Source organism: Pogona vitticeps, chromosome 2 (genome assembly GCF_051106095.1).
Source record: "Pogona vitticeps strain Pit_001003342236 chromosome 2, PviZW2.1, whole genome shotgun sequence".
NCBI classification, from domain to species: Eukaryota; Metazoa; Chordata; class Lepidosauria; order Squamata; family Agamidae; genus Pogona; species Pogona vitticeps.
The window spans coordinates 259,300,993-259,589,350 of record NC_135784.1 but is presented as its reverse complement, the minus strand read 5'-3'; the positions used below and the strand labels follow the sequence as shown (position 1 = coordinate 259,589,350).

Sequence of the window (288,358 nt, the reverse complement as noted above, 5' to 3'; positions counted from 1 at the left end):
GGCTGACCCATGAAGGAGAAGGGATGCCTTTGAACTTTCCAAGGTCCTATAGTTCCAACCAGACATTATTTGGCTGATGGATGGGCACCAGTCATGCTTTGTAGTCTCTTGTATGTGGCCAGGATACCATAAATGATAATCCACATCAACTTTTGCAGTCTTACTAGCTGCTGATCAATTCTGCCACACCTGCTCCCAGGCTTCAGTCCCTTCTCTGTCTTTGCTTACTTCCCTTCTTTTTTGAGCTCCTCCCTTTTCTACAGAAACAGCAATCTTCTTTTCTGGGTCAGAATTGCAAGTTATGTTGGAGACTAATTTAAATGTAGATCTAGAGGTCCTGACTCCCATGTGACTGGCTACCCTGTGTTGCACTGTAGAGTCCAAGCTAAATGTGCAAAGCCACTAATCACGCTTGTGTGATTTTGTTGTTACAATGTTAGATTATTGAAATTATTCCTATTCTTCTTTTAGAGCCCAGGGTAATCTTCCAGCCTAAATGGCACACAGCTGTTCTGCCTGCTGTTTCAAGATACCAAACTATACCTACAATAACTGAAGTAGTTCCACCTAATTCTCAGTGAAGTGAGAAGGAATAAAATAGATTATGCGTGATAGCATCTTTACCTAAACATGTTACACTTTTAACATGTCCATGTACAGAAAAATATATATTTACTAATACGGAGAAGTGCAATACTGGTTTTCTTCATATTCTGATACAAGAACAAAAATAGAGAGAGAAAAAAAGAAGTTTTGTGGCACCTTTACTATTTACAAATTATCACAGCAATCATATGATAGATTACAGCCCGTTTCTTCAGACACCTAAGGGAAGAAGTGGGTTGTAATTAGGCAAAGACTTCAGAATTTTGTAGCAGAGCAAATCAATATTATACAAGGCAAGTCTAAATATGGGGGGAGCCCAAACAAAAAAATAATAATATTGAAACTGGACTTTGGATTAAACTTGGGACATATGTAGCAAATAGTCTGCTCTTGTTCTGTGCCAAATTTGGGGGGGGGGGGTTGGGTTGGGCAAAGGGTTTTTGAATTATGATCTTTTAAAAAAAATAAAACTGCTCACCCTGGAAACAAGTGACCTTAATTAACTTGGGAAGGTGATGGAATTGAGAGATGTGTCTCTCCAGAAGTCCTTAAAAGCTGAGAAGGTTCGTATGGGGTGATATGATCCTTCAGATAGCCTGGACCCAAACCGTATATAGGCATTTATAGTTACAGGCATACATGTGGAGGCTTTCGCCTATTCAGGGATCCTGTCCACATCATCTGGCTGAACCAACTGAAACATATCCATTATAACAGGACAAGCAGAGGGCAAAGTTACGTCAACAGGACCTGTGTGAACTACAGCATTTAAGTCAGAGTGGATATGAATGATATTTTCTGCAACGTGCCATGTAAAATCTTCACAACGTGTCCAACACTTCTTTTCTTAGAATAAGATTATTTCTGTTCAAGAAAATTGTTATTATGTAATACATCAACATCATCGTCGTCATCTCAAAAATATAGGTAATGTCAAATTTTTTACATGTTAGACGACCTGTACTCTGATGCTCAAATGATTCCTAATGAGCCACATCCATGTCTGTCTGATCTAGCACATTTCTTCCATATAGTGGCCAATCAAGATGCCAGTACAAAGCCCTCTAACAAGACAGGAGGGCAAGAACCCTTTTCTGTTATTCTTCCTAGTGATTACTTCTCCACAAACACACTGTGTCTGAGCCTGGAGGTAGCATATGGCAATAATGACTAATAGCTGAGCCTCTAATGATATTCAGTTTCTATTTTATCGTTCTGTATATGACTTCCTGTGGCACTAAACTTGTGTCTAACATGGCAGTGTAATTTTTACGCCAATGTAAGGCAAGTATTCAGCTAAGTGAATAATTCAGCATTCTTCCTTTTAATCAATAAAAATGCTACCAATGCTGGTTATCTAATGATGGCGGTGTTAATAACAAATAAATAGCATTCTGAAGATCTTATTACTAACAGTTTCCTGCAACAATTGAGAGATACAGTTCTGTGAACTAACTTTGGAAATTCATGGCTTCCAACTCAATAAATGTTAAATAGCTTTAGTAAAACCTTTAGAGAAACATCTACCCACTCTCCGAACTTGGGCACAACATGTGCACTAAAATTAATACTTTCACATGATAAAGCAACTGGCACAGTGAGAACATTTCAGAACCAGAGATTACAGTGCTAATGCATTGCATCTAAAAAGTTGTCCTCTTAAGACTAGATGCATCTCTCCTATTTAATGGGAAAGTACTGGCTTTAATATTAATGTGTTACATTAACTCCCCACTCTTCTCATTCACAAAGCCTCAGAGATCAAACAGTCTGGCTGACACATAAAAGTTGTTGGTTTTTCATTGCTATCTGAAATCCAGAACTACTTCAGAATTATGTGTCACTCTTCAGTGGATACAGTCCATCTATTAAAGATTGTGTATGCAGATATAGGCCACATGAAAAACAAAGTTCTGTGTTTAAAAAAAAAAAAACCAGCTGATGGTTGGTTGAAAAGTTTTATTACATGCATTATATATATCTATATCTGTATTTATATTAAATGATACAGTGAAGCAAGACACATTAATTAGGAAAAACCTCTAAGGGCCACATCTGCTGTAACATCTATTAAATAATGCCATGTTATTTACAAAGATACCCAGAGAGCTGTATATCGAACAAAAATGCAGGGTTTCATTATTTAAAAAAAAGAGTGATGTTCCTCCCAAGTCATTCCTGTAACCAAAGACTGTTGGCTCAGAACTTAAGAGGCAAAGATGATATGTCAGGAAGTGGAGCCTAGTAAACCAGGACTCAGAGCCTGCCAGGGCAAGAAGATGAACTTCGCGAATGAGGAGGTAGTCCAGAGAAAACATTCTGTTCAGTGAAGATATACAATAACTGCATGTGCTTGCATGCCATGAATTGGAAACTAGAGTATGAACTGGGTTTTTCCCTCTGGTTTGGAAGTAAGCAGTACCCTTCTTGACATACTATATACATTGTATATGTACATTTTCCCTACTAGGGAAATGCCCATAAAGTCTCAGTAGAATAATATTGAAGGGGTCAAATTAATACATATAATATATGTATTAATTTGACCCCTCCAGTACTCTCTGGCTGGTTGATTAATGCAGTAGAGACAGGCAAAAACACAGGAAATGGTCTTGGCACCCTTCAATACAAAAAATTAACCAGAGGTTCTGGTAGGGTTGAAAAGGTGAGATAAAAGAAAAATCATCTGGGTGTCAGGGGACTTTCCATTAAGATTGGTAAGTGAGGAGCTTAAAGGGCACAAATATGCCTTCTGGAAGAGTTCTGACCACACGAAGCAGGTCACTTCTAAAAAGGGAGTTGTGAGGAGTTGTGTTATACATCTGCCCCCTTTTAGGGTATTGGTGCGCTGCTCAAAGATTTCCTCTGGGAAGGATATCCCAGGATCAGACAAGTTCCACCAAAAGCTAGTCCTGCTTGAGGAGGGTTGGAAATGGCAATTTGCACCCCATAATTGCCACTGTATGTTGCTGACTTGGGTAAAGGGCACAAGCTGAGACTTCAAGCTTTGATAATGTAGTGGGACTGAAAAGCAGAACTGCAGCATCAATGAATAATAGCTATAATTTTAAAAAGTTGCTGAAATGAACAGAAAAAAAATCACAGTCTCCACCATTCATTCCTATGGGGAAGATAACATGGAAACCCCTTATCAACCATAATTATACAGTGGCTCAAGCTGCTGTATAACAACGGTTTCTGTGATGAAGAACTAGCAGACAGGAGAAACCTCTAATTCAGCCACTGGGAAAGAAAAAGAGAAAGAAATCATGCTAGGTACATTTCAAACCTTGTATAATATTAATACTAATCAGTGTTTATTAAGATCCAGACATGTTCACAACTGTTCTAACAGCTGAGTGCCTGTAAGCTAAATTGATTTTAGCCCTTAGACACCCATTAACAGCTCTGCTTTCCATTTAGATAATGGAGTACAGTTGTTTAGGATGTTTGTGAAATGACACCCATTTGATATATAACTGACCTTGACTGAATGAGGCTGGGTGCATGCTAGCATTTAAATGAACACAGCATCCCTTGATTGCTAAATGGTGAATGTGACTCCTGAGAATAGCACTAAGATCTACAAACACCTTAAATGTTGCTTTCACACTCAGTCCATCAATAGTGTGGCTGTGAGCCAGTGTGGCATACAGGATGGGAGTATGGGACTAGTGCAAGGAAAACTCAGGTTCAAATCCTTCGTTGATTCTGAAGGTGACTTTTGCTAAGTCATCATCTTTCAGTCCAATCCACTTCAAGAAAGCAGTTTACTACCAGAAGAAGAACAGTTCAGTGAATGTCTCAGCCTTTGACCTCTCCTCTCTCTTCAGCTCTCAGAGGTCCCAGCATGCATAGCTAGTGCTCCGACATTCTGGGAGTTGAAGTCCAAAACATCTGGAAGGCCAAAGAAGGGCCATCATAGCTAAAGCACCAGGCTGGCTCTTGGTGGCTCTATGGGACAAATGGCATGGTCTAAGCCTCAATTTTCTTTTTGTGAGAAACATTGGTTAAAATCCTGTTGCCATGAATTTAACCATATATGGCAATGTTTCAGAAATTATTTTTCCCAATTTCTCGTGCAAAGGTTCCAATGTTCCAGTGTAATCACTATCAGCATCTGGAAGCTGGGGGGGGGGGAGCAATAGCACAGGAAGTTTTTTATTACTGAAAATCACAGATAAGTCACTGTGACTAGTACTCACTGTTATCTTTTTATCTTCTGTGAGCATGCCTTGCCTCTCAAAGCCATTCAGGCTGGCAACCATTGATTCATTTAGTAGCAGCTCATTCTTTGTTTTTAACTGCAGTATGTGCTGTTCTGAACACTAAAGGGAGCAACAGTCAAACCATGCTAAGTTCCTGGAGGTGTCCAAATTATCCAGATTTGGCGTGGTTTGTGTTCCTGCTGGAAATCTATCAGAAGGCCTGTGTAAAAATGCAAAGAAGCATTTGTTTCAAGTGTTAGTTAAAATTTCTAAAAGTTCAGGTGCTCCTGATTGAAAGGGTTGTGTAGAAGATGAATCACTAATTATAATTTAATTATCTGACAATTTTAATTTCAGAGAAATCCCAGCAACATATGTTACACAGAAGGATGTCAGCTTCTTGCAACAATAATGCCTTCCAGTTTAAAATACTGCCTTATTTTAAACAAGCATTGTGTTAATTATTTAGCTTGTGGTTTCATTCATTATTTAAAAACTGTCTCCCAAGATATCTTTGTCACATCACACCATGAGCAGAATTGTCTCGCTTGATGTACATATTGAGGACGTTCTCTGAACACAGACCTTCTGGGGCAAAACAAACAGAGAGGCTTGTGAAGAAATATGTTGGATGCAGGATAAAGAGATATTTGAATTATCCCTAGATATTCATAGATGGTTGTGCAAGGGCTTGGTCTTCAAATGACATGTTCTTAAATATAGAACTATTCAGGCTACTCGGTCTAGCCAACCTTGTTCAAAATAAGTTTGATGTGCTCTCACTCAGTCCTAGCTCTATTGTGTTGCCCAGAAAATATCCCATTATGCCCTTTCACATCCAGTTTGAAAATATCCTAGACCTGACTGCAGAATGCACATACATGGGGGGGGGGGGGTAAAGCACTGAAATAGGTGCGGTCCACTTCCAACCAAGTACTGTGGTCTTAGGGCAGGGATGGACAAGATCTGAGAACCTGGGGACTATATCCAATGCCCCTAGTGCTCCTCAGATCACATGAGGCTGCAAAATGACCCCAAACAGCAATTTTAAAAGAAAAACAAACAAACTGGAAAGTGATGGTTATGGGATAGAGAGTTTTGGGTCCTATGGCTAAGGCTTAATGTTTTCATTTTTGCCAAAACACCATTTTTGGCAAACAAACAAACAAACAATTTTTAAAAAAACCTTTGGGGCTGCATGTGACCCACAGACTAAACTTTCTCCACTCCTGACTTAGGTCTTTTCACCCAAATCACACTGTTAATCACACTCATTCAACAGTACTTGCATAAAGTGTTGACTTAATAAGTCTCATTCTTTTAACTCTAGCTGAGACTAATAGTTGGATGTAGTCCTTTTTCCTTATCTAAAGTATTTGTAGTCTGCATGTGAAAGCCGTGCAAGTGATGAGAGGTCAACATTATCCGCATCCAGGATGTGCTTTGGGGGCATCTTTCAAAATTTTGTCTGTTCACAATCAATACATAAAACTAACAGCTTCCCAGTTAAGTATTATGGTGATGGCTACATCTTTTCAGCAAGCAGTTTTTGCAGCTCTACTAGCACAACAACTAGTTCTCTAGGACATTGACACAAGTGTTCTGACAAACACAAATAGGTGGCAGTGGAAATGAACAATTTACATAAATTTGTTATTTATTTTTGTAGCGAACAGCCCTGCCCTCACCTGTCCATCACAGCTGAGCAGTGGAGAAGGAGCCAATGAGTGGACGGAAGGCGGTGCCAAGGGGGGGTGGATATAAAGGCTGGTGTATGGAATATGGGAGAGATTCTGTGAGGTTCTGTGAGTGAGAGAGATTCTGGTAGTGAGAGACTGTGCGAAACTTAAGAGTGAACTAAGTGTGATTGAGAGATCTGTGAAAACGCTGAATGGTACAAAGAGTGGATAGAGCTTTAAAGTTAAAGTAGTACTGATTCAGTTTCAAGTGATTAGCAACCTGTGATTTACCTACTGTATATTAATCAGATGTTACCCTCCCTGATCAAATAAATAAGTTAAGTTTCAAAAGTACACATGTCTCCTTGAGTGAATGGTATTGAGACAGCAATACTTGGTGGCAGCGAAGAAGGAAGAAGAGTGAAAACCTCGTGAAGGCCTGGGGGAATAGGGGCTTCAGAGGAGACCGCCACAATTTTTACCATATATTTCAGAACAAAGGTGAGCTTCATTTGGAGAGAAAGTGTAATCAAAAACTAGTGTTCTTGTATATGTTGTCCATTTCAATATGATTTCTGTAGGAAACATTGCTTCTCACTCTGCCATTTTTCACAGAATCTAAGCCAAGTTCACCCATTTCCTGTCTCTGCTTTTATTTGTACATTATTTTTTGAGGGTGTAGCCCCAAAAGCAGTTCGAAAAACTTTTGCAAGTGAATAATAAAATCATAAACTCTTGAATCTATAGGTAAGAAAATTAAGGGTATATTTCCCCAGCTATTTTCAATTTAAAAAAAAAGTTTAAGTTGGTTTTCTATGTGTCACATGACATTAGCCCATTGCATTTACAGGCAAAATGTATTTTTAAAAGTGTGTAATAGCAACCAAAACGTATAACAGGCAAAGATAGAGTTTGAAGTTGCTGAAAGAGAATGGAATAGTAGCCACTTCACGTATTCAGTCCAACAGCAGATGGCAGTATCTTGAAACTGGAGTAAACACTGAGCTCATGTCACATTGCATCATTCACTTCAGCAATATCACCTCTGAACTATTTTGTGATGGAAAAGTGACTGACAAATAAGCCACTTCGGAGTCCAGGATGGTTGGATTGTAATTTTGACATCGCTACAGCAGTTGCAAAAAGAACAGTGTAGAACTAAAATGACAAAATTAAGATGGTGGGCTCTCTTTAGTTTCTGATACCACATGTGTATGCTCAGAAGAGTAAGTTTTTCTATCTGTGATAGAAAGACATATAACAGATCACTGTCTGATACCTTCAGGGGCCTTGGCTGCCAGAGTAGTAAATACTGAGCTAAACAGAGAAGTCAGCTGACCCAGAGTAAGTTAGCTTCCTGGGATTTATATAATCAATATCTATTGAAAACCAGAAGACAAGAAAAAAATATATAAGAATGCATTAAAATATTCAGTTTAATCCAAAAATACCCTCTAAAATTGATTTTGTTTGTTTGTTGTTTAGTCGTTAAATCATGTCCAACTCTTCATGACCCCATGGACCAAAGCACGCCAGACCTTCCCGTCTTCCACTGCCTCCCGGAGTTTGGTCAAATTCGTGTTGGTAGCTTTGATGACACTGTTCAACCATCTCATCCTCTGACATCCCCTTCTCTTCTTGCCTTCATACTTTCCCAACATCAGGGGCTTTTCCAGGGAGTCTTCTCTTCTCATAGATGGCCAAAGTATTGGAGCCTCAGCTTCAGGATCTGTCCTTCCAGTGAGCACTCAGGATTGATTTCCTTCAGAATTGATAAGTTTGTTCTCTTTGCAGTCCAGGGGACTCTCAAGAGTCTCCTCCAGCACCACAATTCAAAAGCATCAATTCTTCGGTGGTCAGCCTTTTTTTATGGTCCAGCTCTCACTTCCATACATCGCTACTGGGAAAACCATAGCTTTGACTATGGGGACTTTTGTCGGCAAGGTGATGTCTCTGCTTTTTAGGATGCTGTCTAGGTTTGTCATTGCTTTCCTCCCAATAAGCAGGTATCTTTTAATTTCATGCCAAAAATATGCCGTGCAGGAACACCCAAGACGGACAGGTCATAGTGGAGAGTTCTGACTAAACATGATCCACCTGGAGCAGGAACTGCAGTATCTTTGCCAAGAAAACCAAAATTGATAGTCATATCTAAATTCATGTCTAAATTAATCACCTGGTTCATGTCACCAATCTCTAGAAGATTTCATACATCAGATTCCATTAGTTAATTTTATAATATCAGAAAATGAAAATATTCTTCTTGCGGAGATTTTCTTCCATAACAGTCTGTAGCTGCTTCAGCCAGTTGTAAAATAATAAAGAATGAAGGTACATTTTATGAATTGTCTGTCAAGGGTACATTGCTTGTCAACATCTTGAATGCTTCTAAAAGAAAAATCTCAGCACAGTAAGATTTTATGTCTTCAAGAATGAGTGTGAACTTCACCTATTTAGACTCGTCAAGATGAAAGATAAGACGGATGCTATTTATTTATTTCCTCATATGCATCTGACAGGGTGGCTTTCTCTTTAGTGGGGAAAATGAAAGAAATGTTCTGAAGACAGCCTACTCAGATATTTACAGTGCAAACCTATTACAATATTTGAAATAATACAAACTGGTTTTTGAATAGAATGCAAGAACAGGCAATACCTTTCTTAGACTATTAAAATAATACTAAAAATACTGGAAAATGCTAATAATGGGATCCTTTGCACCATCTACAACATAGTTGTGCCCAGACTGATGGTTGAAAGCGCTCTCTCTCTCTCTCTCTCTCTCTCTCTCTCTCTCTCTCTCTCTCTCTCTCTCTCTCTCTCTCTCTATCTATCTATCTATCTATCTATCTATCTCTCTATCTATCTATCTATCTCACTCTGTACTAATAATGTTTTCACCAACCCTTCCTTTGGAATGTTTAAAGACCACATGGCTCTATCCCCCCCCCCCCCAGTTTTTATTTGGTAGCTTAACATTTTTGTTTGTTTAGTCCTTAAGTTGTGTCTGACTCTTTGTGACCCAATGGACCAGAGCACACCAGGCCCTCCCATCTTCCACTGCCTCACAGAGTTTGGTCAAATTCATGTTGGTAGCTTTGATGACACTGTCCAGCCATCTCATCCTCTGTCGTCCCCTTCTCCTCTTGCCTTCACACTTTTCCAACATCAGGGTCTTTTCCAGGGAGTCTTCTCTTCTCATGAGATGGCCAAAGTATTGGAGCCTCAGCTTCAGGATCTGTCCTTCCAGTGAGCACTCAGGGTTGATTTCCTTCAGAATTGATCGTTGTTGTCCTTTAGTCGTTTAGTCGTGTCCGACTTTTCATGACCCCGTGGACCAGAACAAGCCAGGCCCTCCTGTCTTCCACTGCCTCCCGTAGTTGTGTCAATTTCATGTTGGTTGCTTCGCAGACACTGTCCAGCCATCTCATCCTCTGTCGTCCACTTCTCCTCTTGCTGTCACACTTTCCTAACATCAAGGTCTTTTCCAAGGAGTCTTTTGTCCTTTATCATGTCCATCTTTGCACAAAATGTTCCTCTAATATCTCCAATTTTCCTGAACAGATCTCTGGTTTTTCCTTTTCTGTTATTTTCCTCTATTTCTTTGTATTGTTCATTTAAGAAGGCCCTCTTGTCTCTCCTTGCTATTCTTTGGAAGACTGCATTCAATTTTCTGTAGCTTTCCCTATCTCCCTTGCATTTTGTTTCCCTTCTCCTCTCTGCTATTTCTAAGGCCTCGTTGGACAGCCACTTTGCTTTCTTGCATTTCCTTTTCTTTGGGATGGTTTTTGTTGCTGCCTCCTATACAATGTTATGAGCCTCTATCCAAAGTTCTTTAGGCACTCTATCCACCAAATCTAGTTCTTTAAATCTGTTCTTCACTTCCACTGTGTATTCATAAGGGATTTATGATTATACCTGAGGAGCCCAGTGGTTTTTCCTACTTTCTTCAGTTTAAGCTTGAATTTTGAATGAGAAGCTGATGATCAGAGCCGCAGTCAGCTCCAGGTCTTGTTTTTGCTGATTGTATAGAGCTTCTCCATCTTTGGCTGCAGAGAATATAATCAATCTGATTTCGATATTGCCCATCTGGTGATTTCCATGTATAGAATCGCCTCTTGTGTTGTTGGAAAAGCGTGTTTGTAATGACCAGCTTGTTCTCTTGACAAAACTCTATTAGCCTTTGCCCTCCTTCGTTCTGAACTCCAAGGCCAACCTTCCCTGTTGTTCCTTTTATCTCTTGGCTCCCTACTTTAGCATTCCAGTCCCCTAGAATGAGAAGAACATCTTTCTTTGGTGTCAGTTCTAGAAGGTGTTGTAAATCTTCATAAAATTGTTCAGTTTCAGTCTCCTCAGCAATGGTGGTTGGTGCATAAACTTGGATTATTGTGATGTTGAAACATCTGCCTTGGATTCGTATTGACATCATTGTATCATTTTTGAGATTGTATCTCATTACAGCTTTTCCCACTCTTTTGTTGACTATGAAGGCTACTCCATTCCTTCTACGGGATTCTTGCCTGACCAGATAGGTGGAATATAAATTAAATAAATAATAAAATTAAAAAATGGTAGATATGATAATCATCTGAGCTGAATTTGCCCATTCCTGTCCATTTTAGTTCACTGACGCCCAGGATGTTGATGTTTATTCTTGCCATCTCCTGTTTGACCACCTCCAGCTTCCCAAGGTTCATAGATCTTACATTCCAGGTTCCTATGCAGTATTTTTCTTTGCAGCATTGGACTTTCCTTTCACTTCCAGGCACGTCCACCGCTGAGCATCCTTTCGGCTTTGGCACAACCACTTCATTAGCTCTGGAGCTACTTGTACTTGTCCTCCACTCTTCCCCAGTAGCATGTTGGACGCCTTTCGACCTGAGGGGCCATCTTCCAGTGTCATATCTTTTAGCCTTTTGTTTCTGATCATGGGGCATTCTTGGCAAAGATACTGGAGTGGCATTGCCATTTCCTACTCCAGGTGGATTGCGTTTAGTCAGAACTCTCCACTATGTCCTGTCCATCTTGGGTGTCCCTGCATGGCATAGCCCATAGCTTCTCTGAGTTACTCAAGCCCCTTCACCACGACAAGGCAGCAATCCATGAAGGGGTCAGAACTGATAGGTTTGTTCTCCTTGCAGTCCAGGGGACTCTCAAGAGTCTCCTCCAGCACCACAATTCAAAAGCATAAATTTTTCGTCAGTTTGCTTTCTTTATGGTCCAGCTCTTACTTCCATACATCACGACCGGTAAAACCATAGCTTTGACTATGCGGACCTTTGTCAGCAAAGTGATGTCTCTGCTGTTAAAGATGCTGTCTAGGGTTGTCATCACTTTCCTCCCAAGAAGCAAGCATCTTTTAATTTCATGGCTGCTGTCACCATCTGCAGTGATCATGGAGCAAAAGAAGGTAAAATCTGTCACTGCCTCCATATCTTCCCCTTCTATTTGTCAGGAGGTGATGGGACCAGTGGCCATGATCTTAGGGGTTTGTTTTTTGTTTTTTGTTTTTTTATGTTGACCTTCAGACCATTTTTGGCGGTCTCCTCTTTCACCCTCATTAAAAGGTTCTTTAATTCCTCCTCACTTTCTGCCATCAGAGTGGTATCATCTACATATCTGAGGTTGTCGATATTTCTTCCGGCAATCTTAATTCCAGTATGGGATTCTTCCAGTCCTGCCTTTCGCATGATGTACTCTGCATATAAGTTAAATAAGCCGGGAGACAATATACAGCCTTGTTGTGCTCCTTTCTCAATTTTGATTGTTTTTATTTTAACTTTGTTAATCTTCACATATACTAAAGTTTTTTTTTTACGGTATGTTAAAGATAAGCAACTGATCAACTTTAGACAAAAAGCTATAAATGGTTTTGATGTTCAAAACTGTCTGCTGGCCGAACAGGAGCGGCTCGCGGGCCGGGCGTTATGTGGCCCTCGGGCAGCACTTTGCCCAGGTGTGCTTCATAAGCAATGCACAATCAGCCTGTATTTACCTTCCCATGACCAATGACAAAAGAAGATACACAGCTGATGGAAAACATGTGTTCTGAAAAAGGACTATCTTCCACCACTTGAGGGAGCACCTCATCTAAGAAACATATAGCATGATCTTCAAATATCATCTGTACTGTATCCATCTGCCCCCAACTTTGATTTCACATTCATAGTAAGTAATATATGTAGGGCTGAAATTCCTGAGGTGTATACAATGAGAATTTTTCTAAAAGGTCCAACACTGTGACCATGAGGGTATGTTTGTAATCTCACATCCACTTATATACCTGAGATGCTGCCAATGGCATAGGGTGGGTGGCCAGCAAACATGGCAAGGCAAGTATTTTGGAGTGTGAGTTATATGCCAGCTCTGTGACACAATGTGTGCATGGTGGGGTGGGAGAAGCCCCAGGGTGGTGCCATGAAGCAATCACAGATCCTCTCAAGAGTTGTGCAGGCAATGGGGGGGGGGGTGCCAGACCAGGAGCCCTTGGCAGCTTGGATTCGGACTGCCAGGAGGGAGAAGAGGAGCATGAGGAGCAACTGTGAGAGCACACTGGGTAGAGAAGCCTGCACACACATAAGAATTTTGCGCCCTGGGCAACTGCCCCGTAGCCCTCATGCTATGTCACTGTTTTGTGCCCCTAAAATTTTTGTGCCCAGAGTGGCCACCCCATGCCTCCCCACGCTACATCACTGGATGCTGCAAAGGTATGTTTGATTTTAAATAAAAATAATAAATGGCAGCAACTGTGCTAAATGGTCTTCCATGGCAAATATATTAGAAACCTAGAATACTGCTGTACGAATGACCTGCTGTTATTTATATTTTCCTACTGTAGCTGATCTGATTGATATCCTTGTTCCACTCATTCTCAGCCAGCATATAGTCCCTTGGAGATGGCAGCCAGGCCAGCTGGTGTAAGTTAGACTCCTGACTTGTGCCAATCCTAATGATGTGGCCACGGTCAATAAACGAATCTGGTGTTTATAACTGGCTGCTCGCCCAAGCGCTCATGCACAAGAGAATTTGTTCCCAGGAGCATATAAACGGAACCACTTTGCGACAGAAATACATGATAGCTTAGTACATCCAGACTGGTTCTCAATTTTTCATATTGCTTTCTAGTTTACTAAAGACCTAATGACCAATTGGAAAAGAATTTCCTGGCAGCTAATGCAGCTAACATTGGAAATATCAACATACAAGGCAATAGCAGCGATTTCAAATCGTCAATATCTGCCAGGAAATATCTAACCTTGGGGTCACAGTTGCTGGGAAATGTGTATGGGTTTCACCAGCGCAACTCTCTGCGTGTCTACTCAGAAGGGAGCCTCACAGAGTTTTAGGTATAGGACTTTAGCTTAACATTGCCATCTTCCATCCGGGAGTATCTTATACTTGGAAGTAAACCTCACTGAACTTACTGGGAATTCTGAATATGCATATAAGGTTGCATTGTAAGTTAATTATAAGTGTGCCAAATGCTGCAGCTGAGACAAATTGAGTCAATCAGTCATCTTCTGAAAATTATCATTTGGGGAAGAGCATTTCCTACACTGAGTTGGGGGGAGAGGGACCTATCTTAATATTCCACCACAATATCTATTAATATGAAGCAGATTTCTCCTTAACTAAGCAGTGGGGAAATGTGGCCCTGCAGATATTCACAGCTGCAACTCCCATAATCATTTATCAATGAATTACTAAATCATGATTAATCCCCAGTGGGGGTTATTTACCAGTTACATTTCCTCTGTGTGAATGAGCCAAGAAATAATGAGCTACATAAAAGGCTGCTCATCATAACTTATGCTGGAAAGGAAACTTCTTTTCAATTAAAATTCTTAATTTTAAATATTTTTTACAGCTTATATCTGTAAACGTGTCGCATTTTAAATTATTGTGCAGATTCAAATAGGTTCATGTATTCTTTAAAAATGAAACATAAGGCCAAAAGGAAAAAGTGCCTAACAACAAATTTATGAGTTATGTATCCTCACAAAGCACTAAGGAGATTGAAAGGGCAATGGAAGGCAGAAATCGGATTACATTCAATATTTACAAATCTATTTGAATTACTGACTAAAGAAGAAATTGTGCATGACTGAAGGCAACACAGTTTAACAGTAGCCTTGCAACCCTACCCCTTGCTTGTTCCAAATGTTTCTCATATTGTCTTTGAACTGATTGGCACTTGCTTTTGCACAATGAAATCACAAATGGCTTTCATGTGTTCACTGAATAATGGTCTCAATTTCCATCCATTTTCCTCTGCATTCAGTAAGATATTTTGCTTCACTGAGGCTGGGAGAAAGAGAACACTCAACAAAGTGAGACACAACAAATAACCTGAAGAGTGATACAGCCCTTTAACAGATTAACAGCCTTCCCTCACTTGCAAAGATGGCTACCTATTGCAAGGACTTTTAACATATCTGGCCAACTTGAGCCTTGCTGGGGCATCTGTGATTGGGGTTTCCAGAAGACCTTGACCTAGCCATTTGTGCTTGTGCTGTCCTTTTAAAGTATTCTGTTTTCCCAGGGAAACTCATTTATGACATGTGCATATTTTTCCCCTCAGCTTTTTAAACCTCTGAAGGGTCGAACCAATATTAGGAACTTCACTTTGATTTGAGCAGCACCTCAGGTTTCCTTGACCCACTTTGAAACAATCGAGAAACTGACAAATATCTCCACTCCACTTTGTTTTCCAAATACATTCAGATTTGAAGTGTATCCCTATTAAGCAGAGAAGTCAATATTTGTTAAGCAGTATTTTGCACTCACACACAAGAGAAGTGAGCAAAACTCCTATGCAACATGATATTGCCATGGCTTACTTGCATCTCCAGGTAGGGCTAAGAATGTAAATCTTGTATTGGCAGTCATTGAGCTAGATGGACCAAAGGTCTCATAACATATAAGCAGTGTCCTCTGTTACACCGATACAGTGGTGCCTCGCCTGACTACGTTAATTCGTTCCAGTGAAATTGCTGTAGAGTGAAAATGTCGTAAAGCGAAATGAAAACGCCCATTGAAATGCATTGAAAACTGTTCAGTGCATTCCAATGGGCTGAAAACTCACCGTCCAGCGAAGATCCTCCATAGGGGCAGCCATTTTCCATGCCTGTGTAGCGAGGAATCCATCCCTAAGCACAGCAGGGGGCCATTTTCTTCAGCCGGTGGCCATTTTGAAACCTGATGATCAGCTGTTTTTGATTGTCGTAAAATGAAAATCGGTTCCCGAAGCAGGGAACCGATCATTGCAAAGCGGAAAAACCCCAAAAGTGATTACAAAAACCTCACTGTCAAGTGGATTCGTTGTTAAACGGGGTAATTGTAAAGTGGGGCACGACTGTATTTAGGAGTTTTGACTTTTCTCACCATCTATTTCTACATCAAGAAAATTGTCACTTGTTTAATTCCTATCCCGATAGATTTTGTTTCTGATTAGCATCAGTCCTCTCTTCTTTGTACTGCACACAAACACATGCACTGTGTGCTCGTTTTTCAAATGCCATAGAGTATTATTAATAAAGAACGGTGTGTTTATTCCAGTTAGAGGGCCTTAATCCACTTCAAGTGTAACAATAAGTGGCTGGCTACAAAGATACATCAATAAATCACAGGTGGAGAGTTCTTAACTGGAAATGTTTTGAGTGCCTGTGAACACTAGTATATAACAAACCTCTCTCTTCTGCTGGAATTATTTTATATAGATGCATCTACTCTGCTCCCCTCCTTAGAATCAAAAGTGCAATATAGAAAACAGTTATGGTCACTAGCTCATTCTCCTGGCTCCATGATGAGCAAGGGATTCTAACTGAAACAGAAAAGGTAGTTTAATTTGAAAAGGGGTGGCATCAGACAACCACTGTGGTCCCTTACATACCCACAATTCTATACTTCTATGACCCTGTGCTGGTGCTAATAGGACAGGATACAAGCCTAAGTGTGCATCCATACGTGCAGAATCTTCAGATGTCACTCCAACCCTATATACATAGAAGGCAGGAAGTGTCCTCTGTGGAGCTCCCTCCCATGGAGAACTGGCCTGGCCTCATCTTTGCTGTCCTTCTGCAAGCAGGTGAAGACCTTTTTCTTCGGCAAGCTTTCCCTTAGTGATTGGCTGTCTGAGTACTTTTTAAAAGGATCGTTGTGCTTTGAATGCGTTTTTGGCTTTGATTTGTTTACTGTCTTTTAGCGTAGAATTTGTTTGATTCTTTTTAATATTTATATGCTTACTATTTTTAATTTTAAATATTGTCTTTTAATTAATGTAAAATGCCTTGAGTTCTTTTGAGGCAGGGTAAAAATAATGTGAATGAATGAATGAATGAATGAATGAATGAATGAATGAATGAATGAATGAATGAATGAATGAATGAATGAAGTCAAGCTACTGTGGAGTGTCATTCTGTCAAGCTATTAACCTGGCTTCTGACTCAGAGCAAAAATAACATTTCCTACACACACTCTTCTATGAAGAAACAGAGGGGGCATGTTCCCAATTATCTAATGCTTCACCTGAAGTTCTGTTTTTGCCTTTGAAATCTCCATCAGATCATCTAGAAAACAATGGGCTCACTGTGGGTGAAGATTGTCTTCATGACCCTCTATGGCATTTATTCAAGACTGAGTCCCACTGACCTCAATAGTCATTAATTCTGAGTAGGCCTGTATATTCCTCTTGCTACACTTTTACAAAGGGTTTTAAGTTTTTTGGAGGGCCGAGCATGTGTAGTATCCTTTTCCTCCATAATAATATCTGTAATTATACAGGCATTGTATTCAACATGATTGATTAAGGAGTAGCATTTGATTCTGTAGTAAGCAGATAGAAGGGTTTTTAACACCTTAAAATTTTAGTATTTATAAAACCGTATATTGCATATCTCTCTCTGTGTGTGCTTTTTTAAAGGAGACAGGTAAGTCAGCAAAGACATAAAACCAGCACAATACATATCTCCTGCTGATACAGTGAATGGGTACTTCCTCTTGGCCATTGGCAAAGGAGTTTGAGAATAATCTTCATCAATCAGCATTTATGTTTACTTTGAACAGCTGGAATTGGTAAAACAGAAGAACACAAGTAACTGTTTGCTGTCTGCAAATGCCATGTGAACCATATTTCCAAATTATATTTTTAATGTATTTACCTAATATCTATATCAACATTTAAGATGCCTTGGCCTGATGCTGTAAAGACTAGCAGGCCCTTGAATTATAACAAAGAATCACAGAGATAACCCTACCATCTACAAAAGCAGCAGCCAGTTCTAATGCATGTAATGTGACACACAGATGACTCTCACCAATCCCACCACACTACTAAAATTACTTTTTACACCAAAAGTATCAAATTTAAATTGGGTTTATAAATTCTCCAATAAAATGTTTCCTGACAAAAAGCCATGCAAAAATCCCCTACTCTTATGAAAACAATAATTACTTAGCAATCATACAGCACTTTTCATCTAAAGATTTCCAAAAATGAAGGAGAACATCCAAAAAAAAAACATTTTCCTTGTACTGTTGGTTGGGACAGGTGGACAGGGAGAATAAATGTTCAATTTGAAGTACATAGCAGGATATGAAGTGATGGTGAGACAGTCAGTTTGAAATGAAATCATGTTATACCTCCACACAGCTTCTGTAAAGGCATCTTCACTAGTGATTCTGTTTTACACACACACAGAGAGAGAGAGAGAGAGAGAGAGAGAGAGAGAGAATGATATTTCTAACTGTCTTATATTGAGGCCCAGTCTGGACATCTATGCTCCCTTTAAATGGAGCCTGGAGTCTTCAGCATGCCAACCATGAGCTCCAGTGACTTTGCTTGCTTCTCATATTCAGACTCATAGTCAGATTTAAGTAATCTGTCTTTCATCCATGGTTCCATGATATGTGGCAACAATGTCATCCCCCTTTCCCAACTAGATACATGCAGTTGTAGATTTTTATTTATTTATTTTATTTGTTCGATTTATATCCCGCCCATCTGGTATATTCTACCACTCTGGGCGGCTTACAGAATATCAAAAACAATTGTAAAAAAATCATAAAAACATTAGCATACAACAATAACAAATAGTGCAGGAATAAATAAAGAATAAATAGCAAAGAAAAGAAATCAGTAGTTGACAGGAGGGAAGGCCTGGATGTACATCCGTGTTTTCAGTGGGCACTTGAAAGTACCCAGCGTTGGGGCCTCACGAATTTCCAGAGGAAGGTTGTTCCAAAGGCGAGGAGCCACCGCCGAGAAGGCCCGGCTTCGTGTCTTTTCCCCCTGGGCCTCCCTCGGCATCAGGCTCCTCAGCCTAACCTCCTGACTCATGCGGGTGATCCCAGTAGATCTTGGTGGGAGCAGGCGCTCCGCCAAGTATCGAGGTCCTAAACCGTTTAGGACCTTATAGGTAAGCATTAGAACTTTGAAGTCAATGTGGAAATGGATGGGCAGCCAGTGCAGTTTGGCCAGAACAGGAGAAATATTTTGGTGTTTTCTAACTCCAGTAAGGAGTCTGGCCACTGCATTCTGCACCACCTGAAGTTTCCGCATCAGCCTCAAAGGTAGCCCCACATAGAGCGCGTTACAGATGTTAAATTCCAAAGTCATGTCAGAGAGCATGTGGCCCCCCAGGGATGTTGTTGGACTGTTGGTCCTATAATTTCCCATCACTGGTTATGCAGAGTAGAATAGATCTGGAGAATCACACACATGCCAATCTTGAGGTGTAAGCTGGTTCAAGCACTCAGAAAAGCCCTCTGGGCATCCTGCCTAGCTACAAGAGCATTGAAACATTTATTTGAGGGACTAAAATTCCCCAAATCCTGCAGCAAATGTCATAACTGTCATCAAGGATCCATTCCACCAGTACATTAGCACACTCAAATTTCTCCATAATATACATACACAACAAATACAGTATAGAAAAAGGAAAATGTAATTGTTCAACTGAAGGGTAATGAAGTGGTCCAAGCATTGAACTTTTGGCCGAACTATACAAACCATCGATCTTGTAATCAGAAGCTGAGAGCATGATTGATCTTCATGGAAGATATTTGCTCTGACATCAACTTGGCAGGTAGTGCAGTGGGGTCTTGACTTAAGAACGGCTTGAGTTAAGAACATTTTGACTTAAGAACCGCTCTCATAGGAAAATATTGACTTGACTTAAGTACTTAGATTTGAGTTAAGAACTGAAAAAAACCCACGTGGGAGGCAGGGAAAGTGCAAAATTTGAACTTTCAGTTAACTGTTGGCCCGTGAAAAGGGTGCCTGTCTGCTTCCTCACTCCTCCCAGCGTTTAGAGAGTGGATTGGAAGACAGTCTTCAGACTGCCTGGTACTGTACTGCCTGGACTGTATTTTCCCTGCCTTCCCTTAACCTTTCTTGACCTAAGAAAAAAAGAAACAAAATATCCCCCTCTAGTGGTCGACGGCGGAATAGCAGCTTCCCATTAGTTTCTAATGGGATTAAATGGTTTTCAATGCATTCCTATGGGAAATGCAGATTTGACTTGAGAACTTTTTGACTTGAGAACTGCCTTCCAACACGGATTAAGTTCTCAAGTCGAGACCCCACTGTGTCTATGTTTATCTCCCAATGACCAATTGCAAAAGAAATTAATTTAATTCGCAAGATACAGCATATGAGAAAAGCACGTACTAGGACAAACAGCCATCTCTTAGCACATAAGAAGGCCCCGATTCTAACAATATGGTAACTGTATTATCTAGTTTGAGTAGTAAGTGAGGAAACCTGGGCTCAAATTTTCACCATGAATTTTGCAGGGCAACCCTGGGCCAGTTACCCCACTCTAAGTTTAGCCTACTTCACAGGGTCAATGCAAGGACAAAAGGTGGGCTAAACGATCAAATTACAGTATGCTTCTCTAAGCAACACAGGAGTAACAAAATTCATAAATGTTTCATTAGGAGAAGCAACAAAGAAATAAATGCAGGGAGGCTTGGAACTGCTTGTCTTCTTGGTACGAAGAATGGCAATGCAAAGGAAGAAAAATTAACACTTTAGTAATTTTTAATAACTTATCACATAATTCCAGAGATCTCTGAACATCCACTTTCTGTCATCTTTACACATGGCTTTCTAGTTATAGTGGACTTAACTATGTATAATTGCTTTAGGTGGGAGATGAACCAGTCAAAAATGATCAAGTTACATTGCTTTAGTCTAATAGCTGTTCTCTCCCTCTGAGATTTATGCTTCTTTCCTCACACTGTGTGGGATGATGTAATCGCCCACTTTCCTCCTGTCAAATGCCTGCAACAGTTTATGCCAAAACAAGAGCATGAACAAAGATCAACTCCCAGAAATGTAATGTTGTAATGAGTATCTTTTCCCATTTCTGACATGTATTTCCCCTTTTCAATTGCCTCCCACATTTCAGCAATGGAGTGTTTGCTTGCTTGTTTGTTTTCCTGCTTTAATGGGCAGCTACTCAGCAAGTTATAATTCTTTTTATCCAAATTCAATTCTTTAAAAAACCTCTGGTTTATGGATGGGGATTGTGGTGATCCCCTCTGAAGGCCCTATTTCCTTCACGATGTTCTCGCTCTTCTTCTTTCTTCGCTGCCACCAGGTATTGCTGTCTCAATACCATTCAGTCAAGGAGACATGTGTACTTTTGAAACTTAACTCATTTATTAGATCAGGGAAGTTCATATAGGATTATTACTCAATAGGTAAATCACAGGTTGCTAATCACTTGTATCTAAGTCCATTCTACTTTAACTTTAAACTTCTATTAACACTCTTCTATTAACACTTCTATTAACACTCTGTTCCAGTCAGAGTTCTTACAGATCTCTAACTCACTCTAAGTTCACTTTTAAGTTTCTCACTGTCTCTCACTCACAGAATCTCCCTCAGGCTCCACACACCAGCCTTTATATCCAGCCCCTTCCCCCCCCTTGGCTCCACCTTCTGTCCTCTCATTGGCTCCTACTCCACTGTTCAGCTGGTGACGGACAGGTGAGGGCAGGGCTGTTCGCTACAGGGATATTGTACTTCTGTGTGCACAATTCAAAATGCCAGGATATGCCCCAATAATCCTGCACAATATCATGCCCATGTTGCCAGCAGGAAAAAAGGATCCCAAGTTCACATAGCAAAGGACAGCCTGAACGTTGACAACACCCATGGCAGCAGTCAAGATGGTCTACAGCAGTGGTCCCCAACCTTTTCCCAACCACGGACTGTTTGGGGGGGTGTGGCACTCTTGTGGGGGGGTAGCATACCACAATCACGCATGTGCACATGGCACACTCACAGGGGGCAGAGCACACTGTGCATGTGCGTGTTGTGCTCGTGGGGGCACTTGCGCATGTGTGCACGGTGCACTTGCAGGGTGGAGTGCACTTGTGAGCATGTGTGCTGCACACACATGGGGGGTAGGAGATCTGTGTCTGCAGCCTGGTCCTGCCTAGGCCACAGACCGCTGCCAGATCGCAGACCTGGGGTTTGGGGACCCCTGGTCTACAGCATACTCAGTTCTGCTCACTACCATTCACAAAGTGATATCACACAAAGGAAAATCCCAGAAGCTGATTTCTTTTTTAAATCAGTTAACCACATCTCAGCCAAACACAAAGCCAGTTTCAGGGCTGTTTCTGACAAGTGTGAATGGCAGTGATGGTGATTAATAACAACACGCGCCAATTAAATACAATGTATGCCAATGAAATAAATTTTGTTTAAACAGGCCAATGGAATGAATATATCAATGAAATACATTTTGTATAGTACAGTGGTGCCTCGCATAGCGAGGTTAATCCATTCCGGATTAACCTTCGCTATAGCGAAACATCGCTGAATGGGACAGGGAAAGCCATTGGAACGCATTAAACGTTTAATGTGTTCCAAAAGGCTCCTTTACTCACTGTTCAGCGAAGTTTCCTATGGCCAGCAGCCATTTTCGCGCCCTCGTTAAGTGAGGGGAGGGTGCGAAAACGCTGCGCGCAGCCATTTTGGGGTTTCCGGAGGCCATTTTGTCCGCCGAACACCTGATCGTCGGAGCTTCGTTTTGCGAAGATCGGTAAGCGAAACGCTTACCGATCTTCGCAAAGCGAATTTTGCCCTATCTAAAGCTCGTTGAGCGATCGCATTAGTGATCCCAAAAAAGGGATCGCTATGCGATTTCGTCGTTGTACGGTGCGCTCGTTAAGCAAGGCACCACTGTACTGGCTTTTGTTTGAATGTATACATTACCACACTTTTGTGTGCCATATTGTGTACAAATAAAGTATGCATTCAAGGGGGGAGTGAGAGAGTATGTGTGCATGAAAACAGCTGCAAAAAAACCCTCCCTCCCCTTCTCATTTTTATAGGACTCTTCTGAGGAATTGGTCAGCATTTCTTCACACGTTCCTGAGAAGCTGTGCTTCTCTTTGTTCACCAGATGGGCTTGAGGTCAATAATTCCTGACACTGGCAGAACTTTCCACCAGTGCTGGCAAAAATGCATGGGCAGCTGAAACAGGGTCGAAGACACAAGGCATGATTAGTGAGACTAAATTCAGCTTTGTCAGAATTCATCATTATTACCTATAAGCCAGAAGCAAAGTAGAAGATTTAAATCAAAAGAATGTCTTACATTAATTCCACAAACATAAGAGACAGATTTGGAGTTAAACTTCACCTTCTACCTTTTCCACTCCAATAAAAACCATACAATTCACCTATAAAGAGAAATAAAATAATGATTACCTATTAAATCAGAAGTGGAAGTACCCAGAGGTGAATTTTTCCATTTTAAAGAAATGTGGGCTGCTGACCACTTTAAGCATTTTATAGACCTACTGCCAAAGAAACCGATAGTATTTCTTAGGATGCAGTTAAATAATTCTGTCCTCACTACATTTCATCCACATACAAAATTTCATCGGGTGCATTCCATGGTCACTAGTGTCTTTAAGCGGCTTCAAAGTAATTAGAAATCCTAACCCAAGCAACAAGGTCATAAAATCTAAATTGTCTATGAGGAATTTCAAAGAGTTAGTTTGTAGCCATGAAAGTACTTTGCAATTTGCCCACTGTAAGGCTCAAGACCAATTATCCAAATGAAGGTAATTTGAACCAAGCTGATGGCAAGAGTCAAGAAACCAAGAATTTATTTTCACATTTGATGCCATCTATTTCCCTTATAAGCCATGAAGTGAATTTAGATTTATGGATGAATGTGACTCTGCAGCTTTCACCAAAATTATGTTGGATCCCCTGCAGTGCTATCTTTTCACAGCTGGCCCTATGCAAGTGTAAGATTGGATTATTAACTATATCTATAAGCAATTTGAAGCGAACATAGAGGACAATCTTCAGAAAGTCAACCAGGGAAAAATGGTACAAGTAAGCATCTTAAATTTATGACCCCGTAGAGCCCTGGGTGAAATCTGTACCTTGGTCAGATGACACCTGTTCTGTCCAATTACTAGCAAAAGAGGTGAAAAAGTCAAGAGTGAAAGAAGTTAAACACTTTAAAATAATATCTGATTTTATTAGACTATTAATTTGTGAAGTTATCAAATAGGCACTGAATTCTACTGATGTTTGGGCTAAGTTAGTAAGCTAGAGACGTCTTGGCTATGAGCCAATTGCCCATCTTCTTTTCACTTATCTGATTTTCCGTCCCTACTTTGCCAGAAAGCTTCGATACAACACAGAGAAAGAGGAATACAGGCTGATGATGAAGATATAGGCATCAATGTGAGAAGGAACAAGCCATGACCCTCAGGGAGGCAGATGAGCTGTCCCTTCGACTGTCCGTTATAGAGGGCTATGAGACCATTTACACCCTATTACCAACCATAGGGTTACAGGAACAAAGCAATGGGAAAGAAGGAGAGGAGAAAAATGGGGAAACAATGGCTGAGACAAATCTCCCAATAGCCGAGGGGTACATGGTGACAAAGGTGGAGGAAGGGATAAAAGAGGAGGTTGATTGGGAAAGAGAAATAGAACAGGAGGAGAAAAAAAGGAGAAAGAGATAGAACGAAAGGAGGATATCCTGATAGGATGGGGATGGCTGGAAATGGAAGACCCCTGGACTTGGGAGAGAGTCAAGATGAAGCTTCCTCTTGAGGAGATAGAGTGGAAGCAACAGTATTGCTCAGTTACTAGTTAGAATCCAAAAGGGAAAGGGGAGATTCCCACCAAAGAGAGAAAGAGGATACAGCGGTTCAACTGTAGATGACCTGCTGAGGGAGGCTGACGGGCAAAATGTCTCTGTTGGTCCTTCTTGATATCTCAGCCGCCTTCGATACCGTTGACCACGATATCCTCCTGCGGAGGCTCTCTGAGCTGGGAATCTGTAGTCTGGTGCTAGCCTGGCTCCGATCCTTCTTGAAGGACCGTCCCCAGAGAGTACAGCTTGGGGAGAGTATATCAGCTCCGTGGAATCTTAATTGTGGGGTTCCGCAGGGCTCGATTATCTTCCCAATGCTGTTTAATATCTACATGAGACTGCTAGGTCAGGTCATCAGGGGTTGTGAGGCTTCATGGCATCGGTATGCTGATGACACCCAGCTCTACATCTCCTTTTCTCCAACCACATTGGATGCTGTTCCGTCCCTTCAGTGCTGTGTGGAGGCCATATTGAAATGGATGCAGGTCAGAGGTGGGATTCAGCAGGTTCTCACCTATTCTACAAAACCGCTTCCTAAATGTACTATTGGTTCTTAGAACCGTTTGTTGGCCTGAGATGAATGAAGGAGGAGGGGCCAGGTGACCAAGGATGAGCGAGGGGGAGGGACCACAATTAACTGCCTCCCTTCCCACTCCACACTGAGCTATCTGAGGTGGGATATGGGTGACAGAGATAAAACCCTGGAAAGAGCAGAGGTGTCACTGGGGGAAAAGGGGGGAGGATGAGTCCTTGATGTCACTGGAGGAAAGCCCATGGCCTCGAGGCAGAGGGGTGTATGTGATTGACAAGGCATGAGGGCAGGACACAGAGGGAAAAAGTTTTGGGGTGAGACCGCTTCAATCAAACAAACAACCGTCCTTGTTTTACTATGATTTTTTTCAAGTTAAAGGTACCACATAAGACTGTTGCTCTGCCTAGAAACAGTTTTTTTTAAAATCCCAGAGAATATCCAATGCATGAACCAGTGACAGTCTCACTGATCCACGCAAGCAAGGTATGCCATAGAAAAGTCACTCACACCACAAAGAGATGAAACCTCCAAGCCTCATTTAGAGTAACAAAGAACTCTTCCTCCTGCCCCAAAACTGACAATTTCGGGAGACAAATGGCACACAGAGATGGCCCACTCTGTTAGAAAGAGGAAGACAGCTATCAGTATTTTAACACTAGTAAGACTTACTATTCTTGAAGGCCATATATCCAGGGCCAAGAAAGGAAAACACATAAACATATCAATAGATAAGGGGAATTGAAACTCTTCTCTCCAGACATTCAGACGCATCTTGACCACAGGTCAACATGGGGGGTGGGTGGGGGCCGGAGGGACTCCGAGGGGGAGGGACCATCATGAGAAGGCAGCATTCTCCAGAAAAGACATACATGAGAGTATACTAATCAAGCATTTGTTGATATTGGCTGTTGTGGGTTTTTCGGGCTCTTTGGCAGTGTTCTGGACCGATTGAGGTGGTGGGGTTGAGGTGGAGTGGCGTGTGTGTTTAGTCGTTTAGTCGTGTCCGACTCTTCGTGACCCCATGGACCAGAGCACGCCAGGCCCTTCTGTCTTCTACTGCCTCCCGGAGTTGTGTCAGGTTCATGTTGGTTGCTTCGCAGACACTGTCCAGCCATCTCATCTGGAGTGGCAACAGATTGAAAAGAGACCATACCTTCCAAGCCAGAAGGAAGCGGGGGGGGGGAGAAGAACTCCTCAACAGGTGTGCAAAGGCAGCCTCCAGGTAACAACAAGTAGGGCTATCAGTCATTTCAGGAGCAGGAAAGGGGATGGAAGCAATTTTTACTGGTGAGCTATAGGGTGAAATAGGAGGTAAAGGGAAGGAGAGATGTGTCAGTTCTCTGTCAAACCTGGTCATAAGCACCCACTGTGAGGTGTGCGTTTGTGTGTGTGTGTTTGGCACATGCCCATGGTGAGGTTAACAGCAGCGGTATGCCCAAACAGATACACTTATCCAGATATCTTAATCATGTGAGAAGTAGTTGTGATGATAGGCAGTAGGGAGACCACTGTAGAAGAAACTCTCATCGGATCCCACTGTCCTGGGCATTTATTTATTTATTTATTTATTTATTTATTTATTTATTTATTTATTTATTTATTTATTTATTTATTTATTTATTTATTTATTTATTTATTTATTTATTTATTTATTTGCCATTCGGGCATAGAACCTGTTGTTAATTTATTTGAATCCCACCACTGATGCAGGTGAATGGTCTGAAGCTGAACCTGGAGAAGATGGAGGTCCTGAGGGTGGGTGGTCCCAATATCAGTGGTTTGGGTAAGTCTTTCTCTTTTGGGGGATGACTCTCACCACAAAGAATTTGGTTTGCAGTCTGAGGGTTCATCTTGATCTGGCGCTTACCATGGAGACCCAGTTAGTGTCAGTCATCCATACCGCCTATTTCCATCTTCAGGGGATTGCCCAGCTGCGTTCCTATCTTCATGTGGGGGCCCTCACCACTCTGGTCCATGTGCTTGTAGTCTCAAGATTAGACTGCTGTAATGCGCTCTACGTGGGGCTTCCTTTTGAGATTGATGCAGAAGCTTCAAATGGTGCAGAACGCAGCAGCCAGACTTCTTATTGGGGTAAGAAAACATCAACATATCTCTCCTACTCTGGCTGCCCTGCATTGGCTGTCCGTTCATTTCCACATTGATTTCAAAGTACTAATGATGACATATAAAGCCCTAAGCACTTTAGGACCTCAATATCTGGAGGAACACCTCCTCCCACCTAGATCTACTGCTTTAGTCAAGATGGGCGGCTGAGGGGCCTAACAATGAGGGAGGCCCAAAGAGAAAGAACAAGAAAGTGGGCCTTCTCAGCAGTGTCTCCTCACCTCTGGAACAATCTTCCCCCAGAAATTTGTCTGGTTCCCTCGCTAGGTGTTTTTAAGACCCAGCTCAAGACCTGGCTCTTTAGGCAGGCCTTCCTTCCTGTCAATACCTAATTTACAGCATTCCCTATGGAGAAAGGAAATGCCCCTGTGAGGAAGAAACAGTTGAGTCCTTGGCACACACCATTCTAGAATGCAGTATATATAGGTTCAAACGTATCCGCTATCTCTACTCAATAATGTGGAAATGTACTAATATATCTCCCACAGACTACTGAAGTTTCTGTTGTTGGGACAGAACCAACTAATAACACAGTCGGTGATTAAGTTTTTATTCTCAGTTTTAAGAATTTGTAAAATGTTATATTAAGACAACCACCTGACTCCAAGTTTTTTACTGTCAATATGTTCTAGGATATGATTATTATGGTAATATGCTCTGAATAGAGGACTTGGAACAGCATCTAGTGTGGCTGAGAAGGCCAATTCGAGAGTGACAATCCCCACAGTGAAGACAAATACAATCTGTCCCCTGTCCAGCTCCCTGATTTTGCTAGTTTTGGGACTGCCTCTTTGCCTCGGCCTGCTGGACAAGTGCTTCTTCAAAATGGGAGAGGCCATGATGCACCTCCTGCCTCCAGGCTGAACGCTCAGATTTCAAGGTTTCCCATCTGTTGAGGTCTATTCCTAAGGCCTTCAGATCCCGCTTGCATATATCCTTGCAGATATCCGATATGTTCTAACAACTTACTTATTCTGTATATCTTGTATTATGTTTTTATCTTTGAATTTTCGGGTCTATGACTGTATAATAAAACTTAACTAACTTAGGACTCTATGAAGTTCTGCAACTCCAGGCTGTCTTGCTGGGTCCTCAGGCCATTGTGCCCCAAGACATAAGGAAGCTGAAACCGTATGTTCTATATCTTCCTCAATAGCTCCAGCTGGCACTCAGTTTTAATTCTCCATTTTCCCCTTATCTCAAAGTGACTCTCCAATGACACTAGATGCTGGCTCAGCTGATAAATTTAAACAAGAACAACACTACCTGTTTCAGTTCCTTCCAATTTGTTCTGTTAAATTGTAGACACTGCAAGACTAGCTTGACCCACTGTTAATGCTATTGTCCCTGCATGGTCTGCTCAAAATGGCTTTGCAGATCTTTGTAGCACTTAATAGCACCTGTGAAAATTTGAAACAGCTTTGCAGAAGTGAAGGTATTGCTGCTGCAGTAATATCTGTGCATGGTTTGGGGGATCGAAACCACCTGTTCTGGTGAACTTGTTTGCTCCCCCACCATTCTGTTTCTAAGTTTAGAAAGGAATGTGTTTTACGTAAAGCAAAGATAGCAATGATGCGGCCTTCCAGATGTTGTTTGGCTATAACTCCAATAGCCCCTCACTCTTGGGGATACTGTCTAGGGCTGATGGGAGTTGTAATGCAACAGCAGATCAAGAACCACATTTTCTCCAGAATGGTGTAAAGCATGAATGCTTACCTACATGCTTGCACAGGTACCACTTAAATCAGGAAGAAGAGGATCTCAGAGAAATGCTTCGTTGTTCAGGAACATCACCTCCCCCCCCCCCCGCTCCATTTCTCCTATATGCTGGCAGAAGTACTTGTTTCATGTAGTTCGTTGATTCTTTTTACAATTTTTTTGTCAATGAAGTTGCAGTTTGAAGGGGGAGAGAGCAGGACTTTAGTGATGGTTGACTGCCCTTGGGTTTGATGGGGCAGAAGGCACAGCACCTAATGGTGAATGGAGCCAGGCATGGCCAGCAGAGCCAGAGGGAAAAGTAGGAATTTATTCACAGAATCTCCATCTCTGTAGCACACTCCAGTTTGATCATCAAGACGACGTGTGGAGCCCACGCACATCGAGGGGAGTACATTAGCCCCACCCACTCCATTATCACATTGAACACTGTCTGAAGATAGAAAGAAAGAGAAAGACATCTTTATCCCTTTAACATATGCAAGCAAACCAAATAATAAATCTTTGTTCTCCTATGGGAAAGGTTTCTATACATTCCTCTGCTTGGTTTCAGAGGTGAACCTTTTTTATTTGCTCACATTCATCCACGCTTTCTCTCCACCACCTCCAGCTACACACAATCATTCATACACACAAGTGTGGTGGTGCATGTTTAGCAGGAGAGGAAAGTAGCTGAAACCTTGACCTCAAGCAAAGATGCAGGCAAGAACCGGCTAGCCTGAGGTAGAGCAGTCCAAGGGCAAGTATTAAGAAGACCCTTCTCCCAGAAATCTATTCGTGCATTTCTACCCCAGGGTTCTCTTGGGAGAAAACAAGCATTCCATTTCCATTGACCGGGTGTGTGTGTGTGTGTGTCTCAGGAAAGCAGTTGAGATTTTAGGTTAGGCTTATGGTCATGGTTCACTTCCCAACTGAGGATTATCTCTCACCTTCCATTATAATTACAGTCATATATTACACTACAAGTGTTATATTGAAATACTGCCAATAAATCATGATTCTAAGGGTAAAGCTTTTTTCCCCCAATCCAGGGGCTAATTTCAGTTTTACAGACATTCTCAGAAGATTTGATTGCTGGCTGGTTGTTTATAAACAAAGAGTAAAGCGTCCTCAATGGAACTCTTGGTAGATCTCATGCAGTTATCACTTTTCCTCCTCCTGTTATTCATAATGAAGGTTGTACTGCTACCATTTAATTTAACCCATAAGTACATTCAAAACAGTTTTAATACCAGTACAAATTTGCAATATTTGTTGGCTTTCTTCTGTAGCGATAAATAACATTACAATATAAATTTCCATTCACCTATATGTGTTTGTGTCACAAACGTACAGATAATTTGCTCCCATTGAGATAATTTGTTCCCATTGTGAATCTGTATTAGATTACTGAACAAATTCTCTGATACTCAGATAGATGCTTAAAATGTTATACTTGGAAATTGTTCAGAACAATTTAATGCAAGCTGTACTGTTCATAACTTGTGATGCCAGTTGAACAACTATAGGTGTTACTCTGAGAACAAATGTTTATCAAAAAGAATATGAGGGAAGTTACGTGCATTTCTTTAATAGAATCCTAACAGTGACTGATATTATTTGGGAGAAATTCTAAAATAAGTAAGAAGAGATGAGCACAAAATGAATCACAAACCAAAAAATCTGACAGACTAGGCTGGTTTGTGGTTCATTTCATGACCAAATTTGGGGATCCTGATTTACTGAAGCACTGGTTCCCCCCCCCCAATTTGGCATTTCATTTGCTTCAGCAAACAGGGATGCCCACCTGCCCTTTCACACGACCCCCATAATCTCCGCCTATTTGTTTCTGCTGCTTCCGGTGTCATCCTCAGAGGCACTGGGCCCAGCTTCCCTGCCAGGAGCCAGCCGCTGCCTCTGAGCATGCCCCCCCCATCAGCTGGGTGGTGGGCGCATGCTCAGAGGCAGCACCTGGCTTCTCTGCCAGGGGGGTTGGTGCTGTCTCTGAGAATGCGCCTGTAATAGTGGCAGAGATGACAGAAGTAGGTATCCCCCCTCCCTGGAAGAAACTAGAAAAATGCTGTGGAATGGTTTGTTTCTCCGGGACCTTGTGGTGGTTCGTGGTTAGCCACAAACCACAAACCATCACGAACCACCAGTCTTCCAGTTCATGCCCATCTCAACTTCTAAGCAGTGAATGAAGAATCAAGTAAGATGCAGGCAAGCAACTTCTGTATATCACAGTAACTAACACCATAATGACATAGATCATTCTCCATAAAACTAAGTACGCAGGGTAATGTACAATATTATCTAGCCAAAATGCAGCAACAAAATTCTAAGCAACTATTTGTGTTGCTAAGCCAATTAATCATATCTTCTCTCTAGACAGCTGGCTGAGAATTGTGGCATGGTGTTACAGTTACCACTGTGATAGGATAGATGAACAATGATTTATTCAATGCAGGACATTTGAGATTTGATTCCTGTCATAGTCAGATTATGACGTATCGAAAATTGGTGAGACGCTGGTGCCTCCCTCCTCTGTAGGGAGGCTGGACTTATTAAGATGATCCTCCCTTGTCCAGTGTGCCATCTTGTCCTGTTTTATTGGAGCGGTTTCAGTCAATAACAGCTGAGGAGATTGACAGGGTGGTTGCTTATTGTAGGCTCACCACTCCTCTCTTGATCCTTGGCCATCTTGGCTCTTTAAAGCAGCCAAAGAAATGATTGTGGACCAAGCATCTCATATCATCAATACTTTGTTGCATGAAGGGGTTTTCCCCTTCTCCTTAAAAGACACTATCATTAGACCTATTCTGATTTTAAAAACAACAACTAATCTAGCAACAGGCAACCTGAATAATTCAGGCCTGTTACAAATTTTCCATAAACTGGTAAGTTGATTGAGAAGGTAGTGACAAACCAGCTACAAGCGTTCCTGGAAGAAACCAACTCTTTAGATCCTTCCCAGTCTTGGTTCAGGCCCCAGCATGGCATGGAGATGGCACTGGTTGTGCTGCAAGATGACCTTTTTAGGGAAGCTGATAGAGGTAACGTGACCCGACTGGTCTTCCTTCATTTCTCAGCTGCTTTGAGACTTTTGGGGTTAGAGATTGATGGCTTTGCACTAAGCTGGCTCCGATCCTTCCTTGATGGCCAACTCCAGAGACTGCAGGTAAGGGAGACTGTTTCGGCTCTGTGGGTCCTTAATTGTGAGGTCCCACGGGGTTGATTGTCTCCCCAATGCTGTTTCAGGAGAGGTCATTCGGAGATTTGGAGTTTTGTGCAGGTGACATGCAGCTCTATCTCTCCTTTGAGCCATCTGCAGTGGATGCCATTTAGTGCCCAAAGGGGTGCCTGGCCATAACATGGACTGGACTAGGAGGAACAGGCTGAATCTGGATCCAGACAAGATGGAGATCATTCTGCTGGTGGTGGGGTGCATCTACTTTTCTGGGGGATATTTCCCTCTGACGTGAAGGATTCTGTTCAAGGATCAACAGGGCAGTTTGGGCCTGATTTTAAATCCACTGCTGTCCATGGAGAAACAAGTCTCTGCTGTGAAACACACTGCATTTTTTTTTCAATTTCAGCACATCGCCCAACTGCACCCCTGTCTGGAAATTAGGTCCCTAGCAACACTGACCCCCCACACTGGTAGTCTCAAAAATTGACTAGCGTAATGGACTCTACATTGGGCTTCCTTTCAAGCTGACATGGAAGCTTCCAAAAGTCCAAAATGTAGCAGCCAGTTTGATTACCAGGGTGAAGAAATTTGACCATATCACCCCAATTCTGGCCAGCCTGCATTGGTTACTGGTCTGCTTCCATAGCAGGCTTAAGTTTCTGGTTCTAACATACAAAGCCCTAAACATTTTGGGACCTTGCTATTTGTCTGAATGGCTTCTGCTACATTTGACCAGGTCCTCATAAGCCACGCACCTTTAAATATTAACACGTTGAGCAGTCCAGAAAACAACAACTAGAAGTTGGACCTTCTCTGCTGTGGCACCTTCTTTGTGGAATTCCTGGTCACAGGAACTACATCAGATGTGCTCACTCTGGGTCTTTAAAAAGAACATAAAACTGAGCTTTTTAGGGAAGCCTTTATGGGGGTTCTTCCCAATTGACTGAAATGGAGGAGGAAGGTGGAGGGATATTTTCATACAGCAATCCATAGTTTTTTGCTGTCTGTCTAATTGTTTTCTTGTATAACAGAATTTGTTTTATAATTGTGCTTTTACTTCATCTAGAACTTTCTTCATCTAGAAGTTACTTCATATAGAACGTCATCTAGAACTTGCTTCATCTAAAACTTCATCTAGAAGTTTCTAGAGGAACAGTATAGAAACTGAACAAGCAAGCAATCAATCAAACAAACAAATGGAAAAGTAGCTGTTGTTTATAACCAGTAGTAGTGCAGCAAAACTCAGAACACTGGAATTCAGTGGTCAGTTTCTGGAAGAGTGGTAGCAGCAGTGTAGACATGTCCTCTGTTAAGATAACACAAGGTCCATTGGGCAGACTTACCATCTCCACCATCAGTTGTTCAATCCCTGGTGCAGAGGTACAAAGGAAACTGAACAAGTGCTTTTGTGTGGACTGAAGGAAGAAACCATTCAAGCATGTTTGGCTAGCTAGCTACTGAGGCTGCTTCAGCTGCTTGAGGGCTGAAGTGAGTCTATAGTTCATTTGTAATTTCCATTTACTGTGTTGTAGTGGCAATGTGACTACCCAGTGTGGTGTATCGGATAGAGTGATGGACTAGAAATCTGAAGACCAAGGTATGAATCCCCACTTGGCCATGGAAGCTCATTGAGGGCCCTGGAATTGGTAAAATCACCCTTTAAATATCTCACTTATCTTGAAAACCTTATTAGGTCACTATACGTTTGTTCTTACTTGATGGCACATAATGCCCTAACTAGTGACACTGTACTACCACATTATTTTAATGGTACAATGATGCCAAACTACTGTATATGTTTAGCCCCGCCCTCCACTAAGAATTCCTGCAACATCTTTGGCTTGGTGCGCCTCTTTTATGGTCCATTGTTCACCTTGGCAGGATGCATTTTGAACAGCTTGCTAGTGGGTCTGAATGGGAAGTGCCAAGTACTAACATAGGGCTATATATCATATTAGAAGGGCCTAATTTCATACATGATTTAGCAGAATCCTGAGTTGCAGGGGCTGGGGGAAAGGTGCTATCCCTTGACTGAACACCTCAAGGGTTGCAATTTCAGCTTGAAACTTTTCTTGATCATTTTTTCCCTTGGTATTAATGAGGTTATTATATTTTATTCCTCACAAGAATCCGTGGTTGCTGTCATCTCTCTCTGCAACCTTCCTCTAATAATTTCCCCACATCACTGCCATGTGCATAATAGCATTCATTTTTAGTATATCCAAGAGATTATTTTGGGTTGGAATTTGGAATGACTTAAGATTTGCTTTACTAGCCTGGAGGAGTGATAATGAGATACTCTGCCTTTTACATTTATATTCCCCTCTGAGGCATGCGATTTTCTTCAAAAGTTGATATTGTTTTCATAGCAAGCTGTTCTACCCAGTAATGGAATGCAAAGCAGTGATCTGCCCTCCAACTAGTACTTCTAAGTTTTCTCAGCAAGATAACTCTGCTGCTGCTATGGCAAGTTGAATTTGAGAATTTAAGACAATGAAGTGGAAGAAGAAAGAAAAGTTGAATGGGGAGTGGGTGGGGGGGAGAAGAAGGACTCAAATTAAAGTACAGGTAGGAAACAGTGGCGGTTCAGATGTTACTATCATCATCTCACACCTCATTCTAGGTACAGATGATGGCTTTCCAGCTGAACAATGCCTGGAAGGACACATACACGTACTCCCCACCCATGTAGTAGGAATGTAGGTAGGAAGAAAATTAACTCCAATCTCTTGATCATGCTGAGTAGAATAAGACATCTAGGGCTTGTCCAGATGGGCAGAGGTACCACAGAAAATGAGGATGAGTAGGCACAATTTGTCTCAAAAGGAACAGGGCTTTGTGATATTGGTGTCTAAGCTGTACCATAAAAGTCAAGCTCTTCAAAATAACAACTGGTTACTGGCAAATAGAGCTGACCAGGCCATGCTGCAAGCACTCCAAAAATCAATCTGAAAAACCTTCTGATTTCACTCTGTGTCAGCTATATCGTTCTGAACTAATAGCCTCTGACACAAAAATGAACTCCACACAGAAGGCACTATAGTGCTAAGTTCTTCCCTTCTACAACACAGCTTGCTTTAAAACGAAACAAACCTCTCTGGGATGTAAGAAAAACATAAAAGCTTGAATTCAGCCTTGTATCCTCTCATCAGTGAGAAAAATAACCAGCAGGAATAGCACTGAAGCAGGTACCTTTGCCTCTGTGTTAATACACAAAAAGATATTTGCTGTGCATTATGGGCTTTGGTTGGTCAGAAGGAATTGTTCTCAGAAGGAATTGTTGCTGAGAATTTTCAGCACTCTCATCAAACTCTTAACTCCTAGGATACATCAGATGTTGGTAAATTGAGTACCCACCTCACTGCGTATTTTGTGAAAAATCTATTAGACAAATACTGATAAAGAATATACAGTGGTGCCTCGCATAACGATGTTAATTGGTTCCAGAAAAAAAAAACGTTATGTGAAAACATCATTATGTGAAGCACCATTTCCCATAGGAATGCATTGAAAACCAATTGGAACGGATTATCCGTTTTTTTCCCTTCCCCCCCCCCCCGCGGCTTGGATCTGACCCATGGCGGCTACCTCAGCCATGGCTGGACTCCCTAGAGTCCGGCCATGGCTGGGGTAGCCGCTGCGGCTCGGATCCAAGCTGCGGGGGGAGGGTGGTGGGATTGGATCCCACCAACCGCCAGTTACCCTTTAAGCGGCGGAGACAGGCTGGGGGGTGGATCGGGGAGCTTGAAGCCTCTCCGCGCTGCCTACCCCGGCCGTTCTTGGACTTCCAGAAGTCCGGGAACGGCCTGGGTAAGCAGCGCCGGGAGGCTTCAAGCTTCCCGATTCACCCCCCAGCCTGTCCCCGCCGCTTAAAGCCTCCTTGCGCCGCCTACCCAGCCCGTTCTTGGACACCTAGGTGTCAGAGAACGGGCTGGGTAGGCGGCGCGGGGAGGCTACTGGCATCGGAGACAGGCTGGGGGGGTGGACCGGGGAGCTTGAAGCCTCTCCGCGCCGCCTACCCCGGCCGTTCCCGGACTTCCCGAAGTGTCCGAGAACGGGCTGGGTAGGCGGCGCAAGGAGGCTTTAAGTGGCGGGGACAGGCTGGGGGGTGAATCAGGAAGCTTGAAGCCTCCCCGCGCTGCTTACCCAGGCCATTCCCGGACTTCGGGAAGTCCGGGAACGGCTGGGGTAGGCGGTACGGAGAGGCTTCAAGCTCCCTGGTCCACCCCCCAGCCTGTCTCCGATGCCGGTAGCCTCCCCGCGCCGCCTACCCAGCCCGTTCTCGGACACCTAGGTGTCCGAGAACGGGCTGGGTAGGCGGCGCAAGGAGGCTTTAAGCGGCGGGGACAGGCTGGGGGTGGATCGGGAAGCTTGAAGCCTCCCCGCGCTGCTTACCCAGGCCGTTCCTGGACTTCTGGAAGTCCGGGAACGGCCGGGGTAGGCGGCGCGGAGAGGCTTCAAGCTCCCCGGTCCACCCCCCAGCCTGTCCCCGATGCTTGAAGCCTCCCCACGCCACTTTCCCCAGCCGTTCTCGGACTTCCAGGGGTCCGAGAACGGCCGGGGTAGGAGCGTGGGGAGGCTGCCGGCGGCAGGGACAGGGTGGGGGGGTGTCCGCAAGGCTTCCAGGCAAAGGCCTGGAAGCCTTCGACACCCCGGTACCCTTCCCCCGCCGCCGCTGAGAGCCTTCTGAGCTCTCAAAGGGCTTTCTCCAATATCGGAGGGGGCCCTTTGAGAGCTCGGAAGAGAATTGTCGGCAGGGGACGGTGGCTTCAGGGTCCTTCCGAGGCCGCAGCCCACTGCCGACATTTTCCCCCAGCTGAGCAGCGGGGCTTCAAAGCTCCCGCCGCTCAGCTGGGGGAAAATGGTGCCTATGGGGAAAAATCGCAAAGTGATTTTTCCCCATAGGCAAGATCGTTGTGCAATCGCAAAAGCGATGGCAACAAAGCCATCGCTATGCAATTTTTTCGTTAAACGGGGCACTCGTTAAGCGAGGCACCACTGTATTTGTAAAGATAGCATATAGAATGTATGACTGTAGTGCTAGATAAAAGATCCAATGTTTCCTTCATCTTACAGACCTATAACATTGCAAAATCAAGATCAATTTTTTTTCAACAATATTGGGACAAAATTAAGTAGTTTTGTAACTAAATATGTTCATACAGATCAATATGTGTTTATGCCAGGAAGACAAATGTGTGATGCTATCCAGAGAGTACTGAATATTATATATACAGCCAATAAAGAAAAAAAAGAAGATGGCAATACTCTCACTGGATGCCCTTAAGGCCTTTGATCGGGTGGAATGGAAATTCATGTTTGATCTGTTGGAAAAATGAATATGGGTAAAAATTTTATTAAAGTTTTAAAGGAATTATACACAGGAGCAGGTGCTACAGTACTTATTAATGGATTAGAATCTGAAAAATTTACACTATTTAGGGGAACTAGACAAGGCGATCCCTTGTCTCCAATCCTATTTGCATTAATAATAGAACCCCTTGCGACAAAAATAAGAGAAAGTGAAAACATTAGAGGACTGACCACAAAAAATAGACAACACAAAATAAACTTATATGCAGATGATATGCTCCTTTTTGTGGAGGACCCATTACAAAGAATAGAACATTTAAAAGAAATATTAGAGGAATATAGTCAATATACAGGTTTAAAATTTCCAAAAATCTAAATTATTATGTTTAAATATCCCTACTGGAGAACAAAATGAAATTAGAAAAGCATCTCATTTAGAGTTATGTTATTCAAGTTTTAAATACTTAGGAATATGGGTAACAAAAAACCTTAATCAATTAATCTACAGAAACTATAAAAATCTATTTTGAGGGAGCCCTGATGCCGAGGCCCGATGCGGCTGCCCCGGCAAGCAGCCACCGGAGCCGGTGCCAGAGTGGGAGGCGAAGTTGGGGACCCCGGCGGGTGAGTCACCTGCTGCTCTTTGATGGCCACCCAGGAGCCACCGTCTGGCAGAGAAGGGGAGCCGCCCCCATGGGGCCAAGGACTTTGGCAGCAATGCTCGACTGGCAGCATGTGACTGAGATCCTTCCTTTCAAACCAAGGGGGTAATGTTGGTATATATACATTTTTTAGGGGGTAAAAGGTAAAAATGTTCCCTGACCGCTGATCTAGACAATTAAATGTTGTGGCACACATCTTTCTTTTAGTATGATCGATAGCTTCTCATGCTCCACCCAGCCGCTTTGCTATAATCTGTACGCTGATTTTCTTCTGGTATTTGGTATGCTGCAATAACCAATGTATATGTATAATAAGTTCTCTAATGCTTTTTTATTTCCTGAATACTGTTTGAATATGCTATTCCTTCCTATATACAGTGGTGCCTCGCAAGACGATTGCTTCGCATAACGACGAATTCGCTTTACAATGAGGTTTTCAGAGCGATCTTGCGCTTCGTTTAACGATGTTTCCTATGGGCGTTTTCACTTTACGATATTAGGGACCTTGACTCGCAAGACGGTAAAATTTCAGGTCCCTGTTTTTCACTTTGCGATGTTTTTGACAGCTTGGTCTTGCTTCGCTATACGAGTCTTTTAATGCTCTCTGTTTCGTTGGACTGCTGTCTTCACTTGGGAACCGTGTTTCACTTAACAGTGTTTCCTATGGCATTTTTCACTTTACGATGACAATCCGTTCCCATTGAAACAAATTAACATCGTCTTGTGAGGCACCACTGTATATTAAACTTTTTTTGTTGTATAATCTTGAGCGTTGCTGTGACGTGTGCCATGACGTCACCTGCCTGTCTTGGCTGAGGCTGGAGTTTCCTAGCCTATGGCAGGGCAGGAGGTGGGTCTTAAAGGGGTGGAGTTTTTGTATATAAGGGGGGAGTGCAAAGAGGGGAAAGTTAGTTGGGAGAGTTAGAGGAGAGAGAGAGAGATAGAGGGTTGAGAGAGGGCTTGAAAGAAGATCTGGAGACAGGGTTAGATATAGGCTAGGTAATTGAGTAATTGAGTGTTAAGTAACAAAGAACTGTGCAGGGTTAAGGTCTGAGAAATATAGTGTGACAAGTGATTCTTTTACTCAGTGATTTCCTTTTTATTTTTGTATTCAATAAATCATCATTTTTATTTTGAAATCCATACTAAGTCTGAAGTGTCAGGTTTATGTGTGGTTGGTGGCAGCGAAGTTGTGTGTGTGTGTGTGTGTGTGTGTGTGTGAAGGATCGTGACCTATCTCTTGTGGTGACGTAGAAGGAGGTGGCAGTCGCGACAAAACTGGTGCCAGCGTGTGGGATACGAGTTGTCCAGTAGCCCAGTTGCCCAGAAAAGCCTTGGCTAGTGTGACCAGAGCAAAAGGATTTCAGTTAGGTGCACCTGAAGTGGGGTGTGGGTAACTCTCTAGGATTTGTCTCCAGGGGGGAGCAGATCTAGTAGAGAGGCACCTAAACTTCAGAGTGAGGGAACTGACTTATGAGCTCTAGAAAGTCCATTTTGTGAGGGAGATTGACCCAAAGTAGGAGGCTGTTGTGACTTGGTCTGAGAGTCCAGAGTTGGGAGAACTCGGAAGGGACAGACAGACCAAGGGCAGCGAAGATTTGGGATTTCTCTAGTGAACTACAGAACCTGAGAGAAGGTGAAGCTGTGGTGGATTTGGAAGTAGAGCCAAGGGCAGAAAATTAAAGTAGCTCTAAATCTGGCAAGAGGCCCGGTGAAGGGGCAGAAGCCATTAGAGATTACAGTAACAAGCCTAGCCATATCTGTTGGTATACCCTGTTAAAGAGTGTCAGACCTAAAACACAGCAAGAATAAAAGTATTTTTAAACAGAGGCGTGGAAATTGACAGGAGCTTTTTGAGTTAGTAAAATGCCTCTCACGCGCAGTCAAATGGCAGAAGTGGGTGAACAAAGAGACCAAGCAATGTCAGACTGGTCTGGGGATGAGTCAAATGGTGAGGGAAGAGTTGCCTCTGTGCAGGAAGAAGCTAATGGTGAACAGTTATCAGAACTGAGGAAAATTCAGTTAGCCCAGGCACATGAAGTTCAAATGAGGCAGTTAGAAATAGAAAAGGAAAGGATTGCCCTAGAAAAAGAGAAGATGGAAAGGGAGGCTGAGAGAGAGAGAATTGCCTTAGAGAAAGAGAAAATGGTATTTGAGATAAGAAGAATGGAATTACTGAACCAGAACAATAATAATAATAGGGAAAATGAGGAGAGCCAGTTATCAAAATCAGATTTGAAGAAATTTCCTACATATAAACAGGGGGATTGTCCTGAAAACTTCCTTAAAATCTTTGAACGAAGTTGTGCTGATTTTTCTGTGAGGGAAACAGAGAAAATGATAATTTTGAGGTCTCTCCTGAGTGGAAAAATGGCTGATGTGTATGCTGATATGCCAGTTGAGCTCAGTAAAGATTATTCAGAGTTCAAAAAAATGGTTTTCAATCGATTTGGCATTAATTCAGAACATCTTAGGCAGAAGTTCAGAAAACTTACTAAAAGATCAGATGAATCTTATACCCAACTTGGTTTTAACTTAGAAAAGTGTTTAGATCGGTGGCTTGAACAGGAGAATGTAAAAACTTTTCAGGAATTGAAAAATGTTGTGGGCCTGGAGCAGTTTTATTCCTTACTCCATGGGGAACTTAAATTTTTAGTTCAAGAACGGAAACCAACTGACGTTAGAAACGCTGCTCAAATAGCTGATTTTATTTCTCAAATAAGGGGTCCTAGTTGTTATGAGGGGAGAGGTGTGAGGAAAACATGGGACCCAAAGTTCTCTAAGGAACAAGCACAGAGACAGACTAAAGTAGGCTGCCATTTTAGTGAAAAGCCCTCAGAACAGGGCCAGCACAGTAAACAAGTTTTGGAGGGAAAAGAGAAACTTGAAAGATTTGATGGGAAAAGCTCATGGGGGGAGAGAATCTGCTTCATTTGCAAAAAGAAAGGCCACATTGCTGCACAATGTTTTAATACAAGACAAAATAAAGAAATTCCACCTCAGAAAGTTAATGTAAAAGAAGCAAAGGCTGTATTTTGTGTTCAGAGTAAACCTCAAGCTTCTTCTATTGAAAGTTCTGTTACCATGGAAACCCAGGCAGAGGCAGTTAGGAGCTCTGAATTGGATACATTGAAGGAGCTGCCTCTCGCTGAAGTTGTCCACTGTTATTACATAGAGACTAATTGTGCGTTATTGGAATCTGCTGGGGACAGGATAAAAGTTTTTGAAAATGACTATACTGCTTTGAGAGACACTTGTTCTCAAATTTCTATTTGCCACTCAGACATAGTACCACAAAGTTGTATGATTGCTGACCAGACTCTATCTGTGAAAGGGATTGGGTCAGAACTAGTTTCATTACCTGTAGCTGATTTGAAAATTGAATATCAAGGTTGGAAGGGATTTTGGAGAGTGGGGGTGTCTTCTGAGATTCCTACCCCTTTTCTTATTGGTAATGACTTAACAAAGCATGTCAAGAGTGCCCTGGTGGTAACACGTGCACAATCAGTACAAAGTGAAGCCAGTAATGAGACTGACTCTCAAGAGCCAGAGAAATTTGTACCACAACCTGAGGCATTCTCAGTTGAAATACCTCAGAAAAGCCTCTTTGTCAAGGAACAAACAGCAGACCCCACCTTAAAAGACTGTTTTGGAAAGGTGACTGATAAAGATTTATCACCTGAGTGCCCTGAACGTTTTATTATTAAGGGTGGTTTACTTTATAAGGAAAAACTGAATAATATTTCAAAAGGGGGGCCTGAAGTTAAGAGACAGTTGGTGGTGCCTGAGAAATATCGCCCTATGATTCTGGAAAAGGGACTTGCAGACATTTTCTCAGCTCATATGGGGATAAACAAGACCAAACAAAGAATAGCCCAAAACTTTTACTGGCCTGATAGGGGTAAACATATTAAGAGTTTCTGTCAAAGATGCCGTATTTGTCAGGGACAGGGCTCTAATTGTGATAAGACTAGAGCAAAGCTATGCCCATTACCAGTGATTTCAACTCCTTTTACACGTCTAGGGGTGGATATCATAGGTCCATTGCCCAACGCCACTAAGCGGGGGAACAGATTTATTTTAACTATAGTAGACCATGCAACGAGATATCCGGAAGCGATCCCATTACATAATATAGAGACCCAGACTGTAGCAGAAGCCTTAGTAATTTACATGAGTAGGATGGGTTTTCCTTCTGAGATAATCACAGATTTAGGAACCTCTCATACATCCAAACTTATGAAAAGGTTAGGCAGGGGGGTCGTTCACGTCAATGCCCTGGAGCCTTATTACAGAGAGACCAACCATGTGCAGTTTGCAATAAAAGCGGCTGATAAGGAGGAACATGGGTTGCCCTTCGGGGAAGGGAGGGGCCCACAAAAGTTCAATCCACAAGAAGTGCAGATCAGCCCTGCTCTATCCAGAGAACAGCAGAATAGTTGTAGAACGCTGGTTACAAAACCTCAAGAAGTGTTCTCAAACAAACCTGGTGTTGACAAGAGAGTGCTACCCAGGACTGACACAGGGAATGCTTTCCCTCAATCTGTAACACCATATAGAGTAACAGGTTATTACTTTGACAATATTCGCAAAAAGCTAGACGAAATGCTGAACGATCAAATTATTGTACACTCATCTAGCGCTTGGTTAGCCCCTGTAGTTTTAGTAGACAAGCTGGATGGCAGTGTCAGGTTCTGTGTGTACTACAGCAAGTTATATTCAGTAACTAAACCTGATGCTTATCCTATGCCTAGGCTTGATGACCTAAGTGAGACGATTGGAGGTTGCAGAGTCATATCCTTTTTAGGTCTAACCAAAGAGTGTTGGCAAGGAAGAAGTGATCCTAAGGACCAAGAGAAGACCGCGTTTTGTAGTCCATTTGGCCTGTTTGAATTTCGAGTCCTTAGCTTTGGCTTGCGAAATTCACCAGCAACATTTCAAAGGCTCATGGACCATACTCTGAAAGGGCTCAGTGACTTCACGGTAGCTTATATCGATGACATAGGGGTCTTTAGCAACACCTGGCAAGATCACCTACATCATCTAGAATTAGTGCTACAAAGATTGAAAGATGCTGGCTTAACCGTTAAAGCTAGTTAAGTGTCAGCTAGGTAACTCAGAGATGAAGTACCTAGGTCACATAGTGGGAGGAGGCCTAATCAAACCTTTAGAGGCCAAGGTAGAAGCAATCCTGAATTGGCCCAGACCTACCACTAAAAAGAAAGTGAGATCCTTTTTAGGTCTGGCAGGGTATTACAGAAAGTTTATACCGATTTCAGTGAGATTGCTGCACCTTTATCAGACCTGACAAAGAAGCAGAGCAGCAACAGCGTTTCCTGGTCGGAAAAGTGCGAGATGGCGTTTGGACGGCTGAAAGATGCTCTAACCAACCATCCAGTGCTGCATGCTCCTGACTTCAACAGAGAGTTCATCATCTACACGGATGCGTCTAATGCCGGTGTGGGAGCGGTACTGTGCCAACAGGATGACAGCGGAGACCAACATCCAGTGGCGTACCTGAGCAAGAAGTTGCTTCCCAGGGAGAAGAATCTTTCTACCATCGAGAAAGAATGTTTGGCGATCATCTTCGCGATCCGGAAGTTGAAGGCTTACGTCTGGGGTCGACATTTTACCTTGTGCACTGATCACTCACCTCTGTCGTGGTTGCGGACTATGAAATCACAGAACAGTAAACTGATGAGGTGGGCGCTTCTTTTGCAGGACTATGATTTCGAGGTTAAGGTGGTCAGAGGGACTATAAACTGTGTGGCTGACGCCTTATCCAGAAGACCGGAAGACGACATCTGAAGAACTTATGGACTCTGTACATGGTATATGGCAATGTAAAATGTTTGGACAGTTATGTGTTGTGTTATGATAAATGTTATGCATTGCATGTTTTTATATACCTGTATGGCGGAAGTGTAAGTATATTTGAATACTGTAGTTATATTAAACTGTGTTGATAAATGTAATGCTTGATGTTGGTTGCAGTTGTTTTGAGGAAAAAGCACCTTAGCTTTCCCCCACAAAACAACTTATTAAAGGGGGAAGGTATGTGACGTGTGCCATGACGTCACCTGCCTGTCTTGGCTGAGGCTGGAGTTTCCTAGCCTATGGCAGGGCAGGAGGTGGGTCTTAAAGGGGTGGAGTTTTTGTATATAAGGGGGGAGTGCAAAGAGGGGAAAGTTAGTTGGGAGAGTTAGAGGAGAGAGAGAGAGATAGAGGGTTGAGAGAGGGCTTGAAAGAAGATCTGGAGACAGGGTTAGATATAGGCTAGGTAATTGAGTAATTGAGTGTTAAGTAACAAAGAACTGTGCAGGGTTAAGGTCTGAGAAATATAGTGTGACAAGTGATTCTTTTACTCAGTGATTTCCGTTTTATTTTTGTATTCAATAAATCATCATTTTTATTTTGAAATCCATACTAAGTCTGAAGTGTCAGGTTTATGTGTGGTTGGTGGCAGCGAAGTTGTGTGTGTGTGTGTGTGTGTGAAGGATCGTGACCTGTCATCTCTTGTGGTGACGTAGGAGGAGGTGGCAGTCGCGACAGTTGCTTTTCCTGCATCAATGCAAAGGTTCTTATAGATATTGCACTCTTTGATGTTTATGGGTTATTTGTCATCCTTATTTGTTGACATATTCTTATTTGGCTTTTGATAGATTCATTCTCTGTAAACTGAAATAGTTTTATTGGTATCCCATGTAGTCCTGGTGATTTATTTCTTCCAATTGCTTTCCTTTAACAGAATAGGTCTTAGGAGAACACTGGTCAGTTTTGAGCTCATATGTAGAAGTTCTTTATCAGCTGTTGTAAATCCATAGTCATGGTGCTTAGAAAGAGGCCCCAGAAATACAAGTAAGCCATGGGAGGACATCATTAACAATATGTTGGTGTTAATCAATCATAAATTGTAAGCCGCCCTGAGTAGCCATGGTCTAGAGGGGCGGGGTAAAAATCCAATAAATAAATAAATAAATAAATAAATAAATAAATGGGCTGGGTATAAATAAATAATATGATTGATAATTTACTATGGCAGCAAGAGATACACTGCTCTTTTGTCAAAACAAAATGCCCAGCATAATCTAGGGTTTTGGTTTAAATTTAATCTCTTAATTTTGTTTTTCTTATTTCACCCTCTATTTCTATTCGCTTTTACAAATGCTAATTCAAATAATTTATAGAATTTTGTTTGGATGTTAGTTTCTTAAATTTGTTTTCCCTGTTGTAGTCTGTATTTTTTACTTCTGTTTTATGGCCTATGGCTAAATAGATTTTTTAACATTTGAGTGCTGCACAGATGTTGGTTTTCTTACTACCATGCTCTTAATTTTGTCAGGAAAGGTATTTAGGGTGGGTTTTTTTCAAGTTTCACATCAGTTATTTAAGCATAACAGTTGAGTCAGATGCACATCTGATCAAACAGACATACAATGAAGATTACTTCCAGGTAAGTGTGGCGATGATTAAGCCCTTAATGATATGTGAGGGCTAAGAAGCTTTTAGGGCATTTTCCCAAGGAAATCCAGAAACATTTCCAATACACAGCTCATACGACAACACAATTTATTAAGTATGCATTTTGCTCAGTGTTGTTCAGACAAACAGAATATTTATGCCTGTATTACATCTAACCATGCCCTTTGAACTTTCTCAAAAACAATAATGCACAGCGGCAAACCTATGCACATTAATTGCATTAAGTACACTTTATGTGTTCATAATTTAATGGGAGTGGCATCCCATACTTAGTAGAACTCTTTTTTAAGCAAACCCACATCAGGTCCAGTGACATACTTTCAGCCATACACATAGGACAAGCAATCCACTTCTGCCTGATACACTTTTGTCAGAAAATAGGGCTGAATCCTACACACACTTGTATGATAATGATGATAATAATAATTAATAATTAATAATAATAAAAATAAATAAATAAATAAAAATAATAATAATAGTAAACACAACTGCGTTTTCCAGGGGCAGAAAGGAAAATGAGGGTTAAGTAATAACGTTCTTGATCTATTAAGATACCATTTGAAAAAGGTGAGCTTTAAGTATGCATTTTAATGATATTTTACTGGCCCGATAAAGGGATGACCGAACTCTGATTGTGGATTATTATTTTTTACTTTGGAGTGAATTCCTCTGATTTACTTGCAGAAGGTCCCAAATTCAATCCCTGATTTCGCTCCGCAGGGTAGACTAATATTCCGCATGAAGCCCCAAAACACTGATTTCAACAGGGATTCGTTCCAATGTCTCCACCGAAGACCAAGTCCCGCGAGTGGCTTCACCAGAGCAGATGAAAGAAGGGCGGGATTTCGCCACATCCTCGACCCAACCGAACCAAGCATTAAACGCCCGAGACGCAGGGCGTAGGCGGCTCCTCGCAGCAGGAAGGTACAGGTCCCTCTCCTCCTCCCCCCCCTCCCGCGCTCCGCCTCCGCTTTCCCTTTCCCGGCTGGGATCCTTACGAACACCCCTCCCGCCTGGCTCAATGAAAGGAAACCAACGCCCTCTACTGACCCCGACCCAGCCACGGGATCCGACCAATCGCCGGGGGCCAAAGGGCGGGAGCGACGCCTCGCTCCTCTCCCACCCATTGGTTTCCCGGGCACCAACTTCCTCCTTCCTCCTCGAAGGGAGCCCCACCGCCGCGGCGGGTTGGCTGCCGGTGGCGCGAGGCGAGGGAGCCGATTGGCCGAGGGGGTCCTCACGTGACATAGGCGGGGACCGGGACGGACGTATTGTGGTGGAGGGGCTCAGCTTGTCAGGTAGGTGGATGTCGCGCCCGGGGTTTGTTTTGTTGGTGCCTGTGGGGTTGCCGTCCGTGGCCGAGGCTGGACGGCCGGGCGGGCGGCCGGGCGGCGGAGCCACCTTCGACCCCCTGTTGGAGGGCCTGGGGTCGGAAGGGGCGCGGGCCCCTAGGCCCGAGGGGTGGGCGGTGGCGCCTCTGCTCTTGCCGGCGGCGGCGGCGGCGGGGTGCCTTTTGCAGGGAGAAAAGAAAGGCAGGAGAGCGAGAGGCGGAAGCGAGAGGGGCTCCTGGGTCCTGCTCTCCGGAGATGTCCGTGGTGGAAGGAGGGAGGGACTGCCTGGGCAGGAGCCCGTTGGCCTGGAGGGAGCCTTCCCTGCGCTGTTGGGTGGATGCGGTCCCGGCTCCGCTTCCTCCTCGAGCGAGTTAGTTGTTCTGGGGGCTGACCAGCGTTGTAGGCTGCTCAGGCGCATCCACACCCCTGCCGGAGTTTCTGGGGTCCGATCCCGTGTTTTAGGGGCTCCTCCTTCCCGGGCCTGGTAGCCAAGCATTAGCTAAGGAGCCCCTGGGTTGCAAGTGGTCAGTAGTAGCCTTAAGCACCCCAGGGCGGGCCAACCTAAGGGGATGTCACTTGGGTTGGGTTAAGGAGACAAAGGCGGACCCAGGTGCGACACTCTTAGGACCTCACCTGGGATCTCGCTTCTGGATCGTACAGAGCTGCTTTTCAGGCTTGGAGGACAGTGGGACCAGGTGGTGGTTGCTTGGACGCCCATGAAAGCAGGCATGTGCTCCTCTGCCCCATTGCCACCTTGTTTTGAGGGCTGGGCAGTCTGGAGAAGTAGATGGAGGATGTGCTCTGGAGAAAGCCCATGCTGCTCCTTGCAGTGGCAACCACCCTCTCTGGTCTCTTTATTTTCCTTTGTGTCTCAGAAGGATGAATGGGGATGCATCAGCGGTGTGGTTTAGTGTCAGGCAAGTTGCTATATATTTGGGAAGCCTTGTGGCGGATGTTGGGGCCTTAAGCTTATTTCTGTGCTTTCAGAGATGCTGACAGGGTTTTAGGGATGTGCATTCAGATTTGGAAATGTTTGGAATTCACCAAATAATGCCATATTTGGATAGTTCCAAATGTATATGAATCTGAATTTGTTAGTTGTGAATACCTGTAATAATAATTCCTAATAATCAGGGTCCTGTTTACTTCTATAGGTTAGAAAGCAAAAAGCTACATTTCTGCTTGCTGAAGGAACAACTGTAAGTGAAACCTGTTTCTCAGGCATCCTGCAGTGATTTCTTGAGGACAAAAAACTTAAAAGATACTCTGGCAGGAAGGGTAGTGGGAGCAGAGAACTCAGTGTCTCCTGATTGGAGTTGCCATGGGTTCTCCAAGGGTGAGTGGCTGGAGTGAGAGCAAAACCTGCAAATGATGTCTGACTGCACCAATGACATTTAAAAGTAGGCACAGGCACTCATACTGGTTCTTTCCAGTTGAAACGTGGGCATAGCTGCTTATCAGTCCTATGAGGATATGCTCTGTTGTAAGCCTGCACTGGTGCAGTTTTCTCTGTCTTTTTCTGATCCCTCAAATTACATTTACATTCTCTAAATCTCATTGTATATTGGCTAGTTAACATAAGGTGATCTTTGATCACCTCAAGGATGGTTGTCTCCCCATTAAGGACCTGTATTGCACTCTCAGTGCTTTGGAGGACATAGACCAATCAACCCATAATGTCCCAGTCAGTCTACACCACTCACACCTGGAACCTAGATTAGTAGAAAACAAAATATTTTTCTTAAGATCAACCTACCTTTTCTGGACTTTCCTGAAGTCCCATGTAAGTAAGAGAGAATGGCACACACTGCTCACAGTTTACTATGCTTCTGTCTGCTGACCCCTCGTGCCTCCTTCATTCTTCCAGCTGCTGCTCCAAGATTGTGCTCACTCATTCAACAGTGCTGCACCCCATTCTGTTGACACAGGTCCCATCTTCCTCAGACTTTCTGCTGCTCCAGTCTGCCTGCCAGTGCTGCCCAGGATAGTTGCCGACTCCCCAATACAACCTGTCCTCTGCTTCCCCAATGCTGCTGGCATTTCCTGCTGACATGTTCACTGTTCAGGGTTTAGTCAGTATGCCCTTTGCAACCAGTACCCTAATTGTTAGGGCTGTTGGTGTGCACACCTTTTGCCTGGCACAATCACTGGGAAGGTGTCAGAGGACACAAGGAAGTCCTTTAGAAATATTTTGCCAAATTGTGCTTTTTTAAAGAGGAAAATAATGATTATTTAGTATTCTTTATTATTAAGTGTTTCTTCCTTAAATAAAAAGCGGTCCACTTTCCAGTGGGATTTTTCAAGTAAGTAGAGAAAGTTTCACAGGGTTACTGTAAGCTAGTTTCTTGGAAGTTATATTCCTTATCGTAGAGTCATCATGGAGTCATGGAATCATCGTAGGGTTGGAAGGCACCTTGGTCTTCTATTTCAACCCCGCACCCAAAGCAAGAGACGTCATACAATGCTGGACAGATGGCTGTCCAAACATATCTTGAAAACCTCTTGAAGGGGCACACACAACATCGGGAGGCAAGCTGTTCCACTGCTTAATGGTTCTCGCCATCAGGAAATTCCTCCTTATTTCCAGGTTGGATCTCCCTCTGACGAGTTTCCACCCATTGTTTCCTGTCTTACTCTCAGGTGCAATGGAGAATAAATTGATGCCCTCTTCCCTGTGGCAGCCCTTGAGATATTGGAAGACTTCTATCATGTCTCCTCCCAATCTTCGTTAAGCTAAACATACCTAGTTTTTTTAGTCGTTCTTCATAGGATTTAGCCTCCAGCCCCTTTACCATCTTTGTTGCTCTCCTCTGCACTCCTCCCAACGCCTCAGCGTCTTTTTTGTATTGTGGTGACTGGAACAGGACACAGTCCAAGTGCAGCCTCAGCAGTGTAGTATAGAGTGGTACTATCACTTCCTGTGAACTTGATGCTATCCACCTGTTGATGCAGCTTAGGACTGTCTTGGCTTTCTTGGCAGCTGCAGCACACTGCTGACTCATCCTTAAGTGGTGGTCCACCAGAACACCTAAATCCCTCTCACAGGTACTACTGTCAAGCCATGTACCACCTATCCTGTACCTGTGCATCTGGTTTCTCCTGCCTAAGTGCAGGACCTTACTTTTCCCATCACTGAACTGCATCTTATTGGATAGGGCCCAATGTTCAAGTCTGTCTAGATCCTTCTGAATGTTGAGTCTATTTTCCAAAGTATTAGCAATTCCCCCCAGCTTTGTGTCATCAGCAAATTTAATGAGTGCTCCTTCAATCCCCTCATCCAGGTCATTTACGAAGATATTGAAGAGCACTGGGCCCGAGACAGAACCTTGAGGGACCCCACTGCACACTTCCCTTCATGTAGATGTAGTTCCATTGAGGATCACATGTTAAATGCAGTTGGTTAGCCAGCTGCAAATCCATCTGGTAGTTGCGTTGTCTATCCCACTTTCTTCTATCTTACGCAGAAGTAGGTAACTACCTTATCAAATACCTTACTGAGGTCTAAGTATATGATGTCTCCTGCGTTTCCTTGGTCCACTAATTTTGTGACTTTATCAAAAAAGGCAATAAGATTTGTTTGTCATGACCTGTTCTTAACAAACCCATGCTGGTTTCTAGTAATCACCTTGTTATTTTCTAGGTGCTCACAAATCTACTGCTTGATTATTTTTTCCAGGATTTTCCCAGGTATTGATGTCAAGCTGATTTGTCTGTAGTTTCCTGGAGCCACGTTTTTTCCCTTTTTGAAGACCAGAACCACATCAGCTCTTTTCCAGTCCTCTGGCACTTTGCCCGTGCTCCAGTACCTCTCAGAGATTTCATTCAGTGGTTCCAAGATCACGTCTGGCAGTTCTTTTAGTACCCTGGGATGTAAACCATCTGGTCCAGGAGATTTGAACTCATTCAAAGCAGCTAGCTTTTACCACTTCTTCACCTATTTTGACCTCTTCTGTCTTTCTCCCACAGTGCTGCTTTTGACAGGGTGGACCATTTTTTTCCTTTTGCATAAATACAGATGCAAAAAAAAAAAAAAAAAAAAAAAAGAATTAAGCCGTTCCACTTTCTCCCTGTTGCCTGTCACCTTCTTGTTATCTTCTCCTACTAGTGGACCAACCATTTCCTTGACTTTCATCTTGCTCCTTACGTGTTGAAAGAAACTTTTTTTTGTTATTTTTTGCATTTGTTGCAAGTCTTAGCTCATTCTGAGCCTTAGCCTTCCTGACTCCATCCTTGCAGATTCGAGCCATTTTCTGGTATTCTGTTCTAGTTATGAACCCCTTTTAAAGTTTTTTTATACTTTTTGTCCCTTAGCTTTTCATAGAGCTCTGTGTGCATCCACGCCTGTCTTGTCAAACGTCTCTTGTTTTTCTTTGTGGTATTGTTTTGGCTTGGGCCTTTATTATCTCACCTTTCAAGGTTTCCCAAGCATCCTGAACTGTTTTTCCCTTTAGGATTTCCATCCATGGAATCCTTCCTATTATATCTCTTAGTTTGCTAAAGTCAGCTCTCTTTAAATCTAGAACATTAGTCTGACTTGGTACAGTTACCCTTGCCTGCCATGATGGTGAATTCTAATATGACATGGTCACTTTCTCCTAAAGTTCCTACAATCTCCACTCCCTCAACTATTTCCTCCGTATTAGTAAGCATTAAGTCAAGTATGGCTGACCCTCTAGTTCTTCCTCCACCTTTTGGATGATAAAGGTGTCAGCCAGGCATGTCAGGAATCTGTTGGGTCTCCCACCTGCTGTAGAGTTGGTTCCATGGTTGATATCTGGGTAGTTAAAGTCCCCCATTACTAAGTGGTGTGTTTCCTACACATCTCAGCTAATTGATTTACAAAATGTTCATCTATTTCTTCTGCTTGGTTAGGTGGCCTGTAGTATACACCTACAGCTTATGTCATTTGTTTTTCCCCTAATACTCACCCAAAGAGCTTCTGGAAGGTTTTCATCTTTGGTCTCCTGTATTACAGTACAGGAGTAGTAATTCTTTACATACAGTGCAACTTCTTTTGTTGGGTCTGTTTCTTTTGAACAAATTATATCCTTTTAGCAGCATATTCCAATCATGGGTTTCGTCCCACCAAGTTTTGGTAATGGCAACAGTGTCATATCTGCCTTCACATACAAGGACTTCAAGTTCTCCCTGTTTGTTCCCCATACTTTGAACATTAATGTATATACATCTGAACCCTGTATGGCTGACCTTTTGTTTGCTTCCTATGTCTCATGTTTTATACTTAAGTGTCCCTTCCTTCTCACCACTTCCTTCCTGATTGTCAAGTTCATTGTCTAGGGGTTTGTGCTTTGGGTTTGGTCCTAGAGATTGTCCTCCTTCCCCCTGCAGATTTAGTTTAAAGCCCTTTGGATGAGTTGAGCGAGATGCCTGGCAAACACATTCTTCCCAGTCCTTGTGAGGTGCAGCCCATCTATTACCAGGAGCCCTCCATGCAGTTAGTGCAGCCTGTGTCCAGAAATCCAAAGTTTTCTTGATGGTACCATCCCTTGAGCCAGTGGTTTACCTCTGCAATCCTCCACTGATTCTATTTTTTTTGGATTTTCTTTGTTGTATTGTTGGTCCCTACATGAAAGAGAAGGAGGGGTAATAATCAGGAGGCTTGATAATTTGGGTAAGCCTCTCTGTCACGTCTTTAATCTTTGCTCCTGGGAGACAACATACATCCCTTGAAAGCTTGTCTGGTCTGCAGGTTGCTGATTCTGTTTCTCTAAGAAATGAGTCACCAATTGCCACCACACGTCTTTTCCTCTTTGGGATACCTGCCAGGCACCTCTTCCTTGTAGCAGTCTGAGCTGCCTTTCATCCTGTCACTGGAACACTTGATGAAAATTCATCTTTGGATGTCTACACATCTTCCAGGGGGAGAGCATGAAATCAGTTGTTCAGTTCTAGTGGCAGGGATAGTCTTCTTGTTTTCTTTGTCCTCAGAGTGATATGCTGCCGTTGCTCCTCTTCATGGGCTCCATTTTTTCCTTGTAGTCAAAATAGCAGTTGTTTCTCTCTTGCTATGTTCTGTTTGCAGACATGCTTCTGTCTTTTCTAGGAATTATTCATTTTCCTGGTTGAGAGTCTGAGAGCGGCTAGACTTGCCTCTAGACCCTCCAATTTGTCCTCCAGTAATGTGATGAGTTTGCATTTGTTGCAGGTATAATTGGGGTCTTCCTCAGGCAGGAATACAAACATAGCACATAGCTTGCAGGTTACCACAGTGCTAGCCTCATTCTCCATGGTTTTCAGGGTCGTGCAACTCCAAATAGATATTCTTTTATAATCCAAACAGATTGTTGTTGTTTAGTCATTAAATCGTGTCTGACTCTTTGTGACCCCATGGACCAGAGCACGTCAGGCCTTCCTGTCCTCCACTGCCTCCCGGAGTTGGGTCAAATTCCTGTTGGTAGCTTAAATCAGTGGTTCTTAACCTTTGTTACTCGGATGCTTTTGAACTGCAACTCCCAGAAACCCCAGTCAGGACAGCTGGTGGTGAAGGCTTCTGGGAGTTGCAGTCCAAAACTCCTCAGTAACCCAAGGTTAAGAACCAGTGGCTTAAATGATGCTGTTCAACCATCTCGTTTTCTGTCCACCCCTTCTCCTTTTGCCTTCACACTTTCCCAACAAGTCTTTTCCAAGGAGTCTTCTCACGAGATGGCCAAAGTATTGGATCCTCAGCTTCAGGATCTGTCCTTCCAGTGAGTACTCAGGGTTGATTTCCTTAAGAATGGATAGGTTTGTTCTCCTTGCAGTCCAGGGGACTCTCAAGAGCCTCCTCTAGCACCATAATTCAAAAACATCAATTCTTTGGTGGTCAGCCTTCTTTATGGTCCAGGTCTCACTTCCATACATCGCTACTGGAAAAAACATAGCTTTCACTATGCAGACCTTTGTTGGCAAGGTGATGTCTCTGCTTTTTAAAACGCTGTCAAGGTTTGTCATTGCTTTCCTCCCAAGAAGCAGGCGTCTTTCAATTTCATGGCTGCTGTCACCATCTGCAGTGATCATGGAGCCCAAGAAAGTAAAATCTGTCACTGCCTCCATATCCTCCCCTTCTATTTGCCAGGAGGTGATGGGACCAGTGGCTATGATTTTAGTTTTTTTTTATGTTGAGCTTCAGACCATTTTTTGCACTCTCCTCTTTCACCCTTATTAAGAGGTTCTTTAATTCTTCCTCACTTTCTGCCATCAGAGTGGTATTATCTGCATATCTGAGGTTGCTGATATTTCTTCCAGCAGTCTTAATTCCGCTTTGGGATTCATCCAGTCCTGCCTTTCGCATGATATATTCTGCATGTAAGTTAAATAAGCAGGGAGACAATACACAGGCTTGTCGTACTCCTTTACCAATTTTGAACCAATCGGTTGTCCCATATCCAGTTCTAACTGTTGCTTCCTGTCCCATATATAGATTTCTCAGGAGATAGATAAGGTGGTCAGGCACTCACATATCTTTAAGAACTTGCCATAGTTTGCTGTGGTCCACACAGTCAAAGGCTTTTGCATAATCAATGAAGCAGAAGTAGATGTTTTTCTGGAACTCTGGCTTTCTCCATAATCAGCATATGTTAGCAATTTGGTCTCTAGTTCGTCTGCCCTTCAAAATTCTTCTGGGAGTTCTCGGTCCGCATACTTCTGAGGCCTACCTTGCAGTATTTTGAGCATAACCTTGCTAGCGTGTGAAATGAGTGCAATTGTGCGGTAGTTGGAGTATTCTTTGGCACTGCCCTTCTTTGGGATTGGGATGGAGACTGATCTTTTTCAATCCTCTGGCCACTGCTGAGTTTTCCAAACGTGCTGTCATATTGAGTGTAGCACCTTAACAGCATCATATTTTAAGATTTTAAATAATACAACTGGAATGTCATCACCTCCACTGGCCTTGTTGTTAGCCATGATTTCTAAGGCCCACTTGACTTGACTCTCCAGGATGTCTGGCTCAAGTTCAGCAACCACACTATCTGGGTTGTCCGGGATATTCAAATCTTTCTGATATAATTCCTCTGTGTATTCTTGCCACCTCTTCTTGATATCTTCTGCTTCTGTTAGGTCCCTATCTTTTTTGCATTTCTTTGGGATGGTTTTTGTTGCTGCCTCCTGTACAATGTTACAAGCCTCCATCCATAGTTCTTCGGGCACTCTGTCCACCAAATCTAGTTCCTTAAATCTGTTCTTCACTTCCAGTGTGTATTCATAAGGGATTTGGTTTAGATTACACCTGACTAGCCCAGTGGCTTTTTCTATTTTTTCAGTTTGAGCTTGATAAGAAGCTGCTGATCAGAGCCACAATCAGATCCAGGTCTTGTTTTTGCTGACATTATAGAGCTTCTCTATCTTTGGCTGCAGAGAACTTATTCAGTCTAATTTCGGTATTGCCCATCTGGTGATGTCTATGTGTAGAGTCGCCTCTTGTGTTGTTGGCAAAGAGCATTTGTGATGACCAGCTTGTTCTCTTGACAAAACCCGTATTAGCCTTTGCCTAGCTTCGTTTTGAACTGCAGTCCCAACAGATACTGTAAATAGATATTCTTTTGTAGTGGTTGTTGGTGCGTTTTTTGGGCTCTTTGGCCATGTTTTGAAGGTTGTTATTTGTAACATTTCTGGCCAGCATCTCCTGTCCTCTGAAGATGCCAGTCACAGAGACTGGCAAAATGTTAGGAAAAACAACCTTCAGAGCACAGCCAAAGAGCCCAAAAACCCACAACAACCATTAGATCCCAACCATGTAAGCCTTTGCAAGTACATTCTTTTGTAGCCCCAATTTAGATGTTTGTGGGTAAGATTCACTAGCTTGGTCCAACGAGACCAAGTCCTTCTGCTTTGTTGTTCATGGTGAGCTCTTCCCCATGCTCCCAGAATCCTCTGTGGGTATGCAAATGCTCCCAATGAGGTAGTTCCCAGACTGCTAGCTTGAGCCAATGAGAACAAGTCCCTCTGCTTTGTCGTTCACAGTGAGCTCTTCCCCACTCTCCTAGAGTCCTCTCCTGTTATGAAAATACTCCCAGTAAGGTAGTTCCTAGGTCGCTAGCTTGGTCCGATGAGACCAAGTCCCTTGACTTTGTTGCTTATGGTGAGCTCTTCCCCACTCTTTCAGAATCCTCTGCTGGTATGCAAATACTCCCAATTATGATAACTTTAATTCCCATGGAAATGTCATTGTATCTTGTAGTCACTAGTGCATATGAATTTGGTTAGGAAAATGGGTACACAGCAGGAAGTTGCACATGGATTTTGCATTAAATTATTTTCACTCATATACAGTAATAGCAGGTTGGATCTCGTATCTCACTGCCAGATTTTTCACTATTCCTGAAAAAGATTGTTGAATGTGATCTGCTTTTGCACAAGGAAGTGGTAGGGTCAAATTATGTAATGGTCCTGATAAAAACAAATTGATTTGTAGTAGTAATTTTCTTAAATGAATTTTGGCTCCTGCAGTATTTGTTGTTTGGATGTACTTATTTTTTTTTAGCTAAGCCTAAAGTTTTGGCCCTGTTCTGATATGACTTGTGCTTCAGTAGTTTAGTTTCCTGTTCAGAATAGTGTTCTGAACACCACTCTGTTCAGAATAGTGTATAATTCACAGCTGACCATGTAGTTTTAGTATGTAAACAGATAATAAGATCTAAAGAGCACCTTAATGTTTTTCAGGATGTGTTTGAGGGTTACTGTTAATAACTAATACATATATTAGGAATACCCAGTGTGATGCAGTGGATAGTGTAATAGCCTGGGATTCAGGAGAGCCTAGGTTCAATTTCCTAGCTATCCAGTGGACATTTACTGGGAGGGAAGTGATAAAACCATTCCTTAAGTACTTTACTTACTTGGAAAACCCTATTAGAGTGGCTATGTTAGCTATAACTTGAGGGCACATAGCAAGAGTTAGAAACAGAAGTGTTTAAGCAAAATGTTTCAATTTTCACCTTCTTCCATTACTTTGGTAAAAGTCTAATATAGATTTGGTCAATACAGTATCAAATTCTTAGCTGCCATGAGATTTCAGTGCATTCCAATGGGGAACTAGGTTTTGCAAGATGATGTTTTTGCAAGACAGCGATTTCCATGGAACAAATTAAAATCATCTTGCGAGGCACCACTGTAGAAGGAGGCTAGAGAGCATTTGGAAACAGGATCTGACAGAAGCTAATTTAAAAGCTGCAAAAATCACATCTAATACCTACCTAGCAAAAGTGAAGGCCAGAAGATGCTCTTACTTTGCTTCCCACGTAAGGGAAGCTCATAACCAACAAGTTGGAACGTTTCCATATTGTGTGCAATTTATACGGGACTCGTCACAGGGACAGGCCTCCCAGTATTATCTCTTGTGAGCAGTTTGTGACCTTCTTTAAAAACAAAGTGGAGACTATCCGCCTGGTCCTGGATCCTTCCTCTTTATCAGTAGATTGAGCTGAGACATCCACTGCTCTTCCTTGCCTGGACAACCTGATTCAATTTGATGTCAGCTGAGGTCAACAGGGTGCTTGACCGCTCTAGGGATGCCACCTCTTCACTAGATCCTTGTCTGGCCTGGCTGCTGAAAGTGGTCAGGCCTGTAACAGTAGATTGGGCTACTGCCATTATCAATGGGTCTCTTCTTTGCCCTCAAGGATACACTCATTAGACCAATTTGGAAAAAGCCAACTTGCCAGTGAATGACACAAACAACTTTAGACCCGTTGCTAGCATCCCTTATATAAGCAAGCTGATGGAGAGAGTGGTAGCAGATCAACTTCAGGTGCTTCTGGAGGAGACGAGTGCCCTCGATCCATTGCAGTTGGGGTTTAGGCCACAGCACAGAGAAGGCATTGGTCACTCTGAAAGATGACCTTTTGAGGGAAACCAAAAGGTGCAAAATTTCCTTGTTGGTCCTCCTTGACCTAACAGCGGCCTTTGATACTGTTGACCACAGTATCCTCCTGGGAAGCCTTTCTGGGTTGGGGATTGGAGGTCAGGCCTTGGCCTGGCTCTGGTCCTTCCTGGAGGACCGTCCTCATAGAGTGCAGCTTGGGAAGATATTGTCCACTCCGTGGACTCTCAACTGTGGGGTCCTGCAGGGTTCGATCATCTCCCCAATGCTATTTAATATCTACATGAGGCTGCTGGGGGAGGTCATCAGGGGTTTTGGAGCTTTGTGTTATCAATATGCAGATGATACCTGCTCTATCTCTCCTTCCACGTTTCTGCAGTAGATGCTGTCTCATTCCTTGAGCACAGCCTGGATGCCATGCTGTGATTGATGAAGGCCAATAGACAGAGGCTGAACCCAGACAAGACTGAAATCCTGCGGGTGGGGCCTTCTAGTGTCTGCGGTCTGGATGCCTCCCTTACTTTTTGGGGGGGGGGTTCTCTTGCTGCAAAGTGACAAACCCAGCGCTATCAGTGGAATCTTAGATAGCATCTGTGGTCTGAACCACCCATCTCCATCTAAGGCGGATCTCTCAGCTGCATCCCTACTTTCACACTTGGTCCCTCACTACGCTGGTCCATGCACTGGTATTCTCAAGATTAGACTACTGTAATGCTTTCTGTGTGGGGCTGCCCTTGGTGCTGTCACAGAGACTTCAGCAGGTTCAGAATTCAGCCGCCAGACTACTAAATGGGGTGAGAAGACATCAACATATCTCCCCCACCCTGGCCCCCCTGCACTGGTTACCTGTTTGTTTCTGTGCCAACTTCAAGGTACAAATGTACAAAGCCCTAGGCAGTTTGGGACCTTGTTATCTGGCAGAATGTCTCCTTCCAGCCAGATCTTCCTGTCCTGTAAGATGTTCACAGGCTGGACAGCTGAGAGTTTAGACCCTGAGAGAGGCGCGGAAAAGAGTAACCAGAAACTGGGCCATCTCGGCGGTAGCCCCACAATTATGGAATTCTCTCCTGCCTTATATTCGCCTAGCACCTTCATTGGGAACCTTTAAGCAATTATTAAAAATATTTCTGTTTAGACAGGCCTTTCCTGACTCTATGACATTTAATACAGTAGCACTAAAATAACCAGAATTTGCTAATGTTTGACCCCTGCCGTGCTTTATTTATTTTATTTTAATGTTCTATCAATATTGTTTTCATCTGTTGATATTGTATAAATTATTCTATTTTATTGTCTGCTTTGTATTGTTTGTCTTTATATTTTGTTTTATAGTATGTAAACTGCCCAGAGTGGCCTAGGTTGCCAGATGGGCTGTATAGAAATTAATTAATTATTTAGATAGGTAGATAGATAGATTAAATTAAATTTAATTAATGCAGCCTTATACTTCTAACTGTTGAATCAGTAATCAACTGACAGCATCATAACCTATGGTTGCTGCTTTTTCGTTAATATTTGAGATCTGGAAAATGCAGACTGTGATTCTTTTTATCTATAGCACAGTTAACATAATGATATTTTGTAGTTCAATCAAACTGGGAATTTCATGTCTTATCTCTCCAGTCTTTTCTATTCTATCCCTATTAGAATGCAAACTCTGAAAACTATGCTGAAAAGGAGGGGTTAGGTGCTCCTTCCTACATTGAAGAGCGTGGTTGGGACTTATTCCCTAATCCCGCTCTTGGTGCAATTTAATTGTCCACCACTTATAAGATAATGGGATGCTTCATGTGCTGATGGGAATATAGTTCAATCAAACCCAAACAGGTTTTCAGCACATGCAGCATAATCTGAATTCACTGTATGTACTCAGAGTGTCCTTTGTGTCTGTCTATTCTAGTAATGTACAGAACTAATAGCAACAGCAATAAACAGGAACATAACTATACTATGTAGCTGAAATCTTGTTGCCTTACCGGAAACCCATTGATTCAGTGGCCCTATAGTTGTTGTGACTTACCACACTAAGCATCACGATTTCAGCCAGTGTATGTAATTTCACTGATTCACTTGTGAAAACTTCAGGTATGATAACTTCTGTTTGCTGTCCTCCATCATTAGCTGCATAATCTTACATAGTCTGCAGTATTGACGATGATGAGCATGTTTGGATGATCATATCACACATTAACAAAACATGTTTTGAATAGCTATTTTGTCTTTGCATGTCAATTATTCAGTCTGATCCCCATACTTGGAAACAGTTTTAAGATCTTGGTTTCTTCTGAAGTCAGTGCATCTCATTTCCTGGCTGGGACAAAATTGTCAATGATGATTAATTAGAGTTTTTCTTGTTTAACTACAGTTTGTGTGACAGGAAGCTCTCTGTGTGGGCAAAAAGCTTGCTTCTATTTTGACATGCTGAAATGTGGTCATTCAGCTGAGTTCTGTGTTTTTGTTCTGGAATGGCAAAAGGCACAGTATGAGACTGGATATATGAATCAAATAATTCTGCTGTTCAAGGCTTCAGGCACAGAGTGTAAGTTTCCTAGTGGGATATTGAAACAAACTGACAATAGTAAGACATGTAAAGGGCACAGCTTCCTTCATCCTTAAGCATCTCTTTTGAGGGATGAGTTGCTTCTTATTGACAGGGTTTGAGGCCAATTGGTTCAAGAGAAAATTCGCAGCATGCTAAAAATGTCTTGAAAACCTTTGTATTTCTTTGTATTGCTTCTTGTACTTTTGCAGTGATACTTGAAAAGCCTTACGGAAAGATTCTTTTGGGTGGTTTTAATTACAGAAGTTAGTTTTTCCTTTCTGGTGTTATGCTGTTTGATACAGCAATCAGAGGGAGATTTGCTGTGACACTTTCAAGATACTTTGTTCAGGACACAGGCAGAAGTGGAGGTACAGATTGCAAAGTAAGATTTGTGGTTGGTACATGCTAAGTTGTTATTGTCATTGCTTCTGTTTTTGCTATATGCTGTCTAATCGTCTCCAATTTACGATGACCCTAGGAACAAGTCAACTGCAAAATGTCCTGTCCTCAACAACCCTGCTTATCTCTTATAAACTGATGCCTGTGGTGCCTTTCTTTTTGTGTCAATCCATCTCATTTGGTCTTTTTTTCCTGGTGCCTTCAGCTTTCCCCCCAGCATTATTTTCTTTTCCAGAGAATCTTGCCTTCTCAAGATCTGTCTAAAATACAGCAGCCTCAGATTTGTCATTTTTGCTTCCAGAGGTAATTCTTAATTTGCTCAAGATTGGTTTTTCTTTCAAATGAATCAATTTTTCTTTCTTTCAGCTTTCTTTACACTCCAGCCTTCACACCCACATGCAGTGATCAGGAATACAAGAATGTGGATGATCTTGATCTCCAGTGACACATCTTGACAACTGATCTTTTCTAATTCCTTCACTGAAGCCCTTCTGAGTCTCAGTTTTCTTCTGATTTCTTAGGTGTAATCTCCATTTGGATTGCTGATTGAGCCAGGTTATACAGAATTGTTAATAATTTAAATTTCTTCTCTGTCAGCATTAAAGTTGGGTAGTTCTTATGTAGTCATAATTTTCGTCTTTTTAATAATCAACACAGTCCTGCTTTAGCACTTTTTCTTTCACTTCAATCCAAAGTTGTTTCAACTTGTTGCTGCCTTCTTCCAGAACGATAATGTCACATGCATATCTTGAATTATTGATGTTTCTTCCACTAATTTTTGCTCTTTGTTCATCCGAATCTAATCCAGTTTTCTGCATGATATTTTCTTGTCCACAATAAAGATTGTATATTAGAACAATCAGGTGCTGATGCACACCTATTTCTTTCAGAACAACCCATCACTTCTCATTTTTCACATAGTCAAAGGTTGTGCTATAATCTGTAAAGCATATGTCAGGACCAAATCTCCCTAAAGAGCATGGGTCCTTCGGTCAGGGAGTTCCACAGCCACAAGTTCTCAACCTCCAGCAGTGAGTAGCCTTTGCGCCTAGAACAAGCCTGACCTTACAAGAACACTTTTACTCAGTACTTTGCAAGTACAGACACATGGGCTTTGTGATTCCTAAGAATTCACAACAGCTCAGTTAAGTAGGTCTTCTCTGGTCAATGGCCGTTACCACTCCTCTAGATTTAGCCAAACCATGCTGATCCAAGAGACAATCCATGGTGAAGATTTTAATAATTAATTTTTATTAAGAAAATACTGTTTCATAGAAACAGTTTGTTTTTGCTCAAGCATAGCATAAAGAAAATGTTCAAAAGATTACCATAGTTAAACGCAAAAACTAATTCCCATTAAAAATAAAAAACGCTAAAACTGTGCTAAGGTGGGCTAGCCCCACTTCCTTCTTTTCTTACCTACATTCTGTGTCTTTCAAGCTACATACACAAACCATCAAGTTCTCTTCTATTCCATGATAATGGTGATGAAGAACCTCTCTCACATAACCCATCATTCATTTTTCTACATTCCTCGGACCTCCTTCTTCATGACCATAAACCAGGGGTCAGGGAACATTTTTACCTTTTATCCCCTAAACATTTTATAAACGCAGACATTACCTCCTTGATTTGAAAGGAAGGATCTTGGTCACACACGTCTTGGTCATGCATGGCCAGTTGAGCACCACCACCAAATCCTCGCTGCCTGCGCCTGGGCCGCCTCCCCCTCCATTGCCTGGCGGGGCCGCGCTCAGTCCTTGGCCCCCGCCGGGCCTCTGCCAGCAGGTGGCTCTTGAGCCTCCATCGAAGAGCAGTAGGTGGCTCGCCCTCCCGGGGTGCCCGCCGACGCCTCCAGCTCCAGCACCAGCTCTGGTGGCCGCTCGCCGGGGAGGCTGCGTCGGGCCTTGGAGTCAGGGCTCCTGCAGGCCTCACCATCGAAGGGCTGCGACAGCTGCCGCCCGGAGGGCGAGAGGCTCCGCCAGGCCTGGCCAGCGCAGATGCTCCGCCAAAGGAAGCCTCCTGGTCGGGTGAGCACCGCTACTGCCCAACGGGCCCCTCTGGGGACGGAGTGTGGGGGCATCGTCGTCCTGGTCCCGGGAGGCTGAGCCTGGCCCGGGCTGCCATCATGGCCACACCCGCCCCCCACTGCGATCTACCTCTCCAGGAACAGGAAGGAGAGGCTCCTTCTGGCTTGGGTGCTCCGGCCACTTCTTTGATGCATTTCTGTAGCCAGTGGATATTTTGATATGCTCTTGAGTGCCTTTTCCTTTTCAGAATCATGCTTTTCTCACTCTGTATAAAGTAAAACCTTTGTCACAACACCTTGAGCATCACCTTGCTTCCATGGAAAGTTAGAGCAATGGTCCTATAGTTATTGTACCCCTTGGCATCTCATCCTCTTTCTCAGGGATTGGAATATTGAACATTTCCAGTCTATGGGCATTTGTTTTCCTTTCAATTTTTGTTAGCATGTTCTTGTTAGGATTTGGACAGATTTAATCTCTGTGGCTTAAAAGACTTCTATTGATATCCCATCTGCCAATTTATTTATTTCCAGTTCCTTCAGAGAACTTTTGACTTTCTAGAATTGCAGGTTTTTCATCAGAAGGTGGCTCTTCAAAGGAATCTGTCATCCTTTGATTTCTTTTGTATAAGTCTTCAGTATACTGTTATAACTTTCTCTGTTATCCTTTTCAGATAATATGCTTGTGAGGGTGAGGGTTGAAGTTCTGGCTGTCTCCCCTCCTCCGGGGTTCCCACATCTCCAAACACAGATACAGATCTCAGTTGAAATGTTTCAGCATTTATTTTCGGAATATCAATAAAACTGTTTACATCAGCTTGAACATAGTCTTTTTCCTTTCCTTCCAACTGAGCTGAAAAAGGTTTCCATTCATCTTTTACAAACGGGTTCCGAAAGCTCAGGTTCCAAGGCCATGGTTGTTCAACCAGTTGCCAGTTCTTTACTGTCATCCCCATCGATATTTACAACGGGCACGGATGCATCTCCCAAATATTCTTCCCACTTTCTTATCTCCCCAGGTTCCATGAATTCCCAAGGCCCTTGTCTCCTCCTCATTTCCCATGCTCGCCATTCAGTTCTTTCTTTCCTTTCTTGCTCTACTATATCCTTCTCCTCTCTCAATTTTCATCTCCACTCTCTCACTTCTGCTTCTCCCTAGTACGAGGATTTTTGGGAGAATCACCACTCTCTCTCTGTGATCAGCCTCCTTTCTTGGCACTCTTAATCTCTCCCACTTATGGGTCCAGGGATTTCCTAGCCAAATCCATTCCCGCTCTGGTGGTAGGTTTTCCTCCTTCTTTACCTCCTCGCCTTCCACAACTTCTACCACTGTTGTTTCTATCTCTCCCTTCCCTTCCCCTCTTTTCTATCTCTGATTACTCTCTCTCCTTCCCTTCCCTTCCCCCCTTTTCTGACTGCTTCCTCAGCTCTTCAGGGAACCCGTAGAACAGACCTGGGCAAAGTGCAGCCCGAGAGCCACATATGGCCCATGAGCCACTCCTGTTCGGCCCGCAGACAGTTTTGAACATCAAAACCATTTACAGCTTTTTGTCTAAAATTGATAAGTTGATTATCTTTAACATACCACAAAAAAACTCTTTAGTATTTGTGAAGATTAACATGTTTAAAATAAAAACAATCATAACATCACTGTTTCATTTTATTTTTAAGTAAAGTTGGTTTGGCCCCCGAACACAGTTCAGATTTTTCAGGTGGCCCCCTCATAGAAATTAATTGCCCACCCCTCCCGTAGAAGTAGTTCTGGGAGAGCTGTCGGTCCTGAACTTCCTTCTCTCTTTCCCTCCTCCGTTAAAAAATCCAGTTGTTTAATCAACTGCCAGATGTTGTTTTTATATAATTATCAACAATGTTACTTTATTTGTTGTTTGTTCTTCCCCAGAAGCTGATTGAGTGGCTTTTCAGTCTAGGAGTCTCATCTTCCAGTACCATTACGTTTCATTTTTAATATTTCATTATAGGGTTTCAAGGTAAGAAAAGTTCAGCTGTAGTTTACTATTGCCTCCTGTTTTCAGGGTAAGAACAAACAAACAGTAGTTTACCAATTTGTCCTATGTAATGCTAACAAGTTAGCTTGAGTACCACCGCTGTTGTCTCCACTGCCAGAGTCACCTGCAGCTACTGCTGTGGCCAAGTGGCTGCTGCTCCCATCACCATTGAAACTAACAATTCTCTTTTGCTGATATGGCTTTTACTCCTGAAGAAAGGGGATGTATCTTAGTCTGGTGCCCCAGCTGTGACCCTTCTGCCTTGGGTGACCTTTTTAGGAGCTCACTGACACACTCCACCCTTTCACCATGTTAAGGTGTGCATCCAGGAAGGTGGTATGCTAAACAGTTAGATTTATTTATTCACATTTATATGAATAAATAATTCAGTACTAATTCAGTGTCTTTAATTTGTATTACCTGCTCCTGCCTGCTTGGTATAGTTCAAATTGAGGATGTGAGCATACGGTCCTTGAAGACTGCACTCCAGTATTTGCTGTATTGGGAAAGGACAAACAATTACCCAAGAGCAGCAAATATTTTGAACATGTGTGATAGTTGTATTAGTTAGTAGAAGCATACTATGCAGTTTGTAAGGACAGTCTGTCAGCTTAGTTCAGAAGCTCAGAAGCAGTTACAGTGGTGCCCCGCTTGACGACGTTAATTCATTCCAGCGAAATTGTTGTAGAGCGAAAACGTTGTAAAGCGAAATAAAAAAGCCCATTGAAATGCATTGAAAACCGTTCTAAGCATTCCAATGGGCTGAAAACTCACAGTCCAGCGAAGATCATCCATAGGGGAGGCCATTTTCCATGCCTGTGCAGCGAGGAATCTGTCCCTAAGCACAGCGGGGGGCAATTTTCTTCAGCCAGCAGCCATTTTGAAACCCAACGATCAGCTGTTTTTGATCGTCGTAAAGCGAAAATCGGTTCCCGAAGCAGGAAACCGATCATCGCAAACTAGAAAAACCTGATTCAAATCATCGCTTTGCGATTGCAAAAACATTGTCATAAAGAGGATTCGTTGTTAATCCGGGGTAATCGTAAAGTGAGGCACGACTGTATTGAGTATGTAATCACAGTATTCTAGGATATACGTATCAGGAGGTGCTTATGTTGACTATCTAGTCCTCTCAAATTGTGAACAAGACAAATATATCTGTATGTCCCCTTTTAAAAATAAACAGGGCAATAATTTATTAATTTGTCCTCAGTTTATTCCTACAATGCCCTTAGAAAAGCTACAGTGAGAGGAGGCAATGGGCATGCCTAAGCTTGGTCCTTATATTTTTGGGTAGACAATGAATATTTAGATCTAAGGTGCCGGAAACAAATTAGGGAATAAGATATTGTGTTCTTATGTACTGGCAAAAATGTGTTGTTTTCTTTACCCATTGCCATCACTGTAGTAATGCTTTATGGAATCATAACTTGACAGTTACATTTTCACTGAAGCAAATCTTCATGTGTTGCTTCCATTTTTTTTTCCTTTTTACTAGATTGCAAGTGACATGAAAATGGTTGTCAGAATAAATAAAACATCATTGCTGTCGGAAAAAGTGAAAGATTGTTTTTATTACAATCCTAATATGAAACTAGGCAAACAGAATAAGAACCGTATAGAGCGTCACCCAAAGCATTCAAATCATACAAGAAAGAGTTGAAAGTTGGAAAATCTTGTAATCACAAAGTTCAGTTTTTATTTAAAACATTAATAACTGTCGTTGTTTAGTCGTGTCTGACTCTTCATGACCCCATGGACCAGAGCACTCCAGGCCCTCCTGTCTTCCACTGCATCCCGGAGTTGTGTCAAATTCATGATGGTTGCTTCAATGACACTATCCAACCATCTTATCCTCTGTTCTCCCCTTGTCCTGTTGCCTTCACACTTTCCCAACATCAAGGTCTTTTCCAAGGAGTCTTCTCTTCTCATGTGATGGCTAAAGTACTGGAGCCTCAGCTTCAGGATCTGTCTTTGCAGTGAGCACTCAGGGTTGATTTCCTTTAGGTATCTTGCCATAGAGCCAGAGGATGGAAGTTAAGATTCCTCACTGAATTCCAGTGGAAGAGGCAGCCTGTTTAGCCATAGTCAAGAAGAAGGGAATGATAAAACATTTCTTAGTACATATTCTCTACCGAGAAAACTCTGAAAAAGGTTGCTGTAATTTGGAATTGATGGCATGTAATGATTATTGTGCAGGCAATGATCTTGTGCTGGCAGACCAAATCAACATTTTACAAATCAGCATTTTACAATTCTAAAAATGGGGCAGCCCAGACAAAAATTATAACTTTGACAATGCAATTCAGATCAACACCAAATGTGATACAGATGTAGTAGACGGTCTGCTGTTGCTCTGTACTAAATTTGGGGAAGTTTCAAGAACAGGGTTTTGGAGTATGGTTTTTAAAAGTAAAGCATCCCCAGATGTAAGAGAGCTCGTATAAACTGAAAAGATCAATCTTGCTTACCTTGAAAAATTGTTTATCCCATCTGCTTAAAAAAAAAATTAGGAAAGAAGCCAGACTGCAGGAGCTGAAATATTGATCCTCAAAAAGGTCTTTCAAAAAAGCAAAGTTTAAAAATCGGGCTTGCTTAAAAGAAAATAATGGTGTGACATTTCTCTACAAAGGGACATTTTGCCATGTATCTCCAGGGAATTAGCATATAATTTTTAAAGGCACATTCAAAGTATTTCTGCATTACAAAAGCACAGAGCAGTTCTGTTTTTTCCAGCCTTGGTTGCTTTCAGTAAACATTCTGTCAAGATTTCTGAAACCAGGCTCCTGACACAAGTCTTCCAATGGGAAATATACTCCATGTCTGGGGCAATCTGAACATTTGATCCTTTCAGTCAGGGCCCAGTTAGCTTACTCACAGCTAATTGTTAACTTCTTCCTGGCCAAACAGACATTCATTCTGGCAAAGGGATTCTACGTCTGGTTTTCAAATTATTTTAAAAGTTTTTTTTTTAAAAATAGAGAACAAATATTCAGAGGCTCACTCATTTAAGTAGTGAAATTGCTGTTTTTGCTTTGTGACTTGGGATGGTCTTACCTGATGTTAACAAAGCATTGGTGCATATATACTGTCACAATTTCAAGAATTCCATCTGTTTTGTCACTATACAGTTGTCTGGTAATTAAGAAAAAACCTCCAAAGATGTTATGTGCCATCAAATCACTTCTGATATATGGTGAGTGTATGTCTAGCAATATTGTCTTTTTCAGTAAGATCTGCCCAGGTCTTCAAAACAGCAGCTGTGGCTTCCTTTATTGAGACGATCTGCCTCATATTAGGTGTTCTTTGCTTCCTAACCCCCTCCCCCTTTCCCAGCATGTGCGCATGCACACACACACACACACACACACACGGTCAGTTCTTTATTTTCAGATATGTACATGGTAGGGTTGCCTCAATTTACTCATTTTTGCTCTAGTGAGAGTTTAGGTTTGACTTGACTGAGCACCCACTTTTCTGCCTTTCTGGCTGTCTGTGGTATCTGTAAAATTCTCCTCCAGCACTATATTTCGGATGAGTTCATTTTTGTCATTGTCTTTCTTCACTGTCTTTTACCAGAGTATGGATTATTTTGCCTTGGTTTCCAGTAACAATTTTTGTTAACTCCAAGCTCTCCTTTAAAAAAAAATTATTTCAAAGTGTGATGGAAAACATTTTGGAAAAAATATTTTGGAAAATGTGCACACATCTTAGAACTTTGGGTCTAATATAGCCTTTCCTTCTCAGGTTGCCTACTCCAAAGAAAGAGCCTGAGAACTGGGACATAGCTTTCAGTTTTGCATTTTGCGGACCAGGCATGGCAATGTTAGTTTACCTGACAGTTTGAAGGGTGTGCATGTTTTTCCATTGTAGGTGTTACACTCACTCGCACCTTTGCTTTGCCATTTCATTAACTCCAACACAGCCCTTCAGAATATTTTCCCACAGAGGGACTACATAGCAGAAGGAGTTTGAATGTTGAGAACACCAATAGCAGCAGTCCAGATGGTCTTCTACAGCAGTGGTTCTTAACCTTTTTGAAAGAAATGCCCCCTTGAGCCATTGAGGAAGTTATCATTGCCCCCCTCCCTGAGGTGATATCTTACCTACCTACCTACCTACCTACCTACCTACCTACCTACCTACCTACCTACCTACCTACCTACCTACCTACCTACCTACCTACCTACCTACCTACCTACCTAGTCTCCCTCCCCACCTGGGTGCGAGGCAGCGCTTCATGGGGCGAGGATGAGGACCCAAGAGACCCCTTCCTTCCACCCGATCCACACTCAGTGCTCCCCTAAAGGAAAAAGGTGACACGTGGCAGGTAGAAAGAGCTGGATCATCTGGCGGCAGCAGCAGCACCGGATCTACTGCCAGCACTGCGGCTGCAGTCGCCTTCACAGGCTTGGCTCGCTCCAGCGCCCCCCCTACTGCCCCCCTTCTGTTCTTTCGCCCCCACACCGCCCCTTTTCATTCTACTGCCCCCCTGAAAAATGAAATTGCCCCCTGGGGGGCATTATTGCCCACGTTAAGAACCACTGTTCTACAGCACTGGTTCTTAACCTTTGTTACTCAGATGTTTTTGGACTGCAACTCCCGGAAGCCTTCACCATCAGCTCTGCAGGCTAGGGTTTCTGGGAGTTGCAGTTCAAAAACACCTGAGTAACAAAGTTTAAGAACCACTGCTATAGACTACAGGTCCCCAACCCCTGGTCCATGGCCTGCTGCCAGTCTGTGGCCTTTGCAGGACCGGTCCACAGAGACAGATCTGACCCTGCCCATGCATTCCCCTCACACCCACATGCATGCACTGCATGCCCACCCACATGCACGGATGCCCTGCACGCCCGCACATGCTGTGAGCATGGCATGCTCACCTGCACATGCTTGCGAGTGCACCATGCCGACCTGTGAGCACACTATGTCCACCTGTGAGGGGGGGTGCCTGCCCCCCCAGTCCATGTTTTGGAAAAGGTTGAGGACCACTGCTATAAATCACCTTGACTGCTGACTATCAACATTCAGACTGTCCTTTGCTATGTAACGTGTGGCACCCTGTTTCTTTCTGGGAACTCAGGAGCCATATCACACCATTTCCTGGCATTTTGAATTGTGGATACAGAAGCACAATATTCCACATTCATAAATTTAAGATCTTTTTTACTTCATTGTTATTAAAGTTTCCTACAAGGGCTCCTGATACAATCTTCGCTCCTCTTAACTGTCTTAAGAGCAAAAGGTGTGGAGCACCATAAAGTTTAATAGCCACAGAGGTCCAATCTCGTAATCTAAAAATATGTCTAATTTTTTCCCTACTTTTCGGCCGTAGATGTTGCAGATCTTTTAGCTTGACCATTACAGCATTTAAACTACAAAACAGTGCAGGTAATTTGGAGATTCACATCCATCTGTGCCATTTTAATGCTTGGGTCATGCACCAAGTAGTGGTAGTTTGTGGCTCGTATTAGCATGGAAATAATATGGACATTGGGCCAGTTAGGAGAGACCTGACATTGTTGGGAAGTTTTGTGTTGACAGTGAATTCATATATGTGTCAGTTCACCCTGAACGTAGCAGCAAAGAAAGTGACATTTATGGCCCCAAACAGCATCAGAGTGGCACAAAATTCAGACCTAAGTTTGGAGGTAATATGAGGTGGGGATTGTAGTTAACTCAGCCTTTAGAACCATGTACTGTGTGCTTGGGGGAAATTTCCCCCTCCTCGGGACAGCAGCCTGTTGATGATTTACATGTAAACTAAATTGTCTAACTCTCTACAGTGGATTGCCACTGACTAATTGGTTGCTGGTTGCATTATCAGCACCTGCTTGATTGTGCGGAAGGGATGTGCTTGGTGTTTCCTAGGGTGGTGTACTGGAGAGAGTGATGGACTAAGACTCTGAAGAACAAGGTTTGAATCCCTGCTCAGCTGTTGAAAGTCACTGGGGGAGTGGAACTGATAAAAGTACTCCTTCAATATCTCACTTTCTTAAAAAACCCAATAAGGGTCGCTGTAAGTTGGTTTTAGTTTGATGGCACAGTGTACGCACACACACGCACATGCACATGCACACAAAGCACACACACACAGGCTTGATAATGTGATTAGCACTTGATTGGAGGCATTCCAATTGGAATTTGAATTGAACTCAGTATTGCTAGTTTATTTGTAGCATGGATGAAATGGAGACTTGTTGTTGATTCTCACTACTGGCCATTCAAAATGGTGTAGTATGTTGTTATTGGTTTATTATGGGGCTGCTTAAGAGCAAGTGGGAACCTCCTCTATTCTATTTACATTTCACCATTAGTAGGTATTACATTTGCTGAGATATGTAGAGTGGGCGGCATAATAAATAAATAAATAAATAAATAAATAAATAAATAAATAAATAAATAAATAAATAAATAAATAAATAAATAAATAAATAAATAAATAAATAAATAAATAAATAAATAAATGTATATTATTTTTATAACTTTCATTACTGTATATTTTAAATGTACATTGTTTATTCTGTCTCGTATGAAGTTCTGGTACAGTATTTCTTATTTCTTTTTTAGCCAATAGACTATGATTTGTATCAATTGCTGTAGTATAAGAAATTGTGTGATTTGTATATATCCTGAGTGACAAAGCAGAAGTGCATCAATGACTCTTGGCAGGCTTTTTGTTGACTGACAATTAATGTTTTACACGATGTTTCAATAATGTTTTACATCCCAGTTTTAAATTCTCTGTAATCAAGTCTTTTAGGTTTGCATGAACACTTTCCCTATATCTCTAGCTCTGGAGTGTATTCAGGCCCAGTTGTGAGCAAGAGGCAGACTGACTGAAGGAGCTGGAAGCATGCTAGGCAGGATTTGCAGGTTGGTTGACATAGTCATAGAAGAAGGTGGCCTTAGTGACAACATTCTCCAGGCTGAGGAAAGGCAGTAGGGAAGATTACAGACTGCAGTGTTCCTCTTGAAACTACCTGTATTTCCCTCTGTGTACAGGCATGCCTGCTGATACCGGGAACTAGTGTGCCTGAGACTCAGGCTTCTCATTTTGAGGTTTGTGCTATTGTCTTTTGTATTGCTGCCAAATGATATCATACAGTTTCTCTTCTATCTAGGGGTAGAAGGTATTGAAAGAACAGAAGCATAGGAGGAAGTGAGCAAAGGACCAGGGTGTAAGTTTTGGAAAAAAACAACAACCCAGATTTGTGGGAGAAAACTGCTTTTAAAGGTATGTATGCTTGTTCAGCTTAAGCTAGATGGAAAAGATCTTTGTTGTATTAATTATTATTTGTTGTGTGGTACTTACGACCAATTGTTCATAAGTAGATGAGATGTTCTGTTTCCAGAAAATGCTTTGAGGGTGTGTCCTAACAGTAACGTTTGTCACATTTTGTTTGAAATTGTGTCTGTCACTGGTCTGGTAAAGTACTTCGCATTTCTTTAGGCGTATATGCTTCCTCTTTCTTTTTATGTATTTTCCTGCCTAAGTTCTTACACAAATATACAGAAAATTTCTTTTTAAAATACTTGTTGCAGTTTGAGAATTGTTACATAGAAATCTTACTTATCACATAATATAGGGGAGAAGTCAGTTCTCATTGATAAGGACATTTATTTTGGGTAAAGATTCATTGTTATATTTTGTTTTGTATATTATTTATTGGAAAATAAAAATATTTTAAAAAGAAATTACTACAACAATAGCAGTACTATTGCTTTGTTTTAGGATATGTTTTTATGAGTCATCTTTCAGAATTTGGTTTTGGCAAATGTGCAAGAAGGTCTTGACTTGCTGTCATTTTTGAAAGCTACAAGCTGTTTGGCTTTCCCACCATCTGAGAGTAATCCAAGTTTTAAGCCTCAAGGCTATGCAGCTTATTGGTTCTGGCTCTCTAGAAGCCAACTGATTGCTCTGGAATAGTTTAGTCATGTTAGTCCTCAAAAACTGTTGGACTCAGACCATGTTGTTAGCTTATGCATGTTTTGAGACATTTCAGGTTTCTGCATGGAGCTGATAGGGTGGGTCACTATTGATTTCCTAAGGCGGTATTGCTCTGTTGGCTAGGAGCTATAGTCCAAAATGTAAATTTCCCAAGCTGTGGCTGGAATAGAGGGATAAAACAGACAATTATGACCCTTTCACAATTGTAAACTTCCATTCTTCTTTGAGGACTTTGCAGCTTTTTTTACTTCTTATTTTAAATGTATTTAGCACTGTGTGGGATTGTTGACAAGGAAAGAGAGAATAAAAGGTTCCCTGTTCAACATCGTTCTCATTATTCTTGTGCTTACAGATGTGTTGACCAGAAGAATCTCACTAGTGGCCCTTGGTAAAACTAGTGCCTTATAAAAGATGGGGTTTGGAAGTGATCTGAAGTGTTCTCATGAAGCTTTGCTAAAACTTCAAGATTGGGAGTTACGGCTACTGGAAACAGTGAAGAAATTTATGGCCATGAGAATAAAAAGTGACAAAGAATATGCATCCACCTTGCAAAATCTTTGCAGTCAGGTTGATAAGGAAAGTGCTTCACAACTGGATTATGTTAGTAATGTGTCTAAGGTAAGAAAAGAGTATAGAACTTTGTCAAACTTATATTGTTAATTATTACACATATAGTCATTTTCAGATGATAAAATATACAAGTGTAGCAAATCTTAGGACTACTTTCAAGCATACAGATCTTTCAGTTTTACTCTCAGTAGAGAGGTACTGTACATATTTTTAACTAGAAACTCATAGAATTGCACTATAAATTTTGAAAACAAGGCAATTTTTACTGTTTATAGATTCATATTTCTAGATGATACATGACTGAGTTTTTTTGTCAGTTTATCAAATAAGTAATTGTACCTGTTCATCCTGTGCTGATATAATTGCTTTCTTTTCTGTTGTGTCTTACTAATTATTGTTTAGGTGAAAAATTGGCTCTGATTCAATGCATATTGCACACATTACAGTGGTGCCTCGCACAACGATGTTAATTGGTTAAAAAAAATGTTCTGTGAACATCGTTCTGTGAAACACCATTTCCCATAGAGATGCATTGAAAACCGGATAATCCGTTCCAATTGGAATGGATTGCCGTCAAGCGAAAATCCCCATAGGAAACATCGTTGTGTGAAACAATGTATCCACCATTCAAATGCATTGAGTAGGCTTCAAGGCATCTCAATGGGGGAGAAAAAAATTCACCAAAAATTAACGAAGACTCAGAACAAAGCCAGATTAAGTTTGCAAAGGTTTCACAAGCTGCACTAACGAGTCCAAGCATTTAAAACAGTTTCTGAGTCTTCATTAATTTTTGGTAAAAAAATTTCTGCCCCATTGAGATGCATAACCCCCCCCACCACCAAAAGCAGCATGGCAGCAGTTAAATTTTTTTAAAAATCAGATTTGAACTTGGGCATCCAAATCCCAGAGGCAGGCATGGCCACAAGAGAACAGCAACCATTTCCTTGCAGAATTACACACACACAAAGCATAACCCCCCCCCCAACCAAGAAGCAGCATGCAGGAAAAAAAAATTAAAATCAGGTTTGAACTCGGGCATTCAAATCCCACACAAATCCACAGAAACCCCCAGCCAAAAAACCCCCTGCAATTTCCCCAATGAAAAAACCCCCATAACCAAAGCCAGACAGACCCAAATTCCCCCTTGCAAAAATCATCAGAGTTTTGCAATACAGTACAGTACAGATACACTGTAAAACCCACCACCCACCCAGGAGAAGAAATGCAAGCTTACCTTTGAAAGTTCTCCAGCACAGAAAGCACCCACAAGACAGAGCAAAGAGGCAAAGCCAACCTTTGAGCTGCATGTGGGAAAGTAAACCCAGGATGCATGGGGAAGGTTTTTTATCCCTTCCCTGCACAGGCGCAATGCATCCTGGGTACAGGCAGTTAGAAGAACAAATTAGCATTGCCAAACAGCCACCTTTCCCGCTCTTTTTTGAAAACATCGTTAAGTGAAACAGGGGACCCAAAATGCAATTGTTCTGTGAAGCATTTTCCCAAATGGGAAAAATTTCCCAAATTTTCCCAAGAGTGGTCCGGTGGGCCAGATAGGCGGGGTATAAATTAAATAAATAAATAAAATAAATAAATAAATAAAATCATTGTGCGAAAATTCCCCATAGGAAACATCGTTGTGTGAGGCGGCAAATTTTTCAGAAAAAGCCATCGTTGTGTGAATTTATTGTTGTGTGAGGCACTCGTTGTGCGAGGCACCACTGAACTATCATAAGTGGTTTGGAGACACTGTAGTCTGTGAAGTTGGGTTTGAAAATATAACTGGGTTCACTTAGTTAGAATGTTTCACTTTGACCTCTTACAAGCAACTCTGGCTCTGAAGCTAGATACACAGCTCGCTCCGCTGGCGAGTGTGTGTGCATGATGTGTTGTTAAGCTGCAACTGACAATTCTAATAGGGCTTTCAAGGTGAGTAAGATATTTAAGGAGTGGTTTAGCTAGTTCTTTCCCACCGTAATGAGTTTCCATGGCTGAGCAGGGATTCAAACCCTGACTTCCCAGGCCCACCACTCTGTCCACTACACTACACAGTACCAGCCACTGAGTATATTCTTTCAAAAACTGTCCTCATGAGTTAGAGCTCTTCCCTGGAATTACAAATAATACATCAATGATAAGTCATAGTGGGCTTTCCTCCAGTATTTATGCATTGAAACACTCATGTGCAATTTTTTTTCGGGAAGTCCCAATCCTCTGCATTGCTCAGGTGTTGTTCAGTGCATGGAGACCAGAGTGTATCAGTCTTGTAGTTGTTGTGGATCAGAGATGTCAAACTCAATTTAATTATGGGCAGCATTGGCATTATAGTTGTCCTCACAGGGCCAGTTGTATCTGTAAGACTATATAAATGTATCTACTCTTTTATCATAATAAATATAATCCTCCTTATTCAGTTATTACTAGTTTTAGTAATAACGTAAGTAAAAACTAGCTCTGAAAGTTAAGGTCTATGATCAAAGTCTAGAAATTATGGCAAGCAGATATTCAAGTGTACAACTATTGTACAATTTATTGAAAAGTGAGTTTTAGTAACACCTGTTGACACCTGCTCCACAGCCCCACCCGTGTTTGTTTGTTTTGTTAATTATTCACGGAAATCTCCCACCTTTCCCTCGTGCTTGCCACAGCCCTCGCCCCTCGTTATCACCTGGCTCTTCACTCACTTTCATAGCCGATTCGGGAGAGGAGGTGGAGATGGTTGCTGCTAGGCTACGCCATCAAACAGTAGCCACCGGGAGCCATGAGAATGGGAGAGAGCAATAGTGAGCACTACATTTCCCAAAATGCTGTACGCCAATGGTCCCCAACCTTGGGCCTCCAGATGTTCTTGGACTACAACTCCCAGAAGCCTTTACCATCACCTCCGCTGGTGAGGATTTCTGGGAGTCCAAGAACATCTGGAGGCCCAAGTTTGGGGACCACTGCTGTACGGCACCCAAGTGGCTGTACCTTCTGACTCTTTGCTGCTTGGAATGCTGGGATTAGAAGTCCTGCTAGGTGGATTCCCAGCATCCTTGAGGAGCATTATGGGTGACCAAGTAAGCGCCTGCGTATTGTATACTGCACAGTGGTAGGCAACACAGTGAGGTCCACATGAAACAGCCTGGTGGGCCAGATTCGGCCCTCAGGCCTTGCGTTTGACACATGTGTTGTAGATACTAGGAAAGATCAGTAGCATACTTACTTATCCAGTTGCTAGGAACTAGCTGCTCCAGACAGTTATGAGCAACTTTTTGGGTCATGGGGGGTATAGCACATAAAACAGGATTGTCAATTCTGATGAAAACAGTGGGATCTGACAGGCTTATACCACTGTGTCCCGGCCACTGAGGTTTTTTTAGTTTCTCGAAAGAGCTAAGGAATATCTGACTTCCAAAAGGATAGTTGTGGGTGTGTTTACATTTTCCTTCTGGATTAATTTTTTATTTGTTTTTTTTTATATTGCACTGAAATTAAACATGCTTGTATTGATGAACTGTACCTAATCTGAAGAGACAAGAGCTGAAAAATGTTGCAGAAGATGGTGCTCAAGAGGAGGGGTCTAGAGCCTACTTTACTGATAGAAGAACCAGAACACCCTAAGGAGTGGGATCATATTTACCAGGAAGAGTCCTGCAGTGGGGTTCTGGTGCAGCTTAGGGTCCCAAAGGGAGAAGCACGAAGTGGGAAAATCCCAAAGTTTCACCTAAACCTTCCTATTGGGGGGGGGACGTGAGACAAGGGAAGAAACAAAGGCAAGGCAGGTTGATACAGCCAAGAGTGCAAAAGAGGAAACCAAGATCCATAGAGGAGAGAAGGGCTGGGGAGATCGAGTAACTGAGACAAGCATCTGGTGGTGCTGTCTTGTTTCTCTTCATTGTGAACATATTGCCCTTGCCATGCAAGGTGTGTGGAGGGGGCAAGATAACCTAAGACTGAATATGAGTGGAAAAGAAGGAGGACAAGAGTTGGTAAGAGGAATCAACCAACCTACTAGGACAGAAGGTTCTGAGATGGTAACTGAAGATGATAGACAATTGTGAAAGGAACTGGATAAGTTGTTGAGAGTTTTCATTCTCCTGTTTCACATGTTCTAGCATCTCTAAGTTGTTGGAAACAAAGTACCTGCTTTGTTGTCCATGGAGTCTCACATGAGGGAAGGACCATTCCCACTCACGGGGGTTTGGGTGGGAGTGGAGAGGAATATCTTTCCTTGAGTTGAAAAGTCCAAAGACAATGGAACATCTGTTGTTTTCAGCAGCTCTAATTGTGAATGGTAGGTAATGTGGTTTCTTAGCTATGTACTTGAAGACAGTAGGCATATGTCTTATCAGCTTGTACATGTCCTGGACTTTTTTTCAAGGGTCTGGTAAATGTAGTCAAGAAAAGCAAAGTAACACATTAGCCAAAATCAGGTTCAAGGAAAAAAATGTATTTAAGGCAATTGTGCAGTTTCCTGTGTGTCCAGACATGTCAGTGGCTGTGCAATCAGTTGTGCTGTCCAGGGAAGGCTAAATGTTCATGGGAGGCAGCTGTTTCCTCTTGTGGAGCTGGTCTTATGCTGAATCACTTCACTAGATATTTCCAGCTAAGCAGTGATAATACAGCTTCCTCACCGTGTAAGAATGGTGATTATATCTCTTTTTCTTTCTCTGTTTTTTGTCCTGTTCAGCTACTTCTAAGTGTATTTTTGAACTATTAGTTCTACTTCCTGTGTATTCCGTTGTTCGGTTGGGATTCTATTAAATTAACACACTAATTGCTTCATGAAGCAAAGAATCCTTGGGGAAAGGAAAAAGTGTTTCCTATTTCAAATTCATTCAGTTTCCCTTTGTAATTTTTTTTAATGCTGGTAGATGACATGTAGTAGATTGCTCCTCATCTTTTTCAAACTCTTTACTAATGAATTGCTCAGATATTCCCCAGTTAATGCACAGATTGAATAGCAGAATGCTCCATTTTAGCCTGTGTTCTTATGGAATTGGTAAGTGTGCTTCTGGACATGCAGTGTGATATGACACAAATTTGTGTGTATATTTAAATCAGTAGGTCACTTCATTGTGTTCGCATTTACAAAAAGATTCAGACATTCTATTTTTTTTAAACCTGCCCTTATAAGATTGAAATATTTAATACTTACAAAAACTCAACTAAGAGATAACGTGTGCATGGTTCTTTTGCTTCTAAGCTAATAATGTATCTCTCCTATCTCTTTTGTCTTTAAGTCATGGCTTCTTATTGTGCAGCAGACAGAGCAGCTTAGCAGGATCATGAAGACACATGCAGAAGACCTTAATGCTGGCCCATTACATAGGCTTACAGTGATGATCAAAGACAAGCAGCAGATAAAGAAAAGTTACATTGGTGTTCATCAGCAAATTGAGGCAGAAATGTTCAGGGTATGTTATTCAATCCATGTCCTAGTTGCTTGGTTGACTGCATATGTCCAGCTAACTAGAATGGGTATTTCTTAGGGTAAAATCATGCTTGACTCTTGAATAGCAGCAGAGAAGCATTTCAGAGAATAGGGGCCACCGCAGAGAATACTTGTCTCTATGTTGCTGTTAAATAGTGCTCTATAAGTTGTGGCACAATCTATGGAGCACCATGAAGATCCCAAAGGTCTAATGCACCAGGGAAGATGGGCCTTGAAGTGACCTGCTTTGTTCAGGATTTTATAGCATAAGCATTAACATGGCTTGGTGGCATATCAGAGACTAGTGGGATGTTTGATGTGGCCATGGCGACACATGGCTTAGTTGCATCCTGTTTGGATTGTTGTAATGCACTCTAAGTGGGGCTGTATTTGGAAAATGTTTGGAAACTTCAGCAGGTCCAAAATGTTGCTGCCACATCGTTAACTAAAACTGATTACTGAGATTGCATGACTACAATATCTTCACTTGCTGCTAATCTGTTTCGGGGCACAATTCAGAGTGCTGGTTTTGACCTATACAGCCCTAAACAACTTGGGCTCATGCTTCCTGAAAGATAACATCTGTCTTTATGAGCCTGCCCTGGTTTTAAATAGTTGTGGGAGATTTTCTCCTGCTCTTGCTATCATCACAGGTACGTTTGGTGAGGACAGAAGACAGCCTCTGATCATTTAGGGCAGTGATCCCCAACCCCTGGTCCCCGGCCTGGTCCCGGTGGGTCAGACCGGGCCGCTGAGAGAGACCTCCCTCCGCACCCCCGTGTGCACTCACCCCTGCGCCGCCCATTTGCGGCTACATGCGCACTTTGGCTTGCCTGCACGAGCGCTGCGTCGCCATTTGCGCATGGGCACGGGCAGGCCCACATGGTCATGCATGTGCACAAATGGCGGCACTTATGCAGGTGAGTGCCCACCCATGCAAGAGAGCGCATGCGCGCGAGTGCGGGGGTGCCCTGCCTTCCCCAGCTGGTCCGCGGACCAGAAAAGGTTGGGGAACACTGATTGAGGTGGGTGTTTCAGGCAGGCAAACACCTTTCCCTTCAGGCAAGCCTTTCTTTCTCCAGTGACTAGCTATCCAAGAGGGGCTTCCTTAAAAACAGGGCAGTAGTTTAGATATATAGTTCAACACAGCACCGCAGGGCAAGGTTAGCTGTCATATGCCAGTGTCAGGTTCATGCAAGCCCACTCGCTCGTTTTCACACATCAGGACCTTCCCTTCAGAAAGCACAGACTCCTTCTTTACTTCTACAGGTTAATTCAATGGAACAACTTTTTCCTCAGTTACATAGCTCAATCCTAGGATTCCTTCTTCTGGTTTCCATGTTTCTCCTTTAACACATTCCAACTCGTTAACAACAGGATTAATTAGACAGTCAACTGGTAATAACATATCTGGAACAAATGGGGTGGACATCACTTCTGTGTTGGGCTCCCATACTCTCATTTGTGAGTCTTTTTGGACCGGGGGCGGGAATCTGCTCATCCCAGGATTGATCCCAAGGGAAGGTAGACATTTTTTTTATTCTCCTGGTTATTCACCTCTCCCTGGAATCTTTCCCTTCCTCTTTTTCTAGCTTCTTTTTTGGCTCTTTCTCCCCAATATGGGGGGCTTTCTTACTTGCCTTTATCTCTACTCCTCCTTGGCTCTTTAGGCACCTTCAGAAGACCCATTCACCTGTCCATGGATCTTTGTTAAATACCTTGACCCAATTCTATTTCTCCTTCGGCTTCTCAGCTAGCCAGCTTTCCTCAGAAAGTGCTTCTCTCTTCCCCTCACCCTCTTTTATAGCCTCTTCTCTTCCTGCCTGAATTGCTCCCCCTAGTGGACTCTCACTTTCTGGATTTTCTGCATCTTCTACACTTGAAATGACATTTCCCACCATTCTGTCTGTTGTATCTTTCACTGCTGTTGTCGCTCTCTCTGTCAGTTTATCTTATCTCCTTCTCTTCCACAGCCAGTCCAAAAAGATTTTTTTACTCCTTTGTGAAAAATCAGTCAGAGTGGAAACAGAGAGCAACTCTGAAGAGAATGTATTCCATGGTCTTGGAGCCATACAAGAGAAGGCCCTCTCTTGTGTACTTCTTAGGCAGGCCTCTGCAATTGTTAGTATTTCTAAGAGTATTTCTCCTGAATATCTCACTTCCAGACAGGCTTATAATGGGAAAGGCAGTGCATTATAGATAGCTAGGCCCCATGCGAATTAGAGCTTTAAAGGTTAAAGCCAACGCCTTGATCAGGCCCAGTAAGCAATTATCAACAGATTCAGGTCTTTAAGTAGCAGGCTCATAGGACTGCAATACTGTGTATCAGTTAGCAACCTAGTTGCCCCATTTTGCAGCAGTTGAACATCCTTGAACCCTCTTCAAGGGTAGACCCACATAGAGTGCACTATAGTAGTCCAGAGGTGATGTAACGAAGGCATGGATGACACTTGATAAGTCAGGCCAACACAGGAAAGGTTGTAGCTGACTCACTAAGTGGACTTCTTCACAGGCACCCGTTGTCACCACTGCCACGTGGGAAACCAGAGATTGTGCAGAGTAAAGGAGGAGCACAGTCCCTTCTATAACATGTTGAATCGCCATTCTAGAGTCTGACTTTCTGCTCACTAGCAGCACCTCCATTTTGTCAGGATTTAATTCCAGCTTGTTCACCATCATCCAGCCCATTATTGTGCTCAGGAATTGTTCAAGGGTCCTTACTGCTTCCTTGGTGTTGAGTGACAGGGTGCAGTATTACTGGGTGTCATCCATATATTGATGTCACCTCACTCCAATAACCTCTTCCATCAGCTTCATATAGATGTTAAATAACATAGGGAATGAGGTGGAGAGGTACCAAAGGCCACAGTATTAAACCATGCACCCCAAACATCACCTTTTGCATACATTCTGATAGGAGGAATCAGCCCCAACATAACACAGAACCAATACCTAGCCAGGAGATCCAACAGATTACCATGGTCAATGGTATCAAATGCTGCAGAAAGGTCCAGGAAAATAAGATACTGTAACATCTAAAATAACTTTCTCATGAGTTTTTATCTCAAAAACATGATCCAGATGCTGCGCCGTGAAGGCTGCCAAAAGGCTTCCTTTTTGTAGTGCTCCACAACTGAATGTAACATTTGCATACCAGTTACTGTGCAATTCAGCCCAGTTATATCAGTTGTTACTGTGTACTTGTACCTTGTTTCTGATGTGTTTCTTCTTGTTCAAGTCAAGTCCTTTGGTATTTTTTCTGTTTACTCTTTATCAATAGGTTACAAAAACAGAATTGGAAAAATTAAAATGTAGTTATAGACAATTAATTAAGGAAGTAAATTCTGCCAAAGAGAAGTACAAAGAAGCTGTGTCTAAAGGTAGGTTTATTTACATTTATTACTTGTGCTTGTTGCTTATATTTACCAAACATCTCTAAAGCAAAGTCTAAATCAATTGTACAGATTTAAAATAAATGAGTAAATAATTCTATAATAAAAAAGCAAAGTAACCAAAAAAAGCCCCTGCCTAATGATAAATAATAGAATTGCTTGAATATGCCATGACCCTTGCGTGGTGTACTCAGAACAGTGTACACCAAATCTTTGCAGTCATAGTTAAAAGGAGGAAGTTTTCATTAAACAATCCAGATCCATGTTGCTTTGAGCTTTATCCTATCCCATAGCCAACAACTGACAGCTTTTTCTATCTTGCATCTACAGTTCTGCTTTATTGGACCTTCTTTAGGCCAGTCAATTGGAACTAAAGAATAGTAAGTAGAAGTTAAATAGATACCAGCACAATCTAGTAAACTCTTGCACATTCCTCAAAGTGCTCACAGAAGAGTTCATACTGTGGTTATAGTTGGGGAAATTACAGTAGCTCTCTTAACTTCTGCATCCACAAGAATTTGCATAGCAACTATTCCATAATCTTTTATTCAAACAGGAAAAACTCATTCAGTTGGATTATCTGCACTCTAGCCTTTAGCATGAAGTGTAAATCACCCTTTTTTGAGAGGACAGTAACATTTCCATGCGGAAGGGTACCCTTGAATTATAACCTACAGTCTTGTATTCTTCTCTGAAGTTAATTTTCACAGGATTCCTGTATAATTTGTTTTTTTTCCCCTGTCCTCCTCTGTTTCCTTATCTCCTGAGCAACTTCTCATTCTACACGTCCTCCTTTATGGAGGCTTATATATCATTTCGATTTCCATGGTATTGAACTTTCATATTTCTTGCTAAATTGTGAAGAGTCTGTTGGTGACTATCTCATTCCTGCAGGAATTTAGATTTTGGAGAATATTCCATGATGTTTTTGAAGACTGTCGTGTATTACAAATTTTGGGGCTCAGGGCTTGCAACAAATCTTCTGAGCTATTTCCTTGGTTCTTGGAAGTTGGATTTAACTATTCCCAAGAACCCATGGGTTGATTGCTACCACCAACCAACTCAGGGAGAAGGATTAGACCTCTTATCCTGCAACAAAGCCCCAAACTACTTCTGTTTCTGTGGAAGAAGAGATTGCATTCTCAAGTTGTAAAATCCATCTGGAATCCCTCAGATGTAGGATTCCTTCATAGATCACTTTGTAGTCTTAAGCATGTGCAAACAGGCCTTCCTCTTTAAAGCAAAGTGTGTTCCTTATATACCACCCCATAATGCTTGAAGCTCTCTCTCTCTCTCTCTCTCTCTCTCTCTCTGGGTGGTTTACAATTTAATTACTCAGGCTACATCTCCTTACCCCCGCTCCCAACAAATTGAGTACTCAATTTACCAACTTTGGAAGGATGGAAGGTTCAGTTAACCTTGAGCTGGCTACTTAAGTCTAGGATCAAACTCAGGTTGTGAGCAGATTCTTGACTTGCAGAAGTGCAGTTTAACCACTGCGCCAGGAGGCTTCATGCCACAAAAGGCATCTCATGGTTACTATATCTTTTCTTAGCAAAAGAAAATACATTGGATCTTAGGTTGTTGGATGTTGTAAGTATAATATAATAACACAGTGAATCCTCTCCTTGACTACATTATTGGATTTACAGAAAATAAAATTCAGCTGGAAAGCATCCCCAAGCAGTGGCCAGAATCCAGCTGGCAATTTATATTTGTGTAAGTGAAAGAACATTACTCATAGCAGTATATTGCCTCTAATTAAGAAGGTGCTGTTTTTGCTCCTGGGCATGTGCCTGATTACACGATAAGGCAGTCATCCAGGATTGCAACCAATGTCTCCTTAACTGGAGGCAATTTGCTGCTGTGATTTACACCATTTCATTTATGCAAGTTTAAATAACCAGTTGGATTTTGTCCACTGAAACAAAACATATAAACTGACTGCAGTTGAGCTAAATGTTCTAGTCACACTCAAACGTCTGTAGATCTTGGCCCTTAGTTCTTCAAGAAGCAAAGATGTCTCTGGTCTTTCTGTTATCCCTGGCTATGAAAAAAGGAAGATTAATGGTCTCAATAGCCATGAATCTTCCCTCTTCTACAGCCAGGGAAAAGAGAGAAAGGAAAAGGAAGTCCTGATGTCTTATCATTTCCTCTAGAACAGTGTTTCCTAACCTTGGGAGACCCAGGTGTTCTTGGACTGCTATTGGCAGAAGCCTTCACCACCAGCTGTGCTGCCCAGGGTTTCTGGGAGTTACAACCCAAGAACACCTGGGTTTCCCAAGATTGGAAACCACTGGTCTAGAATCCTGAAACCTCACTTTCTTTGCTTTCTTTGGGCTCATCTTTATGATTTTATCTCCTTCTAGATGTAGAGCTACTATTACCATAAATTAACTATCCATTATTTCATCAGCTGCCTGAGGCATTGCAAATTCGGTAGTTTGGATTTAAAACTCTGAATACATTTGAAAGTCAAAACTAGGGCAGACCTACTAAATCGATGGCATTTATGTAAAACTTGGCCAATGAACCCTCTAATTTTCAGCCCCGCTGGGTGAGGATCCCTCCCCCACTCTCAACTTCTCTTCTGTGTGCACGTGTGCAACTCTGCCCTCCCCCTCATATGCGGGGTTCCATTGCAACTGGAACTAAATGGGCTGCATGGAGGAGAAGGAAAACTGCACAAAGGGAAGTAGAGTCATGCACCTTAGAGGGATCCTTGATATTGGCCCACCATTCAGCAGTTGATTCAGTAGGCCCACATTAGTTGGGACGATCAGTTGGACTTGATATGCAGAAAAATAAATGTAATGCAGTACCCAAGATGATGCTTGCTTTGGAAGAAACCGCTTCCTTAACTTGCAGTCTCCATGCACTCTTAAAAACTTGCCCCAGAAAGCTCAAAACCATCTGGAACAGATTTTCAACACCCTGGAGGGCTGCAGGGGAAGTGGAAGAAAGCACTAAGCTTGACTTTTTGGATGGATTTAGCCTGACAGCTCCCTCATTGTAATGAACCTTTTATCCTTTTTATCCTAGCTACTAAGAATTCAAACTATGATACCAGTGTTCTTGACCTATGAAAACAAATTATAATGCTGTCATCTGCATGTGATCTGAGTGTGTAAAAACTATTTAATATGCAAAATCAAAATGATTTTGTTTCCAAATTAAGGGCTGTGCTGGTGAAATGTGTTGAAAAAGGATTATTTGTAGAACAGCTTGAAATGCAGCATGCATTAATAAAGTATTAAGTTGATATGATTAATCTAATTGTTTCCCAGTCAATTAATCCAGAAATGCTATTTATTCTGATTCAGAATCTTTTAGTAATAGTAAAAAGTGAACCGTATCAGTGTTGTGAACTGTGTGTATTTACGTATATAAGGATTGTACAAAGTGATCAGTATGAAATAAGCTACTAAATGAAATGCCTGGGTGTTTGCAGTAGCCAAGAGCTTGTATACACAGTTAAAACTAGTGCACCAGCTATCCTTGTATCTTGAGATATCTGATGTGACCAGGGTAATAGATGCCTTGCTGACATCCCATATTACTATAATGTGCTCTTTGTGGGGTTGCCTTTGGAAAACATTCAGAAATGTCACTTGATTCAGGATGCTACACCTAGAGTACTGACTGCACAACTGAATTCCTTGTGAAAACAGGTTCATGAGCTACTGGTCCATTGTTCGAAATAATTCTAAGTTTTTGGTTTGACTCACAAAGGCCTGAATTCCCAGACTTGGATCCAGGCTATCAGAAGAGTTGCATCACTCCATATGTGCCTCCCCAGGTTTTAAGATCTTTCGTCGTTGTCATTTAGTCATGACCGACTCTTCGTGACCCCATGGACCAGAGCACGCCAGACCCTCCCATCTTCCACTACCTCCCGGAGTTGTGTCAAATTCATGTTGGTTGCTTTGATGTCACTATCCAACCATCTCATCCTCTGTCGTCCCCTTCTCCTCTTGCCTTTAAGATCTTTAGGGGAGGCCTTTCTCTTAGTGTCACTGACCAAAAGCAGGATGCCTAGTGAGGCCACAAGAGATCGCTTTCTCCGTGGCTACTCCCAAGCCTGTGGAGCTTCTTTTCACTGGAGGCCAAGCTGGCCCTTCCGTGCTGTTCTTTTACTTTTAGTCAAAGACTTTTCTCAGGCAGGTTTTTAGTAAGCAGCTGGCTGCAGGGAAAATACTTTTAATGGGAGCTGCTATACATTTTACCTTTTAAAATGTATCTTTAATTGTCTAGAATAGTGTTTATTTAGTAACTTTCTTATGAATATATTTAATGATTTTAATATTGTAATTTACTGTAATTTTAATTGTTTTAATATTTGTCTTTTAAATAATTTGTTCAGCCCTTCATTTTGGGTCCCTTTATTGGGAGAAAGGCAAGATATACTGTAAATAAATGAATAAACATCCATTTGTATCCATATGCTGGTGGAATGACACCTACCGGTAGAGCATATTTTTTTCTTATATCCGAAGCCCCCTCCATGTGTGTCTCTCCTGCTCCCCCACATCTAACAGACTTTGGAAACACTTAAGGAGATATAGTGGGAGGACTGAAAAGACTGAAAAGATATACTGTGGAAGAAATATTGCACTTCCTGTAGTGAGAACCCAGGTTTTTCTCAGCCTTCTCCAGTTGCCTTGAATTGGTTCAGTTGCATTGGCCAGTATTCCAGTGCTCCTCTGTTATCCAATTTATGCCCATGGTCCTGGGCCTTTATTAATCATAGCCCCCACCAACTGGACCGAGAAATAGGGAAAAAAAATGAGAATCACATGTCTAGTTTGTTATTGTTAGCTTAATCAAATACTGTATGTTCTTTTTTAAAATGAAAAACTAATCCAATGATGATCAGATTTTCAACAAGTAAAAAAAGTATCTCCATTTAAGATAAAAATGTATGTCCTTCAAAAATTGGATCTCAGCTGCTAACTGAAGTTTAACTTTGTTTGTGTTCATATATACTTCACCTTTTTATGCTGAAAGGTTTAAAGCAGCGGTCCCCAATGTTTTTAACGCCGTGGACCGGCTGGGGAAGGCGGGGCAACCCCTGTGCTCCTGCGCATGAGGAAAGGAGCATGCACTCTCTCGTGTGGACGCTTGCGTACATGCACAAAGGAGCGGGGAGCACTCGTGCAGGTGCTTGTGCCCATGTGCAAAGGGCGCAGCACTCATGCCGGCGTGCTCGGGTGCATGCACAAAGGGTGGCACAGTGCTCATGCAGGCATGCTTGTGTGCATGTGCAAAGGGTGTCACAGCACTCGGGGCACTTGTGTGCATGCATAAAGGGGTGGGGAGTGCTCATGTGGGCACAGGCGCAAACGGGCTGTGTGCGGGGGAGTGTGTGCGAGGGTGAGGGGGAAGTCTGTCTCCACGGCCCAGTCTGGCTCAGGTCATGGCTGCAGATGGGGGTGGGGACCTCTGGTTTAAAGCACTGTGATGATTGATGTGGACTTTAATTGTGATGGTCCAGAAAAAAAAATATTACAGAAAAATGGTTTTCCTCCTAGGGGTTTTTAGTTTTTTCAGTGGAAAAAATGGAAGTTTTTGTGAACATAGGGGAAAACCCCTCAGCTGAAACATTTTCTCCTCTGCGATGAATGAAACATGCAGACATCCTGGGCAGTTGGGAAAAAATTAAAACATTAACAATAATATATTACTTTCATTAGGACCAAATGAAAGCCACAAAAAGTGATTTTCCCCCAAATCTGATATGATTAGCATATATTAGTATTAATTTTAGAAGTGGGAAAGATGGAAGAAGGAGAAAAGTATGTTGCAGTAATGGAGTGCAGGATTCAAGCCCATCTGCAGTATGATAATCTCTTCCAAATGGCGAAAGCACAAGTGTTTGAGGGCAGGTAGGGGATGAGTGCTCACTGGAAGGACAGATCCTGAAGCTGAGGCTCCAATATTTTTGGCCATCTCAGGAGAAGAGAAGACTCCCTGGAAAAGACCCTGATGTTGGGAAAGTGTGAAGGCAAGAGGAGAAGGGGATGACAGAGGATGGTTGGACAGTGTCACCGAAGCTACCAACATGAATTTGACCCAACTCCGGGAGGCCCTGGAGGACAGGAGGGGCTAGCATTCTCTGGTCCATGAGGTCATGAAGAGTCAGACACGACTAAACAACAACAACAAGGGGATGATTGTCCCCCACCCTGAAATGTCTTTATTTTAATGTACTCAGGTAGATTTATTGTGTTGTACTGGCATGCTCTCTGTACATGAATTATGCTAACATATCTGTGTAGCTCCCCCCTCACCATGGAAAACCCTTTCCAGAAAGTGCTTTGTGAAGTGATTATGGTAATGTGCCCATTGGAACAAATCACAATATTGAACCAAGGTATTCTGGGGCAAAGAAGCAGAGGCTCTTCTCTTTTTGAAAATACAGAAGACAGCAATCATTTGAATCTGTTTTTAGCACTAATTGGAACTGGTGGAGCCTGGGGAAGGCAAAGAGCAGAAGAAATTGAAGTGAAGGGCTATTACAATTGACTTAAGAACTTGAGGATCTCATTAGGTTAATAGCTTGCACTAGGCTGCAGATATGAAAATATATGCAGCCTGAAGAAGAAAGCAACTTGCTTCTTAGCCTTGTGTTTCTCAGTTAACAGGCACCCTGTACCACATGGTAAACTGCTTTTAAATAAAGGTGACCTTAGGTGTACCTAAGTTTCTATTTGGATTCCAGCCAGTGCAAATAATTAGCTTGAGAAAGGGATAGAAAGATGAATAGAACTAATAAGAGTGCAGTTCTTCAGAGTTAAGCATTTTAAAAGCCTCTTGAATTCAATGGGAAGAGTTAATTCACATTCATACCTGTAAGGTTGACATTAGTGAGAGTTTAAACAGTTAGATTTGCTTTCACCTTACCCAGATTCTATTGATTGCTGCCTTGCATAGTTTCAGATTTTCTCCTGTTGTTTTTCCTCCAGGAAAGGAGACTGAAAAAGCCAAAGATCGTTATGACAAAGCTACTATGAAGCTCCACATGTTGCACAATCAGTATGTGTTGGCGCTAAAAGGAGCACAGTTACACCAGCACCAGTATTATGATGCTACACTCCCTCTGTTCCTTGACTCATTACAGAAGATGCAAGAAGAGATGATTAAAGCACTGTAAGACATCCTTAGTTTGTTTTGCAAATGCATGACTGGTTAACCTAATGAAATACAGCTGCACTTTAGTGTCCTGGAATGGTACATATAGCTGTTCGTAGCTGTTCCCAAATGTTTTACTTTGAAAAACAGGGAAGCATAAATGCAAAGTGGTTCTCAAGCTTTGCCTTCCATGTGTTTTCTACTTCAGCTTCCAGAATGCTTCACCATTAGCTGCACCAATGGTGGTGCCAGAGTATTGAAGTCCCAAATATCCAGCAAGGCAAAGGTTGAGAATCAACCTTCAGATTCTTGAGAACTCTCTCTGTGATTTAGGATTAGACATGGGGGCTTCGTATTAATATACATGTACGAAGCCTGCCAGCACAGGTGGCTGGCCCGATTACCACCAACCCCCAGAACCTGCCAGACCACTTATTGCACGGCATGTAGCATGCATGGCCAGTGTCCTCCCCTGTGTCCCAGGTGTGGCAGTAGCCTGGTTTCTGCAGCTTTGCCTCCCTGCTCACACATCCTGGCAGGGGTAGGTGGGAGGATGAGTCTCCCTGCTCAGATGAAGAGTGGCTGGGGGTGGGTGGTAATTGAGCTGGCCATCTGTGTCAGCAGACTTCATATTTGTGTACGAATGAGACATAGGGGTGTATATAAAAACAAATCAGGATATTCATTAAATATCCCTGATTTGTCAGATATTCATTGTTTCCTATTCTTGGGGTCCAGAGACCCCAACAATACGAAGCAATGACTATAACCCTTTTATATTCATCCCCTCGTTCCCTATCTGCATATGCTGCCATGGATCAGCTGTTCCTTGGGGGCATAAGCAGAGAGGGATTTTCTTTTCAGGTGGCTTGCTAAACCTTGCCCAAAGGGAACCCCACCCCAGGGCTGGGAGATGGCTTGGTTCCCCTTTCCTCATCTTCCTATGCCTGTGCGGCATAAGAAGAGGAGGTAAGGGATCAAAGGGGCCCCCCAACTATCACTCTGCTCCCTGCTTTCCCTCCTCTTGCTATGGCCCGTGGGGCATAGCAAGAAGAGGGGAAAAAATGATATCTCAGCTGCTGCAGGATCGCTTTGATCTCTGCTGTCCCTCTTCTTGCTAAGCCCCACGGGGCTTAGCCAAAGGAGGGGGAAAGGGATCAAACAATTCTGCAGCCACGGCTGCTTGATTGCTTTGATACCTGCTTTCCCTCCTCTTGCTAAACCCAGCGGATTTTAGCAAGAGGAGGGGGAAAGGGATCAAAGCGTTGCACGATCACTTTGATCCCTGCTTTCCTTCCTCTTGCTATGTCCCGGGGCATACAAGGAGGGAAAACAAAAAAATAATAATGACCCAATGAATGATGAATTGATTCATTGTTTGTCGGGCCACTGGGGGACAATTTGTGGTTCCATTTTGGTGCTTCGTCCCCATCTCTAATATGAATACAAAGCCCCGATGTCTATTTAGGATCAGTGTGTCTATGGTATCATCTTTTCCCATGTGAACTAGTGTTAGAGATACTGCTCTGACTGTCACTGATTTCAGATATTAGGTGCATGGCAACCAGAGATGGGTCTCATTTGGTGACAGTGCCTTTGTTGTGGAATGCTCAGTTTGCACCTTCTCTGGTTTTTTGGTACAAATTAAAGACAGTTATAGTTTCCTGGTACTTTAATTAGCTTTTTAAAATTCTCCCATAGTTTTTTTTCTTCATCATATTGTTGTTCTGTTTCTGTTATTCACTGCTGGTGGAGATTTCAAGTTGTTTGAATGATAACTGTTGGGTTTTTTATCCTTTGTAATGCTTATGTTGGAAGCGTCATTTGAAAAGCAGCCTATCGTTTAAAAATGTATTTACTGCCTTCTGGGCTGCACTTGAATGTTTTGTTTATGTATATGGGTTTTTGGATAGATATAATTTCTTTATCCCCTTCTTGTTCTGTCTTCTATTTGGCATCATATAGATTCTTTCAATGTAAATGGAAATGAAGTAAAGTTTTTGAATTTTTTTAAAAAATAAAACTGCTTCCGTAGATATTCTATAATCAGGTTCCTTTTTCTTCAAGCAATTGCTGAAATATTAATAGGTCCTTTGGGACTAACACAGTAGCATTCTTTAAACTTTGTGGTAAATTATTAAATTAGAGCCTATATTTGCCATTCCCGAAGCAACTGACCTTGTTCTTTATTTTATTAATTCTGCTCTTTTCTCATTTTGCCAACAGAACGTACTGCTGCTTCTCTTAGCCTAAAATTGTACCTTTATGCCTTTACCTGTATGGTTTGGATTCTCTAGGGAGCAATTGGCAAAATATAAATCTTCCGTTTGCATATCAAACTTGCTTAGAAGAATGAGGAAGAAAGAAAGCCAGATATATGGCATCACACAAATGTTATCACTTGAGATTCTAATTTGGTTCTCAAGGCTGTACCTAGTAGTTTATGTGGTATAGCATATTAGGCCTATCCTAACTTTGCTCAGATTTAATGTATTGCATATTTACCACATAGTAGATTCAGGGTAATAGATTTCTTCCTCCACTCAAAAGAAAATACTTTGAAAATGGTTTGTGCATTAGAGAATATTCTGAAGCATGCCAAGTGCTATTTGGTTCCTTGGTTTGTGTTTTTATCATGTCATCCTGCTCAGATGAATCTAAAGAATGTTTTCTCAAAGAGAAAGGTTAGATTATACTGGATAAATGTCTACTAGCAGAAAGGATGAGTAAAGGGATTGCATTTTTGTCCATTTTTCTCTTCAGTGTAACATCAGGTAGAGAGGAGACTAGAACTATACAGTGGTGCCTCACTTAGCGATGTTAATCCGTTCTGGAAAAAACATCGCTAAGTGATTTAATTGCTAAGCGATATTAAAAAAACCATAGGAACGTATTAAAACGCGTTGAATACGTTCCTATGGGCTAAAAACTTACCTTAAAGCGAAATTCCTCCATAGCGGTGGCCATTTTGGGTGCCTCTAAAGCGAGGCAAAACAGCGGTGGCCATTTTGTTTTTGTGGTGGCCATTTTGGAACCGCCGATCAGCTGCTTAAAAAAGTTCGCTTTGCCATGATGACTTTCCCGCGATCATCGCAAAGCGAATTTTAGCCATAGGGGACATCGCTAAGCGATCGCTCCAGTGATGGCTAAAAGTCCATCGCAAAGCGATTTCATCGCTCAACGGAGCGATCGCTAAGCGAGGCACCACTGTAGTTTACTTCTTTTCTCTATTACCCTTCCTCTGTGGTTTGAGAACAAAATGGAGCAGCCGTAGTAGGGTAGATTTTGCAAACTTATTCACATGTACTGTCCAGTACAAAGAGAGGGATGAATGTAAGAGAAGTTGCTTGGGTTCCAAAGAGCTCTTTCTTTCATGGCTTACCTGCTTTCAAAATGATAAAACAGGCGGTAATTGTTGGAAGGATCTTCCAGGACATTACTTCTTTTGCACTTCTCCTGGTGCGTACCCAGTAGAAACATTATGGAAGCAAGAGTAGACTGTAACTAATCCTTTCATTTACTGTCTCTCACTGTCCTGTTGCCTTCCCCTCCCATAAAGATTCTGTTGTTTCGTGTCTCCTTCTGTCATTCCTTTCTCTAACCCTCAAACTGTTAACATCTCTTTCTTGACAGTGGGCTAAACTCCTCCTCTCTAAGCCATGTGCTCAGGCTTTGAGACATAGTCTTCTATCTATTTTAGGATAGGCTTTTCTATCATGTTTTTCTAAATAAACCTAGTAACTTTAGTAACTTAACTGAAAGCATAATCTTCTACCTGGTTTGTTCCAGAGAACAGTAATAAGCCCATGGTGAAAGTAAAATCCCAGCCTTGTTCCCCTGATCCAGCTTGGAGAGATTGACCGAAATCCTATTGCTTAAATCAGGGGAGTCCAACCTTTCACCTTCCCTGGGCCACATTAGAAGATGAAAATTTGGTTTGGGCCGCACATACACTTGGTTTGGGCCACATGTGGGGGGCAGCCTTAGCCATCCTCCGCAGCCCCGCTCCAAGCGCGCTTACTGGCAGCTGCGATCTCAGACAGCAGAGGTTGCCAGCTTCGACTCCGGTGGCTTTATGGGGCCGGGAGGGGGTCCACCTATTGACGGGGACGACGCAATGCAGTCACGCACCCCCCTGTCCCCTCTCCTCCCACTCCTTCCTTCCTTCCCTCTCTCCCCCTCTACTGTTGTGACATGCCCTGGCCACATTCTGGCCGCAAGCGCCGGCAGTGTAACTTGAAACTTTGGAATTTCTTTAAAAATAAAAAATTGCACTGGGCCGCATTACGAGTTGACCTGGGCCGCATGCGGCCCTTGGGCCGCAGGTTGGACAAGCCTGGCTTAAATAGTAAATCACACTAGAGTAGAACCACTGAATCAGTGGAGATTTGGTGAGTCAACTCCTCCAAATTCCATTTATTCAAATAGACCTACAGTATTTTAGTTATGACTTTTGTGAGCAAAATGTGTTGCAACTATAGTAGGCCCATTTAAATCACTAGAAGGTACAGAGGAGTTGATGCATCACATCCCCACTGATTCAGTGGGCTTACTCTAGTGTGATCTGCTACACGAAGAAGCAGGATTTCAGCCAATGTATTCCAGCATTCAACAGAAACTATATTTACACACTGCAGATAAGTGGGTCAGTTATAATCTATGTCTGCCCATTTTTAGAGGCAGGTCTGGCCTTTACATCAGTTTCAAAATAATTTCTCCTTAGAAAAGTATTTCAGATACTGTGAAGTACTCGTTGATCTTAACATATATTTGAGTGAGATCTGAAAAAGTATGTGGTACATGTCAGGAGGAAGAAAGAATGGAAAATAACTGCCCCACTTTCTGCATCCTGGAAGGAAAACAAGGTTTGACCTACAGATTGTATTTGTTCCTATCTAGGAGTGAAAATGAGAGGAGTGAATTTTACTGCATAACTAACTTTGTTTGCTCTTGTTCAAAAGTTTATCTTTGTGAAGCCTAAATGGGACTGACATTTTCCAGGTTTACAAATAATCTATTCTTTTTCAGAAAAGGAATTCTTGAGGAATACAGCCAGATCACCAGTCTGGTAACAGAAGAAATAGTGAATGTTCATAAAGAAATCCAGACATCTGTTGAGCAGATAGATCCTTCTTCGGAGTATGATAGTTTCATAGAGGCCTATAGGTAAAATATTCAGAGTTGTTTTTCGTTTTACATTAAAGCTATAATCTGTGAAAAATAAATCTGTTCTAAATACTGTAACAGATACAGTGGTACCTCTAATTATGAACATCTCCACTTGCAAACGTTTTGAGTTACGAACAGCTCCGTTTGCAAAATGTTGCTTCGACTTGCGAACAGAGCCTCGACTTACGAACGAAAAAAAACCTTTCCTGCTCTTTTTTTGACCTAAATTCATCTTAGGTCAAAAGAAGAAAAAAATAAAAAAATTCTCCCCCTAGTGGCAGAGTATGGATTAACCGGCTTTGCATGAGTTCCTATGGGAACTAATGCTTCTACTTACCAATAGCACCTCGACATACGAACGAAAAGCAGCCTGAACGGATTAAATGGTTTTCAGTGCATTTTTACGGGAAATCTTGCCTCGACTTACGAACTTTTTGACGTACGAATGCCATTCCAATATGGATTACGTTCGTAAATTGAGGTATCACTGCAATTTAGTGGTGACTCAACTTCCATGAGTGACTGTTTAGAGTAGCAGCAAGGGTGATATGGTTAAAATCATCTGACTGTTGTGAGGAACCTCTTGATAGAAACATTTTTTAACTAGTTTCTTCTTAGCCCTAAAGCCCAGTATTGTCCACTCTGATTGGGCCTGGCTCTCCAGAGTTTCAGGTAGCATTCTTTCTTGCCTGGAGATCCTATATTGTTTACTGGTCCTCCATTATTAGACTGACTAGACCTAACCCTACTTTCTGTAGGTTCTCCAGCAAGAACGAAAAGCTGTTCTCACCTATAAGCGCTGAACAGACCCTGTGCTAGAGAACTTTCCTGGGATTGGTGTGTAAGGCCATAGTTTTCATTGCTGAAGCAAATGCAAGAGGATTTGGAAAATATGCCATTGTGAATAGAAGTAATGAAGTGATGGTTTATAGTAATTAATATCTTGACTCCAGAGAAAGCCAGACTGTGATCCATTCTGCAAGGCTTCTGTGCCTGGAGTTTGTCTGTAAAGCTGTAGCAGTTTCTGGAATAATCTTTAGATTAATTTTGGAAGGTGAATAAAAAGTTGGTGGAAAGAACTAAGAGAAAAGAGGATGGAAGGGTTAAAAGAAGTTGGAAGTAGAAAGTAGAAAGAAGAATGTAGTGAATAGTAATATAGTTTAGCACAGTGGTCCCCAACCTTTTCCCTACCGTGGATCAGTTGGGGTGGGCGGGGTATGGGCATGCACAGGCATGGTACAGTCACGGGTGGGTGTGGTGCACTTCCGCAGGGGTGTGGCACACTCGCAATGTGTGTGGTGTGCTCACGCGCATGTGTGGGCGTGCTCACGAGGGGCACTTGCGGGGGGGGCAGGAGGTCTGTGTCCACAGTACGGTCCTGCCTAGGCCACGGACTGGTGCCAGGTCACGAACCGGGGGTTGGGGACCCCTGGTTTAGCAGAAACCGTTTACTTAGATCAGAGAATATAGTGTGACCTTATAAGATAGGAGCCAGTTACAATGAAGATAATTTAACCGATTTTATATTGTAGCTGTCAGATAAATTTCCTTTGTCTGCAGATGGCTAGAGTATAGGTTGTGCTTATTCCGGCAACACGAAAGCTTCATTACCCCACAGTGATAGTGTTTTTGTTAACGTGCTGCTTCAGATGTTTGGTTTATCTGTGTCTCACTCCTACTCTCTCAGCTGTGTACAAACTAGTTGCAATAGCACCTGAAGATGACTGTGTTTTGTATACTATGCAGACATTTTTATACAATACAGTAATGTTGTTTACAAAAAGGATAACTTGTACTTTTAATTGAAGGAGTATTTGAGCATTGTGTAAAACCAAATATTTGCTTTGCATTTATAAAGGACATCAGATGTTGAACAACAAGAAATAGAGTTTGATACATCTTTACTAGAGGAAAATGAAAATCTTCAAGCCAATGAGATTATGTGGAATAATCTGACAGCTGAAAGTTTGCAAGCTATGTAAGTTAATCTTAACCTCCTTCCCTTCCATCTTATATTAATGCCTTTTCTGTGATGAAGATGTATAAAGTAAGCAAATGAATTAATTCTATGTACATGTGCATAGTATGCAAAATGTACGTATGTTGATTCTGATATTGAGACTTGCAAGATGTCTGGGGTTTTTGTTGTCATTGGCCCAAATTCTTTTGTGTAGCTGTGGAGTAGTTGTAACTTTTGGAGGCGAATGGCTTGAAGTTAAGAAATACCTGAAGTCATTACTTGTATGTTGAGTCTTGTGGTTCAATATGTAATAGGGAATATGTACAGAAATTTCATATATTTAGGCAGTTTGCTTCCAAACCATTTGCATTACGCCAGTGTAATTAGGCAAGAAAGAGAGGCTGGGCCATTGTTAGCAAAGAATCTATAGAAGAGGGAGATGGGCAAAGAAGTTACTGTAGGATGTCCTGAAAGTTTAGAGCAGGAGGGAATTGTAGTCCTGTGGGAGGAGAGTTCTTAATAATAGCCTAAACTGTTGCATACCTCTATAACTTTTTCACAGAAAGCACAGAAAGGCCAAAGCTGGGTTTTGAGAAGTTCAGTGTGTCTCAAAGGGACATGTTAAAGCAGGTGGGAAGCAGGGGCAGAATATACAGTACACGGATGGAACGGTGTAACTGGTTGACTGGTATCCTGCCTCATTGTAGAGTTGCTGTCTGCGATAGTGATCGGTGACGTGTTAGTTTAGTTTTAAGAACAATCTGTGTGATGAGATGGGGGTTTTGTGTTAGATGTTAATTTGTAGAAGTAGTTACTGTTAGGTTAGAGTCAAAGGAAATGCTGTGAGGTAGTTTGCTGAGAGCTATGCTGTCAGCAAGTACTGAAGTGTCCGTGTGAAGAACCTGTGAAGTCTAATATGCATGTCTTCTTGATGGACCTTGTGTAAAATCAAGGATCCATATATATACTGAATGTATTAGTAAAGAGTATATGTGCTTAAAGTAGGAAATGAGAAGGGAAAAGACAAAGAACGTTCAGCCATCTGAAAAAAACTTGACAGACTGTAACTGGAAGTTTCATTCTATTGTTTTTTAATAAACATATTTTAAGTTGTTAAATACTGGTTATTATTTTGGAAATTAGCAGTCAGAAGCTACCGTAACATACATGCTGCTAGTTACTGCTGGGATGTATAGTCAACATTGTGATACCAGAATGACATAGGGTATGTGTGTGTTTCATAAAAATATGTTCTTACAGTTTTTTTTAGAAGGGCAATGCAATTCCAGCCCTTAGCTGTGTCCATTCTTAAGCAGAAGTAGAAATGGGACACTGGCTGTTTGCTGGGATTGATAAAAAGGATGGTCCAGGGGAAGAAGTTCCTATTTACAAATTAAATGAGAAGCTCAAACTTATTGAAGGTTTTTTGGGGGTGGGGGTGAGGGTGCGGGGTTGTTTCGTGGCAGCCCGCTCTGGATAGAGGAAGGTAGGAGTGTCTTGCTACATTAAGGATAAAGCAGGGAGGGGAATTAAAATAAATCAGAAGAGCATCTTTTGAAATACAGTGGTGCCTCACTTAGCGATGTTAATTCGTTCCAAAAAATCGCTGCTAAGCGATTTCATCGCTAAGCGAAACATGGTTTCTCATTGAAATGCATTGAAAACTGGATAATCCGTTCCAATAGGAACGAATTGTCGTCCTTAAGCGAAAATCGCCATAGGAAACATCGCTAAGCGAAACACGGTTCCCCAATTGAAATGCATTGAAACCTATTCAGTGCATCTCAATGGGGGAAAAATGCAACAACAAATTAAAAAAGAGTCAGAACAAAGTCAAATTTGGCTAACAACGGGTTTATTAAGTGCACTTTATGATTTAAAACATTTTAATCAGTAAACTTTAACTTTATAAATAACAGAAAAACATTTAAAAAACAGCAAGCATGAGGCTGTTTAAACCAGTGGTTCTTAACCTTTGTTACTCGGATGTTTTTGAACTGCAACTCCCAGAAATCCCAGCCAGCACAGTTGGTGGTGAAGGCTTCTGGGAGTTGCAGTCCAAAACTCCTGAGTAACCCAAGGTTAAGAACCAGTGGTTTAAACCAGTGGTTCTTAACCTTTGTTACTCAGATGCTTTTGAACTGCAACTCCCAGAAACCGCAGTCAGCACAGCAGGTGGTGAAGGCTTCTGGGAGTTGCGGTCCAAAATTCCTGAGTAACCCAAGGTTAAGAACCAGTGGTTTAAACCATTGTTAAGCGAAACAGGGGACCCAAAATTTAATCGCTTTGTGAAGCATGGCCCCAACCATCACTAAGCAAAAATCGCCCATAGGGACCATCGCTAAATGAAGCGCAAAAACACTCTGAAACAGTCATCGCTAAGCGATTTTGTTGCTAAACAGAGCACCCGTTAAGTAAGGCACCACTGTACACAAATTAAAACAAGAAAGCTAGTTTTCCTGAGCCATCCTTATCCAATAGCATTATTCTCATTGAAAGAGCAAACTAGGACACAGGATCAAAGCATACACCGAGTCCAAGTATAGACAGATGTAAGGACACGGGGAGCGTGGTAGAGAGTCTTGAACACATATATTCATGACCCATAAAAATACTGATGAAGCCTAACTTTATAGAACTTGGTAGTCTGTGTTGATTCTCTTAGGAACAACAGCTGCACTAATTTTTCCAGTGAGCAAGTCCTACTGATTAATCTTAACTAGATGGGGGGGGGGACCTGGCTTGCAAACAGTCTTCTAAGCCACTGGTTCTTAACCTTGGGTTACTCAGGAATTTTGGACTGCAGCTCCCAGAAGCCTTCACCACCAGCTGTCCTGACTGGGGTTTCTGGGAGTTGCAGTTCAAAAGCATCTGAGTAACAAAGGTTAAGAACCACTGTTCTAAGCCAGTGGTTCTTAACCTTGGGTTACTCAGGTGTTTTTGGACTGCAACTCCCAGAAGCCTTCACCACTAGCTGTGGTGGCTGGAGTTTCTGGGAGTTGTAGTTCAAAAACACCTGAGTAACCCAAGGTTAAGAACCACTGTTCTAAGCAGTCATGGCAGAGATTGTGCTAAGACACAAGTGAAAGACAAAAATTAATTTTTTTTACAAAGAGGGAAGTAAATATCTTGCAAAACAAGTGAGAGTCCACTGTTTAAGAATGATCCTGACTTTTTAAAATATCATTTTTATAACAGAGCAAGCTTATTGTAAAGAAATTACTCTTTTGATATCCATCATTGCTAGCCAAACACCACAATCTCTCATTCATTAGCTATCATTTACTGAAGATTACTTCTCACAGTTGGGTTGTAGAATATTTATTTAATGACTGAATGTTTCAGTTAAATTGCACTGCCCTCCCCAAAATAAGGCTTTGTAACTTTTAATTTTAGAGAATAAGAAGATGTATTTGTAATTTTGGGCAGTCTGTAATTTATGGTACCACTAGACCGATGCCTTGCATCGTCCCTCTGCATGAAGAGGACCCGCTTTCATTCAGGAAAGGGACTGTTCATTCTCTTACTATAAGGATTTAGGTGATCACATCCACTAAAAAAAGCATAGTAGAGGGCCAAGGATCTCATGCAGAGGAGAAGCAGGATATGTTATCAATCATCCCAGAGTGCAGAACACGTAACAATGGGTTTAAGCTACAAGAAGCCAGATTTAGGCTGAATATCAGGAAAAATTTCTTAACTGTTAGAACAGTATGGCAATGGAACCAATTACCTCGGGAGGTGGCGAGTGTGCCAGTCCTGGAGGCATTCAAGAGAATATTGGACAACCATCTGTAGGATCTGCTTGGACTTGAGTTCCTGCATTGAGCAGAGGGTTGTATTTGGTGGCCCTTTCAACTCCGTTATTCTACGATTCCACTGTTCTGTGTGAGTCCTGAGTAGAAACCCCCCCTGCACCTCCTGTATGTAAGTGGACTTGCTACCCATGCACAGCTCTGAATTCAGCCCTTAGTTCTCCTATATACCTGTATGTTGTACTGCTGTTCATTAAAAATTAATAATTGCTCCCCTCCACAACCAGCCTCAGGGGTTCTGCCCTCTTCTGTTACATTAAGAAAAGAAAAAGACACTGGGCACTCCTGCTTACTTCGGGCTAACGCTGTAAGTAAGGCAATAATTAAACCCCAAAAGAAAAAAAGTGTATTGTTTTCTGTAGTTCTTTTGTGTGAGGACCTCCGTTATTGCTGGTAGATTTTCATGATGAATTGTATAGAAAGAAAGGCAGTTAGAAAAGAATAACTACATTGTCCCACTAAAATAATTTATTTTGTTTTACTTGATGTTCTATACTGGCAGATTATTTGGGGTTCTTAAGGTAATTGATGGTGAGTGCACACTTAAATTAAACTAGATAGTTTGGGTGTGATAAATATTGCTTCAGAGCTGTCAGTTTCCGCGGTGAATCTTGAGACTCTTCTAATCTTTATGGAAAGTTGTGAATGGTATTTCTTCCAATGCATGCTTTATTTTCCTGGACTGCAGTTCAGAATTCATAGTCTTTTCTGGTTACTATAAACATTTCAGATATGCAGTATATTTTGTGAACACTGGATTGTGAGAACCTGTTTGCTTTTTATGCTATCAGACCAGTAGTTTCTAAGTAGCAAATTCTTTAGAAAAATATCATCAGCACAACTACTGCAGAGTAATTCTTCTATGTTTGAATAAACACAATTAGATCACACTCATTAAGTCGTTTGGAAATAAAAGTGCTTTCACATGTGGTAATCAAGTCTTTAATTTAGTTTTAATAGGATTTTATTATATTGAGGTGATTTTGAACTATTATTTCAGACAGTCTAGTCTCAAAATGAGGATGGGTCAGGGGGACAGGAACTTGTCTCTTTCATAAAAATAGTTTCTATCAGAAATGTTTGTACATTTAAAATAGTGAACTATGTGGATAAAATGCTGGTAATCTGAAATGGCTTTATCTCACTTTATCCTGTTAATCAATTTTGTTGCCTATTCAGAGAGCAAAAAAATCCCACTGAAGTGTGCACACATTCCATTTATAGTCTTGCATATAATCTTTTTTTTCCCCACATTGAAACGTTAGGTTGAAAACAGTAGTAGAAGAACTGATTCAAACGCAGCAGACACTTCTAAATAAGGAGGAGCTGGTATTAGAACTGGAAAAGAAGATAGAAGAGTCTTCCAAGATCTATGAAAGGAAATCTGAGTGAGTAGAAAAACGTTGTGACATTTTAATTGTGCCTGAAATTATTTAAGTAAACTTCTTTGAAAGCAAGTGATGTATTCAGCTTTATATTTTTCTTTTTAAAGATGCAACATGTTGTTTAGAAAGAATCAAAACATGTTAGAATTGTTGATGTGTTGCTGACTACTGTAAGGAAATAATGGGCTAAATTGTGGAACTGAGAGGAAGACATAGACCAGCAAATTCCTCAGTTAGCAATTTGGTCATTTTGGCAGGAGTAAGGGCCAGATATTTTGCATAATATTTTGCATAGTGTACGTGGGAGGGGCAGGGTCCCCACAGAGCCCATGAATGTCTCCTGATTTTGAAAATCCCTTTTTAAAGTTGTTTTTGTGAGAGCAACTGGCCAAAAATATGTTTTTCTCCTCCTGGAGGATTTTAGGAGTTCACTTTCCCAAACACTAGATTTCTTCTTCCTCAAAAAATCATCCCGAATCAAAACAAAACAAAACAAAAAACCAGTAAATGGGTGTCCAGGCAGTTCTTTAACATGAAACAACACTTTTGTTTTACATTTTAAAGTTCGGCATAGCCCCTCATGGGTGCTGGAGGCATGATTGTGGCCCTAGGTCTGCCAATATTACTGTCAACTGTGACATAGAGGGGCTCTTCAATGTTATATCAATTATCATAAAGTCATAGGCACTGGAGAGCTTAGTGTGTTTGCAGTTTGAACATTTTTGACCCCAAGAGGAAGTTGATAATAGATTTTGGACACTGTTGCTTGTTGGGCCCTTCCAAGAGAATTGGGTACCAAAGGTAAAATTGGACTTTTCACAACCGCTGTTCGCTCTGTACACATGCTAAGGGGTAGTGAATGTGCAGCAGGTGGTTCCTCTCTAATGTATCTGCTGCATATTACGGAGGAGATGATTTGAGAAGCGATAAATATGTAAATATATAAATGTGCATTCCTGGATGTTGCTTTAATGTTTTGAAATAGTTTTTTAAAATGTTGTTCATCTTTCCATCCTTTTTTAGTGTTGTGCTTCTGCTCAGCCAAAAGCAAGCACTGGAAGAGCTAAAGCAAACTGTTCAGCAGTTGAAATGCACTGAAGTCAAGTTTGCGGCACAGAAACAACTTCTACAACAAAAAGTACAAGAAAATGATGGGAAAGAGCCCCCACCTGTAGTACATTATGAAGAAGATGCTAGATCAGTCTCTTCTATGGTAATTTCTGTGCTTATTATACTGGAACACTACCATTTATGTATTACATGGATTGCGAATATTGGTGACTATTAACCAAGGAATATAGTATGGTTTCAGGCCACAAACTGTTGTTTGTCCCTTTACAGCTGCTTTATGTCTATTATTCTTTAAACTCACCATTGAAGGTCTTGGCCATTACTACAAGCATGTAAAAATGAATTGAAATTAAGTGTTCATAATGGCTAAGAATGTAAATCCATTGTTCAGAACCATAACACGTATAATTATCAGATATAGGTGGCAATAAACCAAGGCTGATAGTTGCTTGTTCATTTTTGGCTAGGAACATCTGTCTGTCCACTATTGGTACTTTGGCACCATGATGATCCTTATGTTCTGTTCTTTTCTTTTTTTTCTGGAACAAAGGTATAAAGCTCCAAGTCCCTGTATCTATACAGCAAAGCAAAGCAAAACAAGATCTACTACTTATATAGTGCCCCATAGTGCTTAAAGCTGTATCTGGCAGTTTACAATTAAATTATGCAGTCTACACATTGCGTCTGTCGTCCCCCTCCCCCCACGTGCTGGGTTCTCAATTTACTGACATCAGAAAGATGGAAGGTTGAGTCAAACTCAAGCTTACTACCTGAACCTAGAATCAAGCTCAGTTTGTGAGGAGAGTCTTCATTGCAAGTACTACAGTTTAACTACAGTGGACCCTCTACTTAAAGAATTAATCCGTATTGGAACGATGGCTGTAAGTCGAAAAGCCTGTAGGTCGAATCTCCATTGACCTACAATGCATTGAAAACTGATTAATCCCACAACTGGCAGTTTTTATTCTATTTTTGTTCCATTTTGTTTTTTTTCTGGTCTGTAGGTCGATTTTCTGGCTGCAAGTCGAATCTAAATTTTGCAGCCAGAGAAGTCTGTAACTCGAAAAGTCTGTAAGTCGAGCCGTCTGTAAGTCGAGGGTCCACTGTACTGCATTATGAGGCTTGGTGTTATTGGGTTTTAGCAGAAGGCAGAAAAAATAAAAAAAGACAGGTCCATGATGGTTTCTTTGGAAATGAAAAATTGTAGTTTTTTTCTCTTGCCTTTTTCATTCCTCAAGGTCACACACTGCTTTGCAGGAGTGGACATTGTGGCTTCAGAAGCTAGTAGATGCAAGAATGTGCATTTGATTAAAAATTCTAGTCCTGTGTCCTTAGGGCATGCTTATTCTCTCATAAACATGTATGAAATGCTGTATTCAGAGACACAATACTGTTTCTACTTTGTTTTTTCTTTTCCTCCTTTTTCCAGCTGCCAAACTTGCATTTATTTTTCTATGCAATATTCATGCAAAATCAGATGTATAGTATTCTAGACAAACTAATCAAGTAAGATTGTTTTCTGGAACATTTGTGGCATAGATGCACCACAGAAGAAACAGATATAGATATGACAGTAAAAAAGCAAGGGGAGGAAAGATTAGGATAGTAATGTGAAAAATAATGTAGGTATCATTGTTCTAGGATACAGTTGTGACCCACTTAAAATCACCCCGTTTAACGACGAATCCGCTTCACGACAATGTTTTTGCGATCGCAAAACGATGTTTTAAATGGGGTTTTTTCGCTTTGCAAAGATCGGTTCCCTGCTTCGGGAACCGATTCTTCGCATTACGACGATCAAAACAGCTGATCGTTGGGTTTTCAAAATGGCCTCCGGCTGCTCAAAATGGCTCTCTGCTGTGTTTTTGGATGGATTCCTCACTCTATAGGCACCGAAAATGGCCGCCCCTGTGGAGGATGTTCGCTGGACGGTGAGTTTTCAGCCCATTGGAACGCATTGAACGGTTTTCGATGCATTTCAATGGGCTTTTTTATTTCGCTTTACAACCTTTTTGCTCTACAGTGATTTCGCTGGAACTAATTAATGTTGTTAAGTGAGGCATCACTGTACTGTGAGGAGTACCTAACTCTGCTAGGTAAATGTATTGTGTGGGAGTTGAGAACCATTGCCCAGGTTTGTGATGGAGGTGCAAGGAACGTGTCTGTAGCTCAGCTGCTGGATGGGCTTCTCTTCAGTCCACAGCAGATAACTGGAAGCCTTTTGAAGAGGAAAAGGAAAAACAGATACTGTATCAGAAAATAGTAATTTAGTTGACCCTTGACTGTTTAATGTACTGTTTTAATATATTGTTATGTATATAAAAAGGTAAAGGTTCCCCTTGACAATTTCTTGTCCAGTCGTGTTCGACTCTAGGGGGCGGTGCTCATCCCCGTTTCCAAGCCATAGAGCCAGCGTTTTGTCCGAAGACAATCTTCCATGGTCACATGGCCAGTGCGACTTAGACACGGAATGCTGTTACCTTCCCACCAAGGTGGTCCCTATTGATCTACTTGCATTTGCATGCTTTCGAACCGCTAGGTTGGCGGGAGCTGGGACAAGCGACGGGAGCTCACTCCGTCGCGTGGATTCGATCTTACGACTGCTTGGTCTTCTGACCCTGCAGCACAGGCTTCTGCGGTTTAGCCCACAGCGCCACCACGTCCCTTATTGTTATGTATATAATATTCATTAAATGAGAGTTGTAGTGGAAGAGTTTGTCAGAGTAAAAAAAAAACTACAACTCCAAATACTTCCTGGATAGTACTGTTTGTAAAAAGTATCACCTGCTGCTAAATAGCATGAAAGCTGTCTGAATAACAGTGGTTTTGCTATCTGGCTGTGGAGCCAGAAATTGGGAGTTCAGTTCCCAACTGTGCCTCCTGTGAGTAGAGCCAGCCTGTGTGGCCTTGGGCAAACTGCAGAGTTCCAGGGTGCTGCCAGAAGAAGGGAATGGTAAACCACTTCTGAGTACTCATTACCTGGAATACCCTGAAAAGGGTTGTCATAGGTCAGAATGGACAACAACAGGTGATGATGATAATTATATAGCATGGAAGATGTCAAGACTGCATTGTTGCAATGTGATTGCAGAGGCTGACTTTTATTGTGCTTTAGGGAGAGAAATACGGAGGCAAATTTAGAGTTATTTGCAAATCAAGGTGGCACGTAGAACTGAGAAGCCTTTTGTGGACTACACCTTCACGTTAATTGGAATTATTCTGGGAATTGTAGTCTAGATTAGAAAGTGACTTTTCCTATCTCTCAAAGTCAGCAGTTGAGCATGTACATTTACATGTGCGTGATTTATTATATAAGTATATATAAGTGTTACAAATTTCTTGATGGGCCTTGTGTTCATGAAAAAAAAATGTAGAAGAACAGTTTGAATTATTAATTAGCCTGATATGCCTATCTAACTGCTTATATTATCATTTTGAGATAGGTAGACACGTTAATCAGTTGCAGCCAAAACAACATAGAATCTTTTTGCACCTTAAAGATGAGAATGCTTCATTTGGCATTAGGTTAGTGGACAACAGCCCACTGCATCACATTCCATGCATCTGATGAAATCAGCTTTTGTCCGTAGAACCTTATGCCAAATAAAGTTTCTTAGTCTGTAAGATGCCGCAAGATTCTTCCTCTTGTTTAATTAGTTTGCCTCTTGGTTTTTTGTTTTGACACAAATGTATACATACCTGATATTTGATTTGTATAAAGTAGGTTAAGTCACTCTGCATCTTGAAGCTTTTGTCGGAGCGTTTGTAGTCCCTGCCTGTTCATTTTCAAATGAGGGCTAGGAAAAGGTAGAAGCTTAGATTCTGAAAGAAGATTGCTTCCGTGCCACACACTGTATGGAATTCCAGGCGGTCAAACAAGCAGGGTTTATTACAACTTCCTTTGGACATTAGTATCTTATGCTGAAGCAACTTCTTTGAATCTTTAGAAGAAGATATTTCTATAACCAAGTAGATCATAGATTTTCTTTGCTGTCTTGAAGCCCTTAATGCACTTCTTTAAGTGCTGTAACCTGTAGGTTACCACAGTGTAACCACAGTGCAGTTCATTCTGTCTCCTTTGCCTTTTTTATCTGTTCAAAGCACTTAAATCTTATATTTTTACAGCAGTTCTAGGAATTTAGGCTAAAAAAATGACTTGCCCAAATCTATTTGGCTAGGGTTTTTTGTGACTGTAGGGATTTCGATATTTCACATCCAAAGCAAATGGTTTCCCATTATATAATTGTTCTTTCCTTTATAGTGATACAGCTGTTTCTGGGTGGTGGTTCAGAGTTCTCTATTTTACTACTTTCTCTATGTCCTGTAATGCCTGTAAGGGTAAAAGAACTCATTGTAATAATTCCATTTGTCAAGCTGATTCTCACGTATGGTGACCCTTTTTGAGGTTTTCTGAGTAGGGAGTACACAGAAGTGGTTAATCATTCCCTTCTTGTTGTGGCACCCTGGGGCTATGTAGGTTGTCCAAGGCTACACAGGCTGGTACTTCTATTAGGAGGTACAATGGGGAATTGAACCCCCAGCCTCTGCTGTGTAGCCCAGGTACTAAGCTATGTTTGTGTTCAGAAGCGTATGAGTACTAACAAAGCAAGATCATTTGCAATCTGTGGGACTTGTGAATAGCTCCTGCTGTAACAACCAGATGTTCTTGGAACACAAAGAATTCTCTCTTGTAGTTACAGGCTATCTGTAGCATATAAGCCCCATGGTCTGTTGAGGGAGAAATAAAAGTGTATGGATGATGGAAAATATTTACAGGAGGCTATTTGACAATAGGGGAAAATTTTAATCATGTTCTTGTGGGCCAACAGTCACCATTCCCCACACGTGTGTTCCTTGGCAAATGATGGTTCTTTACTTCTTAGTATGTCTCTACCTAATTCTTATTTAATGGAAAAGAGAGCGAAAAATGATTGCCCAGTTATAATGTGCCTTCAAGTCAGAACTGACTTCTAGTGATTCTAATAGATCACTAGTGATTCTAGTGTTCAAGATAAATGAGATGTTTTAGGAATGCCTTTACCAGTTCCACGCCCCCATTGAGTTTCCACTGCTGAGTGGAGATTTGAACCTAGGCCTCCTGACTCCTAGTCCATCCACTACTTCACACTGGCTATCCCAGTTGCCCATTAAACAAGTGTTTTGTGTGAAGTTTGTGATATGTCATTGGTTTGTCCAGATATCTTTGAGAAAATGCATTTCAAGTAGTAAATAATCAGTCATATTCTCTTATGTCTCCATGATTTGAGCCTCATGTTATTTTTAAATGACTTCAGTGTATATAGCATGTAACTATTCATTCATGAGGCATTTTTCTTTGTTATTTTCATTGTAAAACAAGTCATTCTTAAATGCTTTCAATTTATTTATTAGTTCTTGATTTAAACAATTGAGTGCCTTACACATTTCTGCATTGTGATCAGCAAGATTTATTAATCTGCCTTGTAGACTAATTACAAAGCAGACTAATAAATGCATTACATATGAGGGAGTTTTCAAGTAAAATATTCAGTGGCAAAATTTTTATCCTTTTTTGTTTGTTTTTCTTTCATGGAAAGTTGCTGTTTTTAGAGGTAGTTTGAGGTTTAGATGTGAAGTATCTAAAGTAGATGCTCGATCAAAGAAATGAATTGTATTTTTCATTATTCTATATTAAGGATGTTCCTCAGCTCTTGGATTCTAATTGGTTTAAGCTGTTTGGTTTCCATAGAAATGAAGGATTATTATTTTTTATAGGCTCGTTGCTCATTTGTTACTTGCACCAAGAACAGGGGATTGGGGACAGAACTTGGGCTTGTCTGCTGTCTTTGCTGCTCCCCTCACCATAGTACAAGCTCTTATTCAAAGATAAATTCCATCTATGCTATCCTCAGTTTCTTGGAGGAGGTGTGAAGTGCAAATACAATAGAAGAAATGTTTCAGATACCAACATTTTGATCTTATTGGTAGTTTTTGCCAACGTAGTCTCTTAAAGTATTCATAGCATTTTAGTATTTATTAACCTGCAGGGCAAGAGTGTTATAAGGAAAATAAATTGCTATATAACTCTATCACACTCACTCATGATTGCATGGCAAAATGAAATTTCAAGATTCTTGCTAAAGTACTGTGCTTTTCTTTTCCCTTTCTTCATGAATAATGAGATCAGAATTTGTTGTTTTCTTTAGATTTAAAGTTGAAAAAATAACATATGTCTCTTTTCACATCTTAGGGGAAAAAACCCATGAGTGCAAATTTTGAAGTATTATACATTTCAGTGAAATTATATACACAATATAAATTTCCATTTTTGATTGAATCAATGAAATAAAATTTGGTAGCTAGTTGCGATGGACTAGGGAAAAAGTAGAAGCTAAATTAATTTCGACATTGCTTGAAAAATGTTTGTCAGCATTTTTATATGAGGCATTCCCAAGTGAGATCTTAAAAGTGGTTGTGATTAAAATGGAAGCTGGAAATATTAATCAGTATTAAATCTGTGGTAATTTAATAAAAAGTATTCATCTTGTATAATTCACAATGATTCATGATGATGTGGACAAGACCCTTGGAAAAGTGAAGGCTACCACATGTCTGTTGGATTCTTACACTTCCTGGCTTGTAAAAGCTGCCAGAAAGGGACTGGTGAGTGGGTAGGAGGAGTGGTGATTCTTCCTTGCAATAGGGTAGGATCCCAGCACAGTTAAATGAGGTAATAGTAAGACCATTGTTGAAAAACCCTCCTTGGATCCCATGATACTGAATAATTACTGACCAGTCTTTAATATCCTACTCTTAGACAAGGTGCTGGAGTAGGTCGTGGCTTCTCAACTCTGTGGGTTCCTGGATGAGACAGATTATCTGGATCTGTTTCAATCTGCCTTCAAGCCTGTTTATGGGATAGAGTCAACTTTGGTTGCCTTGGTGGATGATCTACACTGGGAGCTGGACAAGTGGAGTGTGTCCATGTCGGTTTTGATGGACCTCTCAGTGGTTTTCAATACCATCAACCATGGTATCCTCCTGGCCCATCTCTCTAGGATAGGACCGAGAAGTACTGTTTTGCAGTGGCTCCGGTCCTTCCCGAAGGAGAGAACTCAGAAGATGGTGCTAGGGGATGTCTGTCTCTCCTTGCCATCTAAATCTGAGGAAGCTGTTTTGGCTATAGATCAGTGTTTGATTTCAGTAATGATTTGGATGTGGGTGAATAAACTGAAACTTAATCCAGATAAGACCAAAAGGCAGATCAAGGAACAGTAATGCAACCTGTGCTGGATGGGGTTACCCTCCCTCTGAAAACACAGGTGTGCAGCTTTGGGGTGCTCCTGGATTTATATGAGTCTGGATGCCCAGGTTTCAGCAGTGGCCTCTAGTGCATTTGCACAATTAAAATTAGTGCACCAGCTGTACCCATTCCTGGAGAGGTCTGATCTGGCCATGGTGACACATGCCTTAGTTACATACCTTGGCTGGATTACTGTGATGTGCTCTACTTGGGGCTGCCTCTGGAAAGTGCTTGGAAACTTCAGTGGGTCCAAAACATAACAACTAGATTGCTAACTGAACTGGTCACAGGGATCACATAACCCCACTGTTACAGCAGCTCCACTGGCTGCTGATCTGTTGTTGGACACAATTCAAAGTGCTGGTTCTAACCTATAAATCCCTAAACAACCTAAGTCTAAGCTATCTCAAGGATGGTGTCTCCATTTCTGAGACTGTTTGGGTGTTAAGACAATCAGAAGAGACCTTTCTCTTAATAACACCATCTTCACAGGTGCTTTAGGTAGGGGCACAGGAGAAGGCCTTCTCTGTTGCTGCTGTCAGACTTTAGATCTTACCACGGGAAGCCAGGCTGGCCCCACCTTTGCTGTCATTTTGCAAGCAGGTGAAGATCTTTCTCTTCAGGCAAGCTTTCTCTTAGTGACAGGCTGCCTGAATGGGGTTTTAAAATGGGTTGTTATACCTTACTGTGTTGAATGTGTTTTGGTGTTGCCTTTTTCAATACTGTTTTTAGTGTGCCATTTGTTTGATCCTTTTTTTAGTATTTGTATACTCCTGTTGTTAGTGTTAAATACTGTCCTTTTAGGATGTAAGCCACATTGGGTTCTTTTTAAAAAGGAAGCTGCATGAAAATATTTTAAATAAACAAATGACTGAATTCAGTGTTTAGCTGCTGCAAATAAATTTGAGAATCTTAACTGTGTACATCTTCAGGAAAAGAAATAAAAACAGAACAAAAATGTGGCCTTCCAGATGCTACCACATTTGAAAAATCACCTTGAACTCCATTTGGATTGTCCCACCACTGATCTTGAGAGGGACGTGGTGGTGCTGTGGGCTAAACTGCAGAAGCCTGTGCTGCAGGGTCAGAAGACCAGCAGTCATAAGATCGAATCCACGCGACGGAGTGAGCGCCCGTCGCTTGTCCCAGCTCCCGCCAACCTAGCAGTTCGAAAGCATGCAAATGCAAGTAGATCAATAGGGACCACCTTGGTGGGAAGGTAACAGCGTTCCATGTCTAAGTCGCACTGGCCATGTGACCATGGAAGATTGTCTTTGGACAAACGCTGGCTCTATGGCTTGGAAACGGGGATGAGCACCGCCCCCTAGAATCGAACACGACTGGACAAAAACTGTCAAGGGGAACCTTTACCTTTACCTTACCACTGGTCTAGGGGAAGAAGAAGCAAAATTCTATTGTTAGTTTAAGTACAAGCTGGAAGACCCTACCTGGTCCTTTGACCCAGGAGCTGATAAAACTAGAGGCATGTCCGCACTCTTGATTGTAGGGGTATGGCTTCTCTGAATGTTGCTGTCTAACCTTTGGAGGTGTGGAGAATGTTTGGTAGGACATCTGGCCACATGCAGAAAAGAAGGTTTGGGCTTGTGTGCTCCCCTTTCCTCTTGCATTGTAAATTTGAAGTTTAAATGGGAAACTTTCATTTCCCTTTTCAACTTCTTTTTTTCCATGTGAAGGTTTAAAAACAGTGGTTAGTCTTTTACTATAGTGGATGAAAACTAATAGGGATCTGAAGCCATGATCTGCAGTTGTTTCGATTTCACGCACCATAATTAAGACTAAGACATGGAGTGTCATTTTTAATTCATTTTATATGTGAAAACCTAGTGAAAATGCGCAGCTGCTTGAGTTATTGTACATACAAGCTATGGGATGTTAATTTGTATGGATTTTAATTTGACACTTTCACAACATTGGTGGGAAGTAATAGTTCAGAAAAGGCAGTTTTAGTTTACAAAATTCATCATTGCTGGGTTGATTTACCAGTAGGTGGAGCTCACTGACAGTGTAAAGGTATACTTTTGGTGAGCAGGATCTTGATTAATTTGCAGCATTGTTTATGGAATCTTAACTAGGATGCAACAGAACCTACTTATAAACCGAAGTATCTTCCTTTCTCTCCCATACCAGCACCAACTAGGAGCATGTGCAAATTAGTGTCTGACGAAGAAAAATATAAAAACGAGCAGGAAGGTCTGTCTTGAGCAGATGCTTGGCATAGGAAACACACCCACCCACCCAATAATGTTGCTTACAAACAAGCCTGTTCCTGTTTTCCCCACAAATTTTCTTGATACTAGCAGCCTGGTTTAGAAAGGAAAGGAGCCTGTTTGTTTTCACTACTTTCATAGTACTGGGAGTTGGAAATCCTTGGTGGTCTACTGCAGATCACTTCAATATTTACCACTAGATCATATTCTATTCCCGCCCCCTTTCAAATTGCAGTTGTTTGCCCAAATTATAATGAGAAAACTTTTTCTATGTAGGTAGGTAGAAAATGGTGATAAAGACTATCTGAGAGAATCTGATAATGCCATATCAGCCTTCTCTTCAGTTAATTACAGAAAATGGGATTGGAGATTTGTTTAAAGGGAGCATTCCTGTATTCCATGGGAGAGTGGCTGTTGGACCACAGGATGCAGTGGGAGTGCTGCTTTGCCATCAGAGGGAGTTTTGTTGACAGGATAATGAATTTGGTGCTTGAGGTTCTCCCTATAGCCATGTTTCAGCAGCAGTGTGGGCCAAAATTGGCCATTCTGGAGGTAATTTGGGGAAGTTGTAAATGCACAGGATCTTAATCCACCTTGTTCTTCTGAGAGGATATGAAGAAGGCTTCAGAGTCATGCTGTAGTTAGTTCTCTGCCTTTGTGATAAGAGAAAAGACTACATGGAGGGGAGGGCAGAGGGAATGCGGCTCTTTTCTCAACTCTCATCCTGGCTGTAGCAAGATGGTAGGGCCTTGAATGGGATACTTATTTTGCCTTGGACTCGTTCTCCCCGCTCCCCTCAGCATGGATGTGCCTGTCAGCATCTTCACTTTGTCACCCAACTCTATAATCCTTATGATCTGTGATACTGATCTGTGTGCAGTGCAAAAACAGAAATACAGTGGTGCCTCGCTTAATGGGCGCCCTGTTTAACGACGAAATCGCATAGCAACGAAGATTTTGCGATCGCTTTTGCAATTGCATTGCGATGTTCCCTAAGGGGAAAAATCGCTTTGCGATGATTGGTTCGCTGTTTCACTTACCGATTATCGCATAGCGATGTTTTTCCAACAGCTGATTGGCGGTTCCAAAATGGCCACCGGGTTAAAAAAATGGCCGCCCGCTATTTTCTGGGATGGATTCTTCGCTTACCGGGCAGCAAAAATGGCCGCCGTATGGAGGATTTTCGCTTTAAGGTGAGTTTTAAGCCCATAGGAATGCATTGAAGGGGTTTCAATGCATTCCTATGGTCTTTTTAAAATCGCATAGCGACGAAATCGCTTTGCAGAGATTTTTGCTGCACAGATTATCATCGCTATGCGAGGCACCACTGTATAAAATTTTTTTCCTCTCAAGTCTTTATTTGAGAGGGGGAAGATAAATGAATCATAGCAGTAAGAACTAAGTTTGTCCCAGATTATTAACTGTTCAATATGCAAGCCAATAGACTCAATTTTGTGTTGTGCAAATTATGAACAAGACAAGACCTCCTGTTTAAGTATATTCTCCTACAGATACATTCTGTTTCTTTCATAAATAGTGTTACAGCATCTATAGTTAAGATCATAAGGAGGATTAAGGCATCAAAGTTACTTCAGTAGTGCTAAAATTCTTGATAGAAGCAATACTTTTCCTAGAAGACCTTCACTGTTCCTTCACAGAAATGGGTGACACTTGCCTGTTTGTTCTGTAATGAATGGGAGAAAATTCTCAAGGACAATTATTGCAAGTGGTTTACCAAGATAAATTCCAATATATACTAGAAAGAAAATGGGAAGAGTGCTACCATGTCACTAGTTTTATAAGCAAGATGGCCCTTCTGTTTGCTTCAGAATTCTTTCTCCTGTACTCTGCCTTTAGATTTTCACCTAAAGCAAATAACAAATTCTGAAGAGGAGTTTTCCTCACAAATGCAATGGGAAGACACAAATGCAACTCCACCTGTTGCAATTCTAGTGATTATTATCCCACCCCATACAGTTAAAATCCTCTGTGTTCCTTGCAAGTAATTTAGCACATAGACACTATGACCCAAAATAGGCTATACTGTATTTCATGAGGGTCTTCTTCTGAGGTTGTAAAGGCCACAATTTTCACACCATAATTGTTACTGTGCATTGTCCAGTTGGGTAGAAGGTACAGTACCATAGGAGTTCAGAATGCAGCAGGGTAGGGAAATGAAACAGTACCATTGGTTAATAGCAAATTTAATTTTAGAAAATTTACAAAAAGATTTTAAAAAGCAAATGTGCATGTTCCCTTCCTGTGGACAAGTAACATAGGAACTATAATGATATGGCACCTAAAGCTGTTATATGATTAGGTTTGTTGTGCCCTAACACATAATATCAGTGCATGTTTCTCATTACATGAAGAAACACTACCTCTCCTGCCCTATCTAGAGCTACCAACACTTGGTTCAGAAGGTTCAGAAATTTTAAGCCCCAATCCTATGCTTACTAGTTTCAGTATGTTGAATATGCTTTATTTCAGAAAAAATGTATGCAGGATTGGTCTTGATCTCCAAATGAATGAATTTTGCATGTATACAAAATGCTAAACTGAAATTTGACTGGTGTGAAAGCCATATGGATTTGTTTCATTCCACTTAAAGATTATGTTTAGTTGTAAAATAATGTTTCAGTTGTTAAAGGAACTAGTTAATATGTATTCTTGCTCCTAAAGTACATAAATGATAGAATGAGAAAACTCATAAATATATGAGGCCCATTTTTTTTTGTAAGTTACCTTCAGTACTAGAAACCTTATTTGTGTGGTTTTCTTGGTGCAATTCTAACAGTGAACCATGGCTAGTACAAGCAGTGGTGCAGATATTCCAGTCTTTTTGTATCTGCTTCGGGCTAGTATGGGATTTCAGTTGTGGGGAGGACCTTTTTGAAGCTCCTTGTGTTAAGACTGGCAACTCAGGCACCTAATGAAGCCTGTACACCAGGATGTGTACAGCTCTAATCTTCTATTATCATTCCCCTGCCCTTTTGCAAGTGAAGAAGCAGTGAGAAGAGGAGTAGGAGATGGAATGGCAACCTCTACTTGCCTTGCTGTCTCCTCTGTGAAAGGTAGTGAGGATTATGCCCTGAGGAGGAGGCAAGTGAGTGGACAGGATTGTGTAGTAGAGAGGAGAAAAGGGGCTCAATGAAAGCATCTTGTCCAAGAGCTCCTTAAAATATAGATCTGGCATTGCCTTGTGTATGATCTGCTGATTGGATATATCAGTTAAAGTGCAATTGTTCATTGCTGCATGTTAATTTGTCCTTTTAACACACATGCTGTTCTTATCACAGCGGAATATATACAAGTGTTCTAATCCCTTCTATCAGCAGAATTTTCACATTCAAAGTGACAGAAGGAGACTGTTAGCTTCTGGGACATTCTATCACCTCAGTAACTAGGAGTGGAAGCTAGAACAACTGCTCACCATTTTCTTGTTTGCGTAGGAAAATGAAAGTATTTCAGTGGAGCTTTGGGCAGTATGAATAAGAATGGAGCTAAATAATTGCTGATATACATATATATATATATATATACTGTATTAGTGTGTAAGGAGGACCTGTAAATAAGTGGAAGAAATGACTAGTATCCTTTGCAACGTTTTGTTATGAGGCAAAGAGCATTTGTGCCTGCCAATACATGGGAGCCAGGGACAACCTAAGGATTTTGTCAGTATTTGAGGTCTCATTTTGCAGTGTGTCAGACTTGGCAGAAAAATCTGTATAGCTGAATTGAGAAGTGTGCCTGCTTATTTATAAATTTCCTGTGAATCTGAACAAAATTATGTGGGGATTCAAGGCTGCAGTCAACAGCTAGATATTATTTCATTGGGAGCCACTTCATTCAGTACGTTGGCTGACAAAGACAAATATATTTATGGATTAATACCAGAATCCATTATGGACAAGAAACGCAGCAAATCTCCAGGAACTCATGGATGTACAGGTACCAAACGTCAAGGCTTGCAGGATAAACTAGATCCTGAACTAAATAGTGCGTGTGCGAAGACTGAGTCTGCTGTTCCTTCTAAAGCAGTCTCTGTAATTCCTCCAATTCCTTCTAAATCTTTGTCACCTTCTATGCAAACCACACACACAACATCTACAAGTGTTAAGGTAAGAAATGTGTTTTAAAAGGGCTTCCCACAAAAGAGTTACATGTATTGTGATCCATAAATTTATAGCAGATGGTTGAGATCTGCCAACATTGTTTCAGTTTGTGTTGCTTCTAAGTAAAATGGTTGATTGAATATGAAGCTAGAACTGTTCTTCCTTGTATTATATTCATCTTGCATTTTATCTCAAATACCACTCTGATGATAAGCATTTCTTGTCATAAGCCCAGCTTAAAATGCCAAAGTTTTTAGTTCAACTGTCAGAAAAAATGTACAGGATACTGACGGTGACATTTTAGAATTGGATCCAGAACAGCTCTCCCGCAAACAATGGAGTCCTTCAGTAAATGAAAGAGTTTTCATGTTCACCAAAAGGGTGTCTGGTTTAAATGTAGAATTTAGATATACTTGAATGCATTGAAATAAATCAGTTTTTAGCACACCTTCACAGACCTGGTATATGTGAGGTGGTGGGGCCATAAGGTATCTCAGAGTACTTTTTAATGTAAGTTCCCCAGTCCTCCAGATCACACTTGCAAGAGGAGATGTGCCTATTTTACCTCTACTGATCATGAGAGTATTCCTTTAGCAGAAGCCTCCATATGGATATCTGAATATAACTCTCTGTTGAGCAGAGAGGATTCATTGTCTGTGAAATCTAGGCTACTCTTAGCAGATGATACTGTTTGCTGATGAGAGATTATTTTCACTTTCTTGTAGAGTCTCTATTGTGTTTTTTTAAAATCTTTATTGCATTTAAAAAAGAAATTATAAAAATAAGTAAATAATTATCACAATATTAGCACATAACCAAAATAACTTTCTATTATCTCTTTTGCAAAACAGTAAGTCTTTAACATTTTTACTTCCTTATTTTCCACCAGACATTTATTTTCTTCACAATCTTAATAATACCTTTCTTAATTCTTATTTTATATCCATTTTAACAATCTGATCTACTTTGTTTTTACTTCTGTTGAGAGCAGTTCTGCTTCTAATTTAAGCCTAAGTCACTTGGTACAGGTTTGGAATCTTTCTTCCATTTCTCTCTGAGATAATTATTTACTTTCCCGCATTGAGGTTCATGCTCCGTTCTCTTTCCTTTCAATGAGTCTGTTAGTTTGTCCATTAATATTCCTATAATTTTATTAAACAATCCTCCACCAAAGGTTCCTCCTGTACTTATTAATAGTTTTTGGTTATCATTCTGTGCTCTAAACCAGTCCTTTGTCTGAATTGTTCTACCTAATTCCTGCTTCCATTTTATCATATTTTCTTTAATTACTTCCTGTTCCATATTTATTTCCAATAATAGTTTATACAACTTTGCGATTTGGTGATTTTCTTTTTGCCATATTAACTTGTCTAGTTCCATAGGTTCTTTAACCAATCCTATTAATTTATTAATCATTTTCAGTCTTTCTGATAGCGGTCTGTGTGGCTTGTGGAGTCTCTATCATGAAGGAACCAAAACTTGGCATGGTACATCTTAGATTTGGTGAAGGACAATTGGAAACAGCACTGTTCTCATCAAACTAGTTCAGTTAAGCTGAGGATTCTCCATAATATTTTTGAATTATCCTATAAAGATATTAGACAACCTTCAGTTAATTCTGAAGGTTAATTCAAAGGTTAATTCAAAAATGTTCTCCATAATATTTTTGAATTAACTTATAAAGATAGATTAGATTAGGCCACCTTCAGTCTCTAGAGACTGTGGTAATGTGCTCTGAATAGAGGACTTAGAGCAGCGTCTAGTGTGGCTGAGGATGCCAATTCAAGAGTGACAATTCCTTCCAAATGAAGACAAATACAATCTCTATAAAGACAGCAGAAAAGTTAATTAGGCTTCTTATTAAAGAATATTCAGCTGCTTCATTATTTACCTTAATTGCTGGATTCTGGAAGTAAATACCAGCTAATAGCTCAGTCTGGTGTACAAGAAGTATACAAATAAATTAGAGAATAAACCAAAAGATCCTTGGAATTGCCTTGAACGGGCTTCCCCTTTAGTTGTGTTTATAAATTCTCCACACATAATGTCTAACATAAAAGCAAATGTGGGTTTAAGTACTGACACATAGCACTTAAGAGCAAATTTGATCAACTATTTATAGACTGCACATTCATGTGTTCTTTTTTAGTGGTGGTCATACATCCTCACGTTGATCTCTATTTTGATATACCTTATGGTTTAAAAATCTATAAAAGTTAAGTATTGTAATATTGTAATGAACTTGCAATACAGTGAAACATTATACACATAAATGGTTAAAATATAGCTGTAAGAGACCTGTTGGTCAAGTATATATTCAGTTTTAGTGCGTGCCTCTCAGATATAGTCAGCTTGGCTTTATTTTATTTAAACTGCATAACTCTTTCTGTTTCAGTTTATGAAGCACGTAGGATTTATTCTTTAATACTGTTAATGTAAAAACTAAAATGGTTAAAAGTGCATTTCTTGCCAAAACTTCAATCAGGGTTAATTCCATCAGGCATCTGCTTTACTGAGATAAAGAACTTTCAGTATAGCTCAACAGTGTTCTGAGCAGAGGGTAGTGCTACCAGATGCTAATAAAATAACCTTTGAACACTGAGGTACAGAAGCTTTCCCAGGTTATGTGCAATTCTAAGTGGCTTTGAGTCATAACGTTTGCGAAAGAATCTCACCTGCCCGTGGGGGTTTTCATTTTGAAAATGCAGTTTTAGAACTTGTTCCAGACCCATGTATTGTATAGTTGGTTTTTTGTTCAATTCTTTCAATTGAATGTATTTTAGATGTTTAGTAAATGTCATCATAATGCTCAGAAACCATAATTAATTAAAGAACATTATTCACTCACTGAAATATCCCTGTGTTTATTTAATATGAAAGAGAAAATCTAATCAGAAATTCACAGATTCTGTTTGTCTTTAGTGCATATGTCCTATGGTGTTCATATAGCAGTGGAACAAACAGCTTTGGGAAATTCCACATCTCACAGTGCTCTTTTATCTACCAGCATTGCACCGTGATCCAGAACAGATTTGTGACACATGCAGATGGTGTCATAAGGAACAAAAGGAGGATAAAGTTTCTTTTTCAGTCCCATCAGATTGGGTGTACAGTACCCGTGTAAGTGGACTACAGCTCTCTGCTGTAGCAAGCATAGTCAGTAGTGATGGAGGGGAGCAGTTGCACTCTACTGACTTCTGCAAGACAACAGGCTGCCTATTCATGTTTAGAAGTTTTTAGCTGTTTTCTCAACAGTGTATTTAAAAGCCCTTGTTTTGTGAACAATAATAGAATTTTTTAAAATTCATTCTTAAATCTTGAAGAATTGCATTATTGCTGCACTCTTGTACTGGCATGTCTTGTACTGGCATTGCAAATCAACATCCTGCAAGGCAGTTCTGAAAATAGGGACATGCCAAGCAAAAATTATAACTTTGGACCTGGATTTTGGATCAGCACTATGTTTAGCATACATGTAGAAGAAAGTTCTGTTCTTACTCTGTCAGATTTGGGGAAGTTTGGGCAAAGGTCTTTTAAATTACTTTTTTCCCCATCAATTAATCACTTCTCACCCAAACACAAAGCAATTTTTAGGGCTGTTTTTCAACAAGTATGAATGGTAGTGAGCAGAAGAGGATATCCTGTAATGTATACCATCTTGATTGCTGCCATGGGTATTGTCAATATTCAGGCTGTCCTTTGCTGTGTAAAGATTAGCATTCTTTTTTTCCTGCTGGCAATGAGGGCACAACATTGTCCAGCAATATCAGGCTCTTTCCTAGCTCTTTCCTTATGCTTACATAAATAGATACAAATATCTATTTATTTATACAAACACACCCACGAGTGCAGGAGTGTCCCGCTCCCTGCGCATGGAGCCCACCCACCCCCCATCCAGTCCACGGTTCAGAAAATGTTGGGGACCACCGCTATACAGATATACATATAAGTTTGGATGCTGTAAATAGAATTATATACATTTAAATATATGGAAAGCTTTCCATAATGTTCAAAACTCTGGATGATCATCTGCACATGTTTTCAGTTACGTGGACGTATATGCATCAGATGTTGAGCTATGAAGCTTATGAACATGGATTCTTATCGAAAAGAGTTATTACACTAACACTTTTTTCACTATAATTAAACAATGGTTCATGAGCAAGGTTCCCTCCAAGCCATGCATGTGTGCGACTCCGCTTCCCTTTGTGCAGCATTTTTCCTTCTCCGTGCAGCGATTGTGTTCAACCTCTTTGGCTTGGGTCATGACAGAACCCTGGGGGGGGGGACAGAGTCACATGCGCAGGCAGAGGTGAAGTCACAAGAGAGATGGAGCCCTGCCTAGTGGGGCTGAAAATTAGAGAGTACGTTGTTCATAAGTGAATAGTGAGAACTTCATTTAGTGAAGTGCGCAATAATATGATAGTTAAATGATGTCCGCAGCCCAGGGACTCCTACAACCTGATCCACCTTGACTTATTAACTTTCGCGGGTTAAGACTTATTCTATAAAATATTGTTAGTTTTGAAAGTGGTCCAGGACTCTCTATTTTATAAGAAAATATTTAAAGTGTAGCTGTAAGAATTCTTCCCCGTCTTATCTTCCCCTTCTTTTGTCTCATTTGCTACAGAAGCCCAGATTCTTTGTCTCAAAGCCGTTAGAAAAATTCTTGGCATTATTTCTGTTAGACAGTGTCCAGACTGTGGTGGATGGAAGGGAGAGCATAACAAAGAGAAGACCTGATCATTTTAGTTATTTGTTCCTTTAAGTCCCTTTCCGTAGCAACGCCAAGGGGAACTCTTTGTTCTCTTTGGAGACCTGTTTGTAGATGGTTCACTTAATTTCCTACTATCAAGCTACATTTCTGTTTCTGGTGAAAATGATGTACTAAGGCAGCTTTGTAGTTCAAAGCTTGTTTGTATACCACAGCATGTGACATTAAATTGAGATTCTGAACTATGAAGAGCTTTCTGGAAAAGTTGGCAAATTAATTGTGCCATTTAAATAAAAAAGGTGAACTAATTAACCACAGATCTCCTTGTCTGAGCCGTGTCTGTCTTATCAGGGGATCATATCATTAGGTTAATTGGATATAAGACTGCAAAGTGAAGTTGATGTTAAATTTGATGTTATGGTTATTGAAGAAGCTTTGTGAGTGAGCACCTAGTTTAATATGTTCATAAAAGTTATCTTGTTCTTTAGAAACTTTCTTTATATTTGTATTAAATGTCAGCATTATGAGCTGATTATATCTTTTGGTTACTATAATTCTTAACTGTACCTGCTATGACCAAGACATTTTGCAGCTAAAAATTATTAACTGTTATTTGCAAGATAAAATGGCTTCTGCTTGTTTTTGAACTCCTTTTCCAGATTATTCCTCCCCACAAGATTTATTCGGATCTCCAAGTGTGTATTAAATTGTCAGTTCTAGTCATGTACAATTCTGCAATTAAATTTGTTATTATCTCTTAATCTATATTTCTCATACTACATTCTTTAAACTGTTTTTACTGCTTTCTATGAAGTACTGTATTCCTTGATTATGTTTTAGAGCAGTGTGTGGTCAAATTTAGCAAGCTTAGTAATTCTTTTAGTAACCTGAGATTTATGAACCACAGTTGCTCTGATAGTCCTGTGGAAGCTTAAAGTGCACATAGGATTATAGACTGAAATGTATAGGGGCTGTTATCTAAGTCCTGGAAGCTCACAGGTCTCCGTTGAATAGTTCTGTTGATTTTTAAGACTGGACTTTAATTTGTAAACCTGTGTGCCTCTGGTAGGACTGTCCAAGGATTGAAAGGAGTGCATACGAATAGTAAGAAATAAGAGATGAATTTTGGCACTAGCTTTAACAGTTGGTGTAATCTGATTCAAGAGTGGCATAGAACCAGAATGGTAATTGATAGTGAAGGTTATTCCATGATTAGCAGGAGGAAAATATTTTAATGGCCTAGATCCTGTTGCTTAGCAAGTCAAATTTTGGCCCATTCCTCCCTGGTAAACAAAGTATCTCTGCTGTGACTCTTGGGGCGTGTATAGCCCTGAGAATAATGGCAGGGACAATTTGTTTACCGGGAAGGAATGGATCAAAAAGTTACTATTTGGCTTACACTAAGCAAAAGGATTTTGGCCAGCAGTTCAAAAAGGAAGGTTTGTAACTGTGGGACGGTGCAATTAAAAAAAAAGTCCTGAGATTAATTTCCCACGTTTCTGTGTTGACATTAAGAGGATGTTTGGATAAAATGAGTCAGTGGAGTATTGTTGTGCATTATCAATCTACTTCCATTGTATGGCAACCTAAATAGGATTTTTGAGGTATTTGGGATGTTCAGTGAGTAATGTACCACTCCCCTCTCTCAGTCAGTTTCTACTGCCCTCACACAATCAAGTGGGGATTTGAACTAAGGTTTGCTGAGTCCTACTCTTTTACTCCATCCACTGCACTACATTGGCATTCCACTGGGTTATTCTCCCATGTTATTTTAGGGGGGGGGGTGTTTGTAAGGCTAACCATGAATTTATGCTTGATACTTTGCCATTCTGTAATTTTTCCTTGAAGTTCCATGAAAAGCATGTGTATATCATTAGCTCAGGTTTATCTTGGATTGATTTTGCTCCTGGAGATTTTGGCAATGCTTTTCAAAATATTTTTTTCACACTTAGCATATTAAATTGTAAAGCAGAATTCTACAGAAGAACACTGCATGGATTCTGTACCACTGAATAATAAAAGGTTTTATTTATTAGTGGACTATGCATGAGTAATAAACATTTTTTAAAATATTTCATAACCCGTTGCTTTTAGTGCTTAGTTGGTATATTGATACTGAACAGACGTCTCTTAAATTTTTGCTTTAAATTTAAAACTCAATCTGAATTTAAGGCCAATGCTGCAACATACATGGCTTGTCTAGAATTGTAATGAGGTACTGCCTTTGTAGTGAGAAGGCTTCTTTAGAGATTACATTATCAGTTTCTCCCCTGATGCTTGTGCAAATGAAGGAGAACTTCATTTTCTTCAGTAGATGAACTGACATTCCCCATTTGTACTCTACAAGCATTTCTGCCTCTGGGAAAAATGCCCAAATAATGTTATATAATCTAAATTAATTGTCAATAGGCTAATGTTAATAGAAACGAACAATAACACCTGAATAAATTGAAAAAAGGGAATTAATTTTGTATGCTTTCGTGTGTATTCACATTAGAAACAAACATTTCCTGGACTTAAGGAAATGTTTGGAATGATTTTATTTGAAACAGTTCTTTCCTTAGTATGTTGGAATAATTTTTAAACTGGTTAGAAACAGTTCACATTAGTGTATTCTCCAAGGCTTTCACAGCCGAGATCCAATGGTTGTTGTGGGTTTTCTGGGCTGTTTGGCCGTGTTCTTAAGGTTTTTCTTCCTAATGTTTTACCAGTCTCTGTGGCCGGCATCTTCAGAGGACAGGAGTCAGAACAGAGCACAGACAGAGTTCTAACTCCTGTCCTCTGAAGATGCCGGCCACAGAGTCTGGTGAAACATTAGGAAGAAAAACCGTAAGAACATGGCCAAACAGCCCGGAAAACCCACAACAAACAGTACACATTAGTGTTTGCTTTGAAATTTTAAAAAACAATCATCAGTTTTATTTAATTTAATGCTATGTTAAAAAAAAGATGTAATCTGAAATCTAAAATTCAAAGTACATTTCTCTATTTCTTGAGAATTTCAGTTTTTTTCTGTATGTCACAGTGATGATGGCTGTTATGCCACGTTTACGATGTCAGAGCAGCATGTATGAAATTTTGTTCTTTACTTGGATCCAAGGTAGTTTTCCACAAGGTTTTCCAAATCCTCTGAGGTTCTATAAACTCCATTGTAGTATGTGGTAGGGTCATGAGGGTAAAAAGGAGTGTTTTCAGTTAAAAACATGCTTTTAAACATAAACTCATTTTACAGTTAACAGAACTTATTGTAGCAACATTTATTCATTCATTCATTCATTTAAAATATTCTTATCCTGCCTTTCTCCTTAAAAGGATCCAGACTGGCTTACATCATTAAAAAAACAACAGTATTTAAGTGCTAAAAACAGTAAGTATACAAATATTTAAAAAGAATTGAGCAAGTAATCTATAAAATGTTAAATAAAAACAATATTAAAACACATTTAAAATAACAGAGCACAAAAATCTATTTAAACCCCCTCTCAGACCACAGGTTTTTAAAGACAAGCCTGCCTGAAGAGATTATTGCTGCTATTATTGTTGTTATTATTACTGTTTGGGCTTCATTTATTATTGCCTCATAATGCTAGAGCCCTCTCTGAGTTGTTTTCAAGATAATTACCATATTTTTTGCTCCATAAGACAAACTTTTCCCCCAAAAAACATCGGGGGAAAAGTGTATGCGTCTTATGGAGCGAAATCACCACCTTCAGGGACTCTTTTAAGGCTTGAGGAGCTTCAGAAGAATCCCTGAAGGTGGTGATTTTGCCCCCTCTGGCCCCCGGGGGGGGCAGGGTGAGCCTCCAAAGGGTCCTAGGATGTGTTCCATAAGACGGACCTCTCCATAAGACTCACCAAATTTTAAGGAAAAGAAAACGGGAAAAAATAATCTGGAAATTTCAGCCTGCTGGGCCAGCGGGGGTGAGAATGGGGGAAGCCTCCAAAGGGTCCAAGAGTGCCTTCCAGGACCCTTCAGAGGGGTCCTTCTGAAGACCTTTCTGAAGGGTCCTGGAAGGCACTCTAGGACCCTTTGGAGGCTTCCCCCACCCTCACCCCCACTGGCCCAGCAGGCCGAAATTCCCAGATTATTTTTTTCCTGTTTTATTCTCCTAAAAATTTGGTGCGTCTTATGGAGAGGTGCGTCTTATGGAGTGCAAAATACGCTATTCAAGAAACACTTCCCCTCCCCTTCTGAGTGAGCTGGATACTCACATTACCGATTATGGAAGGATGGAAGGCTGAGTCAGCCTATAATCAGATACTTGAGCCTGTCAAGATGAAACTCAGGTTGTGAGCCAGAGTTTGTGTGCTATACTGCAATTTAACTGTTGTGCCACCACAGGGCAAATAGCATGGTAACAAGCCAGATCCAGTGCAGAGCTAGGTATGCCTCATTCATTACCTTTGAAATGACAGGGACTTAAGCGTTCCTAATTCTGCATCTGACAGGCTCAAAAGTCTTTTTTTTTTTAACAACAGAAGTACAAAGAGAAGGATATGATGAACAAAATAACCACAAGCAAATGAAGACCGGGGAGCTCTTGGTTCTCCAGATGTTCTAGCCCACAGCTCTCATTAGTGTAGGAAATAGTGAACTGTAATCATAAACATCTGGAGGGCCCAAAGCCACCAAACTTGAAAAATGTCTCTCGGCTTCTCTGAGACTGCATGCCACTGCTCTAGACTAAGGGTTTCCAAACTACGGCCCGTGAGCCACATCCGGCCCGCCTTGCCGTTTTATCATTTGACATGTACCATACTTCCTTTCCTTATATGTGAAATGGTGGCTGCTCTTTTGTGAGCTCTTTACCATGCTGAGCCTGTTTACATCTTCTTTTGTGCTTTGATAATACCATGGTAGGTGCCAGAGGCATTGGTGTTATGTGCCTGATATTCCCTTTCACTAGGTTTAATTCATCCTGTTTAAAGATTTTGTACGCTATCTTTGGATTACTTCATCACAGTTAAAAGCAAGGTCATAGTTTTTCTGCAGAGCACATGTTTTTCCTGTATAGAGTTCTAGGTTTAGTCTGAGGAAAAGACTGTCTTTTTAAACTCTGGAGAATGACTGCTAGTTAGGATAGCCAGTGCTGAACTAGATAACCCAATGAAATACTTTTCTGTGCATGTACTTTTGCAGCTTACAAGTGTTACATTTGCAGTCAGATATATAGAGAATGTTTGTGTTCTGCTCAGTCCCCCTTTTCTCCCCCAAAAGAGCTGCCATTACTGATGAAGTCTGATGAACTGCCCCATCTACTTAGCTATAACAAAATCCATCAGTTTGTTCCCTGGTATGGGGAGGATGACAGAACTTCCACACATGTGAGCAAAGAGAAGATTGCACTTTCTGTGGATACTGGAAGAAACAAGAGGAAAGTTGAAGAAAGTCCATTGAAGATATAATCTAGATACCCCAAAGGCAAGGCAAAGAGCCTTGAATATGGGAGAAGATTTCTAAGCCTGTTGGAAGGTTTGCCCACACCTTTCATCGGGAAGACATCAACATTACCCTTTTGCCCAGACTTAAGACATAAGACATAAGAAATTTAAGAATGTACCCCTCTCCCATCACACTCAGATTTTTGGATGGAGGTAACTGGGGTGTTTCTCTCTTATGATTCCAAGGATTTCTTTACTTGGCAAAGAAAACTAAATTAAAGAATATTGCTCAATAGGTTTCAAACTCACAACCCTTCTGAACTGCCCAGTCTCTATTAATGACCTCAGGACTTGATCACACCTGCCAAAATAACCCCCGGTTATACTGATTCGGCTGTTTTTAAAATCATTTCATAATTTTCCAGGCACGCAAGACATGGCCGATGTTGATTTGTTTACCTGGGCAATCAATTTATTTTCCCCTCGCCGGGAGGGTTTTTTGTTAAATTGTACCTGTGCTGTATTGCTTCATTCCTCATCATTTCAGCATGTGTGAATGTTGCTGTCAATTTATTTCCTTTGTGAAGGGCTTGGGTTTCTGGGCACTGTGGCCACTTCATGGCCACTGCGCTTGTACCCTCTTTTTTAATTATTATTTTCTTTTGAAAGGAATATTGGTAAATTGCTAGTGCCAGCAGTTGCTACTGGTGAAAATGTGAATACAGTGGTGCCCCGCATGATGACGACCCCGCTAAATGACGATACCACAGGGTAATGACTTTTTACGATCGCTGTAGCTATTCTCAAAACAGGCATTTCAATGGGGGAATTCCGCTTCACGATGATTTGGTCCGTGCTTTGCGGACCGTTTATTCGCATGACGACGATCTTTACAGCTGATTGTCGGCTTCGCAAAATGGCTTCCTGCTGTTTTCTGGACCCATGTTTCAGAAGACAGCAATTAAAAACAGCTAATTGGCGCTCGCAAAATGGCTGCCCTATGGAGGATCTTCGCTGGACGCCAAGGTATTTTCCCCATTGGAACGCATTAACTGGTTTTCAGTGCATTCCAGCGGGGAAACTGTTTTTGCATGGCGACGATTTCTCTGTACAGCGATTTCAGGGGAACGAATTATCGTCGTCATGCGGGGCACCACTGTACACTGCTCAGAAGGAGACAGTTCGAAGGAGACAGCCTCCCCCCATGGATGAAAGAGGGGTAGAAAGAGGGACATTTCCTGCTTTGATTTGTAAAGAAACTGGTGTAGCATTTACTCTCTCTTTTGTTTTAACTGTGCTTTTCACAATACTTAGCAACTCTTCTAAAACTCACTTCCTCCTCCCAGTGCTGTGCAAAAGGGAAAAGAAAAATGAAATCCAGGAACTGAAGAGGGTGAGATATGCAGTGAAATAAGGAAAAGAAGATGAGTGAATGAAGGAGGGAAGGGAAAAGGGAAGGAGAAGAGAAAGCTCATACTTCCCTGTCGCCCTACTTTTGGTATTTTTAAAGAAAGGACAGTGGGGGCCTGATTTCCCTAAGAAATAATAGAGAAAATGAGTTGATACAAAATTAAAGAGTGATGTAGCCTGTTATAATGGTTCAAATAGATATAAATGAATTGATGCAGGCAAAAACCATGTGAACGCTCTTGCTGATGTATGTACCACATGACTGCTGAAAAAATGTAGGTGCAACAGAGGTATGGAAATAACTGGGATTTGTATTAACAGGGCCAGAGTCAAAGTGGGCTCACACAAAAACAAAAGAAATGTCAAACTGCTAAAATGAGTCCTGAGATACACGCAAACACAAATAATTTAGAAAGAAAGAAAGAAAGAAAGAAAGAAAGAAAGAAAGAAAGAAAGAAAGAAAGAAAGAAAGAAAGTCAACAGTGCTGGCAAAACCATCTTAGTGGACACCTTATGTGCTGGAGACTGTTGATCTTGTTGAGCCATGCAGTATATTTTTTGTAATTAAAATACAATAACTCTGTATTATTGAAGGAAGAAAATGTGCGTATGTGGGGTGTGTCCTGCTTGTTTGAGGATCCAAACGGATATTTAGATAAGCTTGTTCTTAGAAGTGGAACTCCCATAAGATGTTACTTGCATTCATTTGTTTATCATTTAGTACAAGGTTTCTCAGGTTTGCAAGCTGCAAATTAGTTTGGTTTTGCTTAGTAATTGGTCAGTAGAGATAACCATGGGCTCAGTTTGCAAGTTGATTGTGAGAACAGGGCGTCTTTGAAGGAAAATGTTTTCCCATCTAATTGGAACATAGTATCTGGTGTAGCTCAGCCATCAAACTGTGTTATTATCAGTGTTGCTTTTGTTTGTTTGTTTTTAAAGCATCTTAACTGGCTTTAATGTTTCCTTACGTTCCAATATTATATTGTTTGTTTGTTTTCTTACAGAAAGGGAATATTAAAAACCTAGGAGTAATGCAGATTAAAAAAAAACACAGTGAATGTTGTACATAAAAAAGAATGCAGACAGAGCTACTGAAATTTGTTTTTGGTCATCTTAGTTTTACAGTGTAAGCTACTTTGAAAATTTATTTGCTGAAAGATAATATGAATATAACCAGTTACTGAATCACAAGGCACTCTTCAATAGATACTGCAGCAATTGATTATGTGTTATTTCTCTCTTGTGTCTGTTTCTAGTTGAAGAAGCTATGTGTTTTTGGCAAGGACATTTTATTTCAAAGCTCCTGTTCGTAAAAGCCAACAGTTGGCTTTCAGGAACATTATCTTCTCTGCATTCTAGAAGTGTTTGGTGACTCAGCCTTTCTAATGTCATTTTGAGTACCATCTGGAAACTTCTTGGAGTGCTATTCTGCTTTCTTGTGATGATAGAATCCAGAGTAAATGCCACTGAATTTATTATAAAAGTTACTCCAGAATGAATGAGAAGGACAGTTTTTAGCAATGGCACTGAATTGTGTGTTGAGTGTGAAGAGAAGGATTGAAATTTAACCCTCTTTTTTTTGGATTTTTGCCCTTCTCAGCCAAACCAGGGATGGTTTTGTTCCTTCCTCTGGTTAGCTGGCCAGCTAGCTCTCCCTGCCTCTAGGTACCTTGTTGATAAAATTTATTCTTGATTTCCTTTAACATCTGAGAGATCACACTTTAGCCCTCTTAGAGTGTTATTGAATGAATGTAAACTCCCAAGTAACGTGCCTAATAGCCTGCTCCTGGCATGAGGGCACCCATAGCTCTAGTCCTATAGGCTTATACCCTTAATAGAAATAAAGCCTGTAGCATGAAGATGTTTGTGTGTACTGTTGTTTATAGAGGCTTCAGTATGATTCACCATCCTGCACAATGGGCATTCTGAAAATTACAGAAGCCAATGTAACTTGAACTGAGTGCCTCTGCAATGGAAGCATGTGTTTTGTAAGAGCACTTGCCTGTGAGAATATGGAGGATGTTCCATGAGAAGTATGGTGACTTGGTACAAGCCCATCCCTGCTTATGGTGCAACATTTCGAAACATTAGTCAAAATCCCGTTGCTTTGTGTAGTAAATAACATTAGAGTAGGCCCACTGAGTGTAGTGGTGAGTCACCTCTGTTAGTTCCGTTGATTCAAATTGATCCACTGTAACTGCAGCTTACAGTGGCAATGCAAGCTATTACTTGGAGTTATGTGCTATCAAGTTGGAACTAACTTTTAATAATCCTAATAGGATTTTCAAGGTGAGATATTTAAGGAGTCATTTTAGCATTTCCACACACCCCACTGAGCTTCCATGGCTGAGTGGGGATTTGAACCCAGAATTCCTGAGTCCTAGTCCATCAGTCTATCCACTACAGCACACTGGACATCGTGCTGACAGTCAGAGAAGGCTCGTTTAAATCAATGCAATTTATGAAGGTGTTTACTCACCAAATCCTCAATGGGCCTACTATAGTTTGATTGACTACACTAAACAACAGGATTTGGGCCATTAAATAACTACTGAATAAGGCTAGAGTATTCATTAGTAACTGCTAACATTCCAGTAGATAGAGCCAAGAGATGTGAGAAAGGAAAGTTCCCATACTTCTTCCCATTGGCAAAGTTTCTGTATGTGACTGTCCACGTTTTGGGAGGCAAAACCTTCACTTTGGTCGCCAGCCTTTGATGTTGCCACTGTTCCTGTTCCTTAAGCACTGTTCCATTTGCAGAAGGCCAGTAGAGAAGGTTGGTCAGGAGCTCTCTACACCTCACAGAGTTGTTGTGGTACAAGCTGGAAAAGAATACTGTACTGGCATGCCTCTCTCTTGTGTTTTCTCTTGAATGTTCTGTGACAAAAAGTGAATAAATTATCCAACGCCATGCAGATCTGCTAGGAGGAGGGGGAGGCATCAGCTTAGGGATCACTCCTAATTTTAATTTTTGAAATCTTATTTTTGTGCCTTCTGTGGAAACATTTTACGGCTATGTTTTGTTTTAACAGGAGCTGTGTGAGCCCTTTCCCTTCTGTATTTTTCACAATAAGGTGCATTTTACTAATAGTTTTTTCAGGAGTGTGTATTTTTCTGGAGAGAGAACAACACTCATTTAAGCAGGGTCTGATTTTAAAAGCAGCTCCATATTTAAAATGATGATATTTTGTATATTTGTATGTACTTAATTAGAGGGACATGGTGGCACTGCGTGTTAAACTGCAGAAGCCTCTGTGCTTCAGGATCAAAAGACCAGCCATCATAAGATCACATGCATGCAGCGGAGTGAGCTCCCGCCGCTTGTCCCAGATCCTGCCAACCTAGCAGTTTGAAAGCATGTAAAAATGTGAGTAGATAAATAGGTACTACCTTGGTGGGAAGGTAACGGTCTTCTGTGTCTAGACGCACTGACCACGTGACCATAGAAACTGTCTTCGGACAAACGCTGGCTTGGAAGCGGGGATGAGCATCGCCCCCTAGAGGACACGACTGGACTAAATTTCAAGGGGAAGCTTTGCCTTTACCTATGTAATTAATTGTTTGGGAAAAACCTTACTCTCCTTTTTATTGAGGAATCTGTCAAGATTTTATCTGCCTTGTGTGAAAAAATCCAGTCTGTGTGGGAGATGGAAAGCTGCTGTGTTGTGTTTTTTACAAGATTTTATTTTGTCATTTTCTTTCTGACTTTCTTCTTTGACTTTATTTGTCGTTACCAAGGGATGCTGTGAAACAGATGTCTCGTACAGAGTTTCACAAGCCTCTTCTTTGCTTCTGAATAAATGTTAAAATTGCATCTGCCATGTTTGACTTGAATTTCACATGCTTTCCCCCCCATGCTCTTAACCTCTGCTACATGATAGCCCCTTGATTAGAGAGAGTGATTTGGAATTGTGGAGGTTTCCTCAGAGATAGTGTCACCATCTCTTGCTTGTACTATTATTAATATTTTATATTTGACATGATACCTTCAAAGGTTAATCTCTTGGTCTTAATTGCAGCCAAAGGGTTTTTTAATAAAATGTTATTCTGATACCCTGTTTCCAAAACTTTTAGGTTGCTGAGGAGATAATTGTTTGCAAAATATTACCATGTCGTTACGCCTGTACTAGATGATATGCTTGGATGGCAGTCTGTTTCATGCATTGTTACTGTTTTTACTTTCATTTTTGGCAGGAGCTGTCTCCCTGTATTTAGCAAAAACTGTAAGCTTTCTTCCCAAGGCAGCTTGTCTGCTTACTGTGTGTAGAAAATATTGAAGCAGGTGAATTTAAAATTCTTAAAGGAAATAAATGCACGTATTTGAGGGCTCCAGGCAAAATAGAGAAGCTGGGAGCAGCATTATAGTCACCTCTCTTCCAGGATGATTGTCGAGGGACTGTTCACAAATGTAAAATTAAGGCATTACTTGAATGAATTTGTGGGCAAATTCATCAGGATGCACAATCATTTCTTGTACTTTTCCCTCTCAGTGATACGAGAAGCAGTCATTTAGCTGCTACTAATCCGCATGACTCGTTTATCTGAAGAAGGCCCTTTATCTTGTCATTACCTGAGGTCCGTGAAATGAGCTGATCATCCCTACTCCTGGCAGACCTAGAAGCAAAATTAGGCACCGTATCCATGGTAATGCAGTGAGCGGTTTCTTAAGTAGCCATTTAATCCATTGATATAAAATCGACCTGCCGGTGGACTCTAAGCTGCCTGTTTTATTACTGGGCAGATTGTAATTTAAAATTGATATGCCACCTTGTGTAGACATGAGAAGGCTTACAAGAAGGTAGGCATTTTATTTGTGAAAATCTTGGATACAGATAGAACAAATATTAGTTGCAGTTTTAATTGGCATCTCAGGATTACTTTAGTGCAGATGTTAAATTTGCATCTGCTCTCTTTTATTGTCTGTGGTGGAGTTTTCTCCTACTTTGCTGTTTGTTCCATTTTAATCAATTATTGCGAAGTAAACAAAGGAGCATATTCAATTGTCAGCTCTCATTAGCCTTTGGTATAACTTAAAAATTCTTGGGTATCAATGAATTCAGGCGAGCAACTGATATGGGAGGTCATCCATCAGTGCCCATACATGTAACTACATTGATTACACTACAAACTAATGAAAGATGAAACATGTCCCTGCCCAGCATATTGTATATTTCAGAGCAATGGCAAGAGGTAGTGAAGTGAAGTTACACCTGCAGTTGCCATGTCAAAATATTGCTATACCTGTAGGGTGCAAAACCTCCAGAAATTTGGGAGCTGTACACACCAACTTCTGAATCTTGCAGAGACATGCCCCATCCCTCCCACATCTTTTTCTTTGATAAGTGTCTTTCTAACTGAACAGGACACTTCATGCATAGTAGTGGCTAATTTATTAAAAATGTAAATTATATATAATTTATATTATATATAATATAATATGCACTCCCAAGCCAACTACACCAGAGTACAGGTTGCTGTCCTCTGAAGATGCCGGCCACAGAGACTGGCGAGACGTCAGGAAGAACAACCTTCAGAACACGGCCAAAGAGCCCGAAAAACCCATAACAATCACTGCCTTAACTTCTCATCCAAATTGGTTTATAGATGCTTATGTGAATAATTATGAAAGATTGTTTCTGTCATTTAAAAAGATGCAGAAAGGTACTGTATAGACAGGGTATGTTGAAACATCTTTATTGATCCACACCTACAATGTAACTCTTAAGCAATAGCTTTTATTGCATTTTATTGCCCTGCAATAAAATGTTGCTGTGGTTGCTTTTCAGGATTCCAGCTGCTCTGTTCCATTCCTTCCTCCTTCCCTGCTATTCAGGTCCTTCCCCCAATATTCAGTTAATGTTCTGTGGCCAATAAACATATGCAATCCTGATTAGTTATGTTTGGGATCCAGCTTAGTTCCCCTCCCCCTGGGTTTTGCTGTTGCTGATACCTGTACAAATCATAGGGTTTCGCACAAGCCTGGTGGTACAACCTGTTATGTGTGGATCACATTGTTTTGATTACATGGCAAAGTGTGAAGGATTTGTATTTAGACTTCAAGTTCTCTATTATTTTTCCTTCTCCAACATTTCCCATCTCCTGTCTTCTCAGTACAAAAAGCAGTTTAGGTTCTGTGCCTGTATTTCATGCTGACTGAGCATGCTTTACCCTCAGACTGCCCCCCCCCCCATGGGAGATGCGCGTTGCAGTTTTATCTTCCAGAAAACATTTTGTACTTGAGGTTTCTCAAGATTTCTCAAGTTGAGACTATTCCATCTTGTGTGGGGATGGTGTCATTATGGATAAATAAGGACCAGCACTCAGAGTATTGTCATATATTAGTACATAAGAGGGTCCTCCAAGTGTTTTAGATTTCAGCCCTCAGAAGCCCAAGCCAGCATGCCCAATGGTAAAATATTATTGTAGCTGTAGTTTAAACCACTGGTTCTTAACCTTGGGTTACTCGGGAGTTTTGGACTGCAACTCCCAGAAGCCTTCACCACCAGCTGTGCTGACTGGGGTTTCTGGGAGTTGCAGTTCAAAAGCATCTGAGTAACAAAGGTTAAGAACCACTGGTTTAAACCATGTAGAGAGCAAAACGTTTTCCACTTTGGTATTTATGATATTTAAGTGTCTTCTAAAGTCCCCCCACACTATTTAAAAAAAACCCACTATGTATACCAGCTGGTTCAAACAAAGGAGGGTTTACTGTATCTTGAACAGGAGCCTCAAACAAGTCTTGAATAGGTACTTCTAACAGGAATTTGATAGTGGGTTTAGTTAACTCCACTAGCCTCGTCTTAGTCTGTGCCTTCTCCACCACCACTCCCAGGTTAACCCCACTGGGGTAAGGGGTTCTTGAATCTTTCTTACTGGTGTATGCCGTGAGGTGCTGAAGCTGGAAGGCCAGAGTACTGAGGGTGGTATGTCCACAATGAGGACGGGGACCGGTGCTTTCTGGATTTCCCCTCTGGAGACAGGACTGAGCTGACAGGGTCTGCTGTTGTTTCGGGAACCATCTCTGGCATTCTTTTTGCCTCTTCCACTGCACCTGCATGGGGATTTCTTTCCGCTGTGCCTGGCCTGACTTGGGGTTGTTTTCCCTCTCTCTCTCTCTCTCTGCCCCAGTAGCTCAGCTGGTGAGGTGGCATAGGCAACAGTGTTTCTCCACTCCCTTGAGCATCCTCCAAGGATCTTTTTTATTACATAGTCCCACTCACCTTTTAGTTCTGTCATTTCCCAATATTGTATGTTTTCTCAAAGCCCTTCAAGGCGTCGGCACAGACCCCTTCCTGCTTCTGTCCAATAGCTTTTCCTTCTCCTCTCCTCGTCTTCTAATTCCTCTAGGGCTCCTTCTATCTTCCTCACATCCAACCTCACTCCACTGTCATCCCTCTCCTCTAGAGTGCTCTCTTCTTTCTCATCATCTGCTGTGGTGTCTCACTGGTCTTCCCTTGAGCATCTATGCCTCAATCTGTATTTATTTATCTCGAGCCTTGCTCTCCTCAAGCACCACTAATGGAGCTAATCTTTCATTAGGGACTGTAGAGTTGTCACAGAGTAAAAACCAATAGCTTTGCCAATGCAGCTTCTCCTTACAACTAGAGCGGGTAAAGCTTGGGGTCAGGAGACTACACTAAGACTTCTGTATATGTCACTACTGTGTGTATGCTGCTACTACATATTGTGGACAGTGATAGCAGCTCTCTTTGTATGTATGGTGATAGTAAGAGGAAAGAGGAAGATTCTAGTGGTGGAAGTTTTAGAATACAAAGTCATTTCTCCTAAGCCATAACAGCTTTTGCAGCTCTCCTGAAACCCCTCTGGCTTTGAGCTAAGTAAGTCTCTCTGAGGGACTTGCACAGATGTTGTTCCATGATCCTGTCTTGATCTTTCAAGATGCCTGCCTTTTTTTAATGAACAAACACCATGCAAAACCTTGGAAGGTGCAAGGAGATGGGAAAGTTCAAGTAAGAATGGCAGTAAAATCTTTGCTGTTTTGCTCAGAGCCACACAACAAATTTTAGGTAACAATTAGATGAAAGATTTTAAAAAAAGGGAGGCATGTTTTTATTATACATTATTATAGTTTAGATCCGTTGCTCTATTTGATTGCTGGTGCTGCTTTTAAACTTTACAGAAGTAAACTTTCAGGCTAAAACTGGAAATACCCCAACTATTTTCATTAAAGTTGCTGAAGTTTGATAATTAATTTTATCTAATACTTTTGATAAAAGCCTAAACCCCATGCAGTGCTAAGTACTTAATCTACAAAGGATAGCTGATTTAATTTATGATGGTCTGCTTTTCCTTCCTGTTGTTTTTTAGGATAAGAAAGAAAAAGTTTCTAGGTTTGATACCATTCGGCACTCCATTGCTGGAATGATAAGATCTCCAAAGTCTATGCTGGGCTCTTCATCGGTAAGTGCACATGTTCTAATGCCCACCCTCTTAAAAAGATAGTTTCCTTCCACCATCCTTTCACTAACTGTGCAGAACTGATAGGATTATAAACTGAGTAGTTCTTTGCCTGCAGTGATAGTGGGGATAAAGGAACAGCTAGGATGGACAGATCACTCTGTTTCTGGTCGTTGTTAGTTTCATACATGTTATATTCTCACATTCATTTTATCCCATTTGCTCACAAATCTGCAATTTGAAAAAAGGCATACAGAAAACTCAATTACTTGTAAATACTGTATATTTTTTACCAAATGCACCTTCTTGTTAGTACTTTACTCTCAGATGCACACTTCTCTATGTATTTTGCTTTTGCTTTTATTTCTTAGGGCAAGAATAACGTATTTGTGGTTTAAATATTATTTCAGAAAGTGCCAGTACATCAATTCACTAAAACCTGAGACCATATAAAATCTGTATTTCTATACAGGATGCAATGAAAATATCTTTAATATCTGTAACTTTGGGAGGAAGTTTTCTGTATCCTTCAATATGAGAGGAGTTAGTATTACGGGATAATTAGATCCTTTTTCTGGTTACTTCTTCAATTCTTATAAATGTATGTTGCTCAGGACAGAGTACACTGTCCTCCGTTTGCCTCCTTTATTTTCACAATAGCCCTTTGAAGTGAGTTGTTGGAAGTGATATTTTTTCAGTCAGTGAATGTTGTGGGCAAGAGGGACTTTGAACCTGCTTTTCCCGGCTTCTGATAGGACATTCAACCTAAGAGATGGGCACCTTCTTGTTGTTTGGGCTAGTGGGGGTCGGGGGAACGTAGCTACAATTGAGTGTATAGCAAAATGAGTTTAAAAGAGAGAGAAAGAGAGACAATTTCCCATGAAATAAGGTGTGCTCTCCCACACTTTGTGTACCCGTGGAATTATACTTGTAGGAGGTTTCTGGAAGCACACTCATACAGTACTTGTTAAGAAGGTGTACAAGGGCTGTAAAAATGCTTTCAGGGACAAGTGGTGCTTTCCTCACCATCACTTTCATGAGAAATTTAGCGGTGCTGCAGCTGCAAAAATATGTGGGCTTTGCCTTGCACACCCCTTCTGTTATCAATACAGTGGACTGACGTTCATGCATTGAACTAAAGATTTTTTTGTTCTTGTTTTGAATTTGTTAACTTATATCTAACAATCTATTGTTTGACCACAGCCTGCACTCAAGATTGCACTGTAGTTATTACAATCTACATTGTCAGTGCAGTCAGTGTCACAGTTCTAAGCATCAACAAGAAAGTGTAGCTAATGATTATTCAGTAAGGAACTGGTAATGCAAAGCTGTGTGTGGAGCATATAACAGAGTAGTTGTTGAGATTTTCTGTACCCAAATAGACTAGTTTGTATGGGGAACTTTGCTGTTACGTTGGTGGAGAACTTTTGAGGCACTGGGCAGAATACCTATGAGGTTGATTCTTTTTAACATGTTTCCTCACCATGGTCTCTGTGATTCACACATACGGATTCCTTCTGCACATCTGCAGACATCCTTGGAATCTTCCAGAGCCTTAAAGACCATTAGCCCTATCCTCTCAAAGCCAACAAAAGGCCTGTTCTTTAGCCATGCACCATATTTATTCTGGTCACCACACAGCAAAAAACTTCTCAGTCACTCTGGGTTTGAGACACAATGCTTGGTTATGAACAATGGGAATTTGTGAAGATTGTAGGTTACACATTGAAGACTTACCTTTTGGCAGTGAGAACTTCAATGAAAGAACCAACAGTGTAATGTATAACCTGTCCAAAAAGATAAACAGAACTAAGAGGATGGGTTTTTCATCACAATATCAATAGCAAAAATGTTACAGGCCATCTTGGAGAGGATCATATTCATATCCCTCAAACACATCACCAAGAGTGTCAAAGAACATCAACTACTTTAACATTATGATCTTATAGACAGCCATCTTAGCACATGAAATTTAAGTCCTTTGTCACCTCAAAGAAACCAGAAAAGAAATCTGAACAGCATTGTTTACTTTTCCATTACTGTGATTGGCAGCCCTTTGAGTCATTTGCAACAAGATTCCCTTCTAAAACAAGTGCCATGTTTCCACACTTGGTGCTCCATCACCACCACCACCACTGGGTTTTGCTATTGTCCCACAGTGGAATTTTCTACCCTCCTACCAACTGGACACTTCAGAACAATGATGCCATTGCAGATATTAGAGAAAGAAAATAATAACATTACTACAAAAGGATGCTGTATAACATCAGAGTAAAGAGACATGGGGTTTTATTCCTGTTACTTTACTGTCTCAAAGAAGGATGGGAGTGTAAGACCTGTTTGGGATTTGAGGAGTGTCATTGCCTTCATAGATATCAGAAGATGCAGGATGGTGACATTGTCTGCCACAGTGCCATTATTGAAGAAGATAAACTGGTTTGCTGTGATAGACCTCAAGGATACATATTTCTATCTGACCAGATCATCATCTTTTCCTGCATTTCACCTTGGACAACTGAATTTTTCAATTTGAAGTACTCCCCTCTGTTGTATCAATGGCACCCAGGGTCTTCACCAAATGCATGGCCCCAGTGAAAGTGCACCTCATAGTTCTGGGAGCCAATATCTTTCCTTACATCAATGATTTGTTGATTGTGGCAGACTCAAAACAGAAAATAAAGAACCATGTGGCCTTCAAACTAGCATTTCTGTCAGATCTCAGACTTCAAACAAATCTTTTAAAAATTGCAGTAAAAACTGACAAGAATGATCCAATTTGTCGAAGTAATTTTAAATTCAAAAACTGAAAGGGCATACTTACTTCAGAACAGGATAGAAGTAGTAGTTTCTATGGCAAGGAAGATTAATAAACGTGACAGCATACATAACTCAAAAGCCATTGAGTTTTATGGCGTCCACCACAGCAATAATAAGAACATAAGAAGAGCCCTGCTGGCTCAGGCCAAGAGCCCATCTAGTCCAGCTTCCTATATCTCACAGTGGCCCCACCAGATGCCTCTGGGAGGATGCAAAACAACTAGATATCTGTCTCCTGATACCCCCTCCCCTGAATCTGGGATTTTGGGGTACCTTCCCTTTAAACCTGGAGATTATACATCCCCGTCATGGCTTGTAACCTGTGATGGACTTTTACTCCAGAAATCTGTGCAATCCTCTTTTAAAGGTGTCTAGGCCAGATGCTATCACCACATCCTGTGGCAAGGAGTTCCACAGACTAACAACACACTGGGTAAAGAAATGTTTTCTTTTGTCTGTCCTCACTCTCCCAACACTCAACTGGAGGGGATGTCCCCTGCTTCTAGTATTGCGTGAGAGGGAAAAAAGCTTCCCTCTATCCACTTTATCCATCCCCTGCATAATTTTTACGTCTCAGTCATGTCCCCCCTCGGGTACCTTTTCTCTAGACTAAAGAGCCCCAAACAATGTAGCCTTTCCTCCTAAGGGAGGTGCCGCAGACGAGTCATCGTTTTAGTCACTCTTTTTTGCACCTTTTCCAGTTCTACAATGTCTTTTTTGAGACATTGTGGCGACCAGAACTGTATGCAATCCTCCAGGTGTGGCCTTATCACCATTTTGTACAATGGTATTATGATGTTGGCTGTTTTATTTTCAATCCCCTTTTTAGTGATACCTAGCAAAGAATTGGCTTTCTTCACTGCCGCCACACACTGGGTTGACACTTTCATTGAGCTGTCCACTAGCACACCAAGACCTCTTTCGTGATCTATCACAGACAGCTTAGAACCCATCAGCTGATAAAGTTTTGATTTTTTTGCCCCAGTGTGCGTTACTTTACATATTCTTATATTGAAACATATTTGCCATTTTGCCGCCCATTCTCCTAGTTGGGGGAGATCCTTCTGGAGTTCTTCACAATCCCTTCTGGTCTTTACCACTCAGAAAAGTTTTGTGTCATCTGCAAACTTGGCCACTTCACTGCTTATCCCTGTCTCCAGGTCATTTATGAACAGGTTGAAAAGCACCGGTCCCAGGACAGATCCCTGGGGCACACCACTCTTCACCTCTCTCCGTTGTGAACATTGCCCACTGACACCTACTCTCTGTTTCCTGGTTCTCGACCAATTCTCAGTCCATAAGAGTGTTACATACAGCACTGATGTTACCTGTCTGTCATGGGTTTGGAGGGAAAGTTCCATCCTATGGGGAGTGGAAGGCGGGACATCAGGAGGAGGGGCTGTACTGTATATATATAGGTGAAGCCTGTGAGAAGAGCTGAAAAAAAGAAGAAGCAGCAGCTGGGAAGAAGAAGCTGGTGTGGGAGTCTGTGTGTCAGACAGGGTACTACTGTGTGTCAGTCAGTACCAACCTGATAGGTTCAGGTGTCTGTATGGTTAGCCAGAACTGATAGGTTCAGGGTCTGTGCTTCAAGTTAAGTGTTCTGTGTGAACCAAACTGTGTGTATGTATGAATGAGACTAAGCCACGTTACTATATCTTATTCACCTGATCGTTTTATTTTTCCCTGTGTGTTATTAAATAAACCTTATTCTTTTATTTGTTGAAAATCCATCCCTGCTCTGTGTGACTTCTTATAGGGAATGGTTGGTGGCAGCTTAGTTAACGTGTGGCATATCCCAGTAGGTCCGGGTTTGTCACATTGATTGGTGTCCAGCGTGTGGGATACGACTGGTCCAGTTGTCCAGCGGTCCAGCAAAGCCTTGGCAAGTGTGCCCAGAGCAAGGGGGGTCTAGTCAGGGACAATCTGAGAGCGCGTAGGTAATCTTCTAGGTGTGCCTCACGGGGAGGTGCACTAGTAGAAGAACGTGTAACCTCAGATTGGGGGCTAGATTAGGGAGCTCTGAGGCAACCTGTTTTTGGCGGGAAAAAAGCTGAGGCAAAACTGTGTAGTAGCAGTGATTGAGCCTGCCTGCTGAGAGGCCTAGCAGAGGGGGGTAGACTCTAGCTCGCAACTGTTGCAAGTTAGTGCTGAAGGACAGCAGCAATCTATAGAGAAAGCTGGTTCTGAGGCAAAAGAAAAAAAAAAGTGGTCATTTTATTTTGAGGCTTGACTTTTGAAAGCAGCCTGTTCTGGGGGGGGGGGGAATTATGCCCTTGACTCGAAGCCAAATGGCAGAAATGGGTGAAGTGAAAGACCCCCAGGTAGACCAAGGTTCTGAGGATGAATTTGGCTCAGTGCAGGGTGACAGCACAGGAGAGCAGAACCCAGAACTCAGAAAGATACTCCTAGCCCAACAGCATGAACTGAGGGTGAGGGAAATGGAGGAAAGGGAAAGAGAGAAACAAAGGCAATTTGAATTGGAATTGCAGAGAGAGAAAATGGCGTTTGAGTTAAGGAGATTGGAACTGATGAATCAGAACAATAATAACAATAGGGATTCTGAGGGAGGCCAATTGTCTAAAGCTGACCTGAAGAAATTCCCTGTGTACCACAAGGGAGATTGTCCTGAGGTGTTCTTTTCCCTAGTGGAAAGAGCGTTTGTGGACTTCTCAGTGAGGGAAACTGAGAAGATGACCATTATGCGATCTTTAATCAGTGGCAGCCTTGCTGAAGTTTATTCAGAGATGCCACAGGAACTGATGAAAGATTTTGCAGAGTTTAAAAAACTGGTGTTTGCAAGACATGGGATAAATGCGGAACAGCTGAGGCAAAGATTCAGGTCAATCACCAAGAAACCAGAGCAGACTTTTACCCAAGTGGGGGCCCAATTGGTGAGGCTGCTAGAGAAATGGCTATCTCAGGAGGGGACAGAGACCTTTCAGCAGCTCAAAGACTTGATAGCGCTGGAACAGTTCTATTCAGTCCTGCATGGGGAACTGAAATTCCAGGTGAGGGAAAGGAAACCGAAATCTGTGGCAGAAGCAGCCGAGATCGCAGATTTTATTTCCCAAATAAGAAAGCCCTTGGGTGAGGGGAAAGCGATGGGGAAACCTAAGGAAACCTACAGCAAGTACTCTCAGGGACCAGGGAAAAGCCAGCAAGGGGGAGGGGCCCATGGTGAAGGGAAGCCCTCAGGCATGAAACCAAGACCTCAGATTTTGGAGGGAAAACCAAAACAAGATGAGAAAGACTCAAAATATAGCAGAAAATGCTATTTCTGTCAGGGAAAGGGCCATCTAATCTCAGAGTGTGAGAAATTAAAGCAGCTAAAAGGAATTGTGCCTCAGGATTCGAGTGGAACCAAGCCAAAAGCTGTGTTCTGTGTCCAGAAAGAGCAAGGCTCATTGTCACTGAGGGAGCCTGTTGCCATGGCTACTCAATCTGGAACAGCTACATCTGCTGATCAGGCTGAGGAAAATGGTCCTCTTGTAGAGGTCAGGCGCTGCCTACTGGTGAGAATAGATTCTCAGTTGTTTGAGACAGCAGGGGTGGACGTAGGAATACTTGGCCATCAGTATCGGGGGCTGCGGGACACTTGTTCCCAGGTGACCCTGTGCCATCCAGATATTATTCCTAGGGAGTATGTAATCCCAAATGAGAGCATGAAGGTGGCAGGGATTGAGGGGCAGGTGATCTCACTGCCAGTAGCGGAGGTACCTGTGAACTTTCAAGGCTGGAGGGGAGTTTGGCGGCTAGCAATTTCATCGACTCTGCCAGCAGCCGTGCTCGTGGGAAATGACCTGGCTGAACATGTGAAACGGGTGCTAGTGATTACACGTTCACAAGCCACCACGGGGACAGTTCAGGGGGGTAATGATGAGCCAGAGACGGAAGCAGGTGGGGGGAGTTCAGAAGCTGTGGTGGAAACCTTAACCACAGACAGCAGATTTGGACAAGAGCAAAAGGCAGACGCCACTCTCCAAAAGTGTTTTGAACAGGTGACAGACGCCCAGCTAACACCTGAAACCCCAGTGAGATTTCTAGAGAAAAAGGGGATTTTGTATAGAGAGACCCTGAGGAATATCTCAAAAGGGGGAGATGGGATCAGAAGTCAGCTAGTGGTACCTGAAAAGTATCGCCCCATGATCTTACAAAGGGGGCACTCTGACATGTTTGCTGCGCACTTAGGGGTGAACAAAACACAGCAGAGAATCACACAGAATTTTTACTGGCCTGACATAGGGAAGCAGATCAGGGAGTTCTGTAAACAATGTGATGTGTGTCAAAGGCAGGGGAATAACCGCGACAGGACCAAAGCAAAGTTGTGCCCTTTGCCTGTGATTGACACTCCGTTCAAATGCATAGGGGTGGATATTGTGGGACCTTTGCCCAAGGCCACAAAGAGGGGGAACAGGTTCATTCTCACCATTGTGGACCATGCCACGAGGTACCCTGAAGCCATACCCTTGACTAATATTGAAACTAACACAGTGGCAGATGCCTTGGTGGGGTATATGTCCAGGATGGGATTTGCCTCAGAAATAATCACAGATTTGGGCACATCGTTCACATCGAAGCTCATGAAACGCTTATGGCAAATCTGTGGAATTAAGCACAAGGAAACCACTGCCTATCACCCTGAAAGTAATGGGTTAACTGAGAAGTTCAATGGGACTCTAATGCGCATGATTAGGGCTTACTTGGCAGAGAATCCAAACAATTGGGACCAGAAGCTGCAATCCCTTTTGTTCGCTTATCGATCAGTGCCACAAGCCAGTACCGGGTTCAGTCCATTTGAACTTTTATTTGGGAGAAGGGTGAAAGGGCCCCTTGATTTGATCAAACAAAATTGGGAGCAGATCACCCAGGATGACCCACAAGACGTTGTGACATACATAGACACCTTGATGAATGACCTAAAGAGAAACCTAGAGCTAGCAGCAGAGATCCTGCAAGCTCAAAAGGTCAGAAAGAAAACTTGGGATGACCAGGAAGGCAGGGAGAGGCACTTTAACCCAGGAGAGGAAGTGCTTTGGCCTAGGCCCTGCAAAGAGAACAAACTGCAGCTGGGTAGCCCAGAAATAAAATACTTGGGTCACATAGTAGGGGGAGGAGTGATAAAACCCCTAGAGGCCAAGATAGAAGCAGTTCGTGATTGGCCCAGACCCAACACCAAGAAAAAAGTCAAATCATTTCTTGGGTTGGTGGGCTACTACAGAAAGTTCATCCCGAGGTTTAGCGAGATTGCGGCTCTGCTGACCGATCTGACGAGGAAGAAGACTGATGACCGCATCCCGTGGACCAGCGACTGTGAGGAGGCGTTCCAGAGGTTGAAGGGGGCCCTCATCAACTATCCAGTGCTGCGTGCTCCAGACTTCGACCGGGAGTTCATCATCTACACCGATGCGTCTAACAGCGGGGTAGGAGCAGTTCTTTGCCAGGAGGATGAAAATGGTGACCAGCATCCAGTGTCCTACCTGAGTAGGAAACTCCAGAAAGGTGAGAGACATTTGGCAACCGTGGAAAAGGAGTGCCTGGCCATAGTCTACGCGGTCCAGAAGGCCAAGCCTTACATCTGGGGAAGACATTTTGTTCTGTGCACTGACCATTCACCACTGCAATGGTTAAAGACAATGAAAACCCACAATAGTAAACTTATGAGGTGGGCTTTAAATCTACAGGACTATGACTTTGAAGTGAAGGTGGTCAGAGGATCAGTGAACTGTGTTGCTGACGCCTTGTCAAGAAGACCTGAAGAATGAAGACGGCGAAAGAAACATGGACTATGTATATATATTGATGACCAAAGGTTAAATGTACCTGTTTTTTCTGAACTTGGTTTGTATGAATAAAGGTAAAATTGATGTATTGTAAATGGTAAATGTTTAACTTAGAGTGTAAGTATAAGTAAGTATGATATTGTATGTATAACTGTTTTTGTGTGTTTTATCCAGGTTGTTTTTTGGTGAAAAGCACCTTAGCTTTCCCCCTACAAAACAACTTATAAAGAGGGGAGGTGTTACATACAGCACTGATGTTACCTGTCTGTCATGGGTTTGGAGGGAAAGTTCCATCCTATGGGGAGTGGAAGGCGGGACATCAGGAGGAGGGGCTGTACTGTATATATATAGGTGAAGCCTGTGAGAAGAGCTGAAAAAAAGAAGAAGCAGCAGCTGGGAAGAAGAAGCTGGTGTGGGAGTCTGTGTGTCAGACAGGGTACTACTGTGTGTCAGTCAGTACCAACCTGATAGGTTCAGGTGTCTGTATGGTTAGCCAGAACTGATAGGTTCAGGGTCTGTGCTTCAAGTTAAGTGTTCTGTGTGAACCAAACTGTGTGTATGTATGAATGAGACTAAGCCACGTTACTATATCTTATTCACCTGATCGTTTTATTTTTCCCTGTGTGTTATTAAATAAACCTTATTCTTTTATTTGTTGAAAATCCATCCCTGGTCTGTGTGACTTCTTATAGGGAATGGTTGGTGGCAGCTTAGTTAACGTGTGGCATATCCCAGTAGGTCTGGGTTTGTCACAAAGAGGACCTGCCATCTCATCCCCTGACTGTGGAGATTTTGCAGCAGCCTTTGCTGAGGGACCATGTCAAACGCCTTCTGAATATCCACTGGTTTGCCCACATCCACATGCCTGTTGACCTTTTAAAAGAATTTTAAAAGTTTGTGAGCTCAGCAAGGCTTGCTCTATGTGTTTGAAGATTTTATCTTGGATGAGACTTTCCACCGTCTTCCCTGGACAGACATTAGGCTAGCTGGCCTGTGGTTTCTCAGGTCCCCCCTCCTTTCCTTTTTTCGCAATGTTTTATCATTGCCACCCTTTGCATAGAAACAAAAATTGCCTGAAGAGTCACTGCCAATGGATATAGAGCATCCTCCAACAGTGCCACCTTGCACTACTGTGCAACCCAGTAGCTACCCTTCAAGGATTTCTCCTTCTCGCTCTCCATCAGTTTTACTAATTCTCTTATGTTGGTGCAAACATTAATTCTTGAAGAAGGTGAATGTATCTTGGTCTGGTCTAGACTTGCCTCCCTGACACACCTCAATCACACTACCATATTAAGATGCATATGCAAAGGAAGCAGGGTGGAACAATGATTTTTTTATAAAGATGATTTAAATCATGAGTTAAATCAGAAAGCTTGATTTTTAAATTCATTCATTCATTCATTTTATTTATATCCTGCCTATCTGGTCAACATGACCACTCTAGGCGGATTATTTAAATAATCAAAAATGAAACTTTAAAAAATTTGAATTGTGATTTAAATCAAATTTACCCTGAATTGAAGCCACAATCTTCATCAATAAGCTATGAGCTGGGCTGTTAACAATAAGACCTCATGCAAAATGGCTAGCTTTAATAATAAACATGGGTGAAATGGATCTGATGGGTAATTCCTGTGTTAGCCAGGAAATATATCCTTGCATATTCTCACTATTCAGCCTCATAAAGAGAGGTTACTTACCTGTAACTGTAATTCTTTGAGTGGTCATCTGTGACATACATATGAGTCCTTTCTGCGCTTGTGCGGATATCCTCATAATCTTCCAGAGTCTAAAGAGCCATTAGCCCAACCCTCTCACACAGTGCATGCTTCACCACTCAAGAGCAATTCCTCAGTACATATGCCCACTGCTGACTTTAGCATCCACATGACAGACAAAGGGGAGGTTGTGTGGGTTGTGTGAATTCTTAAAGAACCTGAAGAACTATAGTTACAGGTAGGTAACCTGTCTTTCTTCATTGTGGTCTCTGTGATTCACACATATGGGTGACTGACAAGCCCGCTTACCAGCTGATGGGATGTCACTCCAACACTGATATCATAGCATGACCAAAGGATGCATCAAGCATTGCCTTGGCATCCAGCCTGTAATGCTTTACAGTGTCACAGCCTTGCAAATGTCCTAGATATATCTAATGTATACAGTAATTTTCCCAATTAAGTTGTTGGTGATAGGGAAAAAGTAGGTAATATTAAAGGCTGAAACAACCTTTGGTAGAAAACTGCAAAAAGCATTACTTTCTCATTGAAAACCAGTAAAAAGGGGGGAATCATGACACAATGTGCATATTTCACTCATTCTTCTTGCTGACGTAACTACAGATGAGAACACAGTCTTGTATCTTAAAAGATGCAAATCTAAGTAGCCATGGGTTCAAATGGGGGTTTCTCAATCAATGAAATATAATAGTGACCATGTAATACTAAGGCTTAATATGAGGGTACCAATTTTGTAAGTCCTTCAGAAATATTTTCAATATTGGATTCTTAAAATATTGCGATATGGTAGAGCTTCTCTAACTGATGTGTGTTTACTGTGGATAGACAGACTTTCAGTGAGAATTATGATAGTAGCTTATGCTTTAAGTGCAGAAGGAAATAAAGAACTATGTATGTGCAAAGTAGAAGGGACTGGAGTAGCCCCATTAAATCAGTGATGATTTGGTGGCTCATCTTCTCCATAAATTCCATTGATCCACTTGCAACTTACCAAACTAAGGAATAGGATTTTATCCTGTAAGTAGACTAGAATGCACAGAACAGCTGTTCAGGGAGATCTGAAGGCATAAAATGCGTGCACAGATAAATACTTCGAATGTTAGGTGAATGGATGTAGGAAGTGCCATAAAGAAGCAAGCCTTACTCATGGTAGCTATCCACTGTATTGGAGAAGATGGCTCTTCCCAGAAATACTTCAAGAATTTAATAACAATTAGTTACTTTTGTGTGGGAGAAAGTGGAGTATCTTGTTCCCTAGAAATCTTTCATCTTCCTGGTATCTTTGCTTTTGAATTTTCTGGAATTTTGGAAATGTGCTAATTTGTGAGATTTGAGTGTACAGAATTAACTGCTTTGCAATAATCTCTGAATATAAACACCAGAAAAATGGTTTATTCTTGTAAAAAATCATTGTTTTTCAGAAAAGGATAAAATAGTTCATTCTAATGAGCATTTTACAGATTGCTTGTTTTACATTCTAAAAATAGTATTGATGTTATTCACACCAGTTTCAATTCCATTTTCAATTCCATTTTCATTTTTTTTCTCTGATGAATGGCTCTGTTTGTGGCTTTTACACTAATATTTTTAAAAAGGAAATGTGCTGAGCCGTATGCATGGTTAGCTATGCTCACTTCAGTCCACTTAGTAGTAAACATACAGTTCTGACTTAATTTCAAAATTCTGCATTGTACTTTCAAATAGATATGTAATGTACAGTAACCTTAATTAACTGATTTTCCCTTTTTATTATGTTTTTATCAGTTCTTTGATGTAATATCAACCAGCGAAAAACCCCTGGCAGATCAAGATTGGTACCATGGTGCAATCCCAAGAGTAGAAGCTCAAGAGTTATTAAAACAGCAAGGAGACTTTCTGGTGCGGGAGAGTCATGGGAAACCTGGTGAATATGTCCTTTCCGTGTTTTCAGATGCACAAAGGAGACACTTCATCATACAGTATGCTGATGTATGTTTAACATTGTGGTTCTCTTTTTAAAAAGGCATGTGTTTATTTGTTTGTTTTTAAAGTTTTGGATAAAAATGATTTGTCTTTCATCATTCTTACCAAGATGTCTGGAATCCTGTTGCTTCTGTGTTTGGAGTTGGGAGTTACTGATTTTTATTTAATTTAAGGAAATAAATAAACAAATAATTTCATTATTTAACAAACAAATAAACAATTTCATTATTTAACAGTAGCTGTTTTAAACAAAGTAAGTAGCTAACTAGATAGCAGCTTTGGCCGCGCTCCTTCCCACTTTGGCGGTGTTTCCTTAGGAGACAACCTCAAGCTGCCTGTCAAACAGAGAATAGATCTTGGCTTCAACAAACCTGCCCCTTCCATGTTGGGAAAAGATGGAGACTAATTATTAGAATGGATTTTGTGGTTTTTAATAAGAGAAGACTTGAAGCTGAGATAAGGGCTGGGATGTGGCATTCTCTTTTGCACATTATTGACAGTTTCAAGGATGTTAAAGGATTTCTTGGATGTTGACTTAGACTTCAGGCTGTTTTACAAGAACATTACTTTTAGTTTTTCATTATTTTTCATTCCCGCCTCCTGCTGTTAAACTTGATTAAGAGAGTGGAATATAGTACAGTACAGGAGATTGATACAGGCATTTTGCTGAGTTTGAACAGCGTATAGTCTGGCTGAGAAGGCGAATAGCTCCCTGATTTTGCTAGTTTCTGGACTGCCTCTTTGCCTCTGCCTGCTGGACAAGTGTCTCTTCAAAATGGGAGAGGCCATGATGCACCACCTGCCTCCAGGCTGAACACTCAGATGTCAAATTTTCCCCTCTATTGAGGTCCATTCCTAAGATCTTCAGATCCTGCTTGTGGATATTCTTGTATTGCAGCTGTGGTCTCCTTCTGGGGCACTTTCCTTGCACTAATTCTCCATAAAGGAGATCTTTTGGAATATGACCAAACAAAAATGTATAACTTTGAAATTGCACTTCAGATCAGCACCAGCTTTGGCACAGGTGTTACAGTCTGCTGTTGATCCACACCAAATTCAAGGAAGTTTGGGCAAAGTATGTTTGAGCTATGATTTTTTAAAAAGTATATCTGCCCCCCACCCCAATTTCCCATGCAGGAATAAGTGAGTCTAAGCCTCCCTAGATTGATTGATATTTACTTTTTAAAATACTGCCTGACTTAGTGAGAATTCACTGCTCTGTGTAGTGAATTGAATCTACAAAAAATACCTTCACTCCTCTATGTCAACATAAAATAACAAAATAATATAACTAATAATGAAAACAACAGATTACTAAAAGTGTACCAATATCCACAAAATCAAATGATGACAGAAAATTAAGTTCTGAAAGAAATACAAAAACACCTAACTCTGAGACAAGATGTTTTTAAAGGCCTCTCTATTCACTTCTGCTTTTACCCATATTCTAAAAATAGGGAGAGATGGGGCCTGGCATATATCCAGAGGAATGGAATTCCAAAGAGACTGGGCCACCATTCCTTTAAAATAGGTAATATAAGTTGAAAGGACAATCTTGCTTGTCTTGAAACAGAATGGTAGGTCCCACCTACTTTTCTAAATTTTGAATGAATCCAGGCTGCAGGGGCTGAAATTTTGATAATCAAAAAGGCCTTTCAAAAGCAAAAAACAACCACTTTGTTGTAAGACTGGGCTTGTGTGCAACAGGCTTATCAGCACGCATGCATAGAACAGGTTTGCCTTTCACAATGTGATACCAAGCAAGGGAAAAAAAAAACCAAGGCCGATTCCTTTTATCATCAGATAATAACTTCTCACCCAAACACAAAGCAGCTGTGAAGGCTGTTTTTTCAACAAGTGTGAAAGATAGTGAACCCAAGAGGGTATCCTGTAGTGTAGTGTAGACCATCTAGGCTGCTGCCATTGGTGCTATCAACATTCAGGCTGCCCTTTGCTATGTAAAGCTTAGGATCCTTTTTCCTGCTGGTAACGGGGGCATAATATTGTGCAGTAATATCAGGGCTTTTCCTGGTGTTTTGAATTGTAGCATAGAAGCACAATATCCCACATTCATAAACTGGATGGTTTTTGAAGAATTTAATCATACAAATGAGTGATGGATTTTAAAGGCAAAGCTCAGCTATGATTGGACTGGTTGTGCACAGGATGTGTCTGGCAACAGTCTTTTTCTCACTCATTTTTCTTTTACATGTAGGCTCAAACAGTGCCAGATAAATGTTGGAGTTAACCTGTGGCAGGTGAATCTTTCAAATCTCTGTACTTTTTCAAAGTATTACAGCAGCATTTTAAATACTATAAAGTAATCAAATGAATCGATTTCAAGGTTTTAGAGAAGCCGAAAGAGTTTGTAAATTGCTAGAGGTAATGTGTTATGTGTTGCATTTCTGATTCCAAGTATTATTTTTAGTGCAGCTGTGGGCCATAATTGTAAATAGGTATGCTAGCTGAGGAGTAAGAATTGCAAAAGTCCTTTGGGGTTATATTAACAACAACAGCAACAACAACATTGTGTGTGAGATGAATTAATAGTATTGCTCTGTGTGTTCCTAAATACGGTTTAAAAGTTTATCCATGTGTTTTGAGATACAATTATTTTGAAATGGATAAAGTCAAACTGGGGGAGGATGGTGAAAGCTTAAGAATGTGTAGAACATTCTAAAGTGCTGGAATAACTAAGCTTTTGTTTAGTTTTGGAGATATCAATATGGGATCTGTTATAGTAGTTCCAAGGGTGAAGAACACAGATTCAAAATAACTTAGAATTATTACTTCTCAAAATCTAAGCAGTAAAAGCGTCCCATTTTCCATTCCTTACAAATGTGTAAAAGTAGGGATTTTTATTTTGATTACCAGTGGAAGCAGGAGATAGTGTTTATTCCAAAGGAAGGACCAAATTAATTGTGATAGTGGGATTCAGTCTCCTGCTATATTCCATTATGATTGGATGGGGCATGGAAGGCTGGTTCAGAGATTGTGGTGCTAACATTGTCCCCATTGTCATTTTCCTCATCAAAACCACCCCATGTGTTGCATTGTGTGATGAGGGATGAAGGATAGAGCTTGAAATGTCCATGGCTATTATGCTTCCTTGGACGTAGAGTGTTTGTAGGGAAAATGATATAAGACAAAGGACTTCAACTCCCTTAATCCCGATACTGCAGTCTGATTCCAAGTTACTTGCTATTTAACTCTTTTAAAAGCTGTCAGAGAGAAAGGAAAAAAAGAAAAAAAAGAACCCAATGTCACGAGTCCCTGTTGTCATGGTCAACCGTGTGCTAAACACAGCTTGAAAAAAAAATATTTTTTGGCCTAGAACATGGCCTGCTCTGGGAGCTGGATTCTAAATAAACTTCCCAAAAATCTAGTCCAAAGTAGAACAGTATTGCAAAGCTGCACTGATTGCACAGCCAAAATACTGTGTGGAGTTCCTTTTATTTTGTTTTTAACCTGATGAAAACTGGTATATGACTTAAGCTTATGTTCTTTGTAGGTGTAGAAACTAGTTGGTCACCCTAATTTCCTGTCAGGTTTGTAGTTCTGAAGGACTGCTAATATTCATCTTCGTGTGACTTGAGAAAACTCCTGAAAGCAGTGACACACAGGTTTTCGTCGGCTGATTTCATTTTGTGCAGCGTGCATTAGGCATGCCTGCATGTCACAGAGCAAAAGAATGAAGTTCAAAGAAACGCTCTGTGGAACAGCTTGGCTGAGCACAAAATGTTGGCATTGTATACCATTTCAACAACAGTCAAAGGTAGTACTGCTTGGTGGGAGCCACAGTGAAAAGCATATTATGTATATATAATGGCATACTTCCCCTGTTTGAGACCCTTTTAACATTTTTCTTTCACAATTTGTGTGACATGTGGAGAGTTCTGAAAGCAGCTATATGAGACGCCCTCCCAACTTTTGATTTAGATTTTGGTGGAAAAGAAAGCGTTCACAGTTACTTTGATCTTCCAGTTTCCTATTACTCACCACTGTGAGTTTCCACTATTAAACATCTCACTCCTCTTATTACCCAGCTGTTCCAGTTCGTGAAAAGATAAAAGACAAAACTGTCCCATCTGATTACATCCCCAGATTAGTAAAGCCCACATGTTGACATTGTCCATTGCTATCTTGTTGGAATAGCACAGTACAGTATTAGAGGAAATATATTCCAGAATTTTTTTTCAGATAAGAAATTTAGATTAAAAGAACAAATATTCTCTGGAATGACAACACTTCAGGCATTTCCTCAACACTTCTTCTGTTTCAGGCATTGAATCCAGGGCAGCATTAAAAGTTTGTTGTTTATACATTTAGAAATGCTTTAAAGTATATGTTAAGTGCCTTTCCAAAGTTGCTTGTTGTTACATGCCATAAAGTCACTTCTGACTTATGCAACCCTCTGAATGAACAATCTCCAAAAGGTCCAGTTCTCAACAGCCCTGCTCTTCAATTGCAAACTCAAGCCTCTGGTTTCCTTTAGGGAGCCAACCCATCTCATAATTTGGTCTTCCTCTTTTCCTGTTGCCTTCAAAACTTTTCCAGCACTGTTGTCTTTTCCAGAGGGTCTTGCCTTTTCATGATGTGTCCAAAGTATGAAAACCTCAGTTTCATTCTTTTTTGCTTTCAGAGATAGTTCAGGCTTGATTTGGTCTAGGATAAACCTCTTTTCTGGCAGTCAAGAATATCTGCAAAGCTCTCTTCTAGCACCATATTTTAAATGAATCATTTTTTTCCTGTCAGCTTTCTTTACTGTCCAGCTTTCACATCCATACATAGTGATTGGGCATACAAGAATGTAAATTATTTTGGTCTATAGTGACAAATTGTTACATTTGATGATCTTTTCTAATGCCTTCATTGCTGCCAAGTCTCAGAAATCTTCTGATTTCTTAGCTCCAGTATTTATTTTGATCAATGATTGAACCTAGGTATACAAAATCTTTAACTACTTCAGTTTCTTCATTGTCAACATTAAAGTTGTATAATTCTTCTGTAGTCATGATCTTTGTTTTTTTTTTTTTCATGTTCAGCTGCAGTCTTGATTTGGTACTTTCTTCTTTCACTTTTATCAGAAGTTGTTTTGAGTTATTGCTGCCTAGTTCTTCATCTAGGCTTAAATTTCCTGTTGGTTTCTTGGATCTTATGGAAGAGATATCTTGGTTTTCCCCTTTTGTTCTTCTCCTGTATTTCTTTGCACTGGCTTTAGCAATGATTCTATTTGTCTCTATGTGATACTTGTTGAAAAGTTGCATTTAGGGGTCTGAACCTTTTGCTTTTGCTTCTGTTACCTTTTGCTTTTGCTTCTCACCTGCCTTTTACAATTTTAAGTGTTTGTTTCATCATCCATCTAGGTTTTTATTTTCGTCATACTGCAGAAATTGTCTTTTTACATTCTTCCCTAATGATTTTTCCGGTTTCAGTCCATAGTTCTTTTGGTGTACAGTCAGTTCAGTTTAGTAATGTGGACTTTAAATTTATCAGAAATATTGATTAATTATATTTTGGCACTGAGAATCTTTTAGAGTTCTTTTTCAGCTTTATTCTAATGTTGGATATTAGCAGTTCATTATCAGTACCCCAATCTTCTGGTCATGTTTTGGCAGAGAAAATACAGTTTCTCCATTTTACGCTTCCATTTACATAGTCTATTTGATTTCTAAATTGACCATCTGGTGATGTCCATTTATCCAGTTATCTGTTTGGTTGTGTGAAGCATGTATTTACAATAAACAGATTATTGCCTTTGTAGAACTTGATGACTTGTTCTCCTGCTTTGTATCTGTCACCTAGACCAAATTCTCTAACATTTAGTTCTGCATTGCTACTTTTGCATTCCAGTCACATGTTATTATAAACATTTGGTGCGTGATCAGTTTCTTCCTGGATGCTTTCATAAAATACTGCATTTCAATTTCAGCTTCTTCAGCATCTGTACTAGGAGCATAGCCTTGAGTGATGGTTATGTTGATAGGTTTTCCACAGTGTGGGATTGATATTATTTGGTCAGACCTTGCATTATTGCCCCTAACTTTCTGTGTTGCATCTTGCCTCAGTATTATAGATTCCCCATTACTTCAGAGTTTGTCATTCACAGAGTAGAACACTTTATAGTTGTTTTAAAATACCCTGTTCCAGTCCACTTTAGTTCACTGACCTTAAGCACTGCAATTTCTATATGTTACATTTTTTGCTTTATGATTTCCAGTTTACCTCGTGCCATACTCCTCACCTTCTGTTTTCCAGTTATATGTGTTGTACAGCATCAGATTCTCATTTCACTTCTGTGGGCATCAGCCATTAGATGTCTTTTCAACTTTAATCCAACTGCATCATTAGCAACAATGCCATTCTTTCTTGTCCTTTGCTCTTCCCAGCAGCTGACTGAGTGCTTTCTAACCTGGGAGTCTCATTTTCTAACGCTATCTCATGTTTCATTTTGAACTGTATCATAATAGATACAGTTTTCAAGGTAATAAAAGTTCACCAGTAGTTTATCATTGCCTCCTACTTTCAAGCTAAGAAAAGTTCTTCAGTGATTTACCATTGCCACCTTCTGCACAGTATTAACAAAAGTTATCTTGAGTGTCATTGCGTTGCCTCCTCCACCCTTTGTCGCCTCAGTTACCACTGCTGCCCAATAGCTGCCACCACCATCATCATTAAAACAACCCATTCTCTTCTGCTGATGCAGCTGTTACCTTTGAAGAATGTGGATGCATTTTAGTCTGATGCCTCACTGTGATGGTTCCACATTGGGTGACTTTTTTTAGGAGTTTGACCTCTAGATGGCATTGCTCTCAACTTCACTCAAGCCCCACCACCATGTTAAAGTGTGCATCCAGGAAGGGAAAGTCGCTTCTTTAGCACTTCATTTTCTGTTCAAAGGGGATGGTGCAGTTTATCTCCATTTATTCAAAAGTCAAGCATCTGAAGAACCGTAATTACTTTTTCTCATCTTGTGCTGTGGAAATGCTTCTTGTAAGTTAATTCCATGCTGGCCCAGTTTGGGCCTGCATTTCCCTTTTGTAAACTATAGTTTAACAGGCTGAGAATTTGCACTTGGTGTTGAATGTTCTTTAAACTCCTTGTTCGCATAGTGACATTAAACCAATGTTCCCCATTTTGGATTTAACAAGGAATTAGATTTCACCCGAACTAGATTTGGAGCACTGACAAAGGAGGAGGGAGCCTATGGTAGTGATACTCATTCCCAGCTCCTAACATGCTTTACTAAGCTAGGGTATGTGCATTCAAGCAGGCCAATGTAAATGTTGTACTTTATTTACAATACAGTCTTGTTTATCAGCTTCATATTGAAAGGTGTCATTCTGTAACATTTTGTCCTACAAGAGGGAAAATGCTTATAGGCAGTTAATTCAGTGAAATGTTAATTCATTGTACCTTACACATCACTTGTTTTGAAACCCAAATGATTGAAATTTAGTTTAGTTCCTTGTTACATTATCTTACTGTAATTCAGAGTTCATAAATGATGTTACCTGAAGAACATGGTCTTATTATTGTGTACGGAGGATTTTAAAAGGCCGCTCACTTGCTAAGAACAATGATAAAAGATTTCCTTAGTTGTGGCAGTCGGTTGGTTAGTTTAACTTTTGTTTCCAATTGGATTTTTTTTTCTCCTTACAGAATCAATATCGATTTGAAGGAACAGGGTTTCCGACTATCCCTCAGCTGATAGAACATCATTACACAACGAAGCAAGTGATTACAAAGAAATCAGGGGTTGTTCTGCTGAATCCTGTTGTTAAGGTATGTGCATTACAGACTTGATGTGGGATTCTATGTGGTTGCTTAACTCCTTTTAACAAGGTTCTTTCAATTGCCTTGAGTTTCGGCATTTTGTGGAATACAGAGTTCTGGTAATTGGTTGGATAGATCCCTGCGCATTCGTTCCTGTCATGCTGCAGTGTTTCATAACTGGTATTCATTTGTTTGAATATATCTGATTGGAATTGTGAGCTGTAGCACTACTTCACTGTCTGTTTTCTGACATTACATGCTGCTTAATCTGAAATCTAGAAAGTCAGGAAATTGAGGAGGTTGGGTCTGGGAAGAGAAGTTTTTTTCTCTGCAGTGAAGTTAGATTACAGATGCCTAGTGTTATCTTTTCTTCTCTTTTTAAAGGGAAACTTCTCTCCATATACAAGTTTTCTGCTGACATAGTTTAAAATGTATTCATTAAAATTCACAGACTGTGCAAATTTTTAATTCCTGGATTTAGACCTGAATATGAATGGACAGGCTTTGGTGGTGGCCTGAGGCACTTATGTACCCCCCCCCCCAAAAAAAAACCCCTTGCATTCTGCCAAACATGTTTACCTGACTTCAGGCGAAACCTTTCATTTTGTCCCAACAATATTTGAAAAATATTTATCAGAGGGAGAGAGAGAGTTCTCCTAAACTCTGGATTCTTTTGCCAGAGAGTCTCTCCTTTTTAGAGAGCAAGCAAAATTGCTTAAGCAATTGTATTCCTGCAACCTTGTAGCCCCATCAGCTGATACACTGATGACTATTCTCTATATGCTGCAGTATTTTTAACTTGTGGTTGGCTTTATAATTTTTACTGATTTTACTATCGTGTGTTGGTTATGTGGTGTTTTTTTTCATTTTACCTGCTGTTTGTTGGCTTTGAGCACTAATTGTGTGATATAAATGTAAAAGATAGATAACAAAATATGTTGTGATATTGTTTTAAGACCAAATTCAGATTGTGTATTACATATTTTGGTAGAGGGAGACAATTTTATAATATGCACATACTGCTTAAGCTGTGAAGCATGTGTGTAGGTGCCTGGCTTCCCCCCTCCCCCATCACATTATTGCTTTATCAACGACAGTGATTTACGCATGGCTGTTCTTCTTTATGAGGACTCTTTGTGTATGTTTTGCACAGTAGAATACAAATAGTAACAATGGAAAGCTGTCCTGCATAAAGAAGGAGGAAGGCCTCCAGTTTTTGGCTGAATGTTAAGTGGGAACATAATGGAGAGGGAAATATAAGAAAGGAAAATAGGTAGAGTAGGTGTCAAAGATCAGGTATGGCTAATAATCCCACCTAAATCTTTGTACAGTATTGTAGTGAAGCTACATTGTTGGCTGAATCAGTTCTAGACATACCCTATGTAATTATTTATTAAGGATCATTTAGCCTTTTAAAAAACATTAAGGCATTAGTCCTTTTTGGAGTAATACAATCAAATGTTATCTTTCCCCTGTCTCTGTCTTCATGTGTTGGTTTTCATTTTTTGTCTTTCACAGAGCTGTCTTTTTTTAAATTACTGTTTTAACTATAGTGAAATTTCCATATATGCTTGATTTCTAGTAAAATGTAATTAACAGCTGATTTGCCAAGAATATTGTTCTTTGTACTTTCTGCTAGTGGAATATTTATTTTAATTAACTTACCTTCCATAGCCCAAGAAGATTTATCAAGTAGGTAAATTATGGTCAAGAATATTTATCTTGGGAAGCATGTGCTACATATACCTATAAAGCCCTATACAGCTTGGGTCCAGACTACCTGAAGGATCATATCTCCCTATATGCACCTTCTTGGCAATTAAGATCACCAAAGGAGGCCCTCCTCTTGGTCCCATTGCCATCAAAAGCACAGCTGGTGGGGACACTGGAGAAGGCCTTCTCTGTGGCAGCTCCTGGCTATGGAACACTCTCCCTCAGGAGATCAGGATGGCCCCTTCCCTTTTATCCTTTCAAAAAAAGCTAAAGACCCATCTCTTCAGGAAGGCTTTTAACAATTATAACTGAATCCCTGAAACTCATTTTAGTAGATAACTTTAATCTTTTTAATGTTTTCATGTTTTAATTTTTTTAGTTGTATTTTAAAGCATATATTGTTTAATTTATCTTTTAATACTTAACTTATTATGTTTTTAAACATAAATAATGTGAATTTAAAGTTGTGAGCCGCTTTGGGTCCCATGTTCAGAGAAATGCAACAACAACAACAACAACAACAACAACAACAACAACAACAACAACAACAACAACAACAACAATAATAATAATAATAATAAGAAGAAGAAGAAGAAGAAGAAGAAGAAGAAGAAGAAGTAGTAGTAGTAGTAGTAGTAGTAGTAGTAGTAGTAGTAGTAGTAGTAGTAGTAGTAGTAGTAGTAGTAGTAAAGGACACAGAGGGTTTGTCTGAAATGCATACCACACATTTTCTATTTGATTACTTGTTTAAAATCAATTCTTTACAGCCACCATCTTCATTCTTCCCCTTACAACAATGAAGCAACAACTTGTACTTGAGTCTTCCTTTTGTAAAAAACTGTTTCTGTGATGACCTGCTTAGTAAGAGGAAGTTACATGAGATAATCGGGAATTAATTTTACTGCGTAAGCCAAAAAAAACTATTAGCTAAAGAAATGTTCAATTTACCTTTGCTTTGTTCTTGAAGGGAGTCATTATCATTATGCCACTGAGAACTTGTGTCCTGTTCTACAGTCTCTATGCTAAGAAATTTAAATGGCCACAAAATGCAATGTCAATTAGAAGGTTGACAAAAATTCAAAAGTGATATACAGAGGGATTTTAAAAATACACACCATGAATCTTTTCTTATTTATTTATTTATTTATTTATTTATTTATTTATTTATTTATTTATTTATTTATTTATTTATTTATGTGATTTCTTATTAATAGAACAATATAACTATAGTGTGCATATATCACATATTTGCAGTACTCAGTCAATAGAACTGGCTGAAATCCTGTTCATGTATGTTCTGCAGTGTAAAGCTGATGATGTTATCAACCAGGGAAGTTTTCTGAAAAACCAAATATTTCCATCTTCCTTTCATCAGGTCTTACAGGTCCACATTGGTCCACATTAATCTCTTTTATTGTTGGGAGCCTTGGAGCTGAGAATGGAAGGGGGACATCTTTAATGACTGAAATTCTTTCTTGCCTTCCCTACTGCTTATATGTGACTTGCCCACATGTGACTTTTTCTCATCAAGTAATTTTATTTATTTTATTTTATGTTATTTATTTATTTAACTTACATGCCGACCGTACTACCCAAAGGTCTCTGGGCGGCTTACAACAATCTAAATACAAAAAATAAAACAATAAAAATGCAATTACATGTTGTGGAGAGAATGAGTTTTTACATCCGTTTGTTGGCTCCCTGCAACTCAGGAGAAAATTGGATGAGAAGGAGTTTGATCTGGTATAAAGTGGATGTCAAATATGTCTGTCTGCCAGAAAGGCTAAAGGGTATTCTTCTGCACCACTGTTTAAATCCATGGTACTCTTTTGTAGAGGAACTGGAGACCAAATTGCTAACATGCGTTGGATTATGGAGAAAGCCAGAGAGTTTCAGAAAAACATCTACTTCTGCTTCATTGACTATGCAAAAGCCTTTGACTGTGTGGACCACAGCAAACTATGGCAAGTTCTTAAAGATATGTGAGTGCCTGACCACCTTATCTATCTCCTGAGAAACCTATATATGGGACAGGAAGCAACAGTTAGAACTGGATATGGGACAACCGATTGGTTCAAAATTGGTAAAGGAGTACGACAAGCCTGTGTATTGTCTCCCTGCTTATTTAACTTATATTCAGAATACATCATGCGAAAGGCAGGACTGGATGAATCCCAAGCCGGAATTAAGATTGCCGAAAGAAATATCAATAACCTCCGATATGCAGATGATACCACTCTGATGGCAGAAAGTGAGGAGGAGTTAAAGAACCTCGTAATGAGGGTGAAAGAGGAGAGGGCAAAAATGGTTTGAAGCTCAACATCAAGAAAACTAAGATCATGGCCACTCATCCCATCACCTCCTGGCAAATAGAAGGGGAAGATATGGAGGCAGTGACAGATTTTACTTTCCTGGGCTGCATGATGGTGACAGCAGATGGTGACAGCAGCCCCGAAATTAAAAGACGCCTGCTTCTTGGGAGGAAAGCAATGACAAACCTTGACAGCATCTTAAAAAGCAGAGACATCACCTTGCTGACAAAGGTCTGCATAGTCAAAGCTATGGTCTTTCCAGTAGCGATGTATGGAAGTGAGAGGTGGACCATAAAGAAGGCTGACTGCTGAAGAATGGATGTTTTTGAATTGTGGTGCTGGAGGAGACTCTTGAGAGTGCCTTGGACTGCAAAGAGAACAAACCTATCCATTTTGAAGGAAATCAACCCTGAGTGCTCACTGGAAGGACAGATCCTGAAGCTGGGGCTCCAATACTTTGGCCATCTGATGAGAAGAGAAGACTCCCTGGAAGAGGCCCTGATGTTGAGAAAATGTGAAGGCAAGAGGAGAAGGTGACAACAGAGGACGAGATGATTAGATAGTGTCATCGAAGCGACCAACATGAATTTGACCCAACTCTGGGATGGTTGGACAGTGTCATCGAAGCTACCAACATGATTTTGACCCAACTCCGGGAGGCAGTGGAAGACAGGAGGGCCTGGCATGCTGTGGTCCATGGGGTCATGAAAAGTTGGACACGACTTAACGACTAAGCAACAATTATTTTGTACTCAGGTTTCAGCATGCTTGTACCCAAATGTATTGGCAGTATAACAGGTAGGGAGCTGTGGCTACAACTAAGAAACAGTAGTTTATTAGTAGATAGCAGTGATTTGAAGAAAGGGATGTCGGAGGAAGAAGGAATGTTTCTTTATTATTCTATATAGAAATGTAACAAAAAGGAGAAACATGAGATGTTTGCCCACCTATAATATATAAATGATTTGGTTTTAGGAAAACCCTCTTTCGCACTAACTTTAAAGCTTTGAACCCCATAATCTGTACTTGACCATAGCTTAGCTAGATTGCTTTTTCAAAGAATTGGACATTATTATACCCTGCCCAATTTTAATACAGAAAGTAAAATAATGTAATGGAAACAACAGAGCTGGGAAAGTGAAGGGTTTCTGATTTTCCCCCTATTTGAAATGACTTTCTTTTTAACCTGTCAAAGATATTGTTGTGAATAGCCTTTGTTATTATCCTGCTCCTGTGTTCCCATTGATTATACAATAGAGCTGAACAGTGAGGTACTCCAATTCAAAAATGTAAAATGAAATATATTGAGGTAAATTATTACGTTCATTTCAAGAGATGTTCCCAGGGTTCCAGAAAGGCATCAAATCAACCTTTCCCATGAAAGAAAAATAATTTCATCCATCAGTGTAGGAAATAATGTTTGTGATGTCAAAAGGGGCTTATTCAGGTAATACTTTGTCCCCAGTACTCTATACAGAGTGATTCTGAAGCCAGGTACCAAACTCTCACACTCTGTTCACCACAGACAGCACACAGGTAATATACTGGAGGATAATGAATTCTAATAAAGATTTACAAAAGTATTTGTGAAGGCTTTCACGGCCGGGATCTAATGGTTGTTGTGGGTTTTCAGAGTGCTGTCCTCTGAAGATGCCGGCCACAGAGACTGGCGAAACATTAGGAAGAACAACCTTCAGAACATGGCCAAAGAGCCTAAAAAACCCACAACAACCATTTACAAAAGTATCAATTATCCAGCCTTGACTTGTAGTTTGCAGACATCCTATGTAAGAAAATAAATGTCTGTTGTCTTTGTTTCCATTCCTCTATAATTAGGACACCTGTTCTAATTAACAGTATGAAAGCCATGGTGGTAACTATTCTGTTTGTCTCCTGAAAGTAACATAAAGCTTTGTGAGACAAAATGGGGAACAACTTTAATATATGCAGCCAGATGTCTTGAGTCTTTCCAAGCCTCTATCACCAGGTCTTGCACTACATCTAGCATATTAACAGGTTTCTGAAGTGATTTGTCAACAGCCTCACAAACTACTTGTCATACCGCTTTGGAAATCTCAGGACAAAGTGGTATGTGCTGAAATATGTGCCTCTGATACTGGATACTTGGTGGAATGGAAAGACCTTGTTCATAGAGCCAGGTGTACTAAACCGAAGGCTGTTTTGATCTCGATATTTATGTTATGTGACATTTGTTTTGGGAGTCTTAGAGTATGATGCTGGTGGATCCAGTACAGGGTCAAACTGAGAAGTTCAGAGAAAGTTGGGGCAGAAGCTTGTTCAAAGTTACAATGCTAAAAGTATGTAGTAAGTTGAGAGATAAATAAATATTTGCTGTATTTAAAATGTTCATACTGTTATTACACACCACACTGATTTATAGCCGCACATTCTGGAATGGGGCCTTGAATGGAAATAATTAGCAAAAAAAGTACCTATAGAAGAACAGACAACAAAATTTGCCCACACTGGTTACACGGTTTCCAGTTTGAGCGGCACAAATCCAATAAGATTCCAGCTTTATGTGTCAATCTATAAGTAGATAGATACTGTACGTTTGTAGAGCAATTATTGCTGGAACATTTTGCTTAGTACATAAGTAACTGCAACTAAGACCAGAATATACGTACAATTTGCCAAATACCATAGGCTCATGTTTTCATGTCATGTGTTTTTCATGCCCTGGATCTGTTCCAAACAGGCTTCAGGCTGCACCACGGTATGGAAATGGCAGTGGTCACCCTGTTTGATGACCTGTTGAGGGAGGCCGACAGGGGCAAAACGTCTCTGTTGGTCCTCCTTGATATCTCAGCCACCTTCGATACCGTTGACCACGGTATCTTCCTGGGGAGACTGTCCGAGTTGGGAATCAGTGGTCTGGAGCGTGCCTGGCTCCGATCCTTCTTGGAGGACCATCCTCAGAGAGTACAGCTTCCGGAGAGTGTATTGGCCATATGGAGTCCTAATTGTGGCGTTCTGCAGGGCTCGATTATCTCCCCAATGTTATTTTTATTTTTTGGACTTATATACGTGGTGGCGCTGTGGGCTAAACCGCAGAAGCCTGTGCTGTAGGGTCAGAAGACCAAGCAGTCGTAAGATCGAATCCACGCGACGGAGTGAGCGCCCGTTGCTTGTCCCAGCTCCCGCCAACCTAGCGGTTCGAAAGCATGCAAATGCGAGTAGATAAATAGGTACCATCTCGGTGGGAAGGTAAACAGTGTTCCGTGTCTAAATCACACTGGCCATGTGACCACGGAAAGATTGTCTTCGGACAAACGCTGGCTCTATGGCTTGAAGAGCGGGATGAGCGCCGCCCCCTAGAATCGGACACGACTGGACAAAAATTGTCAAGGGGAACCTTTACCTTTACCTTTATACCACCCCATAGCGCTACAAGCACTCTCCGGGTGGTTTACAATTTAATTATACAGGGTACACATTGCCCCCCCAGCAAGCTGGGTACTCATTTTACTGACCTCGGAAGGATAGAAGGCTGAGTCAACCTTGAGCCGGCTACCTGGGATTTGAACCCCAGGTCGTGAGCACAGTTTTAGCTGCAGTACAGCGTTTTAACCACTGCGCCATGAGGCTCTTATATTTAATATCTATATGAGGCCACTTGGTGGGGTCATCCGGGGGTATGGGGTTTCATGTCATCAGTACACTGATGGCACCCAGCTCTACATCTCCTTTTCTCCAACAACATTGGATGCAGTTCCATCCCTGCAGCACTGCCTGGAAGCTGTACTGCAGTGTATGCAGGAGAATGGACTGAGGCTGACCCCAGACAAGACGGTGGTCCTGAGGGTGGGTGGCACCACCATTGGTGGTTTGGGAAACCCTCTCTTTTGGGGGAGTGACTCTGACCACGAAGAATGAGGTTCGCAGGTTGGGGGTCCATCTGGCGCTTACCATGTAAACCCAGGTGGCGTCAGTGGTCTGCTCCGCCTATTTTCATCTCTGGCTGATTGCCCAGTTGTGTCTGTATCTTGATGTTGGGGCACTCACCACTCTGGTCCATGTGCTTGTAGTCTCAAGATTAGACTACTGTAATGTGCTCTATGTGGGGCTACCATTGAGATTGATGCGGAAGCTTCAAATGGTGCAGAATGCAATAGCCAGACTTCTCATTGGGGTGAGAAAATATCAGCATATTTCCCCCACTCTGGCTGCCCTGCATTGGCTGCCCATTCGTTTCTGCATTGATTTCAAAGTTTGAATGATGACATATGAAGCCCTAAATGGTTTAGGACCTCAATATCTAGAGGAACGCTTCCTCCCACCTAGATCTACCCAAATTGCTTGTTCTAGTCAAGGCAGGCGGCTGAGGAACGTAACGCCGAGGAAGGCCCAGAGAGAAAGAACAAGAAAACAGGCCTTCTCGGCAGTGGCCCCATGCCTCTGGAGCAGTCTATCCCCAGAGATCTGTCTGGCTCCCTCGCTGGGTGTTTTTAAGAGCAAACGTAAGACCTGGCTCTTTAGGCAGGCTTTCCCTCCTGTCATCATCTAATTACTTTTGCCATCTTGAATTATATTATTGTTGTTGTCTTTATTTTATTATATTGTTTTTCCTTTTATGTATTATTGTTAGCAGCTCAAGAGTAGACTTCGGTCTAGATTGGCAGGGTATAAATTGAATGAATGAATGAATGAATGAATGAATGAATGAATGAATGAATGAATGAATGAATGAATGAATGAATGAATGAATTTTCCAGTATGGCCATTTTGAGTATAATTCTGAATTGCACGTTGATCTATGGAGTTGTGATTCACAGTGCTCTTCCTTAGGAAAGGGAAAAAATCAGATACTTTTGTGTATTTCATGGAGATAATGACAATAAGCTTGAAAATGTTTATGGAATAGTTTTCACAATGCCATGTATTACTGAGTCAGTGAGAGATTTTCTTCTTCAAACCTTCTTTTATAACACACATTTCTATGAAAAATCTTTCTAACAATTTACCTTCATTTTTGCACTTCATCTGAGGGACCTCATATGATTCATGAAATTCAAATGAGCACTTAGAGGTAGTAATATAGGTGGTATCAAAAGTAGTTTCCTTGATCTCATTTCTCATTTTCACCAAAACAGATTGTATCAACAAGTACCCATCTGTTATTCACCTTCATTTCCTTTCTCCGCTTCCTCAAGTTTTGATAAATGCCATTTGAATACCCGTTTTCATGGAAAATAATGTGCTATGATGGTTTTCAGGTCCCTTTCAAAAGCACTACAGTAGTTGTAATTGTTTGCTATATTGGAAATAAAAGATTGATTTTTCTTTTTCTGTCATTATGTGTGTGAACCTAGAGAACAACACTTGACATTAGAGATGGGACTTTCATGTTTACATACACAAAAACCCCACACGTAAAAGACGCTCTTCCTTTTTTTGTATTTTGTTGATTCTTGTTAGAGAGTCTCTAAAATATGAATGATTCATATTAATGACCCGGGTAGGTGGGGCTCGTCAGCCATGGAAGGCAGCCCATCTAGGAGAAGGAAAACTCTGATTTCAAACCTCCACTGCCTTGTGGCTATATCCACTCATGGAAAAGGCTTCAGGAGTTGACCTCGAGGCAAAATCCGGAGCTGGAGTCTCGAAGGCAGCATGTTTCGTTCTGCCAACTCCTGCGACATTGCTGGAACCAGTTGTATTGGCTCTTGCCTTTCCATTGGACCATTTCAGCAATGTGGAGAGGGGGGATCTGCTGCTTGGGTAACAGCCTATCCTCCATATTACCTTACCCGGGCTTCATGCTCTGGAGAGGACACTCCTCGATTCAGAGCATGTTACTATAGTCTCTCGAGACTGAAAGATGCCTATGCTATGCATATTAATGAGATGTACACAAAACTTCCACTTTTTGTATTTCCGTCTTTTATTTAACCTTTTTTTCACCCTTTGTGTGTCTAGCATTTTTTTCACATTTGGTATGTAACCTTTCTTTCACTCTTTATATGTCAAATAGCCTGATAAAGTTTCATTTAATAGCATTCTGAGGGCTATTGAAAACACATAGTGGTGTGACCAAAGAGGGCTCTCAGCAGTCAGTCTGAAAGGGGGGGGGGCAGGATGTTGAATTTGTAGAGAGTGATGCTGTTTTGCTTCAGCTATTCTTATGGATGGAATGACTGTGTGCTGATGAACCTGGTGATCTCCAACTCGTGCTGTTTGCTTTCCTGCCTGGTTCTGTGCCTCCATTTTGGACCCTTCTTTATTTTTTGAGGGATCCCCCCGTCCCACATTTCTTTTGATTTTTGCTGCTGCCTTCCTGATTGACTTAAGAAGAGAAGACATCAGGTGGTGGAGGTGAGAAAAATCTCCCCAATGTTCTATTACTTTTGCAGTGAGGATGGGATTTTGATTGTATTTTTTGTCTTCATTTGCTTGAGAGCCTCATGTCACAGTAGTTAAACTGCTGTACTGCAGCCAACTGTGCTCACGACCCGGGGTTCAATCCTAGGTAGCTGGCTCAAGGTTGATTCAGCCTTCTATCCTTCCGAGGTCGGTAAAATGAGTACCCAGCTTGTTGGGGGGGGGGGCAATGTGTGGCTTGCATAATTACCGTAACTTGTAAATTGCCCAAAGAGTGCTTGAAGCCTTATGGGGCAGTAGATAAGCAGCATGCTTTGCTCTTTTTTTCCCTTGGTTTTTGGGAAGGAGGGCGGTGTGTTTTTCTATCTTCCACCCACTTGTGTGGGTTGTGATAACATGAACTAGTTCCTGCGTAGGTCTGATGATGATGTTTCTTTCTCGTGTTCTGTTGCTTGTTTTTGAAGTAGAAGGAGCCTCTGTTGCCTCACCATTCTGCTTTTTTAAAAAGTAGTTTTTAAGGGTTCTGTGGCAGAAAACTAGTGCCAGAAAACACGAGTGGGGAGTCCTGAAACAAAATGATCCAAAAACAGCTTTGTCTTATATGTTAAATGAAAGAATCAGCAACCTAAAACACAAAAACAAGAAAAAAAGAACTAGATGGCCAAAAAATGAAAGAAATGATTTGGAGTTTGTTTTGGGTTTTTTTGCTGTGCACAACCATATTTGACATTATTATAATTCTGCTTTGGAATATTTTTATCTTCATCTTCTGTATTCCTTAATGCAGTTGTTCACAACCTTGGGTCTTAAAATGTTCTTGGATTACAACTCAGAAACTCTGGCCAGCACAGCTAATAGTGAAGGATTCTGGGAATTTTAGTCCAGAGATCTGCCATTGTTTGTGTTCCCCTATTATCTAGAAGGCGCTGAATGAGATGAGTGATATCAGCACATGCTCTCATTTATACCCAAATCTGGGATTTAGATGGTTTCCAGTGGCTGAATTCAGCATTTAAAGACACAGTAGTGTTAACTTATGGGATAGAAGTAGTTAGACTGAAAGAAAAAGCCTTGAATTCAGAGTGTATCGCCATTTTGATTAATTTCTAGTAGTTATGTTGGAAGAAGGGATATTATTATGTTCTGTTAAGAGAACAGATGTACTCTTAAAGGAAGCTTAAGACTGAAGTGTAATTTTGTGCACCTAAAATGGATCCATGCATATAAAATATATCCTTCATACATAGGCATCCTATTCAAAATAACTAATGGATAATAGAATTAATATACAGTGTGTTTAAGTAGCAATCAGTTACTGAGGGCTTGCGAAATTGAGTTCAAGAAAGCAGCGGATTTGCATACACATGTCTATACAGAGGGTTTTTCAAGTACCTGTGACAACATTATTCAGGAGAAAGCTGATGAAATTTTGAATAATCCTTTGGAATGGGAATATTTAATGGGATTGAAAACTTTGACTGGAACAAATGGGCAAAGCAAGTATGATAGAGAAGCTGTACTGAAAGGTTTGCAAAAAAGAAGAAAAGCACAGGTAGTGATTAATGTGCTAATATAAATAGTATATTAGCTCTGACAGCTCATTTGATTGCAGTTTTTGGTGTCATTTTGTTTAATTATTCTTTTGAAGTATTACACATCAGATGTATTCTCCATAAATAAGTCTTTGAAATGTCATGTTGCCAGTGTTTTGAAATAGTCATTCACTATTTGCTTAAAATGTGGAAATATATGAAAATCTGTCAACTTTTATTTCAGTATTTTCCCCCCTCTTCTAAAATTTCACTCCAAGAGATCATCTGCAGTTACATTTCATGAGAATGTAGCAGTTACTTCAAGAGAAATGGCTAGTTTTCTTTTCTTGGATTTATTTAAAGTTCGAGTGAGACTGATGAAGTAATACAGAAGTCTTTTTTGTTTTATACCAATTAGCTGATGCTGTTTAATAAACTGGAGTCAGGGGTTAAGTCCCCTTCTGTCTGTCCTTCAGTGTAATAGCAATGGCCAGCACAGTGGATATTGCAACGCATGGCACCCACCACAACTCTATTCTGTAGTAGATGGGTGGCATGCAAGGAGCTGGAGGTGTGAGGAGGAGAGAGTAGTTAATCATCACCCACATCATAATATGTTATTTCAAAGCACTGGTAGGGTAAGTAGTGAAGTACACATACATCCCTTACCTACTTTGTGTCTACTTCTTAACCACTGCTCATGCCCTGCTAGTTTTCTTTTTATAGACCTAGTGATGCCAGTTATTACCAGCAGTAGCAGTATACATGATTACTGCGGAAGGAATGGTTATATTCTTGAAGTTGACTTCTTCTTTTCCTTGGTAAAGCTTGAAGAGTTGTTGAAATGTTCAGAGTTTTGACTGTAGGTCATAGCAGAACAAATGAATAAATGAGGATATGGCAAATAATATATGATAGCACTGCAGTACAGATGCAACTCTTTATAAAGTTATCAACTTAAATGGAGTGCACTTATCTGGTATATTTGTCAAGTCGTTTACCCCAGAATTTGAAATGGTTTAAAAAATTAGAGAATGAGGGGGGGGGAGAGAAACAAGCAGAATGTGGAAGTGTTCATATAGGGCCACTGAACAGATCCAGAAAGTTATGTTATGTTTAATGGGTCAGGTCTACAGAGGCACTGTGATAGATAAAAACATTTCCTGAACAGAGAAATTGTCATTGTAGTTATGTACTGTTGTTTATATATAATGTATTCCTGTTGGTACTTAGCTTGTACTTTGGAAAATTCCAATGAGAAGTACCAAAAGAGCCATTGCTTAATTGTCAAGAACCTCTTTACACACATACTCTGTGTATTTTGATGTCTTCCCTACTTTTGAAACTACAGTAATGAAGTTTTATCGATCTATTGCTGAGGCTCAATCTGTATCCTGTTTTGCAACCCCCAGCCAGCAACCTGATAGAAGCTGGGCTGAAAGGTTGTCACAATATCAAAATTCATCTGGGTATCAAAGTATAAGTATTTTCATTGTTGCAGTGACTCCAGGTAACATCAACTTGTCTAATTCTGCATGTTTTATCTACCTACATTTTTTCTGTGTTCCCTCAGTACAAAAAATATTTCAGAGTTGTGGAAAACATCCAAAACATCTTATAACTATGGAAAACCTACAGGCAGAAATGCTTGAAAAAATATATGAAAGCAAACAACAGATCCAGATCTTCACAGATCTGTGCAGAATGAAAAGCCTGCACTGAGTGATGTTCAACTGTAGTCCTTTTCCTGGCAAAGGTCTAGATATATCCTCCTGATCCTCCACTATGGCCTTCCTGGGTTACCCAATCATGCCAGAAAGCCACACGTTCCCTGTGCAGAGTCTTCAGCAGCCTTTTATCTATTTTCTTAGAAAGCTTTCAGTATGTAGTACTCTCCTGATTAAGTCAAACATCTTATTCCTCTCCTTTCGTTTTAGCAAGTGACTTTGAGGTCCAATTGTTACTTGAGGAGGAAGGTGAATGCTTTCATTCTTATGGTAACTTCTCTCTGAGGTATTTAATTAAAAAGAGATAGTGTCACCTGTGTGTAACATTGCTGATGAGATGATTGATGCAGAATGGCAGCTCTTTAAGGATTATTCTCTTGGGAATGTTTTCTTGTCTATATGCATGCACCTGAAGGTTGAATGAGATAAACTGAGATTCGATCCAAAGTTTGTTCTGACATGTACCTTCTGACTAAATTTAAGTAAAATGCTGTAGAACAAAGGGAGCCTTAATTCTTTTGCTTTTAAAAATAATAGCGATCTTCCCAGAGTCTTTCCTACTATTTTTTTTTCTTGTGCAGCAGGACAGATTGTGTCTGTCCGTGCACCTTACAAATATGGAGTCAGTTTTTTTTGTTTTGTTTTCTTTTGTTTATTTTCTCTAATTATGCTCAGGTTACTTGTTTTGGATGACATCCACAAAATAGTTTAGGATAAGAGTAAATCCATAAAAATACTGAAATAGCTATAAAATAAAATTTAAAACAAATTTTAATGAGATTAAATGCAAATTACTGAAAAGTTCTTTCATTACTGCCAGTGTAAATTCTGCTGGCTTGGAACATGGGCACTAAAATCATCTAAACATGCAGTTAAGCATCAGGGAGCTCATATGAGAGAAGACATTCACTGAGGCATTTTTATCTTCAGACTGTTTAGCAGGTTTTTTTTAAAAAAATTAAATTTTATTAATACAAAATAAACCTACTACTACACAAAAAACCCTGTATAAAATACAATACAAAACAATACAATAAAATACAATTACCCATGTGCAGCCATCACTTTCAGGACTAGCATTACACTTCATTCCATCCATTTTCACTCCAAAATTTCATTGTTTCTTCCCTCAGTGTAAACGCCCTCCCTCTCCAAAATACATGTTCCAGAAATACATTCCATATTTTCTTAAAATCATTATTTTTCATTTGGCCTTTACTTATTTTGATATCACATGTCAGTTTGTCATTGATTGCCATGTCCCATAATTCTCTATACCATTCCTCCAAATTAAATTGATTATCATTTCTCCAGTTCCTTGCAAATATTATCCTTGCTGCCGTAACCATTATTACTATTAAATCCTTATTTTCTTTCACCAATTGATCTTCCTTAATCACATTCAATAATGCTATTAACGGAGATGTTTGAATGTTCAATCCAGTTATTTCAGATATTTCTTTAAATATTAAATTCTATTCTTTCTTTCTTTTTTCGCATAACCACCACATATGTAAATACGTCCCCTTCTCTGTTTAGCAGTTTACATGTGAGACCACCATTATGGATTGAGCCTGAAAGGTAGCTAGAAACCACTGATGTTGTTTTCAAAAAGAAGTAATGCAATATTAGAAACCAATCTGTGACACAATCTTGGTTGTCACATTTTGAACCCTTTGCAACTTCTCACAGTCTTTGAGGGCAGCCCAAGAAAAGTTAAAGCTACTAGGGTACCTTTATTTAGGTATAAGAAATTGATCCAAAAATATTTTCTCGCAATAATTGCAACTATGTTGGAAAACATAGATTCAGGAGCACTTCCAAACTATGAGCCTGCCCTTTCGATGCCATTGGACTTTGCCAAGTACAGGTAGTTTATCTCTTTTTAGGCTGAAATTTGTTTTTAGCTTGGGTTAAGGTTTTTTTAAAAAATCTTCCTCTTCCCTTACCTATTATAAGTTCTGGAAGTGATATGTAGAAATAATTGCTATATCTGGGATTGGAGGAAAAAGAGGAACAGAGTTGATATCACGAGGAGAATAGGGTGCCCTTGGTGTGAATTATTCATTCATTCATTCATTCATTCATTCATTCATTCATTCATTCATTCATTCATTTATTTATTTATTTATTTATTTATTTATTTATTTATTTATTTATTTATTTAACTTATATGCCGCCCACACTACACGAAGGTCTCTGGGCGGCTTACAGCATTTAAAATACAATAAAAAGGCAAAATAAAAGGGCAAAATAATTAAAATGCAATTAAAATATATATTCTAAAAATTGCCATCATACCTACAGCTGATATTATTTCAGTTAAAAGCCATTTGGAACAGGAAGGCTTTGACCTGCCGCCGAAATGTCATCAGTGTCGGCACCAGACGAATCTCAGTTGGGAGGGCATTCCATAGTCTGGGGGCAGCTGCCGAAAAGGCCCTTTCTCTACAAGCCCTCCCTCTTATAATTATGATTATTATGTGCTGTCAGGTCACATTCAGATGTATGGTAACCCTTCTTAGGGTCTTCTAGGTAGAAAGTACAGTACTTAGAAGTGGTTTACCATTGCCTTCTTCTGAGGGTGTCTTGGGACTGTGCTGCTTGCCCAAGGCCACATAGGCTGGCTTTTCTGGGATGTACAGTGGGGAATTAAACTCCCAAATTCTGTGTTTGCAGCCATTTGCCTAACTCACTGAGCTACTCAGCCAGCTATAATGATCATATGTCATGAAGTCAATTCTGGTTTCTGGTGATCCTTTTCTGGGTTTTCTGGATATAGAGTACATGGAAATGGTTGAGCAGTCCCTTCTTCTGCGGCATCCTGCGGCTGTGCAGTTTGCCCCAGACCACACAGACTGGCTCTTCTGGGCTATGCAATGACTGGCTCTTCCTAACCTCTGGCTCTGCCTCCAGATACCTAAGTCACAAGGCTATACTCTATTATGTGAGGAGGAAGATCTTGTTTTATTTTCTGGACTGGTGTAAGACTGGTGGAGCACTGGAAGGTGCTGCGTGTTTAAAAATCCAAATGGGTATTAATCAAGTGATAGAATTACACTTGTCTCAGCAACATACAGTATACTTGGTTTATATAAATTTTATTGCCGAATGGAACATAAAATTATTGCCTGTAAATTTTACAAATTAATCTTGATTAGTTTTATAACATGGGCTGTGATGGTAACTGACACAGTATTTATCACTGGTTTATCAGATTTGCTCTTGGAGTCTCTTAATGCAAAACCTTATCTCACCTTGTGATTCCAAGGAAGAGATGCTTCAGAAATATATTTTAAATTTAACATGCATATAATGTGTTTTGCTACAATATTTTTGCTATTTGCCTTTGTAGGAATCCACCTTATAAAGTTATTTAAAGAAGTATGCTTAGAAGGTACTTACATTATATATTTTCTGATATCACTGTAGCTAATACTGATCATGATCAAATGTTCCTGAAATACATGAACTCAGTTATATGACAGTTACTATACTCAATGTAAAGTAGATTCTATAATGAGCCGGACTTCGTTCGTTTGTTTAGTCGTGTCCGACTCTTCGTGATACCATGGACCAGAGCACACCATGCCCTCCTATCTTCCACTGCTTCCCGGAGTTGGGTCAAATTCATGTTGGTTGCTTCGCAGACACTGTCCAGCCATCTCATCGTCTGTCGTCCCCTTCTCCTCTTGCCGTCACACTTTCCTAACATCAAGGTCTTTTCCATGGAATCTTCTCTTCTCATGAGATGGCCAAAGTACTGGAGCCTCGGCTTCAGGATCTGTCCTTCCATTGACCACTCAGGGTTGATTTCCTTTATAATGGACAGGTTTGTTCTTGCAGTCCAGGGGACTCTCAAGAGCCTCCTCCAACACCACCATTCAAAAGCACCAATTCTTCGGCAGTCTGCTTTCTTTATGGTCCAGCTCTCACTTCCATACATCACGACCGGAAAAACCATAGCTTTGACTATTCGGACTTTTGTTGGCAAGGTGATGTCTCTGCTTTTTAAGATGCTGTCAAGGTTTGTCATCGCTTTCCTCTCAAGAAGCAAGTGTCTTTTAATTTCGTGGCTGCTGTCTCCATCTGCAGTGATCATGGAGCCCAAGAAAGTAAAATCTGTCACTGCCTCCATATCTTCCCCTTCAATTTCCCAGGAGGTGATGGGACCAGTGGCCATGATCTTAGTTTTTTTGATGTTGAGTTTCAGGCCGTTTTTTTGCACTCTCCTCTTTCACCCTCATTACAAGGTTCTTTAATCCCTCCTCACTTTCTGCCATCAGAGTGGTATCATCTGCATATCGGAGGTTGTTGATATTTCTTCCGGCAATCTTAATTCCGGCTTGGAATTCCTCCAATCCAGCCTTCTGCATGATGTATTCTGCATATAAGTTAAATAAGCCAGGAACAATATACAGCCTTGTCGTACTCCTTTCCCAATTTTGAACCAATCGGTTGTTCCATATCCAGTTCTAACTGTTGCTTCCTGTCCCACATATAGGTTTCCCAGGAGATAGACAAGGTGGTCAGGCACTCCCATTCCTTTAAGGACTTGCCATAGTTTGCTGTGGTCCACACAGTCAAAGGTTTTTGCATAGTCAATGAAGCAGAAGTAGATGTTTTTCTGGAACTCTCTGGCTTTCTCTATAATCCAGCACATGTTTGCAATTTGGTCTCTAGTTCCTCTGCCCCTTCAGAATCCAGATTGTACTTCTGGGAGTTCTCGGTTCACATACTGCTGAAGCCTACCTTGTAGGATTTTGAGCATAACCTTGCTAGCGTGTGAAATGACTGCAATTGTACAGTAGTTGGAGCATTCTTTGGCACTGCCCTTCTTTGAGATTGGGATGTAGACAGATCTTTTCCAGTCCTCTGGCCACTGTTGAGTTTTCCAAACTTGCTGGCATATTGAGTGTAGCACCTTAACAGCATCATCTTTTTAACATTTTAAATAGTTCAGCTGGAATGTCATCACCTCCACTGGCCTTGTTGTTAGCCAGGCTTTCTAAGGCTCACTTGACTTCACTCTCCAGGATGTCTGGGTCAAGGTCAGCAACTACATTGTCTGGGTTGTCCGGGATATCCAAATCTTTCTGATATAATTCCTCTGTGTATTCTTGCCACCTCTTCTTGATGTCTTCCACTTCTGTTAGGTCCTTCCCATTTTTGTCCTTTATCATGTCCATCTTTGTATAAAATGTTCCTCTAGTATCTCCAGTTTTCCTGAACAGATCTCTGGTTTTTCCTTTTCTGTTATTTTCCTCTATTTCTTTGCATTGTTCATTTAAGAAGGCCCTCTTGTCTCTCCTTGCTATTCTATGGAAGTCTGCATTCAATTTTCTGTAGCTTTCCCTATCTCCCTTGCATTTTGTTTCCCTTCTCCTCTCTGCTATTTCTAAGGCCTCATTGGACAGCCACTTTGCTTTCTTGCATTCCTTTTCTTTGGGATGGTTTTTGTTGCTACCTCCTGTACAATGTTACGAGTCTCTATCCAAAGTTCTTCAAGCACTCTGTCCACCAAATCTAGTTCCTTAAATCTGTTCTTTACTTCCACTGTGTATTCATAAGGGATTTGGTTTAGATTATACCTGAGTAGCCCAGTGGTTTTTCCTACTCTCTTCTGTTTAAGCTTGAATTTTCCTGTGAGAAGCTGATGATCAGAGCCGCAGTCAGCTCCAGGTCTTGTTTTTGCTGACTGTATAGAGCTTCTCCATCTTTGGCTTGCAGAGAATATAATCAATGAGCCAGACTCCCATTAGCTAATTACACTGGCTTAAATACTTTTGGTGTAAATGGTAGCAATGAACTGCTGCAAGTTAACAAGTTGCTGCTTGTTTCACTCATCCATCATTTCACAAGACTGGCACACAGTGAGGAATTCAGGTTATGACTTGTTATTTGGTGGCCATTTGCCTCAGCAATGTATAATCCTGCATTTACAGCCAGCATAACTAATCAATAGGATTTTGATCATAGAATGTTTGCTTTCATGATCAGTAGTACAACTGATGGTCATTTTGATTATTATGCTATCACATTGCTTGAGTATAATGGATTTTGGTCAAGAATGTTTTACAGATGCTCTTTATTATTTATTCATTTAAAATATTTCTACCTCATCTTTCTCCTCAGGAGGGCCTAAGTTGCCTTACAATATTATGGCTTGCAAGATGCTAGCATACTATTAATTTATCTTTATGATAAAACCCCATTATTCCAGTATGATATGGTAAAATCATTTTGTTTATTCAATAATTGGTTTCTTATATGTTGTTGTTGTTTAGTCGTTAAGTCATGTCTGACTCTTCGTGACCCCATGGACCAGAGCACGCCAGGCCCTCCTGTCTTCCACTGCCTCCCGGAGTTGGATCAAATTCATGTTGGTAGTTTCGGTGACACTGTCCAATCATTTCTTCCTCTGTCATCCCCTTCTCCTCTTGCCGTCACACTTCCCCAACATCAGCGTCTTTTCCAGGGAGTCTTCTCATGAGATGGCCAAAGTATTGGAGCCTCATCTTCAGGATCTTTCCTTCCAGTGAGCACTCAGGGTTGATTTCCTTTACAATGGATAGGTTTGTTCTCCTTGCAGTCCAGGGGACTCTCAAGAGCCTCCTCCAACACCACAATTCAAAAGCATCTATTCTTTGGTGCTCAGCGTTCTTTATGGGCCAGCTCTCACTTCCGTACATTGGTTTCTTATATACTGCACAGTGAAATGCCTTGATTTTATTAAATAGTATGTTTTTTTCATGTAAAAGAGAAGTAGTATATATATTTTCTGGCTGATGAAATATTTAAGTGTAATTCCACAGCAAAGCCTTCATCCCATGATAGAAATGTACCATAACATGTTGCAAGAGGCATCATGTCCATCAAAGGAAAGAAATAGGATAGTGAATTAATTAACTGAATGATTTCACTGTTCCCTTTAGTAACTTAAGAGCCATGTTGGGTCCTCATTCTGGTAGAGAAGAAAAATATGAAATAAATATGCACATGATTTTTTTTAAACTTAGCTTTAGCTTAGCGTGTTGTTAATTGAATAATCTTTCTGACTTATACCCTTGTAATCATGTGTGTACTCTCTGTACACACATGACTGCACCCCATTGTATAACACCGACGCAATTATTATATTTGCGAATGGTATGAAAGTGATGCAGCTGTATAGAAGACGCATTGTCTTCTATAAGCAGACAATGAGTGCTTATAGAAAAGAAGAACAAGGGCTGACACTATGGTGTAAAGAAAATAATCTTATACTTAACACTAAAGAACTTATAATTAACTTTAGGAGGAGGAGAGACATATATTTACCACTGTACATAAATGGTGAAGAGGTGGAGAGGGTTAGTAGTTTTAAATTTTGGGGTATCTGTATTTCAGAGGACCTCTCATGGTTTATAAATGCTAATATGCTGGTGAAGAAGGCACAGAAGAGGCTGTGCTTCTTGAGAGTGCTCAGGAAAATAAATCTATCTTAGCATTTACTTCTGTCCTACTATTGCAGTACCGTACAGAGTGTCCTAACATATGGCATCCTCTCATGGTATGGGAGTTGCTCTGAAATGAACAGAAAAGTTTTACAGAGAATTACTAAAGTTGCCCAAAATATCATTGGACTTCAGCTTCCAACCTTGCACAACAGCTTTGCATCTCACTACTTGAGGAAGTCATTAAATATTCTCAGAGGCTCTTCCCACCCTGCTTATAACTTCTTTGAACTGTTGCCTTCCGGCAGAAGATACAGAGCAATTAAAACTCGGACGGCACGTTTTTTAAACAGTTTTCATCCTAGAGCTATAATTGCACTTAACAAGGAACTTAAGAATTACCAGAGTTGTTGGACTCTGTTACTATTACTTGATCTGTTGTATTGTATGTTGTGTGGATACTATGAGCTTTAGGCAGGGTTCTGGGATTTAGGGATTGTTATGAGGGTGTGTGTGTGTTTTTGGTCTGGTGTCTGAGTGTTCTTTGTGAATTTTGTTGTATGTGTAAACAGTGTATATAATTTCAATGACAATAAATTGAATTGAATTTATTTAGTTCACATTTTTATAGGAAAATCAGGTTCTGTGGACTAAACATTGGTATTTATTTCTTGATGCAGGATAAGAAATGGATTCTCAATCATGAAGATGTCACACTGGGAGAATTACTGGGCAAAGTGAGTAATCATCTGATCTAAATGAGAAAAAAAGAAAACAAAGCACATCTTAGCTGTGGCCCCCAAAACAATACAAATGCAGGAATAGGTAAAATCTTTATTGGACCATTAAGAAAATAGAACAAACAAATAAAGCAAGCTTTCAATTATAACTCATCTTCTTCAGGCTATACACCAAGTTCTTGTGGGTACCTCCAAATTTATATGTTTATATTAAATTCTCAAAAGTTTTATGGCCACTGTTGGGGGCCAGGTGTAGCTTGTTAGATGGTGATAGCTGTAGTCTGCAGCTTCTTATAGCAAAATACTCATGGCAATTATATTGTATACTTTGCCCTGGAAATGCTTGTTCCGCTTCAGCCTCATGTTTAAAATGCCCATGCATTTTTGCACCTTAGAGATGAAGGTCGACTCATGATATGTAGAGAAATAGTAAGCAGGATGCTTAACGTTTTCCATGTCCACCATGTTTCCCCACACCCTCCCCCTGCAGTTTCTAAATTCATACAGTGAAAACACGGGTCTGGAAATCCTGTTGGTGGAGAAAAATGCAGAAGGAGGGCTAAGTGCCATTTTGACTCCTCACTACTTCTCCTCTGAAAACTTGGTTAGGAAAGAACTGTGCAATGGAGAAGCAACAGGCAGGGGTAGAGTATCTAACTCTTTTTAGAGCTAATTTCTCCAAGGAGGAATTTCAGATCTGTATTTTTATTATGTAGATGCACGGCCTGCTTTTTCATGTTGACATGGATAAAGTAGCATGTTGTGTTGCAAGCTCTACAAAAGGAGTGGGCAAAGTGGCACCTTACCCTCCCCTAGCCCCTCTTCTCCTCACAGATAAAGGTGAATTGTCATTCTGGAACACCCCCAGGAGTGGTGGTATGCCTTTTAAACAGGTCACAGCCTTCCTGCACCATTTAACAGCCCAGAATATCAATTTATCGAAGCTGGAAAAATTAGCCAGTTCTGGTTTCATTTTTTCGAACATCTTTAAGATGTTTTTGTGCCCAGCCCCACCAAAACATTCCCAGGGACTTTTTAAAAAAAGGCTCATGATAGTCCATTAGTTAAAAAAGTATTCATAGATGCTCAATGTCCTTTAAGTTGTCTTGAATGATTGCAACTAAAAGTTGTGTGCATGAACTTCTGGTTTCCTTCTTTGTGCAAGGAAAGTGATGGAACACACTGTGCATGTGCAGCAGTTTCCTTTCATAAGTTCTATGCACTACATATTTTCATGCTTAATTCTGTTTCATGTGGAGAGCAGTTGAACTTGGGTGACTAGACATATACCAGTGGACCATCTACTTAAGGAATTAATCCGTATTGGAATGGTGGCTGCAAGTCGAAAAGTCTGTAGGTCGAATCTCCATTGACCTACAATGCATTGAAAACCGATTAATCCCATAATCGGCGGTTTTTATTCTATTTTTGTTCCATTTTGGGTTTTTTCTGGTCTGTAAGTCGATTCTCTGGCTGCAAGTCGCATCTAAATTTTGCAGCCAGAGGAGTCTGTAACTCGAAAAGTCTGTAAGTCGAGCCGTCTGTAAATCGAGGGTCCACTGTAGTGTTATAGGATTTGTAATCTCTGCCCAATGATAGTCCTTGTGGAAATAGTGGGAATAGGCTTTATGTGTTTCTTCTCCAGCCTCCATCTGACAACTCAGAAGCCAATTTGCTGCCTGCCATGAAGCACAAATAATGCCCTTCCTCCTTGCCATGGCAACACATGAAATGGCCTTGTTGCACCATTTGGACTTAATTTCCTACCTTTGTCTATTTCCACTTCATGGTGCAGCCTGAAGACAGCTTTTTCATTCTTCTGCAGAGCCAACTCTGCCTGCACTCTAGGGAGATCTGGAAGAGGAAGTACTGTACCTTGTTCACATAGAAATGGGATCTCTTGATTTGCCCATTTGAGTGTTGAGGGAGAAGCAGATAAGGCAGCATGTGAGCCCAAAGTTTGCTTCTAATATCTGTTTCCATGTGATCACAGGAAACAAATATTATCTGTCTAACATTAAGAGGGAGTAATTTGCATTTATTTGTTTCTATTTCTTGAGCATTTCTGTGCTGAAAATTTTCTTCTGCGCCACAGTTCAGTGTTACAAGGAGCACCCATATACAAATACAATCAATTTTTCAGAACCATGACACAGAAGCATACAGTAGATAAGGCAACTGATAGTTTCATATTATATTCAGTGGCCTCATATTATATCAGTCTGCCAGAACCAGCCACCAAACCAGACATTTTAAGATCTGTTTCTGAAGCTTCATGAGTGTATTGGAAGCATTTTTATAAAGTAGTATGAATGTCATATTGAAGAAAGGCCTGCTGCCTGCTGTCATAGATTTTGTCCTTTGGCAGATACATACTAAAGAATGTAAATAACAAATATGCAGGAGGCAGTCATTCAAGACCCAGACCCTTTATGAATTACAAATTACAGTGTTCAGAAATGCTACAGATACTCTCTCTGTGTGTGTGTGTGTGTGCGTGTGTGTGTGTGTGTGTGTGTGTGTGTGTGTGTGTGAGAGAGAGAGAGAGAGAGAGAGAGAGAGAGAGAGAGCTATCACTAGGTATAACATGAAAGCATTTATTTACTATGTCATTATTAAACTGCTTTAGCCTATATATTTTACCTTTCGTTCTTCCAAACAGCATCTTTTCTGTGTTTCCTGATTTGCGTTACTCTTTGTATTAATGTACAGTATGATGTGGTAGTAATCTAAAAGACCTTGTTAATTTTTTTCCCAAAAGGAGTTTTCCTTCCATAGTGTGGTTGTGTATGCTGAATTTTATATATCACTTTACTGAAAGCAAGAATTCTCTATAAAGTTGCTCCAAGAACAGTTTTAAAGATTTAACCGCATAATGGTCCTATCAAAACATAAAGAAACTCTAAGATCTACCACATTTCTATTTTCCCATGATGATTTGGTGCCTGTAAGATTATGTATTATTTGTGCTTTGAAGGAAATGCTAGCTCAGGGTCAAGTATAGTGGGAATTGCAGCTTCAGTTCTTATTCTCATATCACCAGGATAATGCCTGAAACTGTGTGGGGAAAGTCAGTGCTTTGGTCCCACCCCACCACTCCAATACCATTGTTAGCCCAGTTTTTGAGGACTGATGTTGGCATGAAGAATTACTCTGAGGTAATGTGATGATTCTGCAGCTTCCAGGCATAGCCACACGAGTACTAGTCTATATAGGGACAAAGAAGCAGCTAAATAATCCGCCCTTCCTTCAAAATTCTGTTTCAGTTTTGGGTACAAAATAATTATATATTTGGATACTAGAATTGCTTTGATTAAAATGATTTCATTGTGTGATTAGGTTATATTATTTGAAATCTCCTACCTAGTATTTCAGTTTCCTGAGGCACATCTCAGTAAAAACAATTTTATTAATGTTCCTGAAAACCTTAGAGGCCTACTTCGTTACTTTTAAAAATCCTTTTGCCTTACTATAATACCGTAACATAGAACTAGGTATAAACTGAAATCCATACACAGTAGGTGAAAAGCAGTTGAACACTTAGCTGGTATCTCTGATATCATTCTCTCTGATCCTTTTCAGATCTTTCACTGATGTTATAATTGTCCCAGAAGTGTCATTTTACATATCCAAGTTGAGCAATAACTCTGTTTTATTTAGTTTAGCTTGTTAAATAGCTCTAAATAGCACATTATAAATGTGCAATACCCAGAGCAAGGTTTTTACTATAATTTTAATTAATAGCTGTCATTGGCCCCCATCCCTGTGCCACCAACAATTGAAATAATATGTAGCACACAAATTAAAGGTGTGGATATGAAAGATTTGTGGTCTTTGCATTTCCATTCTCTTATAGTAGAGATAGACCACTTATATTTATGCCACTGCTTGACCAGAAAGGCCCACAAAACAGCTTATAAAGGCAGCTTATAAAACAAACAAGAAAATAGAACTTCCAAAACTTAAGACAGTTATATCTTATTGGCATTTTCAAAGCAAAAAACAAAAACAAAAACCTAATACTCAAATGTGCCATTCCCACTGCCTAAAGCCAGTTTAGGGAAATGTTGAATAGTGGAGGACTATAAACCAAAAGCTTGTGCTGTCAACAAGCTGGAGCATGTCTAAAGGAGGGTAATCAAGATGGTAAAAGGCCTAGCAGTCAGTCCCCATGAAGGACAGTTCAGGTTGCTGGTTATGTTTAGCCTGGAGGAGAGAGAACTGAGGACATGAACACACCGTTTGTCCCAGGTTGATGCAAACCTCTCTATTTTGTACCCTGGCATTTTAATGGCTGCCTCAGTTAATACAGAAATATTTTTATCATCCCAGAGAGGTGCATTTCTAGTGTCTATATATCACAGTCCCCTTCCCCTCACCCTTTTCTGCCACTATCATCATCTTCTACACCAACTATTGTCATCTTTTTCATCTCTTTTGCTGACATTCAAATCCCTTCTGTTTTTTTAGTGTCTAACAATTGAAATAGCACTGAACTGACAAGAAATGGTAAGCGTTTGCATTAGTGTTGTATCATTTTTGCACTGATATTTTAAAAATACGATTTACAAACTGCATTGCAGTTGTAGTCCTTACCAGTATGAGTGGAAAGGCAGGCACAAGAAGTAGGGCTCACTCCCACAGCCCTACCCTGTTTTGTGCATCATCAGTGATGTCATCTGAACACATCCAACAATGGCCCTAAAGGACCAAGGGAAGTCCTTTCACAGGCCAAAATTACGACATATAATCATGTGAGTGAATCATATGCTACAACAATGCAAGCCCTGCTGGCCGAATAAAATGTACCACATAAGGTAGTTATTCTACAATATGGGAAGGGATGTCAAGTGGAAAATAGAGCAAGCTTGTTTACTGCAGCTCCAGAGAACAGGACCTAAAGTAACAGATACAAATTATAAAAATAGACATCTGGACTAAATGTTACAAGGAACTTCGTATCAGAGCCGTTAGTCAGGAGGATGGACTGCCTTGGAAGGTTGTGAAGAACTTTGTTTCTATGAATGGGTCATATAGCTACTTTTATGTATTTATATTCAGTGAGGGAAAAGAGATGTCTGTGTTCCCTACACAGTCTCTGTAAATCACAACCCTATTACAAATGCCTGCACAAACCCTTATAATTTAACAAAAACAAAATAAAAATAAAGAACACAAATACATTGTGGCACCTTAAAAACTAATTGCTATATTTTAATGTGAATAATGTGATTTAATGTAAAATAGCTATATTTTCATGGACAAGTCCACTTCCTCAGACATAAGAGAATGCCATGCTAGCACAAACTAACATAGCCACCTCTTCTAAAACTACTACCTTATAACCTGATTGTAAGTGGTGTAAAAAAGAGGGAGGAAAGACTGGCTAGGATTAGATAATTGGTAGTAGATACCTATCTTCCTCTTTTGCAGCTTCAGAAAGCTCGTCTAATTTCTTTTTTTCCCCTTTCTTCTTCACTCTCTCCTACAAGGAGAAGCCAGATAATTGGGCATCTGCCTCTTCTGGGATCATAAAGAGAAGTTGGGGCTTATTTCCATATTCAGCTAGGTACAGAGAATAAAGAGAGTTGGGAGGAAGGGGGCTGTTCTAGACAAGCCAGCCATAGTGTGAGTAGTTAGACTTACTGTGTTTAGTTACAGTTCGGCCGTACTTAAGTCAAACCTTTCATTGTGTTATTTGTGCTACATGATTGGAGTGAACTGAGGCAAGCATAACATTCAGTTTAGTTTAGATATTCCTAGGTTTCTTTTTTAAGGGTCAAACCTTCACAAGATTTCTTCCAGCATCTGAAAGTGATCAACATTCAGAGCTAAGCGTTTAACATCATGGAACATTGACGGAATTAATAAGGCAGGGGTAATAAAAATTGCAACGCCCATAAAATACAGCCCATCAGAATAACAACCCTACCAGCAAAAATAGTTTAAAGCTATTCCAGCATAAAGCAAATCAGCAGCATGATAGTGAACTTTTATGAAAAGAAGTTCTTAAAAACATTAAAAGCCAGTTAAGAGCCTGTACGAATGTCAGGCCTTTAACTGGGTTAATGTCATTTCAGCTGTGGTCCAGTTGGTTCATTAAGACCACTGCTAGTTATATTTGTTCTTTTCGCTTCTCCAGTAGTTGACTGAGTTCCCCGAACTGTGATTCACATCATCTACTATTATCTCCTGTTTTATTTTGAATTGTTTCATCACAGGGTGTTCAAGATACAAAACATTTAGAAGTGGTTTACTGTTGCCTCCTTCTGTGCTGTACTAGCGAGTTAGCTTGAATGCCACTGCAGTTGTCTATGAATGATCCTCCACCAATGTCATTTTCCACTAACGCTCCGTAGCTGCCCTTGAGGAATTTCCCATTTTTTCTTTATTCATATCAGAGTGTTACACAATTTTAAATTATGGACATATAGGTAAAATTAAAAATGAATTAAAACGTTAAGATAGACTATTTTTTTACCAGAAGCAGGCTACTTCAATAGTGTCATCCTGCCATTTGCTACATCTTCTTTTATACACAAAAGTACTGCATTTATTGAATTTCTCTACAGTCACAGAAAAATTGTCCTGTATCCAAGTATTTGGTACAAGGATTTTTCTGCTCCATCACCATTAGAACCGACAATTCTCTTTTACTGATGCAGTCATTAATTCCTGAAGAGAATGAATGAATCTTTCTCAGACTTGACCCTTCTGTCTTGGGTGACCCTGTTAGGAGTCTAGACTCATTAAGAAGTCTAGTCACTTGACAATCTTGCTCTTCCTGTTATCCTCAAATCCTTGCATCATTGAAGGTGTGCATTCAAGAGGAGGTTCCATATTTTTAAAATTTCTGAATCCACTTAAACTTAAAGGAAGTACTCTTTCCTGTAAATCAAGTGTGAGCTTTTGTAAGAATGTTGTTAAATTAGCACAGCACATTGTGATGTTTTATGCTATTTTATGTGGTTATGGTAGGGTTGGTTACTCAGAATTTGTGAACTTTGCAATTACAGGGTAATTTTGGTGAAGTGTACAAAGGAACATTAAAAGATAAGACTCCTGTTGCTGTAAAAACATGTAAAGAAGACCTTCCTCAGGAGCTGAAAATAAAGTTTTTATCAGAGGCCAGGTGAGTGGTGAACATTGAATTAGAATATGCACCTGGAATCTGTTAAATTTCTACATACAGATACAGTTTTTAAAAGAAGATCTCATTCATTACATTGGCTGAAACTACTTAAAGTTTCCCACTACAAAATGAGTTTCTAAGTGGTAAAGGAATACTGTAATTGGGATGTTGGTGCTCCATTACTCTGAAATAGATATTTGTTTCTGAAAGACTGTTATATGAAGGCAGTCCAGTATAGTAATAAAGATGGGGGGGGGGGAGAAGTACTGTCCTCCTGTAGAAATTAGTATGCATCCTCTGGAAAATATTTTGACTAAGTTCATCTCGGTATTAAAATCATAGTTGACACAATGCTGCTGTTACACAGGTAATTCCAGTTAGGGGACTTTCCCTATCCTTGAAATCACGTTGGACAGAAATGCATTGCTTTTTTTTACCATCTTGCAACTGTGGAAATTATTATGTATCTACAGTATTATTTAAAGAATTATTTGAATTAATTGTCTTTGTAGCCTTGCTCTTCTTTTTAAACAAGGCATCTCTGTACAGAACTGGGCAGAAACCTTTTGGATGACTTACTACACAACTATACTTGTATGGCTTATTGTGTATAGTAAGACGTGAGGTAGCTGAATTTTCATGTCCTTGTAACTTGGATTTCATATCCCTGGTCAATTAGAATAATTAAGACAAATTATCTCACTAGCTGTCTGAGAAGATAAATACCTTACTCATGCTGAATACCTTACTCATGCTAAAAGTGTGGAATGTTATTTGTATATGTTTGGCGTCTATTGTTAGCTTGTGTTGCCAGATTAAGCAGGGGAAACAGAAAGCATGCTGCTAATGTCCCAGGTTTACTCAAACACACTTAGTGCCAAGAAGGGCTAACCAGCTATGTTCAAGTGGAGCTGGTTGCCAGTGTCTGTGCTCACCCATAGCAAGATGGGCAAACGCCAACATCCTCTGCCTTCTGCCTGGGCATCCTGCAGTTGCAGTATTTGTGTGTATGTAGACGGCATCACCTCAGATTTTTGTGGTGGGAACAAGTCAGGGCCTTGTTGGGTGTTCCTTGTAGTGGAGCCTTGTGAAGAACACATAGGGGACCACGACAAGGAATGGAATGTACATTTTAATGCAAGTTATGCTTGTGGACTTGCTAGTTCACTCAGTGGGATTGTCCATTTGAACTCGCTGTGCAGGAGCTTTTTGGTCCTAAAGAAGAGATGGAGGTGCAAGCTCAAAAGCAGGCCTCATTTTGCTACTAGAAGGTAGCAATTTATGCCCTGTCCTTTTGATTCCCTAAGTCCTGCAACCTCAAGCTTGGGACAGGATATAGCTCCACACTGGTAGCCTTGCAGACCCCTCGGAAGACCAACGTAAATCACACCATGACTTATTTGTTTGTTAATACATGCATCTGTTAGAAGAGATGCTCTTGTAAACAGTGTTACATTCTAATTGTGTTGCACTGACTGAAATCCAGTAGCGAAACATATGCCATGTAAGGCTGATGACATCATTAGCTGCAGCAGTTTTAGGAAGTTAAAGACTGCCTCCTTTTCCCTAATCCACAGTGAGAGAGATCCCGAGGAAGTCTTAGGACCTTTAGGGGGGATTGGAAATGTTTGATTTCTGAAAAAACATTGAAGCTGATAACATCTTCAGGCTTCATTAAATGGTGTATATTCTGAATTGGATTTCATGAATAGGAAAACCGATTAGAGTGATGGAAAGGGCAGGTGTTTGCTGCATAGAGAATGATCACATATGAGTCTGACCTGTGGAATTTCAAATCTGATCCAGAATTTTCTGGCTACTGTGTAGTTGTGAGAACCTGCTACCAGCTTTTTTACTTGCATTTACTTGTGTTTGACAGGTGTTGATTAAAACAAATGGCAGTTTAAAACTGTTTTCTCAGCATACTGTACTACAGTTTTTCAAAGAGACATTTTTACATTTTTGTTAAATTCAGTTGAATTAATCTGAATATCACATGGAGAGAGAATAGACTGTTATTTCTTCTTATCTAAATGTAATCTGTTTATGCCATGTAATATACTGATACGATGAAATCTTTCCACCTTTGCAGAATACTCAAACAATATGACCACCCGAATATTGTAAAACTTATAGGAGTATGCACTCAAAGGCAACCTATTTATATTGTTATGGAACTTGTTCCAGGTAATATGTTTGTTTACATTATTACTTGCAATATATATTTTATGTTTTATGTTTCCTTGTATTTTTGTTTCCTTGGCAATGACTGCTTGTGCCTTTCATTTGTCTCTTTTCTGTTTTAAAAAATGTCCTTTCCCAGGCTGAATAGAAGAATTGTAGGGTCATTTTGTTTTGTCAGCAGGTGGAGACAGTGTCACAGTGATAAGCGTGTCCTATTGTAAATTTGTCCAAATCATGAGAATATATGTAACACCTGCTGTTCCATATTGGCGCTGTATACTGGATACATCTGTGAATAGCAAAAATTCTAAAACCACCCTGGGCTATAGTATTTACTGCATAAAGGAAAGGAGATACAGAAGGGACAAGGATCTTTTCAGTAATGCATATTGAGATTTCCAGATATTCCTGATATTTTCTGTGTATTATTTTGCATGCATAACTGTTCTTCGCTTCTTTAGCTAGTTTGTGTAAGATATACTTTCATAATGTTGTTCTGTCAGGCAGTGACTACTGCTTTCTGCTTCATAATCTCTACTAAGGCAGATGTCCCTTTGGCAAAAAAAAAAAAATCAGATTGGTATAGACACAGTGATAGTACCGTATTTTTCCTAACAACACTTTTTCCTAAAATAATTAGAGGAAAAATTGAGGGTCATTTTATACACAGAATGAGGTAGTCACACACACACTTGGGTGCCTCTTGCTGCCGCTGCTGCCCGATTGCCTCTTCCAGAGCTCACGTCTTGTCCCCTCTAGTGGCTGAGGCAGCAGCAGGAGGCAGAGACAGAGGCGAAGGAGCATTCACACACGCTCGGGCACCTCTTGGTGCTGCCTCCCCGCCTGCCTGATCACCACCTCCAGTGGGACTGATGGGGCTCAGCTCATGTAACCGCCTTGTCCCCTCCGGTGGCGGAGGCAGCAGGAGGCAGAGGCGGAGGCAAACAAGCACTCGCGCACACTCGGGCCCCTCTTCCTGCCACTGCCACCGCCCAGATCACCTCATCCAGCAGTCGTCTCCTTAGGTCAGGGGACAAGGCAGCAACGTGAGCTGGAGGTGAGCCCCAGCTGTTGCACTGGAGAAGGTGATCGGGTGGGCAGCGGAGACAGCAGCAGGAGGAAACTGAGGTGGAGGAGCAGTTGCCCATTAACTGCTCCTCCACCTCCATCAAGGGTCAAAATCAGGGGGTCGTTTTATACATTAGGGGGTCGTGTATATGGAAAAATATGATATTTTTGAATTTTTACTGAGCTGGAACATGGTTTTTAAAAAAACAAACTTATGCCTTAAAGGTAGAGGCAGTTTTCCGATAGAAAACAAGAAAAACTTCATCTCACAAGTTCTGAAATATAAAATTAGTGTTCTGTTATTCCATGGGGCAGAGTCCCATTCAGGTGTTATTCCTTGAAGAAATGAAAGATTACATGGATAATGATGATGCAGGTGCATGCACAAGTCCTGGCCACTGTGTCCCCATCGCAGCCAGAAAGCAAAGCAGACCTTAATGTGTTGAGAGTAAAGGTCTAAAACACCCTTTGATTTCCACTGGTAGTTTAGATCACAAGTTGCTTCTCCAATTTCAGAAAGTTTCTTTTTGAAAGTAATTAGTTATAGTTATAGTTCCCACTTCCACTTTCAGTTATGTTGCAGTTTTTAACAGTAACATTTCTTTTTTTCTCAAAAGTAACTAAGTTTTAAACTACTTTTTAAATAAAATGGGAAGAGGTAGCTGTCTTTAAAAATGTGAACATTTCATAGCTCCAAACTACTGGCCTATCATAAAAATATACTTCTCCAGTCTACCTCCTTATTCCCTCAGCACCTACTGTGGAACGCAGAGCATGAGCCAACATTTGAACCTTTTTGTGTTCCTTTTCCACCATTTAGTGACACCACTAAAGATGAAAGAAGAATCTGGGCCCACACCTGTTTTTAAAAGCCACCTTAAACAGCAACATGAACTCCCAGTATTCTGACAGTAAAAGCATTGGTGTTGGTCCTTCAGGCATCGCCTGAATAGATAGATAGATTGGGAAAGGGGCTTAGGAAAGAAAAGGAGTCCATGCTGCATCCTTTGAGAGCTGAATGATATACCTGTATGATTTGGAGTTTCTGTATCCTTCCTCTACAGTGGTCCGGAGATACAGGTGTCCCTGACACATGCTGCAACCCTATTAACATGAGGTGGGGGGGAAGTGGGGCTGAATATTAGATCATGTTTGACAAAAGTTGTCCCAGATTATTTCCCTAGATATGTACCTATTGTTTAAATAATGTGAGATTTGCTGGAGCCAATCGGAAATAGTCCTTGTGCAACATTCTGATAACTGAGTTTCTGGCTCAGTAACCCAAGCAGTCCATTTTGATAGTTATACTGGGACATGAAATTCCCTTACATACTCAAGAATTGTCAGACACAGAGTGCATAAGCGCAAGAGAGACAAACATAGCAGGAGGGATGAAGCACCATAACAGTCAAAGAGATTGGACCCAGGGATAGAGGGCTGAAAGTTGCATTTAATAAATGTCTGCAGCCATGTTGATCCATTAGAATAAAAGCTTCAGAATCAGCCGTGAAGTTATATAATACTGAACAAGCTTTGTAGGATTCAGACTGGATGATATGTTAAATAAAAATAAACCTCAGAAGGGTAGAAGGCGACTGGGGACATGGGAAAGAGTTCCAGTGTGAATAATTTCAAATTGTAAAGAAAGAAAGAAAAAGGTAATGTCAGTGTTAAAGCTCATCTCCCCCCCCCCCCCCGGGACTCATGATATTTTGTGTTCATGATGGGATTGTGGTATGTATGTGAGAGTAAATCTAATAGCACAAGTCCATGCTTCGTCCTCCATGTTGTCCATGCTTCCACTGGATGTGGCCTATTAAAACGTATGATGCGACATTCTGCCCATGTTTTTGACCACCACAGTCTTTTCTTGCTAGTCTCAAGAATGTAAAAGCTTTACTCATGTCTGGACATGGCACTAGCAAGATATAAACAATGGGGATATCTTCTGTACATAGTATTTGGTATCTTTGGGTAATATTTAGTAACAAAAGCTTTAGGTATAGTAAAACTAAAAGGCAGTTTAGTTCCAAAAGCTTGCTCTGTTGAGCACTGAAGGGTGAGAGGGCAACTTGTTTCAGATAAGGGATCAAGTGGTACCTGAAAGTAAGGAAAAGCTGTGGTAGTCCAGCAATTCATTTGTTGTGTGTATCCCATTCTAACCTAGGAGGCTGTGTATGAGAAGGTTAGGTCCAGGCAAATGAAAAGCAAAATAATAAAGCTATGCAGGGGATGGGGGGGGGGGACTGCTGAAACTGAGAGATCAGTTTTTGAAGACAAGTAGAGTAGAATAAGAATAGGCCAGGACTCATAGCAGAGCCAGCAGATCATAATTCAGAGTCATGGCGATATGTATAACAATTTACAAGGAGAGTTGGGTAGAAAGTATGCACTTGAAACAAGGAAATCTGAAGTGAACCTGAAACTGGAGGAATTAGTGTGCAAGGTGTGCCTAGCATGGTTAACTGAGGAGCAGCAACTGCTAAGACCATAATGGCATCATTTTCACATGTAGAGAGCGCATAAGATAATGGTCTAGGCCAGGGCAAGGTATGGGAAGACACTTTCTCCGTTGCGAGTAAAAGCTATTCAGAAATGCCTAGTACTGCAAAGTAATAGTGATGCTCCATAGACAGTCCCTGTCAGTGGAGTTATTTCTGCTTGTTGTATCTCTCTTTTAGGATCATAAACACATTACAGCTGTATGGCAGTTGCTTTCCTGGTTTATTTTGGGCAAATAGATCATCTGAGTCTTTTTCTACAAGCCAAAGATGCCATTTTGCTCAGTGCTGCAGTCATAAATGTAGGTTGAATGATGCCAGGCAAAATTCTGCTCACAGCTAATGATTCAGACGGTCTGTCAGAGCCACACTAGCCAAGAGCTTCTGCAAACAGAGTGGTCATATAAGGTCAAAAATACAGTAGCAGAAGGATCCATATGAGTTAGGGGACTCTCATCCCAATTTCACTTGTATCTCCACCTTTTACAATGTTTTCAAAATATATTGGGCATTTCCCTTCAGTGGAATGGGCAGAAAAATGTACTTTTCTTTAAAGGATGGGCAAGTGGAGATACCCTAGATAAAATGCTTTTGGGTTTGCCTCTGAAGCTGTTGTTTCTCCGTATTATAGCCTTAGCTGGGAGCCAATAGCCTAGTTCAGTTCTTAATTTGTTACTTCTAAACGTATGTGGTTTTCATATGGTTTAAGAGAGATACAATCCCTGCTAAATCACTGGCTTGTTTTTTAGTGTCAGAATATAGCTGTAAAATTCATGCCAGCGTGCTGTTTATTACTTTAATATTTCAGAGCATATTCCCTTTTCATTGCATCCATCAAAATATTGCTGATGCAGCACTGGATATTTTTGGATACTTTAAAACAATATTCCATTATGCTTTGTTTGGTTGCTCTAATGTTTAATTTTGTGCCTAATATTCCAAAACAAATGAGCCTGGAATAGCATTATCTGACCACTTATTATCACAGTGAATACACATTAATCATTTAAAATAGAAGCTAATCCCTTAATTTGTGTATCACATAAGTTTAAAGCCTGTTAGTATGCTATGTAGGGAACTATACTGACATTTTTATCTAATAACTAGGCTATTAGATTATACCACTGCTTATTTTTACTGAAAGGATAGGGAGGGGTGGGAGGCTGAACTAAAAAAGACAGGCCACCAATTCTGCAGCTCCCCCCCCAAAAAATAAACCCTGAACTGCTGTGACCATAATACTAATAATTTATGTAGCAAATTGTGGGCTGGAGAAGGTCCCTCTGCTTCCAAACCTGTAGTTCACCTGTGGACTGGGGTGTTGGTGGTAGAAATGTGGATGACATCCTCAAGGCCACAGGTGTAGCCATGGCCAGATGGGGATTTAAGGAGGGAAGCGACATAGGGAGGAGGAGGATTGTTGGGCCAACACCGTGGACTGGGAGGCATGTGAGGCCCAGAAGATACCACTGCTGGAAAAGTTGACAGCTGGATAGAGACCATATGTCATTACAATCCCAAGATGGGGCGCTGAGTTGAATTGCTGGTGCCACCTGAGGAAGCTGCCTCGGTCTGTTGGGAGCAGGACAAGAAACAGAAGGCTCGAAGTCTTGAGAACTAGTACCAGGCACACCACTGGCAGAGGAAGCAGAAGGGGCGAGTGGCCCCATTGGAGAGACCTGCTGGTCAGCCTACCCACAGAGACACAGATGAATAGCATCCTGCTCCTCCTCGCTCCACACCTCGCTACCCAGCAGAACCCATCCAAGTCCGGCTATAGTTCAGCCATGCCTCTTGAGAGGACTACCGTTCCTATGGGGCTGCAGTTACTGGCAGAGATGGGGGAAGTATGGGGGGGGATGTGCCTTTGCCATCCTCATCCAAAGACAGCTGATTGTCAACATACAACACCTTTGTAGAGCCACCCCATGCCTGGCACATTTGTGCAGTGTCCAAGAACTGGTAGAGGAGGCTGGGCTCCACTCCTCCCAGTGAAGAGAGTCCGTAGGGGTTCAGTTCCCCTCCCCCAAGGACTGTGGGAGTGACATTAACTCCCTGGTGCCCTAAAGTTTTATTGTTCAGTCCAGTTGGCCATTTAAAAGTTCCGTTGCTCCAATAAAGAGCCTGTTCCAGCAACTACTTCTTATGTCATTATGCAGGAGGGTGAAGTGGGAAGGCTGTCCCACAAATAGAAAACTGGAAGCCCAATGAAAATTGCAGAAAGGTTTATTCCAGGTGTAAACATTTTTCTTACCTCACTGGTTTACTGAGGCCCTCTCCTAAGTAGTATTCACTTGTGACACTGACCTGTGGAGGAAGTTCTGCAGGTCTTTTATACACTTCTTATTATTAAAAGATGCCCAGCATTTCCAATAGGTATAGATGCCTTCTCTAATGGGAATGGTTTTTTTTGTTGTTGCTGATAGTAATAACCATAGGATAAGGTAAATTCTCCCCTACTTTCACTTTGATAGAATGTATGGCAGGGATCATGGAAAGTAGCCCACTTCCCCATGTGGACTACCTTCCAATGCCTTGCTTGAAAAATATCCAGTGGATGTTCATGAGAATCAGTTCTCTCTGTGTGTATTTTTATGAAGTTGGTTGGGTATCTCAATGAGTTGGGTATCAGAACCAGATGTTGGAAGTTCATTTCCCCACTGTGCCTCCTGAGAGAAGAGACAGCTTAGTCCCAGTGCCTAGAAGACCCTGGAAAGCTATGACATAAATCAAAAACAACTTCACAGCACATAAGTACATTAGCGATATTTGTATACAAGGAAATTCCTACAGTCAAGGAGCCACTATGCCGGCATATGGTGCCCCTTCAAATATAGGAACTCCCATTGCTTACTGATGTAGTATATGCCGAGAACTCATTCTTTGAACATCAGCTGGACATTAGCGAGGGGAACAGGGAGGTGACACAGATCTGGTAGTGGTTGGGGCTCTAAGAACCTGTCTTGTGAAATTCCCCCTTTCCAAATTACTCCTGTGGGCATTGCTCATTGGAGTCTGTGTTTAAAGAATTCCCAAGACTGAGATACGTTAGTTAAAGATATCCTTGTGCAGATTGACAGAGTGAATTTTTTAGAACAATTCCATTACTTCTAAACCCTGTCTTAATACCTTCAGGCTCACAGTATTGTCAAACTCAGAAGGCTTTCCTCCTATCTTTCCTCCCTTCTGTCTGCAACAGACTGCAGCCAGACCCAGCTGCTTCAGAAAATGTCATTATGTTAATGGGAATGGCTTTGAGGTTTTCAGTGCAAAAATGAAAGCGGTGTGTGTGCGTGTGAAAGAGAAAGCAATTCTTCCCCCCAGATTCCTGGAATAATGTGGCTGTATTGCATGTTAGTGGGATTTTTCTTATTTCTGCTCTGGACAAGTGAGAAAAGAAGCAGCAGGGAGTATATGTACTTGATGTGAGGAGGGGGGAATCCCCAGCCGTCTTTATTCTTTGTGCATTTTCACTGTGCTACCTGTGGTGGGAAATGATTAGTGCCTCTGCATCCCTCCAGATATTGAACTTAATGCTCTAATATCTCTTTTTCTCACACACACAGACACTGAATTTTGTCTTTCTTCTGTGAAGCAGTAGTTTTGTTTACTCTCTAGGTGGTGATGTAAAAAAACAACAACAACCCAAAGCTTGGGTATGACAGACAACTCCTGGGTTGCTGTCTTCATGGGCAAATTTAATAGCAAAGTTAAGTGGAACTGTTGAATGTTCAAAGATTTAGAGTAAAAAATGACATAGTTCCCCCCTCTCAAGAGAGATATCTCCGTTTTTGAAGAATTCATTAACAGTAAATACAGTAGTCCAGGGGCTGATTCAGTTCCCCAATCGTATCTTGAGACATAGTTCACAGAACAAAGTCAAGAGAGATGTTCCATTGGGTGTCATTTCCTCTCTAGTGATGCCACAGCCTACAAGGCTATTAAGGGAATTTCTGATATATCTTACTGCGGCGATAAAACACAGATGTTATTGTTCTGACAGAGAAATGGCACTAGTTGTTGCAGATATCGACTCACATTTCTTGTTCCTGGGAAAGAACCTGCCATATGACTTAGTGCTGAAAATTGAAATGGTTTTGCAGCGCTCTGGCTCTGTAATAATAAGTCACTAAAATGCGACATTGCATACATTTTTGCTAACTTTTGCTCTGATCTGTCTACATCTCCTCTTCGAACTCCGGGTGATATGCAGTAGGTGATTCAGTGGAGTCCTGCTTCAGTTTTGTGGGGGCAATGAATTCACTCCAGATTTTAGCCAGGAACTCTATAAGGGTCATCCAGCGTGCTGAACCCTATCCCCCAAATACAGATTCAGAGCTTGGTTAGGTCCTGTGAAATTCAGACTTAAAAACTTTGAGCAGCTATGATGCCCCTGTGAAGTTAGATTTACAGGCTCCCAATGGGTTAACTGCTAATTGTTTAATTTAAACTGCAGTATGACTTTTCTCACCTAAATTAGGCTACTAAACTGAAGAAACCTTGTGTTAGCCATGAGTGAACTTTTGTGTGAAAGAAATTTGAGCTGAATTCACTCTGGTACAGAAAACTAATCCTTAGGTTCAAAATCTCCTCAGAGGTTCCCTAAATTCTAATTGTCTTTTATACCTTACCTTACAAAATATGTGCTATTCTATTAAAAAACAAAAAAGGCTCTGAGAAGTCTGAAGCCTATTCACTTCTGAAGTAGGTAACATCCATGTACTAGGATAGAAGGCACACACATTAATAGAAATTCCCATTTCCCCCAGTTTATAATTGAATCACCATGCCAGTGACTCAAGAGAGCAGCAGAAGTTAATAATCCAGTCTGTCTGTTTGTTTTTAATAGTGTGATCCTGCTGAGAGAGATTTTCTCTGTGTTCTGTCAAAGAAAAAGACTGGTCAGACAATTCATGAGTACTCTCAAGTACAAGGTTATTTGTTACAGTAGGCAGAGTAAAATTCCATGAATTATTGTACCATTCCCAGGCTATTTAAAAAGACACATGGTCCATCAAGCAGAATAAAATACAGCAGTATTCTTAAAAAAACGGAAGGATTAGCAGAACCAGTATTAAGATTCTCACCTGTTTAAAAATAATTGAATACATTAATATTTAACATGTATTGCATACTTATAAAAACTTGGCTTATTCCAATCAATTTGGCATAGCATTTGAATCAAGGAGACTGTTGCTTAGTTCTGGTGTTTTTTTACTCGAATTTCATTGTGTAGCAATCCTGATTTTGCAGCAGTGACTCATAATCCTCAAATGGTAGCTGTGCTCTGTTGGTTACTCGGATCTTTTTCTTGTCTTGATCTAATATATGATTCACTTTGCGAGGCCGGTTTTTCATGTGTGGGCATATTTTGCAGCTAGGATTTCAAAAAGATTTGGCGTACAGTATCTGTGATTCTTCTATTGAAGAGGCTAGGACAGTGTTCTTTAAGTGATAAATAAATATATGAAAGGAGTCACAACTGTGGCTGCTGTTTAGTACACTGCTTTGTCTTTGGCTTGCATATGTATGGAGGGTCCTTAGAATTCTTGGTGAAGCTTAAACTTCGAACACTGAACACATGTAATAGATACCAAATAATTACCTTCTTTATGTCTATGTTGCTTTGAAATTGTTTTTAAAATTTGTTGTTTTTAGGAAAGTCTCTGTTCAAACATTGTGATTTAAACTTTCCACATTGACTTCTCTGCTGTGGAAGTCATGCACTTCTCTGGGAAGCATTACACTTCACTTGCCTTATTTGTTATATCTCCCCACTGACCATATGCATCTAGAAAGACATCTTATAATTTATCCATCGCTTCTTTGTTGTTGCATGCTGAAATTAAAGATGTGGAATTGTTGTCTTTTAGAACAGAGATTTACGCAGAAAAGGTCAAGGCACGATTTGTAGCTGATTGCCTTCTTGTGCAAGAATTCTGCCTACCCTCTAGTTATGAACTCTTATATAGAGACATGACATCCTGGAATGTGCTTTCTACCACTCATTAAAATAATAATTGTGTTCAATATCCTGTAGTAATTCCCTCAGAAATTATTGTAGAAAGTACATAAATGCAGGCTTCCATTTGTAATTACCCTAAAACATCAGATTGAACTAGAGCTGACTGAAGTTTTCTAGTACACATTTAAGGATTTACTAACATTGAGGATGTATTTTAGTGATTCCTTATGTAACAAAACTAAAGAATAGTAAAATCTATGACAAAATATAACCACAAGGTTATGAATTTAACTTTACATATTTAAGTGCTTAAATTAAAACATTTAAAATATACAGCTGCTCAAATATATTACAAGATGAGCTGCCATCACCCATTTGAATTTTTCTTTGGTTCAACAGGAGGTGTTAGAAACATATGTAGTACAGATGGTATACATTCATAAATTATTATACAGATCACTGATACAGAATTCATTCATAATATATATTTACTGTCGGAACCCACCATTATAACATAATTTTTTAATATTCCTAATTTTTGGATTCCTAATTATATTCGAGTCATTAGAAGACTGAATATAAAGCTGTAGTTTTGTAGCACAGAATATAGCTGCATGAGAGTACAGTGAAGTTATTGGGTGCCAGAGCAAATCAATATTCTATACAGCAATTCTAAAAATGGGAGCAGACCAAATTATAACTTTGAAAGTTTTGGATCAGTGCCAGATTTGGCACATATGTAGCAAATTATCTGCTCTTGCTATCTGCCAAATGTGGGAAGGTTTGGACAAAGGATTTTTAAGTTATTATTTTGTAAAAGTACAGTAGGAGCCCCTTATCTGCAGGATCAGTATCTGCTGATTCACTCATCCATATATATAGGTATTCTAATATAATTAATAAATTCCAAAATACTAATATATAGGTATTCTAATATTCTGGTAACTTCATCATATATATATATATATGAGGGGTGTGTGTGTGTGTGTGTGTGTGTGTGTGTGTGTGTGTGTGTGTGTGAGAGAGAGAGAGAGAGAGAGAGAGAGAGAGAGAGAGAGAGAGAGAGAGAGGACCCTCTAATTATAAACTTAATCCATCCCATATGATGTTTTTTAAGTTGAAATGTTCGTAAGTAGAAGCACCATTTCCCATAGGAATGCATTGAAAACCGATTAATCTATTCCGGTCGAAGAAAAAAAATACTTCCCCAAAAATAAATAAAACACTGCAAGCCCCTGGGGCTGCAAAAAACAAAAGAAATCCAAAAATAAACAGAAATAGAACCCCACCAGCCCAATCCCACCCTGCAAAAGACAAAAAAAGTTTTTAAAATGTTTTAAAAAAGCAAAAAGCAGCAACTTACCTCCATCGCCGTGACCCCCACTGCCAGGAGGCCTGCTGGGCTCCAGCCACCACTGCTGGGCCAGGGCTTCTCTGTCGCCACCAGAGGCTTTCCCGGGGCTCGCCGCAAGCGGCGCCTTTCTCCAGGGGAAGTAGGGAAGTAGGCCTGGTCTACCCCGGGAAAAGCCTGCGTCGGCGACGCGGAAACCCTGGCCCGGCAGTGGATGGTGGCGGAGACAGGGGTCGCTTGCGGCGAGCCCCAGGAAAGCCTCCCATGGCGACGGACAACCTGCACTGTGGCGGAGAAAGGCGAGCCCCGGAAAAGCCTGCGGCAGCAGCGCTAGATGTCCGGGAGGCTGAACCCAGCCGGGATGGTCCAGCAGCTCGCCTCCCGGCGGTGGTAGCAGCAGCGGTGGAAGCCCGGGAGGCTGAGCCTCCCTTTTCCTAACCGTTGGGGCGAAAGAGCTACAAAGAAGCAGCCTCTTCGCCACCAACCGTTAGCAAATTTAAATTTCCCGCCCCTTTCCCCTGCCTTTTTTCATTCGTACATTGAAGCTCAATTCGCAAGTAGAGGCAAAATTTTCCGGACGGAGCTGTTCGTAAGTTGAAATGTTCATAGGTAGGGGCGTTCGTAAGTAGAGGTTCCACTGTATATATGATGAAGTTAACAGAACTGGTCACTAGAGGGAGCCCGAGACTATGCTAAGTATAGGACTATGCTATGTAGAGGAGGGCAACAAGGATTATCAAGGAACTGGAAACCCAGCCTTTTGAGGAAAGACTGAGGGAACTGGGCATGTTTAGCTTTGATAAAAGAAGACTGAGTGGGAGCTATGGTAGTATTTTTCAAATACTTGAAAAGTAGTCATACAGAGGAGGGACAGGACCTGTTCTCGATCATTCATCCCAGAGTGCAGGACATATAATAATGGGCTCAAACTACAAAAAAGTCAGATTTAGGTTGAATAGTAAGAAAAACATCTGAAGTGTTGGAGCAGTATGACAGTGGAACCAATTACCTTGGGAGGTAGTGAGCACTCCAACACTAGAGGCATTCAAGAGAAAATTGGACAACCATCTGTCAGATCTGCTTTGATCTGGATTCCTGCTTTGAGCAAGGGGTTGGACTAGGTGGCCTTATACGCCTCTCCCAACTCAATTATTCTATGATTCTATTCTGTGATAGTACGATTATCATTAACAGCTCAGCTCAGATCTTGGAACCAAACAGTAGTGCCTTCCTTTATAGAAACAAACCATGTCATGTTGGGTCATTCTTTCTTCCTGCTGCCTCCCATATCCTAGCAATATTGTCTTCTGTACTGCTCAGTGGGTGTTACTGAGTCAATCTATCTCATGCCAGGTCTTCCTCTTTTCCTACAGCCCCCCTCCTTTCCCCAACAATATTCTCTTTTCTAGTCCATTCTACAGTATATTCTCATTATATGTGCAAACTAGGATAATCTCAGTTTAGATTTATTTGTCTTTCTGATGGTCTGTGGAATCTTTAAGTTTCCTCTTCAACTCCACATTTCAAATTAGTCTTTCTTCACTGTCCATCTTTTGGTTGACTATGACCTTGGTATCCTGTGACAATCTTTGTTAACTCCCATCCCATACATTATTTTTGATATTATTTCAAAAGTTATATAACTTCAAGCTGGAGATCAGAGAAACAAATCACAGAAGCATTATGCTTTGCATTTAGAAACAGGATATTCCAACCTTCATGTTTTCTTTTTCTCAGATGTAACAAAAGAATTAACCTTTTTAGAGTGTAGGAACTGGTTTACTTTTGTGGTCTAAATCCAGTTACTCATCCCAAGTAGAGTAAATTTATTGACTCAGTCACTGGTAAATCCCGTGAATTCCGTTCGTTCAGTAAATCTACGCTAATTTATTGAGACTAGCAGTTGGGTTTATGCCTTTGTGCCTTTGTGCCTAAAAAGTGATCAGTGCCTAAACCAGGACCAATAGGAATAAGATAGGATGCGTAAAATAGGAACTTCTCACCCTGCCTCCCTGCATGTGGTGGTAAATGCAAATCCAAAGTCTGTTCCAAATTATATAATTGATTCCATTACAGTGGGTTTTTTTTTAATCTATATTTTCTCCTTCCTCAAAAGGAAATGAAGCTCACTGTCATGAGAATGAACTTGACACATAAATTAGCTTTGGGGTAGCTGAGAAAAATCGAAACTTAGAATATCTGTTTGAAGGGATATCTGTGAAAAAACATGAAAACAACAAAACATATTCCATAACTTAACCTTTAATCTTCAGAAGGAATTAGCTGCATCAGTCCTCAGAACACATTCATTAACCTGTGTTTGTGACATTTGATGAGACTTAAATTCATGGTTTGTAGAGGGCTTACAGCTTATTCTTATATTTATGGGAATAGTCTGTGAGTTTGTGTTGAATAATCCAGTTCAGACATGGGATGTGCTGGTTTGGAAGATCCAACAAAAAGGGTAGATGTGAGTCATTTTATCAGTCTGAACTGAGTTGCATTCCTTTAGATAACTTTATTAAAATAGTACAGTTCCATAGGTTTTGTGAAGTTACAGAGAAGAGCCAAAAGAATAGATTGGCTGCTTGATGAGAATTGGAAGAGCAGGGAGAAAGTCTGTTAGAATTGTTTGTCATATTTTCTGAACTGGTAGTTCACCTCAATGTAAGACATATGTGTTTACCTTGATAATTTGCTTTAGTTAAAGCATGGAAACAAAATGCTACAAGTCAAGTAGGGTTCATTTTGTACCCATTTCTAAAAAGAGTCTCTATAGCTACCGAGCACAGATTTGAGATCTTGGTGATAATGTTTTAACATCCACTATGCCCTCAGTAGTATTTTGAGAAGGGGTGTGGTAGGCCTTACCAGCTGATATCTATTAGAAGAGTGTGATCAGATTTTAAACATTCAAAAAGCATTCAAAGCGAATGGCATGCATATTCTAGACTTACTCATATTTTTCAGAACCATATAACAATTTTTACATCATATTTTCTACTTAAAATATGGATATCTGGGAACACTGGAGTTATTTTATTTGTTTAACAATGACTCTGTGATCTTTCTAGTTGAGTTGCTTGTTCTTATGTTTGTGTAAACATATTTCACTGGACTGCTAATTTTATTCCGGCCAGTTTTGGATTAGAGAAAAGATCAATAGCAGAAGAATAAAAATAAGCCAATGTATTCGCAAAGGCTTTCACGGCTGGGATCTAATGGTTGTTGTGGGTTTTTCGGGCTCTTTGGCCATGTTCTGAAGGTTGTTCTTCCTTCAGAACAACCTTCAGAACATGGCCAAAGAGCCCGAAAAACCCACAACAACCAAAAAATAAGCCACTTTCAGGAAAAGCAGCTTATACTAATATATATAGGTAACCGATATAATATAAATTGAAAACCGATTAATCCATTCTGGTCAAAGAAAAAAAACACTCCCCCAAAAAATAAATAAAACACTGCCAGCCCCGGGAATGACTGAAAAACCCCTTCATAAAAAGTATTGCAAATAAAGTACTGTAAGATACCATAAGTCTTAATAATTGTAATGGTTCTGAGAAAGTTTGATAAATCAATTCATTAAGCACACTTTAAAATTATGAATTAATCTCCTCCTCTGCCCTCCTTTGGAGACTCCCTTTGCTGCTATTTGACATAAACCATAGCTTGCCTCTGTTGTTAATGAAAAATAGCTTGTTACCACTATTGGACCCCGAGCTTCAGGTGTGACAAGTGTAGTATTCTGGCAGTAATTAAGCTCTAAGTAAACACCGGATATTGAGAAAATTGTGATATTTTAAAATTAACTTTAAAACCAATGTGAATTGTTTAAACACCAGGATTAATTGAAAAATCTTCACATTAGAAATGGGTGAAGTCCAGTAATAACTTGTAACTATAGTAAGCCTATTGAATCAGTGGGGATTTGGTGATGTCAGTTCCACTGATTCAGTTGGTCTAGTCTTGTTGCAACTTAGTATTGGGTGTCAACCAGTGTTTTAGATTATTGGCGAAGTGACTGAATATATTTGCACACTTTAATAGAATCATAGAAAAGTGAAGTTGGAAGGGGCATACAAGGCCATCAAGTCCAACCCCCTGCTCAGTGCAGGAATACAATCAAAGCATATCTGTCAGGTGCTTATCTAAGTTTTTCTTGAATGCCTCCAGTGTTGGAGCACTCGCCAACTCCCAAGGTAACTGGTTCCACTGTCGTACTGCTCTAACAGGAATTTTTTCCTGATACTCAACCGAAATCTGGCTTCCATTAATTTGAGCCCATTGTTGCATGCCCTGCACTCTGGGATGGTTGAGAACAGATCTTGCCCCTCCTCTGTATGACAGCCTTTCAGATATTTGAAAAGTGCTATCATATTTCCATTACAGTAGTACGTATGTGTTTTACAGTATTATTGATAGGCACTGTATTACAGTTCATACATACTGTGATTTCTTCAAGTGTGAGATGGTCTGTCAAGTGACCTCTAGCAAATTTTCTCTTCCAAAGCCTCTCCTCTTCATGTGGTGCTTCTGCAATTCTTTTGACATAATCCATCCACTTAGAGCGTCATCCCTCCCAGATACACTGCATTTGCCTAAGTGGAGCTGTTGCTGATGAAAAGCATTGCATACCGAGATTAATCTGAACTGTGGAAATTGGGGGGTGTCCTGTGTGGGATTTAGTTACAATCAGCGTTCCTGTCTTACATTATGTTTCAAGTGCCATGCCATTTTGGAGGGAGGGCACATTAATACTGTAAACAAAATTTACTTAGGCCAAAGATTTAGGATGAACTTATTTTGTACTTAGAAACTTTGCATGTTTAGATTAACGTATCTTCATTTCCATTTGTGTAGTTGTAAGTATGTTGTAAGCCGCCTAGAGTGGTCGAAATGACTAGATAGGTGGGGTATAAATACAATTAATAAATAAAATAAATAAATAGTTTGTAAACACAGAAAATATTATTATTAATTTGTAGCCATGGAACTGTGATTGTCCAACTACTGGTGTTTGTTGTTGGAAGCTAATAGGAATTATTTTTGTTTCCTACAATGGCTGAAATCCAGTAGTAAGTCACAACCAGAGTATGCCCACTGAATCAGTGGATATTTGGTGAGTCACCTCCACTGATTCAGTCGGCCTGCAACTTACTACTGGATTTCTAATGATCACGTTGCTAAAACACATGGTATTTAATTTGGACTGAAAGGTTTCTGCTACGAAGAAACATGCATACATTTATGCAAAGGGGACCCCATTTTTACTGGTTGCTCTCTCTTGCTGCATCTTTTCCCCAAACATACTGCATGTAATGTTCCAGATGCAGCTTCAGTAGTAGGTTTTTATGGGTGTGAAGTGGAGAGGGGGAGATGAGAGACAGGCCATTGTTTTAAGTGTAGTGTCTTTCAATTGTCTTGGACTGCAGTTCTAATTATTCACCATTGGCTATTGTGCCCAGGTGTAATGGGAGTTGTACTCCAGATATCTGAAAGGTATTCTCTGGAAGTCTGAATTACACTTATGGAAGTTCAGTTCAAGCTGTTCAGTTCAATTTCTAAAACATGTTCCTACTTTCCTGTTATCAAATTACTTAGCTATATTTCTAAAACAATGTAGATTGTTATTCCCTGTAAATAGTCTATTTCAGATGCATACTGTTAGCTATTAAGGTGTAGATAGTATTTTTCACAACGTGTATTCCAAAGAAATGCAACATGATGGCAATATTAAAGCTTGTTTTTCAGAGGGTGGTAAAGAAATTGCACAGCTAGAGATATGAGTTGAAAGGACTGGAGTGAAATCCTCTTAGTTTAGCTTTGAAGTAGTTATGTGGTCTTTCCTTAGGAAGATAAATTGCTGGAACTTTGGCTACAAATCATACAAATTTTGGAATTTACTGGTGGAATTAGCCCTGTTTATTAAAGTATGGCAATTAAGTATTAATTTACATCACAGTAGTGGAGAAAATCAGAGTCTAATAGTAATTGGCATGCTGTCTTATACTTAGTACTTCAATTATCCTTTCATTCCCTTCAATACAGCCAGAGCTTGATTGAGTAGAACATGTTTTTTCCATGTTGTTAGAAATTTTGTTTTAAGAGAGACAGTATATCAGTTAAACAAAAATGTATCGCAGTATTGTTCTTTCTTACACTGCCTTCTCTGCAAATTAGAAACACACGCTTGCTGTGCATCCTGTAAGATGCTATATTTCTAGGGTGTTTATACCATGAACTAAAAGAAAGCCTGACACAAAGCTGAAAATCATCTATGGTACAATGCTGTAAAGTAATACACGGTTTTTAAAAAGGGGAAATGTTCTTGCTGATTTAATTCCCTAATTGCAGCTTGGAAAATTCTCTGGGTTGCCATTTCCTAAACTCTCTTCATTTCTCTTTTGGTCATAGAACCACGTCTAATCTAGAGCAGGTGGCATAACCACAATGCAGTAGGTGCACTTATTTGTGGTCTCTATAATTTACACCTATGGGTTGTTTTGCACCTATGGGTTGTTTTGCACCTGCATAAAAGTGTTCAGTATCTTCTTGTGCTGAGCTAAGAGGTTTTGGTGAGGGGTCTGCCCACATACAAGGGCACATGATTAACATGACTCCTTCCCCTTTGCTCCGTTCCTTTTCATTCACTGTGATCAACATAGGATGTTCAGGACCTTTTCTTCAAACTGAGCTATTTTGAACTGATTTTTCTCTGTGACCTTTAGATTCCTTTATTGACTAGTCTTTGGAATCCTTTGGCTACTTCTGTTCATGATTTTCTGGACTTGACCCAGTGTATAAGTATTCTTCAAAAAGTGCATTCAAAGAAGGAGCAAAATCCACAAACCAATGACCACTCTAAATGCTTACTTTACTTGTAGAAAACTGCTGCCAGTGCCAAGATCTCTGAAAGTCCACCCTCCAAAACAGGCTGTGGCGTCCACCCTCGTGCCCCTTGCTTGACCTTCAAGTTCCAGAGCACACGAAGGCAAACAAACCTCACTCTTTTCACTTGCTGCCACCAGGTGATCTCTAAATCACCATTATTTCAGAAAGACTCAGGTCCTCACTTCAAGTTCTTTTAAATAAAACTTTGGTTTATTGATTACATAGATTCATAAATATCTTCAGTAGTTAATCACATCTAAATTCCCCAAACTACACATTCTCTTGCACACCCTGTCTCTATTCTCAGTGACTCAATCTGACTTAAACTCACTTTATCACACACTCTGACTTGAACTCCACACACTGACTTGAACTCTCTTAATCTTACACTCTGTCTGAAATATTCTCTCAGGCTCCGCCTCTTATGGTATCTGTCTCAGCTCCACCTCTCTGTAACATTAATATTCATAAACCATTACATTACATAACATAGACCATGGATCAAATAAATAGAGAAGGCTACACAGGCTACTTATGCTTGGAGGGTTCAGTTGGGAAAAGTCCTGAAAGCTACACAGCAAGTTGAACAGATATGACTATCACCACTGGAACATATGTAGCCTTCATAGGCTACAAGTATGTGGATCGAGAACTCCCAGAAGTGCAAGCTGGATTTCGAAGGGGCGGAGGAACTAGAGCCCAAATTGCTAACATGCGCTGGATTATGGAGAAAGCCAGAGACTTCCAGAAAAACATCTACTTCTGCTTCATTGACTATGCAAAAGTATGTCAGAAAGTGAGGAGGATTTAAAGAAACTCTTAATGAGGGTGAAAGAGAAGAGCGCAAAAAATGGTCTGAAGCTCAACATAAAAAAACAAACCCAACAACCAAAGATCCTGACCACTGGTCCCATCACCTCCTGAAATAGAAGGGAAAGATACGGAGGCAGTGACTGATTTTATTTTCTTGGGCTCAATGATCGCTGCAGATGATGACAGCAGCCACGAAATTCAAAGACGCCTGCTTCTTGGGAGGAAAGTGATGACAAACCTAGATAGCATCTTAAAAAGCCACCCTTTTGTCCCCCACGTTAATTCAAGCCTTCTGTTTCATTTGCCTGTTCCTTTTTTCATAGTTTTGAGTCTCCTCTCTCTCTCTCTCTCTCTCACTCACACACACACACACACACACACACCCTTCCTCCCTCAATTTTCAACAATTAGTTGCTTCAGTTCAGTATGTTCATTTCTTCTCATTAATTTAAATAAACTCGATGAAGCCACCCTTTTTTCTCGCCTTAATTCAAGCCTTCTGTTTTGCTTGCCTGCTCCTTTTTTCATAGTTTTTCAGTCAGTCTCTCTCTCTCTCATACACACATTCACCCACTCTGCCTCCATCCCTCCATCTCCCCCTCCCCATCCATCCATTTTCTACATACATTTAAACAAGCTTGATCAAGCCGTTGGTCTCTTGCACCTTCCTTCCCTCATTAACTGGAGCCTTTCCCTCCTCCTGCTTGTTTGCAGTCATCTCTGGTGGAAGCAGCCATTCACAAGCCCCGGATTGATTGACTGCCCCGGGGCTATTCTACAGCTGTAACCAAGCAAGCAAGCTTATCTCCGATCTCTGAAAGAATGGATTTACAAGTGCCCTGCTGCAGCCAAGGAAGTAACAGGGAGAGGTGGCTTACAATTTGAGGTTTGGCGGCAGGGGTGGGGGGATGGAGGGGTAGCGTTCTGCTCATTACCCCCAGGATTTTCACTTTTACCCCATTTGGGGTATTTTAGCCCTGTTCCCCAACCACTAGTATAGAGCTTCTCCATCTTTGGCTGCAGAGAACATAATCAATCTTGTTCTCTTGACAAAACTCTTTTAGCCTTTGCCCTGCTTCATTTTGATCTCCAAGACCAAACTTACCTGTTTTTCCTTTTATCTCTTGACTCCCTACTTTAGGATTCCAAGCCTGTATAATGAGAAGAGCATCTTTCTTTGGGGTCAGTTCTAAACAGTGTTGAAAGTGACCAGGTCAATTTCAGCCTCTTCAGCATTGGTTGTTGGTGCATAAACTTGGATTACTGTGATGTTGAAAGGTCTGCCTTGGATTCGTATTGAAATCATTCTATCATTTTTGAGATTGTATCCCAGTACAGCTTTTCCCACTCTTTTGTTGACTATGTAGGCTACTCCATTTCTTCTACAGGATTCTTGCCCACAGTAGTAGATATGATGATCATCTTAATTGAATTCGCCCGTTCCCGTCCATTTTAGTTCACTGATGCCCAGGATGTCAGGTTTGATGGTGTTTTGCATATGTATCCTGTTACCAATGTCCTATTTTAGATAGCAATCTATTTTTAATTAACTGGGTTCAATGGGAAAGAGGTAGGAGTATATATTAAACAAATACAGCTGTTTCATTTCTGCTCTATTTTTTCTATAGCCAAAACATACCAGTTGTATATTTGTCACTTTTCTCTCTCTTTTCTATAACTAGAACATATCAGTTTTTCTGATATCCCTGGTGATATGGAGGCTGTATAACAGGGCGCCTTATCCCTGTCATGTGTTTCTCATACATCCCAAGATACATCCTCTTTAAGCTTGACTTGCAAGGATTATGCTCTGTTTTAATTAAAACACTTGACTCCACTTAAGACTGCAATATTCAACCCCTCCAGTACTTTGCCTACCTATTGCTAGAAATGCAATTTTCTTTTACAGTTTATGGTGGAGATTTTGCCCTGTGTTTCTGCATTGCAGCTCATTTTATTTTTAATGTCCATTCTTTGTGAAAACTGGCACTTTTAAAAATAAGCTCTGTGTTCAGGGAAAACATCTCTCTTGACAAGCTATTGTTCATTAGAAGCTAAACTCTTCCTACCAGTTTGCCTGAAGGGATTGGGAAACAGTTGAACATTAACAAGATGTGAATTTTATTCATTCTTTTTTGTGCCTCCCAACGTGCAAGCTCTTACAGTGAACAAATAAAATCATGGTATTATCTGCTTATGTGTCTTTAGAAATAATAAACAGCCTGATACAGACTTCTGTCAAAAACTGGGTACATACAGTGGATTGGTTCTCTTCACCCCTTCTTTATCCTTAGTGTGCTGAATCTAAGCAGTGAAACATTGCATATAAACATGTTTTGTGTTAATTCCTGCTTCATTGAAGTCACTGAAACAGTGCAACTCACTGCGTTAGTAAAATCTGTTAACCAATCCATGCTGTTGTTCACAGTTCCTATACATTTGAATCTTCACAGTATTTCTGTTTTTTGAGGAATTCTGTTCAGTGAGGTTGTACCCCCACAAAACCTGGCTAACTTCCTTTCTCGTCTTTAGCAGGCTTAGAAATGAGTGTAGTAATTAGAGGGTTGCAGTGCTCCATTTAATTAAACCTCTGATCCTCTCTGGGAGCGTTTCAGAAGCTCTCTAGAGACACTGTGCCTCCCTTAGGTAATAGACTGCCATGCAGTTTTCCAAATCCCCAATGGCGAAGTTTGCATCTTTTCCCAAGGGAAGAAGCAGAGTAGGATCTGGCAAGTTTTAATTGAAGATATTTTTTTTTACCTCCAATCAGAGATATGTTTCAGGTTGTGACAGCATAAGCCTTTTGGCATCCCTAACCTTTTCAAAGCTTGTTCCTTGAAGAGCCTGTCAGGGACGTGGATATCTTTCAACTGCCTTAATGTAAACCATTTAAAAATGTAATCGCTGAGTTTTCTACATGAAAAACAATACATGGAATACTTTCCACATCTTTTGTTCTTTCAAAAGTGCCTTAAAAATATTAATAATTTCTGAAAACAGCACTTAAGGGGAAAAAATCTGTCTCCATGTTCTTTGCTTTTGTGGTGTATAATGAGATACCATTTCCTATATCTTGTTCTTGTTTGTTTGTGTTCCTCCTCCATGCTTTGTTCACTTTGCTTCTATAAAAACTGATTGACTTTGTAGGCTAACTCAGAGTAATCCTTTGTAAGAGTGATGACATATTGCAGTGTCTGTATATACAGTAGTTAAAATTGTGTTCCCAACTACATTCAGAGTTCTAGACAACTTACTTGTATTCCATGCTTTCTCTAATACAGTTCAAAGCAGATAATAAATTAAATAAACACAGTAACCAAAATTATACAGAATAATTGCATTCATTAGAGTACATTGGCTGAAACTACAGTTGGCCCATTGTTGCAACTAGAGCTAGCCCGTTGAATCAGTAGGGATTGTGTGACTCAGCTCTTCCATGAGTTTGATAGATTCAGTGACCCTGCTCTAGTTCTGGTTTACTACTGGATTTTATTGAACATGTGTGGTATTTACTGTAATACAGATTGTATTATGTGGTCAAATATATTATGGTTCCTCGTCATCCCTTTCTTAGGTACATTGATTGTTGACACTGACACATAACATTCATATCACATAAGAAACAAAACAAAACAGAAGCAAAAACTACAAAAATTAAAAATAAAGAAGGAAAAACCCTTGCATCACCTGAAAGACTAACAGCTATAAAATATAAATATGCAAGTAGTCTTTAAGATGTCACAACAATTTTTCTTCTTTATTTGTTATTTTTTGTTTCTGCTTCAGCTTTGTTTCTTGTCTGATATTCTTGCACAAACTAACATGGCTGCTTCTTTGAAAACAGAATATTCAGCTGCTGTTTTACCTGTCCCCCATGATTTAAACCCTTAAGGTTAAAAAAAAAAAATCCAGATTTTGACCTTTTGGCAGCTAGGAGTCACTTTCTGCTTTCCAGAATGCAGCCTTGAAAAGGACGCCTGAGCTAGCAGAGACAATGAGGAGGAGTTGGACTTGAGAGTAAATGAAAGAAAGCAGAGTGTTTCTAGGGAGAATTAGCCAAAACTAAAGTGGAGCTTGGTGAGACAGCGCTGTAAGCTGTTATTGGGGTCTTTGATGTGGGCATTTGGCTGCTCGTGCTGTTCACTTGCATGTTTGTAAATAATGCACTGCTGTAAACACCATAACTCTCCAGTGCTTTTCCATCAAAAGTAAATTAAACCTAATGCCATACTGAGTTGGAACCAATCTAAGCTTCCTGTGCATGAGAAAACTTCTCACATCAGCAAGAAATGTTTGATTTAGCTGATCTCTTCCGCTGGATTCAACCATCCTGGATTCAACCATCCTTTTGCTGTCCTCTGTTCTTTCCAAATCTGCATACAGAATGTGCGGCTAAGGGATGTAACAGAACAGTGGTGAACGTAGCCCTTGGGGCTGTAGAGAAATGGGAAAAATGATTGTGAGAGGGCATTCTACTTGGGAACATTCACGGGGCCAAAATAAAATTCTGGACTCACTCATTCTTCCTGGAACATCTTGCCACTCTAAAGTTGGAAAGTCACAGTAATAATAATAATGATGGGGGGGGGGGAAGAGGTATGTAAAAGTTAGAAAGCTGTTACTTTGAAGTGACCTATGCTTTGTAATTTGTAAAGAGATAGTACTAGGGCAGGTGCCTAAGTAAAAGTGATAAAATTGAGCTGTTATTTGTTTTTCTAATGGGAAGATGTCCAAACTGATAAGAATATTAAGGATGCGGGGGACTTGGTTTCAGCATGTTTTTACAACAACTTTCCAATGTTCGCAAATTTCTTCCTATTGAGAATGGAAAAAACTTGGGAGTAAAAATAATTTGAAATATGAGATAAACCAAAACTGACATATTTATCCATCCAGGCTCAGAGTTTGGAGTGCTTAACTCTTAAAAGTCTGAATGTCAATCATTGTGTATACAATCATGTTGGAGCTGAAATTGGGTTGTCATCTCCTCCCCCCCCCCAAGGTTTCTCATCTGTTCTACAGCATGCCAGACAGGTATGACATAGGCCTCTCCATGTTGGGAATAGCTGCAGTTGCTGAATTTAGGTAATGCAGATGGGTTAAAAAAATCAGTTTATTGCTCAAGAATTTGCAAAAATGTGCAGAAAATAATCAGAAATAGGCCATGTGGTGTCCTCTCCCCCCAAAAAACAATGTCAGTACAGAAGCAGGAGATACCCTTATTGGACTACTGAAAAGATCAAGTAGATGGTGAACCTTTGATGGTTATATATCCATCTTCCTCAGGCAGTTTTCAAAAGTTTCTTGGCATGATGGTTGTTCATGCCAGGCAAGCATTTTTGAGCAGCATGCAGACAGCTGGTGGGGTGGGAATGGAAACTCCTTCAAGTAGTATCTTAGAATTTATGTCCATCTTTGCTTTTCCCTCCCTCCACCATAGCCTTCTTTTGATGCTCCGGGCTTCTGTTTGGCTTGGAGGGGAAGGCAACAGCCACATGGCAGTTTTCCTTCAGAGAAGTGGGATTAATATTTAGTTTAATCACTAGGGAATACTTAGAAATTTTAGAAATTCAGTCAGACTACTTGGTGGATGTTTTCTGTAGTGCTGCTTAGCTGGTGTCAAAAGCCCACATTGTTTCTGTCCTAATCAGCCGGCCATTGAAGGAATATCTTACATCGATCAGGAAAAAAATCAGAAATAGGTCATGCTTCCTATCCCCAAAAGACAAAAGTTCATAAATTTGCAGATCACATATTTGGGATGGGAGGAACCTTCCTTTCTAAAGATATTTTTAAGTATTTGAATATGGCCGAAAGTGAAATAGATAATAGATGCAAATGACACCCTTCAAGTTTCCATGTAGGATGTCTTACAGCAATTAACACCAGTCACTGCTAGCAGTACTGAACTAGGTGGAATAACGGGTTGTTTCTGTGTTTTCTAATCATTGTGCATGGCTAAAACAGCTTAATACATATTTCCCAAATAATTGTTATATTCATAATTTTTAAGTTGTCTGGGCATTGGTCTTGCCTGGTTTTCACCATATGCTGAAAATAACACATTCCTTTTTGAAGCACAAAGAAGATTTGTGCATAGGAGGCGTGATAGTCAGGATTGTGCATAAATAGGCTTCTACAGTAGAACTTTGCAATATGCCATCACCTTTTGACAGAATAGTATCTAAGACAATTTTAGGATGTTGCATATTGATTAGAACACGAACGAGGAGGTAGTTGTAACCTCAAACTGGTTGAAAAGCAAAGCTGAGAATACACTACCTCCTGTTCAGTCAGGCATCACTAATGAGTGATGAATGGAAATACCATCCTTGTCATGTCTCATTGTCCATCTGTCTCTTTTTCCTAGGAGGTGATTTTCTCTCCTTTCTAAGAAAGAAGAAGGATGAGCTAAAAATCAAACAGTTAGTGAAATTTGCATTAGATGTTGCTGCTGGAATGGCATATCTTGAATCCAAAAACTGTATACACAGGTAAGGTAAATTCATATATTCTGTGCTGTAGATTTGGACATTTAAACATCAGAAAAAAGGAAATGGCTGAAAATAAAGCTGGCTTCACATCTTTTTTACTGTCATGTTTTCTTAAAATAAATAGCATCTTGTTTGTGCTCCAGCAGTGCTCTGGCCAGTGGATAGGACTCCATTCACTTCTACGGCAGGAGATAGTAGAAGTGAGTGACAATAACTGACAAATAGACCAGAGTGTTTGAGGGAGAGAGCAGAAGAAACCAAGCTATTTAATGTGGCTTTCACTATAGCCAGTGCTTACAGTCAGTATGGGCTTTCTCTTGCCATAAGACTCTTCTTTTCAAGAGACTGTGGAAATTTGCAATTTCAAAGTGATGTTTATTCCTCTACCTCAGTGGTTCCCAACCTGGGTAACCCAGGACTCCACTTCCCAGAAGCCTTCAGCACCAGCTGTGCTGACCAGGGTTTCTAGGAGTTGCAGTCCAAGAATATCTGAGTTAACCAAGGTTGGTTACCACTGATCTAGCTGATGTCAAAACTGGATGTGGATGTTCTTTCAGTTCAGTGGGCCCAGGCCGCTCAGAGATTTCCCCTCTAAATTGTGAATTTTAGATTTATTTATTTATCTCATCCTACATTTTTTCATATGATGTTTAACATATTTTATATATATTAAAGAATTTCAAAATCGATAATCGTCTCATCCATATATAATTCTGGTCAAATGTTTATTGTTGCCTGAATCAGCTTGGCTTACTCTTGGACTCGCACCCTCCCCCGACCCTCAAAGTTAATGTGTTTAAATAGACCACAGCTAGGCCTGATTCAGAGGCTTTGATCAGAGGTAAGAGTAAATTGCTGTTAGTTAAAAATTGAAACCAACACTTCTGATTTCTTCCTCATATCGATGGCAAGTCCAAGGCTTGTTCATATAACTCTAAATTACAATTTTACATTATATCTCTGTAAGCCCCATCAGGCCTACCAGGGCCAATGGGTGGCCTCTCTTCCATCCCAGACCCACATACTCAACACCAGCTGGTTCAAACAAAGAGGGTTCTTCGTAGTGGCCTCTGTGAATGCACACAAATGGGTTTTACTCTGCGCCTGCGCAGGATGTTCAGAAGATTCTAGAGCTTAGAAAAAAGAAACAGTTTAGTTCCCCCCCCCCCCGGGCACAAGCTCCACCTCCTCAACCTTCCTTTCAGTTCCTTTTTTTCCTGCCATTGGCTTAGGACATGAGGAACAGTAGAGCGTTAAGGAAAGTAAATTCAGCTTTGGTAGAGATTCTACCGCGTTTCATTTTTCCCCCTAATCATTTAATTTGTTGATTATTTTATTCTTATTATTCTTTCGTAGCGATAGATATCTGTTTTGACCTTTTTCGCTACCCTGCTTTTGATGATGTTCCTCCCAGTAGTTTGGTGTGGTAGTAGCCTCAGATATTGTTGCTTCTCCCTGTTTCCCTGGGGTACTGTCACTTGTACCTAGACCCTGGTCGAGGAGGGTCTTCCTTTATAATACAGTCCCATTCACCCTCCAGCTCTGGATCATCTTCTTTGTCTTCCTCCATATTATAGGCTTTACCTAATTCTTCCTGGGCATTTCCTCAGGCTTAGTCATCTTCCCACTCCGAGGAGATTTTCTCTGCTGTCTCCTTCTCCCCTTCTATCCTGCCTTCCACCACCTCTAGGGCGCCCTTTATATCACCCACCTCCAAGTTAGACTCCTTCTTCTCTAAGAAGAAGGAGTCTTCTCCTCACCTTCACCACTGCCAATACCAGCTGGCAGTTCCTTCTTAGTTTCTCCTGGCCATGTTTCTGTCTAAGTTTGGCTATCCCTGGCTTTTCCATCTCTAGACTCCATGGCCATTGGAGTTGTGCCACTACTCTTCCTTGGGCCTGGTTTGTGGTTAGATAGCCCACCAAGGATGCCCTGACTGGCATCCACGTAACAATCTCAGTCATGCCAATATTTCTTTGTGCAGATAATGGCCCCATTTGTCATTTCTGTGATTAAAGCAAAAACAAAGGACGCTGCTTATATACCCAGCCCATAGTACTGAAAACACTCTCTGAGTGCTTTAGAATTTAATTATGCAGGCTACACATTGCCTCACTCCTGGCAAGCAATTACAAGAACTCATTTTACTGACCTCAGAAGGCTAGGTCAGCCTAGCGCCAGATACCTGGTATTGAACCCAGGTTGTGAGCAGAGTTGTGACTGCAGTAGTGCAGTTTTGCCACTGCACCATCTGGCTTTGATCAGTGAAAATATAGTTGTCTTTACAGGGATGTTTGCTGACTTGCCTCATAAGGTATATCATTTTCTTACACAGAACACTGATCCATCTAGGTCAATACTGTTCATAGTGACTAGCTGTGTCTCTCTGTGGTTTCAGGCTGGAGTCTTCCCTAGCAATGCCTGAGGAATGCCAGGGATCACATCTAACTAAACAGCACGGGCTAACTAAAGTTCTCTAAAATATTTTTCTGAAAGATCATTTATTTATGTTCTTTTATGTGCATAAATGATGCTGGAGTGGGGCTTCCCTTAAATCGTTCTCTGAACCTTATGGTGCATTTCATAGTGCAGTGTGTGAAAGGGCAATATCTGTGCATTTACAGCTACAGATACCTGGATCATTCATCTGTTAATATGTGTATATGTCTCACATTGTGTTGTATTTGTGGCACTGCAGATCAGAAAGGTTTCTTTGTTGGAATATATATAACATACATTTTTTTGCATGAAAAATGCCAGACTCCTATCATGACGGAGGGAAAACGTATTTGCATAATTAACTGAAAGAAGAGAGTTTTGAATATCTCTTTTTTAAAAGCTTGAAATACAGATTTTCACGTTCGCTGACAGTTTGGAATATCTTCATGCAGTTGTCAAAGAGGTAGCCATGTTAGTATGTTTCACCATGTATAAGAAAAGCAGAAGTGTTACAGCACTATAAAGATTAGCATTTATTTCACTGTCAACTTCTGTGGATCGCAACCCATTTTTTTCAGATGTAGCTACCGGTGCAGTTAAAATGTGAAATATATAAAGAGGCATCAGCACAGCTTGGGATGTTAGACTGAAAAAATAATTCAGTCTCTGGAAAAATAAATGATTTTTTACCATTAATTATGGAAAGATAAACATCTTTTATTCATTAATTGTTCATTTTGTAAGAAACTGGAATTTATAACAAATACCATTTTTGGTTGTTAGCATTGCACATTTTGTTACTGGCTCCTTTAAAGGGCACTTTTTAGATCCACTAGACTACAAAACATGTAAAACTGATTCCTGGAAGAGGATGGTGTTTATTGTGCACCACATCTGGAAACTGTTCAGTTGAGGATTGCTTTGAGTTCTGTTTTATTAAGATTATTTATAGAGAGGTTAATTGGCTAACTTGTAAGTAATCAAGTAAATCTAAACAGTTATTGTTTCCAAGTTCCAGGCATCGATATTAGAAAATCTCCCTATCTTTAGAGTGCAAATTAGTTATTCAGATACTCTAATCCCACTTGGCAATTACATAGGTAACGTAGAAGGTAATGCTCAAACTGCAGATGTTTCCTAAAGCCTCAGGATTCTCTTCCCTAGCCCAGTTTTGCTCAAAGCCCACCTCCAGAACCATCCACACGTGCCTTCAGGACATACGTGGCATTGAGCATTGAGCCAGAGCACATAGAAGGTTCCTCAGAGCTGTTAGGAACTTTTTACTTGAGCTATTCATTTTCAAGCTGTCTCCTGTGCTTTGAAGCATTTTAAATAGTGCTCTTTTCACAGCAGTGTCATCCACTGAGGGTCATACACAGGTGAATATTATCCTGTTTTGTTTCATTTGTTATGGATCCATAGTTCTTTATCGCACTGACATTGCAATATTGTCAGCTTTTATTTCTTAAAAGAAAGAGCAATGCTTATAACAAGTTACCAAGCAGGATTAATTTTTTAGTATTATTCTGGAGAAAGAGAAAAATTGTTGTGCTTTTCAATATGTTAAACATTTCATTTCATCTCTGTATCATTCCCTCCTCTCTCCTCTGCTACTTCAAATGTTTGCTCTCTCCTTATTTATGTAAATATTATGAGAGTTTTTATGTTAATACAATTCCAATAGTGCTTAGTTCCCCACCATTTGAGACAGTAAGGGTGCAGAATAGCATGTGATCATTAATGAGTAATTTTTAATTCTCTCTAGAGTGAAATTTTCTGTTCTTTGCCCTTCCATCTCGTTCCTTCTTCCTTGAATATGAGAAATCATTTCTTATATAAATTGCATTAAGAGGCAAATATGCTATTATAGGTTCCATTTGAGTCATTAAAAAACTCTTTGACTGCAGAAGGCCATAATGCAGATGCCTGGCTGAATAAATATATCTTATGAAAGTTTTACTTTGTGTGATTCATTATGTAACAGTATGAATCATTACATCCTTTTATTTTCTAAATAATCTAGTTATATAAAAATAAAAAGTGTTATTTTAAAGTGTTATTATAGAAGTCAAATTGTTCAACTGAATTTGGAGAAACTAAAGTGACAAAAAAGAAACAAACTCCTGTTTGTTCTTGAACATAATTCCGGTCCTCTCTGGAGTTGAAAAGAGCAGACCCACACCGTTGGTGACTGTCTCACTTTTGCCATGGAACAGCTGTGGGCATGAAGATATACTGGGTGAGAGCTAGACAAGGCCAGGTCATGCCACATTCAGTGCACTTTATCATGTATCATCCCCACTTGACATCAGCAATGTTGTCCATTATTTATTTATCTGTATCTTGCCGTTCTAGCATACACAAATACAACAATAATGAAACTTGACTTCAAAGCAATCATCTTGGTTAAAACAAAACATAAAAGAGAGCATTTTGTAGACAGTGGTCAATATCCTCTTGAGCTTCTTTGGAATGGAAGGGCCTCCCAAGCCTAGTAATATGGGGTCACACCATTTGTGTAAGTGTTGTCTTGTAACAGAGGGTGGTTTTTCTTCAGCAAGGTCACTTGTTCAACAACACTCGTGGAAGTGGCACAGTCCCATTTTGCTGTGGAGCTTGGACTATCCACTTAGTGGAAGCTAATTAAGATATTGGACATAATTAAAATCACAATAATAAAAAATATTGTGAGTACTCTGACAGACCCTCTCTAGTGGAAGAATAGCTTTCATGTCTAAGGCCTATCTGAAGAAACTGTCTTTGCCTGCTGGTGGAAGAAAAAGAAAGAGAGAGCAAACCTAGCTTCTTATGGTGGGGAATCTAGGAACAGCCACAAGTTGTGCCTCAGTTGTGCCTCTCCGAAACATGCAGAACTAAGAAGAGGGTCCTTTAGAACAGTGGCCCACAACTTTGTTTGGGACCACGAACCGGTTGGGGGTGTGGGCTCTACTCACGGGTGGGCACATCACGTTCACGGGTGGGCGTGTTGCACTAATGAAGGGGCATGTTGCGCTTGTGGATGAGCATGTCACGCTCCTCTGCAAGTGCGTCATGCCCACCGTGCATGCATGTGGGGGGCAGAGATCCGTGTCCGCAGCCCAGTTCAAGGAAGCCCACGGACTGGCACTGGGCTGTGTACCGGGGGTTGGGGATCTCTGCTTTAGAACATGATAAGGAACACGAATAGTGACTTATGAATTGGCAGTAATTCACCCCTGTGATCTATGTCATTGCTTTTCTTCTGCTTCTGCTTCTTTCATCCATTGACATCCTGTGTTGAATGTAGGATTCAGTTTCTTTTGCACTATTCTAACCACACCAGTCCTGTGATTTTATAAAATCATCCATCCACCTAGTTTGCAGTCTTCCTATCCTCCAACTTCTGATTCAAGATCACAATTGATTTCTTTATTCTATTGCCCATCTAATTTTCTCATAGTGTGGCTCTCACCTATCTCCATTTTAATGATGCCATTTGTTCTTTTACATCTATTATTTTTACATCTTTTATTCTTTAAAATTAAGATCAGTTTGTAATCAGTGTATGTTGCCAGTAGCTGACCTATGCTGCATAGTCCTGGATCCTAATAAAATCCTTAATGAGAAGCAGACAGAGCAATAGAAAGACAGATGCTAAATACCATATTAATAAACAAAATAAGAAATCAGGTTATTCAGCAAAGGTCATTGCACTTACAGTGGTGTAAATAGTCAATAGGATTCTAACTAATAAGATTCTGGCCAAGATAAATAGCTTCCTGTGTTCTTGTTGTGTAGATATTATATTCAATATAATATTTTAACAATATTACTAGTACAGTAATAATATTCATATGAGCATTGTAAGTGGTGGGACTGGCAGCAGCAGCAGTTATTTTCAGACGTTAAAGACCCCCCCACACACACACACACACAAACATCTCAAGGATCCCAAAGGCTTCCCCAAGTTGAAATAGATCTCTATGAAGCCTCAGAACCTGAGAGGGAGTGCAGATAGGAAAGTTTAAATTAAAGATTAAAATCTGTACTTGATGACATCATCAGCTGTTATGAGTGCAGTTGCAGGAATAATAATAATAATAATAATAATAATAATAATAATAATAATAATAATAATAATAATAATAATAATAATAATAATAATAATAATAATAATAATAATAATAATAATAATAATAATAATAATAATAATAATAATAATAATAATAATAATAGCAGTCTTAGAACTGCAGATCTGGAAGGACCTAATGGATTGTTGAGGCCTGCGCCTGTCAGGAAGGCACAGTGGGGAACCAGACTCCAAACCTCTGGCTCTGCAGCTAGATACTTAAACCACTGAGCCACTGTCTGTACAATAAATTCTCTTTGATTAAAAATTAATTGGTCTAAATTACTAAAGGAGAGGATTATCAAAAGATTTGAATAATACAGTTAAAGTTGCCACTGAATGCTAAAAAAATAAGTAAATAAGTAAATCTTATTCCTGGTGCAATGCTCACATGAGCTTTCTAAGAATGTTATTTCAGTATTTTCAGTATTGGTTTTATTCAACCAATACAGAGCCATGTTCCACCAACACAAGATTTTATAGTGAGTCTTGTATATTGATACAAGATAGCAAAGCCCTGTATTACACGTTTTTGTGGAACTTGGTCTGTCATGCTGACAATTTTTTCCTCTTGAACCTTCTTTCGGTTTACCTAAGCATACCAATAATGCATGAGCTCTGGACTGTATTTCTTTTAAAAGCTAGTTTTTGGTAGAGTAGATTCTCAAAAGGAATGGAAGTTTCAGATATTCTACATAATTTGCTTTGAGCTGTAGAACTTTTGGTCTGATGTTATTTTATCCAAAATGGAGTAATTCCATCATGAAAAAATCCCATAGTTTGTACTACTAATTTCATCCTCATGCCTACACATTTTCTCCTCTCTCTATATTATTGTTTCTCCACCAGTCTTTAAATCTTAATAAAAATAAAATGTGTCATGAGGGATCTATTAAGTGATAAAATCTAGATGATCCCAAGATACCATTTAGGATCTTACAGCAATAGTTTGGACAGTCTACATCTGTCATTAACTCTTCTTCTGCTATATTGTGGGAGTAGTCATAACAGGTTTTTCACTACAATACTCATTTGTCTGAACTATAACACCCAAATATTTGTATTGTTGTACCTGTTCATTGCGGACTTGATTTAAATACCAGGTATGCCTCTTTGGTCTATTAGCAAATGATATGATCTTTGTTTTATCACAATTTATCTCCTATCAGTTTTGTTGGCAATTTTTTAATAAACATTTTATTAATTTTATCAACTACAAACAAATATGCAATATAAAATAAAATAGAAAAAAAGAAAAAGAAATGAGAACAAAAAGAAGGAAAAGAAAAAAAAACCAAACCCTCCCCCCCTTTGAGGACAGAGATTCAGATCTCATTGCATCTCAAATTTCCCGAGTTTCTGGAGAGAATTGAAAGCGAAAGAGGAAAAACAAAGCCCATCAATCATTTTGCCCTATCCTCAGATCTGTCCCTGGGCCCAAACATATATTAAGTTCCAACTTTGTTTTGCATAGTCTCTTGGTTGTTCTTGTAGTGCTTCTGAAAGTGTGTCTAGTTCTGTAATGTCCAACAGCTTCTTCAGGAACTCCTCCATTGTAGGTATGTCTTCACTTTTCCATTTTTGGGCCCAGAGTAACCTAGCCACGATAAATATATACATCAAACTATATTTAATTTTCTTGTCAGTAATTCTGGCATAATATTTAATAGTGCTATTTCAGGTTTGAAATTTAATTTATTTTTAGTGATTCCTTTTATTATTTCCCACAGCTGTAACCAATAACCCCTGGCTTTTTCACATGTCCACCACATATGATAATAAGTTCCTACTTTTTTTTTTACATTTCCAACAGATATTGCTGCTACCTTCTGACATTTTTGCCAGTTTTGCAGGAGTGTAGTGCCATCTGTGAAACATTTTGAGGATATTTTCTCTTAGAATTACTGGCTTAATCATTTTATAACAATCTTTCAACATCATTATCCAGTGATCAATATCAATATTATAACCAAAATTACTTGCCCATTTTATCATCGTCTCCTTTACCCCCTCATCCTCCAGTCCATATTCCAGTAAGTATGTATACATTTTCTTTATTATTTTCTCATCAGTGTGAATCCACAGTTTGTCTACCTAGACTTCACCCTCAAAAAAGCCCATATTTTTATCTTTTCTATACCTTGATTCTAGTTTATTCAATGACCACCAATCTGTTGCCACCCATAGTTCCTCTAATTCTTGCTTTCTTTTTATATTTTGTTCTCTCTTAAGTAAGTCTTTATAAGTTAACATCATCCCTTTCTGATTCAGCACTTTCAACGTAAAGGCTTCTATAGGAGCTACCCATAATGGAATTTTCTTGTAGGTTTTGTGCTTGAAATTTATGCCACACTAGACCCAATGCTTTCCTTACAATATGTTCCGTAAAATGTGATTGTTCCTTATATTTCCCATACCACACATATGTGTGCCAGCCCATACTTAAGTCATACTTAAGTTTTGTTGCCAATATTTAGAAAGTGTCTGCATCATTCTCAAAAGTCCTGTCAGTGTCCTTGAGAGAAGCACGGCATCATCCACATACAATAGTATAGCAATGTGTTTGCTTGCCAGTTTAGGAGGATGATGTTCCAGAAGATTTAACTGAGTTGCTAGGTCATTTATATAAAGGTTGAATAACAGGGGAGCCAGTATACATCCCTGTCTTACAATTTTCTCAGTCGTAATAGGAGCTGTAAGATGGCCTTGAGAGTTGGTTTTAACTCGTATTGTTGTATTTTTACGTAGAGCTCTAATCAAAAGTAAGAGGCATTTGTCAATAGTAGAACCTCTTAATTTAGCCCATAGAGTATTCCTTGAGATTGAATCAAAGGTGACCCTAAAGTCAATAAAAGCAGTATAAAAATAGAGTTCTCTATTTTATAAGAGTTTTATATATATATATATATACTGTATATTTTAAATTCTAGCCATTTTGGAACTTGTTATATATGGTTATGAAGATGCTGTTTTGTTGACTTGTCATTGGTTTTGTGTATTGACTCAATGTTTCAGTGGCCTTTGGCTAAAATTTGAATAAATTCACTACAATACTCTTCTGCAATAGATAAAAGCATGTCCTTTTGTATGTTTTTCCATTTGGCAATGGCTTTTAAACAAGTTACATGATATTTTATTGAATTAGGAATCGTTTATCTTTACAGGGGTTTCCATTGTTAGCATGGATACTCCTGATTTCTCAAATAATATTTTATTATGTATTTGGACAGTCTTGTAGAACTGACATAAGAATACTAATTAAAACTTACTTAAAGATTAATAAGATTTTGAGAACCAAGCCCAGAACATTTTGCTGACATAGTACTCCCCTACTTATCCACACTAGAAAGTTGAATTTTACCTTAACTTTAGCAATGGGACAGTGTCCTCAGTTTCTCTGAGGTAGCAGATTTAGTTTATGGGGAATGAGAAATGCAAAGTTATGTACTTAGCTCTAGCCTCCAACAGTGGGGAACCATCAGGTGGTATAACTGAGTGCCTGGTACTGCTGCGCCTCCACATCTTCCATCTGAAGCAATTGTGTCACTTCGCCCAATGGTAGGACTTGTCTTGGTTCTAAGAGTAATATTAATTTTTAATATCACTATGTGCCCTAGTCAAAACATACCTAATTTCTACCAAGTTTTAACATTTTATCAATGGATTTCATCAGTGGTACATTGTTAAGATCAAAAATTTATTGAAAATTCATAGATTCTGTAGTCAAATATTAGGATCCCATTATGTATGAGTAGGAGTAATCTTGGAACCTGCACATCTACTGTACTAGTAACTTTGGTTTTCCCAGGGTAAGGTTCATCCATGGCACTCCTGTGTGTGCTGAACCCTGCAGTTTCCCCAGATGCAGGAAATGCAGCTGCATAATTTGTTGTAATCTGCTATCCTCATGGCAATCAAGATCATTCCCTCTGTTAAGTAAAACTCAGCTGCTTTTGAATTTGGAGGCCAAGATGTTGCCTGCCTGTGAATTTTTGACTGCTTTATAAGAGGTAGAAATGACAATAGATGGCTCATTTGTTTTTCTCATCCCCATCATTTACCTCTTTTCCCAACCTACTTAAGACATAAACTCTATTAGACATTCTTCTGTTACCATGTGATTTTCACTGTGACATCTTTCATCATGAAATTAAGTGGAATCTCAATTTTTTGTCTCCTTGAAGTATAATGCTATTCACCTTAGTCATTCCCGAAAACTATTTATTCTCTTGCTTGGAAGAACCATTCTGGCCATCAGAAATTGTCCAAAGTACAGTTTATGTTCCGACTTAAGTAGATCTATAGGATGATGCTGCCAGAGAGGAGGACAATATAGAATTGATTAGACATAAATACATCTTTCAAACTAGTTTGTTTTAAATGCTTGGTATTTATGCCTTTTATAAATAACTGAGTCAGTGTGCATTCTGTATTCATGACAAGGTCCTTGATTGTTGGCTGGCACTATATTTCAAGATAATTGTTGCTGGTGCAGTATGATAACTTATACTGTACACAAAATAATTACACCGCATTTTGCCTTTAGGATGATACCTTCTTACAATAAATACAAACGCATAGTTCAGGTGAAGGTAAATGCTTGCCTAAGCATATTATTTCCCTTTATTCCTGTTCAAAATGTTTATCAGAAAGAGACTGAAGTAGGGCTAAAAAAAAGACATATAATCGTGTTTTAAAGGTCAGAGAACAGGAATTGGATAGAATCTCTAGGTATGTGATAAAAGATTTACTTGCTTTGCGTTATTATAAATGTCACAGCTAATGGAAGAGAATGTTTTATGAGACATTTTTGTCCAGACATTTTGATTATTTTTAAATAGCCTAACTTAATATATTATGTTTCATCTTAGAAAAAGTGTACATAACATTCAGTAGCATATTTTTCTTGCAAGGTATGTGAAGCATTGAAACATTAATGATATGATTATACCACTTGTGTGTGCTGTCAAGTTGGAACCAACTTACAGTGACCTTGAAAGAAGTATTTCCAGGTAGGTGAAGTGTTAAGGAGTAGTTTTACGAGTGCTGGTGAGTTTCCAGGGCTAAGTAAGGGTTCAAAACAAGGTCTCCTGTGTCCTAATCCATCACTCTATCCATGCCAGACTTAGTATCTTCAGTGTGTACCACTTGCCTCCTCGTTGTTGCCACCTTTTACCCCAAAAGTTTACCCTGCTGCACCATAGCTCTTTTATTTTAAAATCGCCTATGGCTTTAATGCCAGGCCTTCTGGTAGTGCACAGTACTAAATGCGAAACCACAAACTCTCTTTTTCCCAGGCAAAATCTGGGATATGGGGCTGAAACTATTTCTGGGCCAGCTGACTGTGGAAACTGGCATGAAGGGAATGTAGGTAAATGGAGTCAGAATCTGAGTAACATCCAACTAAGCATGTATTGTGGTGACCAAGAGCGAGAGAAAATACAAAGACCATTTTTCAGCAGCCAGCCAGATGGAACAATGTTCCCAGCAGCTGCAGTGGTTGCTGCCATTCTGATTCCAGGGCCCATGCCCTGTGCTGCCTTGTCTATATAGCACACATGGATTTTTCCAGGCCTTATATTGGTGCTTTGTGGAAAGCTCGCTGTTAGCCCATACAAAGGGGCACTAAGCAAGAAATGGGCATCCTTGGGCTTTAAAGCTGCCTGTTACACACAGATCAACCTTTCTCTTCTTCCAGTGCTACACACCCTGAGATTTGTCCTCCTACCTAGAGGTCTGGAAGAGTATAGCACTTCCCCAGATTTCCAACCATTGCCCTCAGGCATGGCAGATCTAAGAAATGCAAGGTACTGTATATGAGGCCACTGTTTTATTGTTATCAATCAAACAAGAAGTTTGGCTACCCCAAGGCAGCCCCTAGCCAGGATGTTAGCATAACTAGAACCTAGCACTTACAGGAAGGTTATGTTAGGAAGAAGCTAATAACATGTAGAACACTGTTGCCCTTTGTTGTCATCTACCAGCCTCCCCAGGCTCGTAACTGGTCTGGGTGTTTTTCACCCTGTATGTTCTTTGGTAAATTGGCAATCATAGTTGCTCATGCCCACATGTCTCTTAAAATTGTCACGTCCTCTAAGGAGCCATATATGGAATTTATTATACAGTAATGGTGCATAAGATACCAATACCTCACACTCACGTACAATTGCTGTAAGGAAAGCAAGGAACCACCCTTACCTACAGGACAAATCAAAATGTGTGTCAGTCCTGTCAGCCAGCAGCTCAATTTAAGAGCAAGATCCATAGCATTGTTTCTACTGTGAGCCTCCAGCCTTTAATATTTAGGGGAGTGGGTGGGGAATTGCAACCCATCGCGTGTTCTTTATTTCTGTAAAACCTCTCCTAAAATTTCCACACAGTTCTTCCTCACTCTGTCATGTCCCCCAGCTACATGTGATGCTGGTAAGGGGTGGGTCTTCCTTTCCAAATATCTTTGAAAATTTGGTCCTATTCTCTAAGAAACCGCTGAAAAAAAATCAGTTCTTTCTGTCCCAGAAGCCATTACAGCATGTTTTTTTTCTGGGCACCTTTAGAGATTTATCATTATAAAATAAATTGCTATTTTCTTTGAGTTCTTTTGCCTTGGTATCTTTACATGGAAGCTTATGGATTAAAAAGTCTCCAGTTTGATATTAATCAGTCTTTTTGTTTTTTCCTGTGTAAAACGTCATCAGTACCGATTATTTAAAGTTGGATGAACAATACATTTAAAAATGTACTACAGATAGTTCTCTCACTTTGGCAAGAAGTCAGAGATATTTTTAGTTTAGTTTTTGTAGGTGCATGACAACCACAGCAGAATTTAGCAGTTGTTGATGCACACATTTACACAGTCAGATTAGTTTCTGAGCCACTCAGACATCTTTCTTTCTTCCTGATGGTTTGCCTTCCTTGGAACTCAGAGCAGCATATATAGAATCCTATTATTGTTGGCGTTTCATTTGAAATTTTGCATGCTGTCTGTTGTTTATTTGACTGGGAGGGACTTTTCTGGGCTGAAGTGATTGTCTGTCTATTGAGGACAAACCAATCATTCCTTCCAGCCTTTTATTTCAAAGAGAGACCCACCTCTCTGCTGAGTGTTTCTTACCCTTTCTTTCATCTATTGGTAGCGCTTGTTTTTTTGCTGTTGACCTGTTTGATTGGTTGCGAATATATTTACAGTAAAGAAAGCAGCATGTAGTCTGTACTTTCAAGCAACTGCAAGTAAAGAAGTCTTCTTTCTCCTACAAACATCTTAGAATCAGTTATTGAATTAATGAGTAAAAGGTGAGCTCTGGGGAACTTAAAGATATTCTCTGTGAGTCTCTGCACTTCTGTTGTGTAGCACAAGGAATTCTATCAGAAATTCAAAATTCTGCAATGATTATTTGATCCTTATAGCAACACAGAAGTTTAAAAGATAGTGCCATGGGCTAATGGCTAAGACGACCTTGATGACCTCAGTTCAAGGCCAGCCTTTTGTCTACTACAGTAAACAGCTGACTTACCCTTCGGACATGATTACTGAGCCAGGGCAAAATATATTGGCACAATAGTTCCATTGGTTGTGTCTGCACTGCTATGTAGGCTGCAATACTTGTCCTAGCTTTGGAAATACAGTTCTGATTATGAAGGTAGAAAACTGGGCCCTTCCTTTTTAAGGTTTTTGGTCAGGTACATGTGGGACCAACAACAGAATGTTACATTTTGCAATGTTCATTTTTTAAAAGCCAGCTGGCCATCCATGCTCTTCTCTAGGTATAGATGACTTTTCAAACTAAATGGAGGTGAATGTTATCATTATTCGTTGTTTGTGTTCCCTCTCTAGTCAAACACATTTTGATTCTATCCACTCCAGCAAAAGTATCTCTGAATTGATGTTTTGGTTGTTTGCATTACTTCTGGCAACACATTTCCATTCTTCACTCAATAATTTTTTCCCAGAAAGCTTCCATGAGTGCTTGTCTGAGAATATTTTGTGTCAATGCACTAATCTGCTAAGTGGAATGGAAGCAAAAACATATTGATTATTTTATTGATCCTAGTATTTGATAGTCATTTACAGATGTTCCTCTCCCTGTAACAATAACAAAAGGTTCCAATTTTTCAGCCTGGTTTTTCTTAACACTTGTTTTTTTTAAAATAAAGGAAACGTGCACATTATTTAAGTTAAGGCAGGATTGTCCAAGACTCTGCAAGCAATTTGATAAGTGTCTCTGTATATATATCTGTCTTCACTTATTTTCAAGACAGTTTGTGTGTGTCTTTGATCATGGTGCAAGTTGCCTTCAGTAATGAAGAGGCAATGTTCTTCATTATTATGTCTAGAGATGGGGGTGTTCATGTTCATATATACTAATACCTCCGCACAGGTGGTGATAATGATGGTCCAGCCCCATGGGGCCGGATGGTTCACTCACAATTCTGCCGCCACCATGAGCTCCGCCATCCTTCCCATCACTCCAGAGCTTGTGATCTGTGAGCCACTCTTCGACCTGGCAGAGAGGCTTGTCGTTCCACCTCCTCCCAGGAGTGACAAGCCAATCACGAGCTCTGGAGTGATAGAAAGGATGGCAGAACTTGTGGCAGTGGTGGAATTGTGAGTAGACCATCTGGCCCCATGGGGCTGAACCCTCATTATCACCACCTGTGTGAGGGTATTTGTATATGAATACCCCATCACTAATTATGTGCTATAAGTTGTGCAGTATGTCACTGTGACTGTGAACCTTCACAGTGCTGCTAATATCTGCACCACACCACTAGCAGGATATTCTTAAATACGCTGCTTGTTAGAAATGTGCGTGGCAAACCCTTTTGGTTTTTGTTTCATTTTGAGTTCTTTCAGAGTGGTGGCACTTTCAACGTCAAGTCTTTTGTACACTGGTTCTGTTGTTTAACTTGAAAGGGAATGGCTTTTTCAGATTATTTTGTTTCATTTCCCCCCATTATTGATCTATCTGACACTCATCTAGAAGCTCCAATAAACTCAAAAATTACCCCCCCCCAAAAAAAAACAAAGGCAGGCAACAGAGAAACAGTCTATTTCAAAATCAGACAATAATACAAACCACCATCACCTCCACCTAATGAAATAGTCCCCCCACCAGTATATACTTTTAAGAGAATACATACAGTAAATAAACCAAACAACAATTTGTTTAAAATCAATCAAACAAGCACCCACTCACACAATGGAAAAATAACAAAATAAAACATGCATACAAGCCCCTCTCCCAAAAACCAAGAAAAGCAAGCCAGTAAATAAAGACAAAAAATACAAACAGCTTCCCCCGCAATGAAAGCAAGTAGAATGTGAAGTGATTTTTTTCCTACACCACTTGATCTATCTTCTCTTTTATGATTCTAGCAGGCAGGCGGCCACCATAAAAAAATTATCTCCAAAGGCGGGGTGGGAGGGGGGAATGAAACAATCTAGCCAAGATGAGACACAGATGTGGGCATACAAGCAGAGCAGCACAAATGGAGAGCATTGGTTAATGTGCACACCCACAAGGAACAAATTAATCGAAGAAAGACACTGCCCCCACCGGGTTCTAATCAATCCAGGCCCTTTTACAGCTTCAGAATTTCTGCTCCCTCCATCCTCTGGATGTTCTGACTGGCTGCTGACAATATTAGATGAAACATTTGCCAGGTGATTTGACAGACAGGGTGTGAAAAACTTACACAAAAAAGAGAAATGCGAAATAACACAAAAAATAGTGTACCTCATGTTTGTTAACACAGAACATTTGTATATAAAAGGCTTTCTTTCAGGAATCACCAAAAGATCATGAAAACAAAAATAACAGCTGTGTGTGTATGTGTCATGGTGAATAGTGGGATTACTGTCTGGCTTCCCTATTCCAATAACTGGAAACCTAAGGACAGCCATAACTCAGTAAATCCCTCAAGATTAAAAGTGCTTTTGGATTAATGTAAATATTAACAATTTGTTCTGAGGCTCTAGCTTTATCAGATTATTTACAACAAAACACAATAATAACAGATTAGAACCTAACATTCCAAATGCAATTAATTAAGTAAAACAGATTTTTTTTTCTTTTATCTGCCAATTTGAATATATTGTGCACATTGCAGTCCCACACATCAAGAAGGCACTAGGTCATGGAAGGCAGGCCTTGAGCCTATCAGTTAATAATTTCTGCAGTATAATGAGAAGACTAAATTAGTTGTTTTGTTGGGTGTTAAACTGATACTACATAGAACATTCTGTGAACCTGAAGCCTGGTATTCTAGCACCTTGTTCTCTGTGCCACCATGGCAATTTACCAGAAATGAAAGTTGCTGGACATAGAATATTGTTTATGTATGCCTGGTACTGCTATTGCAGCTGAATGAAAGAAGTGTCTCATTGCTTTGTCACACGACACAGCTAATTATTATCCTCCGTATTCCCAGGTCCTTGCCTGGCAAAGCAATTCATGTAAAAAACAGTAGAAGAAGAAATTGTTGCATTATTCTTCTTCCTGCCTTTCTCCTAATAGACACCCATAGCTGCTGTGTCTGTTTCTGACACAGGATTGTTTTACCATATTTTTCCGTGTATAAGATGATACTTTTGTCTAAAATCTTTAGACTAAAAATTGAGGGTTGCCTTATACATGGAAGTAAGGAGGGGGAAAGGGATCAAAGTGCTTTGATCCCTACTTTCACCCTTCACTTGCTAAGCCCCACTTAGTTTTCTTTATTTTGAGTTAGAAAAGTGTGGAGGGTGTTTCATACATGGAGGTGTCTTATACCATTATAAATTATAAATGGTACCAATTACCATTATAAATATGGTAATTTTTAATGCAGTGTCTGCTTTCTAAACTACTTGCACTGCTTCATAATGTGACATCATAATTGGGATTTGAAGATAATTTCCATGCATGTGGAACAGGTTTTATTTTTCTTGTACATGTTCTTTATATACACAACTTCTATTTTCTGCAATGCATTTGCTTTTGAATACACTATGTATATGTATGAGTATCGCACTCCATCTCACATTCAGTTGTTTGCATTACAGTTTTCACTGTGCTTATGTTGCACACAGCATGGTATTGTAATGAAAAATTAATCTACAAAGAGGACAAACTGGAATTAGAAAGGAAAAAAAATCATGTTAAAAGAGGTAATAAAGATCTGGTGCATAAAAGTAAAAATGTTCAGTCCCTGCTGTTGAACAACTGCTGTCCTGGAATAAGAATATTTGTTGTTGACCTCAAAGAAATGGGTAGTTTCAAATTAGTTGTATTTTAAAAATCTGCCTTGCTTTTGGGGGAAGCATAACAAAGAAATGTAGTTAAAGGGAACAAAGATGTGATTTCTTCCTATTTAGTAAAACTGTGGCACAGAAATCTTCTGATATAAAGTTGAAATTGTGGCTGAGGGGGGTACATTGTTGCTGGTTTGTACCGTCAAGTTGCTTCCAACCTATGATGATTCTACTAATTAATGACCTCCAAAAGTCCCCATAATTAACAGCCGTGCACAGTGTTGCAAAGTTCTTAGAGGCCTTTATGTTCATCTATATCATATTAGTTCTTCCTCTTTTTCCTTCTGCCTAAAGCCTTTCCAACCATTATTGTCTCTAGTGAATCCTGCCTTCTCACAATATCTACAGTGTATAATAGTTTAGTCATTTTGGGTTTCTTGTGAGAGTTCAGGCTTAATTTGGTATAGAAGCCATTGAATTGTCTTTCCTCCAAGACCTCCTCCAACACGACTTATCAAATAATCTGATTTTTTTTCCCTGAGAGATTTCTTCATTAATTTGCAAGCCTGTAATTAGTAATCAGGGACGTGGTGGCGCTGCGGGCTAAACCACAGAAGCCTTTGTGTGCTGCAGGGTCAAAAGACCAGCAGTCGTAAGATCGAATCCATGCAACGGAGTGAGCTCCTGTCGCTTTGTCCCAGCTCCTTGCCAACCTAGCAGTTCGAAAGCATGCAAATGCGAGTAGATAAATAGGTACCACCTCGGTGGGAAAGTAACCAGCATTCCGTGTATAGCCGCGCTGGCCACGTGACAACGGAAACTATCTTCGGACAAACGCTGGTTCTGTGGCTTGGAAACAGGGATGACCCCCAGAGTCAAACATGACTGACTAAAATCTCAAGGGGAACCTTTACCTTAATTAGCAATCAGGAACACCATAGCATGGCTTTGCAGTGACATACGTATCTCTAATCTTCAGAATCTTTTCTAGTTCCTTCATAGTTGCCCTTCAAGGTTCTAGTCTTCTGATTTCTTGGGTGCAGTCTCCACTTGAATTGATTATTGAATTAAAGTATAGTAAATGTTTACAATTTTTTATTTTTCCACTATCAGCATTAAAGCTATACAATTCTATTGTAGTCACTATTTCTGTCTTTTTAATGTCTTTTTTCTGTCTTTTTTGCACCTTGCTATTTTCTGCAAGTTAGATGGCTTCATCTGCTTATCTTAAATTACTGTTCTTCAACGTGGTTCTCTATGAATCCACACTGGTGGGTTTAAACAGCGCCTGCGCTGGTCTCTTGGAATTTTCTAAAGCTGAAAGAAAAAGTAACAATGTTTTAGGCTACCCTATATTGCGCATGACTAGCCCGCCAATGGCTCAGTTCCATTTTTCCGCCAGTGAAGTGGGACCTCTCGGTATAGAGCTACAACTATTTGGTTCGTTTTGCTTCTCAGATTGTTGTTGCCCCTTTTCTACTGTCGCTACCCTGACCACGGAACGTTTTCTGACCTCGTTTACTAGCCTCTGGTGATTCTACTTCGAACTTTCGGTGATCCCTGGCCTGATTGACTGTGGCGGCCTCCCACTGGGGCCTAATAACCCTTAATTGGCTCCCTGCTGAGGCGCCACGCGCCTACCGGAATTCTCCAATTACCTATTATTTGGACTTTCCTGCTGGGTTTTTCGACCTTCGCTTCCTTTACCGGCGATCCAGAGCCTCACTACTGTGGAGTTTCATCGTTCCTCTTGGTCTATGCCTCCTAAAGAAAAGCCATCTCCCAGGAGAGGACCTTTCCGCCTGTGCACCGCGTGCTCCAGAAAACTGCCCTTCCAGGACGGGCTTTCACTTTGTTTGTACTGCCTGGGAGAGTCGCACGCGGTGTCCCATTGCAGGCATTGCAAGCAATTCACTAAGGTCACTCTCAAGGCACGTCAGCAGCGGCTGAAGTACTCTCTGTGGAAACAGACTTTGTCCGCTTCCCAGCCTTCACAAATGGAGGTGGCTCCCTCTACTTCTTCGGTGCATTCCGAGATCAAAGTCGTTTCAGCACCGGAGTTGTCTAAGGGGAAGGTGCTCAAGCAGTCTTCCAAAGGCAAGTCCAAAAAGAAAAAGACTTCGTCTATGACTCTTACCTCCGCATCGGTCTCAATGTTTTCATCGGCCGAGCCTTCTGTTCCATCGACGTCCGAGCATCAGAAAAAGAAGAAAACATCGACAAAGTCATCGTCGAGAACTAAAGAGCTTACGCTCGTCGTTCCCTCTATCTCGACGTCGCTTCCTTCACCTATAATAGAAGATTCCTCTCGTGACCGAGAGTCGGCGTCGGATTTGGCTCCGTCTTTGCCTCTCAGGCAAGAGCCCCGATCGTTGTCGAGAAGTCGCCGACAACGAGCCACTTGGAGAAGACAGTGGCTGATTTGCCGAACGCCCCTCATAGCCCTATCTTGACTGGGCTGGGGTCGAGGTCCCGGTCTACTACACCGGGATCCCCAGGCTCCAAGTCTCCGTCTACACCGGGGAGACCTGTTCAGCCTGTCGAGGCCCCCTCTCCTCGGCACCCAACATCCAATTTAGAGGAGGAGCCTGCGCCGAAAAAGACCCGGCACCACCACAAGCGTAAACACGGTTCCGGCGTCGACAGGCGCAAGAAGCACAGATGCCAAGACTATTCTTCCTCGGACTCCGATGAAAGTAGAGACAGGAAGAGGTCTCGTCGTCGACGTCGTAGGCGGGACTATTCCTCAGAGTCCTCCTCTTCGACATCGAGGGACCGGCGAAGGCACAGGAAGAGGTCCCGCTATATCTCCTCTTCCTCGTCATCAACGTTGCTGCCGAGAAAACGCCGGCATCGCAAGCACCCTATTGTTTGTGAGGATGCTCCGTCGACGTCAACAAAATCGACTGACCCTCAGCCAAAGGCAATTCCACTACCGGTAAACCCGGTACCTGAACCCATGCCTCAGGTACCTCAACCCCGCAAATCTTCTAAGACTAAGGATACCACCTCCCATCCTAGCATCCTCCAGTCATCTGACGAAGACAGTCAGGATGTGCACACATCTTCTGAACAGGAAGATGATGCTACTTCAGAGGCATCCTTGGACTTGCCATCTCCGGGCGAACCTCTGGGATCAGATGCAGCGGATATACATCCTTCCTCCCCATCAGAGGACTTTTCCTCCTACCCGCAGATGGTTTCGAGGATGGCTACAGCTCTGAGGATGGAGATAGAGAAATCTCCTTCACGTGAGGATGACCTTATTTTTGGTGACATCCATAAGGACAGGTCTCGTCCAGTCAGCCTTTCGTATGTTCCTGAGCTGATGGACCTTATCATGGAGTACTGGGAGCATCCGGCTAACTCTCCCACTAAATCCAGACGTACGGAAAACATGTACTGCATACATGGCGCAAAGACCTCTTTTCTTTTGAAACATTCTGCTCCCAGTTCCTTGGTAGTGGAGTCTAGCGCTTTTAGGTTACCAGCCAAAGGCCACCCGACTCCAACTAATAAGGAAGGAAAGGACTTGGAGGTCTTAGGAAGAAGACTCTATTCTATGACAACCTTTGCACTCAGAGCTCTTAACTACTTAGTGGCTATGGGTGCATATCAGAAGCAGGTGTGGGAAAGAGTGCTGCCAGCTCTTCAGGTGGCCCCTGAGGATATCAGACAAATGTGTCTCAACGCTCATGCTGAGGCCTTAACTGTTTCCAAGCACCAACGTTTGGCCTCTCGTCATGTAGCTGATGCGAATGCCAGGAACCTAGCTTCCATCATTACTTTAAGGAGACATTGTTGAAAATATCAAGGCCAGAATCAAGAACTTGCCTTTTGATGCTTCGGGTTTGTTTAGTGAACATACGGATGAGAACCTTGAGAGCTTGCATAAAAGCAAGAAGACAGCGAAGTCTTATGCAGTACAGCAACAGCCTAGAGCCTCCAAGTTCCAGTGGCGGCCTAGACCCCAGCAACAAGCTTACCAACAACCTGGGCCTTCAACATACCGTTCATTCCGGCCTCAAGCAGCTCCCCGCTCTTCTCAGGCTTCGTCCTCGGCTTCTAGCTTCAAGCCTCAGTCCTATAAACGCCAGTCTTTTAAACCTGCGGGAAAAAAGTCAAAATAATATCTTTGACTTTCACAAGCCCATCCGGTCCATCACTCCACTCACAAGGCTTTCTCCTTACCTTCCAAACTGGCGAATGATTACTCAGGACACCTGGGTCTTGAACATTATAAGCTCCGGCTACCGCCTGGAGTTTATAGAATTGCCTCCTCTAGGATGGGTCAGGCCTACCTTGTTCGATCCCATCCTAGAGGACGAGATTCTCACCCTTCTGAAGAAACAGGCCATCCAGATGATTCCTCAACGAGACATTCTGAACGGGTTTTACTCCCGGTACTTCACGGTTCCAAAGAGGGACGGCGGACTGCGCCCCATATTGGATCTAAGGGACCTCAATTCTTACCTCAAACCTCATCGCTTCAGGATGGTCACCTTAGAGGGGATCCTTCACCTGTTGAAGAAAGGGGATTGGTTTGTGGTGGTGGACCTCAAGGATGCCTATTTTCATGTTACGATACACCGAAAATACAGAAAGTATCTCCGGCTCGTATTCAAAGACACGATATATCAGTTTGTGGCCCTTCCCTTCGGCCTCTCCTCGGCACCGAGGACTTTCACCAAATGTATGGCCCCAGTGGCAGCTTACCTGAGAGTAGAAGGGATCCAAATTTACCCGTATATCGACGATTGGCTAGTCATGTCCAGATCCAAGGCAAGGGCATACCGGGACACTCATTATGTCCTCAACACTCTTCAAGCCCTGGGCCTAACCATCAATTACGAGAAGTCTCACCTGGAGCCTTCCCAAACGATGGATTACATAGGAGCGCGTCTCGATGCGGTGCAGGCTCGCATGTTCCTTCCTCTGGAGCGCATCCAGAAGATCAGAAAGGCAGTTCGCAAGTTCAAACCGCGAGGGAAGGTATCTGCCAAACTGGCACAACATCTGCTTGGCCTCATGGCCTCGACAACAGCTACCTTGTCTCATGCACGGTTAAAGATGCGCTCTCTGCAAACCTGGCTCCTCACCTTATTCGACGCCGAGAGGGACAGCCAAAGAAAGCGTCTGTCACACCAGAACTCGCGAGTCAACTGCAATGGTGGACATTCCTCCCACATCTCTTAGTTGGCAGACCTTTCAGGCCTATTCAACTTACCAGACAAGTCACAACAGATGCAAGCCCATTGGGTTGGGGAGCCCACTGCGAGGGGCACCAGATCAATGCCCTATGGTCTCCAGAGGAGTCTGCACTACACATCAACCATTTGGAGATGTTGGCGGTCATAAAGGCCCTCAGAGCTTTTCTCCCCCTGGTGAAGGGCAGAGCCATACAAATAGTCACAGACAATACCACCACAATGTTCTGCGTGAACAAGCAGGGAGGCACAAGATCCAAGTCCCTCCTGTTTCTCACTGTGCATCTTTGGGAGTGGTGCTACCAACAGCACATCTTTCCGGTAGCCATCCACATTGCGACTGCAGACAATCATCTAGCGGACGACTTGAGTCGCCGCTCAACTCAAACTCATGAATGGGAACTGAATCAAGAGGTCTTTCTCACACTCTGCCGGGTGTGGGGTCAGCCTCTGGTGGACATGTTTGCGACCCACAGCAACAAGAAGTGCCTATGTTACACTTCCCGGGCCGGAAGGGGAGAAGGCTCCCTAGGGGATGCTTTCATGATTCCATGGAACGTGGGTCTAGTCTACTTGTTTCCGCCACTGCCTCTTCTCCAGAAAACTATTGTCAGGGCTTTGCGGATGAGGACAGAAGCAATCCTAATCGCTCCCTGGTGGCCACGTCGACCGTGGTTCTCCACACTGTTTCAGAGTGCCATAGACAACATGACATTACCGTTACATCCACATCTCCTCACTCTGAACGACGGGAAGATTCTACATCCGGACTTGGAAACCCTCCACTTGACAGCGTGGAGGATTTCCCATCATTAATTGAAGTCATTGATAACGCTCGTAAACCAGCAACGAAGGTACTTTATCAATATAAATGGAATTTTTTTTTGAAATTTGCTAAGGAGCGTAACCTACAATTGTCCCCAGTGACTTTGTCTACTCTCCTACTCTACCTCAGGCATCTTTTCGATTTTGGATTGTCCAAGTCCACTCTGAAAGTTTACACCGCAGCTATTGTGGCCTTTCAGCCTCAAGGTTCTGAATCATCTCGTTGGTTTTCGCACCCGACGCTTAAAGCTTTCTTCAAGGGCTTGAGCAATATGAGACCACCGCTGAAGAAGCCAGTTCCACAATGGTCTTTGCAGACTGTGCTACACAGCCTTACTAGGCATCCCTTTGAGCCTATGACCTTGTGTGACCTTAAGTTCCTCTCATTCAAGACTTTGTTCCTAGTTGCCATCACTTTGGCTAGAAGGGTTAGTGAACTCGCAGCTTTACGTGCAGATTCTCCCTATCTTCAATTCTAAAGGGATAAAGTTGTTTTACATCCTGATGTTTCCTTTCTTCCGAAGGTGGTCTCCGAGTTCCACGTTAATCAACCTTTGATTTTGCCAACGTTGTTTCCTGATGCAGTTTCAGATGTTGAGCGCATGCTTCATTCTTTGGATGTTCGAAGGGCACTTGCCTATTATGTTACAAGGACTAAAGATTTTAGGAGCACTCCTAAGCTGTTTCTTTGCTTCTATGGTCAGCGGAAAGGTTCAGCTGCCTCGTCATCCTCTCTCTCTAGATGGTTGGTCTCCACTATTTCTTTGGCCTATGAGCTACAAAAGAAACCTATTCCTGAGGGTCTCAAAGCCCATTCAACTAGGGCTGTGGCCACTTCAACAGCCTTACTACGGGGAGTCGATATTCAAGAAATCTGCAGATTGGCTACCTGGTCTAATGTGTCTACTTTTGTCACACATTATAAGCTGGACCTTCGGGCTAAGAATGAGACCAAGTTTGGACGGGCTGTACTTACATCATTACTACAATGATGGCCCACCATCCAGTAAGTGTGCTTGCTAGTCACCCACCAGTGTGGATTCATAGAGAACCACGTTGAAGAAGGACAGGTTACTTACCTGTAAACATGGTTCTTCAAGTGGATTCTCTGTGAATACACACGTCCCGCCCGGCCTCCCCACATGTCCGTCATTGGAATCAAGTCCCTACTCTTCTATCTGGCGGACATATGGAACTGAGCCGTTGGCAGGCTAGTCATGCGCAATATAGGGTAGCCTAAAACATTGTTACTTTTTCTTTCAGCTCTAGAAAATTCCGAGAGACCAGCGCAGGCGCTGTTTAAACCCACCAGTGTGTATTCATAGAGAATCCACTTGAAGAACCATGTTTACAGGTAAGTAACCTGTCCTTTTTCTTTCACCAAGTTTTCTTTTTTCTTAATCTGACTGTAAATCACCTCTTCGTACTACATGATCTGCATACAGGTTGGAAAGATAGGGTGACAAAATACACATTGTCCAATACTTTTGCCAATCGGAGATTATTCTGTTTCTCCTGTCATATGAATAGCCTCTTGTCCATGATTTAGGTTAAACAGTCAAATGTCGTGGCACACTCAGTTCTTTTAAGAATGGTGAGTATCTTGCTATGATTCATTCAAAGGCTTTACTGTGATCTGAAATTATTTGGCATACTCTAGTAGCCAATGTATGTTGGAATAAAATTTCTAGTGCCCAGTCAATAGTTTTTCTATTATTTTATTTTGGTCAGATAATATATTCCCCTGTTGATCTTTCAATATCCATACTCTAGGCTTAAACTTCCCTGATCATATTGTTTATGAGAAGGTAAACAATTTGAAGAATTTTCTCATTCATTCTTTGAGAATTTTGTTTTGATTATAGGAACTGCCTTTCCCCCTTCTTTCCTTGATAATACCTCTGCTTTCAGCCCACAATTCTTTTGGTTCACAGTCAGCTGAGTTTAATAATGCAAATCTATTCTTTACGTGATCCTTACATTCCTTAGGAATGTTATTTAAATTATTTTCACCTTTTTGTTGTGATGTCTACATGTACAGTTATCTGCTGAAATTGTGTGAAACGTATTTGTGATAAAGAAAGTGCTGGCTTCTCAGAATTCTTTGGGAAACTCTCCTGCTTTCTGCCTAACTTTGCCTCCTAGGCCAAATTTTCTACAATTGTTGGTTCTGCTTTTTTTTTCTACTTTTGATTTCCAGTCACTTCTGATTATCAGCACGTTTTGGTACATGAGTCATTTCCTCCTGGACAATTACAGGAAAGCTTTCTGTTTCTTCTGCAGTATGTATTGTTGGAACATGGATATACATTACGGTTATATCCATGAGGTCTGATTGATATTATTCAGTCAGACTTTATAGGCCTTACTTGTTTCTGCCAGATCTCGCATCACTATTGGAGCTACACTGTTGATTCTGAGTTTGTCATTTTCAGGGTAAATACTTTGTAATTATCCATTGGAAATACCCTGTTCTTTTTCGTGGCTTCTGTGAATGCACACATATGGGTATTGTCTGCGCCTGCGCTGACTCTCTCGGAAGATTCTAGAGCTAAAAGTAACAATTTTATGATGTGATCCTCCACGAGGTATATGCTCCTCCCACCCATCATCTTCCCCAGTTCCTTTTTTCCGCCGAGCTGAACGGTTCTCAGGAAAGATTGAGCGCTTCGCTAGTTGCCTTTTGGCTATTTTTCTACGCTCCTTTAAGCTTTTGTTTGTTTTAATTACCTACTTAGTGATCCTCCACATCTTTTGCTTGCCTAATTGGCTCCCTGCGGTCTTTTTATTCCCTTTTTTCCCCTTCCCCCCCTTCCCTAGTTCTTTGCTTATGGCCTCACCGTCTCCTTTTAAAAGGTGTACAACCTGTGAGAATAAAATCGCACTTTCTGACGGTCATAACCAGTGCCTTTTTTGTTTGGGTGAGGAACATCTTATCCATTCGTGACCTGCTTGTAAAAATTTAACCAAGCTGGCACTTAAACAGAGGCTCCAAAGACTTCGGTCTTACCTTTGGCAAACAGCCATGAATCCTCCTACTTTGTCTTCAGAAGCGGCTAGATCTCCTGCCCTTTCAGCCGATAGACTTCCAGCGGGCCAGTCTACCTCTGATTCTACCTCCGTGCTACCAGTTAAGGACACTGCTGAAAAAGCAGAATCGTCTGGTAAACACAAGCTGCCCTCTTCTCAGAAGTCTCGAGCTCACGATCCCAGCTTGAAGAGAAAACCTAAACCTGCCCCTAAGAGACCCAGAAAGGACAAACTTCCCAGAGTGGAGCCCCCTCAGCCTTCTCTGCCTTCCCTTATCCTCAAGGAATCATCCAGAAAAGCCCCTGATTTAGTCTCGGATGGAGATGATGCCCATGATGTTGCGCCCCCCCGATGCCGCCCCAAACTCCAAGCATTGGCTTCAATGCGGCTGCGCCACAGTCCAGCCTGGCCTCAGCCCATTCCAACCCTGACTCAGCGCGGGCAGCTGAAAGCTCGGCATCCGATCTGGAGGTTCCACCTTCGCCTCCATGGAAGAGAACGGAGAAACGAAAGCACCTCTCTCCACCGAGGTCGATCCCATTGCAAGGCGATTTATGCCCTTTTCCAATGGTACCATACCATTTTGACCCTTTCATGTGGCAATCCTGGTACGAGAGGTTCCAGCCTGACCAGGCTAAACAGCCAAAAACTCTGCTGGAACTCCCCCATGCCGTTCCCTTTGTGGACTCAAGCCGCCTCCGTGCGACTGCCTCGGCCCCGGCAGTTTCGGCCCCGCCCGTTTGCCCCCTTGTCCCATCGAAGCAGATGCGAAACAGGGTTCGCGAGTCCCTACCAATGTGTCCTGCACCCTCGATGCCGGACCCGGTAACATCTCAGGGCCCTTTCGAAGACTTGCCACCCCAAGTGCATCAAGCTCCCCCAATGGAAGGCTTTGGCCCATCGGACTACCCTTCATCTCCAGGCTCCCCTGCATCTTCGAAGGCACAACACTCTCAGTCCTCCCATGAGCCCAACCTTCCCCCTCCTATCCCAGATACGAGGGGCAGCCACGCTTCATCCTCCTCGGATGACTTCTCTTCTATTCAACCCTCATCTTTCAGATGGCACAAGCCCTAAATCTCGACACTGAACAACCCCCGTCCACTGATGCCGACCCGGTGTTCAATGACATTAACCAGGAGCATCCCATTCCCTTGAGTCTCCCCTTTAACAAGTCTGTCCTTCAACTTATCAAGGACACTTTGGGAAAACCCCCTTCAATCATGCAGATCTCTCACCGCACCGATGGCCTCTATGGGACCCATGGTGCCGATGCCGAATTCCTCAACAAACATCCAGTGCCTAATTCTATCATCGTCAAGTCTAAGCTCCATCTCAGGCTAAGTCCAAACCTACCCTCACCAATAAGGACGGCAGGAAAGTCGACACGATGGCCAAACGAATTTACTCTCTCCAAGCCTTCTTGCTCAGAAGCATCAGTTATCAAGCAACTATGGGCGCTTTTCAGCGTCATCTTTGGAATCCAGTCCTTCCTTTCATTGAATTCATCTCCTGAACCCATGAGATCCAACCTCATCAACATCCATTCACAGGCTATTTCTCTCGCCAAGTATCAGAGGATTGCGGTGCGACACTCCACTGAGGCCACTTCTAAAACTCTAGTCACCTCTATTTCTATTCGACGCCATGCCTGGCTTAAATCCTCCACAATCTCTCATGACACCAAGTCGAGAATTGAGGACTTGCCTTTTGACGGTGCCGGCCTGTTCAACTCCACAACTGATGACACCATGGAAGACTTCCATAAGAAGCGTAAGACTGCGCACTCTTATTCTGCCCAGCCGTCTTCCGCCTATCAACGGCCCTTCTACCATTCGGTCCAGTATCATCCTAAACAATATCAAAATCAAAGGTTCCAACCTTATACTGTAGACAGTATCGCCCCCATCAAGCTGACAGGTCCCTACCTGCCCCTCAACCTCTGATGGTATCGTACCGACCTCAAACCCTGCCTCGCCAGCGCCAATCCTTTCGAAAAGGACAACGAAAGGGTAAGCAATATTGACAACTACCTATGCCTCCCTTGTCTGATATCCCTCTCTGCTCAGTGAACTGTACCAGACTGACCCCATTTTTCCATCGTTGGCGATCCATTACCTCAGACAAATGGGTTCTATCCATTCTATCTGGCTACCTCATAGAGTTCTCCGAACTACCTCCGTTGGGGCTCATTCGATACACCCCTCACTCTTCTGCTTTGCAGGACGAGGTCACTAAACTCCAGAAACATGCCATTTTTCCAGTCCCTACTTTGGACTCCCTCAATGGTTTCTACTCAAAATACTTTACTGTTCCTAAGAAAGATGGAGGCCTCCGCCCCATCCTTGATCTTACCCACCTCAACCGTTTCATATCTACTCGCAAATTCCGTATGCTTACACTGCACTCTGTTATCCTTTTGCTTTCTCAGGGAGACTGGTTCATAATTATCGACCTGCAGGATGCCTATTTCCACATATCCATTCACCTGGACCACCAAAAAATTCTCCGGTTTGATTTCAACGGCACTGCTTTCCAATTTTGCACCCTCCCGTTTGGGCTTTCCACTGCCCCCCGGACTTTCACCAAGTGTATGGCGCCAGTAGCTGCCTTCCTGAGGCTGTAGGGAATAAACACTATTTCCTCTCTTATTTTAGATTGTATCATCATAGAGTTAACTAATTCACCTTTGTTGCCTTCTGTGCAGTACTAACAAGAATCAGCTTGAGTGTTACTGTTGTTGTCGTCCATGTTGTCACTTGCCATTTACTTCCATGTTACTCACTATTCGCTTTCCAATAATTATTCAACTTCATCACTATTCACCCTATCAGTTCTCTTGTGCTGATACAATTCTTAATTTATAAAGAGGATGAATCCATCTTAGTGTGTATCTCCTTCAGCCATCCCACTTTGGGTGGCCTTATTATGAATCCAGACTTCTAACAAAGTCAAGCCTCCAGACTGTATTTTCTCAGCTTCCTGGATACACAAACCACCACCCAACATTGAAGTATGTATCCAAAAGGGAGAGTAGTATACCCCTCACCAAATACTTACATTTGAAGGATCTGATTCTAGAGACAACATTCTGGGAAAGAGGGAAAAATCAGAAGAGGAAAAACCTTTAGTGAAAAAGATCAGAGATCCTGTGCTATGAGAGAATTATTGTTTTGATTAACAGTTTTATATGCAGTTAGATTGCTCCTTATGGTTAATCCATAGCTATCTTGGATCTAAGTCTAAAGGGTCCATGTTTTTTTTTCTTGCATTGTATCCCCAGAGTGTCATAAATAAGCTAGTATCACTTCATCTTTCTCTGGTAAATAATATCTGTAAATACTGTCAACCTCTGGCTAGCTGTCCTGAATCTTGCTTTGCCTGGGTTAAAGATACACCATTCTTCAGCAATAATAGACTTCACATTGTATTTTATATCATGATAAATAGGTATTTTTCCTTGAGAAGAGCAGACAGCATCTTAATTGTTCAGATATTTAAAATATTTGTAAAGATACTTAATGTGGGAAATATATATGCTAGAAACTCATTGTCAGACCCATTGCTTACACCTGCTGAATCTTCTCTTGCCCTGAACAATTCCAGTGGGTACTCCCTCATGGCCTCCATTATTCTCCCACCCTTAATAACACCTTCTTCCATAAACAGCCCAAGACCCAAGTTACTAGTTTATGTGCCAGTACCTGCTACTCCTGCGGCTTCAAGTGCAGCACTAAGTGCACACTTTAATAGCTTAGCATCCATGTGGAGATACATGTTACTGGCGAGGTCTTAGAGTTCATGGACACCTTTGGCTCTGTCCCAGTATGACTACTGGTCCTACACAAGTGGCAGATCACACAATGGACCTGAAGTTAATGTCTGGGCAGAGAGATGATCTGAAGGTGGTAAACCTGAAGTCTTCCATCTTGTCATGGTCAAATCATCACCTGCTTAGATTTGGACTTTGTACAGCTGCACCCCTCTGCAGAGAGGACATATCTATTAGAATAGCCCTCCCCAATTGTCTCCAGTAGTTGGTCTGAAAACCAATTGTTGGAGCCAATTGGTTTCCAGAATATCCTTGGGGGTTTTCTGGCTAATCTGGTTGGCACCCCAGTTGAAGCCGAGGTTGCCCATAGATATTCAGAAGTGACCCGGGCAGTAAATATAATTGCTTCTAATTGCCTTCATTGCAGAGCCCTATCCTCACCATGGTTTATAGAAGAGTTGAGGGTGATAAAGCAATTAAGAACATGGCTAGATAGCAGAAGGAGGAAAAACTCCAATGGAATGCAACCTGGCTGCAGTCAGGGAGATGTCCAGTGAATAAGTAATTTATTTAATACAGCAAAAGAGACTTAACACCAAAATGATTAACAAGGACTGAGGGGAAACTCTTTCAAGTTTTCTGCAGCCTTACAAATGCCAGACAGATGCAGGTCCAGTTACAGAGAATTGCAACTCACTGGTAGCCCATTTTAGATCCAAAATTGACTCCTTATTTAGTCCAGCAGACTGGCTTGAGATGTCCAGTACACCATCTAGTTACTGTTTGTTTGTTTGTTTGTTTGTTTGTTTGTTTATTTATTTATTTATTTATTTATTTACTTACTTACTTACTTACTTACTTACTTACTTACTTACTTACTTACTTACTTACTTACTTACTTATTCATTCTATTTATATCCCGCCTATCTGGTCGATATGACCACTCTAGGCAGCTGTATCAGTTTCAGTTACTAACTGTAAAGTTGCAATCTCTTTTTTAGATCCTTTCTCATCAGGACTAATAAAATATAACAAATACACAATGATAGAATGGGACCCCATGTTGTTGGTGCATCTCTTCAGGAAGGCCATATGCCCTCCTGTTGAAAAAAAAACTGTAATAAGGCCCATTCTCTTTTTTTAACCATTTTATTCATATCTAAATATACAAACTTAAAAACATTAACAATCTAATTCTGACAACAGATGATCTAAACCAGGGGTCCCCAATCCCCGGTCTGCAGCCTGGTGCCAGTCCGTGGCCTTGGCAGGACCAGGCTGCAGAGACAGATCTCCCACCCCCACGCATGCCCACATGCACGCACAAAAACCATATTTTTGTTATACTTTCACATAAACACAGCCCCTTCCTAAAGAGAAGTAAAGCAGGGAGACAAAGCGGCATGGAAGTGTGAGAGAGAGCACCCCACCCACCCACGAGTGCCCCCTGTGCATGTGCGAATGTGTGTCCCACCCACCCATGAGCACACCCTGCACATCTGTGAGCATGTGCCCCGCCCACCTGTGAGTGCAGGGGGTGCCCCTCGCCTCCTGCACATGGCCCCTGACCCCCCCCAACTGGTGTGCGATTCTGAAAAGTTTGGGGACCACTGATCTGAACAACTACAGGTCCCTTGCAAATATTCTGTTTTTGCTCAAGTTAATTGAGAGGATGGTGGCTCATCAGTTGTAGGGGTTCTTGGAAGAAATTGATAGTCAGGATCAATTTCAGTCGGGGTTTAGGCCATGACAGGGTGCTGAAACAGTATTAGTCACCCTGCAAGACAGTCTCCTAAATGAGGCAGAGAGGGAGAGTGTAACCCTGTTGATATTCCTAGATCTTTCTTCAGCCTTTGGTACCGTCAACCATGGTATCCTTCTGACAAAGCTATTGAGTTTAGAGATTTTGGGATCCAATCTGCGGGAAAAAGTCATACGGAGATTTGGTGTTCACGGTTACCAGTATGCTGATAACACAGAGCTCTATCCCTCCTTCGCTTCTTCTGCAGATGATATTGTATAGCTTCTTGAGTGCTGCCTAGCATTGATAATGGACTGAAGGAGGGCCAAGAAACTGAAACCCAATCCAGATAAGATGGAGACGCTACTGTTAGGAGGATCATCAGACCTATTAGAGGAAAACTTACCTGTCCTTGATGAGGTTACACTTTCCCTAAAGGATCAGGTACACAGTTTGGGAGTACTGCTGGACCCAGCATATTCTGTAGAGGCTCACATTTCAGTTGTGGCCAGGAGTGCTGTTTGTCAACTCCGCTTGATTGCCAAGTTGTACCTCTAGCTGGATAAGAGGTACCTAGTAACAATAGTTTATACATTGGTAATCTAAAAAATACATAAATGTAATGTAGTGCTCTTTATGTAGGGTTACCATTGAAAACAATACAGAAACTTCAGCAGCCAGACTGATTTCTGGGACTAGTAAATTGATTCATATGTCCCCTGTCATGACACCTTCACTGGCTTCCTGTCTGTTTCCATGCTCAATTCAAGGTGCTGGTTATCACCTATAAAGCTCTTAACTGTTCAGGACCTTGATATTTGTTGGAACATCTCTCTCAGAAAACAGCTAGCCATTTCATCTGCTCTTCTCAAAGTGGAGCTGTTGCTAAAACTGACCACACAGAGAAAGGCCAAAAAGGCATCAACAAGGAATTGGCCCTTTCTGGTGGTGGCCCCCAATCTTTAGAATAAGGTTCCATTTCAGATACACCAAGCTCCTTCCATCCTGATATTCAGGAAATTAGTGGCAGCACTTTTATCCAAAGCTGCCTTCAATAACTTATCCCCCAGATGCCATTAATAATAAATTTAATTTTTTTTTCTTTTTTTCTTTTTGTGTGAATTTTAGATCCATATCAGTCAACCACCATACTGATTGTATTGTTATGTGAGATGATCTGGGGTTCTTTGTTTTAATTTGTAAACCACATGGAGTACTGTGAGGGGTAGTATATCAATCAATCAATCAATCAAATAAATGAACCAGGAAACTTTCAATTAATCATAGTATTCCATTTCTTTCAAATTGTGAAACAATGTTTACTAATTTCAAAGGAGGTAAGGTATTATAGCATGATTTATTCTCATTTAATATCCTAGTTTGTTCCAAGGCCAATAACCATAGTTTTCTAGTTCAAAGAAATTGGAAGGCTGTGTCTAATTAGAGGTGTCCTAGTTTCATCATAGCTGATGTGAAGGAAGGTTTTATCTTCTTTTATTAAGATATGATTTTCCAAACTTATGAGAGATGCTCTCATCATGGCAGCTATGCTGTGTGTTTTCATTTAAAGTTATGATGATTCCAGTATCAGCAACCAGACCAGTTTACTAATCAAAGACAGTGGCAATTTCATATTAATAATGAATTGGAACATCTGATCTCTTCTAGTGGAATTCAATGCCCTGTGCAAATCAGTTTGTGCTGTCAGCAGGTTGACTTGTGAAACTGCACTTCTTGGATAGCAGCCCTGGATCATAAGCATCAGTGTAAAACTAATGCTAATGAGAATAGAAAGCTTTGGCATTAAGGGCTGAATTGTTCAGGAATGAATTTACCACATAAACAAAGACTTCAGCTTCAACATCTGCTGAGAGGGAAATCTGACAAATCTGTGACTGGGTCTTAATATAATACCAGTAGAAAGTATTATCAAATACAGTGCTGAATTATTGAAATTGGACAAAGGCAAGGCATATTTTCCAACTGAGAATGGAAAAAGTTTGAGACAGAAAAGAAATTGAATTGCAGACCATTGTTTCAAGATATAAATGAATTATAGGAAAATGTCTTTATTCATAACATAGTCTCATATTTCGATCCAGCACATGGAAGCAATCACAAAGGCAGAGAAAATTTATTGTAATATCAGCAGGGATATCACTGCATGTGTTTGTGTGTGCCGAAAAAAAGAAAATCATATACTGTATTGAAATAGGTTGTGATAAAAATTCAATCAAAGCTATTTGAAAATAACCATTAAAATAAATCCCCCAAAGCACCTGTCTCTTTCATAACATTTCTGCCAAAGTCTGAGAATGTTTTTTTTAGAATCCTCCACTACTGTTTTTCGTCAGAATATAGTATGTACTAGTTATAGGACATAGCATGAACAATTGATGCCTTTTACTGGGTAATTACCACTGATGAACCACTCAGGAATCAGTATCATCCATTTATTTAACATTGACTACTAGTGCTAGGTCCAGGGTCATGGACTAAAGATGCAAGATGCAACTGTACTTGCTGAAGCTAAGATTACCTGTGTCTCAAGGTCATAGCCTTCCTCATTAGATGGCGCTTCAGAGAAATGAACTAGTGATTTGCAACCACAATATGCTCTTATAGTGATTTGTTTGTGTTCAAAGAAATAAATATTATAGATAGATATCACAGACACAGATGTTTTTGAATGGCCAGGTTAACAAACTTACGTGTCGTATCAGCTTATTGGTAATACAGATCAGGATGGCTGGAAATATTGGCAAAGACAGCAGAAAGCTGCATTAGCTGGCACTCTTAACACTTCTTTTTTCTAGAGTCATTTGTGGGGGTGGGATGGGGGTGTGTCAAAAGGTTCTTCATGGTTCTTCTCATACATTTAATCAGTTTGCTTTCTCTCTGTTTTTGATAGGTTCCCCAGGAATACCAAACTTGAGATATTGACTTCACATGTTGTTGCTGTATTCTCTCAGTTGTGTTACTTCTCACAATTCCAATTTATCACACAAAAAATCTAATCTGTGATACTTGCAAAAATCATGCACTGCTGTGCTAGCCCAGGCATATCAGTCCTAGATTTCACTTTTCCATGTTCTGTGCACCTCCCAGTAGTGTCTGGAATGACAGTGTGTCTTGACTAATCCAAGAGTCTTTCTTCAGTTGTTTCAGCTTCCTGTTAGATTCCCCTTTGTGAGGGAAACAGCAGAAACCTTTTTAATTGTTTGGTAGTCACTGTTCAATGACAGGGGTGTTTTAAACAGCTATTCATGCTTATTTGCAACCTGGCAACCAAAAACCCTTCATGTTACTACAGCATGAATAGGGCAAGTGATACAGTTCTGGAGGAACTCCTTAAACACCTGAGAAGGGCCATGAAGAGTTAATATGTAATTAGAGCATGCATGTATCAAACTCTCTCCCTAACTTGAACCACCATGCAGCATTCATTATCCTGATGGCTGGCAGAGTGCTAACCAAAACAAGAAAAAGCGCAGTGACTCTTGCTTCTGATGCGGTTGGCTTTGGTCCTTCAACACTTATGCCCTATAAAACATAATCGTTTTTAGGTGCTGGAGAAAATCTTTGGTTTTTTTCTGCACTAAGCTAACATGGCTAACCCTATCCCCTTGGTCATTAACTGTGTCTTTTTCTTCTTCCAAAATAATTTTAGCATGCTTACGTTTATGATCTTATGTGCAAATCAGTTGGGGGGAATTAAAAATATATTTGCCATTTTTCAGATAGCAACCACTATTGCTCCTGTTTGTTTTTTAAAAAAACTCATTTTATTTTTCAGCAGAGGCTGATATGGCACAAATTTTAAGACTAGAGAAAATATTCTTTAGTGAACCCAAGCAGTCTGCAAGTCCAGATTCTCCATGGGAACCAGAAAGCTGTATATGTATTATTTTGTTTTCCATGATGAAAAAAAGAAGTGGTATGAATATGATAAGATCCGCTATTTAACACTTCTAAATAGTCCTGACTGTAAATGCAGGGCAGCCCCAAATATTGGGGTTTTTTTAAAGGAAAGTACATGGTGAGGTGAAAGCCAAGGATCTGCCTTTGACCCATACATGTTCATTTGAAGTCTTGAAGAGGCATATATGCATACAGCTGTCTCTACTCATTGGAAGAGGTGCAACTCTAGCCCTACATGTATATTTAGGGATTCTAGACATAAATTTTATGTTTAAAGATTTCAGAAGAACAACATGGAGGTGTGATGTTCTACCCTCATCACTTGAAGTACAGGACTGAGTCTCTATTTTAGACTGCTTCATGTGATTTTATTAATTTTTAGTTAAGCGTGATTTTATTTCTTTTTATTCTTGTAAAAGTTTGTAAGTCACCATGAGCCTTTTTTTTAAAGTTAGGGTATATAATTAATGAATTAATTTAATGTATTCTTGAAGGCTTTCACGGCCAGGATCTGATGGTCGTTGTGGTTTTTTTGGGCTCTTTGGCCATGTTCTGAAGGTTGCTCTTCCTGATGTTTCGCCAGTCTCTGTGGCCGGCATCTTCAGAGGACTGGAGTAGGAACTCGGTCCATGCTCTGTCCATGGACAGAGTTCCTACTCCAGTCCTCTGAAGATGCCGGCCACAGAGACTGGTGAAACATCAGGAAGAGCAACCTTCAGAACACGGCCAAAGAGACTGAAAAACACACAACAACCAATGAATTAATTAATTCAGTCTGTTGATCTGTCTGTCATTTCTTCGTCCCTCCTTCCCCTGAACTCTCTACATCTCCTCCTCTTTTTCATGGAGGAGAGGATACCTTGTGGAATACTGTACTTTAAAACCTAGATGGGGAAAATGGCATGGCCTCAGTGGGGTTTTTTGCAGGATTAGCAGCAGTGGGATAAAGAGTTAGACATCTATTTTTTCCATACAGTGTTTCCCTCATACAAGTCTTTCCCTCCTACAGCAATTTTGCAGGCTGCAGAAGAGCAGTGCCTTGGGTCTCAAAACTCATGTTGAACATGTACTGTAGCTCAGGTGTCTCAGTTTAGGAAGCCCAGCAAGGCACTTAATCGTGTTGTGAACATAAATCAATAACTGATTCTACCAAACATGTCCTTCTGCCCAGACAGGTGATTACTGCTGATAGAGGAAGATAGCTTACTTCTTTTGCAATGCTTAAACCTAGTATTCTGGATTCTGCAGTTCTTTTCTATCCATTTGAGCTGGGATGTGCATGCACGTTACAGTCCTCCAGTTTTATTGTACTAGTCCCTCTCCTCTTTTCTGAAAGGGGCAGATACTCAAAATCTGTGTAATCACACATACCTAATAATTTTGCACATGGCAGATATGGAAGTTTCCAATTTCTTCTGTGTGCTTATTCTAATTTTGTCCGTTAGGAAGACTTCACCTGAATGGGCACTTTGTATCCATAGAATGACATTCAAACATCATGAAATAAATGCCCCATGTTCAATATTTATGTTTTCAAATTTTGGTGCTAATTCAGTATTCTTGCTTAAGCTGTATGATTCTGTTGCTTTTCAATAGAATGATTTCAGTTTCACACAGCCCCAAAAAACTGCAAAAATAGGTCTATGACTTATATTGAGCCTGCATATAAATAACATTCTGTTTAAAAGCTTATATAATTTATAATCTTAATAATCCTTAAAGAAATCATAATAATCCTCAAAGACACAATTCATTACTTATGCATAGCAACCTGTCTGTTAGCACATTATCTGTCAATGCTGAAAGCAAATGGCAAATTTTTCATAAATCCTTTTCTCAGGAATAACTACTAATGCTGTAACTGTAATTCTCTACATTAAATGCTTGTGTTCAAACATTTTAACATTATTTTTCCTTTGGACAGCTGTGCTCATAAACAAATGGGGATCTAAGCTCTTTTACAATGCTTTTAAGGGCGTTTTTGGTTGAAAAGAGTCTCTACTACAAACCAGCTTAAAATGGGGGTTTGCGCCTTTCTTTTGGGAGTTTTTATTTCCTGGTTTTGCTTTTCGGCAGTAGAGTTCTCAAAGGTTTTGAATCAGCAAGAGCTGCTTTAAAGTGATAAGGAATTGAGCTTACAAGGCTCTGATGTCAAAATACTTTTATTATTGTAGCACTGAACCAAAGCTTGGAAATAACTAGTTACTCACACAGTGACTGGTTTCCTTTTCTAATGATAAAAGAATAACAAGGATGTGCATGTAACTTTATGATAGATAACTTTACTGCTTTTGTGGTATAACTTTTTAAATCATTTTCATAGTTATAGGGTTGTGTTCTCAGTAAACATTGAAAAAATATCACCTGGTACAAGTACTGGCTATGCTTCCAAGTACGATCTGCTTTCTTATATGTTGAGACAACAGTGCTGTGTATGGGAAAGAAATGTGTTTTGTACCACAGGCCAGCAGTGTGTAGCATTTAAAATTTTCAAAGTAACTAAAAGGTAACTAGTTTAGTTTAGTTTTGTTTAGTTTAGTTTCGTTTAGTGATCTGGAAAAATAAAGCATCCGGACCCATGTTTATTATAATGGTAATATCAGGGCCTTGGACCTATTAACTGTGGCTAGATACATTTCAGAAGTAATATTCTAAGGTTTGTCCTGAATCATAATCCAATCCTTCCCAAACTTGTTCATACTTAGCAACTTTTGAAATTAAAGGAATTTTGAAAGCACATTGCAATTTCGTGTGAAGTTCCAACTCCAGACATGGCAGGATGACACAGATAATTTAGCCCTGCTTTTGGGGGCAGCAGGGTAGGAATTGTCATAGAAGAAAGATCCCTAGGAGTTTGAGCCCACCAATTCGTCAGTGACTTTCATTACCTTCTGGACTACCTGTCTAGGACAGAACTTGAATACAGTACAGTTATGCTTGTGGTTCTGGCTAGTAACCTGTTGTGTTCCGCTGTTGTGGAAGGACAATTGTGTAAGCAATTTCTTTTGCTCTAGCAGACTCCCCATTTTGTGGACAGCCTCACACTGTTTCATATTGGTTGCACAACTCCCTGAACAACAGACCATCTGCTAGAGCATGGCAAAATGGAGTCGGTTTCCCTTACATTTCAGCAGAATACTGGCTTTTGTTCAAACTTGATGAGCTTATACTTTAGGAATAGGCTTAACCTTATTATTCTGTTATACTCCACACAATCAATGAGATCTACATTTGAAGCTCTTCTCCAGGTACCCCACCACTGGAAGCAAGGCAGGTGGCAACCAGGGAAGGACTCTTTTCCTAGATGTCCTGGAGCCTGTGAAATGCCCTTCCCAGGGAGGCTTATCTGGCACCTATATTAGTATAATTTTCACTTTATGCAGGAACTTTCCCTCTGCAAGGTGTATTTTTAAAATCCTTTTAAGTCCCTCTGACATTTTACTGTAAGGCCCTTTTCCAAGTTTCCTGAGAAGAGTAATAGGGTTCAAGGTGGTTTGAGGATGCTTGCGGGGCAGTATTGAAGCCCCTGAATGCCAATCCTAAATGCAGATTGAACCTTCAGAGGTATCTGAATGTGCTATTTGCAATCTAAGCATGTTTCAACCTCCTCCAGGGACCTTTTTACCCTTTGAAGGATTTTTTTTTAAATCTGAGGTGGCTAGCATTTTAGGGGCAAAAAACAACAACAACAACCTGGAGAGGGTCACTCTGGATTACTTGCCTGAGGGAGTAATCCAGAGTGGATTACTTACCTGAGGGAGTAATCCAACTGGAGCCATATATACATTCGGTTTCAGTTGAAACATTTTTAGTATCTAGTTTCAACCAAACCACCTATTTTGTTAGGCATTTCTTGTCCAGGTAAGAGTGCTGATAGAAGATACTCTTAAACACAGAAGATATTTTCTCCATAGAAAGTGCTGGGTCCAAGAATACCCCCAAGCTGCAAACCCAATCCGTCAGGGAGTGTGACCCCATTGAGGCCAGATAAATTTCCCTCTAACCAGTACAACAGCCCTCCTGACAGTAGAATTGCTATCTTATCTGGATTCAGTTTCTGCTTATTGGCTCTCGTCCAGACCATTATCAAAGATAGGCAGTGCTGAAGAACCTGTACAGCAGCATCTGCAATTGAAGGGAAGGAGAGAGAGTGCTTCATGTCCTTAGTATACTGGTGACAGTGAACATCATATCACCATATGACTTGTCACAACATCTTTATATAAATCTTAAAGAACATTGGGGAGATGACAACCCCTATGGGATCCCTAAACTGTGCTCCAGAGGTGAAGACAGCATCCCCAAGTTATACCATCAAGGTGTGGAAGCACCAAAGTGGTTTATCACCCAATCTCTAAAACTTGATAGCCATCCCAGAAAGATATTGTGGTCAGTGGTATCAAAAGCCAAAGAAAAATCCAGGAGGACTAGCAATCCATGGAATTTAAAAGGTTCATCATCCTAATTCTAAAGGACAAAGGAATTGGTAGTGTCAATATGCATTGAAAAGTTCCTGACTGTGATTCTTTGATCTGAAGCATTGCTTATTAGAAATCACATTCTGAATTTCAGAAAGTTCTATGCTGTTCACCAAGAATGAGAAGAAAAGGGAATAGAATAAAGTATTTGAAATTATTCACTTTTAAAATTCTGTCTTAAGGATAAGTGTTCAAGGGAAAAAGTAATAAAACAGATTTTGCTAAATATGCAGGCTGCTAGCAGAGACCATCACGTGACACCAGTCTGTGGCAACTCATTTACAGATTGCTGAATCAGAGAAAATGTGAGAAAAAATGCTGTTACTAAAAGGATGCCTATAATTGTACGAGTATGACATGGCTTTGCATTTTTCCCCCCCAAAAAAGGATGAAAATGAAACTTTGGGACCAAAAATACATAAAACAAACAAAATAGCAAAGTGTGTTGCTTATATGCCTCTCCATAGCACTTAAAGCACTCTCTGGGCAGTTTACAACTATGCAGGCTACACATTGCCCCCATTCCCAGAAGCTGGGCACTGATCTTGGAAGGATGGAAGGCTGAGTAAACCCCGAGCCAGTTACTTGGGTTTGAACCCAGTTTGTGAGCAGAACGTTGCCTGCAATACTGCAGTTTAACTACTGCACATAAGTCACAATTTTAATTAAAGTTTAAATCTCATTTCAGTCTTGAAGTTGGCTAGGTGACTTTGGGCTATTTTAATTAGTAAACTGAGTTAACTGGAGGAGATCCATTGAAATGAATGTGTCTTGATTGTCAACAGCAATGAAAGACTCATTGCTTTCATTGGTTTGTTCTAGATGGCATAATGTAGTCTTTAAACTCGAGAATGTAGGAATGTGGAGGTACAAAAAGTTGAACTTTGAAGTGTGTGCTTTATTGCCAATCAATGAGGGGGAAATGAACGTAAATCTTACAGGAATACCTTCTTGTTTTGTATTTTTCCATTAATGAAAACAATGCAGTGCGTGGATTCTGCCATAGTCATGTAATTCCATTGAAATCAGTGGGGTAAATGGGTCATGGCTGGGTTCAGTAGGTCTACGCTAAGCATGACTAAGTTTAGATTCCACTGGTTGTCTTCAAGCCGTGTTATCATTCCACATCCAATTCACTAGTCTGCATTGTACTAGAATTAATAGACTTAAAGGGCAGCCTTATCACTTTACTGCTGCTTTACATGCATTTCTTGTAGTATTTTAGTAGCTCATTGTCCACTGTGTACTTTTTATGGATAAATTGTTGGGGTTTTTACCCCTTGAGTAGAAAATCTGGGGTTTTCTTCGTGCTTGAGCTCATTTACCTGTTGAATATAAAAATGCCTAGTTCTGTTGAACTGGAATAAAAGTTGTACCTTTGCTCCCAATAGGGACCTTGCTGCAAGGAACTGCCTAGTAGGAGAAAACAATGTTCTGAAGATCAGTGATTTTGGAATGTCTCGTCAAGAAGATGATGGTGTATATTCATCTTCAGGATTAAAACAGATTCCCATCAAATGGACTGCTCCAGAGGCTTTGAACTATGGTAAAGAAAGAATGCTAACATATCTTTGTCCAAAACGTATTCTTGTTAAATTTTGCTATCAGAATGTATAGGGAAACACCTTAATACAAAATGGGTTAGTCCACTGCTATTCACAATTGGATGAAACCCATTGAAATGGATGAGAGTAGTTAGGGAGGACGCACCTAAGTTCTAGATAGCACTAATGTTGGATTGAACCTAATATTGGCATCTTCGGCAAGCCTTCTCTTAAGATTTCTTCTTTCTTTCTTTTCTTTTTAATCCATTTTAAAAAAGAATTCTCAGGACCTTTCGGTATGCTCTGGTATTTTAGGACTTCGATTGTTATATAAAGTGCCAGAAAGTAACATGTGGCTTCTGGTGACCCTATTAGAGATCTCAAGGCATGTGAGATATTTAAGGAATATATATGGTTTCCGTGGTTGACTGGGGATTTCAACCTAAGTCTTCTGAGTCCTAATCTTTTCTCTTTATCTTGCACCACACTATCTCCTTCAGCTGTATATCTCTCGTTTCTAACTGATACTTTTCTGTTATTTTATGTGATTATATAATATCATTGTACTTTTTAAAAATATTTTATGATAGCTCGTGGAGATTATTGGTGGAAGAGCAGGGTATATCCTCAAAATAAATAAATAAAATAGTTTTGTTTTGAGTTTAGTACGTTATTGTAAATGCCCTTGTTTGTATTGATTAAAGATAAACAAATGTGTAAATAAATATGTTTTAAAATTAACAGAAAAGTCTGCAGAATTTTGGCAGTGTGTTTTTCAGACTGTTATTGTGCAAGTTGCTAGGTGGTTATAGCACCCATGAGAAAGTAGTTCATAAATTGTGATAGGACAAGATAGAAGCTGATATATATTTTTCCTGAACCTTTTAGAGTTATTTACTTACCATTTTATGCATCTCCTTGATATTGCCTCTGAAAATAAATGAAAGCACACTATTTGTGGAGAGAAGATTTGCTTGTAATTAGATGAGTTGCTTACAGAAGTAGAATAAGAGTGTTCTGTGTAAGAATGGAAGAACAGAGAACTCTGATATCACAAATAGCAACAATAAAACAGCATGCATCTCTTAGTCTAGTTCAGTGGTTCCCAACCTCGGGTAGCCCAAGTGTTCTTGTACTGCAACTCACAGAAGCCTTCTCCAGTAGCTGTGCTGGCCGAGGTTTCTGTGAGTTGCAGTCCAAGAGCACTTGGATTACTCAAAGTTGGGAATCACTAGTCAAGAAAATTGATTGCAAATTATTAGGTTTGCGTACATTTTAAGGTCCTAATATATGTAGCACATGGCTGAACTCTGTTAAACTTCAGATAGAATTCAAATTCTCCTCCAAAAATGTAAGTTCATATTTCAAGAATTCTTCAGTTGAAATAATGGGAAATGAATTCAGAATGTAGGTGATGGTGTAGCCTACATTAAATGGCAAATTTAATAAACTAGATTCAATTTTCTTTGGAACCTTTCACAGTATAGTTGTAAAAATGATGTTCAATGTAAATATTGGTGGAACAGGTAATTCACAGTCGCAACCTGCCCTTAGGAAGGGGAAAAGTTCATCTTTCTGTGCTGTGAAAATCCTCTTGAATGTCTGACTGACATGCTATTGTTAAAATTCTAATTTCCTAAAACTGTTAGGAGATCAGACAGTCTATTATAGCACACTGCTGATGTAGTACTTCTGTCTTTTACACTTAGATAAAAGATTGAGAATGCTCTACAATTTCATACACTCATTTCATTTTTACCCTGTGTGAATTGGCTCCCGCCCTTCCCATTAGGGCTTTAACCACACAGTGTTGTATTGCTTGATACCAAGTGTGATAAAATGGATTGAGAGGAATAGGCTAGGACTCAGGAGGTATGGATTTGAATCCTTGCCCACCCATGGAAGCTTGTTGGGGGTATTGAACTAGTAAAACCACTCCTTAAATATCTCATTTACCTTGAAAGTCCTTACATCTTATAAGCCGGTTCTGACTTCATAGCACATAGGAACAACAGTGTTAGGCACAGAGAGACCTCAAAGTGAGTTGAGCTTTTCCAAGCACTTAGTTTAAGATCTCACAGAAGGAGCCACTGTTGTTTCCCACTAAAAGCCCAGAAAGCTCAGTCTGCAATAGAATTAATAGCAGGTGCTCTGGCTCCCTAGCAGAATGTCCATTCCAGCTAAAGATGGGATTGAGACACATGTTCAGTAACTCCATTTTATATTTAATGAGAACGGACATTCCACCATATCTCTGTTTCAGAAATGTTATTATTTAGAACATCTTAAAAATAACATCAGTTTCTATACAAGAGAAGACCTTCCAAACATCAGAAGCTTACTCCTTAATGAGAGTACTAGATGAAACTGGAGTCATTTACTCACATGAAATGTTTGGACTTTTGGACAATTTTGGGCTCTAGGGAATTAGAACACCTATTGCCACCATCCAAGTTCCTATTGCCTCTTTCCTTGCCTTACCCAAAGTAAATGGGCTGTTGAGTCTGTGAATTGAGATAACAGTAGTGGACCCAGCTGGCTCTACTATTGGAAATATCCATCTCTTTGTAAGGCAAAGTCTGAAAGATCTTTTCAGTTTTTGTGTTTTAACTCACATGAGTCATTCATGGGAGCAATACATTAAAATTGCAGCTTAAATCGTTATACACATCTAGGCATCGAATTCAAATACATATTTTATTCGGAAATTGCTTGTGTGTATTTTCATTCAGAACAGTTGTTGATGGTTATTTTTGAGATGTTCTAAATAAAATTTCATCTCTGGTCCAAACTGGGCCTCTCAGTTTCATAGCTGCATAAATGCTCTTGAGAAAATCATTTTTGTTCATTATAGGCTCATGGTTTCAGGCAGCATAACTTGTTCAGTTTTCAATATCACTAATATATACCACTCATTTTTACCATCAGCATGCTTTGGGACGTACCCTGATATTATACTGGATAGGTAATTGACTCTGCATAACTTACCTTTCTTAAGAAATGAATTACTGCTAGATGACATTCTTGAATTTTTTTTAATGAAAAGTCTTAAATTACTATATGGCAGGCTTCACAAAGAGAGGATATGCAGACCTACAAAAGTAATCATAGCACCAGCAGCACAGTGAATGCCCATAATTGCTCTCTACCAACCAGGCAGCCTAATTTAAAGCAGCATGAAATGATATTTAGGTTCTTGGAGAAACAGAATTCACAGAGGTCAGAACAGTTAGCATAACCCTGACTGTCAGGATCAGTCATATGTATTCTGTTACGGCTTGAAATAAAACATATATCCCACTTTTAGAATTTTAGCTTAATTTTAGCCATCAGAAACATCATTTCTAACATCAGCTGGAGAAAGAAGGGTGAAAAGGAATATTGCAAGAGAGAGAGAGAGAGAGAGAGAGAGATTTTCCAAAAACATTCTTGAACTTTCTCAACATAAACTACCCCACTTAAAACCTGTAAACTCTGAAAACCATTTTAGCTTCCATTTATAAAGATCTTTGTGAACATTCTTATTTCCAATAGTATGTCTGACCCAGAGATCTCACAAAATGTTTGTAGTTTGTGAGAGAGTACAAGAGGAAGTGGGGAATTCCAAGACCTAGAATCTAAATGCATATGAACTTTCTTTTCAAAGTGACCTAAAGAAATAAAGAGCAACGGTTGTTAAAAAAAACTCATTTGATTGAGTGAAAAGCACAGCTCTAATGTGTTATCTGAGAAGCAGTAATGGGTGTTTTTGGTTACTAGTGCAATGAGCAATTCCCTCCTTGCTTGCGCTTCTCTCCTCTCTCTCCCACTGCATCTCCAAGTAGGCACACACAATCTCCAGCATGTCCTCAAACCCGTGGAGCAAAGGTTGAAGGTGTACCCAAGTGCTGAGATGCAGAAGAGGAATCCTTCCTCCTATTCTGCCTTTGGAAACCATTCCATTCATGAGAGTGACTAATTAGATACAAGTTCTTGTACCTGCTACTTAGTTTAAGTGGCTCCCAGGTGTGATTGGGTTCATTAAAGATCTGAAGCAGTTCCTCCTTTTTGGCAGGAAAGGACAACTGAGTCTCTTTTTGAACGTTATCAGATTTATTTAGTTTAACATTAGGTGAGTTTACAACTTCTATTGGTTCAAATCAACTAAGATCTGGTAACTGTCCAAATTGTGAGGACAATAACTCTGTCTGGAAATTGACAGGATTCATTGAGGGACTGGCCCAAAATGTTCCCGATCGGTGGGCTTCCTCAACGGAGCATTCTGGACCACACATATTGTCACACAACAAGGTGGGGTCTGGCCCAATCTCCCTCCGGTGGTGGGTGGTTGAAGGAAGGTTCCGACTGAATCATCTTCTTCAAGTGACCTTGTCCCCACAGAAAGACCACGACCGTCCATTCTAGAGCTTCTGCCAATGTCCCCTTTAGACTTGTCTGGGTCAGGTAGCAACCCTCCTACCTTCAAATTAGGGAAGTCCTCCAACAACCCGCACATTCTATCATATTCGTATTCTCTTTTCTCACCCTTCTTTTCCTCCCCTTCCTTCTTTTGCTCCCTCCTTGGTGCACTGAACTGTTTCCTCCCACTTTGCTCCCCTACATCCTCCACCCACATGTACAAAATGAACTCCTCCTCCCCTTCTCCCTCTCTCTCTTCCACTAGACAGATTTCAATCTTCTCCTCTTTCCCCTTTGATTCCCTTCTTTTCCCTTCCTCCACATTCAACTCCTCAGTTTCCATTGTCTTCCCTACTTCTACAGTATATCTCTCTCCCACTCATATGTCTCTAGCTGAGGGGACAGCTCACTGTGTTCTTTCTTCTTTGGGTCTACCGCTCCTTCATACCAGGGTATACCCTATGGATGCCACTGTCTTCAAAGTACCTTTGCTGTGGAAGAAAGGAAAACACCACATTTGCTGGCTTAGAGAGTAGACACTTTCATGGGAGGGCACTCACGGAAATCAAAATAGATGTGTAGGAATCTGATCTTGAAGCTGGTATCAGCCAAAGAAACAACATGCTGAATTCTCTGTCTTTGAACATCTAGCAAAGTTCATCTTCAGACTATAATTGCAGTGCTATCTTGTTCTGAGGAGATACCAAACTAGTAATCAATCCAATGAATTCCTGGGATGCATCTGTGTGGGTAGATACCAGACAGACACAGATATCTGCATAAAGTCTGCTGCAGGAGCACATTGAGATTTCCAGCATTCTGTAGAGATGATTTGAAGAAAAACGATCCACACTACTACACACACAATCTTTATTCTGCAACATTGCAACCCAATTACTTACAGCAATAATTGAGTGTTATTGCCTTGCAGTGTGCACAGTTGAGGTAAAGAGATATGTACTCGTGTCACAAATTAGTGAATGATTGATTCGATGACAAGGCTGTGATTTCTTTTGTGCATCATTGAACTATGGGAAGTTTTCTGTTGTTGACTCTGTGCCATAATGAGTTTTGAGGTTAGTGTTTTAATACTCCGGTTTTGAAGATACATGCTTCTTCAGAGAACTTTCAGCATGGCCAACAAACATGCAAATATAGATTATCTGTAAATTTCACTGTCAGTGACAAAGTGATTATTGAGTTTCTTATGATAAACAGCCTAACAGTGTAGTCCTTTATAAGTTTAGAGGTGAGCCCAACTGGATGGAATAGGGTTTATTCCTAAATAAGTTCATGCAAGTCTGTGGGCTCACCGAGCTCAGAACTGTTGTAGCGGTACTATTATATTTCAAAACAATCTGACCTGTATTGGGCTGGCAATATAAATACACTTCAAAAATAACAATGATTCTAGTTCCACTCCAGACATCAAGTAGCGCTTTGTGATACTGATTAGAAAAAAGGCAGTTTCGCCATAACACATAAGTGACACATTTTAAGCAAGTAAGAATAAAAGAGCTTATTACTGCATCTATGGATCGGCTTTTGTGATTATATGAAAGAGGGGGAAACACAAAGGAAGCTCTCTTTTTCATTTTCTTTTATTGATTCCCAAAAGAGAGCCTCTTGAACACAAATGATCTGTATTGACAAAACAGGGGTACCTGTCTTTTTTCTTTCCCTCTTCTGTTTAAACTTTCTTTCACTCTTTCGCTGTCAAATTGCCTAGCAAATTTTTCAGTCAATAGCATTAAAAAGGGCTATTGTCAGCAGCCAATTGGAACACGGAGTGGGGAGCTGTATTTTGAATCTGAAAAGGGGCCTGGGTTGGTTGGAAATCAGTGAGTTAGTTGTCCTTTTTGCTTCAGTTATACATTGTGGGTGTGCAAACTCTTAGTGTCCTCAGTTTTGGATTGTGCTGTCTGTCTGCATGTGTCTGTGCCTCCATCTTGAATCTTTTCTGTTTGCCTTTCCTTTTCCTAATTTTTTTCTCCCTCCTCCTCCATTCCTTCGGATTATTTTTGCTGCTACTGCCACACAGACTGTGCCAGCATGCCTCCTTTGGATTATTTCCTGGGCTTCCCACCACACACTTGTGATTTCTTTGAAGATTTTTCTCCCTCTTCTTTAGTCCTTTCCTTTCTTAGATCATTTTTGTTCCCTGCCTCACCTGCAACCCCTTGAAATGAAAAAAATGTGAAAATGTTAACTATGCACACTCCTAACCATGTCAAGCTTCGCACATTTCATTTACTTTGCACATAGGAACTGGCAGGAACTGGAAGGGGAGGAAAAACCTAGTAAAAACTAGTAATCTAACTCATCTAAGTGATCTTAAACTCATTAAAAATTTTGCTTCGACTTGCGGCCGGAGCTTCCAGTTATGAACACAAAAAATGCAGGGGGAAACGGCAGGAAATTCAAATTGCTAACTGTAGAGACGAGGTGGCTTCTTTGAAGCTCTTTCACCCCAGCAATTAGAAAGTGTGCGATCGGAGGAGGCTGCCTGGTAAGGTAAGGTGTTGTTTTCTGCTTTTTAAAAACTGTTCTGGGTGGGTTTTGAAGCATGGTTTTGCGCTGGCGGGGGGTATGTTTCTGTGTTGTGTTGTTGTTTTGTTTTCTGATGTCATTTTTTTTTTGCAGCCCCAGTGCCTTGCAACAGGGCTTGCTCCTTTGTTTATTTTTGGTTTGTTTGTTTGTTTGTTTGTTTGTTTGTTTTTGCAGTCCCAGCACCTTTGGGACTTGCTTTGCTGTTTATTTTTGATTTGGGTTTTTTTTAAAGCCCCAGCGACAGAGCTTGGGGTTTGTTTGTGTGTTTTGGGTTTGTTTGTGTGTTGTTAAAGCACCAGTGACAGAGCTTGGTTTGCTGTTTATTTTTGTTGGGTTTATTTTAAAGTCCCAACGCCTTCCGACCGGCTTGCTGTGTGCTTTATTTATTTATATTTGAGGTGGGTGGGTTGTTTGTTTGTTTGTTTTTGCCAGAATGGATTAATCACATTCCAGTGCATTTCAATGGGAAATGGTGCTTTGACTTACGACCATTTCGAGTTATGTCCATCTTCTGGAACGGATTATGATTATAAGTCGAGGCACCACTGTACTAGATACTAGATATGGAAACTGAAGCTGTAAGCATCCATATCAATCATAACAATTAGTGCTGCATTAGTGGTTTGAGCATAATTTTTTGTTTATGTTTTGCCCAGGCCCTTCTCTAAAACACTTCATAATTAAAGTGTTGCAAAACAAGGTCAATGATATATGAAGAGCAATATATGTAGAGTTTTAATTGGTTGAGTTCATTATAATATTCAGTAACAGGTCAGTGCTTTGAAGAGACATTTGCAAAACTTTCAGCATTTTTTAAATAAACACTTTAATTTTTGTTGGTGAAGGCACTATCATTTCAAGCTGCATCTATTTAAGTCAACTGCAGTCCATGAAAGCTTATACTCTTCCCCCTTCACTCTCCTCTGGGAATCTTTAAGGCAGTGGTGTCGAACTGTGGCCCTCCAGATGTTCTTGGACTTCAACTCCCAGAAGCCTTCACCACCACCTCTGCTGGCCAGGATTTCTGGGAGTTGAAGGCCAAGAACATCTGGAGGGCCACAGTTCGACACCACTGCTTTAAGGTTTCACATGTGTAGCGTTCACCCTTATTATGTTAAGTAGTTATGAATATTCATGTTGTAGGCTAATGTTGCTAGGAGGTGGAGCCGAATGAAATGTAATAAAGAGGCGGAGTCAGAGAGTGAAAGAATTAGTAAGAGTCAGTAAGAGTCAAGGGTCAGAGTGAGAGAGTGGAGAAGGAGATAGAGTGTGGTATTTGGGAGATCTGAGGTGTGATTAGAGTGAAAAATGAATAAGAACTGTAATAACAAATAGAAGGTTGTGATTGATGATAATAGAAGTTACCTACGATTATTAATAATAACATCTGTAATCAATAAAAGTGTTTTATTTAAAAGACAGTGAAGTTTGGACCTGAATCTTCATCCTTCCATAATTAAAGTTGAATTAGTGATCAACTGGTGGCAGCGGGGTAAAAAGGAGTAGTAGTTTGCCTTTGTGTGCTCTGTGTCTGGACGGTCAGGCCAGGGGCACGAGGGCAAACACCACAATTGGTGGCAGCGGTGAGATACGAAAGAATCCAGTCAAGTCTGAGTTTAAAAAGAATTTTTCTTGAGTCAAAGGTACCTTTTAGACAGAGGTCTGTGGCAAAGAAGTTTGGATCCTCACTAGAGCTTTTGGGAAAAGCTTAGTGGTGGGGGCTTCTGAAAACATCTGGGGGGTATAAGATAGGGAATGACTCGAAGAGATAATTCATGTATTTACCTCAAGATTTGAAGACCCAGTGGACTAGCTTAAGGCTCAAGTCTCTAAGTGTATAGAGAGTGCTTGTGGAAAGAGCAGAAGCCAGGGGTCAGAGCAGATCTGAAGGAAGAGAAGAAAAAGCCTTTGCTTGAAATGGAAATCATTTCAGTGACTGGAAGTAAAAGAAGAAAGATAGATCCATTATAAAATCAGTAAACACTCTAGAATAAGTAACTCAGGTAAGCCGCCCAGAGACCTCTGGGTAGAGTGGGCGGCATATAAATAAATAAATGAATGAATGAATGAATGAATGAATGAATGAATGAATGAATGAATAAATAAATAAATAAATAAATAAATAAATAAATAAATAAATAAATAAATAAATAAATAAATAAATATGCCTCCCAATGGAACTAAAAGACCAGTAGTAGTTTGCCTTTGGCTGGACGGTCAGGCAAGGGGCACAAGGGCAAACGCCACAACATGATGAGAGTCATACTTTAAAAATCTGTTATCCTACCAGTCTAAAAACCTGCACACTCAGAGCCATTCTATCTGCCGAATAATAAACAATAATAATTTGTAAAAATGTGCAATTCTAATAGCCAACAGTTCAAAAGAAAATCTCACATTTAAACCTTTTTTCATTATAGCATTTCTTATAGCCACTGAGACCAGCTCTTTTGAAAGCTTCATCAATTGTGGGAAGAGTGAAAATTGAGAGGTTAACGAATCAATAAATTAAAAACAACTTTCCTTTGGATCTTAGAAGTGTTCCCTTAGTTTTCCCTGACAAATCCATTATATTATTTGAGCAGTTTTTGTGCAAAAGTGCTAGCAGTCTGTATCTGGGGACAGGAGTTCCATTCCCCACTGAGCTCCTTGGGAGAAGAACCAGCCTGTGTAGCCTTGGACAAAACTGAAGTCTCAAACTATCCCAAGAGAAAGGGACTGGTAAATTGTTGCTGAGTGTCCTGTACCTGGAAAAGCCTGCTAAGGGTTGCTATAAACTGGAATCAGCATGGTAGCATGTAATTACTGTTAATTGTAAAGAATACCTTTTTATATAAATAATAGGATTTCCCACACACACACACACCTTTCATAATGATAGATGTAGAAAAAAGGATGTATTGAAAGGAACTTATCTATTTAAATAGGTTTCCTTTTGTAAGTAAGTAAATTCTAATGCTGTAGTTCTGATGTTGTATTTTAAAGTTGTTTTAATTTAATATCTGTGTTCTTTTTAACTGTTTTGTTAATGTTTTCATGTTTTAGTATGGATGATGAGTTTATAAAATAAATATTTCTAGGATTTATTGATTTTAGGATGATGTGAACTGCTTTGGAAGGGTTAGCCCTGAAAAATGTCATAAGTTTGAAATAAATAAAGCCTTTGGATTCTCCTCTAATCATTTCTACTGTCCAAGGGTAGATGGCACAGCTGTCTTTATCCGTCAAAATTATGGTATTGTGGACTCCTTGATCAGAACCTGAATCTGTTGCTTCTTCCTCTTTTGTCCCTCCTCTTATTTGTTTTCCTGTAAACACTCTTGAAAACCATCCCTAACATTCTGTTCTTACCTGCCATTTCTCATATTGTACCTCTGCTAGGGTATCATGACATAAGCCTTATTCACCTGTGCTGAGAGCATACATACATGCAACGAGGGGAGCATGCTCACCCTCTTCCCTTGTTGCTTTAATCATGTGGAAATGATTAAATAGTTGAGGATGCTTGCCTATCCAAGTAGGCTTCCTGTATGAAGCAGAACATGGAAAAAAGTAAGATTCTGGCTCACATCCAGAGCCTACATGGATATAGCAGCTGCATCTTCTTCAGACTGTCACTTTCATGTGAGGAAAGTGATGATGGAAGAGGTAAGGTTAGTGCACTCCCCTCTTCCCATGAGGAGCATAGAAACTTACAAAATGCTTGTCAGGAACTTTACTCGAACAGGAGGCCATATAGGGCCATATCTGCCTGCCACTCTGCCCTGAGATAGAGGTTTTAAGTCACTGTGTCCTGAAAATGAGGGGTAGGTATGTAATGCATGAAATCTATTTTTAAAGCCTTTCATGTGGAGCAATTAATTGTGGGCCTAGGGAATTTTCTCTCTGAATGAATACTCATTGTCTTCATACATGACAAACCTGTCCAGGAGTGAAGAGCTTTAGGAAAAGTCTTCTTGAGAATGCTATGGGGAGGCAGGTTTGACAGACACATGAGAGAAGGCTTTCTCTTGGTTGGTCTCACATTCTAGAGCAGGGGTCTCCAAATGACAGGCCACATCTGGCCCGCCTTGCCTTTTTATCTGGCCTTCAGGCAGGCAGGATTGCGGGCAGGCATGTACATGGGCGGGAGGGTGGAACATGCGCACACGCATCTTCCTTCAGCCCTCAAAAATCTGAAACATATATGTTGTGGCCCTCACTCTGAAAAGTTTGGAGACCCCTGTTCTAGAGTGTCTAGGGGAGTTTTTCCATTGTGGGCAAGACTGTGGGATGATATGCAAGCATAATTTGAACACTACCACATGCCACTACAGCATAGTAGCTGAAATCCTGTTGTGCAACTCTGAGGGCATAAAGGCTGATGATGTCTTTAATTTAAAGTTTCCTATTCTCTCCTCAGGTTCCAGGGATCCCTAGGGATCCCCTTTGACCTGGGAAAGCTTTTGAGAGCATAGGACAGCAGTAGTGAGAGGAGCACTTTTAGTATCCTTAAATCACTATTACCAGATTGTATTTATGTTTACTGAATATTATGTTAATTTTAATTTGTTGATTATTGTGATATTTTAACGTTTTCCTTGCTCAGTTTATCTTAAGTTTAGTTGTAAGCTTGCTTGCATGCATTGTTACCCATCGCCACACTTTTATTTTTTTTTTTAATCCCTAGGACGATATACTTCTGAAAGTGATGTATGGAGTTATGGAATCTTCCTCTGGGAGACCTTCAGTTTAGGGGTATGTCCATACCCAGGAATGACTAATCAACAAGCACGAGAGCAGGTGGAGAAAGGTAACTGCTGTCCCTATTTATTTGTGATAAACATGTTTGAAGATGAGTATTGTCTCAGGCTTTGTGTGGCGCTGAACTACCAAACAGCAGTAAAGGTTTCCAACCTCAGGAAATCATAGTTTATTTATTTATTTTTATAATATATTTTTATTTTAACTATAGCATAAACATAAACATAAAATACACAAACCAAAATACAATTTAAATGTGTTCCCCACCACCATAGACATCAGGACCTCTTGCAATAATCTTCTTCTTCCTCCATCTATATTTTTCTTCTTCTTTTATTGTCCTCTTCTCCAGAACTGCATTGATTCTTGATTTGGAGCATTCCCTTTTCCTTTTGTTAACACATATTCCAAAAATCTGCCCTGGAAATCACAGTTTAACTACAAAGGTCAAATCCTGTTAACAGAAACTCAGCATGCAGGATCAATTGTGCAGTGTTTTTGCCCTCCAGCAGGCTCTCCTTCACATGATTAGCGTTCACATGTGGCTGGTTTCACACCCAGTTTTGCAAGGTGTATGCAACTGGTTGCTAGAAGGAGAGCCCACTGGAAGCCTATATGATGCTCTTCCAGAGTTGCCTAAGCCAACAGAGTTCTGGACAAAATTCCCAAATAAAGATTAGAAAATCATTATAATGAGCATAACTGAAATGGTATAATCTGCAGTTGTATTAATTGCATTGTTCTGCTATCAAATTTCAGTTTTATAGAAAGAAATCATTGGTGTCTAATCAGTCATCATCTTATTACTGAAGTCTGATAGCTTGAACTATACAAGAACTTGTTTTCACAAGGTGGTAGAACTACAGAGACTTCTGATGAAGTGGGGTGTGGCCCTTAAAGGGAAGTGTCATGATAGATCTGTCATTGTTAAGACACCACGGCACGTTGCTTTCTGTATGGAGACATTTTCTTTAACATTTGAAATAAAAACAAAGGGAAAAGTCCCCTAGTAGTATTGATCGGATATGGCCTCAACCAAGTATGAAAGCATTTATACATTTGTAGGTCAGGTCAGAAAGTTGAAAGGAGAATAATTAAGACAATCTAGAAATAATTTAGATGTTTGATGTAAGGCATATTTTTACATGTTGTTAGCTCACTTCAGTTTATTCTGATCAGTTTGGTTCCACTGTTTATTTGCATTCATCAGTGACCTGAGAACTCATAGTGACAAACTGGCTTCCACAACAGAAACTATGAAAGTGGCCCAAAATGCACAGAGAACTTGAGAATAATGTTCTGTGTAAATAAAGCTGATCATAATGTGCTGAAATCTCTTTCAGCATGTTTCATAGAAGCCTATGGGACCTATATGGGCAGAGAAAAGACTCTTGCTTAAAATTTTATTAGAGAAACACTTGTTAACTTGGGTCATACTTTATTGACATCTGGCATTCTGTTACATTGCCTTCCTTATGTCCAAGGAATCAACATTTATTAATATCACTAAAATTCTTGAACTATCTCTAAGCCAAATGCATCATCATGTTGCCAATCCTTTGTTCAAGATCTATATAGAAATCAGCAGCAGTATCACAGTGATGGATTTTAAAGAAGTGTCCTGTCTGAAAGAATCTTTTGGAGATCACTATTAATAGGGTCATCATATATTGAAATTAATTTTACAGCATAAAACAACATGACATTAGATGAGTAATAATTTTGTTCAATTCACAAATTTCAAAGTAAACCTCCTTGTGGCCTCTGTGAATCACACCCTGGGTGATTCACGCCTGTGCGGAGCCTCATCGGAAGCTTCTAGAGCTTCTGCAGTAGCAATGAACACATTAAAATATGCCCCTCTGTTACTGCGAACCCACGAAAATCCAGCAGAGTTATGGTTTTTTGAGGTCCAGAAGGCAAAATAAATCACTCAGACACGTTCAGCTTCCTCCAGCACGACACATGTATTTATAGCATATATACAAGTGTAGAAAGCGGCAGCATGACAGCATGGCATCATCAAATGAAGGTGGTGATACATGTTCTCTATACAGTATACATGTTATCTATACAGTGTGTTTGTGTATGTGTGTGTGTGTGTGTGTGTGTATGTGTACACACACACACTGTATAGAGAACATGTACTCACCACCTCTCCAGAGTCACTGTAACTCCGCAAATTACACACCTGTATAACATGGCAGCTCCTTATTACTTTTGCTCTGTTCTGTTCTGTTCAGGCCTGTAGATTTTCAATACTCTGACACCCTCCCCCTAGTATAAGTACCTTGGCGCCAAGCATCCCCTTTCAGTTTCTGTCAGCGTTTCTTAATGCAAATAGTGGTTTTAGCAGAGTGATTCGCAGTCCAGGCAGTCCAGAAATAACTCACACACAGTCCAGCAGCATTTCCTTCAGCAATGTGTATTTACATCAGTATTTACAGCAGTCTTGCAGCATGACATGTAGAAGTGATCTTCAAGCAGGAAGAAGATACAACTGACTGTACAATTTACACTTATATACATATACAGGACTGATGAGATCACACATTGCATCATCCCCGAGTTGCATCATCCATGAGTTGCATCAGCTCTGCTGAGTCATCCTGACTCAGCTTTAACACACCTGATCATTATGGATTCTCATTAATACACTCCATTCTGCTCAGGCCTGTAATTTTCTTTGACAGTTTCTTTCAACCACCACATTGAGAGCCTCATAATTCTGCTTCTGTGAGTAAAAGAGAAAGAGAGCTTATTCTTGATTCCTTCTTGTTATCAATCTTTTTCTTTTAAAGTATTAGATTAAACTCATTATAATCAGAGATTTTTTCCTTTCCCCTCACTCAGCCTCCAGCCACAGCAAACCCCCCCTTCAATTCATGGCCCCTTTAGGCCCGTATAAGCACTGTGTTGTCTGTGATAATAAGATCCCACTTTCCGATGGACACGCTAAGTGCCTTTTCTATTTGGGAGAACAACCTCAAACTTCCTCCTATACCCACTGCAAAAATTTTAATCGCGAAGTTCTTCGATTTCACCTCTCGAAGCTAAAATTCCAATTTTGGGAACAATCCCTACAACCAGTTCAAATGGCCCAACTTCCTTGTAGGGCCACTTCTCAAACCAAAGTAATGGAAAAAGCCATTACTGAATCATCAAAACAATGTCTATCAGCTACACCACCTCATTCCAGTTCTCCATCTGCATCATCTAAGACCTCAAAGACAAACAAATCGAAACTCTCGATACCAAAGTCCTTGACTTCGAAAACAACTTCTAAATTTCAGAAACCTACTGAAACTGCACCAGCTCCAGAGCCTGTTCCTTCTAAACGAGCTAAACAGTCTAAGCCTACAGACATCCCACCATAACCACTACAACTCTCTGAATCAATTTCGGTTGGATCTCCCTCAGATTATGACAAACGTCCGTCCTATCAACCCTGTTCTTGGTCTCCAGAATGGGATGATAGAGTCGACCAACTAACTTCCTCTCCTCCCAGTCCACAACTTTCCATTTCTTCCAGCAATCCTTCGGTTATTTCATCACCTGAGGATTCCCATCCTGAATGGCTCAACACCACTCCATATTTGATGCCCTCGGATCGCCCACCGATCCCTAACCAGAACCATTGACATCAACAAACTCGACAGCTTGCTTCATCGCACGTGGTTCAAACCCACGCTCAGCATGTGCATTGAGTTGCCTTTTGCCCCAACCAGTGCTCTGCTCAACAAACTGCACCATCTAGTTGACCAGGTGTTTTACCCCATTCAATAATACCATCTAGTAGTCAGCCTGCCTCTCTACAACCATCGGTGTTGAAGCGGCCACATCACTGAGAGGTACCTATTCCTCAACCTGCTCCCCACTTGGTATCGAAATAAACTTGAACCGTCAGGCAGATTTCATCCACCCGTGAGGCTTTTGCAGTCTCAGCCTCCTGATACTTTCCTACTACAATAGATGATGGAAATCACTCTTCACACTCAGCAATGCCAGCATCCGTTTATTCTACTGCTATGCCATCGCATCAGCAACCTCCATTTCAACATCACACAGACACAGGCTCTGATATCGCTGATCCTCAATATCCAAAAAAGTTCAGCAGCCAGATGTTGGGGAGTTTACCCTTCCTACCAGCAACGTCCTCAGCGAAATCAATGGAAACAACCTTATAACTCATTCCAAAGGTTCCAATGATACCCTCCATGACAAACCTCTTATAATCCATACTTCAAAAACCAAAGAGCCAAAACCCGGCAGTAGACTGCCACTAGGTGGAATGACCAGAAACTCAAACACCATGTTTGATATTCCGCTGACAGAGATCGCCACCCACCCCACCAGCCCTGCCCTCTGGAAACACTTACCTGCTGTCACATTCCCGGGGGTTACAACAGCCGAAGTCCGATAAACCAGTCCAAGGTCAGGAATACCAAGAATGCAAAGCCAATAACCATTTACCAAACCAACTCACAGAACGAAGGTCAGAGTCCAGAGCCAAACACACAATGTAGTCCAAGGTCATAGTCCAGAGTCAAATATACCACGTAGCCCAGGGTCAGAGTCCAGAGTCAGGAACACGGTTCAAGGTTGTAGGAGCATGGATGCTAGCCAGAGGTTTTGACTTGTTGCTTCCACAGAAATTCTAGCTGACTAGGAGCTGTTTTTATAGCAAAACAGCCCCTTGAGTTGCTGGAAACCTTTCCATTCTGTCAATACTCAGGGCTAGTTGAACGGATGTTTCTGTGGACAGCCTTCGAGCGATCCTCTGACCTTCTTGCCATAAGTCTTCCCTGAAGCCTGGCCCAAAGCTTGTCTGCTGAGGAAGGAGAATCTGGAGGCAATTCAGGTGTTTCTGATTGTTCAGCATTCTCCTCAGCCTGAGTTAACCCTTCTGGTTCCAGGTCTTCAGCTGCACTCATGACACCTGCATGGGAATCCATCACTACAGATTCCTGGGTACTCTCCATAATAAAAAATGGCTACCGTATCCACTTCTTCCAACTTTGACAGCACACGTCGTTAATCCTCCATCACAACCCCTGCAAGAAGAAATAATTATTTTACTTCTCAAAGATGCCATACTACACTGCGTTTTTCTCTTGCTATTTCACCGTCCCCAAGAAAGACGGATGTCTTTGCCCTATTCTAAAGATTATTAAACTACACCATCACCACAAAATTCCTCATGGTTACTCTAGAATCATTTCTTCCCTTACTTCGAAAAAATGACTGTTTCACCATCATAGACCTAAGAGATGCTTACTTTCATATTTTAATACCTCCCGCACACAGAAAATTCCTTCATTTCCAACTTTGATCAGAAGCATACCAATTCAAATGACTCCCATTCGGCCTTGTAACAGCTCTGAGAGTGTTCATAAAGTGCATGGCGCTGGTAGCCGCCTACCTCAGACTTCCAAACTTTCTTGTCTTTTCATATATTGACGACTGGCTCCTTGTAGCACACTCCCATCACAAAGCTCGACGAGACCCATTTCACCCTCACCCTTCTTCATGATCTCAGTCTATCAACAACAAAAATCAACTTAAAAACCTACAAGGACTATACATTACATAGGCACACTCATCGACTCCACACAAGCTCATGCATTCCTCCCTGCAGAAAAGAGACAAAATCTCTTCACCTTACTCCGTGACTTCACTCTGCATGCCTTGATACCTGCCTTTATAGTACAACAAGTTCTAGGCACCATGGCCTCTATGACATCAGTTGTACAACATGTGCGTCTCAAAATGAGATCTCTCCAATCCTGGTTTCTGGCCCTACTTGATCCACTAGCAGACTCTCTCCACACTCTTAAGAGTCACTCCAGATTTGGCCTCTCAACTTCAGTGGTGGCATTCGCATACCAACGTTTCTATCAGGCAACCATTCCAACAACCTTGCCCGCAAATACACATCACTACTGACACCAGTCGCACTGGCTGGTGGGCACATTGCAGATCCCTCACAGTCCACGCCAAATGATCTCACAGAGAAAAACTGGTCTACATAAACAAGTTAGAGCTACTAGCTGTCATAAAGGCCTGCAAGGCTTTCAGAAATCTTCTTGTAGGAAAAACGGTACAGATTGCCACCAACAACACCACGGCAATGTACTATATCTAAAACAAGGTGGCACCCACTCTCCAGGTCTCCTCTACTTAGCGATCGATCTCTGGGAGTGGTGTCTGCAACATCACATATGTCTCACAGTCTTACACATCACTGCTCAAGACAATGACCTAGCAGACTCGCTCAGCCGTACAGATGCCCAGGCTCACAAGTGGGAACTAGATCAATCAGTATTCTGCCAACTATGCCGGAAATGGAGCACACCGACTCTCTATCTCTTTGCCTTCCAAGCGAATTGGAAATGCTAACTGCATTGCTCCTAAGCAGAAATAGGAAAACATTCCCAGGGAGACGTGTTTGTCGGCTGTTGATCCAAGACTCTTACCTACCTTTTTCCACCGTTCCCTCTCCTCCACAAAGTTGTCGTCTGTCTACAACAAGACAAACTAATGCCATCATTATAGCCCCTTGGTGGCCGAGACAGACTTGGTTCCCAGTTCTCTGCAGTCTCTCATCAGACATCCACCATCTCTCCTGCCTGCCATACCTTCTCACACAGAACAACCCCCAAGTCCTACACCCGGACTTACCTGTTCTGCACCTGGTAGTGTGGAGGATTCTCCTTCGTTAATGAACATTCTTCATCATTCAAAAAAAAAAAAAAAAAAAACATCCACAAGAAAAGCCTACCTGTACAAATGGAAGAAATTTCAATCCTTTACCAAATCTTCATCATCCTTCATCAATCCATCACTTTCCACTGTTCTCCGCTTCCTCCTACATCTCAAATCCATCTTCCTCTCCATCTCATCCTTGAGAGTCTGCCTTTCGGCAATAATATCATACCAACCTCCAAATTCTCCAGCAGCAAGCTTCTTCCAGACATCCACAACAAAACGTTTTCTGAAAGGTCTCTCTCATATCTACCTCGATATTCAACCTCCCTCCCCACAATGGTCACTAACTCTTGTTTTGAAACAGCTTACCAAAGCTGCTTTTGAACCATTAGCTACAACTGACTTAAGACTCCTCACCTTTAAAACAGCTTTTCTCGTAGCCATCACCTCAGTTTGACAAGCTAGTGAATTGACAGGTTTACACTATGACTACCCTTTACACTATGACTACCCTTTACAATTTTTTCCTGATAAGGTGAAGTTATTCCTTCCTCCCTAAAATTGTCTCTCAATTTCATCTTTCCCAACCGATTGTCCTTCCTTCATTTTTTCCGTCACCTTCTTCAAACAAATAAAAAATACTCCATACATTGGATGTCAGAAGGGCTTTTTAAATCTCCAACGTACCCAATCAGGTGACTTCCCAATCTATCTTCAGATGGGTCACCTCTACCATTCATTTGGCTCATCAGGTTGCTCGACAACCATCCCCTAGAGTGGTTTGCCTTCACTCCCCCAGGGCAGTGGCAGCCTCTACAGCCTTTCTCCACGGCATACCTCTTCTGGACATCTGTGCCTCTGCCACTTGGGCACAGCCATCCACATTTATTCATCATTATAGACTCAACATCTGGCAGAAGTCTGATGTGGCCTTTGGACATGCTGTTCTAGCCTCTACCTTGGCGTGACAACCTGCCTCCGGGTAAGACCGCTTATTCTTTTTCGTGGCCTCTGTGAATCACACCCAGGGTGTGATTCACAGCGGCCACGAAGAAGAACGACAGGTTACACACATGTAATTGTAGTTCTTCGAGTGTACCTCTGTGATTCACACATCTCACTCGTCCTCCCCTCTGTCACACCATTGTTTGCTTACTATTAAGCGGTAGTTGACACAACTGAAAAGGGACGCTTGGAGCCAAGGTACTTATATGGGGGGCAGGGGCATATTCTAATGTGTTCATTGCTACTGTAGAAGCTCTAGAATCTTCTGATGAGGCTCCGTGCAGGCACAAATCACCCAGGTGTGAATCACAGAGATCCACTCGAAGAACTACTGTTACCGTTGTTATCAAATTTCAATTTAAACTTATCAAATTCACTGTTCCCAAATTTGAAGATCAAGAATGCATTGCACTATGAAAATTCATATATTCTTATGTTTACAATGTGTTCATACAGGGAAAAGCACTTCTTAGCTTATTTTATGTGCATTTGTAGACGTCCACTCAGAAATCTGCACGTTATTAAAAACAGAGAAGAAAATTATAAATTTTCAATATAAAAATGCACATAAACATTCAAAGCACAAAGCTGAAATGACAAGAGACTCTGAATAAGAACCTAGGAGAAATTGATGAGGACAGGTTCACTCAACCCAAATTAAGAGTAACTTAATTCCTATTTGTTTCAATCTGTCTACTCTGAGTATACCTAAGTCTAAATTAGAGATGGGGGTATTCGTATACAAATATGAATATCTCCACACAGGTGGCGTAAATGAGGGGCTGGACGGTCCACTCACTGATCCGCCGCAGATGGTGCAATTTTATGAATGGCTCCGCAGTGCGCAGTCCACTGACCACTCTTCTGCCTTGCAGCAAGACTTGTCCTCCCGCCTCCTGCCAGGAGTGGTGAGTGGATCGCACACTGCAGAGCCATTTGTAGAATCGTGCCATCCGCGTCAGAGGGGCTGGACCCTTGTTAATGCCACCTGTGCGGGGATATTTGTCTACGAATACGAATAACCCCATTTCTAGACTAGATCCAACCTAGTGGAGCCAAAAAGTTAAAATGTACATTGAGAAGCCATGTGTGTGTGTGTGTTTAGTCGTTTAGTCGTGTCTGACTCTTCGTGACCCCATGGACCAGAGCACGCCAGGCCTTCCTGTCTTCTACTGCCTCCCGGAGTTGTGTCAGGTTCATGTTGGTTGCTTCGCAGACACTGTCCAGCCATCTCATCCTCGGTCGTCCCCTTCTCCTCTTGCCATCACACCTTCCTAACATCAAGGTTTTTTCCAAGGACTCTTTTCTTCTCATGAGATGGCCAAAGTACTGGAGCCTCAGCTTCAGGATCTGTCCTTCAAGTGAGCATTCAGGGTTGATTTCCTTTAGAACTGATAGGTTTGTTCTCCTTGCAGTCCAGGGGATTCTCAAGAGCCTCCTCCAGCACCACAATTCAAAGGCATCAATTCTTCGGCGGTCTGCTTCCTTTATGGTCCAGCTCTCACTTCCATACATCATGACAGGAAAAACCATAGCTTTGACTATTCGGACTTTTGTTGGCAAGGTGATGTCTCTGCTTTTCAAGATGCTGTCAAGATTTGTCATCGCTTTCCTCCCAAGAAGAAGGCGTCTTTTAATTTCAGGGCTGCTGTCTCCATCTGCAGTGATCATGGAGCCCAGGAAGATAAAATTTGACACTGCCTCCATATCTTCCCCTTCTATTTCCCAGGAGGTGATGGGACCAGTGGCCATGTTCTTAGTTTTTTTGATGTTGAGTTTCAGACCGTTTTTTGCACTCTCCTCTTTCACTCTCATTACAAGGTTCTTTAATTCCTCCTCACTTTCTGCCATCAGAGTGGTGTCATCTGCATATCGGAGGTTGTTGATATTTCTTCCAGCAATCTTAATTCCGGCTTGGGATTCCTCCAGTCCAGCCTTCCGCATGATGTATTCTGCATATAAGTTGAATAAGCTGGGGGACAATATACAGCCTTGCCGTACTCCTTTCCCAATTTTGAACCACTCAGTTGTTCCATGACCAGTTCTAACTGTTGCTTCCTGTCCCACATATAGGTTTCTCAGGAGACAGATAAAGTGGTCAGGCACTCCCATTTCTTTAAGAACTTGCCATAGTTTGCTGTGGTCCACACAGTCAAAGGCTTTCGCATAGTCAATGAAGCAGAAGTAGATATTTTTCTGGAACTCTCTGGCTTTCTCCATAATCCAGCGCAAGTTAGCAATTTGGTCTCGAGTTCCTCTGCCTCTTCGGAATCCAGCTTGTACTTCTGGGAGTTCTCGGTCCACATACTGCTGAAGCCTACCTTGTAGGATTTTGAGCATAACCTTGCTAGCGTGTGAAATGAGTGCAATTGTACGGTAGTTGGAGCATTCTTTGGCACTGCCTTTCTTTGGGATTGGGATGTAGACTGATCTTTTCCAATCCTCTGGCCACTGTTGAGTTTTCCAAACTTGCTGGCATATTGAATGTAGCACCTTAACCGCATCATCTTTCAAGATTTTAAATAGTTCTACTGGAATGCCATCACCTCCACTGGCCTTGTTGTTAGCCAGGCTTTCTAAGGCCCACTTGACTTCGCTCTCCAGGATGTCTGGCTCAAGGTCAACAACTACATTGTCTGGGTTGTCCGGGATATCCAAATCTTTCTGATATAATTCCTCTGTGTATTCTTGCCACCTCTTCTTGACGTCTTCTGCTTCTGTTAGGTCCCTCCCATTTTTGTCTTTTATCATGTTCATCTTTGCGCAAAATGTTCCTCTAATATGTCCAATTTTCCTGAACAGATCTCTGGTCTTTCCTTTTCTGTTATCTTCCTCTATTTCTTTGCATTGTTCATTTAAGAAGGCCCTCTTGTCTCTCCTTGCTATTCTTTGGAAGTCTGCATTCAAGTTTCTGTAACTTTCCCTATCTCCCTTGCATTTTGCTTCCCTTCTCCTCTCTGCTATTTCTAAGGCCTCGTTGGACAGCCACTTTGCTTTCTTGCATTTCCTTTTCTTTGGGATGGTTTTCGTTGCTGCCTCCTGGACAATGTTACGAGCCTCTATCCAAAGTTCTTCAGGCACTCTGTCCACCAAATCTAGTTCCTTAAATCTGTTCTTTACTTCCACTGTGTATTCATAAGGGATTTGGTTTAGATTATACCTGAGTGGCCCAGTGGTTTTTCCTACTCTCTTCAGTTTAAGCTTGAATTTTGCTATGAGAAGCTGATGATCAGAGCCACAATCAGCTCCAGGCCTTGTTTTTGCTGACTGTATAGAGCTTCTCCATCTTTGGCTGCAGAGAATATAATCAATCTGATTTCGATATTGCCCATCTGGTGATTTCCATGTATAGAGTCGCCTCTTGTGTTGTTGGAAAAGAGTGTTTGTGATGACCAGCTTATTCTCTTGACAAAACCCTATTAGCCTTTGTCCTGCTTCGTTCTGAACTCCAAGGCCAAACTTCCCTGTTGTTCCTTTTATCTCTTGGCTCCCTACTTTAGCATTCCAGTCCCCTAGAATGAGAAGAACATCTTTCTTTGATGTCAGTTCTAGAAGGTGTTGTAAATCTTCATAGAATTGTTCAATTTCAGTTTCCTCAGCAATGCTGGTTGGTGCATAAACTTGGATTATTGTGATGTTGAATGGTCTGCCTTGGATTCGTATTGACATCATTCTATCATTTTTGAGATTGTATCCCATTACAGCTTTTCCCACTCTTTTGTTGACTATGAGGGCTACTCCATTCCTTCTACGGGATTCTTGCCCACAATAGTAGATATGATAATCATCTGAGCTGAATTCGCCCATTCCTGTCCATTTTAGTTCACTGATGCCCAGGATGTCGATGTTTATTCTTGCCATCTCCTGTTTGACCACCTCCAGCTTCCCAACGTTCATAGATCTTACATTCCAGGTTCCTATGCAGTATTTTTCTTTGCAGCATTGGATTTTCCTTTCACTTCCAGGCACGTCCACAGCTGAGCGTCCTTTCGGCTTTGGCCCAACCACTTCATTAGCTCTGGAGCTACTTGTACTTGTCCTCCACTCTTCCTCAGTAGCATGTTGGACGCCTTCCGACCTGAGGGGCCCATCTTCCAGCGTCATATCTTTTAGCCTTTTGTTTCTGATCATGGGGCGTTCTTGGCAAAGATACTGGAGTGGCTTGCCATTTCCTACTCCAGGTGGATTGTGTTTAGTCGGAACTCTCCACTATGTCCTGTCCGTCTTGGGTGTCCCTGCACGGCATAGCCCATAGCTTCTCTGAGTTACTCAAGCCCCTTCGCCACGACAAGGCAGCAATCCATGAAGGAGTAGAAGCCATAACAATTGCAATTAATATTAGGATGAAATTTGTGTATTAATGTTATATTTTCATGATTTGATTTAACATAATGAAAAACAAGTGTTGCGAATATTCCAGTATTATATTAGAGCTAATATTTTACACCCTTTGTAAATCTGAGCTTGTGACGTGGAGTGACTGACAGGCGGTGACATTTTTTTCTCAGTGGAAGTGGATTTCTACTGCTCATATTTCAGTCCTATAGCTGAAAATTATGCAAAAATGTGTTGAAATATATTCAAATTCAACATCTTATTTTTATGTAGGAATGAACTCTGAGGCGGTGTGTCAACCTAATATTTAATTATAGTCCTTTGTTTTCATTTTTCCAATATTAAATTAAATTTCCAATATTTATCTTTTATTCCTTTCTTTATTTTTGTATGCTAGGTTATCGTATGTCAGCACCTCAGAAATGTCCAGAGGAAATCTATAAAATAATGTTGCGGTGTTGGGATTACAATCCTGAAATGAGACCAAAATTCAGTGAAATTCACAAAGAGCTCTCTGCATTGAAAAAGAAAGTGACATCGTGAGAAAACTAGCAGAACTCAAAACTCAATGAGTCTTCTCTTTTTCCAGAAAAGTTATATTTTCTGTCATGAACACTGCGTTTATACTACAGTTCTTTCAATATTCTTCTACAATTCTTTTTTTTTAAAAAATGCTGTTTCTATTCAAGTGTGTCTAAACAGGAAACTATCAAAGATATTATATGTTAAAGAGAAAGTGCTCTGCCAAATGTTTTATTTCCAGTCATAGTGTTGCTGTAATGTTGCATGTAAACAGGCAACGCATGATATATGAGCTGATTTCAGAAACTCACACTTTTTCCTGTTTTGAAGCTTGTTTATTGGTTTCTCATTCCAGGGTCTCAGAGCACTGTAAAGTGGTGTGGTTTATGTGCCATTTCTGCAGATCTTTATATGGAAGGCAGAGTTTTCTCTGTTGCCCTGATTGAAAAGATTAAACTGTGTTATGCTCTAGGAAAAAATACACAAAAGCCACCAGCTAATGCTGTCCTGGATATGCATTGATTCTTACACTAAGATTTGGTTCAACAGTTGAGGAATGCATACACGTGTTTCTTGCAGAAACATTTTAAAGCATGAAAATGAGGCACAGTTCTATAGAGATCATTGTTCAGAAATCTGTGTGAGTTCTAGCTTCTGTTTGTGGAGAGTAGGGGTAATAAATCTAAAGCAGAGTCTGTGTGTGATGCAACTGTCAAAAAAACTGCAGATGATCTGTCTTTTGGAAGGATTGAGCTATGGCAGTACACAGTTGTTTTGGAAGGTGCACATTCAGAAATGCTTTCAGTAAGAAACATGCTTGAGAATGAGAGTGGCATATAATGAAGGTAACCAGTAGTATTGATTTTGGATGGGGAAGGGAAAGTGAATTTCCTGATTGGCCTGTGAATTGATGTTTCTGTTCTATATGCAGCTGGAGCTAGGAAAAAAGGAAAATATATTCTATAAACAATGTCCAAAGAAAGATGGCAGTTTTTGGTAGCACACACAAAAAGGCCTAATGGAAAAAAGAAATGTTATATCCTGTAAAATAGCATCTGGCACACGAAACAGACTATGAGGTTGAAATGTTCAATAGGAATCCATTTTTCTGTCTGTATCTAAATTCTCCCGTTTATTCAGTGGACAGTTTGCACAATCAGGATGACAGATATGTGGCAAAATATGCCATCTCTGGGAGTGGGTTATTTCTGGAATCTCTGCAAGGTACTTTTTTCTCTTATATTTCATGAATGGATGGCCTGATCCTTCAATCTTGGATCAATACTTGACCAATCCTGTTGCTGAAATTTCAGCTTGCTTATAAGAGACTGAAAAAGTGGCCACAGAGTATCACCAGGTTGATTAGCCCCAGCCCAGAGGAATGAAGTTGAACCTTGAAACTGTAGTCCCTTTCCGCAGTAGGGCCAAAATGTTGGGCAGACCTTTGCATTATATTATTTGTTTGTGTTGTAGGCTGATGTTTCCAGGCAGAGCACATTTGTTCTTCTCTGTGTGTTTGTGGTAGTACAGAATGGTGCTGTTGAGAAGGGTGTATTCCACATGTAGTCTAGGAAGGTCATTAGCATGATGATAAATTTTAATGTTAGAATAAAATGGTGAAGCATTGTAATGGAGGAAGTATTCTTCATTGTATGTGGACTTGTTAGTGATATAGTGCAGGGCTCATCTGGTGCTTTCTGCCTTATATTCAAGGTTAGGTCAATAATCTGGTGTACAGGAAATGAGGTGAAAAGGAAGTGCAGTATTGAATATATTATCTCAGCAGTTTCTTTTACGTACCAGTGGGCAAACACTGATCATAAAAGGTTAGTTCAACACACATAGGAAATAGATGTGGTTACTGTGATCTTAAGGGGATCCAAAAGAGTGTGCCTTAGTTTATTGGTATTCCTAAGTTAGAATGCACAAGGACTGAATGCTTGCACCGCATTTGGGAAAAACACCACAAGTCTCCCAGCTGCAGATCTTCATCTATGCATTCACTAATGTATAAAATGTAAGGACAAGAATGTATTTTCTTTTTAAATGATGGTCTGAATTTTTCTCTTAAGGGTTACTAACTATTTTTATATAGGAGAGACTATACCATTTCATAAAGTCTTCTGAATGTACTCTGTCTTTCAATGAGGAGAAGGACTTGTTCTTTGTCTTAATTAGATTAGCAGGACACACTGTCCTAATCTTCCTGTACAGATGTAAAGGGTAACCGCTATTTATATTTCATTTATGTAAGCAGCTAAAATTTGCAATTCATGTCAAGACTGCTGCTCAGATTGGAAAGCCTTTTCCCAAACACAGGCTGCCAGTAGCATATGGAGTTGGTTCTGTTCTACTTTTATCCTAAAATGAAAAGTCAGTTGAAGATCAATACCTGTCTGGGATATTATTGGGGTTGATTCATTCACAGATAGTAAGCTTAGCGTATAGGTGCATTTAAGTGTTTCACATAATCTTATGAATAACATGTAACTTATTAAGATGAAAGCTCCAGCCACTGAAAACTATTTTTAAACTGTATTAGGAAGTTACCAGATGTGTGTAGACATGGATATTAATAGCTGTGAGAAATTAGTTAGGAGAAAGACTTTGGATTAATTACGCGCTGATCAGGAAAATAATCACCAAAGTTCCAAGCTGTTTTTGTGAATTTCAGAATTTAATCATAAAAACTTTTTGTTGTTACAGGATTTCTGTAGTATTTGTTAGAACTACACAGATACACACACTGCTACCTTTGGAAGGAATATGCAATATTAACTAGACATTGTCATTTGTATTTTTCCATATCAGTGAATATTAACAGGATCTGAAATTGCTGAAGCTTTTTATATATAGTAGATAGACTTGCCTCTTAAGTTAACGTTTTGCAATTAAGAGGCAAAACATTTGAAAATAACACCACATAAAATTCAATTTGAAGTCACTGATTTGCCATATTTTTTTCTTCTTTTCAAGATGGTGTGAAAATAATTCCAAATTAGTCAAACATGTTCAATGAAAAGCATCCCATCCTGGGGGTAGAAAGCATCTTATTCTGTAATGTGAAATATTGCTAACAGACATATTTGGAAATATGTGAGGAAGAATTTAACTCATTACTCACACAGGATCTTTTAATAACTTCAAAAATATTCATGACTTATTGTAACTTTTCATTTGAAGAGTGAACAAGTGTATGTATGTAGCAAATACCACCCACTTCTTGCTTTTTTAAAAAATGTTGGCGGGAGTACCAAATTGGTGTTGGCAAACACCAGTGTGTACAAAAGAAATAGCAGGTTTATTTGGTTAGAAAACATTTATTTAAAAGTTCAGTTGTTTTACTGTGTTGCTTGTTTTTCTCTTTTGGGTTATCAAGTGACTATGTTACCTGTTGACCTTGACAGCGCAGTAAAAGATACAGAAAGAAAGTACTAGAAATCACAGCCATTATTCAATATATTATTGTTAGATATTTAAGCTGCTGATTAAGTTATATAATAGTTAATGTGTCTCTCAACAATAACCAAGCAGAGCTTTAAACACCACAATTTCCCAAAACTGGGAAACACTTCTGGGTTTTCATTAGAGATACAGGGCGAAACTTGAGAATCTGTGGGACTTGGGTAAGTGCAGACTTACCAAAGGCCAGTTAATTTAGTGGCCCTTCTCTAGTTGAGACTAGTATTTATATGGAGGCTACAGCTGCCTTTCTTACTGTCTGTGATGGTGCTCTCCTCCTATACTCCCATTCATATACAGAGCATAAATGTGGTTGCAGTCAAGCAACATGTTTCATTAATGCTTTGATTAAAACCTCTGAAGGTCTCTACTGCAACAAAAAACAACTGATGGAAACACAATCTGAACAAAACTGTGGGAGGGGGTTAAATTATTGCACACATTAAATTATTGCACCCATATTTTCTCACTCCAAATACCCACAGGTGCAAATGGGTACAATAAGAGGAGGGATTTTCAGAAAGAAAATGGTGCACGAGGAAAGGGAAAAAATAAAAAATGCCCAAAGCTTAATCTAAATCAGAAATTGATTGGGGCTCTTTTTGTTTCTGTTTCTCTCTTAAGGGCCAAGTCCAATCCAAATTTTGAATACTCTATTAACTTAATTATAGTTTGGCTCTTAGCTGTTTTTGGAATTCAGATGAGAAAAAAGGACTTTTTTTGGTTGGGTTATCTGCACCTTGAATAACAACATCAAATTCAATGCTAGGTACAATGATTTTTAAAAATACACTGAATCAATAGATGAACAAAAAAAAGAGCATCTAAATGCTGCATTACTCCAATTAGTTAACCTGTCAGAAATCCTTATTGAGAATAATAATCACCATCTAAGAATACCGGAGGATTGAAAATGTATGCCTGTTTTTTTCCATTTAAAAAGCGGCTTTATAACCTGATTTTTCTGATAGTTTTAGGGGTTTTTTTCTGAGCTCAGCAGTCTTCTTGCAAGTCCATCAGCTTCTGTTTCCTTGAAACCTAAAGCAGAACCTACTTAAACTATTACAGCTCTTTTCTCTCCTCAGATGTTAAAGTATTAGATCTTTAAGAACTGGAAAATGTGGAAAAGGTCGAAGTGCACATTGTAGAAAGTTAGGTCTCTTCTTCTGTTTATAACTTGGCAATATGCTAGACAGAGTTTGTAAGTCAAATACCTTTTCCCCCCTTTCTGGCAAGAAGAAAGCTATAAACGAGAAAAGAAGTTAAAGGAGATGTAGATGGTTTAAACAGACTTTGTTTTTGCAAAACCCATTGTACAGTGATTCAAAAGATACTGTAAAAATACAGAAGTACTGGTTTTCAGAGAACTGTCTTATGAATTTTCATCTCTAGGCTCAAAGTTTTCAGTGCATTATAACACAGGCAGCATGTATAAGGATTTCCTGATAAAAATGTTCCTTGCCGCATACAATGATTTATATGATGTTAATTCTTCCTACAAGATTCCTTCACACTTTATATACATACACTTTACAGTATATACATATGCATGGTCAGTACTACATTTTCTATGTGTATGGGTTTCCTGGCTTACTTCTATCATACATAATCTATCAAATTCCATCTAAAGATTCATTTTCTTCTGAGAAATTATTGGATGCAGAATGGGTGGCTAATTAATCTATCCTCATTTTTCTATCTGGAATTAAAATCAGTGCTTTTACATATTTTTCAATTATTATTCCTGGCAGCATTAATTCAAGACCATTTTTCCCTTGAATTTCTTGATCAGGATGTTAATGAAATCCTCTCCACTATCCCTATCATTTTCATTCAAAATATTTTTTATTCCTATAGAGGAACATGTTGTCAGGCTGGATCTCACAACATGCCTGATCATTGGCCATGTTGGAGGCCCAATCCAAGGGCCTATCGGCACCCGGTGAGGCTTCTTTGCATTTAAATTTTGACAGCCATATTATATGGCTACTCCCCTTTGAAACCGTCTAGTTTCATTAGTGCTTCAGCATGGGAAGCTCCTATTGAACAAGCACAAGTTTCATTGAGTGGCTGGATCTAGTTTTGTGGTTCTTTGTATCCTAGCCTAGATTTTAATATACTTAATTGTGACGCCTGTATTTAGACTTGAATGGAAAATACATAGTGCACTTCCAAGTGGGTCTAAAAATCACATTAATAGAAACTGCATAAATTGGAGATAATTCATGACTCCCTCTCTGTATGTTCAAAAATTCATAGTTGAGCTAAGTAGATTGTCTTGCACAGGCACAACTAAGCTTCTTTAAATGGAATATTGGGATGTTCCGATAAGGATCTTGGATGTCTGAACCACAAATAAGGCTGAGAACGCTGACACAAAGTTTTGTTTTAGACTGTAGTTCAAAGATCTCTATGAAACGACACAGTCAAGCAGCATAGAAGTGCAGTTTATTATTATATATAGAACTGATTAAAATACCATTTGATAGAAGACAGGATCGTCTGTAGAAGAGAGTTAAGTCACATGATAGGTATAGCACTGGAAAACAAAAGAAAGTCTAATACTTACCAGCAGATTCACAGGACTAGTGTAAATTTCTCTTCTGACTGTGAAACACGGATTGCATCACGGAACACAGGTATCATATATACCAGGGGAAGACAGAAAGACAATTGAAAGCATGTAGAATTCTATGTAGTAAGAATCACTTTGTAAGTTAAAGAAAGGAGCTCGTTGCTGTGATTATTAGTTTACAAAGGGAGGATTCTTTTTCAGAGAGAAAAGCAAGACCGACCAAAATAAATATATCAGATTAGTTGTTCTGAGTTGTGTAAAATAATAACACGGGAAATTATTCCTCTTTTAAAGTGAACGTCTTCAGCTATATACAATAGAAAGCTATGTAGAGAAGCAGGGTAAGGGAGGGGGGAATAGCATGTATAGTATATTTGACCCAAACTTAAGAGTTTATGTGAATTTTAAATTTTGAAGGATTTAATCCTGTGTATGTTATCCTGTGCCGCTTTCATGGCTGATCTTAAATTTCCTCAATTCTAGAACTGAATCCCAGGAACATTTTTACAAGATGTGCCATCTAAAACTGTTGACTAATCAGTCTTTTTACCGTAACATTCTCCCCCAAGAGAAATGACTCATTCATGAGCATGTCTCTAAATACATAGATATATCTATGTCTCTAGATATAGATGGAGCTATATACTGTAGATAAATACGTGCACACACATTACTCTCTTTGATGCTAAAGGAAACACTTGGTTATGTGGCCAGATAGGATTCAGAATTTTACAGAAAACATTTATTTTTTACAGCCATAAATGTGCTATTTTCCCAACCACATTTCTGATTTTGTTGTTGATGATGATGCTTCTGCAGAATTTAGTAGACATTGGGGCAAGTTGACAACCTTAAGCAGAAGAATGTCAGACATTTTGTGTAGAGACACTGCAGTAGTTTACAACTTTTTACATGCATGTATTCTGGTGTAGATTTGGGTTTTGCTTTTTTCTTCTTCTTTTTAGTTAGAGCACCAGCAGGTTTAGTAGTAGTTGAAGTACCTTTTTATACTCATTGTTTAAAAATAATATATTTGTGAAACACATTGGTGATACATAACACTGGAAAGGATTGCATCTTCCCAAAAAGTACAGGTGCTTAAAAAAGGGAGGAAGGGAAGCTTTGAGTAGCTTTCCTCGCTTTTAACAAGAGTCAAAAATGATAGCTTATGTATACTTATTATCTGTCCTTTGTAATTTTAACAGATCTACATTATATCTTTTATTTATTTGCCAGTTTTTATATGCACATTTGAACTGAAGTTTATCTTATTTCACATTCCTAGCCTGTTACAAAAAGGGAACAACTTCTCTGTTCTTAGAAAGTTTGCAGATAATTCTGAATGAGCTCTTTCTCTTTGACTGGACCAATTACCACTAACAGGTCTGCGAGACCTTTTTTATTGTATCCTTTCAATAAATGTACAATATTTGTATATGTCTCTGAACTTTTATTTGGTGTTCAGTGGTTACATTTGCTGCTTCCTCATTAAAATAAAGGACACCTAAGGGCACAACGATAGAGCTCAGAAAATATGGCTTAATCTACTTTGTGCTGCATTTTTTTCAAAGCAGGTCGCTACTGGTTTCTGCAAATGAAATCGCTGTAGCCATCCAAGTGACACTCAGTGTTGCAGGAATCAGTAGGGACAGAGACAGAGAAATCTGTCAAATATTTGCAAGGAGCTTGAACAGCAGAAGCTGCCTTTGATTTAAGGAAGTGCCAATTGGCAATTTCCCCTGGGAACACTGCCTTCCCTTCATTTCCCCCTCCCCCAGATGACATGTTGCTTATCTGACATATTATTCACCAGTGTTAACTTTTAAGCATTTTAAAAACAAACACATACACAGTTAGGAGGCAACAGGTGCTTGGTTGAGGGAAACTGCCACCTTCACAAGTGCCCCTTCATATCAGATCTGGGAGTCACAGAGGCCAGAAGGCAGAGAAGAGTGATGCCAGTGAATTGGAGCCACTTTAAACAACCCTTGCTGGCTGAACTTAAAAATATGCTTTTCCCCACCAAAAAGAGATGAATCTCCACAGGGGTTCCCCATACTGAGCTTTGCATTCTGTAGTCACTAGGATTTAATTCAGCTTCCTCCATACCAAATCCGATGCAAACTGCAGAGTAAATGAGCAGTGTAGGTGCCCCCTAACACAGTAAGTTCAGTCACACAGCCGATAGGTAAGGAATGTCATTATAACAATTCTGTTCTTAGCATTTGGAAAGCGGACTTGAAGACTCCATTATGAAGACTTGAAAGAGGTGGGGTGCATTTTTAATGGAATTTTTTAGCCCTTCAATATGTATTCATGGATAAAGCAGCATTTTTAATCTAATTTAGTGACTGATGCTGTTCTGATGTTTTCCCAGCTTTGTGGGAGCTGCTAACCATGAATAGCTTCTCTATGTGTATGTTTAACTGACTCAGTCATGTGGGTGAGATGCAATTACGTGAGTCTTGCAAACAAGCTGGCAAAAATGTCTAGAGGGGCAGCTCTTACCCAGAAAGAATCAATACATATTGCGAGTAGAGGCCAGCTTCCTCACCAGTTTTGTTGAATTCTAATATAGGTCAACAGCTATGTAGACTGAGATGCTTAGGTAAGTATTCTGGTTGAATGTACTGTTTTCTTCCTTCCCTGGTAGCATCTCCTGAGTTGATTTCTGCTCACACTGTTCCTGCTGACGAAACTAAAGGGGGGAAATATTGGTGGTTTTGTCCTTCCCTGCATCTCCTCACTCCCTCACTATTCAAGAATGCCTCCCAGACCTCAGAGCAATTTTTTGTAGGGGCATAGAGGCTGCAGGGGAAATCTCTTCCTCCTCCTTTCTATCAGTAGGGCTCCTCTGCTTTACACAGAGAGAAGAACACCTTCCTTTTGTGGATTCAACCCTGCATATGTTGTGTATTTATTTCTGGTCGGTCCATCTCAAAAGACTGTAACACTAGAAATAATTCAGGAATGTGTAACTAAAATGATTGGGAAGTTGTAGCATTTTTCCTATAAGGAAAGTCTAAAAGGGCCGAGACTTTATCGGTCACCATTTTAGTGGATAGAGAAAACATTTCTATCCTGCACTAAAGCCCAGGCAGACTCAGTGAAATTGATTGGCTTTTAGGTTCAGCACAGACAGGAAGAAATACTTTTTTTCACACAGCAGATAAGTTTGCTACTAAAAATGTGGTTTGATGATGGTCACTGAACTTTTGATAGCTTCTTAAGAAAGGGTTTTCATAGCTTTAAAAGGGGGATTGAGCAGAGCCCTAGAAGGATAGCAATCAAGTATCTATTAGCCACAATCAAAAACAGCCTC

General features: G+C 40.6%; 1 protein-coding gene across 7 annotated transcripts; it reads left to right on the top strand.

The window, feature by feature from the left end:
- The first annotated feature begins 46,795 nt into the window (after positions 1-46,795).
- On the top strand, positions 46,796-286,471 carry FER (FER tyrosine kinase). Of its 7 annotated transcripts, none has more exons than XM_078386258.1 (21): positions 46,869-46,931; positions 67,888-67,952; positions 71,881-71,993; positions 73,060-73,325; positions 78,500-78,673; positions 81,971-82,070; positions 89,048-89,231; positions 94,242-94,379; positions 96,241-96,360; positions 101,423-101,545; positions 102,566-102,755; positions 136,073-136,165; positions 148,269-148,472; positions 156,129-156,251; positions 177,985-178,041; positions 185,061-185,176; positions 187,269-187,363; positions 212,320-212,443; positions 254,586-254,740; positions 266,356-266,478; positions 278,875-286,471. In XM_078386258.1, exons 4-21 carry the CDS (start codon positions 73,119-73,121, stop codon positions 279,018-279,020), a joined length of 2,472 nt encoding a protein of 823 aa, XP_078242384.1. In that variant the 5' UTR covers positions 46,869-46,931; positions 67,888-67,952; positions 71,881-71,993; positions 73,060-73,118; the 3' UTR covers positions 279,021-286,471. The 7 variants fall into 7 exon arrangements, with proteins under 7 accessions (XP_072848572.2, XP_072848575.2, XP_078242385.1 ...); XM_078386257.1 differs by lacking the exon at positions 67,888-67,952 and adding an exon at positions 48,119-48,163 and having other exon boundaries at positions 46,874-46,931; XM_072992471.2 differs by lacking the exon at positions 67,888-67,952 and having other exon boundaries at positions 46,796-46,931.
- Positions 286,472-288,358: the final 1,887 nt, after the last annotated feature.

Coding starts and splice junctions, on each gene's coding strand:
- FER (XM_072992471.2), top strand. CDS start 73,119: ATGGGGTTTGGAAGTGATCTGAAGTGTTCTCATGAAGCTTTGCTAAAA. Junction 178,042..185,060: donor TGGGAGAATTACTGGGCAAA/GTGAGTAATCAT, acceptor TTGCAATTACAG/GGTAATTTTGGTGAAGTGTA. Junction 212,444..254,585: donor TCCAAAAACTGTATACACAG/GTAAGGTAAATT, acceptor TGCTCCCAATAG/GGACCTTGCTGCAAGGAACT.